This window comes from Chelonia mydas, chromosome 3 (genome assembly GCF_015237465.2).
Source record: "Chelonia mydas isolate rCheMyd1 chromosome 3, rCheMyd1.pri.v2, whole genome shotgun sequence".
In the NCBI taxonomy this organism is placed as follows: domain Eukaryota; kingdom Metazoa; phylum Chordata; order Testudines; family Cheloniidae; genus Chelonia; species Chelonia mydas.
This window is the reverse complement of record NC_057851.1, coordinates 30,030,496-30,318,853: the sequence shown is the minus strand read 5'-3', so window position 1 is coordinate 30,318,853 and position 288,358 is coordinate 30,030,496. Positions and strand designations below refer to the sequence as shown.

The 288,358-nt window shown below is 41.4% G+C and overlaps 3 protein-coding genes and 2 long non-coding RNA genes across 15 annotated transcripts; 3 read left to right on the top strand and 2 right to left on the bottom strand.

Moving 5' to 3' along the window:
• The first annotated feature begins 21,125 nt into the window (after positions 1-21,125).
• LOC122464929 lies at positions 21,126-36,125 on the top strand. 2 transcript variants are annotated; one of them, XR_006289374.1, is made up of 4 exons: positions 21,126-21,358; positions 27,451-27,544; positions 35,170-35,393; positions 35,819-36,125. It is a non-coding gene; the product is annotated as an uncharacterized LOC122464929 (long non-coding RNA). The 2 variants fall into 2 exon arrangements; XR_006289373.1 differs by having other exon boundaries at positions 35,170-36,125.
• Positions 36,126-47,149: 11,024 nt separating this feature from the next.
• On the top strand, positions 47,150-211,882 carry ASAP2 (ArfGAP with SH3 domain, ankyrin repeat and PH domain 2). Of its 5 annotated transcripts, XM_043542275.1 has the most exons (30): positions 47,357-47,489; positions 49,718-49,857; positions 78,060-78,132; positions 88,876-89,021; positions 104,057-104,131; positions 108,343-108,392; positions 123,691-123,820; positions 131,421-131,506; positions 135,134-135,209; positions 135,719-135,805; positions 139,331-139,339; positions 148,248-148,351; positions 148,464-148,533; positions 161,708-161,795; positions 165,441-165,489; positions 165,601-165,767; positions 167,150-167,283; positions 167,960-168,054; positions 171,705-171,894; positions 173,925-174,010; positions 174,213-174,328; positions 177,391-177,458; positions 178,011-178,124; positions 189,476-189,731; positions 193,203-193,364; positions 194,783-194,951; positions 195,700-195,767; positions 197,444-197,550; positions 205,691-205,813; positions 209,246-211,882. In XM_043542275.1, the coding sequence occupies exons 3-30, from the start codon at positions 78,093-78,095 to the stop codon at positions 209,318-209,320; spliced, it is 2,940 nt and encodes a 979-aa protein (XP_043398210.1). In that variant the 5' UTR covers positions 47,357-47,489; positions 49,718-49,857; positions 78,060-78,092; the 3' UTR covers positions 209,321-211,882. The 5 variants fall into 5 exon arrangements, with proteins under 5 accessions (XP_037750023.1, XP_037750022.1, XP_037750024.1 ...); XM_037894094.2 differs by lacking the exon at positions 49,718-49,857 and having other exon boundaries at positions 47,212-47,489; XM_037894095.2 differs by lacking the exons at positions 49,718-49,857; positions 139,331-139,339 and having other exon boundaries at positions 47,150-47,489.
• On the bottom strand, positions 128,724-147,878 carry LOC122464930. The gene is made up of 3 exons (XR_006289375.1): positions 147,868-147,878; positions 145,326-145,327; positions 128,724-130,594 (listed from the first exon to the last, which is right to left on the bottom strand). It is a non-coding gene; the product is annotated as an uncharacterized LOC122464930 (long non-coding RNA).
• A 258-nt stretch (positions 211,883-212,140) lies between the features above and the next one.
• ITGB1BP1 (integrin subunit beta 1 binding protein 1) lies at positions 212,141-232,189 on the bottom strand. Of its 6 annotated transcripts, none has more exons than XM_037894101.2 (8): positions 232,027-232,189; positions 231,612-231,711; positions 226,588-226,689; positions 224,152-224,230; positions 218,260-218,396; positions 217,123-217,215; positions 214,082-214,231; positions 212,141-212,627 (listed from the first exon to the last, which is right to left on the bottom strand). In XM_037894101.2, exons 3-8 carry the CDS (start codon positions 226,657-226,659, stop codon positions 212,556-212,558), a joined length of 603 nt encoding a protein of 200 aa, XP_037750029.1. In that variant the 5' UTR covers positions 226,660-226,689; positions 231,612-231,711; positions 232,027-232,189; the 3' UTR covers positions 212,141-212,555. The 6 variants fall into 6 exon arrangements, with proteins under 6 accessions (XP_037750029.1, XP_037750028.1, XP_037750031.1 ...); XM_037894100.2 differs by having other exon boundaries at positions 231,621-231,711; XM_037894103.2 differs by having other exon boundaries at positions 232,001-232,154.
• Positions 232,190-232,224: 35 nt separating this feature from the next.
• On the top strand, positions 232,225-286,367 carry CPSF3 (cleavage and polyadenylation specific factor 3). Its single transcript, XM_037894098.2, has 18 exons — positions 232,225-232,383; positions 240,358-240,421; positions 241,122-241,219; positions 244,282-244,410; positions 251,082-251,259; positions 253,435-253,524; positions 255,283-255,433; positions 263,052-263,227; positions 266,432-266,590; positions 267,396-267,542; positions 268,640-268,792; positions 270,893-271,001; positions 272,783-272,881; positions 275,327-275,421; positions 276,430-276,517; positions 281,752-281,821; positions 283,392-283,488; positions 285,755-286,367. Exons 1-18 carry the CDS (start codon positions 232,313-232,315, stop codon positions 285,854-285,856), a joined length of 2,076 nt encoding a protein of 691 aa, XP_037750026.1. The 5' UTR covers positions 232,225-232,312; the 3' UTR covers positions 285,857-286,367.
• The last annotated feature ends 1,991 nt before the right edge of the window (positions 286,368-288,358 follow it).

Genomic DNA, 288,358 nt, shown 5'->3' with positions numbered 1-288,358 from the left:
GACCTGGATGGTGCCAACCCTATATAGCCATGGGAGGGAATACGAGGTCCAGAGGGCAGAAGTACCACCCCAAAAGGTACTGCTAAGCAGAGTTCTCCGACTTTGGTGCACTGGACACGTGCCCATCTGAGTGGAATGTACGTCTGCACCCACATCTCGAAGAATAACAGTACGATACGATTCAATATGATACCGTCTTTTTCTTTTGGCCCCTCAGGCCCAAACCCTTCCCCCTAGCTAAGGGATTCCACAACCTTTCTTTCTGGGGCTGTGCAGTCGTTCATAACAGCCCTGCTTCATAGAGCCTTGTCTGTCCTTCAAAGTCAGCTAACAGCTGGGTTTTTAGACTTTTCTCTGATGAGCACCTGATCTTCAGTCATCGGTATGTCAGCTGCTCCCTTAACATGTCTTCCTTAAATTGGCCATGTCCTTGGGAAAGGGTTGGCTGGCCCTGAGCGTCCTTATTCTTTAAAGGCCAAGGCCATCCCATTATGATATGCAAGATGATTAACAGTAAATTCTAGTAATTGAGTTTGTTTTGATTAATACACTTGTAGTACATATGAAAGTAGAGCATGGAGTTACACACCAATGATCCCATCACACCCCAGCGTCTGATCAGATTCTTCAATGCAATTGTCCTGATTGTACTAAGGGTTAGCTGAGTAATGGTAGAACTTGGCCATATTTTTTAAAAGTTCTTAACTCCAGATCCTCTTAACTCCTATATTTCTAAAAAGTTCTAGAAAGGGAGCCAATTTGGTCAGAAAAGTGTTCAGATGCTGTTTAAAAAGAAATAAATATAGGTATCACAAAGTTTTGGTTATTACTATTCTGTATCTGACAACCCCATCAAATACTAGATTGTATTCAAGGTTTTGCTCTCATTGGGCAGGGTCTAGACAATCTCAGTTACCAAGGTAAAATTTGTAGGCGCAGGGGACAGATCTCTCTTGGTGGCTGGGCCACTGTTATGGAACTTGTTTTCATAACAGATTAGAACAACTGTAAATCTCATTATCTTCAGACAAAAATGTAGGACCCATCTTTTCACCATAGCTTTACCATAATAACTACTTCCCAGAAAGAGTAATTAAGTGAGCAGAAGATGTGTGAGAGAATAGAGGGAGAGAGCCCCAGCCATCAAAAGTGGTTAGCCTACCTGACCTTATGTAATTGTTTTTAAGTTCATAGATACCATGGTGCTGAATGCAGGATAGATTGGTTAGGTCAGTGGTTTCCAATCTGACATCGATGGAGCATTTGTTGCTGGTCTACAGAAAGCTGCTGGACACAGTGCTTTCCTCCTTGTTTCCAGCAACAAATTGCATTGAAAGAAGAAAATGAAAATACATAATGGGTTCCTAATATTACTTTTTCATGTAAGCAATCACTCTAGTTGTCTCAGGGATGTGTTTTATCATCGATGGAGCTGGTCTGTGTGATCATGGATTTTACAGTGTGGACATCTCCTTTCCATTCCTCTTCAGGGGAGATTTATGGGAGCTTGTTCATGCTATGTAAAATCCCACTTAACAGGGGAGTAATGGGGCAGCCATGATGGGAGGAGATCTTAGATGCACCAGTTCTACAGAGACTGACAGGAACCTATAGAGACAGTTGGCAGAACAGACACAAGAGGCATTAATGTCTTTTACCTCCTGTGGATCTCCCAAGATCCAGACTCATGTTGGGGAGGGGGAATCCAGAAACTAAGAGGGACAAACCCTCAGCAAGCTACTTCCCCTGAAGAATTCAGGGTAAACTTTATGGGTTTAAACTTGGAGCTAAGCAAGGAATTGTAGAACTCTAGTGATCCATCCTATGTACACATATGAAACTCTCTGGATTACATGAAGTTGGATTAAAGTTTGGGAGTTTGTTACAATCACTCCCCATGCATTTTTCCTATTCAAAATCCAAATTAACCCTTTTAAAAAGGACATTGTGAAGGTAATTCTTTATTTCTAACATATTTGTAAACTGTAAGCAAGCAAAGGTGGGTGAGATTTGTCTGTGCAACAGCTCCTGTAGTTACAGCTCTTCTTAGCCAGCTGCCTAAGGCAGTAAGAAACCTTTCAAATGTAAAATAACAAAGGAGGAGGCAATGGTCACACCCACTTCAGTGTTTACCATTTCCACCTACTCTCTAGATTATTTAACAGTTAAATTAGTGGGGAGGCTACTGCTACTTCTGTGATCAATGTCACTGGAACTATAAAGCAAAACACCTCCTATAGAACAGCATAACGTCTGTGTGTATTGTGAATCAAAGAAAACCAGTGTTACTAATGAGTGCCCTAAGGGGCCCAATTTCCATTCATCCTGCAGCAAACAAAGTTATAAACACATTGTAAAGATATCGTACCAACCTCCCATCACCACCACCACCTCTGCGCTGGACACAGGGGCTGGTAGATGTCTTAAGGTAGTGAGCCTACAGCTATTTTTCTTCAGATCTGGCATAGACCCCCTTTGCTTACATGGATCCAGAAGCCCCTCATGCAAAGACCCACACAGAGGAGTTCTGAGACCATTTATGTAAAAGAACTGTAGGCAAGGGAATGGTACCAACCAACAGGCTGAAAGGGGATGAGGTCTTAAGGGAACTCAAGAACAATGAAACAATAGCACATTCCCTTCCCCCACCTCCGGAGGTGGCCCAAACCCTTCTCACTGCCGGAAGCCTCTAATCCCACCAGTGTTGCAAAGAGAATGGGGATGCCCTAGCCTGATGTGGTAGCTGCTCAGTATAGACTTCTACCCTAGTGGGGTACATTGCTTCTCAGCCTTCACCTTCCCTTGGGACACACATGAGTCTGAAACCAAAGTGTTCACCATCAGCCCCATTCTAGCAGTGTCCATCAGAGTCCTGTTCCCCAGGCTCAGGTAGCCCCACATCCAGAGCAACATAGTCCTTCTTCCTTGTACTGAGGACCCCCTCCCCCCGCCCCCACACACACTCCTGCCAATGTGGCACTCACGCCTTCCCTGGCTCCTCCCAACTGTCCTGAAATCCTCTGGCTTCTTGCCTTTTTTGGCCGTTGATCCTCCAGGACTTGGCTGCTCACACTTAGGTGCCATCTGATGGCTTATTACAATATTCATAAAGTTTAAGACCAGAAAGGACCATTCATCCAGTCTATATATCACAGACCGTAGAATTTCACTCAGTTGTCCCTGTATTGAGCCCAATAATCTGTGTTTCACTAAAACATAAATTCCAGTGCTGATTTTTAAAAACCAGAATGTTGTGTGATACTAAGTCAAATGACTAGCAAAAGTCTATTACATTTACCTTTCTCAACCAAACTTGTAGTCTCAAAGAATGAAATAAGATTTGTTTGACAAGACCTATTTTCCATAAAGTCTTGTTGACAGGCATTAATTATATTCCAGTCCTTTAATTCTTTATCAGTTGAATCCTGTATCAGCTTTTCCATTATTTTGCCTCAGATTGATGTCAGTAACCTATAGTTACTGAGGTCATCCCACTTGCATTTTTTGAAGATCATCACAGTCTTCTGGAATTTCTTTAATATTCCAAGATTTATTGTAAATTAACACCAGTGGGCCACATATCTCCTCAGCCGTTCTTTTAGGACTCTTGGGTGCAAGTTATACTGGCCTGCTGATTTAAAAAACGTGTCTCTTTAGTAGACATTGTTTAACATCCTCTTTAGTTATTAACGGACTGGAAAGTGCTTCATAAGCCTCATGTGATGCAAGCACATCAACCTCCTTCTTTCCAAATACAGAAATATTTATTGAACATGTCTGCCTTTTCTGCATCATTAACAGTTTTACCATCTTCATCTAATGAGCCCATACAATTATCAAGATTTCTTTTTTCGTAATATAGTGTAAAAGCTCCTAGATATTGTCCTTAGTCCTACCAGCCATGGATCATGCCTGATGTCTTTAGCTTCCCTTAAAAATTTTCTACACTTCATAATTTCTAATTTATTTTGATTGCTATTTATTTCCACTTTTCCATTTGTTACATGTTGCTTTTTTATTTCTAATTGCTGCTTTCATGTTGCCACTGAAACAGGATGTTTTCTTTCTTGATTGTAGAATAGTGTCTTTTTGGCTACCTAATAAACTCTTCTTAAAGAACTTTCCATTTACATTCATATTTTTCCATCTAAATTTTCCCTGCCAAATGAATTTCATTTAAATTTAAATTTCATTTAACATTAAATTTGCTCATCTTTGGGAAATTAGCCCATCTGAAGAACCAACAAAAATATATATAGTAATTGAGCATTATGGTGCCTGGCTGTGCCCATCTGATTGTCTCTTCCAACCTCTTTGAAGGTTGTGTCTTCACAGTAGTTTCTCCTCCAGCTGAATTCTGTGGAAGGCATCTGGTGCTGGGATGTCAGTTAAACTGAGACTATAAATAATCCAAGGGGAAAAAAGGGTCCCCCAGAAGGGCTTTGAATATCTTTACACACATCTTTTTCCAGGTCCTCTTACTGTACCAGCAGTTCACAAGAGGTTAGGAGAAGGAAGTGCCTGGATCTCCTGGCTACCCTCTTCAACTACTCTCCAGATTTATCTAGCAGATAACTAACATGTGCTGGGCAAGAAAGACTTCCTGATCTGGGACAAATGGTTTCTTTTCCATGAACAGCTGTCAAATGAGGTTAAGATCATCATGACCAAAGGTCAGCAAGGCACAAGACATGAACTCTGCATACTTGTGATGCAGCAGCAGGATTTAAAGTAAGAAAGGAATGAATGAAGTGCAAATTCTTCCTTCAATATCTATCTGCTGTTAGTGCTTCAGCCTCTGCTGTGTGAGGTACAGAACTTTGAGAACCCTGAACTAAACATATATATGGACATTTTCTCTTCCTCCAGCTTCTTGTCAGTTAGTCTGAGGGTTTACATCACTTTATAAGTTTTATCTGATTTATCATGGCAGTAGAAGCTCTCCTTATCCATATAAAAATCTAATCCTTTTTTGAATCCTATTAGGATCTGGCCCCAACGATAACCTGTGGAACTCACTGCCATAAGTTAATTATGTATTGTGTACAAAATATGTCCTTTTATCAGTTTAATAATAATGATGCAATAGTAACTGTATCTATGTAGGGAATGACTTATGTTCAAGGGGCTACTTCCAGGGCAGTTTGGAAAAGGAGAGAATCAAAGTGACAGTTTGGTGAAAAGTTATTTGGAGAATAAGTGAAAAGTAATGGCTCAGCCTTCTTAGCCAGAGGATGTTAAAAAGATAGGGCATAAAACAAAACTTAGTTAGGCAAACTGATTAACTGATTACATGTACCACCTTTCTTAGGGTTCTTTGAATTTTGATTGATTAGCTAAAGAAAATAGACTTAAGAATTGAATTTAATTTTATAGTTTTATTAACTATCCTTTACAGCAACTAATAGCATAGGATACAAGAAAGAAAAAATAGTATTAACTATGAATTTGCTAACAAACCAAAAATGATTTGATAACCAACCAGGTTTTCAGAATCAAAAAACACAGCCATAATAGAAAACTACATTTCTATTCAATCACTATTCTTGGAAGGTAATTTTGTTTAGATTTTTGACTGGATCTCTCAGAATAGGACCTCATTTATGCCAAATGGTTATCAACTCCAGGGTTGCTAACACAGAGGAAAAACAATCCAAAGCTAACGCATAAGTAAAACCATGTTTTTTGCAAATACAAAATAACATGAAAAACAATGTATAAAATGAACAAAAATGAAAAAGTCACTCTGCAGCAGCAGCTCCTATCCTGTGGGACTGAGCCTGGCTCTCTGATGGGGTTGCAGCCCCACTCAGTTTTGGTCCAGCCACCCCTCCAACATCATGATTGGGGTGGTGGGAAGGGTAGCTGGGTCTAATTGGAGTGAATGGTATTGCAACCTGGCACTCAGGGTCACAGCGCTGCTCACTCAGTTGTGGCCTGGCTACCCCTCAGTCATCATGACTGGAGGGTGGCTGGGCCAAACCTAAGTGATGCTGTGACCCTGTGTGCCAGGTCACAATGCCCAGAGTGGGGAGCCAGGCACAGACTCATAGGAAAGGAGCCGCCATTGCTGGCTGAGTGCAGAGTAGACTTGCTCTGCAACATCTGCATTCCCCGTCCCGTCCCTCCCCCACCCCCCACAGAAGACAGAACATTAGCATATGGGGCAAAATGAATACGACAAAATAATACACACAAAATCCTGAAAAAATTGAAATATTGTAAAAAATAAAAGAATTTCACAAGGTTCTAAGCATACACACCAATTTGCCAGGGACTCCTTCCCAGTGGATCTATAGTAGTCAACCCTCGTAACCTGCTTCCCAACAAAATTATATTAGCCTGAGGATCTGATTAACACTCCGATCTATCTAACATAAACTCCTACATTTATGACAAATTGTATAACCTGAGTGCTGTTTAAGAGGCTTGCACACTTGGTCTTGTTTTATGTCTGTACAGTATATACCTAGAAATTGAAAGGCAGTATGAAACCACTAGCTATGATAGACACATGAACAGTGTTCAGCAATCTTAGTTAACAGCGGTAACTTATTCAGCTTCAAAGCTACTTTACAACAATCTTGATTGGAACCTGTTACAAAGCAGGGACTCACAATAACTCTGTGACAATCTTTAAAACACATACACAAGCATGAATACTTCCTTAGTACTCAGGCACCAGTTTCAGGTAGTCAGTTGTCTTATTTGGGTCATCACCCATGTCAAGGTTCCTCCTGCACTCTGAACTCTAGGGTACAGATGTGGGGACCTGCATGAAAACCTCCTAAGCTTACTTTTACCAGCTTAGGTTAAAACTTCCCCAAGGTACAAATTAATTTTATCCTTTGTCCTTGGAATAACCACTGCCACCACCAAACTCTAACTGGGTTTACTGGGAAACGTAGTTTGGACACGTCTTTCCCCCCAAAATCCTCCCAACCCTTGCACCCCACTTCCTGGGAAAGGTTTGGTAAAAATCCTCACCAATTTGCATAGGTGACCACAGACCCAAACCCTTGGATCTGAGAACAATGAAAAAGCATTCAGTTTTCTTACCAGAAGACTTTTAATAGAAATAGAAGTAAATAGGAGTAAAGAAATCACCTCTGTAAAATCAGGATGGTAGATACCTTACAGGGTAATTAGATTCAAAACATAGAGAATCCCTCTAGGCAAAATCTTAAGTTACAAAAAAGACACACAGACAGAAATAGTCATTCTATTCAGCACAATTCTTTTCTCAGCCATTTAAAGAAATCATAATCTAACGCATACCTAGCTAGATTACTTACGAAAAGTTCTAAGACTCCATTCCTGTTCTGTCCCCGACAAAAGCAGCATATAGACAGACACAGACCCTTTGTTTCTCTCCCTCCTCCCAGCTTTTGAAAGTATCTTGTCTCCTCATTGGTCATTTTGGTCAGATGCCAGCGAGGTTACCTTTAGCTTCTTAACCCTTTACAGATGAGAGGATTTTTCCTCTGGCCAGGAGGGATTTTAAAGGGGTTTACCCTTCCCTTTATATTTATGACAACCCAAGAGGAAGTTGGTGTGTTACTTATCACCAGATCTTTGCTCGGCCATCAGCTTTCAATTCAATTATCATTCTGAGCAGGAGTTGACACTGCAAACACAGGTGGAGCAAAGGATGGACACAACTATAGACTTTTCCTTTTGCGCTAGTGGGCAACCCAAATTGCTGGAAAATAGAAAAAGACATTTAGAGGTGTCTATCCAAGATAGGTGCTTGATGTCACCAGGAGGACTCCCAGATGGCCAGCCCAGGACCTCAGTCTTCTCCCTTCCAGGTGTCTTCAACTTTTGGGAAGCAATGTGCTGAAGGAAACAAGTTGTTTCTACCGGTTGGTCCAACTTAGTTCCTCTTCTTGGAGTTAATGGCATGGACCAGTCAGATGGCAACCCATACTTCTGCTAAAGATTTGTAATGTCCAACCAAAATGAGAGTCATCCGCTCTCACTATTCACTAAGGAACAAGGCATCCCCTTTGAGTTCTTGCAACTAGAGCTGGAATTTTCCAGTCTCTGTACAAAATATATTGTCATACCAGCTTATGTAAGACAATTTAGGCCTATCTGTTGGTACAGCCATCTTGGGATATACATTGAACTCTGGCTGGTTTTCTCCAGTCAGTAACTTACCTCCTCTAATGGTTTCCATGGGCCCCAGTGTGGTGGATCCCTTGGCCAACTTTGCATGCTATGCTTGCTCAAGTTGTAGTTTCTCCATCAGCACACTAGTAGTTGCTGAAATGTCCCGTTTAAAGTTCATACAGTTTATACAAAGTCCCTCTGTGTTCTTTGATGCTCTTTAAACTCGTTATAACAGTCCATTATACAATGCAAAGTCACTTCAAAAACTGTTGTTCTCCAGCAGGTTGGAATAGCAGTATAAATCTTCCATTACTGCCTCCTTGTTTCAGCAACAGTGGTGGGGCTTTTGTATGTATGGCTGAGCTGAGTCTGCGCCTTCTTGATCAAACAGTTGCATTTCTGATTATTGTACTCTGGGATCTAGTGTCCTTATAACATATTATTTGCTTTCAATCCCTTTTATTTATTGCCTCTTTCAGCACAGATGTATTTCACTAAGTTGATAACATAAGCAAGCTAGATTGCAAACATTAGCCTCATTTCTTCACTTTATCAGTAAAGTAAAATAAATCAATATGAATGCGACCCCTTTCTTTCCCTAAGGATTGCCCATTAGGTCAAATCTGTCATTAAGGTTTACAATATTTTGCCCAATGCTGTATAACTTATAATTGACTTTCCTTTTATACATATAACTTTATTTAATCACAGTGGTTGATACAATGTGGTTCCCTGTTTTTCCCACTACTGTATCTGGCAATATAATATGGTATCTTAATATTTGAAACCTCCATTTCAATTCATTCATTCACATGCAGCTGCACTCTTGTGAAAGGCTTCAGAAACTATGAGTTTCCCTCAGACTATTTGGAAAGTCTGACGAAAGGTTGTTGCTAGATTTTGAGTTTTTTATTCTCTCTGCTCCCTGTCCCATATCTGTTCTAGAAAGCCTTGATGCCGGGACAATTCTTAAAAAGTAACAATTCATAATTTTGGGGCCTTAGTCATTACAAGGATAATTAGAATTGCCAGTTATTTTTCCGTGCAATTTCTATGTAGGAATCTCACCAAAAATAGTTATTTGTTTCCTGGGGCACTTTAGCTTTTGTTTTATTTCAGGAACTCTTAATGAAAGAAAATGAATAAAATCTCCAGATTTTCTTTGAAATGTGTTTTCTCTACATTTGTATACGTATTTTCCACCACAGAAAATTATGTTAACAAAGGGGCACCAAATTTAATGCTTTCAAGATTTCTGTTTTAAAGAAGTTCAGATAAACCTGCTGTCCCATACAGGAGTTGAATCCTTGATAAGGGAAAAGCCTGCCAGTGCATCACTATCACTGCCAGCTTAAGAATGTTTATGCATTCATCAATATAAAGAGTTCGGTAAAAAGGGTTTCCAATGATAATTAATTGATGACTTGAAGATTGTATTTGTGCAACCACTCTGCTTTCCCATGAGCTTTGGCTTTAAGTGCATCCCAGCAGTAACATTAACCATGTCCATCTTTTGGTTTATTGTCCAAGTTCAGTCACTCTTTCCATTTCTGTAGCTATCATGGAATTCAGAATTAAACAGTTCTATTTAAAGAAACAATAAAGACAGCTTTTTGCATTAGTTAACGGAACTACTTGTGCTGCACACATTAAAATAAATCCATCAATAGCCGGCAATATTTCAAATGATTACACATATTTTAGTCCTAAATGATGAAAACATCCCTTTAAATTCCAAGTGCTGCAAGCAAGCAGCTACATAATAAGTGATCTAAAGGAATGGTAAAAAGGAGAAAACAAGGAACTTATCTGCTCCGAAGCCAATTTGAATACAGAATGTAGTGAGGAAAATGATATTTCAGCCAGTATTTAATGCAGCACTGAGACAGTAACAGTGTGTGAACCATGGTTAGGCAAGGCAAAACTCTTCTCAGATGTAACTCGTCTGAAATCAATAGGGTTACTCTGTGGATGATGAAAAGGAGTACTTGTGGCACCTTACAGACTAACAAATTTATTTGAGCATAAGCTTTCGTGAACTACAGCTCACTTCATCGGATGCATTCAGTGGAAAATACAGTGGGGAGATTTATATACATAGAGAACATGAAACAATGGATGTTACCATACACACTGTAACGAGAGTGATCACCTAAGGTGAGCTATTACCAGCAGGAGAGCGGGGGGGGGGGAGGGGGGAACCTTTTGTAGTGATAATCAAGGTGGGCCATTTCCAGCAGTTGACAAGAAAGTCTGAGGAACAGTGGGGAGTGCAGGGGTGGAATAAACATGGGGAAATAGTTTTACTTTGTGTAATGACCCATCCACTCCCAGTCTCTATTCAAGCCTAAGTTAATTGTATCCAGTTTGCAAATTAATTCCAATTCAGCAGTCTCTCGTTGGAGTCTGTTTTTGAAGTTTTTTTGTTGAAGAATTGCAACTTTTAGGTCTGTAATCGAGTGACCATAGAGACTGAAGTGTTCTCCGACTGGTTTTTGAATGTTATAATTCTTGACGTCTGATTTGTATCCATTTATTCTTTTATGTAGAGACTGTCCAGTTTGACCAATGTACATGGCAGAGGGGCATTGCTGGCACATGATGGCATATATCACATTGGTAGATGTGCAGGTGAACGAGCCTCTGATAGTGTGGCTGATGTGATTAGGCCCTATGATGGTGTCCCCTGAATAGATATGTGGACACAGTTGGCAACGGGCTTTGTTGCAAGGATAGGTTCCTGGGTTAGTGGTTCTGTTGTGTGGTGTATTGTGGTTGCTAGTGAGTATTTGCTTCAGGTTGGGGGGCTGTCTGTAAGCAAGGACTGGCCTGTTTCCCAAGATGTGTGAGAATGATGGGTCGTCCTTCAGGATAGGTTGTAGATCCTTGATGAAGCGTTGGAGAGGTTTTAGTTGGGGGCTGAAGGTGATGGCTAGTGGCGTTCTGTTATTTTCTTTGTTGGGCCAGTCCTGTAGTAGGTGACTTCTGGGTACTCTTCTGGCTCTGTCAATCTGTTTCTTCACTTCAGCAGGTGGGTATTGTAGTTGTAAGAATGCTTGATAGAGATCTTGTAGGTGTTTGTCTCTGTCTGAGGGGTTGGAGCAAATGAATAAATGGACACAAATCAGACATCAAGAATTATAACATTCAAAAACCAGTTGGAGAACACTTCAATCTCTTTGGTCACTCGATTACAGACCTAAAAGTTGCAATTCTTCAACAAAAAAACTTCAAAAACAGACTCCAACGAGAGACTGCTGAATTGGAATTAATTTGCAAACTGGATACAATTAACTTAGACTTGAATAGAGACTAGGAGTGGATGGGTCATTACACAAAGTAAAACTATTTCCCCTTGTTTATTCCCCCCACCCACGCCCCACTGTTCCTCAGATGTTCTTGTCAACTGCTGGAAATGGCCCACCTTGATTATCACTACAAAAGGTTCCCCCCTCCAGTCTCCTGCTGGTAATATCTCACCTTAAGGGATCACTCTCGTTACAGTTTTCAGAGTAGCAGCCGTGTTAGTCTGTATTCGCAAAAAGAAAAGGAGTACTTGTGGCACCTTAGAGTCTAACAAATTTATTTGAGCATAAGCTTTCGTGAGCTACAGCTCACTTCATCGGATGCATTCAGTGGAAAATACAGTGGGGAGATTTATATAAATAGAGAACATGAAACAATGGGTGTTACCATACACACTGTAAGGAGAGTGATCACTTAAGATGAGCTATTACCAGCAGGAGAGCGGGGGCCGGGGGGGGAGAACCTTTTGTAGTGATAATCAAGGTGGGCCATTTCCAGCAGTTGACAAGAACGTCTGAGGAACAGTGTATGTGTGTGGGGGGGGAATAAACACAGGGAAATAGTTTTACTTTGTGTAATGACTCATCCACTCCCAGTCTCTATTCAAGCCTAAGTTAATTGTATCCAGTTTGCAAATTAATTCCAATTCAGCAGTCTCTCGTTGGAGTCTGTTTTTGAAGTTTTTTTTGTTGAAGAATTGCCACTTTTAGGTCTGTAATCGAGTGACCAGAGAGATTGAAGTGTTCTCCGACTGGTTACAGTGTGTATGGTAACACCCATTGTTTCATGTTCTCTATGTATATAAATCTCCCTACTGTATTTTCCACTGAATGCATCCAATGAAGTGAGCTGCAGCTCACGAAAGCTTATGCTCAAATAAATTTGTTAGTCTCTAAGGTGCCACAAGTACTCCTTTTCTTTTTTGCGAATACAGACTAACACGGCTGATACTCTGAAATCTGTGGATGATGTTTTTTATAATACTTATGGACCTTAAAGTTTACTATCTGATAGAAAATCAATATCCTCTTATTTATTTGGAGCAATATTGGTCCTGCTGCCATAGGCCTTGCAGGTTCTGTACTCTCAATAAAAGCCAATGTGAAGAGATATGTCCCCTAAACTCTCCACCCCTACCCCTAGCCCTCCCCTGGCTTATGATGAGGGCTCTTAACTGCCACTGAGGTCAATAGGAATTGAAAGTGCTTAGCGCTTCAGAACTGGATCCCTGCTGAGGGACTTCTTCTCAAAAGAGCATTTTAACAGAGCTGAATGTCAACCTGAGTAAACCAGTGATGTGAAGGAACCTCGCCACCCTGAAGTGCCTGTTATGCCCTCCTTCTCCACTTAAATCCAGAGGTCATGAAACTACCGAAAAGTATGTGTCTGATCCTATAGTCCTAATCACATAACTAACCTCTTAACAGGATAAAACCTTTAATTTAAAACAATAGTGATTAAGGGCTGCAGGATTGTGCACCCACATGTGTAGAATTTTTAAAGATATATTTAAGTCCATTGCATCTCTGCAATAAAATGATGAATTGTGGCATACGTCCCACAACACTGCATCCAATTTTACTATTCCACTGAGAAAACTATGATAAATTTAAAAAGCTATTTAAGAGTCAGCAAGAGCTTAATGCCCAGCAGCTGGTAGTGGCACTTCTGGCAATCCAATTCCATCTCAAAGCAATGTCCTGTCCAGAATCCCCCATTGTACAGAATCCTGCAGAGAATCACAATCAGAAATTGAAAATGCCCCTGATATTCATCTGCAGATTAAACCCTGAACAGGAAATGGAATTGTAATAAAATCCACAAAAAAACCCAAACAAACCCAAAACAAAAAACCAACCCCCCTCTCCCTCCCAACATTCACTGTATGGTATTTATTGAAATTGACGAATATGTCTAAGACTATTTGGTGACTTTGCACTCAAAGGATGATTTGGGGCACAATTAAAATAATTCAATGAAAAAACTTGGTTGAGAATCAGCAAGGCCTGCTTTAGCAGTTCTCAATTTTTTCATTTTTATCCTACTACAGAAATGGTATTGTAGATAATTCCCCTTCCATTTACAATTGCACTATCTCCCTTCCCAGTACCAAGTGCATAACATCAGTGTGGCAATTATAGAAATAGTTTTAAATGGAAAAAGTAATATTAAGAAAATGCTTGATGTATTCTAGCTGTTTTTAACATGATTTAGCAATAAGAAACAAGTAGGGTAGCCAGCACCAGGGCAGCAGCCCCCTCTTCCACAGACTCACAATGGTCCATGGATCAGAGTTAGAGATCTACTGGTCTAGTCAACTGGGAGCTGAGCTGGGAGCTGACTTTTCTTTATGCCACTTTCTTGTTTGGCCTTGAGCAAATCACTTATCCTCTCTGCTTGGGATAACAACTTGTACAGGATGTTGTGAGGATTAAGGGTCTAATCCTTTATTCCTGGCTCATCCAGAACTCCTATTTAACTTCAGCAGGAGCTTTAGGTTTTTGGGGAATGCAGGACAAACAAGCAATATTACCAACCCTGAGCATTCAAAAATCATGAATCAGGCCCCCAAAATCGTGAGGGCTTTCCCTTCACCCTCTCCCCTGGTTCTTGTCACGCAAACAGCAAGCAGCAAAAGACCAGAAGTCCGAAGTGCAAACAATGCGATGTTTATTGGGGTTCGTTTTTAACCAAGCATATTTTGAAGCCCTTTACACCAGTGAAGCTTATGTCTATACGCCAATAGAGTCTGTTCCCCAGTGTTCCGTTCCCAGCTCTGGCACGGCAGAGCATTTACCCCGTGTCTCCCTTCCCAGCTCTGACACCACAGACGGTTTACTCCGTGTCCCCCTTCCCAGCTCTGATGTCGCAGAGCATTTACCCCGTGTCCCCCTTCCCAGCTCTGATGTCGCAGAGCATTTACCCTGTGTCCCCCTTCCCAGCTCTGATGCTGCAGAGTGTTTACCCCGTGTCCCCCTCCCCAGCTTTGACAAGGCAGAGTGTTTACCCCGTGTCCCACTTCCCAGCTCTGATTCTGCAGAGTGTTTACCCCATGTCCCCCTTCCCAGCTCTGACGCTGCAGAGCATTTACCCCGTGTCCCCCTTCCCAGCTCTCATGCCGCAGAACCTTGCCTGTGTCCCTGTTCCCCTTTTCCTATTCCCGTTCCCCCCCCTTAGCAAGCATGATTCTAATTTCCATTCCACTTCCTGTTTGACCTCAGTTTATATAGTAATATTCTTAGGTATACCTTAACCAATTATTTTACAGAAATTTAGCTAACCAATCCTAGCGTATTGTAACATAATTCTCCAACCAATTATATCCCACTACCCTAATTAACTTACACCTAGCAAAATTAATTATACAGCAGACCGAAACAATTAGAGAACCAGACAGATTAACAGTAGAAAAGTGGGGACCATAAAGATAAAACAATACAAAAATGAGGGTTTTACAACCACTACCATGATAAGTGATTTCTTGCCAGACAGGATGCTATCAAACTAAGTTTTCTTTAATCATCTTAAGATCTGTTTCTTTAGCTGGTGGTGATGGGGGTTACTTTAATTTGCCTTCTGGATTTTGAAACTTTGGGTACACTCTGGTCATGTTTTCAAGATTTTTTCATAAGCAGAAAGGCTATTAGCTTTTTTTTAAATCTCAGCCATCTTTTTTTTTCTTACATAATCACTTACCTCCAGTCAAGAAGAACACCTGTCATGAGTCTCAAGATAAAAATCTCAAGAGTTGGCATCAGTGCAACATATTATTAATAGTACTTTATTGACCTTGGATGTGGACAGTTAGAATCATAGAATATCAGGGTTGGAAGGGACCTTAGGAGGTCATCTAGTCCACCCCCTGCTCAAAGCAGGACCAATCCCCAGTTTTTGCCCCAGATCCCTAAATGGCCCCCTCAAGGATGAAACTCACAACCCTAGGTTTAGCAGGCTAATGCTCAAACCACTGAGCTATCCCTCCCTCTCTTTAAGCCATCATTCAACATGACTCCACTACAAAATCTGGCAATCTAATCAGTTCAAATTTAAACAAATTTTGGCAACAGGCAGCTTTATGTGTCCATAGTGATTCATCCCCAGAGCACATCATGTCTGCTTCTCCCTGCAGTTGATAAAATAAAAGCAACCTTATTAACCTAATCGTTTTTTGGAAAGGATGATGTGGTTTTCTTCTACGCTTCTTGAAAAAGTGATAAAGGCTTCTTAACATCCACCTGGACAGCCAAATAGCACCAGAAGTGACCTCACTCTCTAAATCTGGGGCACCAAAACAAGCTAAAATAAAGATCATAGAACAAATTCACCTTGTTGACCTGATTAAAGTCTCAAGACTAGGAAACGGGGACATATACTTGTTTTGAAATTTTGAAAATGTGTGTCTGGGAGAAAGTTGAGGTGACTGGTGGAAATAGAGAATGAGGTAGTTTTACACTTAATCTTGTGATTATAGCATAATTTAAAGGTGGTGTTGCCAGGTTAATTAAAACTCACTGAGGTGAAGGTATGCCTACACTAGGGGAACTATGTCTGTCTAGCTGCATTGCTTAGTGTAGATGCAGCCTACAATGTTGTTGTGAGGTGGTGCGGGTTCCCGCCATCCCAGAGAGAGACGAGCCCCTCCGGACACCAGAGTGGGTGGAGCCAGGAAGCCCTGAGCCCAGGGGTGTCAGGCGTGGCACAGGAACTATAAAGGCCCACCAGAGCTCACTGGGAGGGCAGCAGTCGGGGAGGCCAGACACCTCCGGCCTACCTCCCAGTTGGGAAACCTCAGCGACCTGCGGTGGACCCAAGGGCTGGCCGGGCCTGCCCCAGGCCTGCTACCCGGAGGAATTGCCAGGCCTGTCCCAGGCCAGCTACCCGGAGGAGTTGCCGAGCTTGCCCTGCGCCAGCTATCCCAAGGAACCCATGGTGTTGGACCCCCCTGAGTACACCACCCTGACCCAGGTACCTCAAGAGGAGGAGTCCGGAAGTAGCCCGGGGGCAGCCGACCCAAGTCTGGCTGCGCCGCTGCCAGAATCCATGTCAGTGTGTTGCGGCCAGGATTCTCTCTGACGCAGCAGCGGGTCCTCTGCTGCTGCTAGGGCCCCGGGCTGGGACGCAGTGGAGTGGGAGGGCCTGCGTCCCCCGTGCCACACAACTCGCGGGTGGCAGTCTCCCCCTCTCCCAGGCCTTCGGGCCTAGGCTCACTGTTTCTATACTGTTATTGCTCAGCCCCTGCCCGACTCACCATTGCCCCGCCCTGACCTAGGGCCTGGGCTTATGACTGTGTTTATTTCTGCCCTCCCAAAGGCCGCGGAGGAAGACTTCTGTGGCTGGACTAATTCCCTGCTAGGCCTCCTCCCAAACTTAGTGAGGCGGTGGGGGTCCCTACATGTGGTGGAGAATGTGGGCACGACCCCTCGACCACTCTGAAAAGGGGTCGGGGGGGACCATACCCCAGAAAGAGCCATGGATGTGGACAAACTTATCAAGCTCCTGACCAAGAACCAGGAGCAGCAGCAGGCCGCCCAGCTCCAGCAGCAGCTCATCCAGCAGCTAGGAGCACTGCAGTAGCAGCTGGTTCAGGACCTGGGGGTTCAGAACCAGGAACATCAGAGGCAATGCTTGCAGCAGCTGGTGACAATACTGCCTCGTCCTGCTGAGTCTCAGCCAGGGGACGTGGCCAGGTCATCCCGCACAACGGCGCTGGTGCAGCTGTCAAAGATGGGACCCAACGATGACCCCAAAGCTTTTTTGGTAACATTTGAAAGGGTGGCGCTGTTTGCAGGATGGGCCCCTGACCAATGGGCCACCCTCTTGGCCTTGTGCTTGACCAGGACAGACCAAATGGCATACAGAGGGCTGTCGACGGAGGATGCAAAGGACTATAGACAGGTGAAGGCAGCGATCCTGGATGCCTTGGACATCAGCTCGGAAACCTTTCAGCAGCGGTTCCGGAGCCAGACCTACGCCACAGGTGTCAGACACCGGTTGGTGGCCCAAGAGCTGAGGGAAGAGTGCAAATGGGTGGCTAGAGCTGGAGGGGCGGACTGCAGATGAGGTCACTGAGCAAATTATTTTAGAACAGTTCATCCACATCCTCCCATCGAGGGGAAGGGCCTGGGTGCTTCGCCATCTGTCAGTGATGCTAGCTGCTGCTGTCACACTGATGGAAGAGTTCCTCACGGCTGAAGTGCCAGTGGGACCAGCTACCCGAGCCCACCCCCCCAGAGCTAGAGCGCCCTAACCCCGAAAGAAAATGGGGTGCCCAGACCAAAGTGTGGAGCCTCCCACGTGGGCAAGAGGCTCGCTCAGGGTTCTGGGACAGACACCCCAAACTCCCACATCGACAAGGATCTGCACCCCCCCGTGCAGTGTCCCAAGGAGCAATCAGAGTCTCCCCAGTGGCCCAACGGAAGCCCCAACCCAGGGTGGTCACCCAGAACTTGGGCCCTGTTTTTCATGCGGGAAATACGGACACTTGCGGTGTGATTGCATGGAGGTGGACTGCAGCTTTTGCCATGTCTGTGGGGAAGAGACCCGGCCCCGGCTGCCACAGGTCCCTAAGATCACAGTTCCTGTAGTTGTTGGGGACCACACAACCCTGGCCCTGATTGATTTGGGCTATGGACAGACACTAGTCCATCAGACCCTGGGGCCCCGGGCCGACATCCACCTGGCTGACAATCGGCTGCAATGCATACCTGGTGATGTGTGGCCATACCCCAGTACCCGGGTCCCGCTCACCATGGCCGGAGAAACGCATTGGATTATCGTCGGCCTGGTTCCTTGACTAGCATACCCAGTGATTCTGTGGCGTGACTGACCAGCGTTTGAGGAGGTCCTCTGCTCAACTCCTGCGCTGGAAAGGGGATTTCCCCGAGGCCCAGCTGGAGGAGGAGGAGGCTCCGGACCCCGAGCAAGGGACCGAGGAACCTGAGGACCCCCCGCCTGGATGGGCTGTCGAACCCCTAATTAACACTGACTTTTGCCGCAATCAAAAAGCAGACCCCACCCTTAGTCGGGCCTCCGGGCAACTAGCCGCCCTTGATGGGGCCAAGATCGACCCACGTCGCACAAATCATTGGCCACATTTTGAGCTACACCATGACTGTCTTTACAGGGTGGAACAGGATCGGTAGACAAAGGAACCATGGACCCAGCTGCTGGTGCCCCGGTGCCACCGACGAGCAGGGTTGAAGCTCGCACATGACATCCCTGCCACAGGGCACTTGGGCCATGAAAAGACCCTCGTCCGGATTTTGACACAGTTCTTCTGACCCGGTGATCACCAGAAGGTGAGGAACTATTGTAACTGCCCAGAGTACAAATTAGCGGTTCCCCCCACAGGTACCCAAGGCCACTTTGGTTCCCATGCCCATAGTAGAGATGCCATTGGAGTGGGTGGCCATGGACCTGGTGGGCCCGCTCCCGAGAAGTGCTGCGGGATTCCAGTACTTGTTCGTCATCGTTGATTATGCCACCTGTTTTCCCAAGGCCGTGCCATTGCGGAGCACCACCACCCAAACCATTTTGGGTGAACTAGTGAAGGTTTTCGTTCAAGTGGGGCTGCCCCGGGAGATCCTAACAAACCAGGTCACCAATTTTACCTCTCGGCTGTTGCAACAGGTATGCGAGCTTCTGGGAGCTAAACAGTTATGCACCTCCGTCTAACACCTACAGACTGACGAGTTGGTGGAACAATTCAATCGGACCCTGAAGGAGATGCTGTGCAAGTTCTCCCCAGAGGAGCTATGCCAGTGGGACCAGCTACTCCTGCCTTTATTGCTGGCCATCTGTGAGGTACCCCAGTCATCAACAAAATTTTCCCCGTTTGAGCTAATATATGGCCGCCGCCCATGGGGCCTATTAGACTTAATGCGAGAGACATGGAAGCAGTCTCTGTCTCTGACCCAGGGCCTCCTGAAGTACGTTCTCCAGCTCCAGGAGCACCTCGCTCAGGCCAGAGCCCTAGTGCAAAAAAATTTAAAAGCTGCGCAGGAAGCCTAGGTGCGAACCTATACGCAGGAAGTGCAGGTCCATGTCTTTGAGCCAGGTGATTGGGTCCTGCTCCTCCTGTTGTCAAGCAAATCGAAGCTGCTAGCACGGTGGCAGGGACCCTATGAGGTGGCCCGGAAGGTCGGGCCAGTCACCTATGAGGTCCACCAGCCCAACCGGCATAAGAAGACCCAGCAATATCACGTGAATCTCTTGAAACCACAGCAGGAGCGGGAGGGCCTGTTAATTAAACCTTACCTGCCAGAACCAGAGTTCGGTCCCTGCATGCCCCTGACAGAGGACCCCACAGGACCCTAGCTCAGGACACGCTCACAGAGGAGCAGCGAAAGCAGGCCCAGTGTCTCCTGCAGGCTTTCAGTGTAACCTTTACAGTCCTGCATGGTTACACAACCCTGGTCCATCATGTCATCTAGACTGAGCCGGGAAAGGTAATCCGGGAGACAACCAGGCCCCTGCCGCACCAAATACGGCAGGAGGTCGAGAAGGAGGTACAGGCCATGCTAGCCCTAGGAGTCATTGAACTGTAGCAGAGTGAGCGGCGCGGTCTGGTGGTATTGGTATCCAAGCCTGACAGAACACAGCACTTCTGTATAGACTTACGATGGGTCAACGTCATCTTGAGGTTTGATGCATATCCTATGCCCCTCGTGGATGAACTCCTCAGCCACCTAGGGGAGGCCCATTTCGTCACAACCCTCGACCTTAGTAAGGGGTACTGGCAGATCCTGCTCAACCCCATCTCTAAGGAGAAGATGGCGTTTGCCACCCCAATGGGACTTTACCAATTTACCCGGATGCCCTTCGGCCTCCATGAGCTCCCGGTGACGTTCCAATGACTGATGGACCACCTCCTATGGCCCCATTGAGACTATGCAGCGGCATACTTATATGACGTCATAGTCTACAGCCGCCAGTGGGAGGACCACCTTGAGCGGGTAGCTGTGGTCTTGAGATCCCTGCAAAAGGTGGGACTAACGGCCAATCCAAAATTTTTTTCATTGAATGGCAAGAGGCAACATACCTTGGATACACCATAGGGGGAGGATGGGTAAAGCCCCTCATTGGGAAGGTTCAAGCACTGGCAGCATGCCCATCACCCACCATGAAACGTCAAGTGCGACAATTCCTGGGGCTCACCAGCTACTATCAACGATTCATTCCCCAGTTCACTTCTGTCAGGGTTCCCTCCCCACTCTGAACTCTGGGGTACAGATGTGGGGACCCACATGAAAGACCCCCTTAGGCTTATATTCCACCATCTTTAGGTTAAAAATTTCCGCAAGGCACAAATTCCTTTCTTTGTCCTTGGACAGTATTGCTGCCACCACCAATTGATTTAAACAAACATTGAGGGAGGGGCCACTTGGAGCCCTATCCCCCCAGCAAATATCCCCCCAAGGCCCTTCACCCCCTTTCCTGGGCAGGCTTGAGAATAATATACCAACCAAATAGGTTAACAAGGTGAGAAGAGACCAGACCCTTGGGTTTTTAGGACACTGAAAACCAATCAGGTTCTTAAAAGAAGAACTTTATTATAAAAAAAAAAAGTAAAAGAAGCACTGCCCCAGAGAGAGACGAGCCCCTCCAGACACCAGAGTGGGCGGAGCCAGGAAGCCCTGAGCCCGCCCCCCAGAGGGTCAGGCATGGCACAGGAAGTATAAAGGCCTGACCCCAGAGCTCACTGGGAGGGCAGCTGCTGGGGAGGCCAGATGCCTCTGGTCTACCTCCCAACTGGGAAACCCCAACGACCTGTGGCAGACCCAAGAGCTGGCCAGGTCTGTCCCAGGCCAGCTACCTGGAGGAGTTGCTGAGCCTGTCCCAGGCCAGCTACCTAGAGGAGTTGCTGAGCTTGCCCTGCACCAGCTATCCTGAGGAACCCATGGTGTTGGACCCCTGTGAGGACACCACCCTTACCCAGGTACCTCAAGAAGGGGAGTCCAGAAGTAGCCTGGGGGCAGCTGACCCTAGTCTGGCTGCGCCATTGCCAGAATCCATGTCAGTGTGTTGCGGCCAGGATTCCCACTGACGCAGCAGCCTGTCCTCTGCCGCTGCTAGGGCCCTGGGCTGGGACGCAGTGGAGTGGGAGGGCCTGCGTCCCCCCTGCCACACAACTTGTGGGTGCAGTCTCCCCCTCTCCCAGGCCTTTGGACCTAGGGCCAGGGCTCACTGTTTCTATACTGTCATTGCTCAGCCCCTGCCTGAGCACCTGACTCGTCATTGCCCCACCCTGACCTAGGGCCTGGGCTTACGACTAACTCTGTTTATTTCTGCCCTCCCAAAGGCTGCGGAGGAAGACTTCTGTTGCTGGACTAATTCCCTGCTAGGCCTCCTCTCAAACTTAGTGAGGCGGTGGGGGTTCCCGCTGCCCCAGAGAGAGATGAGCCCTAGCTAACCTCTCTACAGAAGGGTTTTTTCTATTAGTGTAGAAACAGCACTTCCCTGTATGACAGTAGGTAGGACCATATCTATACTACGGGCACTACAGAGGCATAACTATGGCACCATAGCTATGCCACTGTATCCCCATAGTGTAGATGCAGACTACAGTGGTAGAAGGGTTTTTTCCATCTCTGTAGGAACTCCAGCTCCTCAAGTGACAGTATCTAGGTTGATGGAAGCATTTTTCTGCGAACCTTGCTGCATCTACACTGGGAGTTAGGGGGTTGGCATAGCTATGTTGGTGAGGAGCATGGGTGCTGGAACTAAGGGTACTGGGGGTGTTTATACAGTGTTTAAAGTTGTTCAGTGACTCTCAGCACCCCCACTATAAAAATTGTTCTAGCACTCCTGGTCAAGAGGGTGGATTTTTCATACCTGTGACCAACATAGCTATATTGACTTAAGCTTTAAGTGTAGACCAGGCCTGAACTTTGACTGCACTAGCAGTTTTCTGGGTAGAACAAGTTTTTTCCAGTATTCCTGCGGTAATCTGTGTCCCTCCCTATCCATAATAAAACTACTCTTTTCATGTGTATGGTGTTCAGCAGTACTGTGTATATGAGAGCAGAACTCTCAATAGTCATGGAAATGTATAGATTTACAGAATCAAAAATTCCAAAGCATTGTGAGTAATGTTCCAGAAAGAGCAATGAAATCAAAAAGCCAATAAAGGGTGAAGCGTAAAAAAAAAAAAAGCTTGGTATTGTTAAGAAATCTGTGTTTAATATATTTCAGGCATTTTGGACAATATTACATTTGGAGTCACATGGAACTTATGCTGTGCACCAGAATTTTATTTTAAATGCACCACCAATTGCATTTTTGAGGGCATTAGATTAGATGTGCCAAAGGATTGTGCAAATCCTTTTGTGCTTCACTAAGTATCAGAGTCCTGATCCTGCAAAAGAGGGAAAAGAACAGATATGTCTAACTTCCTGCAGAAGTTATCAACCACTCCCTTCTAACAGTATTGCTGAGTAAGAAAGTATGAGTGTGGGACTGGCATTAGTTGACTTAAAAGCATGAGATGACTAAGCTATTATTCCACAAATCAAGCCTGCTTCTCTGCAACCATACAGGATTCTGGGGAAAAATACAGTTTTGTTCTGGCTCTGGTGTGTGCAATGGAGGACTCTGAGAAGGGGAACATATCTTGAGTGGCGTATTCTTTCTCACATTCACTGTGTAGTATAAACCCAGACTACAGTTAATAGTCTTCGTTACTCTAATTCAGAACAAGGTCTCTGGAATCCCTGTAACCAAATAATATTAGACAACTTCCCATTGTGGGTCAGCCACAAACACCATTTATTGCCCGTGCACCCCCTTATGGCCAGTGTGCCCAGCTAACAATTCCTCCCCTTTTTAGGGTGTTCTCTTTACATTCACACCAAACAGTCTCTCAGGTCCTTCTGACCAGGCTTTTATTCTTTTTTCATTTTCCCAATATAGCAAACCAAATCTGAAAATGACAACTCAGAGATTAACCCTGCTGCTCTTGAGCTCTTGCCTCAGGAGTCTCTCATCCATAGCTTACTGCCAGGCATCCTACCTCTGACAGTCTCAACCACTCTCTTAACCCCCTTCACTGCAGCTTTCTGCATAGATAGTACACTTATAAAGTTTGGGGACGATACCAAGCTGGGATAATAACAGTCCTGGCTCTGTTATAGATCTCCAACACCGAGCCTTCCAAATAGGAGAGATACCCATGGAGCATGGTTTCCGTTGGATTTAATATATGTAGGCTCTGTCTTGGTGGACAAAAAGAGCGTGTTCTTCCGTGATGTTTGCTCAGTGAGTTACTTTAACATAACTGAAAAGTCCCATCAAGATGAAGACTAACACGCCTCATTATACCAGCCAGTGTCAGGCCTGGAGCAGGGTTTAGGGCTGACTGGTGGCAGTACCTAGGCAGGCAGTACCTAGCTGTCTCCCTGCCTGAAGGGACTGAGCCCTGGCCTGCTAGCCAGGGCAGCTATTTACAAGCAAGTGCTGGTTCCTTAGCCAAGAGGAGACTGTGAAAAAACTCCTGGCACCAGAGATGACTGAGTGCTCCCAAGAGACATTGTGGGGCTTGCCCTAACCAGCTTGTGGCTGCCCTGCTTAAAGGAACCTGGGACCCCAGCAAGGTGCTGTCCTGGACACAAGAGGGAACCTTAAAGGAAGCAAGTCACCTGATAGATTGAACTAGAGGGGCCATGCCCCGAGATGAATGGACTGGTAGGAAGTAGCCCAGGGCAATGGATTCTGACTCCCCTTTGGGAGGGACACCAACCCCCCTGCTCAGGGTCCTGGGCTGGGACCTGGTGGAAAGAGAGGGCCTGGTGGAAAGGGAGGTCCCTACCCCTCTTCAGCCTTTAAGGCTGAGGCCACTCAGCCAGCAGGGGGCTGAGAGCCAGGCAGTCTAACCACTAGGCTGTCTGGCCACCCAAGCCCTGTTTCAGAGCGTCTTGGCTAAACACAGTGAGTTCAGATGTGTTAGCCTGCATCTTGACAGGGATTTTCTATCCTGTTAAGCTAATATGATTAAAAAACACAACCTTTTTGCCCATCAAGACAGGACTATATAAAAGTTTGATAGGTTGAGCTATGACCATACAGTATTTGGCTAGAATGTAAATGACCATGTAGCATTGTATATGCTAAATTGTATATGTAAATTCATAGGTTCATGTGATGGGGCATAAGAACAGCATTCCCCCATGCAATCTGCTCATAGATGTCCACATTTCTACAGCTGGTCCATTGCTGTTCTCGCAGTTTCTTCTCTTTGCAGGCCCAGGAGATCCCGTATCTCCTGTCTACTCCAAGCCAGAGCACCATGGCTGGAATGTGTAGCTGGCATAGTCAGCGGGGTAGTTGTGCAGCTCTCCTTGACTTATATGAGAATTACAGGTACTAAGTGGCAGGCCCTAAATTAGGAACTTTTAGAATACAGTAGGATGATAAATGTTATTTCAAAGAAACATTGACATCAGTGTTTGAGCTTAAGTAGCATGTAAATGATTGAATATGATACAAAGACCTATCTGGAACCCTTATTACTTTAACATCATTGAGCTGCATATCAAAAAATTCAGTGTGGCTGTCACTTTAAAAAGCATGTGAAATTAACTATTGTAGGGGACACACAGGAACATTCTCCTTCCTTAGAAGCAAAAGCTCTTATGGTGTTGCTGACAATAGAGGTTGGAAAACATTTATTAATGATGGGGTTTCTAATTTTTACTCTTATATCACTAAATTAGTAGCTTTTCATCTTTATAAAGATGAAAGGAAGGGAGGGGGTTAAACAACCAAGTAGTAAATATTGTAACTGAAAATGTAGTCAGTGTAATATCTTTTTTTTTTTTTTTTTTTTTTAGTTCTGCTATGAAGTGACTATATTAGTTTACTACAATTAGAGTAAGAATCTGATATATGTACAAATAAGTTGTATTCAAAGCAGAGATCACTGAGAGCAGACTTCAGATCTAAACGCTCCTGGACATGTACTACATCTATCACCATGACAGGAGCCCAAGCAACCACAAAGTAATAAGAAGGAATCACCAGCAGGTGGAGAGGACTTAAAGTTAGTTTTAAATTATGTCTGTGTTGAATGCCCCATGCAACCTAGTTTGAAGGGAAGTTAGACCAGAAATCAGGCTCTCTCTCTGTTTATATTACTGCTTTGGCAGTTCACCTTTATGCATGAAATAATGAAAGATCAAGGATTCCAGGATCTCTCTGAATATATATATATATATATATACACACTAGACAGCAGAAATGTTACCAGGTCATAATAAATGCAGAGCCTATTCAGCGCCTTTTCTCTCAGGCAGTTATTTCAGCAGTAGGGTCTGCTTCAAAATGTCTATAAATAACATATATTCCTCATTCATTAGGACAGAGTTTTCTGGGGCCATTATAGAACACTCAGTTTAAAATCCATCCACTGGGGGGGGGGGGGGGGGCGCTTGGGATCTAGAAAACTCTGCTCACTCCAGAGAGTCTCAGGAGAAATACTATCAGGGGTTCCTACTGATGACATCTTAAGGATAAGGGGGAGACTTACGTCCTTCCTATCAGTCTTTAAATTCCCTGTTCCTTTAAGATAACAACAGAAAGGGCCCAGCAGCTACTTTCTAAATAGGTCCTAAATTTAGAGCTCCTTGCAGTACTTGCTTTGACTCTCTTATTTTCTTAGTTTAGTTTCTTAGGCAATAACAATCCGATAAAAGCACCAGCTCCTTGTGCATCAACATCCCTCTCGGCATTCAAATCTCTCCTTTGAAACATACTTGTTATGCCAAGTTTCTCCCCTGCCTTCTGCCCCAAAGATATCTGGACTTTGAGCTGGAGCATGATGTGTATAAACTTCATTGGTTGATTGAGATTGCCAAGGCTTGTTCAGGCAACTCTACCAGAGCTGCAGCTGCAGGAGGCCCTGAGTCAGCCAGGGCTCGCCCCAGAAGGGACAGATTGAAAAATCGAAAGTGTGATGCTTATTGCTTATGCTCCAGTGCCATGTGGTGCAGAGCACAAGCAGCTTCATGCTGAGTCACAGCTCTATGGTGATAAATAAGATGAACCCCTTGAGGGTCTGACATCTTCCCTCTATTGATTCCACTCTCATGCTGTTTTATAGGACACCTCTTCACTACTCCCCTCACAGGCGCTGGCTTCCTCCTTGCCCTGGGGGTCCTCAACCCTTGCTCGGCTCCAGGCCCCACCCCTACTCCACCCCTTCCTCCAAGCCCCCGCCCCCACGCCACTCCAGGCCCTAACCCCACTCCACCATTTCCCCCAAGCTCCTCCCCCGCTCCGTCTCTTCCCATCCAGTTCTGCCCCTCCCCCAAGCATACCCTGACACTGCGCCTCCCTCTCCCCCCAGTGCCTCCTGCACAGTGCGGAACAATTACTTAATAAATAATCATTTCCTGTTCACTGGAATTTTCCTTTGCACAATGTGTTTATTTCAATGCATGTTTACTACTGTTTTCCCTAAAACTCCTATCTCACCATCAGCGTTAAGAAATTCAATGCAAAGAACTACGGTAATGCAAAGTGGTGGTTGAGAATTTAAACTCCTAAATCAGGAAATCAAACCATCTGTAATAATATAGTAGCTCAGCTGTGTTGCACATAGTTGACCAAATCCTGCATAAAGTAGAAGTCAGGGGATTTCCTGTGTTACTTATCTTGCGTTATATATGTTTCATATAAAATCAAAACACATGTTTATAGCATCATTTTTCTGACATTACACTATATTCAGGTGTGACAGATATGGCAATTTCCTGCAATATTTTTGGGTGATTTTATCACATTAAGTGTATATTGTTGTGGCCCAAGGATTGTGTGTAATTCTATGGGGGAGGGTAACGACAGCTGCTCCAAGAATTAAGAACAGTCAGGGTGATTAAGCAAATTCCCTAAGATTGTAACATCTCCAGGTGGCACCACCACCTACTCATATTTACTGGTTCAAACTGGATTTTTCAGCATCTAAGACCAAGAAAAGACTTTTGGATAAATAACCTGAGTTTAAACTGACTTAAAAGGGCTTTCTTTCTGATCCAGAAAGGTTAGGACCTTCCATCCCAGGTAGCCCCCAATCCTCCCTTGGAAGGACTTTGGCCAACTGAAGCCCCACAAAACTGATGGGTGACCTCTGGTAAGTCCTGAGCATGTGTACAGGAACTTTTATTATTATTTTTTTCATATATTTTCTTTGTAATACTTCGATCTGAAGAATAAATGTGTTTGCTTATAAGGGCTGTGTGGTAACCTGTCACTGCTGGCAACTACAGCTGTTCATAACTTTTGAAAGAAAGCAAAGTGCAGACACTGGCCTGTTTATGCCACCTGGCTTTCTGGGGATATTACCGTGGAGGCAGGAACTACGCAGCCTGCAAACCCCCCAGTCAGGAGAGAGAAAGGCAGGTCTCTGCCCAAGAGAGGTGACAGCTGAGGAGCCAGGAGTCTAGAGTGGGTGCCGTTGGCAAATCCCAGAGGGGAAATACAGGGCACTGTGATCTATGACAATGTGAATTGCCATAGTACCAGCAGTGTATAAGCAAGTACTATAGAAGGGAAAACCACAGAGAAGTCTTATCATAGTTTTTTTGGGAAACAAATCGTTAAAAGAGACAGAGAAAAATGAATTATGAACAGCTAAAGAAAGGTCAGCTGCTTGAGCTATGGAGGGAAAAAAAAAAAGGCAGCTCAATACCGGGGAACAGAACAGAGTGCAGCTAGTACAGTGGTTCTCAGTCCGCGGCCCACTTGCGGCCTAATCAGCACACTGCTGCAGCCCATATGACATCCTCAGGGCCACACAGGTAGTATATATAGTGTGGATGTGGCCCACATAACACATAAAGAGCTGCATATGCGGCCCACGATGGTAAATAGGTTGAGAACTACTGGGCTAGTAGATCTGCTGTACAGAAAAGGAATGATGGTCCATGTTCCCAAGAAGCATCCAGCCTACTGGCAGAGGGCCCATCAAGCAGGGGAAATCTTGTAACTGACTCCTTGGAGGGAGCCCTGAGAGAAGCTGATAGAGGCAGCAACCATATTCCATTGGGATCAAAGGCACCTCTGCAACAGGAATTGTGGACAGATTGAAAGTTAGAGCTAGAGAGGCTCTGACTGGAGAGAGACAGAGTGTGAGTAGAAACCCACCTGCTTGCAGACAGGGAGCAACAGAGTGAATCGGGAGAGGCAGCATCAGTACAAGAGAGAAGACAAGTACCAGCTTGAGGAGAAAGGGAGAAGGACAAGGAGCAACATCAACAGCTCCAGATGGAGAAACTGCACCCACAGAACCATGGGTGAAGCAAAAACCCGTCTCGGTGGGTAGCACAGATTCTAAAATGCTTCCTCACTTTAGGGCGGGTGATGACATGGATGTGTTTTTAAATACCTTAGAACAGTAGTTTTCAACCTTTTTTTAATTTGTAGTCCCCTAAAAAAAAAACAACTTTGAATGGACATGCGGCCCCTTTGGAAATCTTGTGCAGAGTCTGCAGACCCCCAGGGGTCCGTGGATCACAGGTTGAAAACCACTGCCTTAGAAACAGGGTGTGAATTGAACAAGCTGATGGACATAGTATGGCATGTGCCTCTACTATTGTGAGGGACAAAGGCTTTGGACATTTCCCCTCTAATGGACAGAGAACTATAAAAATTATGAGTGATTTAAACAAGCTTTGTTGCAAAAGTTTAAGCTGACCTATGAAAGGTTTGAGAGGGTTGGGGGGGGGGGGGGTTCAGAAAAAAGGAGAAATGACCAATGGTGAGGTTTTTTTAATTCAAATTAAGGGTTATGTATGAAAATGAGGAACTGGGGGTGGGGGGGGGGGAAGGAGGGGTTACTACAGTCAATGAGGCCTACAAATTAATGGGTTCTGAACAATTCTATACACTCTGCTACCCCAACCTGAAATCTCTGTTAATAGGTAAAATCCCAGATATGTAACTATAGCTGGGAAGTGGGCTGACCATTTTGTGGAGATTGAGCCTGGGTTTGATAGAAAACCTGACAGGAATGAAATGGGATCAGAGCACAAGGATCAGGCCCAAGCAGAAACCCACATCCAGTGGGGAGGGAAACCACTTCCAAGAAGCCCTGAGATGGGAATAGCAGTGTTCCATATGTGGCCAGCAGGGTCACTTTGCCCATGATTTCCCTCTCTGCCCACTGAGACACAGTGCAGTGCTGGAAGGGGCAGCTATACCCCAACCTCATAGTTAATTGTGTGACTAACTGTCTGGAGACAGGAAGTCACACATCCAGTCTGCCAATTACACATACTGTTCATGCTAAGCCATTCACACCCCAAACCACCACCCACATGTCATGCTGTACCCTGCAGTGGGAGGGAAAGGTGGTAGTCAGTGGGGAGACATTCATTAGATGGAGAGACACTGGGACTGCTAAAATTCAGTTAAGGCCCATGTCATGAAATCCCACCAAATGTCCCTCAGATGTGAAATCTCAGTTAAAGTTCCTCATGGAAAAGCCTTCGCTCTACCTACAGCAAAGATTTCTATGCAGGCCCAGATTGGTCAGGGGTGCTGTAAGCAGAAGGGATAAATCAGACCTCAGTTAGCTTCAGACCTGTGAGAGACTGTTGTAGCCAAAATGCAAATAGTATAGATGACAGGGAGGAGGGGTGTGGATCCCCCCATGTCTGTATACAAGAGGAATCAAGTTACTTTCCCAAAGTATGCAAACAAATACTGGAGGGGGCAAATGCATCTACTTAGGAAGAGCTCTGTGGTAACTCATAACTGCTGGAAATTACAGCTATTCATAGCCTTCAAAGAGAAAGCAAAGCGCAGACGCTGGTCTGTTTAGGCAGTCTGGCTTGCTTGGGATATTAGGGATGTCAGGGATATTAGAAAGGGAACTGTGAAGCCTGGAAAAACCCTGGTCAGGAGGGAGAGAGAGGTCTCCACCCAAGAGAGGTGATGGCTGAGGAGCCAAGAGCCTAAAGTGGGTGCCCTTGAAGGACCACCTGTATATCCCAGTTGCCTTGAACTGTGTTATACAGGTTTGGGGCATGCAAAAGTGACAGTAAGCCACCTTTGCAGACCTCCCTCAAGTTACCCAGTGCTCCAATCAGTTGATTCTAAGGTTCTTTCCCTTGTGTAGTCACTTACATCTATGCAAAATACATGTAAAACTCTGCCATCACTGCATTTGAGTGGAGAATTTTGATTTGTGTAAGGGGACTGTTGCCCCCTTACGAAAACTCAGTGGGGGTGTTTTGGTTGGCTAGCTCCCAGTACCAAAAGGAAGGGGAAGGGTCGATGGGAAATCAGGACACTGAGACTGAAAGTCCCCAGGAACAATGGGGAGAGGCCAATGCTCCAAGTCAGCCTGATTGACAAGGGCAGGCAAGCTAATCAGGGAGTCAGGAGGTCCTGTCCTCCATGTGAGCTGGAATTGCCTGGGTCAAACAGAGTGGGGCTGAGCTAAGGAGAGAGCAGGGCAGACATGTCAAACCTGTGGAAAAAATGCAGAAATTGGGTTTGGTTTTGGCTTAATTGGTTTGTGAGTTGCTTGTTGGCTAGTTTTTGGCTTGATGCTTGTTGTAGCTTGTTGCATTTTTTTATCAGCTCTTGGCAAGGGGGGGCAAGCAGGAGCAAGGGGGGGAGAGTCTGGGGTGCACAGTGGGCCCACCACAGTCCCAGACTGCACACTGGGGGGATCTAGTCACATAGAGTGTTTGGATTCTTAGGGATTGGCTTGTTTTAGCCTTGTTTTGAAATGGGATTAGCTTGATTTCTGGCTTATTGTGAAAGTCAGGGTGCTTATTTACTGCGTGAAAGTTGGCAACTGTGGGCCCAAGCTGTGTTGGGAGCAGAGTCACAGAAGCAGCCTGGAGAGCAGACCTGTCCTGGGAGGAGAGCTGTAGCAACCAGAGCCAGAGAGGCCAGAGAAGCAGCTCAGGGAGCTGGAGGCAGAGCAGCAGCAGCAGCCGTGCTGAGGCAGAGTGGAGCTGGAGCTGGAGCAATCCAGAGCCAAGTGCAGTGAGCGAGGGGAACCCTGGGCAGTAGGCCCAGCGCAGAGAGATGCCCCCAGCCAAGACACCGGGCAGGTCAGACTTCGAGGGGGATTGTAACCTTGACAGGGCAGGGGTGATGCTGGGAAGAAGGGTCCTGCCACCTAAAGTCTGAGGGTATGTGGCTGCCGCCAGAGCAAGTGTCCAACCCACAGCATCCCTGAAGCACAGCCAGGGCCTGAGAAGGAGGTCTGGGATTTGTGAGGAACAGACTGAACTTCCCTTACAATCCAGAGACTGCTGGTTGTGATGTTCTCATGTCACAGACCAGGGTTATGTGTTTTCCTTTAACCTTTCCCATTTTTTCCTTACAATTTATTAAACAGCAATCAATTAAAAAAAATTTGCTTTGAACTGTATGTAATGATCAGTGGGTCAGGGAAGCATCCAGTGCAGAGAGAGCACCCTGGAGTGGGAACACCCTAACCCCTACCCTAAGTGACCATGACAGCTTGTGGGTCGAGTCCCCAAGGAATCCTGGGCCCAGCCTTGTTGGGGTTATGAGGAATCTGCCACATAAGAGTGGAAGGGGAGCCCCTGAGGTCAGGCAGCCTCTGGGTAAAGGAAGTGGGAGTGAGGACTCGGATCCTTTCGCTAGCCCATTTCACCAGGGTAGTGTATAAGCCAGAAAAGTTCCCCACAACAGCGGGACCATTCCCCCACTTCCATTTGGAACTGCTCTATACTTGCTCTAAGAGATAAATATATTAATGAATGAAGTCTCTCAACACCTTTGTGTAGTTGATAATTATTCCCATTGTTCTGCTGGAGAAACTAAAGCACAGAGAGGAGAAATATCTTAAGCAAAGACACTTGGTCTGACAATAGCAGAACTGAGGCTCTAATTCAGGTAGGGGCATTTGAGTACTACTGCAAAGAAATAATAAATTATAGTAACCAGGAACAGAACTCATATATGTGGACTCCCACTGCTGTGCTTTAACCATTAGATCATACTCACTCTCAAAGTTTGCCAGAGTGTGGTTCTTCAGAAGGGATGAATCAACATGCTCCACACATCAGAAGGGGAGACTGGAAGATTATAAGCAAAAATTCAAATAGGCTTTCATTGAAAACTTAAGATGAGGACAGTGGAAGGTTAAGCACCAGTAAGAGGTCATTGTATGTAAATGAAAGTGGAAAGCACTGAGTTAAGTAAGCTGATTATTTATCTCTTATTAAACTTCACTTGACTATCTGTCTGAGGGATACATAAATGCTAATGTGACCCTGTGGAGAAAGTATTCTTGAGAGAATAATAAATTTGAATAGTAGATAGATATCCTAGAAATAAATACTCAGGGCAATGGTAAAATGGCACTTACGACAATACCACTTAGACATTAGAGACATTACAATAATTGGTTTCATGTAAAACAGATAACTAAAGACATTGGATTAGTTCCCAGGAGCATGCTAGAATACATATCAGAGATGAGTTCTTTAATTGAATGCATCTTGGAATAGGTATAACAGCATAAACCATATAAAGTATGTCACAAACCTTAACAATTATGGCTACATTTCATTTTGCACACCATCCTGTCCCCTTTAAGTATCTTAAAGGGACAATAGCTAATCTATTTGTTTAAATTATGCTTTTATACTCTGTAGGCAGGAATCCCACCATCATGAGTTTTCCTGCAAAAAAAAAACCCTAGCACAGTACTGGAGCAATATAAATAATAAATATATTATGCATTTATAAAGAATTTATCAATGTGATGCATATTTAACAAATGTGAACTTTAAAATTCATTTATATTGTGAGGGAATAACATTTTCTCTACTTCCTGTGGAACATTTCACATTTTATTGTCTAGGAATATAAATTGCAACCCTGCTTTCTGCATTCTCAAATTTGTTCCACTGGACTAGGTTACAAGACTAATTTTTAAGGATTTTTTTTTTTCATTTTTCCATTTTAACTGTCCTCTTAGAAGCTGGGAAATAATTTGCACCTACCTTTTTTGTCCTTTTCCTATTTGATTAGTAGTAATCTTACTTTGTGTTTTGAAAAGAGCAGAAATTAAGAGGCCTGATTCTTCACTAACTTCCACTGATTGAAATATAAATCCATAGATATTAAGTCAGAAGGGATCATTATGATCATCTGTTCTAATTCTTGCAACAAGGCCAGTAACAAGGTGCAACATGTCTATCATTGCCCAACAACAATTGCAAATTGTGAAGGGCATTATCATAAAAGGATAGCTTTGAAAATAAAAAGCCAAATGCAGTGCAAATGAAATAAAAATATTACCATGCAAATGTAAGAAAATATTAAGATGTGAATAAAGAAATTTGTGATTTCCTTGGGATAGTATATTAAATCCAGAGATTGACTTGCTGTAACATGATTATTGAGCTAATTCTTGTTGATGGGTTATAAAGATGAAGTCATCCAGTATCTTGAATTTAGTCTACTAGTTTCCTGACACTTAAAAGAATGTTTTCAATGTTTTAGGTGCAAATCAGAGCTACTTTTAAATGTTGTGGATTGAAACATTTTCTAGAGTCAGATTTTTTTAAATAAAAAAATGAATTTCTCCATTACTGCAGGAAAAAAAATAGACAGTAAGACCAACAATTTCATATTAAGATGCCTGAAGCTGGCTCCTAAGTAAGTGGCTAAGGAACTACAACACTCATTTACTACTTTGGGAGCTGTAGGGACTCAGTTCCTTTGAAAATAAGACTACATATTAAGGAGTCTATGTTTAAATTTAGATGCCTAATGTTGTGTGCCTGCGTTTGAAACCATTACCCTAAGTTTTTTATGGATCACAGAAAAATAATGGTCAAATCTTGCTCACCTTATTCACCCATTCATACTCCAATTCAAAAAAGTGGGACTACTTGTGTGACTAAAGCAAGTTAGATTTGGACAAACGTTTTGTGCTGGCTCCTCAGCCGGTGTACACCAGCAGCTTAGTACCAAAAAGGTTAAGGTTTTTATTTTAGGAAAAGTTAACAATGAGTAAATAAACTGGGCTTAGAGTGTCACAATCTCCCTCCTGGTCTCTCTGCTCCTCCAGGGAGAGAGTAAACTGCACAGGTCTATACCCAGCACAAGATTGATTTTTCTGACATGCCAGTAGATTGAGGGCATGGTGGGGACTTAGAGTGAAGTCTCCACCCACTTTCAACCCACTTCCACCCACTTGTGTTGGGGAATGAAGTATAGTGGTTCCAAAGAACCTACTTCCCCTTTTGTACTGCTACTCATCATGCAGTCACCAAAGCAAGGGCGTTTTATGCACCTTACTCGCTTGTGCACTGTGCAAGCCAGGCCACAATTTGGCCCCCAATGGGCATTCAGTAGTTAACAGTTTTTAAAATTTCCAAACATAAAACACATGTTAATATTCAGATCAAATCAACCAAAGGCATAAACTTACTAGCTACCATGCCCTCAAGCAACATGCTGTGCTGTGCTTTGCTTCTCTTCTTTTTTAACAATACAATTATAAGGGAACCTAGAAAAGATGGTATTCTTGTATATTAAGGGATGAAATATTTATTACTGAATGAAAAGGGCATTACATCTTTTTGGATTTAAGTATTGTGGAGAATATTGGAGCCAAGTTTTGAGAGAGCCTCTCTCTTACTGTCATTTTTTCCATTACTAGTATGTCACTTTTTTCCATGACTAATGTGTCACTTGTCCTGGTTATCCAGGCTTTAACATGGGGTTATTCTCTCTTTCTTTTTTTCCCACTAGGAATCTATGGTCTATTATGCAGCCACCCAATCAGTTTACCTCCTTTTGACACGGTTTACCAACTTGACTGGTAATCCCAGAAGACTGTCAGAGCCTATGGGAGAGTTAATACAGCTACTGCTCTGATCCAGAACAGTTGGATTTCATGGCATCCTCATCACAGATGGAAGACTCACCCCATTCACCAATTGATTTTTCCATAAATCTTACAAAGTTTGCAAGAGGTCAGATATCACTGATAGCAAATTAAAGGGGATTCTGGAATGATTCTCTTATTTTATATACATGTTCACGTCATTATGAGCTTTTCCAACATTAATTACCACTGACTGAATGCTGACGGTGTGAATTTGGGATCTGGCTGAAATTTATCAATGGCAGTCCTACTTCTTACTGTTGAATGATGAGATCTCAATTGTTTATCTACATAGAACTTAGTAGGGAAGTGGATCCTGAGTAGATCTGGTGCAACAAATATGTTTTAAAAAAAAAAAAGACCCTTTGGATTTCAGGCCCCTGTTTGTTGTCATTCGTATTATAACTGAGCGTTTACTTTGTGGGCACACAAATCTGATCAACTGGGCTAGGCACATACAAAACTGATTGATGGGGCTGGGTGAATGTAATATCTTCTCCATCTTTCTTTCAGATTTTATCCAACAAAAGAGAAGGGCTTCTGCACAGATGCTGACATTTTAGGATTCATGTGCAGCTTCTGAAAAGTAAAATATTTTCCATCATCAGCTACACTTTTGTCCCCAACTGATCCCCTAATTAAACATTATAAAACACAAACTTTGGTGGCAAGTAATTAGGATTGCTGCACACAAAACATACCTTACAGAAACCCACAAAGGCAAGGAAATGAAAAGTTAAGCCACCTAAGAGTGTATGCACTCTATTCCTCCTCCCACAATCATATGCCTTACTATTATACAACTACCATAGACCATACACTGCAACGTTACTCTACACCCTTAGAGATGTCAGCTTTCTATCAACCTCTTAACTGCCTTGCTGCACACACCCCTTTACCAAACTATCCTCTCCCACCCCAACCATGTAATACACCAATTTTGAGGGAAAACAATCTGGTAAAGGGAAGGGTGGGGGGCTGTGTAGAAAGGCAGCAGACAGACTTAAGTTGCAGTGCTAAAACAGTCAGAGCAGACTGCACCATAGATATCAGCAGTAACAGATAATACTATAGTATATTTAAAATCCACAACCAGTGCTTAATTTGTTCCAGGGCTAAGCCCTAGCATCTCTAGGCTTGGCAGTTCAAAGCCCTGACATCTCTGGGTTCGCTGCATCAGTTATGAATGTAAAAAAACTTCCTTGAGCCCCAGCACATAATTTCTTGAGCCCTGGCACTTCTTTCGTTACAAATTAAGCACTGCAACCAACCAATGCTGACAGCATGTGGGCTCACTGAAACTGAAGCCCCCTAGATTTTTCAAAGCCAGGACCCAGCTATGGCATCAATAGATATACCCAGTGGGAGGCCACACGTTCAGAGAGCTATACATAGGCAGAGACCCGACAGCAGGCTCTGAGGCACAAAGGCCAGAAAAAGAATGCTGAAAGATCAAGCTCTATAAGGCAATACCTCATTTATCTTGGTACTGGAAATAATGATTGCAGGGCTTGGCCAGACTGCATTAACCGTCAAGCATTGGCCAGACAGGGTTCGGGCAAAAGTATGGCCATAGCAGTGCACCAAACATCATGAACGCTACACATGGACCTGTTCTCCTTTACAACTGTTAGAAGCAGAGAAGCCAGACTGCAAAGGAAGCCAATGGGGGCTGCAGGAAGCGGCGCGGGCCAAGAGACGTACTGGCTGCCACTTCCCGCAGCCCCCATTGGCCTGCAGCGGTGAACCGCAGCCAGTGGGAGCCACGATTGGCCAAACCTGCAGATGCAGCAGGTAAACAAACTGGCCCGGCCCGCCAGGGGCTTTCCCTGAACAAGCAGCAGCCCAAGTTTGGGAAACACTGCCAAAGAGCCATGTTCCAGAGTAGGTAGTGAAGCACCAGTTTTATCTTAAAGAATGAATCACCTGTTTCTAGGGAGGTGCCACAGCACCCTAATCATGCTGAGATGTCAGTGCAACAGGGTCCATAGATGTCAGTCATTCCGAAGCCATGCTGCACCAATCCCAGACAGGGTAACTCATTTTTTAAGGTATGTGTGTGCTATAATCATTTTCAAGATACTGCAGCACCAACCAAGGCGAAGTATTGGACCACTCAGTAACCCCAGCCCTAAATAGAAGCATCAGGTTAACTACAATGTGAGTACCCTATGAGATGTGGAGGCCTGTTTCGGAGTTGCCAAAGCTCACTCTAAGACCCTGCCTGAAGAGCCAATGCTTACAGTGTGCTTAGCCCAGGACCGTCCCTAGGAGGGTATGGGGCCCAGGGCGGAAGTGACAGATCCGTCTCTTCAGGGACAGACCGTGCCAGCCAATCGCACTGGCCTGTGGGGTCCCAAAAAGTGCAGGGCCTGGAGCGGTTGCCCTGGTTCGCCCTACCCAAGGGACAGCTCTGGCTTAGCCTCACTTTAATAGTGTGCTTCAAACAATGACTTCAACCAGAGCGAGCTCCTAGACCATCTGTGGCAAACAAATAATTGGTAGTTGATAGTACCACTGGGCTGTACCATTCACATTACAGGGTTGGACTCCCCTCCCCCTGTTGACATGTGAGGGGGAGCTGCCTTAAAAACTCATTGGCTTTACTCCTGAAGGAGGCTTGATTCCTAGATGGTAACCATAACACTTTTCAAATGTAACTCCTCCGACAAAATTAGTAGTCTGACCTGGTCTACTTTTTGACCTTATGTTGGGTTCACCTCCAACAGATATGTATATTTTAAAGAAAGAATACATCTGCTGATCTTGTGAAGCATAGTAGTTTGGCAGTGAATTGCATTTCCCTCTAATCTCCAAGAATCTACTAGTTTTATCAAAGATGCTGTTTAAGTTCTTCAGAAAGGTGTTTACATGGAGCCAAAGTCTGCCTTCAGTTACTGGCATACATATGTAACTTCCACTAATGTCAGTAGTAAATGCATGTGCTTTCACTACTCAGTGCAGACAGTCTCTAGAGTCTAGAGACTGTGTCTGCACTGAGTAGTGAAAGCAATCAGTGCTTTTTCTTTTTTTTTTTTTTTTTTTTTTTTAGAGTCGGGAGACACTGTGTACTGGACTTCTTTTTCATCCCCAGGCAGTTAGCTAGTAAGTCTCTCCTGCTTTTATTTTTACTGCTGCAGCAGTCCTAAAACTACATCTACTGCAGGAGTTGCTCCCATATCTGTTTTTTTTTTTTATACCCTATTGTTAATTTGACATCTTTCTTCGTGCATCTCAGAATCCTGCTAAAATTGACACATTGTCTCAATTTGGATGAATTGCAATAATCTTAAATTCTGTCACAAAAATTAATGTTAATATATTAACACGGAGTGTACAGTAAAATAGGGTGTGGTCCTTCATGTGGAAAACTCCCATTAGACTGGAGGGCTCACAAGATCAAGACCCATCAATTCAGCCTTCCAATAGCATTCTCCCCTGTTGTTTAGAAGAAATGTTTGGATTTTGAGAGATAAACCATGCAAAAAATTCTCCGGCCTAACCCTCCTGCACTTCTTTTTGTGCGTGTGCCTGATTGCTGCCTCTTCAGTTTCAGGTTTGTTGCTACTTTTACAAGTAAACACCCTACTGAAGAGCATGAGAAAAGGCATATATGTGAACTCTTCCCAGAGCTGTGGGTGAGATCAATTCAACTGATCTTTAAAAAAAATTGTAAAAAATTAAACTGATAAAATATTGCCAATGCACAAAATAAGCAAATGGAACAGACTTTTTAGCTAATTTCTTTCATTTACAGGAATCTTAGAAGCAATTACATTTATTTGTATAATCATATTTAAATATAGAATTATTGAAGGTACAGCATTTTACAGGAATGTTATTTTTCAAGCCAACAGAATCCTTGTAACTTCATCCTTAAACAGCATGCCTCCTTGCTATTACAGCACTGCCAACCCCAAGCATTCAGAAACCATCAGTCAGGCCCTCAAAAATCATGAGATAGCCTTAAACATAATAAAATGTGGGTTCCTTTTGGTTTTTGAGTCTTAGGATTCAAGTTTTCAAGCTTTTCTCCCGAACCATGAAGGCTAGAAACTTACTTTTAAAAAATGAAAGCTGAGAGTCTCATATAAATCATTGGATTCTAGGACCTGCGGCTTTAAGCAAAACACTGCATATCACAAGACTTGTGATAAAATTGCAAGAGTTGGCAACACAGTGTAATGAACAGCGTCTTGCCTCTGATATAAACTGTATGTGCTATATAAATCTTTGAGTTTAACATATATTGAACTGTACATTTTTCCACCTAAACATTAGCCGTTGAATGGGCTAGCTTTATTAGCATCCTAGTAAATATTCTCTCTCTCAAAAACAGAAAAAAAAAAAAAACATGCTGAAAGGCAATCAATGAGGCTAATGAGATTTTCTGTGAATCACCTGCTATTTGCATTCTGTTAGATCACGTCTTTGACAGAAATAGGGAAAACATTTTATTAAATGCACATCAGGATTGCTGTAAATACTGCAAAGGAGGTGGTGGGGAGCCCAAGACATAAGCTAAAACAGAATAACAGAATAAATGCCAGTGGGAGCCGCGATCGGCCGAACCTGCAGACGCGGCAGGTAAACAAACCGGCCCGGCCCGCTGGGGCTTTCCCTGAACAAGCGGCGTCCCAAGTTTGGGAAACACTGTTTCAGAAGATCCTCCTCTTACCCTTTCAAATTTTCTGTGGGGGATCTGTCTTTGGTCCCTGTCTCTTCTCCTTCTCCATACCTTCTCTCCAGACCTGTCTCCTATCCAAATGAAAATCTTGGCCTGTCTCTTGGACATTTCCTCGTAGATGTCTAACCATCAGCCAAGCACAATATGGATAAAACAGAGCTCTTAATATTCCCCCAAGCTTTCCCCATTATCTCCTTTCTTGATCACTGTAGCACTACCAACATCTTGCATATTATGCAGGCCTGTTACCTTGATGTCATCTTTGACTCAGATCTGTCTCTAGGTCCTTGCATCTAAGCTATGTCTAAACCTTACAGATTCTTTCTGCCTAAAATTGCTAAGATATGGCCTTTCCTATGCATCCACACAGCTAAAATTTTTGTCCAGGCTTTCTCATCTCATGTCTCAATTACTACAACATCCTTCTCTCTGGCCTTGACAAATACAGTCTTACCCAGCTCATATCCATTCAGAATGCTGCTGCAAAGATCATTTTCCTAGCAGGTTACTTGGACCCTGTCACCCCACTCTTTGCATCCCTCCACTGTCTCCCCTTTTTCTACCACATCAAACATAAGCTACTCAGCTTCACTTTCAAGGCCCTTCACAGCCTAGCCCCACCCTACCTATCGTTTCTCATTCACTACTGAGATGTCAACTCCTGCCTCTGATCAGCCCATGATGCCAGCTTCCACTGCCCCCTTGTTAAATTTTCAAACATGCACCTTCATGCTTTCTCCCATGCTGTCCCTTACTCTGGAGAGGAGCAACCCATAAACAACTGCAAAACTAACTCATTATCCTCCCTCAAAACTCTTCTTTTCCAGGATGCCTATAAAAATCTTGATAATAGTTAGGCTGCTAGTGTGCTAAGACCTATCATGCTGACCAGTCCTGTCTCATTGTTTTCTTGCTCCCCGCTCCCCCATCTATTTGTTTGTATCCATTTTTTGTCACTTGTTTTATACTTAGATTGTAAGTTGGTTCGGGAAGTGGCTGTCTTTTTGTTTTGTGTTTGTACAGTGCCTAGCACAATGGAGCTCTGGTCCTTGACAACGGCTCCTACATGCTACAGTAAAAAAAAAAATCAAATATTTGTCCAAAATATTATTATATTTGCCTCTGACAGGCCTTTACATATTGGCAACATTTGTATAGTGATCATGCTAGTAAAGAACTGAAGTGAGAGAAAAGTGGTTAAAAGTCAACCATGGTTACTCACAGGAAGAAATGTTTGTGTAACCTGGATTTTCCTGATTTTCATAATCTCCTCCTCCCCCAGACTCTGGGTGGTGCCTGTAGGGAATGAGACATAAGGTTTGACTGGGCAAATTGCTCTGCATGGATGGATGCCTGCACCAGTGCTGAGCCACGTCTCCACAAAGGGACAGAACAATTTTCAAGATTAGGCCCTTTAGGGAGATGCTCTTATGTTACCAGGTAGATACGCTGGAGGATAGGGATAGGATACAGAGGGACCTAGACAAATTGGAGGATTGGGCCAAAAGAAATCTAATGAGGTTCAACAAGGACAAGTGCAGAGTCCTGGACTTAGGATGGAAGAATCCAATGCACCGCTACAGACTGGGGACCGAATGGCTCGGCAGCAGTTCTGCAGAAAAGGACCTAGGGGTTACAGTGGACGAGAAGCTGGATATGAGTCAACAGTGTGCCTTTGTTGCCAAGAAGGCCAATGGCATTTTGGGATGTATAAGTAGGGGCATTGCCAGCAGATCGAGGGACGTGATTGTTCCCCTCTATTCGACACAGGTGAGGCCTCATCTGGAGTACTGTGTCCAGTTTTGGGCCCCACACTACAAGAAGGATGTGGAAAAATTGGAAAGAGTCCAGCGGAGGGCAACAAAAATGATTAGGGGACTGGAACACATGACTTATGAGGAGAGGCTGAGGGAACTGGGGATGTTTAGTCTACAGAAGAGAAGAATGAGGGGGGATTTGATAGCTGCTTTAGCTACCTGAAAGGGGGTTCCAAAGAGGATGGCTCTAGACTGTTCTCAATGGTAGAAGATGACAGAACGAGGAGTAATGGTCTCAAGTTGCAGAGTGGGAGGTTTAGGTTGGATATTAGGAAAAACTTTTTCACTAGGAGGGTGGTGAAACACTGGAATGCGTTACCTAGGGAGGTGGTAGAATCTCCTTCCTTAGAAGTTTTTAAGGTCAGGCTTGACAAAGCCCTGGCTGGGATGATTTAATTAGGGATCGGTCCTGCTTTGAGCAGGGGGTTGGACTAGATGACCTCCTGAGGTCCCTTCCAACCCTGATATTCTATGATTCTATGATTGATTCTCTTTTTACTATAGGGTCCGTGGCAGGGAGGGATTGGGTAAAAATAATAAAAAAATAGATCTGATGGCATTCCGGACCTTCATCTTGGAAAGAGAGAACAAGAAGGTGGTTTGGGACTGATAGGCACAGTGACAATGAAAGAGAGACTGTTAAGGGGAACCTGGAGCTAAAAACCATGTTGTGCCAAGCTCAAGAGCCAACAGGCCTTGCTCACTGCTGCTCGATTGCAGATGCCACTGTGCTGCAGCCTTTATTCATAGATTCAGAGAATGGGGACTCTATCCTGGAAAGCAGCGACTCTGAAAAGGATGTAGGGGTTATAGTAGACAAACAAGCGAACATGAGCTCCCAGTGTGACGCTCTAGCAGAAAGGGCTAATGTGATCCTTGAATGTATACAGAGAGGAGTAGTGAGTAGGACTAGGAAAGAGATTTGACCTCTGTATATGAGCCATAAAAATAATTCAAGGGCTGGAAAAAATGCCTTAGAGTGAGAGACTTAAAAGGTTAAATCAAAATGAAGATTGGGAGGTGACTTGATTACAGTATATAAATACCTTATTGAGGAGAAAATACTGAGTTAAAAGGACTCTTTAACTTCCATATGCCCGCAGAATGCACTGTAGACTGGTCCTGTGAATGCTATCAAAAGCCTTCTCAAAGTCTATTAAATGTATGTAGAGTTGCCATGGCCATTCTAAGTACTGTTGTATTACGTTTCATAGAGTGAAAATCTGGTCTGTGCATCCACGCCCTTTCCATCACCAGTACAGATAGAGGATTATGTTCTCACCAGTGTAGAAACATTCACATGCTTGGACAGCACCACCAGCCAGGATGGTGGAACAAGCTTAAATACAGTCTGGAAATCATCAAAATACAACACCAAAATCAAACTCAAGATTTATCAGAGCTGCGTACTTTCAACACTACTTTATAGTGCAGAATGCTGGGGAATGAGAAAGTATGACATGGCCAAACTGTCTTCATTCCATACAACCTGCCTCAGAAAAATCCTCCATATCTTTTGGCTCAGAACAATCTTAAACCAAGATCTATTGACACAGTGCACCCAAGAGGATCTGAGCATCATCACTGCCAGGAGGCGCTGGAGATGGATTGGTCATGTGCTTCAGATGGAAACTGATTCCATCACCAGAGTAGCAATAAGATGGACTCCTGAAGGCAATTGAAAATGAGGCCACCCGAAAACAACATGGTGAAGAGCTGTGGAAGCTGAGATGAGAAACCTGGGGCAGAGCTGGGGAACCATTGAAAGACTTGCCAGAAACAGACAGGAGTGGAGGAGCTTAATAGGCACAATAGGAACATGATGATTATTAACCATTGGAACACAGTACCAAGGGAAATGGTGGATTCTCCATCACTTAATATCTTCAAATCAAGGCCAGATGCCTTTTTGAAATATAAGCTTTAGTCAGACCAGTTATTGGGCTCCATACTGGGGTAACTGGGTGAAACGTGATGGCTTGTGCTGTGCAGGTCAGACCAGATGACCCAGTGGTCCCCCCGGCCTCAAGATCTATTAAAATTAATTAATAGTTTTCAAGGCCAGAAGGGGCAGGGGGTTGGAGTGTGGGAGGGGGCTCATGGCTGGGGTAGGAGGTTGGGACAGGGGAGGGGGGTGTGGGCTCCAGGCAGCACTGAGCTCAGGAGGCTCCTGGGAAGTGGCAACAAGTCACTCTGGTTCCTGTGCAGCAGGGTGACCAGGTGGTTCCATGCGCTGCCCCCGCAGCTCCCATTGGCTACAGTTCCAGGCCAATGGGAGCTGCAGAGCTGGCTCTTGCCCTCCCCTTCACCTAGGAGCCAGACATGCCTCCCGGGAGACATGCGGAACTGGGCAGGGAGACTGCCAGCCCTGCTGCACTGCCAACCGGACTTTTAACGGACCGGTCAGCGGTGCCGACTGGAGCCACCAGGGTCCCTTTTCAACTATCAAAAACCAGACACCTGGTAACCCTAGTGGTCTATGAACTTGGACTACATATGGTGGGAAGGTTATTCTATGATTCTAGGAGGGAAGTTGCAATACGTTAAAAAATTGTTTTGTTAATTACTGTCCACATTCCAAGTTCTTTTTCCTTCTCATATTTTCTCCAATAAATGTGCCACTGTCCCCAGGCCAAGCTTCTCCCCAGCCCCAAAATGTGTTGCCACGCCCAGTCTTTTGCACAAAGGTTCATTTTTTAACAGAAGTTAGTTAGCAAACACACAGAAAACAGTCTTTTAACTTAATCCTTGGCTCCAGGCTTCAGGGCCATCCATCCCAGGTGCCTCTGGCACTCCAGCGCCTGGCAGCTTCCCAGCCTCAGTTAGCTGAGGCTCTCCTCTCTTCTTGGAGCAACAGATCCAGGGCTGCTTCCAACCCTCTTTAATTGGCTGAATTGGGCTCACCTTATCTGGTTCAGGGCAATGGGCTTAGTCGATTCACAGGGACCTGCCATTCTGTGACACCCACCTTGTGGAATATGACATGATAGTTTAAAAATCGCAGTGTGCCTATTGAGTTTTAATAATACTGTGGGTGTAAGGATCACTCCACTAGTATTACTATGAATTGACTTAAAAACAAAGATGTCATATTATCATTATTTTTAGTACTAGTAGCAAACATTTATTATGGTACAGTGCAAAAGACCTCAGGTATGACTGGGTCTCTGTTGTTCTGGGTATTCTATAAATATAGATAAGATCCAATCCATGACCCACAGGATTTACAATCTAATGCCCCAGTCCTGTAAAGATTTACATGCATTCTTAACTTTATACACTGACTTGTCCCAGGACTACCCACAGTAAGTAAAATTAACTATGTGCATAAGTCTTTGCAGGATTGGGGCTTTTGTAAAGGCACAGCTCAGTGCAACAAAATAAGTCTACTCACAGGTTGGGAACTTGCTGTGGTTATTTAACTGCATCACAACAAAAATGGGGGGAAACTCCTACTGACTGAAACAGGAAATAAGGGATGCATGGATCCTGGCTCCATCCTACAATACTCTGGGTACCCTATCATAACCGCTTTGCTGCAAAGACCTATAAGACACAAAACCAGTGAAGATGTTTGGGGTTAGAACTTACGAGCAAATGAATATGGTGAAGAATTGTTTTTTGGTTTTAAATGAGGGGTAAAGGTAGGGCGAAGCATGGCTGGCTTGGGGAAGTTAGTAAGAGTAAAGGAGTTAGTAAGAGTCAGGGAGAAGGGAAAAAGAAAAAGATAGGTAGAGGGATGGTCACAGTCCATCACCTGATTTGCCACCATCAGCCTAGGATATGCTGTTGAAGACTCTTTCTCGTTACGTTAAAGGAAAAATTAGTATAAGTTCTATTGTCTCCTTTGCTAACAAAAGCTGGTATGGGTTCAGAAAGAGGTAATACCCAACTGGCCCCACATTTATTTACTTGGATTTTTTACAAACTACAATAGTGCCCGTCTAATGTTCTGGACACCTGTGATGACGTTTAAAAATACACTAATAAATAATCTGTAATAATGACAAAAATGAATGGAAGAGCGAGAAGATTGTAGGACAAAACACAGACTTCCAGAGACATATCCGAAACCCTGGGCTAATAGGCTGGGAAAAGCCCTTAGAGCCTTTGGACTGAAAGAAATTTAGTTAATTTATGCTGTAGGTATTTCCATACTTTATCACACAAGCTTTATGCCCATCTAACTGCCCTTTTGCAACCGTCTAACTAGTTGAGTGTATTACAGAACTGCTGTTTGTGACTCCATAGTTAAAGGTGAGTTGTTCTGCCCAATTTACAACATGTACCCTTTGAGTGCAGAATTACATTTCTAAGAATTTACAAATAAATGTTTATGAGTTAAAATTATTTTTTTAAATGGGCCCCTCAAGAAATTTAGCATATATTGATTTCTTTGACCCTATTGACACCATGCAATAAACATACAATTATGATTAAGGCATTTTAACCTTCATGATCTTAGTTTAGATTAAACTGATTGTTAAAGATAGAATAGTTTTCGCTTAGCGGTTTCCTCATGGTAACAATACAAGGCCGAGTTAAGGTTCTGTGGGTGTCTTAATTGTATTTCCATACCTTAATGTTTAGCTTTCTTTAACCGGAACTGTGAATTTCTTGGATTTGTAGTGCTTGTTTCTGGGATATTTACAAAATTGTTGTAATGTATTTAACCATTACATTATTGATGTACTGTGTGCATGTACTCTCAGCCTGATTTCATTTTAACATTGATATTTTTATCTGATTTACAGGTATAATTTATTGCATGATCCAGTATATACTGTGGGAGAGATGTATGGCAGCTCCCCATAGCCTATAGTCAGGAAGGCATGGGTGTGTGGTGGCCCCAGTCCTCCCAGTGTGTGATGGGGAAGAGCAGTGTTGCATGGTGGCCTCTGCCAGTGGATGATGCTAGAGGGGAGAGTTGTGTTGTGGCCTCCCACAACAGTGACTAGGGCGGGGTGTTTAGTGGTTTCCACTAGCCTGTGATGAGGGAGGACAGGAGTGTGTAGTGGCCTTTCCTCGTGTGTTATGGGGGGTGGGGGTGGCAATTTCCCCAGTGTGATGTGTGGGGGAGAGGACAGGTGTGTAGTGGCTTCCCCCCACTGTGTGATAGGGAGGGGATGGGTTTGTGGTGTTCTCCCTCAGTGTGTGATTACAAAGGGGTGTGTAGCAGTTCTCCCCCAGCCTGTGCGGTGGCGAGGGAGAGGAGGGGTGTGTGGTGGCCTCCCCCAGCCTGTACGATGGGAGAGAGGTCTGTGTGGTGGCCTCCCCACTGTCTGTGCTGCCGGGGGGAGGGGTGTGTGGTGGCCTCCCCAGTCTGTGTGCTGCCAGGGGGAGGGGCGTGCAGCAGCCCCCCCCCGGGTGACCGAGAGGGAGGGGAGCGGCTGCGGGGAATTTCCTTGTGCGGACGCAGGAGAGAACAACACACGCCAGACGGCGGTGGGGTGTGAGCAGGGCGCTGTCGCCGCCGCCGGTTGCCGAGCGATGTAAGCGGGGTGCCCCCCCCCTTTCCTCCCTCGGAGCCGCCCGCCCCCGTCCCCGCCCCGCCATGCCGGACCAGATCTCCGTGTCGGAATTCGTGTCCGAGACCAATGAGGATTACAAGTCGCCCACCGCCTCCAACTTCACCACGCGGATGGCTCAGTGCAGGAACACGGTGGCGGCCATCGAGGAGGTGAGAGCCGGGGGCAGCTCGGGCGGGGAGGGGCTGCGGAGCCCCCTCCGGCCTGGCGCCGCGCTCTGTCCGCCGCGGCGGGGAACCAGGCGCTCGCCGCCGCCGCCTGCTCCGACTGCCTGGGAAAGCGCCCTTCGGCCGCTCGGAGCGGGGCGCGCCGGGCTGGCCCGGGGCTTAACCGCCTCCCCGGGCCTCCCTCGCCGGCGTGCGGCGCTGTGGCTGCCTCCCCCCAGCTCCCAAGGCTCGATCCCCTGCGCCGGCGCGGGGAGGGGGGGGCTGTGGCCCCCTCTTCCCCGGCCCCCAGAGGCTCAGCCCCCTTCCTTGGCAGGGTGGCTGTGGCTGTCTCCCCCCACGCCCGGGGAGCCGTGCCCCCCTCAGCCTGCCATACAGGGCCTTTTACCTCTCTTCACCCCGCCCCCCGGGCTGTCTCTGGCTGTATCCCCAGCGGTTTGCAACACCCCTGGGGAGGGGATCTGTGTCCGTCTCATGGAGCGAGGTTTTTTGTTAAAGAAATTTGAAATTTCTCTGGCAAAATCCTCCCTCATCTGAGGGAGACCGTAAAAACTGAGGGGGGAGTCTTTTCCCTCCCCATGCAAAGGAGAGTTGGGACAGGTCTGGTATAACCCATCCTGTCTCTTGTCTTGTGTGTAACAAAATAAAGCGTTTCTGCCTATTTTGATTGTAGTAGCAGCCTCTCTGAACTAACTTGTAAACAAAATAATCTTGTTTGCTATGTAGAGTAATTTGTTCCATCAGTTGATGTACTGTGTGTCTGTTTGGTTTTGCTTATTTTGCAGTATGTTTATGTTAAAAAATCAATTAAACTTTTAAACAAAAATCTTGAGAATCGCTAGGTTTGAAGTGTCACTCTCCACAAAAAAATGCCACAAGCTATCAATTATATAAGTATCTTAAATATGTGAACAAAACAGAGCATTTGTTGTTTAAATGCCTTTTTCAAGATTTTCCTGTTTTGCCAGTCCCTAAACCCTTGACTTTGAATTCAAAATAATCTGTATGGAAGGAATTACTGTTTTGCTCCTGAAGTAATTTTTCCCTTCACAGAAACTTATTCTTAAACGCCTGTATTTAATTATACCTTTTAAAGCAGATTTTAAGGTCAGCAATTAAATATCAATGGTAATGTTTTTTAGAGAATATTTATAAATGTGAAGGTCTTTTTTTCTGCCTAAAATTTACTAAACTTAAATGAACAGTTACTGAAATTATTTAGGTCTAAAGCAAATAACTGTAAGTAGTGTTGTCAGATCTCCTGGTTTTATCACAAGTCTCATGATATTTTATTTATATATCTTTAAAAGCCGTTTCTCTTGGAACTATATGATTATGTGAGAATCTCAATTGTAAATTTTTTAAAGAGTGAGTTTCTAGTCTTCCCAGTTGTTGAGAAAAAACCTGAAAATGTGAACCCTTAAAGATAAGAAGGCAAGAAAAAGAATCCAACATATTATTTTTAAAAAGGTCATTATTTTTAAGACAGTCTCAGGTGTTGGGCACCCCAAGTTCATGACATTAGCATGTGTAGTTGGCTGAACTGATGTTCTGATGAACTCTTCAGACCCCCCCAAAAATGAGTACAACGTTCTTGAAAACTTCACTGTTCTTTACAATCAGGAGAATGCTGTACATATAAACTTGAACATGTTTGGTTCCTGTCTTTTTTAGTCTGGCTATCAGCTGTTTGTTTTCAGGTCAGACCAATGTTACATTGCTGGTTGGTTTCAAAGAAACACAATCAGGATGTTATATCTCAATTTGCATCTTTAGAGGTTGCAGGTATGTGACAAATCTTCTTTATTGAAGCCTGGCAAAATGGCCATGAAAACTTACTAGCTCAGGAAAAAATCTGCTCATCTATTCTGTACGATAATGAATACAACCAATATTTTACAGGTCTGTCAAAAATACTTACCCAGGGTGCATAGAATTTTACAAGTCTGCATTAGAGGTTGTATTGGCAGTCACTCTGCTTATTCACTATCATTGATTTCTTTAGCAATTTTGGCAAAACATCAGCAATAGGTTGTTCCTACTGAGATCCTGAAATTATTTAATGAAATGGAGTACTGCTTTTACAAAATTAAATGGAGTACTCCTTTTAAAAAAAGTCTCAAGAACTAAAGGACAATATTCATAGGTTTAAATCTATAAAATCTAGGTTCATATTCAATTTTTTGACATTCATGGTGGTCTGTCTGGTTTTTCAGGTTAAAGATGTTGCTCTGGTAAAAAGCTGTCTATACGTTGCCAAATAGAGGAAAACAACACTTTTTTTCTAGCGATTTGATAGAAGCTAGTATATCAGCTTGATGAAAAACAACACTTAGTGAAGCTTGTGGTTGAAAAGGTAAAGTAAATGTGACAAATGTGTTCTGATTTCACTAACACAGATTTGAAAGCTCTGTGTGTGCTGAGTGTTAGCACACTAACCAAAGTGTGCTAACTAAACTACACATACAGTATGGTACTAAAATCTAGGAAATCTGGTTATGTACCTGTGTAAAGTTTAAGAATGTAGTGTTTGAAACGGGGGATGGTAAAAGGAATACTGTTCAGACGACTGGGTAGTGTTTGGATTTCAGCTAATCAATGGACACGAAAGAACTAGTTTGCTAACTGAACACTTACAAAACTGGTGGATTGTAGAATAGTTGTGGTTCCATCTTACTCTTATCTGCTAATTATCTGATTTTAAACTTCATTAATGACTGAGCCTCCCCTTTAAAAGTTTCTTTTGAAGGTGAGGTGGAAGCAGTTTTCTAGCTTCTGCTAGTGAGTAGATCAGAACAAATGATGGACAGTTTGCAGAAATCATTAAATTGTAACCCTGCTCCCCTTTTTACTTCCCTTCCGGACTATTTGTACTGTGTTATTTGAGTACCAGAATCTGATCAGTGTTTGCTACTGCTAGTAGAAAGAGAGTTAGGAAAGGTCTGTTCTTGGAACAGACAAAAATGTCAGTATTGTTGTACAAGATAAGTGATTCCACCATTCCTGCAATTTTTTCATTCTTAGGATGTTGTCCTGAGAGGTGCTGAGCATCTGCAGCTCCCACTGAAATCAATTTGCAAGTGTGCAGCAGTGCTGAAGATCAGGCACTTTATATCATACTTTCTAATCTTTGCATATGTAGTAATAAGTAAGTTTTAAAAAGTTTTAAATTAGTGTCTGATAGCTCAGATCAGGGTCATATGTTTGGGGGAGGGGATGTTCAAAATCAGTAATCTGGATTAAAAAAAGATTAACATTTGTAAGCTTTCTATTCCTAGTATAGGTTCCAGATGCCCATATCGTAGCAGGGCCTACAAATGTGAAATGACTTTTTAATGCTGTGCACATTCAGTAGCAAAAGCCTGACTTTACCATTGCTATTGCTAAGGTCATTTTTCTCTTTTTTTTACATTGTGACTTTAATAATAATAAAAAAGACCCATCAACTATAGTGAATTCTGTGAGATGCCATTAATCATGGGGTCATGAAAAATTTTAGAAATTGTTATTCCATAAACTCATTTAGTGATGGCTGGAATCCATGTATGTGTTTTGTGAATGGTTTTAAGAAAAAGTTGTATAGCAAAGGCTGGTACTGAAATCTGTAAGAACCAAATACTAATTTTTTATTATTTATTATATTTATTATGTTCGTGCCTAAGGACCAAGTGAGAACAGGGCAGCATTGTGCTAGCTGCTGTACATACAGAACTGTAGATAGTCCCTGCTCCAGAAAGCTTTCAGTCTAAATGCGTGCAGTAAGTGCTCCAAGTGCAAGGCGTACTTCTTCAAACTTGCTTTCTCTAATTTATAAACATGTAGCAACATGCATATCACTAACGAACAAACAAAACCCTACCAAAACAAAATACTCTACTGCACATACAAGTCTCCTCCTAGGGAGAGGATGAGAGAATAGTCCACATGTGGCAGATGTTAATTATGTCATTTAATGCGCAACTGGAAGATGCTCAGACACTGTGTGATGAGCATAGTAAAAAAACATATAGAAACCAAGTAGACAGAACAAACTAAGGGTAGAGAAAAGGAGCATAACACATGAGCAGTGAACAATGTGATGTAGCAAATGTTACGTTAGTTGCATGGATTTTTATTTAAAAAATAAAACTTATAATTGTGTGTACATGGATACACAAATTCCTGGATTGTGGAGTTTAAAATCTGAAAAATTAGGGTGGTAAACACTACATAAAAGGCAGAATTACAAGCCATGATTTATCTACATATGTGTGTCCTATTTCATAAAGTGTAGAATATTTTAATTAATTTTATTTTTGTTTCTTTAAATTTCTTGTTGGATTATTGCTGATGGACTATGTGAATTAAAGAAATGAGTTTTAGGGGAGGCTGGTTGTATCAAGCCCCTACGTCTAGTTTAGCCTCAGAACTAAATTTAAATAGTGGTGTGGGTATTGATTTTTTTTCTCATCTCCACCATTTCCTCTTAAAGTTTGGTTCTAGTCTGAAAATGGCTTTGTGGAGATTCCATGATTATTGTGTCTCGATTCCATAACTGCCAGCCCCGCAACTCACCCTGGGTGCTCTCAGTCACAATATGTTTTTTTCCTCATTATCCCCCATAATAAAGGTTTTGGAGACCAAAATTGAATTTAGTGTCTGAAGTGAATGATCTACAGCAACCCCACTGCCTTCAGTGGGTTTGGAGAGGTGTAACTGATTGATTGAAACTCAGTAAATAACAGTAATGCACAAAAAGGAATAGAATTCAGCTTGCTCTCTCTTAGCTGTTGAAGCTTTGGACGACTAATGAGTAAAAAGCAGTAAAAATTGATGTCAGTAAAGAGACATGGCTCTGAATACACATGCAGTATCTTTATGATGTCTGTTTAAATTTGTAAGCTCTTTGGGCAGGGACCTTCAGAAACCTGTCTTTTTATATCTCTGTGAAGTGCCTAGCACGCTTTTGGGAGCTGTATAAATAATCTGAGTGAGAAGGAGCCATTTCCTACTATTTTCCAGAGTATAAGAATACTTGCATCTCTTGATGCATTCTGGAAAGTTTTAAAACCTTAATTTATATTTAGTTTTTAATAAAAACGTATTTGCGCACACTATGCTATTCCTTTCAAAACATATTTGTGCATTTTCTCCCCTTATTACTGGATATAGCTTCATAAAGTCGTCATATTTTTAAATGCTTCTCTTCTGGAGTTATAAACCTCTGACATTGTCATCTGATGTTGCTGGGGAAAATCATCATGGTACATACAGGAATATGTCTTCAAATAGCAGTGTTTATTTTGGGGGTAGAAGGGGTCATGAAGGAATGAGCTGGAGTAGTGTATGAAGTCTTCTGGCTAAATTATAGGACTTCAGCTGGAGCTGTGTCAGAGGACAGAATTTAGCCCTTAAATATGGACTGAAAACCTTTTGTAGTGTGGAGGATGTTTAGGCAGTTAAACTTAATAAGTCATCTAGGTTCACTATGAAACTGGTTTTAGTGGGACATTGTCCCACCAGTGATACTAAACTCTCCACCATCAACCTTACCCTCTCTGTCTCCCCCACTCCCCCAAAAGTAGGGAGGTGTATAATTTCCAGAGAACCATGCTGCAGCGTGATTCAGCCCTTTCCTATCTCTCTTGCTACTTCTCAATGGCAGAATTAGCTTTTCTAGACTCAGTATATTTTTTTGCTTTCAACTAATATGAGCAGATGTCTAATTCTTCCTCTTCATTTTTCTCTTCTTTCTCTTCCTACCATGTTGTTGTTAGTGGTAGTATTAATGGGAGCCCTAGTCATGGACAAGGACTCCATTGTGCTATGCACTGTATAAACACAGAACAAAAAGTAATTTGTTGCCCCAAAGAGCTTACAGTCTGAGTAAGACAGGAGACAGCAGGTAGATACAAACAAATGGGGGAATCCAAGGAAATAATAAGTCAACAAGAGTTGACATCTCAAAAGAAAGTGAGGGATGATAGGTAGGGTGAGGATGAGAGTTGAAAGTGAAGGCAAATAGCTTCTGTTTGATCTGATAGAGAAGGGAGAGCCAGTCAAGGGATGTGAAGAGAGGGGTGACATGGTCAAAGTGATGGGCTAGAAAAATGATCTTTGTAGCAGCACTCTGAATAGATGTGAGCAGGGCAAGATTGCATTTGTCAAGGCTGGAGAAAAGGATTTTGTAATTGAGAATCAAGATGAGGAGAGCCTGGATGAGAGTTTTAGTTGTTTAGATAGATAGGAAAGGCCACATTTTAGAGATGTTATGCCAAAAAAATCTGCAAGATTTGGCCTGGATGTGAGGACCTAAAAAGAAGTTTGAGTCGAAGATGATGCCCAGGTTACAGTGACAGACAGGCTGATGGTGTTGTCTAGAGTAATTGAGAAAGGCGGTAGTGAGGAGGGATTGGGAAAGCTAAAATACAGTTTTTAATCTAGGTTGCGCTTGTTTAGCCATCAGCTCACTTACAGGGAGATGTCAGAGAGACAAGCTGAGATATTAATTTGTACAGGAGACTAGTCTGGAGTAGTGAGGTAGACCTGTGAGTTTTCAGTACAGAGATGGTAGCTGAATCTGTTTTCACATGAGGTTGTCCACAGATGAGGTTGTCAAGGGAGAAGAGATGGAGATCAAGGACCGAGCCCTTGAGGAACTGCCACAGAAACTTGAATGGGATTAAGAGGATCCTCTGGAGGACATGGCTGAAGAAGCAGTTAGGGAGGTAGGGAGAACTAGGAGAGGACAGAGTCACAGAAGCCAAGTAAGAACAAGAAGAAGATAGTAATTGACTGTTTCAGAGGTGGTTGACAGGTAAAGGAGGTTAAGGATGGAGGACTGGTTCTGACCTTTGGCTAGGAAGAGGCCATTAGAGACCTTGGTGAGAATCGTTTCAGTGGCGTTTAAGGGTCAAAAACTGGATTGGAGAGGGTCTAGGATGGAACTGGGGGAGAGAGACTCCAGACAGCGATTGTAGACAGCATGTTCATTGATCTTAGAGATGGAGCAGTGGTTGAAGAGGCAAGTTGTGGGGGAGTGAGAGGTTTAAAAAAAAGAGTAAAGAAGTGGATGAGAGAGTGTGTGTGAGAGAGAGAGAAATCAGGAGATGGGGTGGGATCACTGGGAAAGTGGTGGTGGGGGGTGAGAGGAGAGAAGAAGAGAGTTGTAGGATGGCAAGGGGAGAAGGAAGGCAAGCTGAGGGGGAAAAGTCATATAATATATCAGTTTTATCTTGGAAGTAATTGGTGAGATCCTTAGCAGAGAGAGAAATGGAAGCAGGAGGTGGGTCGGATTTGAGGAGTGAGTCAAAGGTGGTGGAAAGGGGACTGGGATTTTGAGTGTGGGATTCAGTTAATTTGGAGTTGTAGAGTTGTTTAGCTAGCAAGATGGCAGAACTGGAGGAGGAGAGAATGAATTTGTAGAAGAGGAAGGCAGCCTGGTCACAAGACTTCCGCCAGAGACTCCGTAGCACTAGAGTAGGAGCAGCTGAAGCAGATGTTGGGGATGAGTCAAGGCAGAGTGTTGGTAGGGCAAAACTTGCACTGGAAGAGAGGGGCAAAAGAGACAAAGGTGGAGGAGAGTGAAGCATGGAGAGAATCAACAACCACGTTAAGAGAGGAGTGAGCTGTGAGCATGAGAAGTCATCAACAGTGATGGACTGGAAGTCATGGAAAAGCAGAGTGCCGGTGTATGAGAGTGGGGATGGAGTGGGGAGCTGATAGGTGATGCTGAAAGAGACCAAGTGGTTGTCAGATAAGGGAAACTTGCCATAGAGAGAAAATAGAGAGAGCAATGCTTGGTGGAGACCGAAGTTAAGAGATTTGCCCTTTTAGTGAGTGGGAGAGTTGAACCAAGGGTGCAGGTGAAATGAAGAGATGAGAGTGAGGAAACGTGCAGTTAAGGAGTCCAGTGGGTCACCAGCATGGAAATGGAAGTCTCTGTGGATGAGTGTGGGAGAATGTGAGAAGAGAGGGCCAAGATTGAAATCAAAGAGAGAGGCTGATGGGATGGAGTTGGATGGACAGTGGATGACAGCAACATGGAGGAGGAGAGACAAATTTGAAGCAGTGCTGTTCAGAAGAGGAGGAAGAGGGGGTGTAACATCTCTGCCCTGTCCTCTTCCCTGCAGAAATGGCACAGACTCCACCAAGTGTGCTCTCAGTGAAACTTTATTTCAATTCCCCTTCACCAATATCCCCACATTCCTCCAAGCTCCCATCTATTTACAATATTTACTGAGCTTTAGGCCCTCCTAGCAGAACCTGAGGGGAACAGAGGTCTCCCTACTCTGAGGCCGCTGTATGACTAGACTCAGCTAGCCCTGTTCCTCCCTTTCTCTTCTCCCCCTGCACTTCCTTCTTGTGCCTCTTTTATCAGCCCTGGGCTGATGGGGCCAATTGAGTTCTTATTCCACCCAACCCACCAACCTGATCATATAATTACCCGCAATCAGCTTCTCCTGGGGCACTAAGTGACCCGATTGCATGCTCAATTCCGGTTCCTCCAGAACCTTCTCTTAAGGCTCTGGCTGCACTTTTCCCCACACCTTTTTATCTATGCACACCCCATCCATGACCCCACAAAGTCATGAGACCTCATCAGCCTCCTCTTGGCATTGGCCAAAGTAAGCATCTTTAACACCAGGAGGAGGATGCTGAATGAGGGAATGTTCTGCGACTGTGGGGCCTATTGCTGTTCCTCCCTTGGCTCATGTATCTGGGCAGAGTTCCTCTGGGTGGCTTCCGCTGGCTCCCTAGACACCTTTCAGAAGCAATAGGTGCTGTCTGGGGTTCTTTGTTCTGTGTCCTGCTCTGGATCCCTGATTTTGTACCTATGACCCTCACTCCTGACCGTTAATTCCTCAGTTGTCCCCTGTAATTGTTTGATTCCCGGGTCCAGTAGCTCTTCCCCTTGGGCTGGGGGAGGAGGCTTTCACATGTGGGGAGCCTTGCACCTGCCTGCCTCCTGGCTTTTCAATAAGTACTCATTCCCTGCACTCTGTCACAGGGGAGAGAGGGGTTGGAAGCTTCAGGAACAGCAGAGAAGTTCAATATCCACACCACAGTGTGATCCAGTTTGAGGAAAGTGAGAGGGGGCAGTTATAGGAGCAGTGTCAGATAAAGGGACCTAGATCTCTGTGAAAGCCAAGAGCTGGAGGGAGCAAGGTATGACTCGTGGATGGCTGTGATCTTTTAGAGATGGAGAGGGCATTCCAGAGACAGCAAGAGAAGGGGAGGAGGGAGCAGGGAAGGAGGAAGATGGGCATGAGGTTAGGAATGGTGATATGAGAGGGGTGGAGGTGGTGGCAGTGGCAGGAACAGGTGTGAGAGGTGGAGAGTGGGGACAGAGGGAGGGCCACGAGTGGGCCACATGTCAGCAGAGGTGAGGAGAAGTAGGCAGAGGAGGGTGTGGATGTGGCATCTGGATTTGGGCTAGTGGGAAGACGGGGCAGAAAGAGGAGCAGTTAGAGCTGGTGGGAAATGTGGAGGTTGGTAATAAGGATAGAGAAATGGAGCCAAAGGAGGACAGATGCTAGGATGCAAAAATGGGGTGTGGATGGAGCCATATGTGAGTGGCAGATGGACAGGGTTACAAAAAAGATAAACAGAATATGAAAAGTGCTGTGAAGGTGCACTTACAACAGCTTCCCCTACTATGCAGCTAGATGTTCTTCATTTGCTAGTTTTCCCCATTTCCCTTTTTAGGGATAGATACAAGAGACCAAATTCCGCCTCAGAATTAGTGGGTGCCATTCGTTTGAGGTCATTGATGTTGCACCTTTTTTGATCTTTTCCGAGTGCCAAATGCTAGAAACATTAGCAGCATTAATTATCATGATTAATGTGGGTAATCATGTAGTAAGCTACGCAGGGACAGCACAACATACTATCTGACAGCAGTAGAGAAGTAAAAACCATTCAGTGTAAGGTTTGGAATGGGAGCAATGTAGCACTGTGAAGCAAGGCCCCAAATTAAATGACCATCCAAAAATTACATTAAAAATACACTGTGCTTGACTTTGGAACCAAAAGTTAAAGAAATGCCAGACTTAAAATGGGCAAAACAATGTATTTTCCCCATACCTTTTCTTGGACATAAATTACCCATTTTTGCTGACATTTTCTCAAAAATTGAATCTGAGGCAGACACCAAGCATGGAAAACTTCAGCCCAAATGGCTTAAATTTGGCAAAGTTATAAGTAAGTGAAAACAGGGACTTATAATGGGAAGTATCCTTCAACCTTAAGTACTAGTGTCATTGTGCTGAATGTAATACAATTTTGTGTCCAGACCACTGTAATAGATATCATAATCTGCATCACGATAATTTGTATTGTAATTGTTTTATGTCTAATGTCTGATATCATATGCAAGCTTTGCTTTCATGTTTTATGACTGAACATAAACCAGTTTATGGAACTGTTGTTCTTTTTTTAAATCTGTTTGCTGGGAGCTGACTGTGCTTGGCCTTCCACAAAAATGTGAGGAAATTAGATGGCCCTGCCCTCAGAGTTCACCTTTTATTATATTTGTATATTACAGATTAATTCTGGAGATTTAAAAATTAGTTTTTAGGAGACAGTGGCAAGGGTCCTTAAGATTAATTATTTTTTAATTGTACTTCCTGATCTCAGAAGTAGGAGAATAAGGGGGTCAGGGGAGTATGAGTTGCAGGAGGGATTGAGGGGCATGCAGGGGAATCAGGATTCAGGGAGAGTGCTTAAAGGAGTGAAACTTCAGATGCAGAAGGGAGGCTGAGGGAGTATGGGGTAATAGGTGGCACAGGGAAAATGCAAAGGAAACTGTACTGGAAAGGGAGGGAAAATTTGGGAGTTGTGCAGGGGCCAGGAGACCATGGTGGAACATGGAGGGAAAAAGTGAGTGGGTGAGGAGACTCAGTGTGTGGGAGAGGGAGATAGGGAAGGGAGAGAGAAAGTATAGTGATAGGGGAAGGAGATGAAAAGGGATATAGCAGCTCCTCATCCCCAAGGTATAGGAGAGGGCAGTGAGAACCAGCGAGGAGGCTACATTTCATTTATTCAGAGTGGGAAGTAGAGGAGGGAATTGGCCAGACTTTAACTGGTGTGTATATTTCAAAATTATTTATTTGGGGGGACAGAAGTTAACTTATTGGCAGAGGAGTGGAGATGTGGCAATATAAATTAAATAGGTGTGTGGCCTTGGAGATGTGGCAATATAAATTAAATAGGTGGTGCTGGTCCTCTTCATCCAGACTAGTAGACTTTGGCCTGGTCTACACTATAGAGGTAGGTCGACATAAGGCAGCTTATGTTGACCTAAATATATGTGTCTACAATAGAATGGTGCTCCTGCTGATGTAAGTTGCCAACTACATCGACATAATAACTCCTCCTCTGTGAGAGGCGTAGTACTTAGGTTGATGTATTTAGGGGTGACGCAGTGTCTGTGTGGACACTGCATTACTTACATCACCTGTTGGCTGACAGCCCAGATCACTGCCACCGGGACTGATAGCTCGGATCCCTTCTGCTGCTTCCTGGTGAGGGATTGGGGAGGAAGGAAAGCCCAAGCCTGGCAGTTGTCGGGGCTTGGGCTCTCTTCCCCCGCATCAGGAGATGGCTGGGCTCGGGCTCTCCTTTTCCCTGCCCCAATTCCTCACTGGGAGGCATCAGCAAGGCTCCTGGCTGTCAGCCCTGGCAGTGGAGCTCACAGCAGGAGCTCTCCCCCTGCCCTGGGGCTGACTGCTTGAGCCCTAGAGACTCAGTTTCACAGCAGGGAGCCTACAAGCTGTGAAATTGATTTTTCATAAGAATGGCCATACTGGGTCAGACCAAAGGTCCATCTAGCCCAGTATCCTGTCTTCTGACAGTGGCCCATGCCAGGTGCTTCAGAGGGAATGAACAGCAGATAATCATCAAGTGATCCATCCCCTATCAGTCATTCCCAGTTTCTGGCAAATAGGCTAGGGACACCATCCCTGCCCATCCTGGCTAATAGCCATTGATGGACCTGTCCTCCATGAATTTATCCCATTCTTTTTGGACCCAGTTATAGTTTTGGCCTTCACCACATCCTCTGGCAATGAGTTCCACAGGTTGACTGTGCGTTTTGTGAAGAAATACTTCCTTTTGTTTGTTTTAAACCTGCTGCCTATAATTTCATTTGGTGACTTCTAGTTCTTGTGTTATGAGAAGGAGTAAATAACACTCTTATTTACTTTCTCCACACCAGTCATGATTTTATAGACCTTTATCATATCTCCTCTTAGTTGTCTCTTTTCCAACCTGAAAAGTCCCAGTTTTATTAATCTCTCTTCATACGGAAGCTGTTCCATAGCCGTGATCATTTTAGTTGCCCTTTTCTGAGCCTTTTCTAATTCCAGTATATCTTTTTTGAGATGGGGCGACCACATCTGCATGCAGTGTTCAAGATGTGGATGTACCATGGATTTATATAGCGGCGATATGATATTTTTCTGTCTTCTTATCTATCCTTTTCTTAATGATTCCCGACATTCTATTAGCTTTTTTGGCTGTCACTGCACATTGAGTGGATGTTTTCAGAGAACTATCCACAATGACTCCAAGATCTCTTTATTGAGTGGTAACAGCTAATTTAGACCCCATCATTTTATATGTATAGTGGGGATTATGTTTTCCAGTGTGCATTACTTTGCATTTATCAACATTGACCAACAAAATGGCAGATTAAATTCAGTCACCCAGTTTTGAGAGATCCTTCTGTAGCTCTTCGCAGTCTGCCTTAACTGTCTTGAGTAGTTTTGTATCATCTGCAAATTTTGCCACCTCACTGTTTACCCCTTTTTCCAGATCATTTATGAATATGTTGAATAGGACTGGTCCCAGTACAGACCCCTGGGGGACACCACTATTTACCTCTCTCCTTTCTGAAAACTGACCTTTTATTCCTACCCTTTGTTTCCTATCTTTTAACCAGTTAGTGATCCCGGAGAGGACCTTCCTTCTTATCCCTACCTACTTTGACAGCCTACTTTGCTTGAGAGCCTTTGGTGAGGGACCTTGTCAAAGGCTTTCTGAAAATCTAAGTACATTATACCCACTGGATCCCCCTTGTCCAGTTGCTTGTTGACACCCTCCCCCAAAGAATTCTAGTCGATTGGTGAGCCATGATTTCCTTTAAAAAAAAAAAAAAAAAAAAAGCATGTTGACTCTTCCCCAACAAATCTTGTTCATCTATGTATCTGATAATTCTGTTCTTTACTATAGTTTCAGCCAATTTGTCCGGTATTGAAGTTAGGCTTACCGGCCTGTAATTGCCAGGATCACCTCTGAAGCCTTTTTAAAAAATCGGCGTCACATTAGCTATCCTCCAGTCATCTGGTACAGAAGCTGATTTAAATGGTAGGTTACATACCACAGTTAGTAGTTCTGCAGTTTCACATTTGAATTCCTTCAGAACTACTGGGTGAGTGCCATCTCGTGCTGGTGACTTTTTACTGTTTAGTTTAGGTGACAAACTGACCAAGAATGTCCATTTCACTTCTGGTAGTCTCCCTGCTGTGAAATTGAGCCACTTGCTGGGGTCACAGCTCTGATGTCAGTCCCGGGGCAGGTGGGCTCTGCTATGAGCCCTGCGTGGCTGCCAGTGCCTCACTTTAGTAAGTGAAAGCGCTCCTGGTGAGGATGTGCACCACCGGCTGAAGGAGGTTAGTGTGGAGACCAACAGCCGATTTAATTACTGAGGTGGCTATAGGTCGACCTAATGTGGTAACCTAATTTTGTAGTGTAGAGAGGCCCTCACTCCTCAAGTGAGTAGGTGCTGAGGAAATTTTTCAAATTCTGTGTCTTTGTGCATACCTATTGATTCTTTCAGTTACACAAAAATGTTTACCATGGAATATTTGTGATATGTGGCCAAATCTTACAAATCTACGTCTTAGCTGTTACGGTTTTTCACTTAAACTTTCACAGTTATGTTATCAATTGTAGCATCTACGTTTAAAGCCAGGAGTTAAGAGTGAAGGCTGAAACTCTGTTTTTTAGCCACAATGTTGTCTAGGGGCGGAATTGCAATATTTTATATAAAACCACTTCGTGTTCATAGGCTCTTCTTTTACCCCTGAGTAAAGATCAGATTATCAATATAATTTCAACCTGAAGTCTATAATTCTGTCTAGCATTGTGTTGTGTGTATTTGAATACCTCAAAGCAGGAGACATGATTATAATTGAACTAATCAATTTTATGTTCCTGAAAGCTTTGTTGTACGTTCAGATGGTATAGAGTGAAATAAGGAAGTCCTGAAGCTAAGTGAACTTTCATATGGCTTGTTCTCTGGTGCTATAAATTCGTGTCTGTTTATAGTGAAGACTTTCTGACAAAATACAGTTCTAGTGAAATTTCTAATTATTTTAAGGGAGGCTATTTAGGAAACAAATGCATTTGCTAATCATTTTAAGCAAACAGAATTACCTTTTGAACAAAGGCGTAGGAGTGGAAATTTCCTTAGCACATGCTACATAGAACCTGTTACATTGTCAGCTACAAGGCGTGCAATGTAGAATTTTGCAATGCATGTATGAAATATATATTTTATCAATTCATTTTTCCTTCACAGTACTGTAGGTGTATGTTACAAAAAAATAAAAATTGAAAATGAAGTTTTCCCATGCCTTGAGCTCTGTGTAGACTTGATATTAGCAATGCCAAAGGGACTGGTTTAGAATCAAAGAAGCAATGAAATTGTTAAATATTCTGTGAGCTGCATTTTGTTTTGCTTGGGTCACTGTAACGTTTAACTATTGTTCTTGATTATATCATCATGTGGACAACATGCTTCCCTCATCTATATTCTCAATTGCTTTAATATTAAATGTGTAAGTAGTTCAGTGCCTTCTGTCTATCTTAGATATCTGTTTTAGGTACTTAAGAGTCTGCACTGATGGGCAGCATATGAGCATCACACAATCTATAATGTATTTATCCTCACAGCATTCCTATGAGGTGTGGAAGTAGTTTATTCCCTTTTTATTGGTAGGAAACTGAGGCACAGAGAGGCTAGAAGTGACTTGCCTGAGGTCGCACTGCAGGAAAAACAGATTTGATTTTCTAATAGCAGTCTATATTAATTACCCCTCAAGTGGATGGCAGATGAACAGCCTGGTTTCAGAGTTGCTGTAGAATAAACAAATAATTAGAGGGGTTAAAAAAATCATTTGCCCGTTCTGTAATGGCCTGTGGGAAGCTTTCCAGGGGGAGCATGGTTGCCTTAAACTGTTAATTCCATTGTAGTTAAAGCTGTTCATTCCACAAGAATTTAAGGCCAGCATTTTCAGGGGTTGCCTCTGATTTTGATTGCTTCTGTTTTTGGGTGCCCACCTAGAGAGAATATGCCATAAGGAGTCTCTAGTTTCGCACCCAAAATCAGTGGCCATGTATGAAAAATTTTCTGTATGCTTTCATTTAAAAAACACTCCCCCGTTCCAAATAGCAATTAATGTGGTGTTACTTTCCTGGGTTTGCCCACAGGGAGCTCCAGTGCTTTTTCTACCTGTCATAGCTTGGCCAAGCATCAGCAGAGTGAAATTAACAAGATTCCTCTTCCTGTGTAGTAGCCAAGGGAGGAGGATGATCTTAAAATATATCAAACACTTATTTGCCAGAAGCTGAGCTAATCTTAAATTTATACTGACTACATTGTTTATCTTCCATTAACTATGCTGTAATGTAAGGATTTAATGATTTGATATAAAAGTGTTTGTATTAATATTGAAAGCCCATTTCAGAATTTTTCAGAAGTGGAACACTGTCCTACTAATGATGGCGGGGAAAATAGAATCAAAACTATAGCATACTGTCTGGTAGCTGCCGTATATGATAGAAGTAGGTTGTAAAATTTGACAGCATTGGACCAAAATTGTTTTTAAACATTCATAATTTAGCTAGTAGGAGACCTCGCAAGTGAAACTGACAGATTCATTTTATTTTGTAAGATGAATCAAGTTGAAAAAGTAAACAAACACGTCATTGGGTGGAAAATGAGGTTTTTAGTTTTTTCAGTTGTAAAAATCTAATCTGTTACTGGTAAAATAAGTAGGGACACTGGTTTCTTAACCCACCACCAGCTCCCCATCCCAGCAGTTTAACCTGATGATGATGTACTTTTTAAAAGAAAGGTAAAATCTAAATAATTACTTTACCTCTGCTTATACTAGTTTCTGACAGATGATTCAGCTTTTCTCTAAGTAATACTTGTTAGAAGTGTTCTGTTTGGCAGAATGTCTCCTTTTTTTGTTCTTTTCCTCGCTTCCTGAAATGCCTCCTATTTGCCTGGAGGATAAAAATACCATGGTTAGTGTAAATCCAATGATGGAGGAATTTCTGTTTTTTGTTGTCTTCCTTCAGTGTGGTAGCTTCATATGTGCATGATGAAGATGTCTCTTAGTGCAGATTACTATTACTTACTTCTGTTAAAATAGCTCCCAGAGACCTCAGTCGAGTGCAAGACCCAATTGTGTTGGGGGCTGTAAAAACACATCTCTTGCTATCTGCTTTTAAGCCCAGATGTAAGGTGGATTTAACAAAGAAATGGAGGGAATGGGAAGAAAGTTAGATGGTAACAGCAATAGGAACATGTGGCTGCACAGAATAGCTTGATTTGATTGACTTATATGGTTAGTCATATTGATGTTATGTCCTGCTGATTTGAACCATGAGAAATAAGCTGTAGATATGGTCAAATATCAGGAGCTGATTTATGTAAAATCAGTTTGTAACTGTAGTTCATTTGTTTATACGTCAACTTTTGTCTACAAACAATAGAAGTAACAACCTACACTCTGTGCCCTTTTGAAAAACTGAGTGTATTACAGTAAAAAATGTTCACGGTGTTCATTGAGCTGAATACAGCTAACTCTCTCACAATGCAGACGGTGTTTAACTATTCCACAAGTGACATATGTTTTGTTCTTCCACACTTAATAAGATGAAGGAATTAGCTCCAGTCAGCTTTACTGTCTAAATCCCATACATATCTTCCAAATTACAAAGAAATAAATAAAGTTTGTTACATAGACTGCGATTAGCTTTATCATAAAATCATATTTAAATAGACAACTTATTTTCTCCCAAAAAACTTCAGGCATTCTTTAAAAGATGCGTCCTGGAATGAGTTTCTTCCATGGTAGGGTAAAATCTTCACTGACTTAATTGACTTCAGTGCAGTTACAGCAGTGTTTGACCCAAATGATGTCAAAAGTCCAGTGAAGACAAAGGAAAGACTCCTGTAGACTTCATTGGGCTTTGCATCAGGCTTCAAGAAGCACAACAGATGTAATAAAGAACAATGCAATACAGGATAAACACAAATGTTGTATGGTCTGTCAACACTGTCTCTGGCAGACTCCAAAGCAGATGGCAGCAAGGACATTTTGGTGGCTTGTCTTTTGTAGAGAGTAACTAAAAAGCACCACTGAATTAATTCTTACTCAAAATAAAATGTTTGTTTGAATACAAAGATTAGGTAAAGGAGTATGAGTCCTCTAGTGTATTTCAAGAACTGTGAATGTCTGCAAAGTGACTGACTTCCTGGGTGCTATATAGACAAATAAATATTAACTAATAATTCCCAAAACAAAAGTCAGTGAAATCCTAAACAATAAATGGACCCTATGTTCTTCCATATAGGTTGGTTGGCTTGGGCTAAGATGGGGTGCTAAAGGGACCAAATCCTAAAAGAAAAAAAGAGAGCGCTGAACTGAGAATGCCCTGCTATCAGTCACAGGATTCACGTTTAGGAAGTAAAAGCAAGAGCATGTTAGCCAATCTTAACTTCTCTGCCGAAATATAAGATGAGAGTTGGTGTTTCATAGAACTGGTGCAAGGCTTTAAAAGTGATCCCCAGCAGCCAGAAGTGAACAGAAAGCCAGTGAAGAGGAAAGGCTTCGTATTGATGACTGGAAAGAATCTGAGTGGACAAGATGATGATTTTTACTTGGATATTTTGAGACTGTTCTTTATTGCCTCAGTGACCTAAGTCTCATACAGTCACTATCTTTCTGTGCTTGATAAGGATTTTGTTTTTATGAACATTATTTTCTTCAATAATTAAGTATATCTGTGTATGTGAACATACCTTGATGTTGATATTCTCTGGCATTTGTTAGCACAATTTAGTAACTAATGAAACATAAGGTAACAAATGTATTGTTTTATTTTATTGGCATATAAATGCTTCATGGAAAAATAAACTCTTTTTGAAGACTATACAATGTAAGATGCACCAGAATTATTATGTTGCTGATGACAACCATACTTAAAATCAGCTCATCTCATATCTTGAAATAGGTAGCTGTAATTTTGATGGTGAAGTTATGAAGAAAGGAGAAAAATATGGATTGTATCCTGTCTGTATGACAACTGAGTAATGTATATAAGTTGGCATGTTTGGGGGGAAAATTGCTTTGAAATGAGTTGCCTCAACTTTCTATCTGTCTCTCTTTTAGATATTCAGAAGTTTTAATTGTCAAAAAGGTTTATTATTTTACCTTACATAAATATATCCGTTGCATTTCTCACCTTTTTCTGTAAGGGAGAAAGATGGAAGCTTAACAAGTAATGTTTATGCATTACTTTTCCATTCAGGATACAATAGCATCGTGTAGTGACTTGCATGGAATGACTAAGACTTCGTAACCTTTAAACCGCTGGCTCTTGATTTGCTTTTCTTGATGCAAGTGGTTTTCTAAAGGGTGTATGCTGAGTGATTAATTTGTTAAGAAGAGCCAATAATGTACTTATGCTTGGGTGTGGGTGTGTGCGTGCACACGCACAAGAGAGATGAATGCAACAAACAGCAGTTTCATGTATTCAAACCGATTCTCATCTTTTGCCCTTTATCTTTTTAAAGTAGTTAAATAAATGCAAAGTAAAAGCAATAATAAAATTACAATTTACAGTAATTTAATAAAATGTTTTCTATTAATAATGAGAGAGAAAAGATGGGTGAGGTAATATCTTTTATTGGACCAGCTTCTGTTGGAGGGAAGAGACAAGATTTTGAGCTACGTACAGCTATCTTTCCTTCGAAGACTGGAAAGCTTCTCTCTTTCCCCAGCAGAAGTTGGTACAATAAAATAATAACAAATATCTCACCCACTTTGTGTGTCTCATATCTAGGGTGACCAGATGTCCTGATATTTAACTCTTTGTCCCGCATCCCGACCGATTTCTGATTGGGATGCCATTGGTCCCGATATTGTGTAATTGCCAGGCGATGGTGTCTGGTTGGCACGAGGCTGGCAGGCTCCCTACCCGGCTTCATGCACCTCCTCGGAAGTGGCAACATCTCTCTCTGGGTCCTAGGCACAGGGCTGGCCAGGGGGACTCTGCGTGCTGCCTCCACCGTGAGCCCCTGCTTTGCAGCTCCCATTGGCCAGGAATCGTGGCCAATATGAATTGCGGGGGTGGCGTTTGCAGGCGAGGCAGCGCGCAGAGCCACCTGGCCATGCCTCCGCCTAGGACCCAGAGGGAGATGTCACCACTTCTGAGGAGAAGCCTGAGGTAAGCGCCAGCCCACATCCCCTCCCACACCAAAACTCCCTCCTGGAGTCAGCATCCTAAACCCTCCCCGTGCCCTTGCAGCAGGGCTGGAGCTGGGGCCCTGTGTCTCCCACTGACCCACGGCTTGCAGTGGGGGCTGGAGCTGGGGCAGTGTGCTCCCGACCGGCTTGCGGCGGGGCTGTGACCGGGGCTGCTGTTGGGGCTGTGCGTCCCTGACCTGCAGCTTCCTCGGGCTGTGCGTCCCCCTCCTCCATGACTCCAGTGGAGGCTGTGAGCCTGTGATTTCCTCCCCCCCATGTGTTCCGATATTTTATTCTTGCCATCTGGTCACCCTACTCATATCCTTGGACTAACATAGCAACAACACTTAAGTTAATAATTACACAGGTGTTTTGTTGCTTCATGTGGTCTCACGTGTGTAGAAAATAATCGAAATAGGGATGTGAAACTTTCCAAATATGCAGCTCAGTGGGGTCCTAAACTGTACATGTAGAATCGTTCATCTTTTATATTGCTTCAGTTTAACCCTGTGTATAAGACTTCTGAGGGTTGAAATTGGGATGAAAAACTATGTGGGAGAATGCTTTTTGGGATCCTTGTGATCTCATGACCAGTTATATTTTCTAAGGATTTTTGGGAGAGGGTGGTGGTGCAAGGAGCAGATAGTGGAATACTTAGTAAGCAAATCTGTTCAATTGTTTAGATTCCAGGATAATAGGACCTTTAGTTTAGACCAGGATTTCCCAAACTTGGTTCACGGCTTGTTCAGGGTAAGCCCCTGGTGGGCCGCAAGATGCTTTCTTTACCTGAGCATCCGCAGCTACGGCTGCTTGCAGCTCCCAGTGGGTGCGGTTCGCCATTCCTGGCCAATGGGAGCTGCAGGAAGCAGGGTGGGCCGGGCCACCGCTTCCCGCAGCACCCATTGGCTGGGAACGGTGAACCGCAGCCACTGGGAGCTGCGAGCGGCCATATCTGCGGACGCTCAGGTAAAGAAAGTGTCTCGCGGCCCGCCAGGGACTTGCCCTGAACAAGCTGCGAACAAAGTTTGGGAACCCCTGGTTTAGACCAAAGGGTGCCCCTCCAAAGCTCTGTACATCCTTGACATAACTTCAAAAACGTAAATAACAGGAGTTACAAAACAAATTTTCTAGAGCAACAGCATTACCCCTTCTTACCATGTGTGATATAGTCACTATTAATGTGACCAGTAGAACGTTTAAACCCCCACCACAATTTTTTGCCAGATATACCAGGGCCACAAAAATAGATTGCCTTTGCATTTTGCCCACAAGGTCAACAAACACAGACAATTTTATACCTTGGGGAGAGAACATTTGTGAGGAGAGTGCCCTTGCATAAGAGAGCTCTGTCATCAGCTCCATCCCTTTTTATTATGAGCGGGATGAAGCTTCACGGTCTCTCTCTCTCTATACTGACTGCAACTGAGGCAATAGAGAGAGAGTCTCAAACATGCAGATCTGAGGTTTAAACATTGCTTACACATGGAAATTGACCATCATACCTATTCCAGAATAGCTCCTTGGGTGACATTCTGCTCTGAAATAAAAGTCATTTTTATTTTAGAATAATTTATGCTAATGAAGTACGTATTCTAGAGTAGCTGTTGCAGAATAGCTTATTCCCCAATAGCTATGCCTGTGAATTTCACCATATAAACAAGGCTTTACTTGAATGAGTAAGTAAGGGCTACAGAACATTGTCCTTATTGCTTATCCCTGTTTGTACAAGCAGTTGGTCAGTGGGCAAGTGCTGGGGGAGATTTTGGGAGTAGAAAGGGGAGCCTGTACCTAAGAGGAAGAATAGAACACAGTATAGGGGGAAAACGCAGGAGAGAGAGAAGGGGATACTGGAATCGGACAGGGAGGGTAACTCAGGAAAATATACCCCATGCTCTTTGATGGATAACAGAGTGTAGTAAAACCAGGAAGGGAAAGAAAATATAACAAAAGCAAGAGAAATGTAGTACATAGGACTTTTTGAAAATTGCTAGGTGAATTATTTGATCAATCTGAACATTTGATGACTGACTTGATAAATACATCGTAATAATTGACCAGCCCTGTAGCTTGTCAAATACAAGTCAGCAACTGTTATTAAAAAACAATAAAAATTGTTGAATATATGCTATATTTTTGACTATTCATAACAATCAGTTTAATTTTTAATGAATTTTAATACAGAATTGATTGACAATATATTTCAACTAAATGAAGTCCACATCTGTTTTAAAGGGATGTGACTTTGTGGAGCATGGTCTTGAGGTTTCTGTGGAGATGGGAGAGGCAGGCAATGGAGATAATCATAGATATTTTTTACTTTGGCTTGTAGGCCACCTTGGTGTAGTGGGTGTTGGATATGTTTTGTAAACCCTGATCTATTGTTGATGGGGAACATTCAGTTTTAGGCTTGAAGGTAGGGTTGCCAACTTTCTAATTGCACAAAACTAAACACTCTTGCCCCACCCTTTCCCCGAGTCCCTGCCCCGTCCCTTCTCTGAGGCCCTGTCCCTCACTCCAGCCCCCCTCCCTCAGTTGCTTGCTTTCCCCCTCCTTCCTCACTTTCAGTGGGCTGGGGGTTGGAGTGAGAGAGAGGGTGCAGGCTCTGGGTTGGGGCCAGAAATGAGGGGCTCGGGGTGTGGGCTGGGGCTTTGGGCTGGGGCAGGGGTTGGGGTGTGGGAGGGAGTGAGGGCTCCAGCTGCGGGCTGGGGATGAGGGGTTTGGAGTGCAGGAGGGTGCTCTGGGCTGGGGTAGGGGTTTGGGGTGCAGGGGGGCTTGGGGTGTGGGCTCTGGGAGGGATTCTGGGTGCAGAGGGTGCTCAGGGCTGGGGCAGGGAGTTGGGGTGGGGATGCAGGGTCTGGGAGGGACTTAAGGTGCGGGAGTGGGTTCTGACCTGGGTCAGGGAGTTGGAGTGCAGGCTCCGGCTGGTCGGCGCTTCCCTCAGAAGGAGGCGCAGCCAGGTGGCTCTGTGTGGTGCACGGTGCCTGTGCCCACAGGCACTGCTCCCGCAGCTCCCATTGGCTGTGGTTCACAGCCAATGGGAGCTGCAGAGCCGGCGGCGGGGGCCGCGCACAGCAGAAGTTGGTGACTCCCTCTTTTACCAAATAGATTTCCTATAATCCCGACACTAAAAAGGTACATTCCTCCTTGGACAAATAGTAATTGCCAATCTTTCACTCTGGGGTTTTCTATGTTCCATTATCATGTGTTCTGTGGAAATTAGTTTGCAACATTGCGAAGAATTTGGGTTGTCTGTGTTTTGACTATAGTTGGCAAAATTCCTTTCCCTAACAGCTGCTTCTGCTGCCTGGTTTACTTGTACTCCACCATCTGGCTGTAACCATCTGTTGTCCCTTGTCTTATACTTGGATTTTAAGCCATTAGGGGAAAGGGACATCTCTTTGTTCTGTGTTTGTACAGTGCCTAGCACAATAGGGTCCTGGTTTATGAATAGGGCCCCTACATGCTACGATAATACAGATAATAAATAGTAGAACTGGTAGACAAAAGTGTACAGATTTTCTGTTCAGCAGCGAGTTTACATTATCTCATAGAGGTATTCATCAAAAGGGCAAGAAGATTTTGTTTTCCTGGAAGGAGTATTGAAGAATATTCAATACTTAGTCTCTGTTATTATTTAGTAGTAGTTATTTTCTGAGTGACCTTTTTATAAAGAAGACCAGTCCTAATTATAGAGATTTAATTCTGCTCATTCTTCCCACTAATCACCTATTACCTTGCCAGTGTTCATTTGCCTTCTGGAAGGTTGCCCCTTTCTTGCTCAGCCATATGCAGCAGACAGTGTGTTCTTTACTTACCCAAATATCTTGGAACCTGTCAAATTTGTAAAGGATCTACAGTTATCAAAATGGTCAGATATTTTTCTGGCAATTATTAAAATTCAGAATGAGAGTAGGATTTTTTTTTATGATGTAACTGTTTGGATCTGTGTCTGTATGAGGCCTAGAGTAGATATATATTTTATTTGTGAATATTTTTAAAATACAGTAGGAAGAAGAAAGACCTGATAATATTATTGGTCCATTGTTCGATGGAAATGGTAAAATCATCAATAATGGGGCAGTAGTGTTCAATAAATGTTTCTGTTCTGTATTTGAGGAAAAAATATCATCTCATCATTTGGTGGTGGTAACTCTTTTCATTCCACTAGTCCTTCTGCAGGATGTTAAACAGAAGCTACTGAAGTTAGATCAGAGGGTCTTTAAATCTTTAAATCAGAGGGTCCAGATAACTTGCTTCCAAGAGTTTTAAAAGAGCTGGTTGAGAGGATTGCTTGACTGGTAATGTTGGAACGCTGGGAAGTTCCAGAAGACTGGAAGAAAGCTAATGTTGTGCCAGTTTTAAAAAAAGGGTAAATGGGCTGACTTGGGTAAATATAAGCCTGTCAGCCTCACATTGATCCCAGGCAAGATAATGGAGCGGCTGATATGGGACTTGATTAATGAAGAATTAAAGGAGGATAATGTAATGGAAATCAGCATGGGTTTATGGAAAACAGATCCTGTCAAGCTAATTTGATACTTTTTAATGAGATTACACGTTTGGCTGATAAAATACTTAGTCTTCTGTAAGTCTTCTGACTTGGTACTGCACTATATTTTATTTTAAAAAACTAGAACAATATAAAATTAACATGACACATTAAATGGATTAAAAACTGGCTAATTGATAGGTCTCAAAATGTAATTGTAAATAGGGAATCATCAAACAGATGTGTTTCAAGTGGGGCCCCACGTGGATCAGTTCTTGGCTCTATGCTATTTAACATCTTTATGAATGACCTGGAAGGAAACATGAAATCATCACTGATAAACTTTGTAGATAACAAAAACTGGTGGAGTGGTAAACAATGAAGAAGACAGGTGATTGATTCAGAGTGATTTTGAATGCTTGGTAAGATGGATGCAAGCTAACAATATGTGTTTTTTAATACAGCTAAATGCAAATGTATACATCTAAGAACAAAAAATGTTGGCCACACTTAAGGATAGAGGATGCTGTTCTGGGAAGCTGTGACTTTGAAAATGATTTGGAGGTCATGGTGGATAATCAGCTGAACATGAGCTCCTAGTGTGACGCTATGGCCAAAAGAGCTAATGTGACCTGGGATGTATAAATAGGAGAATCCTTGAGTGGAGCAGAGATGTTATTTTACCTCTATATTTGACACTGGTGCGAGTGCTGCTGCAATATTGTGTCCAATTCTGGTGTCCATAATTCAAGAAGGATGTTGATAAATTGGAGAGGGTTCAGAGAAGAACATGGGAATGATTAAAGGTTTAGAAAGCATGTCTTATAGCAGGGATCGGCAACCTTTGGCACGCGGCCAGTCAGGGAAATACAGTGGCAGGCCAGAATGGTTTGTTTACCCTCAGGTTTGGCCGATGGCAGCTCTGACTGGCCGCAGTTTGCCGTTCCAGGCCAATGAGGGCAGTGGATTTTCCTGATGGGCCGCATGCCAAAGGTTGCCAATCCCTGCCTTATAGCGATTGAGTTCCATGAGTCTATCTAATTAGTTTAACAAAGAGAGGGTTAGGGGATGACTTGATTAGTCTAAAGTATCTACATGGGAAACAAATATTTAGTAATGAGCCCTTCAATCTGGCAGAGAAAGGTGTAACATAACCCAGTGACTGGAAATTGAAGCTAAACAAATATGGACTGGAAATAAGGCATAAATCCCTCACGATAAGCATAATTAACCTAGAGTCATGGTGGATTCTCCATCCATGACATTTATTAAATCAAGATTTGATGCTTTTTAAAAAAAAATATTTTTTAGGAATTATTTTTGGGGCCTGTGTTATTCAGGAGGTCACACTAGATTATCACAATGGTCCCCTGTGGCTTTGGAATCTGTGAATCTGTTAATGTATTTGAAATGGATACTCTTATATACTGCACAATTGGGATCCCAGCTTGGGGATTCCAGTTCAGGTGATTTAGACTTAAATTGCTAAATTGCCACTGCTTCTTTAGGATCGCTAGAACTATAGATTGTTGGTAGTTTCAAGTTTCTTTAGTTGTAAAACATCAATCGATTTGTGGGTGTTGTGTTTCCCAACAGCTTTGACTCCTTCTGCACAATAGGAAATAGACCCATACAGGCTTTTTTATGAGTAAATGCCCTAATAGACCATGATCTATAAAACAGATGTGGAGCAACATTGCAGCCAGCATCAGTAAAACTGGGACTGATTTCTCTATGGGAAGATAGGTTTGACTCTGAACAGTATGGTGCATCTTATTGTTCAGAGTTGGAAAGCATTGCAGTGGTTAACAGTGGAAATTGGCTTATGGAACCAAGTCCATTTAGTTTGCCAATGTGAGGATAAAAGGCCTGACTGCTAGTCAGTGGTCTCTTAGTGACTCCAACTATTTTTACAGGGCTGTATGTTTTGAAATAAGTTAGGTTAACAAAAAGAAACTCGTCTTTTGTTACTTTCTCTGATATACTCATTGGTGAAATTCCTTTTGTTAAATCATATTCAGTAAAGCTGGACTTGTTAAAGCTGGTGACAGTAATCTGAATCGGTTGTTTTATATTCAAAGCACTTAAGCTACATCAATGACATGTTACAGTTTTGAGTTTCTTAAGTTGTCATTTTAAAATTCTCAATTTATTGTTCCCATGGCACCCCTTGCATATATGTAACACCTTATCTTTCTGAATAGCCTGTTACATTTATGTCCTAAAATATATTTGCCATGTGTCTGATCTATGGTTGCTTTTGGAACTATAGCTTTTAGGTGTGGCTAATTAACAATAACCAATTTGAATTCTAGTCAGTTTAAAAAAGAGTAAAAATAGTTTCACATATTAAACCTCCCTCATACCAGTTGTGTGTGGCTTTACAATCATTTTCTTTCTTTAAATGGCCTTTGTCTCCTGTTGCTGTGTGAAGGACCCACACAAACAAAGGGGGAAACTGGCCAATTGAACATGCAGTAATATTAAAGCTTCAGTAGACAGAGAACTGTCAAATGCACAAAGTAAACAAACTGAAAAAAATTTCCAATCTCCTTCAGCTACAGGAATCTTCGATGTTTCTTATACCAATAGTAAATAAAACAATTTTCACATAGAAGTGTAATTTTTTTTTAAAAGTTTGATGTCCCCTTAACTGAAATTAATAAAGCACTTTGATCAGGTAAACTGATGTGTGTGAAGATAATTAATTCCCTGATTTATTTTTTTGTATGTTGTTGCTTCAATATAGCATTTAAGTATGAAAAAGTTGAATTTCAGAAGAACAGAAATAAAACCAGAATGACCACGTGCTGAAATAAACATGCTGATTCTAGACAGCAAGTTTCTCAAAACCGTGATCTCTAGATGTACTAAAGAAGCATCAAATAAGTTCAGAAATAACAATAAATTAGCTTGGCAAGTAGCCTCCCATTATTAGTAGTGGAAACTCCATTCTTCGTCATATAAATCTAGATTGGGCTCAAGACTTTATTTCTTAAGTATACAGAAATCTTCTGCACTGGCAGGAGGATGGGCAAGAAGGTCTCTTTTTAACCTGGAATTTCTGTGATTTGTAGTTGTATTACTGTAGAATTGGCAATATTTGCTGTAAATTAACATGCAGTATATTTACTGATTTTTAGAAAATAGAATTGTGTTTACTGCAGTTATTTCTAGTAAGAGGCAAGTAGAAGTACTCATGTACAGAAGCTGGCTGGGAGCAAGAAAATAAATTATTTGGCCACCCTAGAAAATTTGTGCTAAAATAAATAGATTGTAAAATAAACAACCTTGCAATAGTGAAATTTTAGTACATGATTCAAAACTAGACATCAGTTATGAGGATAAAAGGACCCTGTCATAAAAACTATATAGCTACCTTTCTTCCAGTTCAAAGAATTGATTTAGCATTTTAAATTAGTGAACGTGAATGCCAGAGGATGTAACATCAGAAGCCATTTTAAGTTTCATTGCTTCTGACACAGTGTTTGGAAGAATCCAAAGAGAGAAACTGAATGAAAGGAAAATTGAGAGCATGTTGGTGAGTGTAGATATAGCATGTGCATATTTTTAAAAATAGAAATACAGAATTGAAGTTGAAATGTACAAAAAAGCTGGAGCTTTCTGTTAAAATGATTAGCAGGTGCTGAAAACTGTGCAAATAGGAGGAAGAAGAGAATAGGAAGAACCATACTAAATAAAGAGAGCTAATATTCTTAATACAAGAAAAGAGGAACATAAATACAAGCTCCCATTTAAAATGATAAAGGGTCTGATTCATCAACATGTTGTTCCAGTTTTACATTAGAATAATTCCTCTGAGATCACTGGAGTAAAGTAGTGGTGAATCAGGCCTAGGGGCAGTAGTTAAACAAACAAAAGATCAAAAATAGTAAGGAAAGTATTGTAAAAGTGACTGAATTTCTGTGTTTGATGCACATAGTGGCTTTTTTTTTGTTTTGTTTTTTTTGCAGTCAGTATTAATCAGTCTGTAGGCATACATAACCAGCAGAGTTTCAGCATAATCTAAACATTTTACATATACCTCAAAGAACAAAACACAACATGTATATGTTATCATCATGACATTTTGGCATGCATCTTGTTAAAAACAGTATTTTTATTTCAAGTGTGTAATATAAACACAAACATACAGCACCACCATAAATCCTTTCAATTCCATATTCCAACTACTTATTTTTTGATGGTGAGGAATAAAAATGGGATACTGAATCCAGGCTGCATTCACATTTTTCATTCTGCTGCATAGATTTGGACTCGATTATCCAAGAGAGTGGTAGCAGAGCCACATCAACAAATACAGTGTCTTCTCAGAATGATTTTAACTTGTTTCATTCATTGGAGTTCTCTAGGCACATGGAGATAGGTAGGCTGCAACCTCCCTGTTTGTTTACCACTGTAAGGAGAATGATACAAATACCTACATGTATAGAACCTGCAAAATGGGCATATACTCATTATGACTAGTGAGCGTGCACTAAGCAAGCAGTCTGCTGTTAAGAATTCACTTTGACTAGTCTTTGGTCAAAATCTAAGTTTGTTGACCTTCAAAGCATGCTTCAAAGACTTTTCCCTACTTCATGAGCTGAATGAGACCCACATAAGACTTCCCTTTTGAACATCACTGTTAATTTTATTCCTATACTCAGTATTTTTAAATAATTAGAAATGATCCCGGAGACTGATTGGTATGTTTTGTTTGATTTATAAATTACATAAAAATGATTAACAGTAGGATAACTGTAAACAGTGGGTCAGATTCATTGATGCAGTTTCATTAGTCGATTGACTTAAGCCAGGATGAATTTGGCACAGTATTTTTGTAGAAAATCTCATGGTAGCCTGATCTTGGTTTAAGAGTATTGTGACAAAGTTCCTCCTCTGCCTTGGTGGGTCCTGTGCTTATTGGCAGATTTTTTCGCCTCAGAGGTTCACGGCTGCCCTCAGTTTGGCCACTTTCGTGGCTCAAATCTGCTGTTCATTCAGTTAGCCTCATCACTGGCCAGCATGGGGAAAGTGTCTGCAGATCCACTTAGTGGATTGGTGAACATGCCAGAGACCTTCCACTCTGGTGGAACCCACAGTCCAGTTCAACTCCTCCGGTATCAAGTAGGGAGTTGGGGGAGTGGGGGGAACCCGGGCCTGCCCTCCACTCCGGGTTCCAGCCCAGGGCCCTCTGGATTGCAGCTGTCTACAGTGGCTCCTGCAACAGCTGCTTGACAGCTACAACTCCCTGGGCTACTTCCCCCTGGCCTCCTCCCAACACCTTCTTTATTCTCACCACAGGCCCTTCCTCCTGATGTCTGATAATGCTTGTACTTCTCAGACTTCCAGTAGTACACCTTCTCATTCTCAGTTTCTTGCGCCTCTTGTTCCCAGCTCCTCGCACACACCACAAACTGAAGTGAGCTCCTTTTTAAAACCCAGGTGCCCTGATTAGCCTGCCTTAATTGATTCTAGCAGCTTCTTGATTGGCTGTAGGTGTTCTAATCAGCCTGTCTACCTTAATTGTTTCCAGAAAGTTCCTGATTGTTCTGGAACCTTCCCTGTTACCTTACCCAGGAAAAAGGGACCTACTTAACCTGGGGCTAATATATCTTCCTTCTATCACTCTCCTGTAACCATCTGGCCCGACCCTGTCACAGTATATATAATAAAACCGGTGGTTTGTAATACTGTTCTTCAGTGATATCTGCGGGTTCTTAACCACTTATGAAAACCAGACTCCAAGTCTCTGCACTTTCAATATGTTTTGCTTCGTTTTGATGAGCACAGGTTCTTCTGCATCCCAGAAAAACTGTAGGCTTCACTTTATTTCGCTATATTTCACCTTCAGTTTTGCAGGCAATAGGTTTGCTGTCTTCGTTTCTTCCTTTGAAATACATTTGTTATGGATATTGGAGAATCGTGAATATGATTTTAATGTGAATTTTATGTTGTCATTGTGAAAGCCTTGTATAGTAATAAACAGTGAAAGACCAAGTCATTGTATTGTTGAAATATCTGCTATCTCTTTTGTTCAGCACAGCAGTCAGAAAGTTCCTGTGGTCAGAAGTACAATTAATAAACTAAATTATCTTGGAAAACCAAAATTAGTTGTCATTTTTAATCTTGTTGCTAGAGAAGTGACGTTGTTTTGTTCTTCATCAGCATCAAAGTATAGGGTGTAATGAAAATGTTTCCATCATCTTTAATAATGATTTAACATAGGAAGAATAGCTTTACTGTGTGAACGTTTTCAGTTCTTTTGGAATATTAAACTTATTGTAACACTAGAAGAAAACTGGCTTAACTGTGGTGTTGATCACCAACGGAAGAGGGAAGGAAGGAAAGTTTCTGTGGCAAGAAGCAGCAAAACAGCATGCTGATGGATTTTTAAAAAAATGTTTTTATTTAATCATTACAAAATAGAGTTGGCCAAGATGGTAATGAGTAGGACATTAACATTTTCCCCAATATATAACTCAGCCAAGGGCTGTTTTATAATTTGCATTTAATGTTTATTCATATTTTTTGTTTTAGGCTCTCGATGTTGACCGAACAGTTCTTTATAAAATGAAGAAATCAGTGAAAGCTATAAATGTATCTGGGCTGGGTAAGTACATTATAATTCTGTACGGTCAATTTCTCTGACAACTGCTTTGCATTTGAAGCAAGAAGACTTAAACTTGATCTGTTTGCTGAATTGGGAACTTCTAATACAAGCAGTGTTGAAGTGAGGCTCACTAACAAATATATTCTAGACAGTGATCCTGCCCTGGCAGTGAGAGAACTAGATTATTTAATGTTTGGGATTTTTTTTTCCCTCCTCAACTCTTAATTGCTGTGAACTGCAGAATGAGAACAAAGCCAATGAACTACAGTCTTCTATTGCTGGTGACCTATGAAACAAAAATCTTTTCACCTGTCAAGGAAAATAAAAATACAAAGAAATATTTCTGTGTGCGCATTGTATATACATATTTATAAAAATAATTTTGACATATTAATATATTTATTTTAAAAATGCACACACAGATATTTACTGGTATTTTATCTTCCTTGACAGATGATGAGAATTTTCTGTTTTTTGGTGGGTGGCCAGCCATAAAAAAAAAAAAAAAAAGAGCTTTATAATATAATCATAGAAACATAGGTCTGGAAGGGACCTCAAGTCCAGACCTCGCGCTGAGGCAGTACCAAGTCTATCCATAGACCATCCCTGATAAGTGTTAGTGTAACCTGTTCTTAAAAACCTTCAAAGACAGGGATTCCACAACCTCCCTGGTAATCTATTTTAGTACTTATATCTAATCCTTGTATTAAAAGAATATTTTACCTAATATGTAACCTAAATCTTCCTTGCTCCAGATTCAGGCCATAAGTACTTCTTGTCCTGCCTTTAGAGGACGTGGAAAACAATTATCACCACCCTCTTTATAGCAGCCCTTAACATATTTGAAGTCCCCCTCAGTCTTCATTTCTCATGACTAAACATGCACAGTTTTTCTTAACCTTCCTTATAGGTCAGGTTTTCTAAGTCTTTTATCCTTTTTGTTGCTCTCCTCTGGACTCCCTCAAATTTTTCCACACCTTTCCTAAAATGTGATGCCTAGAACGGGACACGGTACTCCTGCTCAGCCGTGCTGAGTAGGGCAGGACAGTACTTGGTGTGTCTTACTTACAACACTTCTGTTAATACGCTCCAGTATTAGACTTTTTTTGCAAGTGCATCCCACTGTTGGCTCCTATTCAATTTTTGCTCCGCTATAACCCCCAGTTCCTTTTCTGCAGTATTACTGCCTAGCCAGTTAGTCCCCATTTTATTTTTCTTCTTTCTAAATGTAGTAATTTGCACTTACCTTTATTGAATTTTTTAGTCTTGTTGATTTCCAACCAATTCTCCAGTTTGTCAAGGTCCTTTTGAATTCTAGTTCTTCCTCCAAAGTGCTTGTGACCCCTGCCAGCTAAATGTCATCCAATAAGCCTGCTCTCCACTGTGTTATCCAAGTCATTAATGAAAATATTGAATAGTACCAGTCCAGGTCAGACCCCTGTGGGACCCCACTGGATATGCCCTCCCCATTTGATGGCGCTACTCTGAAACCTACTCTTTGAGTGTGGTTTTTTAAAATCAATTTTGTACCCACCTTATAGTAACTTCATCTAGACTATGTTTCCCTAGTTTGCTCATCTAAATGTCATGTGGGACATTTAGCCCTCTGAAAATTAAGATGCATCTGTCATGGATCCACAGCTCTAGTGTTCTGGAACAGTCCCTGGGAGTACCTCTTTAGTGTGCCAGACCCTTAAGGTATCGCTCGTTCACTAGAGTAAGCCACTTGGCTTCACCATCTCCTTGGACCCAGCCTCAGAGCCTTCACAGCCCTGCTTCGCACCATGAGCTCTCTTCAGTGAGTCCACCCAAAAGAGACTTGTACACCCAAAGAAAGTGAGCAATGCACCCCCACTCTCAGCATCTGCAGTGACTCTCAGCCAGCGTTGTAAAAGCAGTAGTGTTTATGACAAGGTGGATTTGATTTAAATCACTAGTCAGGAAGACTCGATTTAATCATGGATTTCTACGTAAAAGTGCATTCTTGTTGGTTGTTATAACCTTAAGACGTATTCTTCACAACTCAGAGATAGATGTAGGTTTCATTTTTAGAAGGTACACACTATACATTTTTAAAGTGATTTATTTTGAAAACTTTTCAGATTAGTTTTACAGCTGTATCAGAAAATGAACGATTGTTTGGTTATTTTCATTACCAAAGGTAATTGAAGCAGATATTTATGAAGTCATTGGGAGGTGAACTATCTCCAGCTCAACAGGTTAATCATTAATATTTGGAGGATTTTCTTGCCATGCTGTATTACTAGGAGAACATCACCAGACAGACATTTACGTTGTTTTATTTAATTAAAACAACAATGTTATGTATTCTGGATTTTTTTCTTCATCAGCAAATATATAATATTTTAACAAAACAAGCATGTTAATTTTTGAATTTAGTTAAACATTCAAGTTTTTTAAAATCAGGTTTGTTTTTATTAAAATAGTTTAACTAAAATAGTTAAATAAATAAATAAATAAATTAACTTAAATCAACTATGTCAGCCAGGTCAACATGAGAAACTTAAACTATTGGCTTCTGCAGCTAACTCTGTTGTTTTCACCTTCATTTTCCTGTTTGTTCATCATCTGGAAAAGAAAAACAAGCTTTCCTGCTTTTTCAGGTCCCAAACAATTTCTCAATTTGGAATGAATTAGTCCAAAGGAAGAAAATATTCTTTTTACACTGACAGAAGAAGCTACTGCTGTTAAAAGTGAGATTATCATTCAACAGTCTCTGAATCCAAGTGCTTACGTGACTTCCACCAGTTCACTGGTGGGACTTTCTTTAAAACATCATCAGCAAACATATATTTTTTGAATGGTTCACCCTTAGCTCTGAAGTTTATTATAGTTGGCATTATGGAGGGATGATTGCCGGATGTCACGTCACAGCCAACTCCTCTTCTTCAGCAGTTAAGGTTTGACCCCGATACTGAGTATTGAGAATATTTGCAAGAAAATGAGCTTGTGCTTGTCCCATTCTTTTTTTAATGCTTATAATTTAACTCTGTCATTGCACATTTCTCTTTTTAAGATCTCACTCAGTTCCTTCTAAATTTCAACAGCGTCAGCAATAAAACAGCTATTTCCCTGCATTTTGTTCAAGGCTACAGAAATAGGCTTCAGGGTACTCAGCATGTGTTCAACGTTTCTCTTAAGCCCAATGTTGAGAACTTTGGCTGTGACAGTGCCATCTATTTTTTCACGATTTTGTTCACAAACTGTCATCCGATTAGGCCAGTTCTTGATACAGTGCTCAAAACAGTCCACTACTGAGTTCCATCGCACGTTTTGTGGGAGAGTTAGCTTGGGTCCTCCCACTTTTTTTCAGAGCAGCTGCTGCAAAGTGGTTGTTACGGAAGTATTTTGCAATTTCAACATTAGCCTTTATTTCTGGAACACTGAAATCTTTGGCTAGGAGATGCATCAAATGAGCACTGCAACTGTATGTTGTTAGCTTGGGACTCTCTTCTAAATAATTTCTTCCATCTTGGATACATTTGCAGCATTGTCTGTGACCAAGCTGCGTACTAGACATTTGAATTTTTTTCCACAGTTTGTTATAGTTTTTACTACTACTTCTTTTAAGTATTCTGCTGTGTTTGCATTTCCTGATGTACCAAATTGTTTCTGTAAGGAAGACATTCCCTTCTTCTGTTGTCATACAGGCTCAAACAACAAGATCATTGTGGTCATTGCTTCACCCATCAAGACTTAAATTAACAATTTTACCCTCTAGACTTTTTGCACGCTGCTCAATTTCTCTTTCATACACTTTATCCAGCAATTTGCCTGCGACATCTGCTCTGTTGAGTGGACTGTATCCTGGTCGTAATGACTGAACCATGATAATGAAGTGTGGGTTCTCAATCATATGGAAAGGAGAGTTTGTTGCATAAACAAACTGGCCAATTTTTTCATCAGTTACCTCTTTTTGTAATCTGCTGGTTCTTATCACAGACTTATGTATGGTTGTTTCTGGATGATGGAGAATTTTTTTTTTCTTTTTGCTACTGTGGCTATGTGACATACGTGATGTGACTGAAACACTATCATGGCAGATAACTCTGAAACTATAGAAAATGATGGTGATTTTGAAGGTGGATAGTCTTCAGAATCCTGTATGTTGAGGATCGATTCTCCTAAACAAAATAAGTCAATGCAGTTATTTAATTATGATTCACGTACTGCTCATTTTGTATTACTCATTACATTCACTGACACTCGGTACTACTTTAAAGGTGAAATTGTAAAAGGAAGATCTGCCTATTTCAGCTGTTTATTTTTTATCACAACTGCATCTAAAATGATAGTACCATAAAGTAACAACTATATTTTTTGCTCAAACATGAGAGTTCAAGAATAGTCCAGAAGGAAGACAGGCAGTTCTTAAGAAAAAGGTATGAAATAAAAAGTTTACTCACTTGAAGATCCTGCATCTTCAGACATGTTCCTTTCATAGAATCGTAGAATATCAGGGTTGGAAGGGACCTCAGGAGGTCATCTAGTCCAAACCATCCCGATGTGTCGAAAGAATAGTAAATATGGCAGGCGACCAGCTTGGCTTAACGGTGAAATCCTAGCGGATCTTAAACATAAAAAAGAAGCTTACAAGAAGTAGAAGATTGGACAAATGACCAGGGAGGGGTATAAAAATATTGCTCACACATGCAGGAGTGAAATCAGGAAGGCCTAATCACACTTGGAGTTGCAGCTAGCAAGAGATGTTAAGAGTAACAAGAAGGGTTCCTTCAGGCATGTTAGCAACAAGGTGGTGGTCAGGGAAAGTGTGGGCCCCTTACTGAATGAGGGAGGCAACCTAGCAACAGAGGATGTGGAAAAAGCTAATGTACTCAATGGTTTTTTTGCCTCTGTCTTCACTAGCAAGGTCAGCTCCCAGACTGCTGCATTGGGCATCACAGCATGGGGAGTAGATGGCCAGCCCTCTGTGGAGAAAGAGGTGGTTAGGGACTATTTAGAAAAGCTGGACGTGCACAAGTCCATGGGGCCGGACGCGTTGCATCCGAGAGTGCTAAAGGAATTGGCGGATGTGATTGCCAAGCCATTGGCCATTATCTTTGAAAACTCGTGGCGAACGGGGGAAGTCCCGGATGACTGGAAAAAGGCTAACGTAGTGCCAATCTTTAAAAAAGGGAAGAAGGAGGATCCTGGGAACTACAGGCCAGTCAGCCTCACCTCAGTCCCCGGAAAAATCATGGAGCAGGTCCTCAAGGAATCCATTCTGAAGCACTTAGAGGAGAGGAAAGTGATCAGGAACTATCAGCATGGATTCACCAAGGGAAGGTCATGCCTGACTAATCTAATCGCCTTCTATGATGAGATTACTGGTACTGTGGATGAAGGGAAAGCAGTGGATGTATTGTTCCTTGACTTTAGCAAAGCTTTTGACACGGTCTCCCACAGTATTCTTGTCAGCAAGTTAAAGAAGTATGGGCTGGATGAATGCACTATAAGGTAGGTAGAAAGTTGGCTAGATTGTCAGGCTCAACGGGTAGTGATCAATGGCTCCATGTCTAGTTGGCAGCTGGTATCAAGTGGAGTGCCCCAGGGGTCGGTCCTGGGGCCGGTTTTGTTCAATATCTTCATAAATGATCTGGAGGATGGTGTGGATTGCACTCTCAGCAAATTTGCAGATGATACCAAACTAGGAGGAGTGGTAGATACGCTGGAGGGCAGGGATAGGATACAGAAGGACCTAGACAAATTGGAGGATTGGGCCAAAAGAAATCTGATGAGGTTCAATAAGGATAAGTGCAGGGTCCTGCACTTAGGACGGAAGAACCCAATGCACCGCTACAGACTAGGGACCGAATGGCTAGGCAGCAGTTCTGCGGAAAAGGACCTAGGGGTGACAGTGGACGAGAAGCTGGATATGAGTCAGCAGTGTGCCCTTGTTGCCAAGAAGGCCAATGGCATTTTGGGATGTATAAGTAGGGGCATAGCGACTAGATGACCTCCTGAGGTCCCTTCCAACCCTGATATTCTATGATTCTGTGAACCCCCTGCTCAAAGCAAGACCAATCCCCAACTAAATCATCCCAGCCAGAGCTTTGTCAAGCCTGACCTTAAAAACTTCTAAGGAAGGAGATTCCACCACCTCCCAAGGTAACTCATTCCAGTTTTTCACCACCCTCCTAGTGAAAAAGTTTTTCCTAATATCCAACCTAAACCTCCCCCACTGCAACTTGAGACCATTCCTCCTCGTTCTGTCATCTGCTACCACTGAGAACAGTCTAGATCCATCCTCTTTGGAACCCCCTTTCAGGTAGTTGAAAGCAGCTGTCAAATCCCCCCTCATTCTTCTCTTCTGCAGACTAAACAATCCCAGTTCCCTCAGCCTCGCCTCGTAAATCTTGTGTTCCAGTCCCCTAATCGTTTTTGTTGCCCTCCATTGGACGCTTTCCAATTTGTCCACATTCTTCTTGTAGTGTGGGGGCCCAAAACTGGACACAGTACTCCAGATGAGGCCTCACCAATGTTGAATAGAGGGGAACGATCACGTCCCTCAATCTGCTGGCAATGCCCCTACTTACACAGCTCAAAATGCCATTGGCCTTCTTGGCAACAAGGGCACGCTGTTGACTCATATCCAGCTTCTCTTCCACTGTAACCCCTAGGTCCTTTTCTACAGAACTGCTGCCTAGCCATTCAGTCCCTAGTCTGTAGCAGTGCATGGGATTCTTCAGTCCTAAGTACAGGACTCTGCACTTGTCCTTGTTGAACCTCATCAGATTTCTTTTGGCCCAATCCTCTAATTTGTCTAGATCCCTCTGTATCCTATCCCTACTGTCCAGCGTATTTATCTCTCCTCCCAGTTTACTATCATCTGCAAACTTGCTGAGGGTGCAATCCATGCCATCCTCCAGATCATTAATGAAGATATTGAACAAAACCAGCCCGAGGACCGACCCTTGGGGCACTCCACTTGATACTGGCTGCCAACTAGACATGGAGCCATTGATCACTACCTGTTGAGCCCGACAATCTAGCCAGCTTTCTATCCACCTTATAGTCCATTCATCCAGCCCATACTTCTTTAACTTGCTGGCAAGAATACTATGGGAGACAGTATCAAAAGCTTTGCTAAAGTCAGGAGATAACACGTCCACTGCTTTCCCCTCATCCGCAGAGCCAGTTATCTCATCATAGAAGGCAATTAGATTAGTCAGGCATGACTTGCCCTTGGTGAATCCATGCTGACTGTTCCTGATCACTTTCCTCTCCTCTAAGTGCTTCAGAATGGATTCCTTGAGGACCTGCTCCATGATTTTTTCAGGGACTGAGGTGAGGCTGACTGGCCTGTAGTTCCCAGGATCCTCCTCCTTCCGTTTTTAAAGATGGGCACTACATTAGCCTTTTTCCAGTCGTCCAGGACCTCCCCCGATCGCCATGAGTTTTCAAAGATAATGGCCAATGGCTCGGCAATCACATCCGCCAATTCCTTTAGCACTCTCGGATGCAACGCGTCCGGCCCCATGGACTTGTGCACGTCCAGATTTTCTAAATAGTCCCTAACTACCTCTTTCTCCACAGAGGGCTGGCCATCTACTCCCCATGCTGTGATGCCCAGTGCAGCAGTCTGGGAGCTGACCTTGCTAGTGAAGACAGAGGCAAAAAAAGCATTGAGTACATTAGCTTTTTCCACATCCTCTGTTGCTAGGTTGCCTCCCTCATTCAGTAAGGGGCCCACACTTTCCCTGACCACCACCTTGTTGCTAACATGCCTGAAGAAACCCTTCTTGTTACTCTTAACATCTCTTGCTAGCTGCAACTCCAAGTGTGATTAGGCCTTCCTGATTTCACTCCTGCATGTGTGAGCAATATTTTTATACCCCTCCCTGGTCATTTGTCCAATCTTCTACTTCTGTAAGAAAGCTTCTTTTTTTGTGTTTAAGATAAGCAAGGATTTCACTGTTAAGCCAAGCTGGTCACCTGCCATATTTACTATTCTTTCTACACATCTGGATGCTTTGTGACTGCAACCTCAATAAGGATTCTTTAAAATACAGCCAGCTCTCCTGTCTTCATGGACTCTCCAATGGTGGGGCAGACCGCAGACAGCCACGCATCAGTCTCACCTGTGTGGTAGCCTGCCGGAGAATAAACAGCCCTTTCCCATCCACTAGGTGACAATGCTGCATATGAGGGAAACTGAGGCACACACAATATTCATACAAAATATTTATAAAAAATTCCCACTCCATCACAGTGTCATGTCTACTGCTTCCTCCCTGTGCACTAGGCCAGTTACCCTGTCAGAAGGAAATTTGTTTGGTTTAGCATGATTTTTTCTTGACAAATCCTTGCTGGCTATTACTTATCACCTTATTTTCTTCTAGGTGCATACAGATTGATTGTTTTAATAATCTATTTGTTCTCATCCTGAAGTTCACAGCAACTTGAGCTGGAAAAACCCTATCTTAATATAAATGCACACTAGATATGGCTGGAAATCTGTGACCTGTACAATGGGTGGTGTGCTGGCTGTAAGAAGTAAAGAATAACTTGAAATTGATAATATGCTTAGTATAACTCATACTCACTCAGGAGGAGACTCCCCCTTGCGTCAACTACCAGAGTTGCTACCTTTGGACCATGAAGGTCCTGATTTGAGACTCGGGGGGTAATGTTATTTAGTACTTAAAATACCATAGGCCCCATCATGATCTGGGCCCTGTTATGCTAGGCAATGTACAGACATCTATAAAGAAACAGCCCTGATGTGAAGACCTCACAGTTCATCAGGAATGATTTATGAATGGTGATGGGAGAGGAATACAGTCCAAGGAAAAAAATATTTATTATAGCCGGGGCCGGTAGCACTTCATGTTGTTAAGGTTGCCCAGCACTTCCCATCATTAGACTCCATTTTCAATTGCTTGTAATGGCCACATTTTAACAGTCTGGGGTGAAATTTTCTATGCTGGGTGTCTGCTTCCAGATAAATGTTTTGGGGGGGAATTTTTAAAAATTGTTTAATACTTTCCATTATGAGATTCTTTTGCATTTTTTGAGAAGTTTTAACACCTCCATTGTTTGCAGTGGGCCTTTGAAATCATTAGGGAGAAAGCCCTCGGCTAGAGATGTCTTTTCTTTGTCCCTGAAATTGGGGTTTGGCTACAAGATAAACTACTCAAATTGCTATTTCCCTAATGTGGCTTGTGTTCCTTAGGGTAATTTTGGGAATGTGCCCAAATAATAATTGATCATGAACCTTCTTTTCTAAGGCCAGGCTCATGCTACTGTTACACTCACCCCCACCACACTCCGTACTCCGAACACCGGGGAGCATCTGTAGCGGGGAGAGAGGAGGGAAGCCTCCCCTCCAAACCACACTGCTCTTTGGACCTGGCATCCCTAATTCTGGGGCGCTCCATGGGGCAGAAGCCCCTCACTTTCCAGGGGAATGGAGAAGGAGAAGAAAGAAAACCAACCGTACATCTGGATCCATCCATCATGCCAGCGCCTCATTCTCCTCCCTCCCTTGGATGGTGACCTTCTCTTGCTGCCAGCTAATGTACTTTGCTTAAGTGTTCGAAGTCTGAATCTTCAGCACTGCAGCACAAGATTCAAACCTTGCTGATGTTGCATGTTGGCGGGATATGTACAGTTACACATCATAGAATTTATTTTTCTCTCTTTTTAAAAAAACAAGGAAATTACATACAAAATAATGTAGTTTTCAAGCACTGGAAAGTTAGGAAATGCCCAAATGAATGTTGTCTGTGCGACCTTAAACCAGCCCTCTTGTATGTATGCATTAGGCTGTACACTTTAATTACATGATTGCATACTATTTTTTCCCAAAGGGCCTGTACCTCATTCAATATACAGGATAGAAGCACAAGTGGGCAAAATTAAGGCTGCAATGGCGACTGTAAATCAGGTGCTTCCTAGTTTTAGAGTGCTTAACTTGGCAAGCTAAATGTTCTTTAACATACTTTATTTTGTATGTATAAAATATAAAGTACAAGCTTCATCATTTTAAAAGGAGGTTACCAGATAGTTCAGCTCAGAATCTTTTCAGTTTTTAAAAGTTGTGCACTTCTGTCCAGTCAGCTTAGCATCAATTAAATATGTTTTTAACACATTCAGGTAGGTTAGGCTCAAACTTTGTAAAAGGCTAAAATACTGAAAAGGCCAGTAAGTGTGTGTTTTGGTGTCTAACGTTAGACACAGATAAGTGGTAGACCTAACCAGTTAGTAGACTGGGTACGAAATTAGTGTGTTCTTGTGTTTCATTTAAAGAATGTCAAGCTTTCTGTTTTTGATAACATGTATGCCTTCAATGTTTGAGGAATGACCATGCTGTTGTGAAGCGAATCACATAATATGTGTTTTGTTCTTCATTTCACTGTCCCTTTGTGAACTTTCTGACTAATTTTATTTACAGAGTTTTTATCTCCCAGGAAACAGAGTGGGATTTCTCGGGTGGGGAAAATCATTGCGCTTTTTACAGATCTACAGTAAGACACTTGCCAGTGTTTTTAATCAAAGATCATAAACTAAATTTACCACTGAAGAATTATTTTGGTGCATAATCTAACAAACTTTATTTTTTTAAGAAGTATTAATTTGAATGTATCAAGTTGACATATAAAGTAAGTTAATAAAGAGATTGTCATCTGAAAGTTCTGGAATTTTGTTTTAGCCAGTTGTAACTTTCAGTAATTTGTTCATGTAGCTATTGGAGTTAATTTTGCATTTGCTCTTTTGAAGCTCATGTGGAAAATGAAGAACAGTACACTCAAGCATTGGAGAAATTTGGAGGCAACTGTGTCTGTAGGGATGATCCAGATTTGGGAACAGCGTTTTTAAAATTTTCTGTGTTTACAAAGGAGTTGACTGCTCTCTTCAAAAATTTGGTAAGAAATGGTCTAGAATAAAACATTATGATTGGAACTGTGTTAGGAAGAATTATACGTATAGAAGATTCAGGTATATTTAGTTCACGAATAAAACCACAACAATTGTTCCTGTTGAAGAAAATTCAGTGTTTTGGAGACCAGTATTTCTGACCTCCCTGAAAATGTCTGTAATCTTTTACTTGAACCAGTATGCCACATCTCCACCTTCGCCTCCTTCAAATCCATAATTGAAACATTCTTCTTTGAAGCCTATGAATCTTAGTGCTTTTCTCATGGAAGTGGACATAATCTCTATTATTAAACAACAGCAGCAAAAAAAAATATTAAAACTGTTAAACTAACAAAATATTACTTATGTTCCACTGCTTGTTCATTCTGTTTTTACCTTCCTTTTATATATTGCCTTTGCATTATGTAATTGGATTGTAAGCTTTTGGAGAACAGATGGTTTTCTTACTTGCATGTAAAAAGCCTACCCATTCTTGGCACTCTGCAGATTATAAATAATAATATATAGGGTTCAATTCTGCAAATGCTGAGCACATCAAGTGTTACTGAAGTCAATAGGAGTTGAGGGCACTCTGTGCCTTACAAGATCAGGGCCATATTGTATGTGTTCTGCATGCACAGAGCGAACATGGGAATATAAAAACTTAAATTGTAAGAGGCAGATTCTTTGCCCACTCTGATGCTTTCTGTTGCTCAAAGGGCACAATCGGGGAATGAAAGCTGGCTGCATTCCCCTAGGATGGGTGAGTCCCAAGCCCTCATAGAGCCAGGTAGAGCTAACTTTGATGCTACCCTCCTCAGGGGCCAGAAAGGAGGAATGGCCAGTGTGTGATGTGCTTCAGCTGTGCTCAGCGGGCAGTGGTCTTCTGGGGACAGTTGCCAGCTGATGTTATTTAGAGGAGCTTCCAGGCCATAACTGGCTCCCTGTGTGTGACCTGATCAGACTATTTTAAGGTCATTATGAGAGTTGGTTGTAGGAGAGTAATTTCATCAACAGATTCATGTTTCTCTAAGCAAAACGAAAAGCAGTGTTTCTAAATCTTGTTGCTCTGTTCTGGCTTCTCGCTGTCAGCAGTCTATTTTTCTTGCTTCAATTTATATAGATCAGAAATGCAGATGTGATGAGTCAGTAGCAAAGTCTTTCATTCTTCTCGTTTTATGGTTCTAATTTTCCCTACTGGCTGAGTGCCACATATTTTTTCATGTACAGAAACTTGGTGGCTCCTTCTCGTCTCATTATAATTATGTTATCTTATGTCAGGGGAGACTCAACGGATTCCAGCAGGTAGGCCCGCTCTCCGCTCTTCCTCTACAGCAGGTTGGTGAGGGATGCGTCCCAATGGACAGCTCCTTTCTTTCTCCTGATGTGCTCCACCCTTCTGAGGTTTGAAGTTGTTTGCTTCCTGTTGATAGCAAAATGAGAACTGAAGAAAGACAGACACCCATTGTTATCTGAGTTTCAGATACCAGCAGGGAAAGTTTAAACTCTCTCCCCAAAAAACTGTTAAATGTCCAAGCAAGAAAAAACACATAAACTCTAAGGTTTTGTGAAAATCACTTATTTATAAACATGAATTTCTTGGACAGTATTTCTTTAATTTTTCCAGCCAGAAATTCATACCACTTGAATAAATTGTTACGCTTCTGGAAGTATCCTACTTTGAAAATCATCTTCAAGAGAGCTTGGATACAAGTCATTTTCTAAGTGGAAATTACAAGGGACTGTCTCTAAGGAGTCCTGTAGTATTCTGAAGAGACTTTGGATTCTTCTTTATTATTTAATTATTGGTATCTGTTTTATTTATACAGTACAACATCGTAGCTCTGCATAATGCAATTTCATGTTTCTTTAGTCTGCTGTAACCTATACACACCTGGAATGTCAGATTGAAGTCCTTTCAGTACCTCCTTCCCCCATCCATGCTGCCTCCCCCCCCTGAAAAATACCCTTTTAGTCTCTCCTCACTCACTGAATTATGTATAGTATGAAGAGATTTTGAAGCATTCTGCATCAAAAACGAATGTATTGACATTAACTTGGCACGCACTGTGTTTCAATTGTAAAGAGTTTTTTATGTTTTATGCCATATAAACTGCTGCTGCAAGCCATCATTTTAATCACTTGTGTTCTTTAGTTCCATAAGGCACTTTTAAAAGATTTCTAAAAAGATGCTAGCAGAATGAGTAGCGATATTCAGGACAGAGAGAGGACGTGCCCAGACTGGAACAGATGACAAAGCTATTTACACTAGTGTAACTTGAGGCCTAGTGTTAAGCTTTACCTTGTCATTTATTTTGAATTTTCTTGATTTTTGATTGGAGAGCTATTGTGTTCTGTCAGCTTAACATCTGGGTTGCATTTTGGGGGTTGCAGATCTAAAATGTTTCAATTAAAAAGGGAGAGATTTCCTTTAAATCGTTCCTTCATCTCGTATGAATCTAGTTTAAAGATGGTCTGCTTTCACAGCTTTTAATTCTTTTTCTCTTCTGATGGAGAAGACCAGTGGCACCTTAAAGACTAACAGATTTATTTGGGCATAAGCTTTTGTGGGTAAAAAACCCACTTCTTCAGATGCATCTGAAGAATTTTTTTTTACCCGCGAAAGCTTATGCCCAAATAAATCTGTTAGTCTTTAAAGTGCCACTGGACTCCTAGTTGTTTTTGTGGATTCAGACTAACACGGCTACCCCTCTGATACTTGTTGGAAAAGGTTTCCCAAAGTACATGCTTTGCCATCATGACTTTAATCTTTTCATGGTCGTATCCAGGCATCTGGATTTTTAAACCTTTTGCTTCCTTACATCAGAAACTCTGTTTCTGGTATCTTGTGACTCAACTATACGGTGGCCAAGTTGAAGTTCAGGCCTTGGTATAGCTTTGATTGGGAGCAAATGAATTATGTGTATATTTGGCTGGATTCCTTTTGTATGTGCATTTTAAAATAGCTACTGAAGCTATAAGATTATATTTTTTGGAGAACTCAATTTTCCAGTGCTTTGATTCTTCATGTTATGAGACTAGCTGTAAAAGCTGTGGTGGCATTTTTAGAGGGGGACTGAATTGCACATTAATATGTATTATTCCCTTAAAATTATCAGTTTTTTACATTCTCTACTACATTGGTTTTTATCAGTTACTTATAGATGTGCACCTTTTTCTCCAGTACAAAATCCAGATAATCCATAGTAGAGCTCTGTCTACTGGCTTCTGTATTGTAACTCCAGTATACTGCTATAAAATTTCCTTGAGCTTTCTCTAGGTCAGAAATGGTCTTTAAGAAGTCCACTTGATGTTTCTTTTGATTCTGATAACCTAGGTGGGTCAGTGTTCCTTTCCAAAAAATATCTTTCTTGGCATACACAATGTTGTTCCTTGGTGGTATTTTTCATTGATGGCTTGTTTGGCATTCATTCAGTTAGAATAGTAGCATCAATGGTGTGGTTTGGTCTCTGTGTGGGATGTTTTAGTGACAGTCACTTGGACTCCCTATGTGATTAAGTGTCGGGTGGTATGGTATGAGTTTGAATATCAGAAATATTAGGGGATAGGAAAAAGGCCAGTCAACACAACATGCCTACTCTTTAAAAGTTTTTCTTTTAATCCTATTCGTTTTACTGTACCATGGGAAAAAAACCTATAATTGCATATCTCCTTTGTCTGTTTCTTCCTGGAAAAAAGATCTGATTTGTGCAGGTCTCAACCTTCTACTTTAGAACAAAAATAGCTGTTTAACAACTCTGCTTTGTTTCTCTCCCCCCTTCCCCCCCTCCCCCCGATTCCTCAATATACTTTCCCTCCTCCTAAGTATCTAGTGGCCTTTTTAGCTTTAGTCTGTTGTTTGTTTATTAATTTCGTGTTTTTTGTAAATTCAGTGCTCATAAAAAGTACTGGATTGTAACCACTAGAATCTGAAATCTTCACTTTACAGAAAGTGCTGAGGACGGGAGGAAAAGCTTCCATATGAGGAGTAAATTAAAAATACTAGTATTATTAATATACAAAGGAGAAAAGTAAGGGTCAATGTTTTTGCTACATATTTTGGCCTACCAGGTGCTCCTATTTACCTTTTCCATAATACAAAAGCAAGAGAGCACTCATTGAACTTAAAAGGTAACATGTTTAAAACTGATCAAAGGAAGTGCAGTTGTACAGTGTATACAATTAACCTGTGACACTTGCTCCCCTGCAAGATATTGAAATAAAGAGCTTTAAGATTTTTTTGTGTTGGTTTTTTTGTTTTGTTTTGTTTTTTTAAAGTTCAGGTCCTGTACTTGCAAATGTGCATAGCTTTACAGGTATGAGTAGTCTGCTTAATATCAGTGGGACTGCTCACATATGTAAAGTTAAGCATATGTGTAAGTCTTTGCAGGATTGGTTCTGATTCTCCACATTGTTAAAAAATCATAATTTCCTTACTTAAATGGAGTTACTCCTGATCTCATTGGTATATGCGGACAGAGAACTTGCTAAAGGATCATATGACACTGCACTGATGGCTGTTTTTAAAATGTGCATCATTATTCTTTATTTGAAAGAGCAGCATGTCATTGTGTCAAGTGAGGTATGTGAATATGATGACTGATCTTGATTTTCAGCATCTCAACAAAATTTAATGAAGTTGCAAACACTAGTGAAAACAGAGAAATGACACAAAAGGTCCTAGAGAAATCAGAAATTAACATGCAATTCAACTTGGAAATTGATGAGTAATGATGAGTGTTCTGGGGGAGGAAGTTTATAATAGAGAGCAAGATAAGACATGGTCTTGCAATGGGATATGATAACAAAAAGGTGAGTGCAGTTGTGGGCTGCCTATGCAGAGAGGTAGTAATCCCTGTTTATATGGCTGCAACTGCATCTGGAATATTATATTAATATCTTTGCCAGGAAGAAATTGACAAACTGGAAGGAGTTCAGAAGAGAATTACAAATCATCAGGCTTTGAATCTGGCGATTTATGAAGAAAGATTAAAAGAGTTAAACATGTATATTTTGTCTAAAACATAACTAAGAGATGTGGAGGAAAAAATACAGTAGTTACCAGATAGTTGAATTATGTTAATGACAAGGAAGGAGAAGAAATTGGGATCCAAGTAGAAGCAAAACTTGCTCATGCTAAAATTTCTTAGGCTAAGCAAAAGAATCCCAAGGAAAGTGGTGGAAGCCCATCATTTAGACATTTAAACTTTGACTGGACAAAAAGTTAGAAAATATACTGTAGGGAACTATTGGCCATTGGCTAGGGTGATGGATTAGATTACTTAAAGGTGCTTTTTCTTCTCTTAACATCTAGAATTGTAATCCTCATATTTTTGAGCACAAATTGATAGCTCTAGTCAGGAAGAAATTTTCCGTCGTAGTATTTCACTTAGGTGCATAGGGGGGGTTTGCATTTTCTAAAATGTACTGTGTGATTTATTTTTTTAAATAAAATACCTTCATCTTGGTTGATTTTCTTCAATGCTTTTTCTTTTACTATATAATTAATTTTTTAAAAATTCCAAGGTCAGGCACACAAATTATATCTTATCTTGACAGTGGTGTAATATTTCATTGTTGTTCATTTCCTGTTGATGTTAATTGGTTTTGTGCTGCTAAAAACCTGCAACACTAGGAAACCTGTTTTAAATTTTTCAAATAAATAGCGCTTATCTTTAGAGAAAGGGAAGTTACTTAAGCAGTGTAATGCATTAAGCTATACTATCAGTTATTAATGAACACCAGTGTGCTTTGGTGTGTGTGAGGCCAATGGCTGAGTGCTATCAACACACCAAGAGTAGAGAAGTGGTTTAATAACCATAAAATGCACACTTAGAGTGCTTGATTCCAATTCACCTGGATCGATTGGTCTTCAGATGTCTTTAAGACTGTGCCGATCACAACACATCTGCCATTCTTTTCGCACTCTTGCCTTTTTTCTCCATGTTCGTCCGAAACGTTTAATAATGTCATCTTCCCATCTTCTTGGAGGCCAGCCAGGTGGTCTTTTCTGTTCTCATGGGTACCACTCAGCTATGATTGCCATCCACCTATTGTCCATAAGCTGTGCTGTGTGGCCTGCCCATCGCATCTTATTATGTCTGCTTTCCTCAACAATATCTTTCACACCCCTGCGTTCTCTGATAATTTCATTTGGGATGCGATCCAGAAGGGAGATTTCCCAACATAGCTCGTTCCATTGCCCTTTCAGCTACCGACAGCCGCTGCTCTTCTCTCTTTGTCAGTGCACACGTTTCACTGCCGTACAAGATGGCTGGCAGCACTGTTGAATTCAAGATATTTGTGTGTGTGGTCTTGTTGATTTTTCCTTTGAGGACGTCCTTGATGGAATCGAACGCACACCATCCTGCCTGAATCCTTCGCGAGAGTTCTCCGTTCAGGTCTTGGCGCATATTGACTTCTTGGTGCAAATATACATACCTTTCCACTTCTTCGATTTCTTCTCCTGCTACCATTATTCTGGCTTTTCGAAAGACGTCTGGTCGCATGTATTTCGTTTTACAGCGGTTCATTTTCAGGCTGACCTGACTGCTTTTCTTGTCTTCATAGCATGCTCAGCAGTTGGTTGATGCTTTCGGCAATTAGCACGATGTCGTCTGCGAATCTGAGATGAGATAATCGTTCTCCGTTTATGTTGACACCACTCCTCCAATTGATCTTCTTCGTAAGCATTTCGAGGCAGGCAGTGAATAGTTTCGATGAAATTGTATCTCCTTGCTTCACGCCTTTCTTGATAGGCATGCGGAGGTGAGTTTCGAGGAGAGTAATATCTGTTGTGCATCCAGTATTTGCTTCCTTCAACAAACTGATGTATTGCGTGTTAATGCCCTGCTCTGTGAATGCCTTTAAAATTGCGTTAAACTGGACGCGATCGAAGGCTTTTTCATAGTTGACGAAAGCAATGCACAGCGGGAGTTTGTATTCCCTCGCTCTTTCTAGGAGCTGACTAAGGGTAAATATATGGTTGATCGTGCTGAAATTTCTTCGGAATCCTGCCTGCTCTCTTGGCTGTTGTTCATCCAGACTCTGCGAAAGTCAGTTCGTTATCACCTTTGTAAAGAGCTTGTAGATGTGAGAGAGCAGGCATATAGGGCGGTAGTTCTTAAGCTTTTCTTGATCCCCCTTCTTGTGCAGCAAGATGATATTCAACTCCTTCCAGCTTGATGGTATTCTTCCTTCTTCAAGATGTCGACTGAATCTTAAAGCGAGGGCCTTCCAAAGTTCTTCGCCTCCTGCAGAAATAATTTCTGACCTTATTCCATCTTTGCCTGAAGCTTTTCCCTCCTTCATCTGGTGTAGTGCGCTTTGGACTTCGCTGACAGTTATTGGGGGGATGCGTTCTTCTCGCTGTTGGAGCACTGGGAGAGGGACATTGGTTCTTGATTTGAACAGTTCTGTATAAAAGTCCCTGCAGACCTCCTCCATCCCTGCTCTGTCGATTACTGTCCCTTGTTCTTTAGTGCTGTTACGCTCAGTCTATACTGCGTCAATTCCCGCTTCCATGTCCTGAGACTCTTGCGTGATTCAGCTGTTTTGAGGAGCTTTTCTTTCTGGAAGTTCTCATAGTCGTCCTTCAGTTTTCGCCGTATAAGCTTGCACAGAATGGAGTACTCGAGGTTGTTATCCGAGCTCCCTTTTCATGTTTCTCCACTTCTCCAGCAAGCTTTTTGTTTCGTTCGAGATTCTTCCCTTTGTCTCCTTCGGCTGATTCCAGTTATAAAACATTTAAAAGCACATTTGGCGTATCCCTATTTGTGTATCCAAATGGTTTTTCAGTGAAAAGTAACAGACATTTTTGATTAGAATGTGTGGTTTTTTTATTAAACAAAAACTATTGAAAGTAGTGCAGGCTTTAAGGTTTTGCAGTCCTGTCTTGAGTAAACCTCTACTTTAACTAAATAGATGGGTTACCCAAGTAAGGACATCAGGATTTGGCCCTATGATTTTAAATTAGTTTAGTCCTTTTTCCCTGTGCAAATGTTAGCTTGGCTATTACATCTAGTATGGCTTCTGGCAGCTAAGTGAAAATAAACATTCTCCTGCCTGCCACCTTTTCTCCCCCCTCCCAGCCTTTTCCAATTTGTGAACGTTAACTTACTACCCTATCTCTGTCATCTTATCTGGTTGGAAGCTGTCACAGGAAAAACTGTGTGGCTGCCAAAGCAGCAGTTTTAGAAGTGGAAACCAGGTCAGTTGTGTGGTGTTTTTTTTTTTTTTAACGTGGAAGTTGCCAGTGTTTCTCGGGCACCAGGGGCAACTGATCTTGCAACATCCCTGAAGCACTCCCAGACCTCAGAGTGTGTCTCCTTTCCCAACAACTTTTAGAAAGTTAGAGATCAAAATGTAGAGGTAACATACTGGCATCTGTTGGGTGATTTATATACTTTTGTGTACATTTTAGGATTATCTAGAATGGGAGAAGCAGCAAAGCAGTGCTTCTTTACTGTGCTAAAACGGGGAGACATTTACATAAAACGGTTTAAAAAAGCTATTATAACAGAAACAGTAAAGAAAATTTAAGATTTTTCTCCTGCATTCCACCTCTTGATTTATGGATATGAACAAACATTATTTATCTGTTTTAGGTCTAAACAATGCATGCATTTAATACTGCACATCTACCAGCCAATATACATTTAAATTTATTTTCCAAAAATAAGTAAAAGAGAAATGTAAGGGATATAACAGGTAGTAAATAATATAAATATAACAAGTTAAAAAACAAAATATTGGAGGAATACAATTAAGTCAAACATTAATACTTTCAAAAAGAAACCCTATTTTATAGTTTTTAATTCATTTGAAAGTCTTGAACTAGAAATACGTGCATATATATTCTCTTCTAAAGTGCCTACATCCATTGTACCTAAGCACTGCTCATGAAAGCAGTCAGAAGTGTCCTGAAGGGCAGTCAGTGTTCTGTTGTGCTCTTTTTTTAAATGTTGGCTTCTGCTACCAGTTTTTTCTGTTCTGATTCACTGAAGAATGCAGTGGTGAGAAGGTGAATCTTGTAGGGGGCTCTGGGCTGAGCCTGGGGCAGGGGGTTGGGGTGCAAGCTCTGGGAGGGAGTTGGGGTGCAGGAGAGGGTAGAGGCTTCTGGCTCTGGGAGAGGGGCTGGGGCAGGGGGTTGGGGTGCAGGAGGGGGTATGGGATGCTGGCTCTGGGATGGGTTCATGGCTGGGGCAGAATGGGAGCTGTGGGGGCAGTGCTTACAGGCAGGAGCTGGGGCAGGCAGGGAGCCTATCTTAGTGGCAGCCCCGCTGCACAGCTGGAGATCGCGATTGACTGGGAGATCCTCCAGGATCGTCCAGTCAATCAGGATCAACCAATTGGTGATCACTGGTTTAGACTACGAAAGCATAGCTTGCTAGGTTGGATGTAGGATGATGATATTTCGTCGGATAAAATCCTAACAAAGATACATAATTTCTCTGGTAGCCTTTCTGTGTCTCTTTTTTCCTTGTGAAGTCTTCAGCTGTATCCAGGGTTCATGTTCATCACATTTCTCCCTTTATCCCTTAAGGGTTTGTCTGGGTTGCAGAATTGTTCAAGTAATGGTCCCTATTGTATTCCCCTGTGAGTTATGCATGCACACTATATGTCTGGAGCTGGAGAATTTGCAAGTATTGTCCATTGGAATGCACGTACACCCTGGTTTACCTCGTGCCTCCGTCTAAGGAGAGAAAGGGAGGAGTGGACCGACGGCTTCTCCGGTGCCTTCTCACTGCCACATGGTCTGGGTCGGAACTTTCAGGGTCCACAGCTTTGGCTTCATTCTACAAAATAAGAATTGTCTAGTCTGTAAATAGTTTTAACAGTTTTAATAGCTTTTAGACTAGTGATTTATATATCTATTACTGTTAGATTAGGCTCCCAAGGCGACTTCTCCCCCCTTCTTCTCCCCTCCCCCATATGCCCCGTATCCCGTTTGGGTACCAAACTATACCCAGGACACTAGGCTTCAAACTCTATGCTTCCTGCCCGCGATCCTTCTCAATCAGTGATGCCCATCTGCTCTGTCTGTACTGCCTTGGGGAAGCCCACATCGCAGTGAGGTGTGGTATCTGTTGATTGTTCCCCAGTGTACCCGATAAGGGCAGGAACTTTGTCTCCACAAATACCTCATGAAGAAAGCCATGAGGCTCCAATTGGACGCAGGCCAGGGACACCCCCGCCTCCCCCATTACATCTGCATGATTCAGCAAGCAGTGCGCCTCCTGCTTATGAAGTCCAACTCTGGTGTGAGAGAATCTACCTTCACAGCCCTCACGGGTAAGACTCAGATCTGCCCCCAGATCCGACAGAGGAGGAACATGATGCTATGGATCTGGCAGTTCCACTGTGGCGAGCAAGACTGTTATCCTCCCCGGACAAAGCAGTGACTCCTACATCTCCTCTCTTCTCCTTCCCTCTCCCCTGCTGATGACTTCAGGCAGTTCCAGGACTTTTTGCACAGAGTTTCTGGGGAGCTTCAGATTCCTCTTGAGGAGATCCAGGACTCCCAACACACACTCTTAGACATCCTCCATTTATCCGGACCCAACAGTATAACTCTTCCCATTAATGAAGCCATACTGGAGCCAGCTAGGACAGTTTGGCCCACCTGCGCTCCTGCCCCCCAAAGACCAGAGAAGTGTTATTACGTGTCAGTCAAAGGAGCAGAATTTTTGTTCTCTCACGCAGCTCCCAACTCACTGGTAGTCCATGCTGCTTCTGAAAGGGCTAGGCATCAACATCCCTGGTCTATTCCTGCTGATAAAAATGGCATACACATGGATCTGCTGGGAAGAATGGTCTTAACATCCAGCCTCCAGTTCATGATAGTCAATAGCCAGATCCTTATGGCATAGTTCAAAAAACCATATTTAGCCAAGTTTGAGGAGTTTACAGCTTTCTGCAACAGAATAAAGCTCATTTTCAAGCTCTGATAGACTAAGACAAACTGATAGCTAGGACCACTCTCCAATCGGTGCCGCTGATACTTTCTCTAAAGCTATGGCTGCTGCCAACATCATGAGCATGGGGTCATGGCTTCATGTGTCAGGGTTCCCTAGGAATATAACACAGAACTTTGTGAATCACACCTCTTCAGCCAGAAGATGGATTCCTCTATACCCTGAAGAGCTCTAGGGCTATCATCTGCTTGCTGGGATATACATGTCTGCCCCAGGAGGAAGTTCCGCCGCTCATTGGTCAGATCTAGACATGTGGTTCAGCAGTTTTTCCATCAGAGGCCCTACGAACCACCACATGAGAGACAAAGTGTTCAGAAGTCCCGCTTCCCTACACCCTCTGCAACAGGCTCTGTGTGTCTTAGTACCTGGCTCATTGTTATTTTTGATGGCAGCTTGCGAGCCGTGAAACACTAAGCCCAGCACCTCTTGACCCTGACATGCCATTTGGGGGGTCATCTAGCACTCTCTTTTTCAGCACCTTGAGTGCAGTAACAATGGACAAGTGGGTGCTGAATGTCATCCAGTGTGGCTATGTGGTAGTTTGCATCCCTGCCTCCTTGAAAACTGCCCCTCTTTCCCCCCCCCTTGGGGACCACTGTCATGAGAGTATACTCAAACAAGAGGTGAACGCCTTACTGCAGCAAGGATCCATAGAACATGTCCCTCCTCAGTACCAAGGGAGACTTATATGATTTACTTCCCCAAAAAGAAAGGCGATTGGAGACCAACCTCAGCCGTTGCCATCTCAGCTGCTTCATTTGCAAACTCAGGTATCACGTGGTCACAACTAAAAACCCATCTTTAGAAGAGGGCATGTGGTTTACGGCTCTTGATATGAAGGACGTTCATCCTGCCCACAGACACTTCCTCAGATTCATAGTGGGCTCCGACCATTTTCAGTACAGAGTACTCCCTTCAGAATAGCAATTGCCCCCAGAATATTTTCAAAGATATTACCAAGGTAGTAGCAGATCATGTCAGACATTGTGGTCTCATTGTCTTCCCCTACCTCAAAAATTGACACCTTGTCTGCAAGTCCCGCCAGGAAGCTTGTGCATCAACTTCCATGATCCTACACCTCCTCTTCTTGCTGGGAGTCATCATAAACATGAAAAAATGTGTTCTCATGCCTCGCACAATCTCTAGCTTCATCTGGGCAAGAGAGTACTTGCCTCAGGACAGGTTCTAGGCCATGAACAATATCCTAGCTCGCATCACAAACAACCCTTGAGTACCAGTCAAGTAATGTCTCTCTCTTAGGTCATATGGCCTCATGCACCTGCGTCACCCAGTTTCCAATACTCCACCTTTGTTGCCTTCAAACGTGGCTGCAGTTGGTTAATGTCATGTCTCCTCTGCTGTGGTGGACAAATCCTCATCAGGTATGCATGGGAATCCCCTTTCACCCTTCCTCTCTGGACAGGACCATTATTAGGACACATACCTATTATACTGAGGAGCTCACATGAACTTACACACTGCATCAGATACCTGGATATCTTGAGAGTTCAGATCCACATCGGTATTCTGGAGTTGCAAGCAGTCTTTTCTTCTACATTAGCAAGTTGGGAGGAGTGAAATCCACTTCCCTGCGTTCAGAAGCAGTCAGCCTCTGGAACAGGTGCATCAGTAGTCGAATCACCCTATCAGCAGCCTACCTTTCGGAGAAGCAAAATCTGCTTGCAGATTTCCTCAGCAGACATTTTGCATTCAACCATGAGTGGGAGCTCGACGACTTGGTACTGTGCAATATTTTCAATCTATGGGGAGCCCCAATCAGGGATCTGTTTGCCTCTCAAGCAAACAGAAAATGCACCACATATTGCTACCATCTATATGCTCGCACCCTCACCCTACTTAGGTACTTTTTGTCAATCACCTGAAGTGGAATACAGTAGGGACCATCTCTCAAAGAAGACTGGGAGGTTACTTACCTGTAACTGGAGGTTCTTCAATATGTGTGATCCCTTTCTGTATTCCAGTTCCTGCTCTCCCTTCCACTCTGCTTTTGATCTTATCTGATTCATGGTGGAGAAGGAACTGGAGAGGCAGTTGGACCAACGGACACAACTTTCAAATTCTCCGGCTCCAGACACATGGTGTGCATGTATAATTCTCAGTGGAACATAAATAAGGACCACACATCTTCAAGAACATCCAGTTTACAGGTAAGTAGCCTCCCCTTTCTTCATGTTTGAACACATTTATGTTGATGTGTAAATGATGGAATGCTAACCATGACTTAGCAGTCAGTGTGGAGCAGACAGATCACTTTCAGTACTGTGTCCCTAATCATGTTAAAACATTAGTGCTACCAATTTTTATTTTTCATGTGAAATTAATTCACATAAAAAGAGAGTTCTTTTGAGCCATTGAGTCAAAATGATCTCTAGCCACAGAAAAGGTGCAATGTGATTAGTCATGTGAAAATGTATGTGCTGCCATCTATGTACCTCATCCCCCCTGTGAAGAACCCATCTTTAGGCTTGAGGGTATAGTCAGATCTCCAGGCCTAATTACTCTTTGGCCTCTCTTCTGAGGCTTATATCAATAAGTGCCAAGTGCATCGATGATGGTGGGTTTTTTTTTTTTTTTTTTTAACATGCATAGTTACCCTCTGAGGACAGTATTGGGACCACTGAGATCATTTCACTTAAGCCATCAAAGAGCCATTAGGTGGTAACTCTTGATATGTTGTGTTATAGGCTGGAAATGAATCCCTTCTCTGCAATTATACTGCTTCAGACTCTCTTGAGAGACTGTTAGCACTGCTTAAATGACGGTAGGATTTGATATTAGGTGATATAAAGTTCTTTGTATACACTGAGTATTTTTGAAAATCCCACCCATTGTACACATTCTGTGCATTGCCTGGTTTCTGTAGGTGGAGGATGGGGTGGGGAAATCTTCCCTTAAAATATTCTTCATATGTTAACATAAATTAATCTTTTTCAGTGATGCAGTTCTGTTACACCATCTATTACTCCCAATGCAACGTGTATATTTGTACTAAGTCAGAATTTAACATAGTGCCCACAGCTTGAACACTGTGCCTGAATCATATGATGAGATAAGATAAAACTCTTTATAGAGGTTTACAGGTATCTGCTATCCATGGTCGTACAGCATTATTTCTTGCTTTAGTTATTTTGTTTAATCAAAATGTTATGTGAATGTGGCTAAAGGTATGGCAATTAAATCCAAAATTGTGCTGTCTTTTCTCCTTTCTTTCTAAATGAAATGATTTTTTCCCCTGTGATATTTTGCTTATTCTTAAGTGTTATGTCATCATAAAATCTTTAGTATCTTTTCCAAAATTAATATTTTTCTATTTAAAAATAAATTGTTCTTGCATACTTCTTTGAAAACCTACCCCTTTAAGAATGCATGTTACGTATATTATATATCCAAACAGCAGTCTTCAAAGGGCTAGATTCTGCCTCCTTTATGTTGAATAGTACCTTACTCCGTTAGTATTCCCAGCAATATAAACAGGACTTACTGCAGAATAAGGCACTAATCAACATGAGTAGTCTCTGAGATTCTCTGATAATCTGTAAGGTCTTGATCCTGCAAAGATTTGATATATATGTTTAATTATATGTGTTAAGTAGTTCCATTGAGTTCAGTGGGACTGCTCATGGACTTAAAGTTAAGCATACACATAAGTATATACTGATGTGGTTTAAGAGACTGGAAAATAAATGATCAGCAATAGTAGGCTGAAATATATTAAATATAGAAAAAACTATATTAATATTATAATTTAAAAAGACAAAAAGCAGATAGTGCAGAAATTAATGGACTCATTTTGCAATCACTACTGGATGTGCTTACTGCCATCCCAGCTACAGACAGTTTGTATGTTTGGTAGTGTTTGCAGACGTGGGTTCAGTCATATTGCCTGTATCTTCGATTACTGGTTGTACTAAAAATACTTACTAAACAGTATTAGGAAGAGAAATTAAAACTTTTCAAGTATTTGAATGAAACCAGAGAATGTAAACTTTTTGTTATAGTCTGTTAAAAAATCTTTAACTAAAGTGTAATTTTAATTTTTATTACAGATTCAGAATATGAACAACATAATCACTTTCCCATTGGACAGTTTACTTAAGGGAGACCTAAAAGGAGTAAAAGGGGTATGGTAATCATTTATTTCTTTTTTTTTTAAAGTTATTTTTGGTACAAATGCATGTGGCTAATGTACCAATTTAATTTTAGTTAAGAAAATACATATGCTAGTATACTACTTCACTACCAAGTAACTAAGGAATGCCCTTGACATCAGCTGTGAACTGAGTTACTTCTTTGCCTTTGTGGCTTAGTTATAGTACAGTGTGTAGTTAACTACAAAACCAAAGGACAAAGTTCCTTCAGAAGGTGTAATAATCTTGAAGCTATGGTAGAAGATTGCAAGAATTGTACAGAGCTCAGATAAAATACGTGGAGAAAGATGCTTAAGAACTTGTGTTTAATTTAAAAGGATTACTCTTAACATTATGTAGCATTGTAAACTTATTTGGAGCTCTACACATGAGTGGGTGAAACTTTTTGTTTAGCATGAATAAATATAGAATTTAAACCAGTAGCTGAAAAATGTTACAGTATCATCTTTTGGATGCGTCCTGCCTGAGGTAATAACTGTGGCCTGAGCTGAATAAACTTAGAACCCTAATGTTGATGTGCTTTTGTAACAAATTTCTAAGTCAATGGCCTGGGAGTCTTTTTAGCTTAGGGTCTGGGTTATTACTGAGCAATGAGGAAGCAACTGGAAGCAATTGTTCTGAAATTTTTAAATTAAAGGGGGGAAAAAAGAACAAAAATCCTACAAAATACAAAATAGGCTGTAAACTGCAGCAAGGTAAAATGCTTCTTCAAAAAAAATAGACAAAAACGTTCAGACCCTTTATCCTCCTTCTAGTTACCTCAACTTTTCCTCCCTCTTTTACCTCTTTCTAACCTGTTCCTGCACTACAAGTCAATAACTGCAGCATATTTTTGTTTTCCTTCTTTCATAACTGAATTGGGAAAGAGATCCAAGGTCCCAATCCTGCAAAGACTTAGCAAGTGTTTTAACCTTACACATTGTATATAGTCCCTCCAACTGACAATGAAACTACTCACAGTACATAAAGTCAGGAATGTGCATGAGTCCACAGAATCAGGGCATTAGCGTGGGGACAAGAGACTTTCTTGCCTGTAGGGGAGGGTAGGAAAGGGATGGGAAGGAGAAGAGGAAAATAAGTCAAAGGGACTCAGGATTTTTTTTTTTTAACTTTTCCTCTTTTTCCTTATGTTAACAAACACTTTTTTTGTTTGCTTTGTGGGATTTTTTTCTTCATGTAAAATTGAGATTTTCTGCTTCTGCTGACGGAGGAGAGAAGCTGAGAAGGTATTTTTATTGCTAGCAGAAAGCTTGCGTATTCAAAGTACAAGAGCCAGTCAGAGTGAGGGAGTTTGAGTAGTCTCAGTGCAATTCTATTAATTATACAAATTGTGATACTAACAAATCAAATAAGGAAACTATAAATGGGGTAAAAAACACCGCAGTTATGTTTTGGTAACAGTAAAGTATCCCTGTATTCTGGATTGCCTGAGACCATTCCATTACAGTGTAATATTTGGGTATGTTTAATAAGATAATTCATTTGATTTTTATTTTCACAACTAACCTGCACAAACAAATGAAACACAGGATTCATATAGCTCAGGGTACTGCGCATGGCAGCACACTGTACAAAGCAACACATTGCTTTTTCAGGTTTCGGATGCCTCACCTTTGATTTGGTGTTTGTTCAAATGCAAAAGCAGTTTATTACAATGCACTGTGCTGTATACGTTGGTTCTGTTAATGTTATAAATGTAAAAAAAGGAGGGAGTAGAAATGCAGCAGAGTAAAAAAGAAAATACTGTCTTTGTTCTATAATGGTTTGAAAGTGCTATGCTGATGATTTCCTAAGCAGTCTTCCAAACATTTATGCAAGGGAGTAGCATTACTCATATGAGTAGTAAAATGAACAAGGAGTACTTGTGGCAGCTTAGAGACTAACACATTTATTTGAGCATAAGCTTTTTGTGGGCTAAAGCCCACTTCATCAGATGCATGCAGTGGAAAATACAGTAGGAAGATGATATATACAGAGAACATGAAGAAAATGGTGTTGCCATACCAACTGTAACGAGACTCATCGATGAAGGTGGGCTATTATCAGCAGGAGAAAAAAAACTTTTGTAGTGATAATCAGGATGGCCCATTTCAAACAGTTGACAAGAAGGTGTGAGTAACAGTAGGGAAAAAATTAGCATGGGGAAATAGTTTTTAGTTTGTATAATGGCAGAGGGGCGTTGCTGGCACAACTGCATTTGCTCTAACCCTTCAGACAGAGACAAACACCTACAAGATCTCTATCAAGCATTCTTACAACTACAATACCCACCTGCTGAAATGAAGAAACAGATTGACAGAGCCAGAAGAGTACCCAGAAGGCACCTACTACAGGACAGGCTCAACAAAGAAAGTAACAGAACGCCACCAACCTTCACCTTCAGCCCCCAACTAAAACCTCCCCAGCGCATCATCAGGGATCTACAACCTATCCTGAAGGACGATCCTCAGTCTCAGAGATCTTGGGAGACAGGCCAGTCCTCGCTTACAGACAGCACCTCAACTTGAAGCAAATACTCACCAGCAACCACACAACAAAAACACTAACACAGGAACCTATCTTTGCAACAAAGCCTGTTGCCAACTCTGTCCACATATCTATTCAAGGGACACCATCATAGGACCTAATCACATCAGCCACGCCATCAGGGGCTCGTTCACCTGCACATCTACCAATGTGATATATACCATCATGTGCCAGCAATGCCCCTCTGCCATGTACATTGGTCAGACTGGACAGTCTCAATGCAAAAGAATAAATGAACACAAATCAGACATCAAGAATTATAACATTCAAAAACCAGTCGGAGAACACTTCAATCTCTTTGGTCACTCGATTACAGACTTAAAAGGGGCAATTTGTCAACAAAAAAAACTTCAAAAACAGACTCCAACAAGAAACTGCAGAACTGGAATTAATTTGCAAACTGGACACAATTAAATTAGGTTTGAATAAAGACTGGGAGTGGATGAGTCATTACACAAACTAAAAACTATTTCCCCATGCTGATTTTCCCCCTACTGTTACTCACACCTTCTTGTCAACTGTTTGAAATGGGCCATCCTGATTATCACTACAAAATTCCACCCTCCCCCCCCCCCCCCCCCGGTGATACTAGCCCACCTTAATCGATGAGTTTCGTTAGAGTTGGTATGGCAACACCCATTTTTTCATGTTCTCTGTGTGTGTGTATGTATATATATATCTTCCTACTGTATTTTCCACTGCATGCATCTGATGAAGTGGGCTTTAGCCCACGAAAGCTTATGCTCAAATAAATGTGTTAGTCTCTAAGGTGCCACAAGTACTCCTCGTTTTTTTGCTGATACACTCTAACATGGCTACCACTCTGAAACGTGTCATGAGTGGTGTCACTGATGCTAAGTATTTGGAAGACTGGGCCCTCAGTCTTTACAATGCTGTTGCCTTGGTCTGTGGTTGATGTGAATAATTATGAATATGGATTCCATAAATAAATTTTTTAAGGAAGTGTGTGGTTCCTGTTATGTATTATCAGTTTGTTTCCTAATTTTGATAGTTAATAATGTTGTTTGATCTATAATGGGCTGATCTCTCTAATCATGTAATAAAACAATTGAATGCCTTGTAAAAATAAGCACTTATCCAAGTTATCTTGTGCTCAGAGCCAAATCCTCTAGTTTGCTTTTTTTGAAGTCCAGGGAAATTCTGCATCTGAGTTGGGATGCAGGATTTCAGCCAGTAGGGCCCGATCCTATTCCCACTGAAGTCAAATGACTAAATCTTTACTAAAGACTTGATTGTACCATTTAGGCAAAGACTTTCAGGTGGTGCAGAGCTGAATTGCCTCAAGGGCTGTTCTAGAGGCCAAATGCCTTTCTGAGCTATGCAGCATATAGGGGGAGCGTGCACACTGCCACATAATTTTTGAAGAATGCACCGTAATCTGTTCCCCATGCACACTTGCATGCAGCTGTGCACTCCTGGAGTAGTAGTTAGGAAACAGTCCTTACACACACCTAAGGTCTTTTTGCCCAGTTCGTATGAGAGCTGCACAAAGTGGAGCAGAGAGAGGAAGGGCTCCTTGTTCCCTGTCAGTCCTATACTGAGCACCCACAATAGTGCCTGGGCCTGGATGATTAGATCTGCTGTGTTTTTGTAGCAAATACTTAGCCATGTTTAATGTGTTTTTCCTATGTTGACAGGATCTGAAAAAGCCTTTTGATAAGGCTTGGAAGGACTACGAAACAAAGGTGTAAGTATTTCCCTTTTAATAAAAGTGTAGAGCATAATTTGAAATGTAGAGGTGGTGGTGGTTTATATTATTGTAACACCTCAAAGCCCCACCTGAGATCCTGAGCATAATTTCTTTCAAGGTATGTGCACAATACTGATCTATGGAAAATTTCTTTTAGAATTCTGTAGTTAATAATATAACTTCTGAATTAAGTTAATTATCATTTATTGTGCTATGTCAGTGATGGTTAAAAATTGCCTTCCATTTTTGGTAAGCTTATGTGCTTAATAGTGTTCCTATTCGAGAGGAGTCATAACCAGTCCACATTTATTACCCCCCCTTCACTGCATAAGGGGAGAGGAACTGTTCTTTGAGTGACTCCTGGTGTTGAGCTGTGGAATTTTCTAGAGAACAATGTCCACTGGGGGTCCACTTGCCCCCTTTCTCTCTCCCCTGGTGGAGGGTTCTGAGGGTATAAAAGAGCAATTGGCGCAACCTCCCTTTAATGCCTTCTTAAACTGCTGAAGGTGCAGTGAACTTGGATTGCAGATAGTGTCCTTAGCGTTTGTCTTTTTTAATTTTCCTGCTTCCTTCTGCCATTTCATGGACCATTTTCAGTTTAGTTAGTTAGATTGTTGGTCATTTCATACAGTTTCTTTATTTAGAGTAACAAAGAAGGTGTGAGTCTGGCATGGCTGAGTCTGAGCAGTCCACGGAAGTGGAAAGGCTGCCTCTTGTGCCCCTATTGATGAATGTGGGGAGGGACAGGACTTCACAGGCCCAGTTAACTATATCTGGAAATATGTAAGTCCAGCATCAACTCTGAACATCTGCTAGCCTAAGTGACTCTGTGCCTGGCGTAAGTATGTCCTTCTCCTTTTCTTACCTGACTGGGCTTGGCACTGAAATTCTGGCAGTTGACTTGGCACCGAGGTTTCTGGACCCCTTTGGGGTGACATCATTTGGTACTGACATCCCATCATTGCTGATATTCCAACACTCTGGGCATCCCCAGATCCATCCAGTGGCTATTATCCAGCACAATGGACCATAGCGATCCACTTGATGAAATGGTCTGATGCATGTTGTACATTAGAGAGACAGGGTGGGTGAGGTAATATCTTTTTTTGGACCAACTTCTGTTGGTGAGAGAGACGCGCTTTCAAGCCACACAGAGCTCTGTCTGGATTGAAAACTTGTCTCTCTCACCAGCAGAAGTTGGTCCAGTAAATGTGTTCCCTCTCCCCCCTAGTCTCTCTAATATTCTGGAACCCATGTACCTACATTTACACTGCATGTTGTCCATGTTAGTATCATTCCCACTATCGTCTATGGTGTTGGAATCTGGTGCCAAGATTTTGATACTGATGGCAGGTATACCATGTGCTTGAAGTGGATCAGTATCAGTATAACTGGAGTTAGGTCCCCAGATCCCATTGGGTCAATGGAGTCAAGTACTGTGGATCTGGCACAGTTTACTCCGGTGAGTCATTTTCTTGATGTGGTGTGGTGCTGAGTATAAGTGGCACTAAAGTTGACCTTAGTTGACGTGTATCCAACTGAAACGGCCATAAGATCCATCTGAGTCAATATAACTCAGTGCCTAGGCTCCAGGTCTGTTATCTTGGGTAAATCATTTGTTAGTGATTTAGTGCCTAGTATCAATGATACCCAGGTTGGTGGATTTGCCCAAGTCATTGGATCCAGTGCCAGCACAACTGACTTCTCTGATGTGCCACTTACTAAAGGGTGTTATACCTTATTTCAGCATCGACAAGGTTGCCTGATTTGTCATGGGTAGCTGAGTTTGAGTCCAAATACACCTCTACCCCGATATAACACGACCTGATATAACACGAATTTGGATATAACGTGGTAAATCAGTGCTCCTGGGGGAGGGGCTGCACGCTCTGGTAGATCAAAGCAAGTTTGATATAATGCGGTTTCACCTGTAACGCGGTAAGATTTTTTGGCTCCGGAGGACAGCGTTATATCGGGGTAGAGGTGTATCCAGCACCCTTGATTTTCTGGCACCATACTTGATTTTCTGGCACTATACTGAGCAGTCCAGTATTGAGTATCCAGCAACACAAGATCAGGAGAATCTGATGCTGTGACACTGTCTTACATCAGTGGTTCACAGATGGACTGAGTCTGGTTCTGAGAACCTGGCACCATTGATTTTGGTTTTTATAGGTGGGATCATAGTCTCCTGATCATTTGGAGTCTGAGTTGGCACCCCTAAATGTTGGCATTGTGCCCCAGAGTTTCTCCAGTGGTCAGATGCTTAGTTACATGTAAACTCTGTTCAGGGATGGTGGTTTACTCCCAGAATCCTCAGTCATAGTTGACTGAGGCTCTAGGCATTCCTTTTGTGGGAGTCCCTCCAGATGAAATCAGTAGAACTGACAAATTTTCAGGCTGACAGTTCTGAGGAGGACCCAGAATGGCCTTAGTAGCTACAGAATTCTTCAACTGGGTCCCCTAAACAAGGTGTTCTTGAGTGCCAAGACATCCTGAGTTCTGAAATCTTGAAAGAACTTTACCCATGCTGATACTGAGGTAGCTCCACTGACTATGATGTCTCCTTCAGTGTCACACCACTTATTGGTTCTGAAGGTGACTAAGACCTCAAAGCTGGTGTTGATGGCCTGACTTTGAAACTGTCCAAGGTTGTTACTGCCTAAAGACATCTAGGTTTCAAATTCTAGTCTCAATGCTTTGTTTTGGAAGACAGGCTATAACGAGCTTCCCTAAAGTCCACTCTAACATTGTGATGGTGGATCACTATCTGAATGCTTGTCCTATTCATATACAATCAATTATATATTGATATCCCCCAAGCTTCAAGGAGCAACAGTTTAAAACAAACAAATACATCAATTATAAAAAAAGAAATTTTGGTAGCCACTGCTGGGACCACACTGCCTTGGTAGCACAGGACTCAATTCAAGTTGAATTGGGCCTTCTGATGCTACATTTCTGATGCTTTATTCCTGGAGCCTATTCTACAGCAGTGCCGGAAAGACTTTGGATTTTCCTCATCAGTTTGAACACTACAGGCTATTTGATTCAGGTGCAGCTCAGAAGTATTTTCATGATGTTTTAAATTTACCTAAGCTTGAATCTGCAGGTAGTGACAATGCCCAGTGCGAAAGCACTTCAACTTGTAAATTCGGGATTCTTAACTGAGATTGAAAACACTGGTTGCTTGGAATTGTTGGTTTGAAGTGCTATTCCTTGGTCACTCAGCACTGAAAATTGTTATCTACATGGTGACATTGGTATCATATTGCCTCTTTCTACAGGACTAATTCCAATCCTGTATTACTAGTCCAACTAATCAGGGGTATCCACAAGATTCTCTCTTATTTAAGCAGCACAGTGTTTTGCTATCCTGACATGATTGTTTCAGACATCAGGGCATTCATGTCTGTATCTAGACTTTGGTTCACAGATCATTCCGTTTACACTGTAACTGTGAGATACCTTTATCCAGGTTACATCTGTGGCCTCCTTAAGACTGATTGCAAAGGAACTATCCCGTCTTCGCACTACTTATACCTGAACCACTTATGTCTCAGGTCATTCAAGAAACAGAAGGTGAAGATAACATGTGCTTGTCAGAGAATTCCTTTCTCTTCTCCCTTTACATCTACAGTAATATTTCCAGGTGGTGGCTTGGGATCTGTACCAAGTTCTCCAGCCATTTCCAGGCTTGTAAATTCTGTAGGATTCTGGAGTTGAAAACTATGTGTTTGGTCTACAAGATTCTCTCCCTTAGACTGATTTGCTGAAGGGGGAAGGGAAATTTATGTACAGGCAAATTCTTTGAACTGTGTTCTTGTACAACTGTGCAAATCTCTTAGCTAGCTCATACACCCTTTTGTCTTTCCAGGTGTTCATTCTTCTGACTATATTGGTAGGTATTCAGCCAATCCAAAGGCAGCAGTTTTCATAGAATTTACAAAGCTGCTACTTGAAGCAAAGATTTGTCCCTCAGTGAGGTCTGATCTGGGAGAGCGCAAAATTGTGGCCTCTTCTAATACTTTCTTGATTTGCCATCCAGAGGTGAGCAATTTTGCAGTTGCTATTTGAGCAGTTTTGCAGTTCTTGTTCGCCTATAAATCCTCAGCCTACCTTCCCAGTGTGCTGTGCTACTCATTAATCTCCCACAAGTGAGAAAACAGAGACATGTAAAAGAAGAAGGAGGTTGTTCAAGTGTGTCACCTCTACATATTCGTCACGTGTCTACACACCTTTTCCCACTTTTTTTTGAAGCCTCAGCTAAAGAATTCCAAAACTGGGGAAGGAACTGAAAGGCAGTTGGAACTCCTCCATTTTATACCCTTGTATTCTTCACAAGGGGAGCGTGAAGGATGGGCAAGTGGCCCCAATAGACGCTGCTTTCTAGAAGATTCTACATCCAGGAGGTGCCATTCCCACCAATTTTAATATGTCTAGATTACACTCTTGAAGACCATAGTTACTGGTAAAAACACCCCTCTATCTTCAGACTGTGTCATTAGGAAACTTCTCATGTAGCCTTAAAAAAAATATTTGCAATTTATAAGTGTAAATTATTTAAAACCAGTTCCTTTTTCTTACCTGCCATGCCCTGCGTTCAGTGTTCTTATGGTCTGATGATACCTCTAATACATGACAGTGGAACTGGTCAAATCATGGCTGTTTGGCTAGACCTGGTTAGTGTGGTGCATAGGCTCTTTTATTTTTTTGTTGTTTTCTCTCCTTGCACTCTCATTACTTCTCCCACTGCTTACACACTAACAGCAGACATGCAGAGGGAGCATATGGAGAAGGAATGCATGTGTCAGAAAACCTGCTCAGACTTCCAGCAGGCAGACCATATTTAACAAAGTGGTGAGCCAGATCTCACCCACACATGTCAGTCTTATCAGCCCTATTGTGGTGTATTAGATGTTTATGATGTGATATCAGCTCTTGCACTGTAGCCTTGCTGTAGTGTGGTGGTATTTACTCATTGATTTGTATTATGGTAGTGCCTCCAATGTCACAGGCACATTCCAGACATCATATAAAACACAGTTCCTGTCCCCCAAAGAGCGCTGTGCCTAAGAAATTGATTTTAAACTATTTTTAGTTTTTAAAAAGCATTTATTTATTACTTTGTAAGGCAGTGAATATGTCTGTCAATTTTGTGCTAGGAGCTCTACTGCTACGAAAGTAAAAACAATGAAAGTAGATGGTCTGTTTTGACTATGGCTAGCTGGTGCCCTTCTTCTCTCATCTGCTATCCCTCCCATTCAATTTTGAAAGCTACAAATGAATTCATTACACTCTTCACTATACGTATTAAATACTCTTGCAAATAAACAGACTGTTATTTGAGTGTGTATATAAATGTTGTGTGTGTGTGTGTGTATGTATGTATATATATATATATATATATATATATAAATAAATGCTCTTTTCACTTGGGTAAATTCACTTAATTATTCCTCTCCCCCCAAAATGGCAAAGCTCAAACTGTTAAGACCATTTGAGTTTTTGGAATGTAAAAGGCCATGTCTATGCTTACTAGGGATCGATGCTGCTGTGATGGATGCAGTGGGGGTCGATTTAGCATGTCTAGTGAAGACCCGCTAAATTGACTGCAGAGTGCTCTCTGGTCGACTCCGGTACTCAACCGGAATGAGAAGATTAAGGTAAGACGACAGGAGGGCTTCTCCTGTTGACACAGTGTAGTGTAGGCACTGCAGTAAGTCGACCTAAGCTATGCTGACTGTTATTTACGTAGCTGGAGTAGCTTAACTTAAGTCGACTTACTGCAGTAGAGTAGGCAAGGCCTCCGTGTCTGAAATTTTCTTGTAAAAGCCCGAGTCCTCATCCATACCCCCTCGCTTGGACTCAGTAGATGGTTAAACTATTTTTTTCCGTATTGCAGTATTGTATTCCTTTTAGCCAAGTATAGCATAGTAAATTTCAGGATATAGTGCTCTCTCGCTCTCCAGTGGAGAGGGAGGCCACTCTGCCTCATTGTCTTGGGGTTTAGTCCTCTGCCTCGGGTCGCACCAGTGGGTCTGAGCCATAAGCAGTCTAGAGCTCTGGGCTCATCTGACAAACACACAGCAACACAATAGGGCTTACAGCAAGTAACAGTCTAGGGCCCTAGCCTTTGGGCTGGGCTGGTAGCAGGCTGTAGTCTAAGCTTCCCGGCACAGGCAGCCAGCACAGGTGATAAGTAACAGTCAGCATGGATTTATCAAGAACAAATTGTGTCAAACTAACCTGATAGCTTTCTTTGACAGAATAACAAGCCTTGTGGATAGGGGTGAAGCGGTAGATGTGGTATATCTTGACTTTAGTAAGGCTTTTGATACTGTCTCACATGACCTTTTCTTAAACAAACTAGGGAAATACAACTTAGATGGAGCTACTATAAGTTAGGTGCATAACTGGTTGGAAAAATCATTCCCAGAGAGTAGTTATCAGTGGTTCACAATCATGCTGGAAGGGCATAGCGAGTGGGGTCCTGCAGAGATCGGTTCTGCTCAATATCATCATCAATGATTTAGATAATGGCATAGAGACTACATATAAAGTTTGCGGGTGATACTAAGCTGGGAGGGGTTGAAAGTGTTTTGGAGGATAGGATTAAAATTCAAAGTGATCTGGACAAACTGGAGAAATGGTCTGAAGTAAATAGGATGAAATTGAATAAGGACAAATGCAAAGTACTCCACTTAGGAAGGAACAATCAGTTGCACACAAATGGGAAATGACTGCCTAGGAAGGAGCACGGTGGAAAAAGATCTGGGGGGGTCATAGTGGACCACAAGCTAAATATGAGTCAATAGTGTAACGCTGTTGCAAAAAAAACTAAACATCATTCTGGGACGTATTAGCAGGAGTATTGTAAGCAAGACACGAGAAGTAGTTCTTTTGCTCTGCTCTGCGCTGATTAGGCCTCAGCTGGAGTATTGTGTCCAATTCTGGGCACCACATTTCAGGAAAGATATGGACAAATTGGAGAAAGTCCAGAGAAGAGCAAAAAAGAAAGGTTAAAGGTCTAGAAAACATGACCTATGAGTGAAGATTGGAAAAAATTGGGTTTGTTTAGTCTAGAAAAGAAGACTGAGAGGGGACATGATAGAACCACCCTGACTGTTAGGAAGATTTTCATAATGTCCAATCTACACCTTCTTCATTTTATGTACTTGATAAGTTTTCAAGTACAAAAAAGGTTGTTAAAAGGAAGAGGGAGAAGAATTGTTTTTGTTAATCACTGAGGATAGGACAAGAAGGAATGGGCTTAAATTGCAGCAAGAGAGGTGTAGATTGGACTTCTTAACTGTTAGGGTGGTTAAGCACAGGAATAAATTGCCTAGGGAGGTTGTGGAATCTCCATCATTAGAGATTTTTAAGAGTAAGTGTAGCGAGGTGGGACTCACCAGTGCGGTGCCGCCTGCTGGTAGTCCTGGGAATTAGCTCTCCAGCCTCCGGAGCGCCCTCTGCAGGCCAGTGTCCCACTTGCCTCAGGCCCCCCGTGTCCCTCCCGGACCCCGGTGCCCCTTTATCTTGGGTGCTTCCCCCTGGCAGTACACCCTCTCTCTGGGTCTCCCCAACCAGGGGAAGCCCCAACCCTCTATCCCCACCTCACTTCAGTCTATGGCTACTGCCAGTCACCATCTAGACCCCGCTCACTGGGGCAGACTGCAGCGTAAAAGCCCTTCATCATTGGCCAAAGGGGGTTTGGACCTGCTGCCTTTGCCTACTCTCTGGCCTGCAGCCTTTGCAACCCCAGTACCTGGTTTGGCCTTGCACAAGGCCTGCAACCTGGGGAGTTGCCAGGCGGGAGCTCCCCAGCTCTTCTCACCTTTCCCCAGCCCTGCTCTGTTGCCTGCACCCTCAGCTCCCAGGCAGCTAGGTCCATCTCCCTCTGAAGCTGGAGGGAGAGTGACTAGCTCCTGGCTCATAGCCCTTTCATCAGGGCCAGCTGTGGCCTCATTGGGGTGTGGCCCAGCTGTGGCTGCTTCCCCAATCAGTCTGGGCTTGCCGCTTAGGAGCGCGGTAACTGCCCTGCTAGAGTAAGTTAGACAAACACCTGTCAGGAGTGGTCTAGATCAGTGCTACTCAAAGTGGTGATCCACGGACTGGTGCCGGTCCGTGAGCCATTGGCTGCCAGTCTGCGCGCACATTGGAAAAAAAAAATTGCCAGTCCCTCACATCAGATAGCTTGAGAAGCACAGATCTAGATCATACTTAGATGACCTCTCTAGGTTCCTTCCAGTCCAGTGATTCTGTGATAATGTTTAGTGCTGCTCTTTGCCTTTTCTGTAGCCCCTCATGTTCACAAAGAGTTTGGTGGTGGTAGCAGTGTTCCTACGGAGGTTAAGAGTTCACATGTTCACTTGCCTAGATGGCTGGCTGGTGAGAAGCTGGTCCTAGTCTCAGGTCTGTCCAGCACAGCCATTATCCAGAGAAGTCAATCCTGTCACCTGTACAGAAATTCCAATTTATTGGAGTAGTCCTGGATTTTAGGAAGGCCAAGGCCTTCCAGCTATGTTTGCAATTTCAAACACTGTGTGCCATTGCTCTAGACTTAAAGGCATATTGTGGCACTATGGAACAGAACTCCCTAAAGCATCTAGGACACAAGACAGCATGTACTTACCTAGTGCAGTATGCCAGACTGCACTTCAGAAAGTTACAAGGTTGGTTAGTATTGGTGTATTCACCAGTGTTTCATCATAGGGACATGGTGGTCCAAGTACCAAATCAGGTCTTGTCCTGTCTGGACTCATGGACACAACCCTCCAGTGTTTGTGTTGGACGTCACTTTGCTGCTCCAAAACAGATGCTCACCTTTGTTACAGATGCACTGGAACTAGATTGGGGGGAAATCACTTGGGTGTCCTGCTGACACAAGCTCTTTGGTCTGCCTAGGATCTAAAGCTACATATAAATGTAAGGAAATTGTGAGCCGTCCATTTGGCTTGTATAGTGTTTCTTCCACACATTGAACAAAAGAATTTGTTGGTGCTAACAGACAATAGAGCAGCCAGGTTTTATGTGAATAAGCAATGAGAAGCCCGATCAATGCAGTTGTGCCAAGAAGCAATTCTCCTTGGTGATTTCCACATCCCCACTTGGATCCACCTTTCAGGGATGCAGAATGTTCTGGCAGGCCACCTAAGCAGGTTTATCATTCATCATAAGTGATCCCTTTGTCCAGATATTTCCAGATAAATTTTCCAGCTCTGGGGAACTCCCACAGAAGCAAGAGGCCAACAGAACATGTCATCAGTTTTGTTCCCAAGCCGTGTTATAGCCTGGGTTCTTTGACAAATGCCTTCCTATTACCATGATCAAATGGCCTGCTGTATGCCTCCCCTCTGTTTCCGCTCCTGCTCAAAATCAAACAAGACCAGGCTCACCTTATACTCATTGCTCCAGCATGGCCCCATCAGTACTGATTTTCAGCTTCAGTAGCCTTATTGATCAGATCTCCACTGTCACTCCTGCTCGAAACAGACATGGTCTCTCAGGACCATGGCCACCTTCTACATCCCACCGTGAAGGCCCTTCACCTGATTATCTGGATGCTTCATGGCTGATGTAGTTGGAAGTGATTTATTTTTAAGGGAGCACAGGAAGTGCTTCTGAATAGTAGAAAGCCTTTGACGAGGGGTATTTACCTGATTAAATGAAAAAGATTCTCCATCTGCTCCTGGCAAAAAGACATTTCCATGGCCCGGACTGTTATCCAGCATATATTGAACAATCTCTTGTTCCTGAAACAACAATGGTTAACTATTAATTCCATCAAAGTACACCTGGTGGCTGTGTTGACTTTCCACCGTTGTGTTGACAACCGCTCACTCTTCTCCCATCCTATGTGTGTCTGATTTTTGAAAGGTCTGGACAGATTATATCCACAGGTACAGGACCCTGTCTCTGTGTGGAACTTGAATCTAGGTTTAGCAAAGCTGATGGGTCCTCCCTTTGAGCCACTGGTGACCGGTTCTCTGCTATGCCTTTCAATGAAAGTGGCTATTCAGTTGCCATTACCTCAGCCAGGAGAGTGGGGAATTGCGAGCTCTAGTATCATAATCTCCCTGTATGGTCTTCTATAGAGAGAAAGTTTTACTTTTGCCCTCACCTGAAGTTTCTTACTGAAGAGGTTTCCAGTTTTCACATTAACCAAGCAATCTGTTTACTGATCTTCTTTCCAAAGCCTCATGCCCATAAAGATGAGGAAAAGCTCTACACTCTAGGTAGTAGAAGAGTTGTGGCTTTTTATCTGAACCAGACTTACCATTAAGGTCTTTGGTGGAACTGTTCATCGCAATTGCAGACAGAATGAAAGGCTGTCCAGCGTCCACCCAAACAGTCTCTTCGTGGATATCCACTTGTTTTTGATTATGCTACCAGCTGACAGATGTGACACCCCGGAGAAGAGTCTTGGCACAGTCAAACAGGTCTCAGGTAGCTTCTGTGGCCTCTCCCATCTTGAACATTTACAAGGTGGCAACCTGGTCATTATGCCATACATTTGCCTCTCATTATGCCATCTCTCAGCAATTCAGAGATGATGCCTGGTTTGGATGAGTAATCCTCTGTTCCCTATTCAAGTAGACTCGAAGCCAACCTCCAGTTTGTACTGCTTGTGAGACCTACAGTGGAATGGACATGTGCTATCACTCAAAGAAAAGGTTACTAATCTTTTTCCATGATTGTTGTTGTTCTAGATGTGTTGCGCATGTTCATTTCATGATCCATCATCCTTCCCCTCTCTATTGGAGTGTATCCAGTAGGAAGGAATTGATGGGTGGCCAGCTCTGCCATTTACACCTGCATGTAGTAGCTTGGGGTAGCAGAGGGCACTTGGGTTGCTCCGTTGGGTACCACTGAGGGAAAAATCTGACAACTGGGCACACGCGCAGCTACAGAGGAACATGTGTAACACATCCTGAAGAACAACAGTTACGGTAAAAGGTTAGTTAAGGATTTCTGTTTCCAAAATTGTACAGTGGTCACACTTAAAACATTTCTTCCATTTTGAGCGAGATTCTCTGTTCTTAAAATGGGAAATACCACTGCATAGATCTTTGAATATTATGGAGGAAGAAGGGGAAAGATTTGGACATGACCACTAATATGTGCAGGACAAGAGAGGGACAGTCTGAAGATGACTTCTAGATTGTGGGTTTAGATAGTGGTGGTGTCAATAGCGATAGAAAATACAAGGAGAGGAAGAAGCGTTTTGAACTTTTAATTAGAGAGCAAGTCATACAAGAGGATAAGTTGGAGAGTCAGACTGAAATGTGAGACTGGATTGATGGGGACCTGTCAGTGATGGAAAGGTATAACATGAGTTTTATAAAAGGAAATAGCCTTTAAATACAAGTGATGGTGTATCTTCAACTCTATTACAAAAATAATCTACCTTTTAAAATGTGGTCTTTAGAGGTTAGAATCGATGTCCATTTTTGTTGCAATAGCTTATCTCCTCTAGTTTTTCATCAATTCATATCCATGTCAGTGTCAGAATGAAAGAACAATTCACTCCTTTGAAATAGTGATTTTTTTTATGTAAAAGCCTTTAAGTAGTGACCTGCTGCTTCTCATATTTGAGTTCTAAAAGGCAAAATAAGCTTTTCAAGAGTATTAGAAGTCCTGGTTATCTAATTATCTAACTTTGAGTCTGAAGCTAGGAAAACAAATGCAAAAATAGTGACATACTGTGAAAACTGGATAAGACATATCTACATAGCTGCTTTTTCATTATAGGCCTTCATCTTGCCCTTTCACACAGAGTGGTTCTTTTCTTGTTTGCTACACAGATCTGCTCTCATTTTAGATTAGTCTTACCCCGCTGCTCCCTGAATGGGTTGCAGTGTGTTGATTTTAAACTAAGTGCAAATGTCTGCATGTGCATGTGCAGAGGATGCAAGCAGTGATGAGCTGCCAAAATCTTAACAATCAGTTCCCTTCTCACCCCACGAGGGGGTCGTGGCCACTCCCCTCCCCTGTCTCCTGACTTCCCACGGATCCGGACAGGAGGGTCTCGTGGGCCACCGTAGTGGGTGCCCACCCTGCCCCGCCCCTAAGAGCCAGAGGGACCTGCTGGGGGGCGAGGGGGGGAGTCCTGGCGGTGCTTACCTGGGGCGGCTCCCAGAAAGTATCCGGTAGGTCCCTCTGGCTCCTGGGGCGGGGTAGCGTAGCTAGGGGGGTAGCAGGGGGAGCGGCTGCTCCCCCCATTGATCACATCAAAAGTGGCGCCTTAGGTGCCGACTCTGTGGGTGCTCTGGGGCTGGAGCACCCACGGGGAAAATTTGGTGGGTGCAGAGCACCCACCGGCAGCTCCCCGCCCTGCCCCCGGCCCCAGCTCCCCTCTGCTTCATCCCCGCCCCTGAAAGCACCACCCTGCTCTGCTTCCCCCCCCAACTTCCCCCTGGCTTCCCGTGAATCAGCTGTTCACGTGGGAAGCCTGGGGGGGCTGAGAAGCAAGCGGCGGCTTTGCGCTCAGGCCCAGGGAGGCGGAGGTGAGCTGGGGCGGGGAGCAGTTCCCCTGTACGCCCGTGCCCCCCCCGGTTACCTGCTGCGGCGCGGGCGGCCCTCCTCGTGCCCCCCCGCCCCAGCTCACCTCCGCTCCGCCTCCTTGGGCCTGAGTGCGAAGCCGCCGCTTGCTTCTCAGCCCTCCCAGGCTTCCCCGCAAACAGCTGATTTGTGGGAAGACGGGCGGGGGCGGAGAAGCAGAGCGGGGCAGAGCGTAACTCAGGGGTGGAGGTGAGCTGGAGCGGGGCAGGGAGCGGCACCCACCAAATTTTCCCCGTGGGTGCTCCAGCCCCAGAGCACCCACGGAGTCGGCGCCTAAGGTGCCACTTTTGGCCGGTTGTTAAATTTAGAAGTCCTTTTAGAACCGGTTGTCCCAGGCTTCTAAATGTAACAACCGGTTCCAGCGAACTGGTTCCAGCTCACCACTGGTGCAAGCATGGTAGCTGTGCAAACACCTGCATCTTTTTATTGTGGTCAGTTGATTGTGACAGTGTGTATAAAGTTTGGGTTTTTTGTTTGTGTAAAGTTTCCCCTCCCTCTATCTGATAAGCTAGAATGAACTACAAAATATTTTGTTATGGCATTAAACAATTTTTCTGTTGTGTTTTGGGGGTTATTACCCTTGTATTTCTTTCTAAAATGTAACTGCTTCATTGACTGGATAGTTTCACACAGTTGATCTTCTTGGAAAGCCTAGGTTCAAGTTTTGTGCTGTGTGAGCAAACCAGATGCCAGTAGTTGTTGATGTAGACCTGATCACATTTCAGTTAATTCAGTTCTCTCATTATTTCCCATGGGCTACTGTTGAAATTGAGAGATTTAAAAACATTTTTTGGATACTTTCTCTCATGTTTGAAGTTTTGAAACCCACCCATCTAGTTTCCCTGGTTGGCAGCAGTTCTCTGCTACTCTGCCTACAGTGCCAAAAAAGAAAGGAGAGCTGATTTCACTATTTTGTATAAATTCTTTGCATCAATCCTTTCCCCTTGTTTTTTATAACTGGTACCTGGTTAATCCTTTGTGCCTGGCATCTGGTTTCTTTGGGTAGATCTATTTGTACCATTGCTGATATTATTCGCTTTTTCTTATTAACATAGGCCATCACCATTTGTGATGCTGATATTTTTAGCACTTAAAATAATGGAGTCTTCATTTCGTTGCAGAGTAGCAGCCATGTTAGTCTGTATCCGCAAAAAGAAAAGGAGGACTTGTGGCACCTTAGAGACTAACAAATTTATTTGAGCACAAGCTCACGTGAGCTGTAGCTCACGAAAGCTTGTGCTCAAATAAATTCGTTAGTCTCTAAGGTGCCACAAGTCCTCCTTTTCTTTTTTCACTTTGTTGGTTTACTTCCACATCATCTGGTCCTGGTGTTTACTCTGAACATATAAAGGATCATCCACAAAAAGCTTAAAAGCACTGGGCCTAGAGATAAGGTCTGTTACTGCTGTGTAGCCATAATGGGACAGGAATGCAGGCTTTTCCTTGGCACCCCTCTGATTTCTTCCCCTGATGCCTGTATGGGATCATTCCTATCCATGATCTTGGCCTGTGTGCTTTTGTCTCCTTGAAGTTTCATGGAGCTTTTCACCTATGCATTTAGCATCAAGGCTCTGTCTGGCTCCAGAAAAGTTCTGGAGTTAGCTTTTGATTCATGTAAATGATTGTGTAGGATGTATAGCCCCTGGAGAGGTTAGATGGCCTGGTGGCTTAGGGGAATGGCTCCCCCTTCTGAAGCTAGAAGTCATGCATTCAAATGTGGTTGCAGTGGGAGGAGTAAAAATTGCTGTGCCTTTATATTTTACAACGATACCTTCTGACCTTGAAATCTATGAATCTCTGTGAAAGAGAGAGGAGTTTTTCTTAGGATATCCCTTCATTCATGGAAAACGTCTTAGGCTGAAAGTCTGCAAATGCTAGCTGGATATGTCCAGGGATACTGAAAAATTGCAAGGAATTTGTTTTATTTGATTTACCAATGAGGGTGTAGTGGGGATTAAATGTTTGTGTTCCAGAACATTTCTCAGTTGCAAGGTTGATGGAAAGATTAATTCTGGTATATCCCCTGGCTGCTTGGGGCTCAGGATGAGACACTTAATCATTCTCTTGAGAGAAGATGCAAGTACAGAGCTTATTGATGACTGGAAATTCTAAACACATGCAAGTCATTTTACACTAAGTTCAGGTTCTCCATTTAGAGTAATCTTAAAACCATGTAATGAGAAAATACTATAATTTTTACTCCAATATAGTAGAACCCATATTACACATAGGTTTCAGAAAACTGGCAGAAACCTTCAGAGGATCAAGGCACCTGGTTTAGCAGACTTTAAAATTTGCAACACAGCCAGCTGGCCGCCGTCCCCAATGCCAGCTGGTTCAGCAGCAGAAGAGATGGCAGCTGTGCTTTGGGCTTCGGGAGCCCTGCACACAGAAAGGAAGCCATGCTGACATGGGAAGCTTTGAAAATCTAGTGACATAATTAAGCTCTGTTAACCAAGATTAGTCAGTTGGGATTAAGCATTAATTTGAATCACAAATGTGTCTTTTCTCTCAATGAGATAACACTGTATCTTCCTACCACTCTTTTTGAGTTCCTGTGTCAGTCACTCATGGTAGTGCGGTTGGATTAGACTTCTATCACAGCAAGTCATTGGCTGTTTCTTGGTCACTATCAAATTTCAAATGAAATAGAAATTGGAAGTAATCTAAAACTTGCAGGACTGCAAGGGTCCATGTAGTGTACTTGATTTAGCTTTTCTTTCCCACATAGTACGAAAATAGAGAAAGAGAAAAAGGAGCATGCTAAGCTACATGGAATGATCCGTACAGAAATAAGTGGAGCTGAAATTGCGGAAGAGATGGAGAAAGAAAGACGATTCTTCCAGCTTCAGATGTGTGAGGTAAGATTTAACATAGAATACAATTGTTCCATTAATATTCTTAAAAAGGTTTCAGAGTAACAGCCGTATTAGTCTGTATTCGCAAAAAGAAAAGGAGTACTTGTGGCACCTTAGAGACTAACCAGTTTATTTGAGCATAAGCTTTTGTGAGCTACAGCTCACTTCATCGGATGCATACTGTGGAAAGTGTAGAAGATCTTTTTATACACACAAAGCATGAAAAAATACCTCCCCCCACCCCACTCTCCTGCTGGTAATAGCTTATGTTAAGTGATCACTCTCCTTACAATGTGTATGATAATCAAGGTGGGCCATTTCCAGCACAAATCCAGGGTTTAACAAGAACGTCTTGGGGGGAAGGGGGGTGTTTAAGGAAAAAACAAGGGGAAATAGGTTACCTTGCATAATGACTTAGCCACTCCTAGTCTCTATTCAAGCCTAAGTTAATTGTATCCAGTTTGCAAATGAATTCCAATTCAGCAGTCTCTCGTTGGAGTCTGTTTTTGAAGTCTTTTTGTTGAAGAATTGCAACTTTTAGGTCTGTAATCGAGTGACCAAAGAGACTGAAGTGTTCTCCGACTGGTTTTTTAATGTTATAATTCTTGACGTCTGATTTGTGTCCATTTATTCTTTTACGTAGAGACTGTCCAGTTTGACCAATGTACATGGCAGAGGGGCATTGCTGGCACATGATGGCATATATCACATTGGTGGATGTGCCGGTGAACGAGCCTCTGACAGTGTGGCTGATGTAATTAGGCCCTATGATGGTGTCCCCTGAATAGATATGTGGACACAGTTGGCAACGGGCTTTGCTGCAAGGATAGGTTCCTGGGTTAGTGGTTCTGTTGTGTAGTATGTGGTTGGTGGTGAGTATTTGCTTCAGGTTGGGGGGCTGTCTGTAGGCAAGGACTGGCCTGTCTCCCAAGATTTGTGAGTGTGTTGGGTCATCCTTCAGGATAGGTTGTAAATCCTTAATAATGCGTTGGAGGGGTTTTAGTTGGGGGCTGAAGGTGACGGCTAGTGGCGTTCTGTTATTTTCTTTGTTAGGCCTGTCCTGTAGTAGGTGACTTCTGGGAACTCTTCTGGCTTTGTCAATCTTTTTCTTCACTTCCGCAGGTGGGTATTGTAGTTGTAAGAATGCTTGATAGAGATCTTGTAGGTGTTTGTCTCTGTCTGAGAGGTTGGAGCAAATGCGGTTGTATCGCAGAGCTTGGCTGTAGACAATGGATCATGTGGTGTGGTCAGGGTGAAAGCTGGAGGCATGTAGGTAGGAATAGCGGTCAGTAGGTTTCCGGTATAGGGTGGTGTTTATATGACCATCGTTTATTAGCACTATAGTGTCCAGGAAGTGGATCTCTTGTGTGGACTGGAGCAGGCTGAGGTTGATGGTGGGATGGAAATTGTTGAAATCATGGTGAAATTCCTCAAGGGCTTCTTTTCCATGGGTCCAGATGATGAAGATGTCATCAATATAGCGCAAGTAGAGTAGGGGCATTAGGGGACGAGAGCTGAGGAAGCGTTGTTCTAAGTCAGCCATAAAAATGTTGGCATACTGTGGGGCCATGCGGGTACCCATAGCAGTGCCGCTGATTTGAAGGTATACAGATTGATAGAGCCAGAAGAGTTCCCAGAAGTCACCTACTACAGGACAGGCCTAACAAAGAAAATAACAGAACGCCACTAGCCGTCACCTTCAGCCCCCAACTAAAACCTCTCCAACGTATTATTAAGGATCTACAAACCTATCCTGAAGGATGACCCAACACTCTCACAAATCTTGGGAGACAGGCCAGTCCTTGCCTACAGACAGCCCCCCAACCTGAAGCAAATACTCACCACCAACCACATACCACACAACAGAACCACTAACCCAGGAACCTATCCTTGCAACAAAGCCCGTTGCCAACTGTGCCCACATATCTATTCAGGGGACACCATCCCCTAACCGCCCCCCCCCCCCACCAATGTTCTTGTTAAACTCTGGATTTGTGCTGGAAATGGCCCACCTTGATTATCATACACACTGTAAGGAGAGTGATCACTTTAGATAAGCTATTACCAGCAGGAGGGTGGGGTGGGGGGAGGTATTTTTTCATGCTTTGTGTGTATAAAAAGATCTTCTACACTTTCCACAGTATGCATCCGATGAAGTGAGCTGTAGCTCACAAAAGCTTATGCTCAAATAAATTGGTTAGTCTCTAAGGTGCCACAAGTACTTCTATTCTTAAAAAGGGAATTTGAGAAAAGATAGTTTCTGTGTTATGACAACTGTTGCATTCAAAGGAAACTTGAAGTTTATTATTGGACTCAGGATATTAAACTTCTTCACCCTGGCACACTAACTTCAACAAGGAATCTACATTCTCTGCTGTTTCATGTACTAATAAATTATAGAACCACCCATGCCTCATTCAATACGTTATTCACAGATTAAATTAAACCGTCTTCACACTACCATGACACCCCAAATTATTTAGGGTTTAGGCAGCGGTGTAATATGAAAATCTCAGTTCCACATCATTGGGCTGGTATTGAAAAACAAACAGCCATTAAACAAAAGCCATTTGCCTTTCAGATTCTTCATGATGATAGTAATAACGTAACAATGATTGTTTGTAATTGTGTAGCATTTGATGTACCCGGCCCACCCTTTTTAGTTTCATGTTACATGGAGCCAGACTTTTAAAGGCCTGCTTGGAAAACTGAGCCTCTTCTATTGAGACACTCTAGATCGGGGTGGCCAAAACCGACCCTCCGAGCTGCATATGACAATCTTCAGAAGTTTGAGAGCCTGGGCGCGCCAGCCATGGCTTGGGGCTTCTGCCCCACGCGAAGCATCTGACGGGGCTTGCCGCTTCAGCCGCGGCTTGGGTCTTCAGCCCCACTCCTGCTGAAGCCATAGGCCCTGGCAGGTGTGCCTCGTGGGTCTGAAGTTCTGAGACTCCCTTCCCCACTAGTCAGAAGCCCCTATCTCACCAACCTGCTGTAAGGCAGAGGTCCTGAGCTCCCCCTCCCCCAGTCTGGTAGGTGGAGAAGGAGGGGACATGGGGGACTCTGCGAGCCGCACTTTAAGTGTAAAAGAACTGCATGCGGCTTGTGAGCCGCAGTTTGGCCACCCATGCTTGAGATTCTAGTGTTGGTTGGAGCTAATTGATTTCACATGCTGGTGTAACTTAGTAGCCACTGCACTGAATTGCTAACGTAAGGTTTTAATACCTGAGCCTGTGGCGATTCGTTAGAAAAGCCCTGTATTCCTACACAAAGTCTAAGGGCTTGTATACACTGGCAAATTTTTGCATAGTAAAGCAGCTTTTTGTGCTCAATCTGCAGACATGTATGCACGGCCAAGCCACTTTGGGCGCAGAAACTCCTCCATTGCCGCGCTGCAAAAAAGCCACCTTGACGTTAGGCTATTTGTGCAGAGGCGCCAGGGCTCTGTTGCCAGTGTAGACACTTGATTGCTTTCTGTGCTGTACTTGGCCTCTGGAGCTGTCCCATAATGCCTCAAGTGATCACTCAGCTCATTGTTTGGAACTCGGCTGCCCTGGAGACGTGTGCACCTCCCCTTTCAAAGCACCGTTTCTGACAGCCATTGCGTGCTGTGCTGATCTGCTCCGGGAAAACAAAGGAAACCATTATTGTGGAATGCTCTTGCCGCTGAACACCGAGGCAGAGGGGTGTGTGTGTGTGTGAGAGAGAGAGAGAGTGAGAGAGAGTGCTGTGCGGAGAGCCCAGGGAGGGAGGTGGGGGCTGATTTCGGGGTTCCCCCTCCCCCTGCCTCAGAACTGGTTGCTTCCTGCTGCTGTCTGAACTTACAAGATGGCATGCTGACATACTCTCTGTCCCCCAAAACACGCATTCTCTCCCCTCCCATACACACACATACATACACACACACCCTGTCTCACACACTCTCCCCTCTACCCACCACTTCAGTTGAAAAGCAGCTGGCAATGTAGTTAGGATGTCCATGGAACAATGGGATTGGGAAACCTGCATCATGTGATGCTGTGCCTGTCCCATGAGGCATTGCAAACCCTTCTCAAAGCAGCCTGCGGCCAGTTTCACAGTGGGATAGCTACCACAATGCACTGCTGTCTTTGCCCTTGCAAGAGGTGCTAATGTGGATGTGATCCAGCGTCACAAGGCTGCTTGTGTTGACATGCAACAGCAGTTTAATTCCAGCATTTTAATAAAAGTGATATAACTTGTGGCTCAGAAACTTTCCAGTGTAGACATATCCTCAGACTGAGTTTTTCATAGCTGGCAAAGGGATTTGGACCTCCATTCATTTAAAAAGGGAAATGGGTGTCCAAATCCTCTGGACAGCTTTGAAAATCCCACTTGAAAAATTTGCTACTTTCCTCAGGCTCTCACCAGTTCTGTGTAGGAGAGACTCAAATACTGTGAAGATGAGCACAGCATAAGAACCTGCTGTATAGGATAATGTTCCTGGTGTTGCTACAACAGTGAAACATTTTAGGAAAAAAGGATAGTGTAGATGAGGTCAAGCTTGGGGCTTTTGAGCTTTGTTGAATCTCTTCACGTCAAAAAAACTGAACATATTTTGTATGAAGCTGGTTGGATGCTTTCATTCGTTCAATGCTTCATTTGAACGAGCACAATAAAATGAACCACTGAAGGCTGTGCTTGAGTATTCAGTTATACAGAAAGGATTAAATATATTCCATAACCATATCCTGTAGACAATAACGTTCCGTGGTTCATGATCTTGAATAGTTAAGGAAGAAGAAATAAATGAACCTATACCACTTTGAAGCTTTCATTTTGCAAGATAAAACATATTCTCCAATTTTGGTATTTCAGTTGAATTTTAGTGATACTTCAAAAATTCCTACAGAATTTCTGCAGCCCTTATTGTAGCTTGTTTTCTTTGCTGTGCAATAAAATCCTTATTTTTTTTCTGAAGTGAAGTACTGCATTTTGTGTGTGTGCATCTCTTGCTTCTCTTGAGTTCCTTTCTTCCCAGTCTGTGGTGTTTTCTTAAAAAAAAAAAAAAAAAAAAAAAGAGAGAGAGAGAGAACAAGCAGCTCAGCTGTTAGAAGAAGTGCTCTTTGTGGTTGTAAAAAGTTCAGCATTGCCAGTTCTCACAAATTTATTATGGGTGACATAATTTGACCCCTACTTTACAGAAGCTCATGATGATTTGAAAAGCTGCAGCCGTCACATGATTTTGGAGAAGCAAAATGAAAGAGATAACCCCTTCCCCTTCCTAAAATGCCTTACGGCTTAGAGGAAGGTGCATTAAATTGCAAGGCCAGAGACCATGAGTTTTTGGTCCTAGCTCGTCCACTGAATGCAGTTGATATTTCTGTGCCCTTCTTAACCCTTATTTTGAGTCAAGGTTTCATAACTTGTGGGAATAACTATCATTTGCCAGTTTCTCAGAGAAGATAACTAAGAGCTTGCAAAAGGTCACTTCAGTCAGAGCTAGGAACAGAACGTAGCATTCTGCTATAATAGAGTTTTGTCATCCCCTCTGCCACACGCTTTCAGAAGGAATATGTCAGTTTAGGTGTTTGTGTTTAACCATGTAGATCTGTGTTATACTGTAGCTGCTAGATTACATGTAAAGATGTATGACTGCTACTGATACGTTTACGAATGGGGTTGCCTGTGGTCGGAGAGGATTGGGTTCAGTGACTCAGGCGGTCCCTACTAGTCCTATGTTCCTACTATTTTCATGTTAAGAGATCTAGGATCTTGACTTCAGTGGGGCCAGGATTTCACCTGTGATTCTTTAGCTCAAGAGGTAGCTCATGTTTTAATATCCAAAGATCCTGTGTTTCACCCCCACAGATGATCCAAACAGGGTTATTTTTATATTTGGCTATGCTGTCTGTAACCACTAGACCACAATCTGCTCCCAGAGCCAGGAATAGAAACCAAGAATTCTGATGGTGACCAGTGTTTTTCTGTTCTCTCTCAAACACTTGTGTACCCACTGACAAAGTATATGTTGTACTTCCCTGGAGGAGTTGATCTATATAAAGGAAAACAGTGTGCTTTCCCCTACTAGTTAATCCTGTAGCTGAGGTGGATTTAAAGGCTATGGGGTCAAACCATGCTGATAACATGGGGGTTGAGGAAAAATACATATATATTAATTTTAACATAAGGATCCTGGAATAATCACTAGAATGATTTTATGTTACAAAACATACTAGCACAACATCTAAATTCACTTTTAAATATTCATTTTACTATTGCATTTTTATTTGTATTTGGTTAATGAGAATTGTCCAGTTAAGAATAGATACTGCAGACTTAGTGTGTTTGAAACTAAGCAAAGTGTGGGAGATTTTGCCTGTGTGTCCAGAGAGTGGAAGACCCTGCCTTCAGAAAGTTAGAATTTGATTAGTTAAATGTATCTTTCCAATAAGCATGCCCTGGGGTATTGTTAATGTGATAGATCCTTTCACCTGTAGGTCACCAGTTTGAATCCCTCCCTACTTAGCAGAGATTAAAAGTTATTTTCATTTAATGGATGTTTGGTGGCCCCTCCATGAGGTGACTTTAGGGCAGTGGTTCTCAAACTTTTGTACTGGTGAGCCCTTTCACATAGCAAGCCTCTGAGTGTGACCCTCCCCCCCCCCAATAAATTTAAAAATATTTTTTTATATATTTAACACCATTATAAATGCTGGTGGCAAAGCGGGGTTTGAGGTGGAGGCTGACAGGTCACGACCTCCCCAGGTAATAACCTTGGGACCCCCTGAGGGGTCCTGAACCCCTGTTTGAGAACCCCTGCTTTAGGGAGTCATAGTTTCAGCTCCCACATTAGACTCACCACCATCCTTTGCACTAAACTGTAAGCTCTTCAGGGCAGGGGACATCTCTTATTATGTGTTTGTATACTGCCCAGCACAATGGGCCCCAATTTTGGTTGAGTCTCTAGTAAGTGCTCCTCCCACAGGCTCCAACATCACCATGCTCACTATAACTTTGTGAGAGTTGGCCATGCTGAAATTGTCACATACACAGACACACACACACACACACACTCTCTCTCTCTCTCTCTCTCTCTGCAGCTGGACAGGGGAATGCAAAAATCAGAAGACGGACCAAAAACCGCGTTCCCCCTTGCCCCCGATTTCATGAGTTATGATGAGTTGTGGGGTTGACAATACTGAAAATCCCTTCTGGCATACGAACATGTTTATTGCCAGATACATCTGTCTTGGGCTTGACTGTGAATGCGAATCTAGAGGCCACTGTTTGGTTACAGGATGATTTCCTGAAGGCACTCTAGGCCTCCCTCATGCTTCTTGTGATCCTCTTTTAGTAGGCCTCAAGAGTTAAAGGGCAAGGATTTGAGTTAACCACAGACATGTATCCTAACTGGATATCAAGACTTGGCATTGATACCAGTTGTTTGAGGTTTGGTTGATGCCCCGAGGTGTCTCTTCCACATGGTCAAAGTTTTTTCAACTTTTCGAAATCTGCTATGGTTGTTAAAGCTTGTTGAAATATAATTGAAAATAATTTTAAAATTACCATTCCTATAAATCACAAAATATGAAAAAGTAATTGATATTTCATTATTTTTTACTTCTGTTAACTACTGTTTTAACAGTACCTTCTGAAAGTCAATGAAATCAAGATTAAAAAAGGAGTTGACTTGCTTCAGAATCTGATCAAGTATTTTCATGCACAGTGCAAGTAAGTTCTATGTTTCTTTGTTTCAAAAGATTCTATAGTTACAATATTTTGCATTTTCATGGAAACTGGTAGCGGCAATAATGTTTCCAAAAATATTTTTCTGTGTCTTTAAAATAGATCTAAGACTCAGCTGAACACATTTCACTGCAGGCTTTTGACGTACTGATTTGCTCTAATGGATCAGTTGCTCGTTTGTTGCTATATTACTTAATATGAAATGAGGTGTTAGATTGAGCTAATACTGTGGCATGTTGTCATCTGCACCACGTAATCACCACACGATCATTTGTCGTGTTTAGTAATCTGTCCATGGAAGGTTTCACAGTAGCAGCCGTGTTAGTCTATATTCGCAAAAAGAAAAGGAGTACTTGTGGCACCTTAGAGACTAACCAATTTATTTGAGCATAAGCTTTTGTGAGCTACAGCTCACTTCATCGGATGCATTCCTTAGCACCATAGTGTCCAGGAAGTGGATCTCTTGTGTGGACTGGTCCAGGCTGAGGTTGATGGTGCGATGGAAATTGTTGAAGTCATGGTGGAATTCCTCAAGGGCTTCTTTTCCATGGATCTAGATGATGAAGATGTCATCAATGTAGCGCAAGCAGAGTAGGGTAATTAGGGGACGAGAGCTGAGGAAGCGTTGTTCTAAGTCAGCCATAAAAATGTTGGCCTACTGTGGGGCCATGCGGGTACCCATAGCGGTGCCGCTGATTTGAAGGTATACATTGTCTCCAAATGTGAAATAGTTATGGGTGAGGACAGAGTCACAAAGTTCAGCCACCAGGTTTGCCGTGATATTATCGGGGATACTGTTCCTGATGGCTTGTAGTCAGTCTTTGTGTGGAATGTTGGTGTAGAGGGCTTCTACATCCACAGTGGCCAGGATGGTGTTTTCAGGAAGATCACCGATGGATTGTAGTTTCCTCAGGAGGTCAGTGGTGTCTCGAAGATAGCTGGGAGTGCTGGTAGCGTAGGGCCTGAGGAGGGAGTCTACATAGCCAGACAATCCTGCTGTCAGGGTGCCAATGCCTGAGATGATGGGGCGTCCAGGATTTCCAGGTTTATAGATCTTGGGTAGCAGATAGAATACCCCAGGTCAGGGTTCCAGGGGTGTGTCTGTGTGGATTTGTTCTTGTGCTTTTTCAGGGAGTTTCTTGAGCAAACGGTGTAGTTTCTTTTGGTAACCCTCAGTGGGATCAGAGGGTAATGGCTTGTAGAAAGTGGTGTTGGAGAGCTGCCTAGCAGCCTCTTGTTCATATTCCGACCTATTCATGATGACGACAGCACCTCCTTTGTCAGCCTTTTTGATTATGATGTCAGAGTTGTTTCTGAGGCTGTGGATGGCATTGTGTTCTGCACGGCTGAGGTTATGGGGCAAGTGATGCTGCTTTTCCACAATTTCAGCCCATGCACGTCGGCGGAAGCACTCTATGTAGAAGTCCAGTCTGTTGTTTCGACCTTCAGGAGGAGTCCACCCAGAATCCTTCTTTTTGTAGTCTTGGTAGGAAGGTCTTTGTGGGTTAGTATGTTGTTCAGAGGTGGGTGTTGGAAATATTCCTTGAGTTGGAGACGTCGAAAATAGGATTCTAGGTCACCACAGAACTGTATCATGTTCGTGGGGGTGGAGGGGCAGAAGGAGAGGCCCCGAGATAGGACAGATTCTTCTGCTGGGCTAAGAGTATAGTTGGATAGATTAACAATATTGCTGGGTGGATTAAGGGAACCGGTGTTGTGGCCCCTTGTGGCATGTAGTAGTTTAGATAGTTTAGTGTCCTTTTGCTTTTGTAGAGAAGCAAAGTGTGTGTTGTAAATGGCTTGTCTAATTTTTGTAAAGTCCAGCCACGAGGAAGTTTTTGTGGAAGGTTGGTTTTTTTATGAGAGTATCCAGTTTTGAGAGCTCATTCTTAATCTTTCCCTGTTTGCTGTAGAGGATGTTGATCAGGTGGTTCCGCAGTTTCTTTGAGAGCTGTGGCACAAGCTGTCAGCATAGTCTGTGTGGTATGTAGATTGTAATGGATTTTTTACCTTCAGTCCTTTCCGTATGATGTCCATCTGTTTGCATTTGGAAAGGAAGAAGATGTCTGTCTATATCTGTACGAGTTTTTTCATGAAGTTGATAGATTTCCACTCCATATGGCTAAATTCAGTGCCTTGCATAATGACAGATTTCAGAGTAGCAGCCATGTTAGTCTGTATTCGCAAAAAGAAAAGGCGTACTTGTGGCACCTTAGAGACTAACAAATTTATTTGAGCATAAGCTCGCATCCGATGAAGTGAGCTGTAGCTCACGAAAGCTTATGCTCAAATAAACTTGTTAGTCTCTAAGGTGCCACAAGTACTCCTTTTCTTTTTGTCCATGGAAGGGAGCGAGACAGATTGGCCTGCTGGCTTTGAAATCTTTCTGAGTGAATTTATCAATGAGCAAAGTCAGTTCTGTTCTCTCTAAAAATACATTGGATAAGCAATAGCATAAAAGTGTGTTGAGAGAATGGCTTTACTTTATTTCTAGCTGAATGGAGAACTTCAATAATGAGAAACGCAGAAGCCCTCATTAGACTGCAGGATACTGGGACTTGTTTTACTCTATTTGTTTTTGACAGATTGATAATATAGCAATAAACTCATTATTCTGAAGTGTGAACGAGATTATCAACCTGTTTAGATCCATAAACATCCATCTTAAAAGAATACCATCAGGTTGTATAAAAGTAAATTTTCTTTGCTGTACTACTAGTAATACTCAAAAAATCACTTTCATTGTTGATAATCTTTATCATTCATCTATTTTACGCATTTCATTGAGCTTGGGCAATGAAAATAATTATTTTCCCATGTGGTTCACAATGCTGCTATATTTGTGTTGCAAACACTGCAGAGTAATATTTAACGTAAACAAACTGTGTGTGTTTGCTGTATTTTTTTAATCATGAAAATGTTGAAAATGTTCAGAATGTTTTTATTTAATTTAAAAAGTACTGGAATAGATAGGATAAGGGAACACGATCATAGTTATTCGAATTATCTGCGCACCTGCATATTCAGGCCAAACATAGTTATCAAATGCTTGGCCATAAGTGATTGCGCGGGTCCCTTTGAGAAGCTGAGGAATCTTCCTTTCTATGGAAAGCTCCCATTAGATCCTGAGACATTGGACTTTAAAAGTCATGATGTTTTTATGTGCAGAAGAACCATCAGTGTTCTAAAACTGGGGTGTGTGGGCGGTGGGGTGCCGGGGAAGAGATTGCATATTTTAAGTGAGAAAAAGGAAAACTTTTTGAGCAGGTTGATTTTAAATTGATGTCAGGTTTTTTTTAAGCTGTTCAGAGAGCTGGAATGTTAGAATGAGTTTGCAAGAAGATGGATTAGTGGGCAGATAGGTGAATTGGTTGAAAGTGCATGAAATTAATGTATCCTGTGGCCTTGCAATTTGTTGCATTTTCATAATTTGTTGCATGGCTATCACCTCCGTGTATATGGAGTCTGTGTGTATATACATTTACCAGCTTCTACTGTGTCTCTTTCTTCAGTAAAGCGTTTTTAACAGAAAAGAACAAAATAGCTTGAGCATTTGAAATTAATTCTAACAATACTATTTCCTTTCTGAAAAAAAAATAATTTTTTTTTAAGTTTCTTCCAAGATGGTCTGAAAGCAGTTGAAAGTCTCAAGCCTTCAATTGAAACACTCTCAACTGATCTTCACACAGTAAGTAGCAGTCTGCCATATTGTGTCTTCCAATTTTGTGTTTATTAAAGAAATCTAATCTTTTTCATTCAGACTTATTGAGTAGAGCTTTGAGTAGATTATAAAACTATTGTTGTTGTAGTGTGTAGAAGTGCTAGTCATGGACCACGACCATATTGTGGTAGGTGCAGTACGAACATAGAACAAAAAGACAGTCTCTGTCACAAAGAACTTACAGTCTAAGTACAAGACAAAAGTAGATGGAGAGAGACACACAGGGGAGTACAAGTAAACAGTGAGACAGTGTGAGACAGCATGGTAGGCAGTGGTTTCAGCACACCAGCAGCCAAATTGTTGTCAAGTTTTTTGTAGGCATATGGGTAAAGGAACTTATCATTTCTCTTTTGTATTTTGTTGATCATTTGTCAGGAAATCTGAACCAGTTAAGTAACAAGCTGTAAAGAACTGTGTTAATATAAATAGTAACACATTAACTTTTAACCTCTGTCGTGTCTGCATCTGTACTCTAGATTAAACAAGCACAGGATGAGGAAAGGAAACAACTAATACAGCTTAGAGATATTTTAAAATCAGCACTCCAGGTTGAGCAGAAAGAGGTGAGCATATAAGGTGATTTAACTTTGAAATACCCATTGTAAATACAATTCTAATTTAATGTTAGTATTTGAAGTACAAACAATTATTTATACCAGCAATATAAATCTATTCTTTGTTTTTGGTTAAGTTATTATCTTTGTCTTGATGCTGACGTTAAGTGCTTCTGACAGCTTTTTTTAAAGGAAGGAATCCTTGCAGACTTTTAGTGAGGGTTTTTGCAAAAGGACTTCCCTTCTTGTCTCTTTCTAGTATTGTAAAATGCTTGAGTAGTTTGGGCAGTGCCGTGAACTGTAGATGGGAACGAACTGGGAACGAAAGCACTTTGATATCAGTAAGACCCAGGCAGTAAAGAGCTTATCTGGTAAATGTAGTCTCAAATACCAGTAAGATTATTTTTAACTAACATAAATCCAACCCCCCAAATGCCTCATCTACAACACTAACAATGGAGCTGGAAGTTCTGCTGCACTACCTCACCTCTCAAAGATGTCAGTATGTTGAGTCACTTAAACTGTTCGATCAATTAAATTATTCATATGATTAGTACAACATCAGTCCTCTGAGTTTCAACCAGGATTTCTCAGTTAGGTTCTAAACATATTGAGGGAGCTTCAGCCTGCAACCTATGGTTTGGACCCATGCCTCTGATTATAATCTAGCCTGGAATATTGGGTTTACCACTAGGATGACCAGATGTCCCGATTTTATAGGGACAGTCCCGATATTTGGGGCTTTTTCTTATATAAGCTCCTATTACCCCCCCACCCTCTGTCCTCATTTTTCACACTTGCTATCTGGTCAGCCTGTTTACCACTGGCTGAGATCATCATTGCTTTCCCTTGTTTAGGCAAAGTGGCCTTTTCTTCTTTCAAGTAGTTGTTGGATCTGTCACAGTTCAGGGCAACTGCACCTGTGTCCCCTCTCCATGGTCCACCAAAGGCACCCACTGTAGGCTCCTGGCTCCTCAGCCATCACCTCTCGTGGGCAGAGACCTGGGTCTCTCTCCCTCCTGACCAGGGTTTTTCCAGGCTGCACACCTCCCTCCCTGCACTGTGATATTCCCTTCAAGCCAGACTGCCTAAGCAGGCCAGTGTCTGTACTTTGGTATGCCAGGCGTAATTGCCCCCAATTATAAGTTACCATGCAGCTCTTTCTAAGCAAGCACGTTCATTCTTTAAGTGAAAACATTACAGAGAAAATTAAAAACAATAAAGGAACCTACACATATGCTAAAAAGCTGAGCAAAGATCACCCCAGTTCCAGACGCTGGAAGGTGTCGTCCTTGAAGAATTGGGGCCCCCTTGGCTGGACAGTCTTGTACATTTGCTGAATCAGAAAGGAGGCCCTAAATCCATTTAAACTCCACCTGTTTATCCCAGAGTTCTTTCTTTTGTCTGTTGGTCTCTGGAGGATTCAGTTTGAACTAGTGTATGCAAGCGCACCCAGGAGAGGGCGTACAACCTGGCTGATTTGCCTTAATCAGCACCTACTGTTTTTAGTTCCTGAAGGAGCTGTGGCAGCCCTTCCCCATGGAATACAACACGATCATACATAAACCATTCATTTAAAACAATGGACCCCAAGGATACTTAAACTTAATTCAATAATGTCTCCCAAGGATATGCAGAAAATTACCCTATCTGTCACAGGGTCCCTAAATAAAATGACAAGTATAGCACTTTTGCCTGTCTCAGCTTCTCTTTTGGGGAGAGATTATTGAGGAGGTTGTTGTGTAACTAGTATCTTCCTTGACCTCTTTCAATCTGGCTTTACATTTGGGTTTAGTACAGATGCTGTGCTGCTTCTGGTTCTAGTCATGGCGGAATGACTATTAATTAATCATTGGAACAGTTTGCCAAAGATTGTGGTAGATGTTCCATCACTGGCAATTTTTAAAATCAAGATTGGACATTTTCCGAAAAGATATGCTCTAGTTAAAACAGGAATTCATTTGGGGAAGTTGTATGGCCTGTGTTATGCAGGAAGTCGGACTAGATGATCAAAATGGTCCCTTTTGGCCTTAGAATCTATAAGTCATGCTTATAAACCATTCAGCAGTCTTGGATACTGTTGTCTGTGAGATACTACTGATATGCAAGGGTAGATGGTGTTGTTTGTATTGCTCAGCTCTTTGGAGAGCTCGAAGAAAGAAGTTTTGGGCAGTTTCTCATTTCTCTAGAGGGCTTTCCTATTTGGGGTTCTACAGTTTTATGCAGTCATCTCTCATTTAAAGTATATCTGAGGCTGCCATTGGTGAAAAAGGTAAGACACTTTATGACACTGTAGTGGCTCATAGATGTAAGCTTCTTTTTCATTAGACACAGATGGGCTGGGTAACTCTACTTTCCATCCTTGGCCAAGGTAGAACTCTCTTGGCTAAGAGTTCACTGAAGCTCCGTCCAAACAACAAAGATATTTATTAACTCTTTGAAGGGGCTATGTCTGTCTTTTGTTCTGAGGTCCTTCTGGATCCTTGCACTATGGCCGGGCTCCAACGTGGCTGTAGTAGTTGAATGCTTTTTTTCAACATCTGTCTGAAAGGCCTTCCTCATGAGTCAAGCATAGCCATTTTTACTTCCAAATCCACCACTATGTGTGCTATGCATTGTGCTGTTCTTTAAGACCACTTTGAAAACCTCAGCTAATGCGTAATGTACCTGCTTCCTTTACTATGTGGTGTCTGTTCTACTTGCGTGGTGCCCATTATACCTGTGTTCCATAGACAATACCGGTTTGTTTCCAGGTGCAATTTCAGATGTCGACCTGAATGTATAAAATTCTACATGGTTTGGGTCCCTATACTAGCCTGATATTTGTGACCTACTGGAAGAGTCTTGCTAACAGTCCTCAGATTTAAGTTCTGGGGAGCTGGGGGCAAGTAGTTCGTTAGTGGAGACAGAGTACCTTGGCTCTAGAATTTGCTTCTCCCCTTGATCAGAGACTTTTGCCCTTTACTACGAATTGAAAAGACTTCAGTTTTAACTTAGGCTGTTGCTTGAGGAAGATGGCCTGAGCCAGGTTGAGTTTCAGTGCTATTCGGGAGGTGGTTTCTCTGAGTTTGTGTCTTTTTGTGCTTGTTAGTATTTGGATTAATGTGCGCAGAGCATGTGATGGAGCACATTGTTACAAACTGAAAAAAAGTAATACAAACTTGTATGTGCTTAGTAATAATAAAGCAGTGATACCAATACAGATTTTTTGGGACTATGTTGTTAAGTATTTTGTCAGGTTTAAAAGTACACGTGTAAAAATAGCTTTAAAACAAAATGTTCTGCTAATTTCACAATGCATGATTCTTTTATTTTGCAAATTTGTGTTATGCATAGACATGCCCACTTTCTTGTAGGATATTAAAAGTAATATAATTATTTGAAAAACATTAAGAACTGGAAAACCAGTCCGTTTTGATAATAACTTACTGTACAACAAACTCTTGTTCAGTCTTGTTCATTACAATGTAATTTCTTATCCTGTAACCGATTTTTTTTTCCCTCCTAAAATGCATTTACCTTTTGTGACCGAAGTCTAGGAGAGTAAGTGTTTCAGTTTTTTATAAATAGTACGTTGCATGATTTCCATATGGATTTCAAGAAACTGCATTTTTCCTTGAAAAGTATTTGTTTTGTCTGTATGCAAAAGTTGTTTCCCTTTTCCTTGTGTTCTTTGAATTGCATAAAAAGATATTAGGTTTTTAATGGGGAAAGAAAATGTATTAGTGCAAATCAGATTTTAAAACTGATTATTCTTTCTTTTTGTTGGAAATCAAATCCGGTTGCTTGATTTGGCCTACATAAGAGGGGTAGTGGGGTGTGTGTGTGTGTCTGTGTGTATGTGTTTGTTTGTTTGTTTGTTTGTTTGTTTTTAACCCATTTCATGAATGAACTAATGGAAATGTTGTATATTGTCCCTATTATGTTTTTACGTACATTCACAATGAACATCTGTTGTTGTGACTGAATGCATCATTTCCTTTACATGCAACTTCCCAAAACTTGATCTGCAGCACAACTTCCTTTCAATTAGTCACTGAAAATGAATTCAGCTTGTATGTGTTCACTTTGCTTGGTAGTTTTATTTTTTTTTAAATGTTAAATGTGTTTTCAAATTGTAGAATACATATAAGTTCAGATATTAACCTTGAGGCGCAATGACTTCTTGATTTCTCTTGACCTTGTTGACTCCTCTGCTTCTAAGGGGTTAACAATAAAACTAGCTTGCAACAAGACTACAAAATAACTATAGGATTCTAGTGCATGGAAACCAGTAATTCATTAATTAGACTGATATAAAATTAACATGGCACACATTAAATCAGTTAGGCTAACTGATAAGTCTCAAAATGTAGTTGTACATGGGGAATAATCAAGTGGGTGTGTTTCCAATGAGGTCCCAAAGGTATCAGTACTTGGCCCTCTCTAATTAAGATCTTTATCAGTGACCTGGAAAGAAACATAAAATCATCACTGATAAATTTTGCCCATAACACAAAAAGTGAGGGAACGGTAAATAATGAAGAGGGCAGATCGATGATACAGAGCAATTTGGAGTGTTTGGTGAACTGGGTGCAAGCAAACAATATATAAGAACATACAGTAGAATGTAAGAACAGCCATTCTGGGTCAGACCAAAGGTCCATGTAGCCCAGTATCCTGTCTTCCAACAGTGGCCAGGTGCTGCAGAGGGAATGAACAGAACTGGTAATCATCAAGTGATCCATCCCCTGTTGCCTATTCCTCACTTCTGGCAAACAGAGGGTAGGGTCACCATTCCTGACCATCCTGGCTAATAGCCATTGATGGACCTATCCTCCATGCATTTATCTAGTTTTGGGGTTTTTTTTTGGGTTTTTTTGAGCCTTGTCTTGGCCTTCACAGCATCCTCTGGCAAAGAGTTCCGCATGTTGTCTGTGCATTGTGTGAAGAAGTCCTTCCTTTTGTTTGTTTTAAACTTGCTGCCTATTAATTTCATTTGAGAACTTCTCGTTCTTGTGTTATGTGTTTTAATATGGCTAATTGTATATATCTAGGAACAAAGAATGTAGGCCATACTTACAGGATGGGAGACTCTAACCTGGGAAGCAGTGACTCTGAAAAAAATTTGGGGGTCCTTGTGGTTAATCAGCTGAACATGAGCTCCCAGTGTGATGCTGTGGCCAAAACAATTAATGCAATCCTGGGATGCATAAACAGGAATCTTGAGTTGGAGTAGAGAGGTTACTTTACCTTTACATTTGGCACTGGTGTAACCACTGCTGAAATACTCTGTCCAGTTCTGGTGCACACAATTCAAGAAGGATGTTGATAAATAGGAGAGGGTTCAGAGAAGAGCCATGAGAAAGATTAAAGGATTAGAAAACTTGCCTTATAGACTCAAGGAGCTCAATCTATTTAGCATAACATAGAGAGGGTTAAGGGGGTGAATTGATTAGACCATAAAGTATCTGCAAAGGGAATAAATGTTCAATAATGGGCTCTTCTGTATAGCAGAGAGAGGTTTAGTATGATCCAGTGGCCACAAGAATAGACAAATTCAGATGGGAAATAAAGTGTAAATTCTTAATGGTAAGAGTAACCATTGGAACAATTTACTAAGGGTTGTGGTGGATTCTCCATCACTGACAATTTTAAAATCAAGATTGGGTGTTTTTCTAAAAGTTATGTTCTAGGAATTATTGTGGGGGAAGTTCCCTCTGTGTTATAGAGGAAGTCAGACTAGATGGTCACAATGGTCCCTTCTGGCCTTGGAATCTATGAATTTATTACTATATATTCATTCACTTTTAAAAAGTTTGGTTTGAAGGTAACTGTAATACCGTATTTATTGAGTTCAGTAAGCTAAAGACCCCTCTCTAGTTCTCCTGGAATCTGGCCTATACAGGCCAGTGCTAGGTAGGATAAATTTTTAATCTTCATTGATTATGGTAGCCATGCCATATGAAAATTCAGAGGGGCTGGCTGTAAGAGGTTCCTGCAGGCAGGGAAGCTTGAGGGATTCCTTGGAGAATATAAGGAATTATAGAAAAGAGGGTGTGGACTCTCAAAGGCTCCAGTGGGAGTGATGCTAGGAAACATGGAAAACATAGGGCTTTTGGAAAGCTGTGGGGGAGAGAAGAGCAGACCTTTGTGTTGTAGTCAGAAGTGAATGGAAGAGTCTAAATTGACTGACATATTTGATTCACAGGCAATGTGTATATATTGACAAAACTGGCTGAAACCCCACTGTCAGTCACTGCTGTAGAAGGGTCAGTTTGCTTGAGATAACAATGACCTTTCTTGGGTTTTTTTGGTGCATGGAGATGGATTGATAATATAAATGCAGTTAATCATCTCTTTCATGTTAACACAGCATTGCTTTGTGCTTTTAAAAATAATCCCTTCTCAGGTCTCTTGAAATATAGATATAAGTTAAAAATAAAACTTTGCACTCACGATGCATAGCAGGCTAGTTGTAATTTGTATTCTCCACAGATTATTTTCTGGTGATATTGCATTCAGACAGCAGAGGTGCTAGTTGACTTCTTAAATTGAAGATGGGATTATCCTAGCATGTTTCTCTCGTTGGCACAGAACACTCCTACAGGACAGTGTTTTTACTGTTCCACTTACAAATAAAATGCCTGTCACTTGTTTGCTATGCTGTTCAGCTTGGTTTAGAAGAAAGTCTTTGTAACACTATAAATTACTTCCTGTAAAGTGTGGTTATGGTCAGAGAAGTGATTCACTGTAAATGTGTGGTAATAAAATGACTCACTTATTTCTGCACATATCTGCTCTTCAGAGCTGAAGGGGACAAGGTACAATTTCAGAGTCGTGAATGTTTTAAAAGGTCCTAACCTTTTTTGTGATAAAGGCCATATCTTTAAAAAAGACCATATCCCCTTTTTAGATATGGCTTGTGAACTCCCTGTTCCTCCCAGTGGTGGTCTACATTATGCCCTTCTGATGAGGTCACTGGGTCAGGTCCTGCAGTGCCATCTGTGATCTGTACTCCTATACATCTGAATATGCAAAGCAGAGCTAAAAGAGTAGATCCTGTTGGGGTTCTGCATATGGAGAAAGCATTGTGAAACTGGCCAGAAAGATGCTAATTATATTGGTGATTTTGTCATATGGAATCTAGTCCAGTAGGAACTAGACTGAGACCATGAACTTAGTTTCACAGGCCTCTGAACAACAATCAGATGGTAACAATTTTGGGCACTGTGACTTGGACCACATTTTAACCTATTCTAACAAGCTCTGTGTCCCATCCCCTAGTCTTACTTTCCTAATGTTTTTAAAATAGTCTATTAGTACTAATGCACATGTAGAAATATACATGATCTAAAGTGGCTTCTTCAGCTGAGGAAAGCAGTAAAGTTGTGTCATTGGGTTCCCAATTTGGCAAAACATAAAACTGGGTGTAAACAGATGAAAGGAATAGACAGTACTCCACAAAAAGAAGCAGCAAAATACTAAGTACGTGGAAACCCCAGTTACCTGTTGGTCTTGGAGGTCATCTGAAACCTTTTGATAATCGGGGGAAGGGGAGGTTGGACAACTGGGAGCTTTAGCTTCTGGGAGAGCTAAACCTCTTCAATGATGAAAATAAACTCCTTCAAAAAGAAAAGGAGTACTTGTGACACCTTAGAGACTAACAAATTTATTTGAGCGTAAGCTTTCGTGAGCTACAGCTCACTTCATCAGATGCATTCAGTGGAAAATACAGTGAGGAGATTTATATACACAGAGAGAGAGAGAACATGAAACAATGGGTGTTACCATACACACTGTAACGAGAGTGATCACTTAAGGTGAGCTATTACCAGCAGGAGAGCGGGGGTGGGGAACCTTTTGTAGTGATAATCAAGGTGGGCCATTTCCAGCAGTTGACAAGAACGTCTGAGGAACAGTGGGGGGTGCAATAAACATGGGGAAATAGTTTTATTTTGGGTGATGACCCTCCACCCCCAAGAACATGATACAGTTCTGTGGTGACCTAGAATCCTATTTTCGACGTCTCAGACTCAAGGAATATTTCCAATACACCTCTGAATAACATACTAACCCACAGAGACCTTCCTACCAAGGTCCTACAAAAAGAAGGATTCTGGGTGGACTCCTCCTGAAGGTTGAAACAACAGACTGGACTTCTACATAAAGTGCTTCCGCTGACGTGCATGGGCTGAAATTGTGGAAAAGCAGCATCACTTGCCCCATAACCTCAGCCGTGCAGAACACAATGCCATCCACAGCCTCAGAAACAACTCTGACATCATAATCAAAAAGGCTGACAAAGGAGGTGCTGTCGTCATCATGAAAAGGTCGGAATATGAACAAGAGGCTGCTAGGCACTCAAACACTACTTTCTACAAGCCATTACCGTCTGATCCCACTGAGGGTTACCAAAAGAAACTACACCATTTATTTGCTCAAGAAACTCCCTGAAAAAGCACAAGAACAAATCCGCACAGACACACCCCTGGAACCCCGACCTGGGGTATTCTGTCTGCTACCCAAGATCCATAAACCTGGAAATCCAGGACGCCCCATCATCTCAGGCATTGGCACCCTGACAGCAGGATTATCTGGCTATGTAGACTCCCTCCTCAGGCCCTACGCTACCAGCACTCCCAGCTATCTTCGAGACACCACTGACTTCCTGAGGAAACTACAATCCATCGGTGATCTTCCTGAAAACACCATCCTGGCCACTGTGGATGTAGAAGCCCTCTACACCAACATTCCACACAAAGACGGACTACAAGCCATCAGGAACAGTATCCCCGATAATGTCACGGCAAACCTGGTGGCTGAACTTTGTGACTTTGTCCTAACCCATAACTATTTCACATTTGGAGACAATATATACCTTCAAATCAGCAGCACTGCTATGGGTACCCGCGTGGCCCCACAGTATGCCAACATTTTTATGGCTGACTTAGAACAACGCTTCCTCAGCTCTCGTCCCCTAATACACCTACTCTGCTTGCGCTACATTGATGACGTCTTCATCACCTGGATCCATGGACAAAAAGCCCTTGAGGAATTCCACCATTATTTCAACAGTTTCCATCTCACCATCAACCTCAGCCTGGACCAGTCCACACAAGAGATTCACTTCCTGGACACTACGGTGCTAATAAGCGATGGTCACACAAACACCACCCCATACCGGAAACCTACTGACCACTATTCCTACCTACATGCCTCCAGCTTTCATCCAGACCACACCACACGATCCATTGTCTACAGCCAAGCTCTACGATACAACTGCATTTGCTCCAACCCCTCAGACAGAAACAAACACCTACAAGATTTCTATCAAGCATTCTTACAACTACAATATCCACCTGCTGAAGTGAAGTAACAGATTGACAGAGCCAGAAGAGTACCCAGAAGTCACCTACTACAGGACAGGCCCAACAAAGAAAATAACAGAACGCCGCTAGCCATCACCTTCAGCCCCCAACTAAAACCTCTCCAACGCATCATCAACGATCTACAACCTATCCTGAAGGATGACCCATCACTCTCACACGTCTTGGGAGACAGGCCAGTCCTTGCTTACAGACAGCCCCCCAACCTGAAGCAAATACTCACCAGCAACCACACAACAGAACCACTAACCCAGGAACCTATCCTTGCAACAAAGCCCGTTGCCAACTGTGTCCACATATCTATTCAGGGGACACCATCATAGGGCCTAATTACATCAGCCACACTATCAGAGGCTCGTTCACCTGCACATCTATCAATGTGATATATGCCATCATGTGCCAGCAATGTCCCTCTGCCATGTACATTGGCCAATCCGGACAGGCTCTGAGCAAAAGAATAAATGGACACAAATCAGACGTCGAGAATTATAACATTAAAAAACCAGTCGGAGAACACTTCGGTCTCTATGGTCACTCGATTACAGACCTAAAAGTTGCAATTCTTCAACAAAAAGACTTCAAAAGCAGACTCCAATGAGAGACTGCTGAATTGGAATTAATTTGCAAACTGGATACAATTAACTTAGGCTTGAATAGAGACTGGGAGTGGATGGGTCATTACACAAAGTAAAACTATTTCCCCATGTTTATTCCACCCCCCCACTCCCCACTGTTCCTCAGACGTTCTTGTCAACTGCTGGAAATGGCCCACCTTGATTATCACTACAAAAGGTCCCGCTCTCCTGCTCGTAATATCTTACCTTAAGTGATCACTCTCGTTACAGTGTGTATGGTAACACCCATTGTTTCATGTTCTCTCTATATATAAATCTCCCCACTGTATTTTCCACTGAATGCATCTATCCGATGAAGTGAGCTGTAGCTGACGAAAGCTTATGCTCAAATAAATTTGTTAGTCTCCAAGGTGCCACAAGTATCCTTTTTGCGAATACAGACTAACACGGCTGTTACTCTAAGCTCCTTCAGTGCCTCTAAACTTCTCAGGAGTAGCATTTCCACACTCAGGACGGGGCAGAGCGATGGGAGGGAAGTTGCAAGACAGGTAGGAAGAACAATGAATGAGTCCTGAGCAAGGCAGAGAATGTAGAGCTGCCCACAGAGCTGGTTAAAGTCAGTGCCTTTCTCTTTTTATATACAATAGTTGAATACAAAGATGACACTTAAATAATAGATTCTTAGTTTAAGAGAAATAGCATGGAATATATTAATGCCACCACTCAGAGTGCATTATGGCACATTCAGTGTTAAACATCTAAAGATAAATACCAGTACGTGGATGACTTTGGACTATTATTTTTAAAATACACAAGAGATCCTTTAAAAAAAAAATTGCCGATAAGTCTGACACTTGATGTATTTGTTCCTGGTCAAGTATCAAAAAAGCAGTGCCAGACTGAAGAGCTAATGTCTAAGGTACAGCACAGATAGCTCAGAGACACACATGGACAGACACATGCCTGTCGTCATTTGACAGCTGGGATACCCGAGTAGCTAGATATAGCTAGATATGTATACTAGTCTTTGATCACTGGTGGAAAAAAAATTATGGGTGTGGGAAAAACCCATAACCCTGCTCCACTTTTATGCTTGGCAGTTGGATATGCCAAGACAAATAGTTCCCTGCATAAAATAGTTTGACATAAACCCATCTATACAAAAATAATCCTAATTAAAAAGAATAAAACTGTGATCTCCTCCTAAATTCATAATCTTTGGAGCACTGTATTTAATGTAATACACATTTAATACATTTGAGACATGCTGTGTCACCTCTTTGGCAAATGAGGGGTTTATTAAATTAACAGGCTTATTTCTTAGATGTTCAGTTTATTCTTTTTAACAGGTTTATGCTTAAGTATTCTCAGAGATTGATTTAGGTGAGCTTCACTTCTCTATTTTCCCCCCCATGCTTTAATCCTCTACCATATATAACTGGGTGTGTATTGATTACTGTGTGTATGGTAAAGGAGAGCTTTTTTTAATGGATAGGCAAATCCATGCTGTAGGACTATTGTTGATATGGCATGAGCCAACCTCATTGCCACATATTTTTTCCTAAGGGGATTAAAAAAAAAAAGTATGCTCCTTGCCATTTACAATGCCAGGATTCTACTTCGTTCAGGGCTGAAGGTCCAGAATCAACTAAAAATTCACTGTGGTTTGGTTGAAACAATTATTTTAAGAATGAGTTTTGCATATTTCTACTAATTGGGATACATGCCCTGGTGCTACTGAAATTGAATTGCTACTGAAACTTCTAAAAAGCAGTGCCTCTTTGGAATCATGCAGGTTGTGCTTTTTAAGTCCAGATGTTCCTGATTTGTGAAAGGGCCACACCCCCAGTGGAGTCCCTTCTGAGCTCTAGCAGTAGGTGGGGGGGAAGCCTCTTGAAGCATGTTTCCAGTGGAATGTCAGGGTTCCTGTGGATCTGTGCTGTCTGGGCACCCAAGCTGGGCAATGTGGAACAGACTCCACGGGGGAACCTTTTTTCTCCTATGAGCTTTTCCATGAGAAGGTGCAGTTGGGCCTACAGATAACAGTGTTCTTTGATGGTTTACACACGAGAATTTTTGCATAGGTTGGAAAGCCTGTTGTTTGATTATGATTTAGATTAAAAGGAACCTAAGTGGTGGTGGTGAAGCCAAATAAAAAAATAAGTAAGAAGTCACCTGCAGAGAGCTTTCTAAGGAGTTGGGAATGTGCACATTGACAGCCTGGGGTTGTGCAACACATGCTGTTGCCTTACCAATCTGGTAGGGAATCCACTGAAAAGTTAATGCTGCTGAAGCCTGAGGCTAAGGCTGCATTCTTTTTTCAGTGGAATCCCTTCTGTGCTGTGGCAGATGTGGGTAGTGATACTGACTGCTTTTTAAATTCCCTTTGTTCCATCTGGCAGGAAAAATTAACCCTCTCATGCTGTTCTCTAACTTGGGCAAAAGTATTTACTTCATTTGGACTGTCTTCGATTAGCAAACTTTCATGCTTTTTTTCCTGTCCTTTAGGATTCTCAAATCCGTCAGAGTACAGCTTACAGTTTACATCAGCCTCAGGGAAACAAAGAGCATGGCACTGAAAGAAATGGTAGTCTATATAAGAAAAGTGATGGGTATGTACCATTAGACAATTACTGGAAAAAAACTGCAGTCCTGTGATCCTATGTAATTTTAATACTAATTATACATAAACTTGAGTCACTTTTGTTTTTTTTTTTAAACCAGAATCAGAAAAGTATGGCAGAAAAGGAAATGCTCAGTTAAAAATGGTTTCCTTACAATTTCCCATGGTACAGTAAGTATTTGTTTACAGTATTTTATGCATGTATTTGGTTGCTAATACAAGACAAACTATGTTGTTGTATATTTATAGTTTGGAATTTCTTAGATTCCTCATGCAGCATCTTGAATTAGATGGCCCTATCTTTTTATGGCAGCCTTGCAAAATTGCCATGAGAATTTAAGAACCCAACTACAAACTCTTATCATTTACCCTTTATTATGCTGATTGCTGATAATGAAACTACATGTATTTTACTTTCCTGTTTTTTTTTGTTCTTGGGTAAATGGGCAAGTAGAATTTTGCAAGGCTGCTGTAAATATACAGTGAAAAGGTATATTGAGGGTCACTTTTTAGATTATCCAGTATATCTCTTATAATCAATATTGTTGTTTTGAAAGGATAAATGCTTCTTAGGGTTGATGTATCTTTGTTTCAAATTTGATTATGATCTCAATTTCTAGCTATTCATAAAAATGAACCATCTCCCAGAAAATTTAGCTCTCAGATATGCTTGTCTTTATTAAATATGCAAGTTGTAAGTACTTTTTCTCCTATAATAATATTCAATAATAGCTACAAACTTGTGGATGACAGGAGAGGTCTCGGAAGCCTGGAGAAGGGATAATGTAGTGCCTGTCTTTAAAAAGGTGGGGAAAGGAGGAGCCGGAGAACAATACCAGTCAGCCTGACTTTGATACCTGGAAAACTACTAGAACAATGTATAAAACGTTGAATTTGCGAATACCTGGAGGCTGAAGGGGTAATCACTAGCAGCCAGCATGGATTTACCAAGAACAAATCATGCCAAACCAGCTTGATTTCCTTCTTTGACAGGGTAGCTGATTTGGTGGATGGGGGAATGTGGTGGTGGACATAATATACCTGGACTTCAGCAAGGCTTTTGACACAGTCCAACATGACATTCTGCTAAGTAAGCTGGAGAAGCATGGGCTCCATAGAACAATTGTTAAGTGGATACATAATTGATTGAACAACCATAAACAAAGAGTAACTATAAATGGAATGATGTTGGATTAGAGGGAGGTTTCAAGTGGGGATCCGCTGTTATGACTTGGATGTAGGTACAGAGAGCATACTGATCGAGTTTGCAGAATACGCAAAGCTAGGGGGACTTGCCAATATTTTGGAGGATAGAGCTAAAATTCAGAGGGATTTTGATAAATTGGAGAACCTGGCTATAGACAACAAAATGAAATTCAGCAAAGAAAAATATAAAGTGCTACACTTAGCGAAGAAAAACCAAAACAAATACAGAATGGGGGAAAACTGGCTTGGCAGCAGTACTGCTGAGAAGGATCTGGGAGTTGTGATAGATCACAACCTCAACATGAGCCAGCAATGCAATTCTGTTGTGGCCAAAAAAAAAAAAAAAAAAAAAAAGGAAAAGCAATTTTAGGTTGCATTAATAGAGGCATAGCATGCAAGTCTCGGGAGGTGATAGTACCACTCTACTCGGCGCTGGTTAGGGTTCAGCTGAAGTACTGTGTCCAGTTTTGGTCACCAGTGTATAGAAAGGATGTAGAGAAACTGGAAAGGATCCAGAGGCAAGTGACAGATGATCAATGGGATGGAATGCAAGCCATCTGAGCAAAGGCTGAAGGAACTGGGTATGTTTAGTTTGGAAAAGAGGAGATTGGTAGCAGTCTTCAGATAATGAAAGGTAACCATAAAAAAGATGGAGAAAAGTTGTTCTCTTTTTTGTCACAGAGGGCAGGATAAGAGGCAGTGGGTTCAAACTACAGCATAGCAGATTTAGATTAAATCTCAGGAAAAACTTCTTAACTGTAAGAACAGTAGGACAATGGAACAGACTGCCTCGGGAGGTTGTGAAGCTTCTTCACTGGAGGTTTTCAACAGGAGCCTGTATAGCCTCTGTCTTGAATGGTTTAGACATGGCAAATCCTGCATTTTGGCAAGGGGTTAGACTAGATGACACTTGTGGTCCCTTCTAACCCTATGATTCCATTGTTCAGGGATCTCCATTCCTTTTAGTCATGTGGCCTTGCGTGGATTTAAGTGGGGCGTGCTTTCTAAGCTTTTCTCAGTTTCAGAAGCAACCATCTTGAGGCAGTAGCTGATGCCATGATATGACTCTGTATACTTTATATGTTATTGCTTGTCAGGTGTTCTCTGACAGTGATGGAGGATCTTTCGCTCTATCAATCATTTACCTGTAAGAGTAAATATTTTCTTGTGTGATGGGGTGTGTGTATGCGCACGGATACATATACACAGACTTTCATTGATAATAATCTAGTACATTTAGGACAATCTGAAGTCTCAGGAAATTAGCAGTCATATAGGCAGGTTGCAAGATAGCGATTTACTAATTCAGTGCTGAAGAAGAACAGAGACATCTCTCTTGTATTATATCAGCAACTGGAGATTGTCTGGTGACACCTTCCTGATTGCAATATTTGCCTGATTGCAACATGCAGGGATGAAAAACCCAATGACAGAAACAGATTGAGCCATGTAACTAGCAATTTGTGTGGTTCTTGGATCAAAGAGTTATGAATGAGACCTTTCTGTTTTCAAAAAACCTGAAGCTGATTTGTGTACAAAAAACCTAAGCCGGAATCTGCCAGACTTTTGCAAAAGAAAACAAAGGGAGATGCTTTAGTAATGAATGCTTTCTTCCTTTATTTTTGGAGATTGTTAATGTAACTTTGCCTTCTCTAGCAACACAGTTAATAGTCAAAAGAGATAGTGGGTTCATGTTTCCCATGGCTGACTCAGGATTAACAACTGATTTTGTTTCATTCTGTTTGAGATGGCAATAAGTCATCCCAGCAGACATCCAGATTTGCCCGTTCTACCCTTAGAACCTAGAAATCCCTTCAGTCCCTAACAGCATGCCTCTTAAAGTGGAAGAGAAGATTTAATAGTTTGGATCTCAGGCCCTTCTTATTGCTATAGCAATGTACTAAATGATAAAATCAGCTAATTAATGATAGCTTAGTTAATGGCCTTCTGCTCTTGCCCCATTTAAAAATTATTTACATAGTTTCTACATGAACCAACCTAGAATTCTTCAGTGTTCAGTGTTATGTGAGAGACCTGGATGTTTCATTCCAGAAATCACCCTTTTTGCTGCCTGAGTCTGCCAAGGGTTAAAGTGTCGTGGATACAATTTATTCCTTTAAGGGATAGGGAGAGAAGGCTATAGTTGTCTAAGTGGCAGCATTAATTAATGCTGAAGGAGTGGGAGTTTTCATCTTTCATCTTATTGAATGATGAATTGGATTGGATTAATTAGCTGTCAGGAGGGTACAATAGTAACCTTATGTCATAACCATACAGCTAAGGGTAGCCTAGAATTCCTCCTTACCTGTAAGGGGTTAAGAAGCTCAAATAACCTGGTTGGCACCTGACCAAAAAGACCAATGGGGAAAGAAGATACTTTCAAATCTGGGGGGGGGGGGGGAGGGCTTTGTTTGTGTGTTCTCTGGGGAAAGCAGAGAAGCATCGGGTCAAAAAACTCTTTCTCCTATAAACCATCCTGTACAAGTCTCTGATACTACTAAAAAAGTAAGTAAATAAGGCAAGGCACGTTAGATTACCTATTGTTTTCAACTTGTGAATTTTCCCTTTGCTAGAGGGAGGTTTATCCCAGTTTTCTGTAACTTTAAAGTTTTGCCTACAGGGGAATCCTCTGTGTTTTGAATCTGATTACCCTGTAAAGTATTTACCATCCTGATTTTATAGAGGTGATTCTTTTACCTTTTCTTTAAATAAAATTCTTCTTTTAAGAACCTGATTGATTTTCCATTGTTCTTAAGATCCAGGGGTTTGGGTTCGTGTTCACCTGTATCAATTGGTGAGGATATATTCTCAAGCCTTCCCCAGGAAAGGGGGTGTAGAACTTGGGGGAATATTTTGGGGGAATAGGACTCCGAGTGGTCCTTTCCCTGGTTCTTTGTCTAAATCACTTGGTGGTGGCAGCACACTGTTCAAGGACAAGGCGGAATTTGTGCCTTGGGAAAGTTTTTAACCTAAGCTGGTAAAAATAAGCTTAGGGGGTCTTTCATGCAGGTACCCACATCTGTACCCCAGAATTCAGAGTGGGGAAGGAAACCTGACACCTTAAAATATCTGAGGAGTGAAGCAGATACTATGAAGAGGTTCAGAAATCCCAAACCAGTGCTATAACTGTACAGTTACACATGAAATCCAGGCAGCTACTTGTGTTCTAAGCAGAATGTCATCCAACTCTCCTCAGAGTAGATTTAGATGACATGATTGAAACACCAACAGGTGGTTGAATCTTGTCTAAACCAAAGTTACCATTATTGTTGCAGGGGTGGAGGTGAGCTGGGTGGTAGTAACTGTAAGAAACTTAGACAAACCATTTTGTGGTGTGAGAGCTCCGTGATATGAGGCATCCGATTGGTTAGAAATCACTTTTAGGGTTGAAATGGTGGGTGTGCATTTAAATGATAATATGGTTTTGGTATCAATATTGATGTTGATTTATTCAGTGGAATGGACTAATCTCAATTTAAAGATGCTTTGAGATGTTAGTGTTTCCAAAATTAGGATGCTCGCATCTTGAAGTGTTTGAAAAGTGGTTGCAGCTACTTTTCTAGATACCCAAATGCTGATAGAAAGGATTGGGAGAGGACTCCCAACTGGGTATAAAGACCAGAAGAGGCCAGGCCCAGATATCTTCAAACTAAATTGGAAAATCTGTGCAGAAGACATCTACTACTTCAGGTTTCGCATCCCACCGGAAATTAGATTAATCCTGAATATGCTTTATGCTCTGAGTCCAATACATATCTTGTGATTCCAACACATTTTGGAATATTTTAAAGTACTTTTTAATTTTAAATTGTTGGTAAATATAGCAAGCTATATAACTAGCATGGTATAAAATAGTTCTGGCTGGTGACTTAGACATCAAAACATAAAACATTTAGCAAACTAGTTTCTCTATTTCAAGCTTCCATTCCAGTTAGTCATCTTGTTGGGAGAGAGTTTGTTACATCAAAATGTTTAACAAGCCAAAATCAAGAAATGTTAATGTTATGAACATTATGGAGAGAGTGCCAAGAAAATAGACCCAAATTCATGTTTGCAAGAAGTTATTCTGTTGCTTAATTCTAGCTTGAAAGAATGTTGGTCTCTAGTAATCTAAAATAATGAAAATTGAAATCACTGCATAATATATAAGTTTTCATTGCCTTCCAAACAAAAATCCCTTCAGAAATGAAGGGAATTCAGCCTGCTTATTTGTTTGCATCCAAGACTTCTCTGGGTACAGTTTGCTTTACTTTGTCCTGTAAGCATTCTGTAGCTTCATTGTCCCAAAAGACATACGACTTTCCATTGTGCGAGGCTCTCAGGTTTATTGAATAGAAGAGTGCAGATTCTACCCCTTCTTTTTAATATGTAATACTCTTCATGGATACCAGGCTTATGTAGAGGAACTTAAATCTGGAAAGAAAATAATTCTCTGAAAACTCTTATTTCCCTTGTTCTTGTGCTCCTTTCACTATTTTATTTTTATCCTTCCTCAGCTCCGATGATGTCAATATCACTTTTCTGCCAGCTCCATCATTTTATTTATTTTATTGCAAGAGAATGTATATGCTCTTTCTTTATTGATTTGTTCTTCCTCCTTGTTTAAGTGTATTATTGTCACCAGTCAGTTTTCAAGAAGTCAAGTCAGGTCTACTTTTTTAGGGATTCTCATGTAATCCAGTAACCTAACACTATTTCTCCTTTGCGTGATAGTCCCTGTTGTATTCCACTGGGGGTTATGCATGCGCACCATGCATCTGGAGCCAAAGCATTTGAAAGTAGTGTCCGTTGGTCCACGCATGTGCCCTGGCTCACTTTGTGATTCTGCCCACGGGAATGAAGAGTGGGTGTACTGACCGCCTCTCCAGTTCTTTCTCACTGCCACATGGTCCAGGTTGGAACCGTCAGTGTCCACAACTTCGGCTTCATTCTATAAAATAAGAATGGTATAGTTTGCAAATAATTATAACAGTTTTAATAGTTTTTACAGTTTAGTGTTTTATAGACCTATTTGTGTTAGATTAGACTCCCACAGGGAACCTCCTCCTCCCCCCACTCCCCCCCCATATATATCCTGTTTGGATGCTGGGCTATGCTTAGGACTCTGGGCTTCAAACTCTGGGTTTTCTGTCTGTGATCCTTCTCAGTGAGCGATGACCACCAGCACTGTCTGTACTGCTTTGGGGAAGCCCATATCGTGGCAAGGTGCGGTATCTGCCAGTCATTCCCCAGCCATACCCAAGAAGGGCGTGAACTTCATCTCCACAAATACATCATGGAGAAGGTCATGAGGCCTCAATCGGACACAGCCTGGGGACCACCCTCCCCCAAGGACATCAGCCTGATTCTGCAAGGAATGCGCCTCCTGCTGTGAAGTCCGACTGGTGTGGGAGAATCTACCCCCACAGACCCCACAGTGCGGTCTTTTCAGGAAACTGGGAAGCACTCTCATAAGCATGAGACTAAGTCTTCCTGGAAATCCACTTCAAAGAAGTTGGATTCAGCTGTAAGCAAGCCCATCAGCTTGGCCCATGTGGACTTAGGACTTCCTAAATCCCAGAGGCACGATAAGAAAGCTGCTGGTACCCCATGCTATGAGGGCCCCTCTGACCACTTATTAACCCTCCTAAAGGACATACTGGGGGGCCTTGGGACCAGTACTCCCCTGAAGAGTCAATCTGATCTTCCAGGGAGTCAGATTTGCTCCTAGATCCAACAGAGGAGGAGGAATATTCCGCTCTGGATGAAGCAGTGATTCCTATGTCCCTTCCCCCTTCAGCTCCCCAATGACTTCAGGCAGTTCCATGACTTTCTCCACAGAGTTGCTGAAGAGCTTCAGATTCCTTTTGAGGAGATCCAGGACTCTCAGCACTAACTCTTAGGCATCCTCCACACATATGGATTCAACAGAATAGCTCGCGGATCACTTCAGCAGGTCCTTCTCCACTCACCACGGGTGGTCCCTTATTCTGGACATCGCAAGGGACATCTTCCAGAGGTGGGGGGCTCCCTTTATAGACCCGTTTGCTACCCATGACAACAGGAAATGCCATCAGTTTTGCTCCCTGAGGAGGCACAGCCCCCGGTCTCTTACGGATGCCTTCCTGTTGACATGGACAACTTACATATACCACATCTTTCCCCTCATTCCACTAATTCACAAGGTTCTGTTGAAGATCAAACAGGACCGAGCACGGGTCATCCTTATAACCCCGGCGTGGCCCAGACAGCACTGGTTAACCACTCTCTGAAGCCTTTCGTTGGAGCCCCATATCCGACTCCCACTGCACCTGGCCCTGATCACTTAGGATCATGGTCAGCTGCGGCACCTGAACCTCAGCTCTTTGTCTGACAGCCTAGAACCTTCATGGCTGAATCCTGAAGAGCAAGCTTGTGCAGAGTAGAGCCCTACCAGGCAATAGAAAACTCTCCAGCAGGGCAATTTACCTGGCAAATTGGAAATGATTCTCCATCTGGTCTTCCAAATGTGGGGTTCTGCCTACACAGTCCTTATTGCAGCTTGTTTTGGAGTCCCTTCTACTCTTGAAACAAGGTCTGGCCCATTCTTCAATCAAGATCCGTCTGGTGGCCTGGTCAATTATTTTGCCCAAAGTGGTAATTCGTTTCCTCAAAGGCCTGGAGAGGGAGTTCCCTCAGATAAAGGAACCAATCCCTCCTTGGGACTTAAACCTTGTCCTGTCAAAGTTGATGGGCCTGCTCTTTGAGCTGCTAGTAACATGCTCACTGTTGCACTTCTTCCGAAGGTGGCCCTTTTAGTGGCCATCACTTTGGCTAGAAGAGTTTTGGAGATCCGAGCCCTCACCTTCGAATCCCCACGTACAATCTTCTTCAAGGATAAAGTGCCGTTACGCTCAATTCCAAAGTTCCTCCCATAAGTGGTTTCACAGTTCCACTGCAGCCAATCAATGTTTCTATCAGTATTCTATCGTAAGCCGCATGCAGATAGGGAAAAACAATGTTTGCACAGATGTTAGAAGGGCCCTGAAGGACCAAATCATTTGGCAGATCGACTCAGCTGTTCATAGCCGTAGCTGAGAGAATGAAGGGGCTCCCCATCTCTGCTCAGAGGATTTTGTCTTGGATCACTTTGTGTATCTCGGCATGTTACAACCTTGCAGGGGTCCCTCTTCCACCTAACCTGACTGCTCACTCCACAAGATTGCAGGCCTGTTAGGCCGCTTTCCTTGCTCAAGTTCCTATTTAGGATATCTGCAGGGTAGCAACCTGGTCCTCCGTGCACACATTCTCGGTGCACTATGCCATTACCCAACAAGCCAGAGATGATGATGGTAAGAAGAAACTGAAGGGGTGTTGGCTTGGCAAGGCCCCTTATACCAGCGCTATGAGCAGGCGGCACTCGGGGGTGCTAGAGCCGATTTGATGGATACCACTAAGAGAAAAATGCTGGCAACTGTGCCCGTGGCATGCAAACATCTGCGTTTTTTTTCTCACCCCACTCCCAACTCACTGGTGGTTCTGTTCGCTTCTGTTCGAAAGAGCTAGACAGTAACATCTTTGGTCTACTTCTGCTGATAAAGAGGGCAAACTCCTGGATCTGCTGGAAAGAAAAGTCTTCTTGTCATCCAGTCTCCAGTTCAGGATAGCCAATTACCAGGCGCTAATAGCTAAATACAATTTCCTGAACTATGCCAAGTTTGAGAAGTTTTTTGACAGCCTTCCGCAGCAGGACAGAGCTCGTTTTCTGATAGATGAAGGCAAACTCATAGCCAGCACCACTCCCCAATCTGTAATTGATGCTGCTGATATTTCCTCTAGAGCTGTATCTACTGCCATTATCCACAGGGAATCACGGCTCCATGCATCAGGGTTGCCTAAGGAGGTCCAGAATACCATTGAGGACCTCCCCTTTGATGAATCACACCTCTTCAACGAGAAGACAGATGAGTCCCTCCATACCATGAAGGATTCCAGGGCTACTCTCTACTTGCTTGGTATATACACGCTTGCCCGTAAAAGGAAGTTTCACTGCCCGTCAGTCTAGATCTAGACATATGGCTCAGCAGTTTTTCCATCAGAGACCCTATGGGCTACTACATAAGACACAGAGGGTTCAAAAGTCCTGCTTCCCTATACCCTCTGCAACAGGCTCTGCGTATCATTCTCAGCCTCCAGCTCCACGTTATTTTTGATGGGAACTCAAGAGCCACGAAACACTAAGCCTAATACTTCATGAGCCCCACGCAACATGTGCGGGTTGGCTAGCCCTCTTATTGCACTCCAGGTGTTGAAAAACAATGGACAAATGGGTGCTGAATGTCATTCATTCTGGCTATATGATGGAGTTTGCATCCCTACCTCCTCCAAAAAAAACCCTCTCTGCCCACTTCAGGGACCACTGTCACGAGAGTATTTTCAAACAAGAGGTGAACTCCTTACTGCAGCGAGGAGCAATAGAATACATCCCTCCTCAGTACCAAGGGAGAAGGTTTTACTTGACTTACTTCCTAGTACCCAAAAAGAAGGGCGGTTGGAGACCAATCCTTGACCTCCACCATCTCAACCACTTCATTCACAAACTCAGATTTTGCATGGTCACATTGGCAGCTATAATCCCATCTTTAGGAAAGAGCATGTGATTTACAGCTCTTGATATGAAGGATGCTTACTTTCACATAGACATTCATCCTGTCCACAGACGCTTCCTCAGGTTCATGGTGAGTTCCGACTATTTTCAGTTCAGAGTACTCCTTTTCAGAATAGACTCTCCCCAGAGTCTTTACCAAGATATTCTCGGTAGTAGCAGCCCATGTGAGACATCGTGATCTCATTGTCTTCCCCTGCCTCAGCAATTAGCACCAAGTCCCACCAGGAAGTCTGTGTATCAACTCACTGGGAGTCAGCATAAACACGGAAAAATGTGTCGTCCCCCTCCCTCCCCGCCAAATCTTTGGATTTCATCAGGGAAAACTTTAATTCTGTCACTGCAAGAGAGTACCTGCCCAGGACAGGTTCCAGGCCATGAACAAATCACAAACAACGCTGAAATACAGGTCAAGTCATGTCTGTTTCTCCTAGGTCATATGGCCTCTTGCACCTACGTCACCCCAATTGTCAAGACTCCACCTTTGTTGCCTTCAGACGTGGCTGTAGTCAGAGTCATTTCTCCTTTGCTGTGGTTGACAAATCCGCATCATGTATGCGTGGGCGTCCCCTTTCACCCTTCCTCTCCAGACAGGACCATTATTACAGGTGCATCCCTATGAGATTGGGAAGCCCACATGAACAGCCATACCGCACAAGATACCTGGATGTTTCGAGAGTTCAGGATGCACATCAGTATTCTGGAGTTGTGTGCACTCCAGAAGGCATGTGAGTCCTTTCTTCCATTCATCTACACTCAGCATGTCCTTATAAATGTCAGACAACATAATGGCTGTCTTCTACATCAGCAGGCTGGGTGGAGTGAGATCCACCGCCCTGTGTGCAGAAGCAGTCAGCCTCTGGAATTGGTGCATCAGCAATCAAATTACCCTGTCGGCAGCCTACCTTCCGGGAAAGCAAAATCTGCTTGCAGATTCCCATAGCAGACATTTTACAGTCAACCATGAGTGAAAGGTCCACGTCTTGGTACTGTGCAATATTTTCACTCTATGGGGAACCCCAACCACGGATCTGTTTGCCTCTCAGGAAAACAGAAAATACACCACATATTGCTCCAGAGGAGCCCTTGGTCACCACTCCCAGGGTGATGCTCTGTTTCTTCCTTGGTCAAACCACTTCAATTATGCCTTCGCTCTGCCTACTGCTCCTGCCATGAGTTCTACGCAAAATCTGTCAGGACAGAGAACGGGTCATCCTGATCCTGGGCCCTTCTGGCTCAGACAATTCTGGTTTCCCAACCTCCTAGGCATATCATCTCAACCACCAATCATCCTCCCGACATTTCTCGAGCCTCTGACCCAGTGGAATGGCAAGATGAGGCAACCCGATCCGCGTCCACTCCACCTTGGGTCTTGGCATTTGGATGGGCATCATCCTTAGAACGTTCATGCTCCACAGCCATACGAGACATCCTCTCTAATAGTAAAAAGGACTCTACTAGAAAATGTAACCTAATTAAATGGAAGTACTTTTCTTCTTGGGCCCATCAAAATGGCATTCTCCCAGAAATTGCAGGTATTCCTCTCATCTTATACTATATCCTATCTTTGAGGACATCGGGTTTGTCCATCAGCTCCTTCCGAGGAGCTGCGATCAGTGCATATCATCCATTTTCCTGGGACTACTCGATCTTCGCATATCCACAGACAAATAGATTCTGGAAAGATTAATAAGAACTTTCCCACCTATTCAGAAGCTTACTCCCCAGTGGGAACTAAACACTGTTCTTTCAGTACTCACATGTCCCCACTTTGAACCTTTAGTTTCTTGCTTCATGTGTCTCCTTTTCATGAAGGTTGCTTTTCTTGTAGCCATCATCTCTGCTAGAAGGGTTGGTGAATTTGGAACAATGATGGCAGATCCTCTGTACGCTATATTCCATAAGAATATGGTTTCTTTGCCTCTACCCCCCAAATTCACCTCAGAGTCGTTTTGGAATTTCACCGTAACCAGTCGATTCACTTTTCTGTGTTTTTCCCAAAACTGCATTCTTTTTACCTGCAGAGAAAAAAATCAGTTGGGAAGTCCCTGAGACTATTCATTGTTATAGCAGCGTCAGAGGGCATGTCATCTCCACCCAGAGAATTTCCAAATGGATCTCTGGCTGCATTCTATTCTATCAGCTATCGAACCTCCCTCACCCCCACTACCCCACATGGGGCTCTGTTCACATATTTCTCTGATGCTTTATGCATGCATAACCCACGGTGGAATGCAGATAGGGACCACGCATCTCGAAGAACCTCCAGTTACAAGTAAAAAACGTCCTCATACTAGCTTGGTTTTACAAAAATTTCAGTTAATATATTGTAAAGCCTTAGTTTCTTTTATCAGATTGGTAGGTTAAACTGATGACCATGCTTATTGTTGTGACCTCTTAAGTTCTTTTTGATCTATGTTATGCATTATTCTGTCCTTGCTATTTTATTTACCAGATTATTTAAACAGGTGACTAATTTTTGTCCACAGAAGCAATAACTGCCCTCATTTAATTTGGTTTCTGATTTAATTGCTCTAGGAAAGTGTATAGCTAGCTTTTGTTTGTCGTGATGTATGTGATTCCTGGATTTCAGCCACCAAGATGGTGTCCTCATATACTGGAGGGAGGGGCAGCTATTTTAGGGAGAAAGTTGAGATATTTATTTTTTAACATCTCCATTGCCCTTTAACTTTTTTTTTTTTAGGAAGACCTATTGTTGGATTTTACTTTTAATGAAACATGCCATTTCTATTCAAAGAGAAATTGATGTAGGAAAGAGGATCCCTGTCTGAAAGTGCTGAACCTTGGGAGCACATAGTATGTTGGTTGCCTTGCTTTTAGGATGTCTTTGGTAGCTCATTTTTACCTCTCCCAGCGTCCCCGTTCCCCCAAGTATATGCTTATTTTTAGAGAGTTCTGTAGTGAACTGTTTGTTCTCCAGCAGTGTGGCTCTATAATATATGGGAGAGGAGACAATTACTTGTTTTTCAAAAGGAACTATAGTAATAATAATTGAGCCACACTTTCCCTCCCTCCTGTCCTACTAGAAATAGTAATGGAAATATTACTAGAATGGAAATGATTTCATTTGATTAGAAATATTTGAATGATCAAGGCAGTTATTGCTTTCGTTATATCTGTTTCCTTCAGACAATTATTACGGTAAGTTAACCAAAGAGGTGATTTATAAAATGGTACTAGACCCATCCTTTACAACTAGACTCCCCTCACTTTCACCCTAATTACACCCATTCTGTCAATAGGAAAGGGAGTCTAGGTTACATACTTGGGAACCAGAAAAAGTATAAATTAAAGTATTGCTTGCCCTACTCTTGTCTGATACCCAAAAAATATGGGTGCTAGCCAGTTTTGGAAACTTTGTGGTCATACTCAGATGTTTTGTAATAGAATAGTATGCTTAGCTGCAGGCAGATTCTACCTACAGACAAGCAAATTCTTAATCAGTATGCATCTTACTAAGGGATATTACTTTGTGTGTTTTTTATCTTTAAATAGGCTAACCGACCTCCTGCAAAACTCAATCTGTTAACTTGCCAAGTGAAAACAAACCCAGAGGAGAAAAAATGTTTTGACCTCATATCACGTAGGTTTGTTGTTTAGTTCCTTAGGTCTTTACCTCTAGTAAACGTCCAAGGTTCAAAGATTGTTTCAGAAAATGTATTAATAATCAGATTTAAAATATTAGTTTAATATATGTGCAATATGTTACCATTATGACATTCCCTCTTTAAAACTCTTTGCCTTTCATCTGTTTCTCATAATGTTTCTTACCAAACTTGTTCATTCGCAAAACTATTCATGTTTAAACATGGGCTTGTTCCTTCATTTCATATGATCTTACATCATTCTTCAGTGGGGTCACGGTGCTGAAGCAGTAACAACTACAGTGTTTCCAAGATCAGTTATGATGTCCTAATTGCAGAGTAATTACTTCCATACAGACTCAAACAAAAGATTTAGAGCTGTGACAGAAATTTTTTTTATTAAATTATAAGTGTATTAGTGTCTTTAATAATCACAGAGGAAGCAATGAAAAATACTTTTTCTAAAAATTGATTTGATTTTGATTGATTGATTTTCTGAATTGTGAAATGCCCAAATTAAAGATAAAAAATATGAACGTTAAAGATTTGTGTTATAAAACTTCTATTAGGATGAAATGTAATTGAATAGTGGAATTTTTTCTTTTATTTGAGTATCCTGAACATTTTTATATTGTTTTTATAAAGTTAATAAATGCATGCAGTACATATTACAAGAATGTGTACATGTATACTATAAAATAAACAGGAGACACTTACAATTTTTTCCTTTGTTACCTATCATTAGTGTCGTAAATGTACACAGTGGACCAAATTTTCTGCATGTTTAAGTGGGTGAAATGCTATTGAAGTCAATGTACCTGTATCTGTTTACACCAGCAAAAATATGGCTTTCATATTCAGCTTTATCCCATTGAAATGTTCATTTTCTGTTTTTATATAAATATAACAAAGAACGAACCATAACATAGTAAAACCTTTTTCCAGGACGGGAAGGAGGGGGAACCAAAAACAGATGCACATGTTCCAAATGGAATGGCTGACATAATGGAATGATCCACTGTAGAGTTTCAACTTTTATACCTAGAATGGATGTAACTTTTCAGATATATTAAGACTAAATCTCGTAGGCCAGTATCTCTGTTACCTTCCTCAAAATAAAAATATATTACACTTGAATAATTCAAGGCCAGTGTCTTGTTTTTTTGAATAACTATCCTGTCTACCAGTAACCAAAGCTATTAATATCTCCACAAGTAGGTGCACCTTAATAACTTCTGGTGTTTTTATTTTATTTTTAAACCCAGTTGTTACCTGCTAAAAACCCTAATCGTGCAATTATATTTTTTGCTTTTGGAAACCTGTGGATCATTTTACACCAATGTGTGTCCTCTACTCCTATTTTTAAGATTTTGAATAAAAGAGTCATGTTTAACTACTTTACAAATAATCAGTCTAGACGTAGCTACATACATGGGGTAGGGTCTGATTCTGCAATTTAGTCATGTGAGTACATTCCTGTTTCCCTGCAGAGCTCCATTGATTTCAAGTCAGTGGGGCTTTGCAGGGACTCAGAGTTCTGCTCACACAGAATTAATTGCAAGATAAGGGACTTTGTTTGCTAACATTAAAAATTTTATCAAAAAAGTCACACAACTTTTTTTTTACCTTAATATTTAACTAAATTCTGGCATCAGTGGGTAAAATTTCCAGAAGTGCCTATGTGATTTTGCAGCCTAGTCCCACTTTCAAAAGTGACTTTAGGATTTAGGAGCCTAAGTCCCATTGACTTTCAGTGGGGCTTAATTTCCTGAATCATGCAAGGACTTCAGAAAATTCTACCTGGTACTGTTATTTGTTTTGATGTACAATTTATGAATTATAATGATAATTTGCTTCACTCTTCAATAAACACTGCACCCTTCTACACCTTTGCTCCTATGTCTTTCTCTTTTCTTTCCTTCTACTCTGCCTTTTAGAGTCTCTTTATTTTTCACTCTCTTTCCAAAGCTGTATTTGCTGGTTGGCAGTGGGTTTCAACAGCACTTACTGAACATAGCACTGGCTTGGTTTTTTTTCTTTCAATTTAAAAAAAAAAACACACACACAAAAGATTTGGAATTTTAAATTCAATCTTTCTTATTTTGTCTTTTTAAGTAAAAACCAAATGTGCCAAAGTGCTTATCTTGGGGCAGAGGCATAGCCTCAAACATGATTCCATCTCCTCTTTCCCTCCTTCACTTGGTATCCACTCTCCATAACTTTAGCAACATCCTTCACCCTGAACTTTGTCTCCATATCATTTGCTTGCAAAACTGCCTATCACTACTTCTTCACCACAGCCCAATCATGCCACTGCCTCGACTCAACTATTGATGTCATCATTTATATTTTAATCTCCTCTCACCATATCTGTTGCAACTCCCTTCGCTGGGATTCCCAAGTCCCACTTCATCTGCTCTCAGCATATGCAGACTACTGCTGCGGACCTTCTCACGTGTACAGAGAAGAGTAATCACCTCACAATTTCTTCCAGTCATTCCACTGTTTCTTTTTATATTAGGATCGAGTTACAAAAAATGCCCTCTTTGTTGTTAAAACCCTCTGCAGACTTGCTCCCGCCTACTTTTCAAATCTAGCACCTCTCTTTCTACCCTGTTTCTCACTAGGTACTGGCTTCCTTTCTGTTCCTTCACACAATCTCACCATTCTTGGCATGAGAGCCTTCTCTACAGTTTCTCTCATCTGGAACAGCTTTTTCCTTATCTCTCTGCCTTGATGACTTTGCAGCTCATGTAAATGACAGATGAAACCCTCTTTTTCCTGTTTCTTGCTTTATTTTACATAATTCGTCTTCTCCTTTAGCTGTTTTTTTGTTTGCATTAATTCTATATTCTATATTACTTAACTCTGTAAATTCTATATTACTTGTATTTCTTTTCCAGAGACTTAGTCTATTGTAAATTTGTTATTATAGAATTATGGTAACGATGTTATAGTTATTGAAGCAGAGGGAAGTCCTTCATATCTGATTTTTAAAAATATTTGCCGTTAGGTTGAAATTCCTAATATTTGCTCTTAGAGCAGAGGTAAACTTTTGTGTGTGTGCCTGAAAACTTTAATAAATGTTCATTGGGCCATTTTTGAGTTACCAAGGTAAGAGAATTCACTTATAAAATTTGCAGATCCTTTTTATGTGCTCAGATGACTCAAAAACATAAATTTGTTTTTTTATTTGTTCCCCATGGAAAAATTGATTGGACTTGTCTTCCCTGAGGACATGTACTCTATATATCTTTGAAAAAGTTATTATTTTATCCTGTGGCTTGTATGGTAAAGGCACAACTTCTAAATAATGAAGTCAGCTTCTAAAGGAAGACAGCTACTATTTTTAAAACTGCAATATGAAGGTTTAGTGGGGATGGCTTCTAAACAAAGATGTAAATGTGTAATGTATATAATATGGGTGAAATTCACCCCTATCTAGAAGGTCTGTTGAACCACTTAAGACCTCCACACAGCGGTGAATGTCACCTAAATGTGATTTTTTTCCCCCACCCAATTACTGCCTTTCCAACGGTGAGAAAAGAGAGGTCAATAGTCAATTATAAGCAAATTATACAATTTCTGAGACCATATCTATATATTCAGTATTCAATATTGGGTCAATATATATTGTTATGCAGATGACAGAACCTATCACTTTCAAGCAGAAGATGAACAAGAGTGTCAAATGTGAGTTACTTCACTACTTTTGTTTCTGGTGTTGATATTCTACTGTTACTTTTCGTTAAACTTTAGATGCTTATAAAATTTTAAACAGCAAAATATTGCTATTGTTTTTAGATGGACATCTGTGCTACAGAACAGCAAAGAAGAAGCTTTAAATAATGCATTCAAAGGTGATGATAACACAGGAGAAAATAATATTGTCCAAGAGCTGACAAAAGAAATTATATCGGAGGTTCAGAGGATGACAGGAAATGATGTGTGTTGTGACTGTGGAGCTCAAGGTGACTAAATTAAAGTATTTCTAATTGGTAAAATTATATTTCTATTAAGAGTGTTTAAACTATTGATTTATATTGTTCCTTTTTCTCTTAAATGCAGTTAACCATCTAGCAGAATATGCTAACAGCATGATTGCAGAAGTTCATTAAGATAGATTTGCTATATCCTATTGTCCATTTAAAAAAAAAGTATCAGTAAGCTTTTTGCCTTTCTCCTACAGATTTTGGTAATTAGCCAGGCTTATGTTACTTTTGATGAAGTAATTGCAATATCAGATATTATCATTGAGCCCTCCATTATATAATTTAAATTTTACTGTAAATTCAGTAAAAGTGGAAGTCATACTAGGATATTACAGATGTTCTGTGAATAATTTTTGTTACTATTTATTTTTTAATTGTTTTGCTTGACTTTGAGAACTGGCTGATTCTGATACTATACACTCATTTGAAAACAGTGCAGCTGCTTGACTGTGCTTTGCAGTGTGTAATTTTCACCCTTGGTTCGTATTGTTGATCAGTGAAATTCTGTTCTAATCCTTTTAAAATTAGTTTTTAATTCCTGCTGTTGCCCACTTTCTCCTATATGACAAAATCACTAAAGGAAGTAGTGCTTCTGAGCTATCACTTTAGCTGAAAACACTAGACCTTGTTTTTCTCTTGGTTTCACTGCTCTGAATCAGTAGTAACTCTGTTAAGTAATTCGTTAGTTTGGTGTATAACTGGTATGAGAAGAATCAGTCCTACTGAAAGGAATAGTTCAGTGGAGCTGGGGTCAAACATTGTTTTAAAAAGTTACACAACTGTTTAGATCTTAAAAATGGATGATTTTCATTTGAAGGGTGGGCAATAGAAGAAAGGGAGAATGTTGTGGAGAGATAATGAGTAGTAGGTAGAGAGAGACTCCTTAATATCTCTGAAATGTTTTCTTGAGGATCCTTTGTGTCATGATGGAGTATATACTTTTCATGTTACTGCTGTTGCCCTTAGACTAAAATATGTACTCAGAAAACAAAAATAGGTAACATTATTATTTATATTACAGTCATAACCACAAGCCCTAATCTGGAGTTTTCTCTCATAATATTGGTACTGTACAAATACAGTCCTCAATCCTGCAAAGACTGAGGCACATGAGTAACTGTATACAAAAGAGCCATCCCATTAAGGGGCCACAGAGATAGACACAGTTCCCTTCCTAAGGAATTTAACATCTAAAGCTCACATTTTGACTTCTTTCATCATAAAAGATCTGGTTCAGATTTGCCAGCAGATTAAATTTAAAGGCATAAATATTGAAATCCTTAAATGTACACACAGGAATCTTTACAGGGCAATCATTACCTAACAAAACTTTAGTTCTATGCTTTTTTTCTTTGCTTCAGATCCTACCTGGCTTTCAACAAATCTGGGAATTCTGACTTGTATTGAATGTTCAGGAATCCATAGAGAACTTGGTGTTCACTACTCCAGAATGCAGTCACTCACGTTAGATGTGCTGGGAACATCTGAACTTTTGGTAAATGTTTTTATTAATTTATAAAATCTGAGGAAGATAGTGAGCGAGTTCCACTCCATGCATATTTTCATCATTTGAATTATATTCTTCCAGGCTTTGAAAATACCTCTGGATAAATACAAGCAAGAAATCTTCCTTTCTCAAATTAAAGTTCACTGGAAAACATTGTATTACTGAAGAAACTGTTTGTCTGGTATTAGAATTTGTATTAATAAGAGTGATTATATTTGGTGTTTAAGGGGGCTGTCTTTACAGTAAGTTCCTTTTAAAAAGAATACAACTATATGGCACTTAAATAGTGCCTTTCATGTGAGGAATTCAAGTACTTCTTCACTGGTTACCTCTTACCTTACGTTACATCTTTCAGCAGAGAATTTCAAAGTGTTTTTCAAAGTTCAAGAAAACCCATTGAAGTTAACTTCAGTGGGCATTGGATCAGGAACTTAATTGTGAAGACAGCTCTTGAGGGAAGGAACGGTATTGTCTCAGTTTTAGAGATGGGTAAAATGAGACCCAAAGATGTTGTGTAACTTGTTCAAGGTCACATAGGCAGTCACAGAACTAGGACTAAAACCCCAAAATCCTGATTTCCGTTTATCTTGTTCTCTGACTGCACAGTGCTTATGGCTAGCTACTGAACATATCTGTTTGAAACGTAGGTATTTATTTTTAACAGCTTGCCAAGAATATTGGGAATGCTGGTTTCAATGAAATTATGGAATTTTGTCTGCCAGCCGATGAGACAGTCAAACCTAATCCAAGCAGCGATATGTAAGTATAGATCCATTACTTGCTGAAAACAGGAAGTATTTAAATTGGCATCAGGAATGTCTTTTTTGCTGCTTAATGTGTTTTTCCACTCTATGTTGGGTGACTGTTTGATTTTCATCACAAATGTGGTGAAACCCTTTTTCTGGTGCCTTAATGATAAGTAAAGTATATGTTCACGTAATTTCCCCCTACCTCTGATTCTTCAGTAGGGAAGGTTATGTGTTACTAAGTCCCTCCATTATACCTTACGAGTTATGGGACAAACTCACACTGACTGATGTGGATGTTGAAGTCCCCGGGCACGGCTATAGTAGGAGACCAAGGATTGAAGCCCATGTCCTCTCCTACAGTGTTAAATACAAAAAGAAACTAAAATGAAGAACAGCCTGCTGAGAGTCACTGAGCATCCTCAGTACCCAATGACTTCAACTGAAGGGCTCAGTACCTCACAGAATCAGGCTCCTAAAGTCCCAGCTGCTCCCCCATCCCCTTCCCTACTGCATGAACTCAGAGAGAGAGAAAAATTGTCCCCAGGTGAAGTGAGCTCCCGGAGAGTCAGAAACTGTCCTGGCTCAGCAGTATGATATCTGGGAGCACTACCCACCTGGCTCTTCTCTGTTGCCCACCATTTCTTTAGTTTGGTGCTGTAAGGAAGGTTCAACTTAACAGAAAACAAATCCAAAAACAAAGCTGTTTTTTCATATTAATGACTCATATGTATAAAAATCATTTGCACTGTCATCTGTTTAAAGGATAGGAAATAAATCTGTGTGATACAGCTCATCCGCCCAACTAAATCTCCTGGGATATGTACAAAATAACAGTCTGCAAAAATACCACATAGTCTTTTTAGATGGGTGGCACAAATAAAAAGATGTGTTGAATTAAAAGAAACTTTTAACAAAACACTTCATATGAATCTGACTTTACATGTGAATTCTAATTGAAATTGTTACCCACCAACAGTTAAGAATGTGGATTCAACAGTTGTACTAAAAATAACATTATGAGGAACTTTAAAATGAATCGGAGAGGCTAAGCACTGTGAAAGAAAGGGGAAGGGTTAAACAAAATGAAATTCTGTCTAAGAAGGACAAGAGAAGATTTTGAAGCATACAAGCTTCCTGCTCCTTTGACAGGCTGATAGACAACAAAAAAATTAAAACCAGGAGAACAAGCTTTGGACAAAGCATACTTGCTCTGATTGCCATTGCTCTTTCAGTAATCTGTAACAGAGCATATATTAAATGTTTCATGACAGCAGATTTTAAAAACAATTCAAACTTAATAATGTAAAACAATAGAGTAGAAGCATAGAAGTGCTTACATTTGGTGCAGTTTTCATTTGTATTTGACTAAGTATTTGAATATCACATTCCCTGTTCTTTAGATGTCTTCTCAGGAGCTGGTAATGTTGTAATACTGACCGCTTCATTTAGATTTTAATTTATACAATATATTCATAGACTAACTTAAAGTGGAAGAAAAAGAAAGAGTAGACAGTTTCGAAACATTGAAAGAATAATTACCTTCATTTTCAGTGACGCCATCCTGTGTATCTACTCTGATTTGTCTAATCTATCAATTTTTGATACACCCATTAGTATATTATCTAAGGCTTAAATTTGTGGCTTTGCCACAAGCTCCCTGTGTATAGGGTAGTATATATCTGCACCACCTCAAGACCACAACAGGTAAGGAATTATACCTCCGAGAGATACAGTTCATTCAATGTGCCCAGGGTCCCAGTTGGGCCACGCTGAGATTGCTCAGTTAGGGCAAACTGCAAAGAATGAGACAGACAGTCACCAAAACTGGTGGTTATTTCTAATACTTAGATTCACCAAGCCAGCAACAAAACAGCTTCCACAATACCTTACTGGTTACCCAGAAGCCAAAAACACAGTCCCCTTAAAGCAACCCAGCCTACGGGCTTCCTCCCAGACAGCCAACTCAAATATGATGAAGATTACTGAAATCTGGTTCATTATATAAATAATTTTATCAATCCCAAAGGATCAGACACATTACCCTCCGTATTAATGAATATTTCAGATCTTACCCAATTCTTATCAACTAAACTAAAATTTATTAAAAAATAAAAGAGAGTGAGTATTGGTTAAAAGATCATTTATACATACAGACATATTCTGAGTTTTTAGGTCAGTTTCATAGTAGAGATGGTGAGCTTTAGCATTGCAGAGAGTTCTTTCAGAATCAGTCCATAGGTTCAGTCCAATGTGCAGTATCAAGGTGATCCAGAATGGAGCTGGAGACCTCAGTCTTTCGGCTCAAACTTCCCCTGATAAAGCTTAAGCAGATCTGAGTTGAAAGGATCGGTTCCCAAGAGTTGTTTTTATAGTTTTCTGGCAAGCTATGATAGTCTCTTGACAGCAAGAGTTCCTTGGGTGAAGAATAATGTCTTTGAAGTAGAATTACTTATTTCCTATGTATACACAGGTAACTAGTTTAGTTCATAAGCTCCGTACAAACCTAGAACAAAAAGATGGTCCCTGCTTACAATCTAAGTATAAGACAAGAATGACAGTTAGGGAAGTACAAGTAACCAGTGTGACAATATTGGTCAGCATGCATACCAATAGCTCCAAGGCGCTACCCATTCCCTGCCTATATGTTCTGGATAACGGAAGTAGAGGGCATACAGAACCTGCTTACTGTTATGAATCTGGATCCAAGGTCTGGGTAGTATGTGCAGGGGTGTAAGGAAGGTTTCTTGTACCCCTGCACGAGCAACTAGTATAAACAAGCTAGCTTGGTGCATGTTACATAGTGTTAATGTCAGCAAACCAAAATATGAAGCTTTGAGGTGACTCTCAAGCATAAATCTGGTATAATCATGAGCGCAATTTCACATCAGGGTTTTAGAAGAGACAAAATTGTTGCCAAATGTCAGTGTTTTTCTATATCACTGAGGATATTGGATGTTCAGTTCATCATAACTTTAATACGGTAGAACCTCAGGGTTACGGACTCTTCGGGAATGGAGGTTGTCTGTAACTCTGAAATATTCATAACTCTGAACAAAGCTCAGTTCAGGCTCCAGCAGCTGACACTCCAGGCCAGGCTTCAGCAGCAGCTGAGCGTCCTACTCAGCACTGGCATGAGTTTGCAAACTTGTCCCCTTCCCGGCGGGGGGGGGTGGGTGTGTGTGTGAGAAAATAGTGTGTCCCCCTCCTGGGGGTAAAAACACATCCCCCTCCCGGTCTGCTGCTCTGCACCCCCTAGCTAACGGTAAGGGGCTGCCCTGCTCTTGGGGTGGGGACAGGCAGCCCAGATGTGCCTACCTTTAAGATGCAATACAGGCACAGTATCATATTTGCTTTTTGCAAGGGGTGGGGGTTCTTTGCTGCTACCTGATTGGTTACTTCCGGTTTCACGTGGTGTCCGGTTGACCGGTCAGTCTGGTGGTCGTATCTTTGAGGTTCTACTGTATTTGTATTTTACACTGGACGTGTAAAACAAACTGCATGTCATATATATGTATGTGAGAATAGGGAAGTATCACAATGTATGTGAAACAACCCTTCCCCAGAGTAGAGATTGTGTTTAAAATATTTTTGCCTGTTTATGTATGTGTGTCTGTAGAGATCCTGTTAAAAGTTTTAAAAGTAAATTATATTCAATTTCAGGAATGCAAGAAAAGATTATATTACTGCCAAGTATATTGAGAGAAAATATTCAAGGAAGAAACATGTTGACAATGCAGCTAAACTGCATAGTCTCTGCGAAGCAGTCAAAGCAAGAGACATTTTTGGATTGGTTCAAGTATATGCTGATGGTGTGGATCTGACTGAAAAAATTCCACTTGCCAACGGACATGTAAGAGTGGCAAATTTTCCTATCCAGCATTTTAATAAGAGAGGCAGCATGTTTTTATTAACGAAAGTGACAACAAATAATTTTTGAGTAACTCACATAAGTCCTTGTTGTTGTAAGATGTTTTGTAATAGCAAAAGAAGAGAGGAAATGAATTTAACCAAAATTGAAATCATTCTTAATTCATTTTCATGATTTAAAATGCACTATTTAAAAACAACTCAAGTCTGTTTTCTGTTTTGTTTTAACCAGTTTTATTTGTCTTTTGCGGGGCGGGAGGGGGAGTTTCTACACACGAATATCTTTCAATATAGCATGTGTAAGGATATTGAAAATCTAACATTTGGATTCATCTGACTGACGTGCTAGTAGAGTTTCATTATTAGAATTGAAAATCAGTTTTTCTGGGATTATTTGGTCTTCCACATTTGTTGTTCTTGTAATCTTTTTAGGAAGAGATCTGATCACTGGACTGTTCAGAAAGTAGCCTGTAGTGCTAATGTTGCTAAAAGCAACATTAATTGACTGAAAAGCCACATAGAAGAATTGGAACGTTAAAAAAAAAACAACTCATTTTTTGTGCTTGATAACTTCAAGCTTTTCTCAAAACACATTTGTAATTCTGGTTGCGGGGTGGGGGTTTAAATCAGAGCTTTCCAGTTTGATAACAAGAAAGAGATAACTAGATCTCAGGCTCAAAAATAGATTCCTTTATTGTTACTAGAAAGAATTCTCCAAGTATTTTATACAGCTGTGAGGGACTTTTGTTTGTTTGTGTTCTTAGTTTTGTTTTAGTTAAGTTTTAAATCTGAATAGTCAGTTGGACAGCCTTTCTGGATATTAAACACAGCAAGCATCCCCCTTTGTAAAAGCCCATATCCAGAATTAATTCACCCTGTAGGACTCAATTCAGCAAAGCATTTATGCACATGCTTAAGTCCCAGTAACTTCAATGAGACTTTAAGTGCCTTGCTGAAGAGAGGGTGGATGAACGGGGGCCATAGCTTTTAAAACTACAGCTGGATTTTCCCATGGCAGGTTGGCCCTCCTGTATGTACGTTAACTCTTTTAGGTTTATGGAGTTGGCAGCTTGGTGTAGTGTAACTAAGCCTGGTTATAGAGTTAAAAGAAACACATACACAGTGGTATGAAGGCCAGAAATGGTAAATGCTGCCTTTTGCCATTTTCACTTGATTTTAGATTCTTTTAATAGATTTAATTTGAATGCCAGAATGTACCATTAGATCATCTAGTCTGACCCTCTGTATATCACACAGCATTAAATTTCACTCCGATAACTCTTTTTATTAAGCTTAGTAAGTTTAGTTGGACTAAAGCATTTCAGTCTTCAGGAGACTAAACTGTTATGTGTCATGGCCAGAGAACAGGAGAGACCAAGATGCTACTAATGCCCAAGGTTTCTGCAATGGCAGAGAATTGATTAGATGGGGTATGCCCAGATGATCCTAGCAAGTGACCCAGGCTGCCTAGGAAGGCAAAAAACCTCCCAAGGTCCCTGTCAATGTGACCTTTGGGAAAATTCCTTCCTGGCCCAAAATTTGGCAGTCGATTAACACTGAGCATGTGAGCAAGATGCATCAGCCAGACATGTAAGAAAAAGGATTCTTTGTACTACTTTGGACTGCTTGTAAAGTTTGCTGTAGAAAAAAGCACTCTTAAGCAAGACCAGGAATTAGAGACAATGGTTCAGATTTCCAACTCACTGATCCAGGCATAAACCAAGACTAATTCTGTTGATGCATATGGAGTTACATCAGTGTAAAACTGGTGTGAAAGGAGAATTGAGCCCAATATTTTCTGAGATATTCTAAACTGTAAAGGTCCGGAGAAGAGTATTACGTTCAGACTTGTAGGGAAAATGTGATTTTTTTTTTCTTTATGAGGCAGGCAGAAATCAATATTCAGGAGTTGCACTGTTACTGTGTAAAATTTGTATACGGTAAAATGTGAGACATTTTCCCTAAATATTCTTAGCAGATAGTCAAAAGAAACATTTGTTTTTTTAAATTTAGGAGCAAGACGAAACAGCACTTCACCTTGCAGTTAGATCAGTTGATCGAACTTCCCTTCACATAGTTGACTTTTTAGTGCAGAATAGGTAAGTGTATAATTAATTATTAAAATGCAACTGTTTGAGCTCTATGAAATAGTACTCCACATGGAGTTACAGTGGGGGTGAATTTGATGCAAAAACTTTAATTCTGTCTTTTGAAAATCTAGTTGCCCAAGTGTTTGTGGGAAGAGAACTTTATTAGCATGTGGCTAGGAAATTAATTTGAACCAACTTTTCCCCCCAACAGTGGCAACCTTGACAAGCAAACGTATAAGGGTAGCACAGCTTTGCATTACTGCTGTTGGACTGACAATGTTGAGTGCCTCAAACTGCTGCTGAGAGGGAAAGCTTCTATTGAAATAGGTAAAAGGATAATGTGTACTTCATTTTAATATTTGCTACCGTTGCAAATGGTGGCTGAGAAAAGTGTAGCAATGATAAACAAAGATTAGTAATGTGTGTGCATTTCCCCCTTCCGTTGTGTAACGTGTTCCACTGTATAATATCTCAATTTTTTAAGAAATGTTTAAAATACTGATTTTTTTTTTAAAATTCAAGTTTAAACAAAGCAGGGTGGATTGATTAAAATTAGCAATTTAAATCATCAATTGGAAATACTTGAGGTAGAGCATCGATTTTAATCAATTTTCCCATTTCTATTTCCATTATTATCTAAAGAAAGATGCAATCTCACTGGTTGATATAACCGTTAAAACATGTTGTTTTGCAACAAAATAGAGCCTTTACTCTAATTTTGGTACACCTTTTTGCTACCTAGGATGGTACACTATAACTATATATATTTATTTAAGCAATTGTACAGCTATAACATTTTGAGGTTCAACCAGACCAGTGAGAGGTTGTGTTGTCACCTGCCCTGTAAGCCTGGGTGCCTAAAATGCTCTGCTGCGGCTCACAGCCCAGACACCAGCATCCAGTCGACAAGCATGTAGTTCTCTAAGTGTCTGTGTCCTGAGCAGCCTTGATTCAGTGGTCTAATCCCAGCAGCCTTTCTAAAACACACCAGCTCCACCCTGGTCTCCATCAGCCTTGGTAGTAATACTTCCAGGTTGACCACAACGCACGCCAGTCCCAAATTTCCCCAAAACCATCTGCCATGAAGTATCCAGCCCTCTCCTGGAACACTGAGGGAAGTAATAAGGTTTGTTGCGCCTTTAAAGAGACAAAAGTACAGCGTATTACTTTAACTTCAACAATCCTTTTTATTCAAACACAGCACTGAATTGGATTATAGTAAAAATAAAACAAGAGTATTAATAAAAGGACAATAGGTTAAGAGATACCGAGTAGAAAGGATTGAACAGATTACAAACAAACCAAAATAAAAATACATTTTCTAATGGCTAAAACCTAACTTAACACAATATAGATTTTGCCCAATGTAGTTTTCTCACCATTCTTTGTCTAGCATGGCTGACCAGACCCAGTGGCCAGGACTCAATACAGAGCACAAAATGCTTCGCTCCTTTGTCTTCTTAGGTGTAGGATAAAGATGGAGTCTCTCTCTCTCTCTCTCTCTCTCTCTCCCCCCCCCCCCTTATATTCCCAAAGGAATTTTCTTTGTCTTACAAATCAGGAAGGCCTCCTGGGAATTTAGTCTCCTGTGTCTTTCTGAGGTGCAGGAGCCATGTTAATTCTCTGTCTGTTGAGTTCACTCTCAGGGTAACCTCGCTGGTTTAGCATGATAGTTTTATTTACCTTTTATGTAAATGCACCTTCCTTGTCTCTGCCTGCTGACCAGGCTGGCCAGCCAAACAAATACACATTCCATTGTCTAGGGCAGACTGGGCTTATGCACTGATTGTCAGACACATTATCCATAACTCTTTGAACACACCCCATACATACATCATGCAGGAATATGAATGACGAGTGAATTATTAGTTTTCCGATGATGTCTTACATGCCACCTTTTAGTGTGTGTTAAGTGTAGTGAGTATGTCAGGACTGACAAGAGCTGCTGACAGAGTAGTGAAGCATCACTGGGCCTCTGTGTCATAATAGCTTAATATTTCAGATTCTTATTAAATGTACATTTCTAGTATGTTAGAAAATGGTGAATGAAATATTGCTTATTTACTAGATGATTAACTTTTTGCTCATGATTGTGTCAAGGTGCATTTGGATGGTAACTGGAATTTAATTAAACACACAAAAAAGCATATAAAATATATTTGTATTAAAACAACCTTAAATGTTTTGTATACATAAACTTCTTGTATCAAACCATGTTTCACATTTATAACTAAATTATAATAAATTTAGGCCTTAACACATTTTGTATTAAATGCAGATTTCATTTTAAACAAGTTTACTTTACATTTATTATAATTTAAATACCAGAACTAAAAAATCCAATTTGAATTTAAAAATCCAATTTTTAATTTAAAAAAATTTATCCTCCCTGAAACAAAGGGCATAAACTAGTGTTTTTAAACTATTTTTGAAACCACACTATATAGCTAAAAATCCCTTTGTTTAATTGGCCTGTAAGCAGGCTACATAGTGGGGTTTTCTGGGAGCTGTAATAACTTACTATATGAAGCACAGTAAGTTATCACAATGAGCAGCAGCAAGCTAAATGCTGCGATGGGGAACTTAACATGAGGGAAGAAGATCAGCTTTAGACTAACTTAGTTTGGCTCACTTACTCAACTTAGTTCGGTTCATTTCTTGTGAAAAAATCTAATACTGTTCTGGGATCAATTAACAGGAGCATCATACGTAAGATATAGGAGCTCATTTTCCTACTCTGCTTGGCTCTTTTCCTACTCTGCTTGGCTCTTTTCCTACTCTGCTTTCCTACTCTACTCTGGTGAGGCTGCAGCTGGAGTACTGTGTCCAGTTCTGGGTGCCACACTTTAAGAAAGATGTGGACAAACTGGAGCGAGTTCAGAGGAGAGCAATAAAAGGTTTAGAAAACCTGACCTATGAGGAAAGGTTAAAAACACTGGGAAATGGTTAGCCTTGAGGAAAGAAGACTGAGGGGGAGACCTCATAATACTGTTCAAATATGTTAAGGGCAATTATGGAGAGGACAGAGATCAATTGCTGTCCATTTCATTGAAGGTAGGATAAGCCGTAATGGTCTTAATCTGCATCAAGGAAGATTTAGGTTAGATACTACGAAAATCTTTCTAATGATAAAGATGGTTAAATATATTACTGGAATAGGCTTCTAGGGAGGTTGTGGAGTCCCCATCACTGGAGGTTTTTAAGACTAGGTTAGACAAACATCTGCCAGAGATATTTAGGTATACTTGGTCCTGCCTCGAGGTCTCTTCCAGCCCTACGTTTCTATGATTCTGTGATCACATAACTATAGGTTTACCTCATGTTTAATAATGTGCTCATGTCACCTATTACACATAGCAGTGTGACTTTCTCTTCTCACTGAATTGTAGCCAATGAAGCTGGAGAGACGCCGCTTGATATAGCTAAACGTTTAAAACATACACACTGTGAAGAATTGGTAAGTTTTGCATCTTCCATTATTATTTTGTTTTTATAAATAGAATTATTTCTGAACATTTAGTAGTTCATAGTGGGTACTCAGTTAGTATTTGCAGCACAGAAATACCATCAGCATCTGTTCAGTGTCCTGTAAGAAATGAATTGATGAAATCAATCCAGTATCTCCTTGACTGGTGTCCACCTATCAAAAACTGCCATAATAGTTAACTTCTTTGTTTGGCAGTCTCAACCGAGAAGCCAGTAATTGAAGCAAATAAGGCCTGAGTTACCCTCTTACTCCAACACATGATTAAGGAGCATTGTTGGGTAGTACAAGGCCAAGCTGCATCTGGTTTATTTGCTCTGTGGATAAACAGAAGATTTTAGTCTTCAGACTTGCCTGTCCAATAACTTTCTGAAGCACTAAACTCTCTGTTTTAAAAGACATAATCTTTGCACTTTAAAAGAAAAAAAAACACTGATTTTTACATCTGTTCAAGGAAGTTATATTTTAACTGTTCATAACTACTGCACATGGCACTGTTACTAACAGACTACTGTGTTTCCTTAGCTTACTCAAGCATTATCTGGAAGATTTAATTCTCATGTTCATGTAGAATATGAATGGCGGTTACTCCATGAAGATCTGGATGAAAGTGATGATGATGTGGATGAAAAGCTGCAGGTTTGTGCCTGATACTATACATTTAACTTTACAAACGTATCTTTTAAAAATATTTGTATGCTTTAGATAAAATGTTACAGTGTTTCTATAGGTAAGGGTGCAGAATAATGCAAATGAAATTTCATAATGAAAATCAGTGGTTTTGTTTCTAGATAATTTCCTGAATTATAGTTTGTCTGCCTTTTCCTGTTGGTTTTAATTACAAAACAGTTTAGTCTGTCATGATCAGATGGTGCCTTTGTGATGTAAAGGAGGGAAATTGAGGCATGTGGTGACTCCTCCTCTTCCCAAAGCTGGCATTTTAGTGATAGTCAGCTAGTGCAGAATACAATACAATTTGTTTCAGTAAATTAAGAGTTTTTGTATTTATGGGACGCATAGCAGAAGCCAACACCAAAGATAGGAAAGGTGCTTTCAAAAGATAGTGATTCATTATAGAATCTTCACATATGTGTGAAATGTCTGAGGTCAGTGGCTCTGGTCTTGCAAAGAGTTACGCATGGGCTTCACTTCAGTGTGATTAATCCTGTGCATTAAGTTAAGCATGTCCATTGGTTTTTGCAGGATTGGGGCCTTAGCTCTGAATCCTCTCCATAAAATGCATATTTTCCTTTCCATATTCTGAGCTGGTGTTATTGATGGTTTTAGGGTAAAATTTTCAGAAGTATCTGAGTGACTAAGGGAAGTGACTAAGTCTCATTTCAAAATGGAACTTGGGGCCAAAATGTTAAGGGTATTTAGATGCTAAAAAATGCAGATTGTTGCCTAATGAGATTTTTCAAAAGTCCAAACATACATTGATTTCAGAAGCACCTAGGTGCCTAGCATCCATTGATTTCAATGGGAGTTAAGCACCCATGTGCTTTTGAAAATTCCTCTAAGTTCTGATCTGCAGCTTTAGATGCCTAAATGCCTTTTCAAATCTGACCCTTAGGAGTTATTGGGACTGAAGCTCCTAAAGTATCTGTCACATTAGAAAATGAGATTTAGGCTCTCAAGCCACTTAGAGTAACATTTTCAAAAGTGCCATAGTCACTTATATGGATGGTCCAGATGGCAGCGTGTGAGCTGGATTCAGCCTTGTGGGATTATTCAGTCTAGCCCCAAATGTGTCTGGCAGCCCCCAGCAGCAGCTGCCTAGAATGTGTGACAGATGTAGAGCATTGCAGTGAAATGTTGCATATGCCTGAGACCTGCTCTACAAAATGGTGTCCTCCGTGCGTCACAGCCCATAAGTGTGAGGTCATGCTGCATGGAGGATGCCATTTTGTAGAGTGGGTCTCAGGCATGTGCAAGCATGTCACTGCAAGAGAGGAAATGTAGCAGGCCATTGAAGGTCAGTGCCATCTCTTGCAATCAGTGTGGGGTGGAGTAGTCTTTATTAATCAGAACAACCCTAACCAGCCCTGCACTCTGCTCTTCCTCCAATCCCCACACTTAAAGCCCCGGGTCCTGTGTATCTGACAGCACTCAGTGGTGGACTGCTTGGTTTTTCTCTCTACTGCAGCTGCCATATTCTTGAGTTTCTTCCTTCCCAATGGACACAAATGAAACAGCTGAATGAGCTGCATAACAGACTGATCCTGATGTGCCCTGAGTAATTCCCAGCTCTCTCATTGAGCATAAGTTTGTCCAGCCTGAGAGGTCATGTGCAAGGTGAAATGGGAGAGAGAATAGGAAGGGGAGGGAGGGTGTGTGGGTGTGTGTAACCTTGAAAGGACAGACAGGGCCTTCTCTGCCAAAGGCTGGTGATGCTAGGATGCTCTCACAGGCTACATGGAGTTTTTGCTCCTGCCTGAGCTATGGCTAGATTCAGGTGCCCACAGCCATAGAACACCCCGACACACATCTTGAGTCAGGAGTGGGAGGGGTGTGCGAACCATTTGAAAGAGCTCTGGTGGCACCCTGGCTTGAGGTGATGTTTCTGGGATGTGGCAAAGACAAAGGACCATTTCTCCTTGGTCAACAACCAAAACATATCTGCGTACTGTGTTTGTTGCAGTGTGTGGTCCATGAATTTTAAACACAGCACATTAAAAAGTGGTGCAACAGTAATCCCAGTGCAAAGGAACAAGTAAATGCAATTGCTGCAATTAAGAAAAGAAAAGTTGATGCAGAGAATAAAGCATTTCACACCAAGTGGATGAAACAAAATGATGACTTGTTCGTTGAAAGTAATGGATAACCACAGTGCCTTCTGTACTTGCTAGTGATAGTTGTGTGGAAGGAGTATATCAGCCAACATCACAGCATGCTGCACAAAGCCAAATACGAGAGGTACCCTGAAGAGTCATGTATCACTCCTGTTAAGGCCTTGAGGGGAAAAAAAAAACTTCAAAGCAGAGACACACATTGATGAAATCTTCAACTGCACGACTTGCAAGTCTGACTACATTTTATGAGGTCTGCCTCGAGCTAGTAAGATGTAAAAAGCCTTTTAGGGATGGTGATGTGGTTTAAAAAGGGTGTGCAATCCAAATGGCTCGTGCATTTGAGGATGGAAAAATAGAAAGGATTTTGAGTGTTGTTGTCTCACCAAACTATAGCAAGGAGGATAAGTCACCGGAACGATAATATGTCCTCAAAACTCAAGACAGTTGCTGCAAAATATACGTACTTAGCTCTAGATGAGAGCATTGATGCTAGTGACCTCAGCCCACTATTAATTTTCATCTGAACTATTGATGAGGATTTCTCTGTGCATGAGAAGATACTGGAACTAGTTTGACTCAAGTGTAGTAGAAAGGGGGTGGATATTTACAATGCACTTGCTTCTGCTGTGAGAAAATTGGAAGTTCCCAAGTGTCCTTGTGCATAGTCACAGATGGAGCCAAAGCAGTGACCATCAGTAAAGGTGGATTAATAGGTTTGCTGAGACAAAATGGAGTTGAATGTCTGTCTTACTCTTCACTGCATCATACACCACGAGGCACTTGGTGGGAAATCTGTTAAAATTAGACTTTGTGTTGAAGTTGTGTTCAATGTTTGGAAGCACATACATCTGCAAAAGCGCATTCTCAGTAATGAAATGTCAAATCAAAACTCTGCAACAAGCTGGAGAGCGACTTCCTCTGCTGCTGTCTCTGACTTGCAGCAATGAATATTGATGTTGACGTTGAGACATTAGTGCAAGAAAAACATTTTCCTCAATGTTTTCGCTAAGAGTGAGCTATTCTCTGACATGTATTTAATTTTATTACTACTTAACACCATTAATGTCTTAATGGCTAAATCTGAAACCTAAATAAATGATCTGATTCTAGAAACTGGAATTATATTTCTGTATGTGGCCCATGCAGTTGCCCCAAAATTAGCATCCAGCCCACAACATTGAAAAGAGTGGCCCACCCTCATTTTATTTAAAAAAAAAAAAAAATTAATTAAGAACTATTAAAGGTGATCTGCAAAGGATTTTTTAAAAATGGGTTTATGCCCTCTTTTGCTTCTTTATGATGTATAAAGAAAGCCTGAAAGGCTTTTGGGTTTCAGAGTGGTAGCCGTGTTAGTTTGTATCAGCAAAAACAATGAGGAGTCTTTGTGGCACCTTAGAGACTAACACATTTATTTGGGCATAAGCTTTCGTGGTCTAGAACCCACTTCATCAGATGCATGGAGTGGAAAATACAGTAGCAGGTATATTTATACAAAGTACATGAAAAGATGGGAGTTACCTTACCAGGTGTGGGGTCAGTCTAACAAGACAATTCAATTAACCGTAGAATACCAAGGGAGGAAAAATCACTTTTGTAGTGGTAATGAGTGTGGCCCATTTCAAACAGTTGACAAGAAGTCATTGAGGGTGGCCTGTAGAATGTGGGGTCAGAGAGTTGTCTAGCAGCCTCTCGTTCGTATTCCGACCTATTCATGACAACTACAGCACCTCCTTTGTCATCCTCTATTATGATGTCAGAGTTGTTTCTGAGGCTGTGGATGGCTTTGTGTTCTGCACGGCTGAGGTTATGGGGCCAGTGATGCTGCTTTTCCACAATTTCAGCCTGTGACCACATTCTACAGGCCATTACCCTCTGAGCCCACTGAGGATTACCAAAAGAAACTACACCATCTGCTCAAGAAACTCCCTAAAGATGGACAGGAACAAATCTACACTGAACACCTCTAGAGCCCCATCCAGGATTATTCTATCTGCTACCCAAAATCCATAAACCTGGGAATCCTGGACGCCCCATCATCTCAGGCACTGGCACCCTGACAGCAGGATTGTCTGGCTATGTGGACTCTCTCCTTAGGTCCTATGCTACCAGCACTTCCAGCTATCTTCAAGACGCCACTGATTTCCTGAGGAAACTACAATCTTTTTGATGATCTTTCAGAAAACACCATCCTGGCCACTATGGATGTAGAAGCCCTCTACACCAACATTCCACACAAAGATGGACTACAAGCCGTCAGGAACGGTATCCTCGATAATGTCACAGCAAACCTGGTGGCTGAACTTTGTGACTTTGTCCTCATCCATAACTATTTCACATTTGGGGACAATGTATACCTTCAAATCAGCGGCACTGCTATGAGTGCCTGCATGGCCCCCACAGTATGCCAACATTTTTATGCGTGACTTAGAACAGTGCTTCCTCAGCTCTCATCCCCTAACGCCCTTACTCTGCTTGTGCTACATTGATGACATCTTCATCATCTGGACCCATAGGAAGGAGGCCCTTGAGGAATTCCACCAGGATTTCAACAATTTCCACCCCACCATCAACCTCAGCCTGGACCAGTCCACACAAGAGATCCAGTTCCTAGACACTACAGTGCTTATAAGCGATGGTCACATAAACACCACCCTATACTAGAAACCTACTGACCGCTATACTTACCTACATGCCTCCAGCTTTCATCCAGACCACATCACACGGTCCGTTGTCTACAGCCAAGCTCTAAGATACAACCGCATTTGCTCCAGTCCCTCAGACAGAAACAAATACTTGTAGGATCTCTATTAAGCATTCTTAAAACTACAGTACCCACCTGGTGAAGTGAAGAAACAGATTAACAGAGCCAGAAGAGTACCCAGAAGTCACCTACTACAGGACAGGCTCAACAAAGAAAGTAACAGAACGCCACTAGCCGTCACCTACAGCCCCCAACTAAAACCTCTGCAGTGCATCATCAAGGATCTACAACCTATCCTGAAGGTGAAACCCTTAATCTCACAGATCTTGGGAGACAGGCCAGTCCTCACTTAAAGTCAGTCCCCCAACCTAAAGCAAATACTCATCAGGAACTACACACCACACAACAAAAACACTAACCCAGGAACCAAACCCTGCAACAAACCCTGGTGCCAACTCTGTCCACATATCTATTCAGGGGACACCATCATAGGGCCTAATCACGTCAGCCACACCAGCAGGGGTTCGTTCACCTGCACATCTACCAATGTGATATATGCCATCATGTGCCAGCAGTGCCCATTTGCCATGTGCATTGGCCAAACCGGACAGTTTCTATGCAAAAGAATAAATGGACACAAATCTGATATCAGGATTTACAACATTCAAAAACCAATCGGAGAACACTTCAGCTTCCCTGGTCACTCAATAACAGACTTAAAAGTGGCAGTGCTTCAACAAAAAAACTTCAAAAACAGACTCCAATGTGAAACTGCAGAACTGGAATTAATTTGCAAACTTGACACCATCAAATTAGGCCTGAATAAAGACTGGGAGTGGATGAATCCTTTCAAAACCTAATTTTACCGTACTAGTTTCCCCCTACTGTTACTCACACCTTCTTGTCAACTGTTTGAAATGGGCCACCCTCATTATCATTACAAAAGTGATTTTTCCTCCCTTGGTATTCTACGGTTAATTGAATTGTCTCGTTAGACTGACCTCCCACCTGGTAAGGCAATTCCCATCTTTTCATGTACTATGTACAAATATACCTGCTACTGTATTTTCCACTCCATGCATCTGATGAAGTGGGTTCTAACCCATGAAAGTTTATGCCCAAATAAATGTGTTAGTCTCTAAGGTGCCACAAGGATTCCTCGTTATTTTGTTGAAAAACTTTTGTTAAGTTAGGTAACTTTTTAAATTCTTTTTTCTTTTTTTTTCTTTTTTCTTTCCTTCTCCCTGCTATGTTTTACCTTAGAAGTTTCTGACTAGAAATCCTGTCCCCTCTTGGTAGCTAAACTTTCATTAGTTTAGCTCTTCCAGGATCACCATTTCATTAGTTTTCCAGTCATTGTATAGTCTTCCAGCTTAAATAGGACCTATATTTCCAAAGTTAAAAATAAATTAAAAAACAACCCTAAACCGAAACTTTTCACACCATCTTTATACATCATAAAGAAAGGGAAAAGGGTATAAGTCTATTGTTTTCCTTTGTTGGTCACCTTTAAGGAATGTCTCGGCAATCAGATTGTTGGATTAGCTGAATAGTTCTTGCCCTGTCATTCTGAAACAAATGTCTCCTTCACTGGAATATCACTTCTGTTGGGAATACTGTCTGTGCAGAATTCTTATTCTTGGGTCTTATCTCCTTGGTGCAGGAGAGATGAAACTTCTCTAGTGCTTGTGATTTTTTTGACTTTTGACAGCAACATTAATGTCATAAAGAATGAACCAGGTCCCTTACTGACTGTTGTGTGCCAGCTCCTGCAAAGTATAAATGCTACTTCCTTCCCTTCAGTTTCTCCTTGACGGTCTTCAGTGATGGAGTCCTTTGCAATAGATTGGGGTTCATAGGCCATTTGCTGCAACTCTTCATTGGATACTGATAAGGTTTTGTCCTTATTATGTGGCATTAGGTATAATAGCCATATTGCTGTGTAGAATATCCTTTTCCTGCTATAAACCTTTCTTTCAGCCAGCTCCATTATGGTTGTTAAACACTTTAGATCTTCTTGTCTGTTGTGTCCATCCATTGATTGCTTAATTATTTTGAAGGCTAGAAGTTTGTTATAACAAGTGATTCTAAAGTAACAGAAGGGGAGAGGCTTTCATATTCTAAATGAAGGTGTGAATTAGTACAATTGGCTGTCATTCATGTCATTTTGATAACATTTTTTTTAACCAGTTGGGATGCTGTGCTTTGAATCATGGATATAGGGACAATAGCATATGTGTTCACTAGATTGCGGGTATAAATACCTACTTGGCCTGAATGCAGTTGCTAAATGGCTCATTTTATTTATACCAACAATCTATGCAGCTGTGTGTTTATCTAACCTTATTTTTAAAGGCATATTTATACTCTTGTTGATCTCTGGAATGTTACAACTCAGTCCTGTGCTAAACATATGAACCCATGACTCCATCTATTACAGTTATCATTAGAGAACAGTAATTACCAATTACTGCTGTTACAACAGGAAAAATAAGTCTGAAATACACATAGCAAACAGATGACTTGCGGCAAAACTCAAAGTGAACTAATTATGGCACATATTGATAGTATGCACAGGCTGATCAGCACCCCCTCCCTCCCTCCCTCCTGTCAAACTCACCCATCTCTCTTTAATCCTTCTATGAATTGGACCTGCTTCCTCTTTAGTAAGCTGAAGAGAGCTGGTGAGAGGCTTGGACTCCTGTGCCATTCTTGCTTATGGGTAACATTTTCAAAAGTGTGTTAGTTGCATAAGAGCCTAAGTCACACTGAGTTTCAATGAGACTTTAGGCACTTCTGAAAATGGAACTTGCGTTCTAAGTCATTTAGGCACTTTTGAAAGTGTTATCCTGTATTCTTATGGACCAGAATGCTTTACTGGTCTAAATCGGAGGATTTGTATTATTGAAGGGAGTTACCCTGCTGGGTACATTCATGGACTATTGGGCAAAGTATTATTCTTCCTTTGTGAGAGTTTGGTTATTAATGCTGTAGTGGTTATGCTTGTTCATCTTTAATAACTGTAAGATTAAAAGGTAAAGTAAGGTTTTTACATAGGCCTGAGTGATATTTTGCATAAGAATATGGGGAGTAGTTTTTAAAGAGTATGTGTATTCTAGAAGCATTTTTTAACAAAGCAGTTTCTAACTTTTGAGTTTCACCTTTGTTTGAAGTGGAAGAAACCTTGTGCATGTAAACATAAGTAAGGAACTACCCTGCTCCAGTTTGTAAATCTCTAGTCTTTTGTCCAAACTGCTCACAACAATATCTTATAATTATTAGAATAGTGGTTGTCCCAGAGCAGCATAGACGTCTGAACATTCCATCATGTCTAGTACAACATTTGATCACATAGGTACAAATATCTGCAAATCAAGAATCTTTTGTGGCCTTTAGCAAGTGCATTAGCATGATGATAACCTTTTATTTAAATTTAAGACTTGGTATACACAGCTGTCTTATATTGTGAAAAATAAATTATAGCAGCCTGAAATCAACTTCTGTTTTCAGGCAGAATTCTTATGAATTGAAATGAGGTTTTTTAAATAAAAGTTCTGATAGGCAAGGCTTGAAAGATCCACTCAGAGACAGTACTTAGTTTTCTTGAAGAAGTATCATTAGCTATTATATAAGCTTTCTTTTTAAAAAGGTAATTTTCTGGCTCGTACGATTGGAAAGACAACTTTCCACATGTGGAAAGTCTGTAAACCAGTGCAATACTTTCACTGATTCTGCAGCAGACCAATTAATTGCTTCTACTTAGTCTCCTCATAGCTCTCCCTGAGAGGTAGCAGAATGCAAAGTGTTTACAAACTCTTGTAAATATCACTGTGTCTATGCAGAACCCTGCTCAATTTTACTCTGAAGATGCTGGGTAAAAATGAATAGCAACTGAGGTAAATACTGGACCTGTTTGCTGGGAAGGAGGCCTTGAAAACGAAGGTTAGATGAAGGGTAGTTTCTCCTCTCGCACCCTCACAGCGGGAGACAATATGTCCCTTTGCTTTTTCTGTAGCCATTAGGGGCTGGGGAGCATTAAACTTAAGGGATAATTACTACACGGGCCTGTGGTGATATTTGGGCCTACAAATTTACTCTAATTGTGAGTTCAACTGTGAAAAGCGAGTATAAGTTTATAAAAGATCACAGTAACCTATAACAACATATGTTGATGGGGAAAAGGTACATATGGGAGACCAAGAGACTGAATTAGTCTAAATTAAAAAGCCAAGATCAAGATCAAGTACTGTGTTATGATCATATTTGGTAAACAAGAAAAGAGTGGAATCAGAAATGAAACTGATGTGTCAGGAATGAGGCCTAATTGATGGACAAAATAATTAGGAGGATTGGGCTATTCCACATATAACTCCCTTTTGGGGTCCTTAAGGAAAGATACTTTAGGAAAAAATTGGCTACTGGAGCAAGCTTCACCATCATGGCTGCCTCCCCTACCATCTCCTTGGATCCCAGACCTGCTTCATCTCAATCCTGAAAGCTGTCCTGACCAGAGAGGGAGGCAGATAACATCACTATCTCCACCAGCTCCGTCAGAATCCCAACCACCACCTGGGATGTGAGACTTTGTCTCTTTTATCCACCCAGCCACCCCACCAATGTGTCCTTTTCCTGTCCTACATTATTTCTTCTCTTTCCTATCTCTCTCCATTTTCTTTCTGTCTAATAAGTGTCTGACTTTGCTGGCCAAGACTGAATACTTTGCAACACTGCTGTAAGCCTGTGACTAGAAAGAGGCAACTAAAAGCAATGTCCCAAACAGCCAGAAGTTGGTAGAAGTTTGCCAGGTCTTGGAGTTTCTGATAAAACTGTGGGCTCTGCCTGTATCTTTCTAGTAGTGAGGCTGCAAATGAAAGTCAACCCCAGAGAGACAAGCTGCATTTTCTATCTTTGCTGTTCTTTTCTCTCCCTTCTTGTGGATATTTGTTTTGTTTGGTCTTCTAGGAAACAGGATCAGACTTTAACAACAGTGACAACAGCTCCAGTCCATCTCTACTAACTTCTTCTCTTTTCCCCAAAAGGACAGTTAAGACCATCTTTAATGCTATCCTAATGAGGGTTTTTTTCCTTCTAAATGCTCTTACCAGCTAAAGGGAAAGGGAACAAGGGATTTTGTTAAAATGAAAGCCTTATTTAATACGTTATGTTTCAAAATGTTTTACTGTTTTTTCTTTTCCTTCTGAATCTTTAATAAAAGGTTAAAAGGATTTTAATGGTGTGTTTAACATGGTACTAAGTAGGCTGAGGTTTCTATATACCAAACCGTGGATTGTGTTTAAAACTGTTCAGTGTTGGATAGTAACTGGATTATGGTAACACCGTTAGCCCATATATTCTATCTAAATTAATACAACAGGCCTGATATAAAATATAGGGCAGAGGGAGAGCACACTGGTGGGAATCCCAGCACTCTCCCATATCCCAGCAGCTTATGAAGTTAGGAGATAGCTTTTCATCTAGGTGTTGCCACTGGTCAGTGGGGCCCCTCATCTAACATAACAGTCTCTGGCAAGTAGCTATTAGGTGTTGGGTAAAATTTCTAAACCACATGTGAGAGTTGATGGATCTGGGCAAGAGAGAGATTGATGAAATACGTTAGAAAAGAGAAGAATGGTATTGAGGGAAGGGGGAGAGAGGAAGGGAGAAGGATTTTGGTGGGAGAAGTGGGGAGAAGAAAGGAAAGAGGTTAGAGAGAACAATGTAGGGAAAGAAAGAGAGATGACAAGGGGCTGCAGGGTGAAAGAATGAAAAAAGGGAAAGAAACGTTAGACATGGCATGGTCAGGACATTGGACTGGAACTTAGGAGACCTTTGTTTTTTTACTGGCTCTACAATAACCTGCTGTATGATCTTGGGTAGTCTTTTCTTCCCTCAATGTGTGGGTTTCCCTTCCTATCCTTTCTTTGTCTTGTCTGTTTAGATTGTAAGTGCTTTGGGACAGGAACTGTCTTTTATTATGTATTTGTGCAGTGCTTAGCACAGTGGGGCCCAACTCTCATTTGGGACCTCTCAGTGCTGCAATAATACAACTCATAGGTGGTGGTGGTGATTATGATGATAAGAAATAGACACTAGGGAAAATATAGTGAACGATGCACCACGATCTATTATAGAAATGAGGGGAAAAAGTTATTGAAGCCAAGAAAGGAAAGAAGGCGCAAGAGAAAAGTAGTAAGCTACATCTAAAAATATAATAAAATAGCAAATTGATTGAGACCATTTGTTACAATTAAATACATATCCAATAAATGGTGCACAACCATTTTTTTTTTCTTTTAAAGTATATGAGGGAAATGTGGCTTTAAGAGGAGGTCTGGTCAGGAGTGGTAGTGGCAGCAACATAGGTATGATACATTTGAAGAGTTAGTAGGCATAGTCCTCTGGCTAGCGAGTGTTGTGTATATATTTCAAGCCTTGCTGAATTTCTTAACCTAACTAATGTAATATCCATGTGTATTTTTTTTTTGGTTTGGTTTTAGCAACCCAGTCCGAATCGGAGAGAGGACAGGCCTGTCAGTTTCTATCAGCTGGGATCAAACCAACTTCAGCCTAATGTAGCATCTTTGGCAAGAGATGCAGCAAATATTGCTAAGGATAAACAAAGAAGTTTTATGCCTAGTATATTACAGAATGAAACCTATGGAGCAATACTTAGTGGCAGTCCACCTCCCATTCAACCTGCAGTACCTGTTACTACAAGCGCACCTCCCCTACCTCCAAGGAATATTGGCAAAGGTACTAACGCTGGAAAATATAGTGTTTTAGAAGAAATGGGATCATAACATTATTTTTCTTACATTTTGAAGATTTGTTTTACAGTTACTTTGCACAGGTAGGTATTGGAACTATTTACTGATGTTTTTTTTTTTTAACTTGAAGTGAATCTGCACAGCATATTCTGAATTTGATTTACATTGTATGGGCTAGTGAAGGAAAATATATTCTGAATTCTACTTCAGGTATACAATGTGTGTGAAAATAATAGATGTATAAATAAAATCAGTAAAGCTCAAGCTCGTTATAAGAGATGAGTAGCAGCCCAGATGATCGACTTCATCAACTGCTTCTTGCTAGTGCTCCAACTTTTAAAACTTTTATTTCCTAAAGATATCTCAGTCTGATTTGTACTGAACTTCCATAACCATCTAGCTGTTGTGGAAATGCTTCTCTTTAAAAGGGGCCAAAGAGAGTATGAAGAAAGATAGACAATGATAACATTACAGACACTCTTCTTAAATCTGTGCTAGAAAGTGTGGAAATAAAGAGTGAAATATAAGATACATACACAATTTGGAGAACTAGGAGTTTTATGGGATTGGTAACTGACCAAAACATAATTCCCATTACTCATTATCAGGGATCCTAGAAATCAGTTTGCCATGGGAAAACACAGAATTTTGTTTTTACATTTTGTGAAAAAATAAAAACATATATTAACTATTAACTAAATTTTACTGATAGTACTAGTGTCACTTATTCAGTGTGCACAACCTCCCGTTTTTGTGGTTGATTTTTGAATGTGCTTTAAATTTACATACCTAAACATACTCCAATCAACTGCTTCCGGCGTATAGAGTTTACACAGTAGCATATGGAGAGGTTCATGTTTTAATGCATCCCAAATTTCACTTCAGCCTCCAGATGTGAGTAATTAAAGTTATGAAAAGATGCCGAAAACTTTAAAAATCACCTCTAAAGACTGTGTCACTGAGTTTCGCAAGGACAAATTTCACATTGATGGTAATGTGCTATTCTGTACTGTATGCAGCAAGGCTGTAGATTACATTTGGAGGAAAACAGTTGAAGAACACATGGAAAACACTAAACATAAACTGACTGAAAAGAAACAAAAACATGAGACTGAGACAGCAGGGCCATCAATAACAGTAAAGAAACAATGCAATGTGACTGGATCATTCCAGCGTTCTTGTGCATTAAAAAACACACACAATTTTCTGAAAATCTAGAATATAGACATAGAAGTATTTAGAATATGTAAGCAATACAAATTGCAATTCTGTTTATTTATTTAGTGTAATAATTGATGGCACTGGAGGCTTCGAACTTGCTTAAAAGTTGTAAATATATCAATAAAACATTGTGTTTAATGGATACCTATATATATTGTGGCTAGGGAAATTGAAGTTCAACATTTCATTTTAATTGTGGAAAAAGGTGGATTTTTATGGGTTTTTTTATTGGAGAAATGTTGGGTTTTTTTAAATCACGGAAAACTAGGATCTCTGCTAATTATCCTCTGTTCAAAGGCCTATATGAAATCAGTAGGTCTCACTTCTGTTCATAAGGGCCAAATGCTCACATAACAAAATGCTCACTTCCATTACAATCAAGACTCTTACCTCTAGATATAATCCCTCCAGGCCAAGCAGGTGGAAAAGCATGGAGAAACTTGCACAGCCAGTCCTTATACTGTGGTAGTTTCCTGGATAAGGATTTCAGTCTCTAATGCCTTCAGCAGTCTGGCATCTTTCCTGCATGCCAAAAGTATTTAAAACTATAGTAATGCAAGAAAGTATTATTCATATACATACAGTCTTTTGTACTAAAATATCTTAGACTTTGTGTATGCATGACTTTCTTACCTGCCCTGTAACATAGTCCACGCACCTTATGTAGAGTGAATACTCGTCTTCAGGTATGACTTTTTATTGACTACTGAATGAACAATAAGACAGCATAAAGTACAGCATTGCACAACTGACCAGATATGTGAATGGTTTTTTCATCCTCCTTGGAAACATTACGTCATGGCTGAAGTTAGGATATAGGACTTGATGCACCATTTCTGTTTTCTGGATGGCAAATCACAAGTCTACAATATGATGACCTAACTCAAGTGATATGGGTGCAAGCATAAAAAAGTGCATGAAGTATTATTTTTGGGTGGAAATTAAGTGAGAATACAAAATGGTTAGCGTGATTTCATTTTTTTTTTTTAAAAAGGCTGTGAAGACATTTTGGGAAGGCGGAACCCAGCTGAGGATATTATTCTACTCCTTGACTGAATAACTAAAATGGTTGTTTTGCCCTTTGACTAAATTTTAACCCTGAGCAAATGTACTATTTCACCCATTGCCCTCTCATTAAATGGCAGACTTCCAAAACACTCATTTATCGTTTTTTTCCCACCCGCCCCTTACAACTTGGAACAGTGCAGCTCATGCCAGGAAAATATGCCTCCTGGCTTAAAAAGGTTTATTTGTTGGTATATTTTACTCTAGCAATTTGTTTTATTAGCCTCTTTCATTTTCCCAATTGAACATTATGATGACATCACTGATCTTACTCCTGTTAGCTGCCTTTATTATTATTATCCTCTTAATTTTAGAACGCTCTTTAAATCTTCTGATCCCTTTGTATCTTCTCTCCATGCAAATTAATACTTATTTCTATTTCACAGTAACTGTGTGTTTCATCCGATGAAGTGAGCTGTAGCTCACGAAAGCTTATGCTCTAATAAATTTGTTAGTCTCTAAGGTGCCACAAGTACTCCTTTTCTTTTTGTGTTTTTCATCTTTCCTTAATATGGTGATCATGCTCTCTGCATAGGCATATAATTATATGGTACTAGCAAAATGTTTGCTATAAAGGATTGCTTACAGTGTGCTCTGGTGAAACAGGGAGACCGCATTTTAGCCTTAGAATGGAGTAAATTAGGAACCACTTATAAATACAAAAGCAATGCCATGTAAGTGCTACAGCTGTTGGTCTAAGTTTGGATGAAGCCCTGAAATGCAGTTTAGTGGAAGTTCCAGGTCAGAACTGACATTACCTGTTGAGTCAGCATGTTCACAGACCCTTACATGTTCGTTATGTTCCTTTCTTGTAGTGTCTGGAGGCAGCAGTCAGGGGTTAGTGATTTTTCATAGGACTCACCTTTTGATTTCTTGTTGCGAAGTTTTTGCCTTTGCCAAGGCTTAACCAGCCTCAAATTCATAAGCTGTGAAATGGATTATAAACCTGACGCATTTTGAAATGTTGACCTGAGACAAGCACTTATGGAGCTGATATGTTAAGAATACATGATTTATTCTCTTGTACTCTTACAAGATGATGGTGGTTTCTTTCAACTTATACAGTATACAGGCACACCATTTAAAATATAACTCAGGTGTGACTGTTAGCACTTTTTCCACACATATAGTCAGCAAATAATTTTTATACAGTATTTTCCTGTTTTTTTAGTTCAGCCTTCAGTTCTTGGGAGTGGTGTTCAGACAACTTCTTCATTTAATACAATGTGGAAGACAAATTCATTAGGAGTGGAAAATATAAGCAGACAGAGATCTTCATCAGATCCACCAGCTATTCATCCCCCTGTGCCGCCATTGCGTGTAACATCTACAAGTATGTTTTCACTTTCCCCTGTTTTTCTCTTCTGCTACATCTAATCATGGTTGGTCTTATTTTTCCATTTTCTCAACTCATGCTTCCTCTTTTGGCAACTGTAGTTTTGGCCTGTTGTCCCCCCTCCAGCGATTCGTATGAATAGTCTCCTCCAATGGATCAGTGGGGATTGGTTGCTGTAGTGTGGTTTACCAGGGAATTCCTTCTATTATCGGTGTCTAAGGGATTTCTCAATTTTTTTATGTAGGATTTTAATTTTATTTCTCTTTAATATTAATGAGTTGTATAACAGAAGTGTTACACAAAGGCAGTACCTATAATGTGTTACCTGCATGATGTTCTTAATTTTTGCTAGCTTTAGGAATACAAATGACAACTGGAAAACTTAGGTCTGAGGGTGTAATACTCTGCCATGCTGTGATTGAACTGACCTGAAGAGAAAAATGCAGTGTTGTAGATGTGTCAGCCCCTGTATATTAGAGAGACAGGGTGGGTAAGGCAATATCTTTTATTGGATCAGCTTCTGTTGGTGAGAGAGACCAACTTTCAAGCTCAGCCAGAGCTGAAGAAGAGCTTGTCTCTCTCACCAACAGAAGCTGGTCCAAAGATATTACATCACCCATCTTGTCTCTCTGACGAGGAAGGTTTTTAATTACCTACCTAATTCTAAACATTTCTTCTAAAGTCATGTTATGGTTAATGTCCAGTCAAGGAGAAATTCCTCTTTATAGAACTTCTCACAAAATATTACTCAACAAAATTTCCATAAAACATTAACTCTAAAGCTCTGATTCAGCAAAGCATTTAAGCATATGTTTAAATCCATCACTAGCTAGCAAAGCACATTTAAGACTCAGTGACTTCAGTGAGGCTTAAGCACATCCTTTGCATGTGCTTAATTGGTTAGCTGAATTGGGGCCTAAGTGGGGCTTGACAAAGAAAAATCCAGAACTAAAACATTTATTGGGATCACCAAAGACCAAAAGTTTTGAGAAAAGACTGGGGCACTGACAGTGTTTGCCTTCTGTTCGCTTTAAACGAGCGTTTTTCAAACTTTTTGAAGTTAGGTCCTCCCCACCCCCCTTGAGTTACAATTTTTGGTTCCCCCCCCTCCCCTCCCGTCCCATCCCAGACATAAAAATACATATGCAAGGGTGGATGGCCCACTGAGGTGAGTCGGGGATGGAGATGGTGCTCCCTCCCTCATCATGTGCGCTCCCTCTCCCCCCGATGTTTTCATTTTCATTTTGGTGCAGAGGGAGGATTTTTACCATTAGTAAACTATAATTATAATTAGTAAAGCATTTTTCTTCCCCTTGAAAACAAATCATGTAACATAGAAATTGTGAATGAGATTCTAAGAATAATACATTCAGTAAAAGTTTAATTCCATTGCATTCTCTCTGCCTTTTTTATAGATATCCTCTTTCCAGCACCACCACCTCCAGTTGCAAAGACAGCCAGTATTATAGAAGCTTTAAACCAGCAGTCAAAACAACCACCAGCTGTTCCGCAATCTAAACCTATACCACCTCCTCTGCCTCCACAACCTCCTAGTAGAATCTCTCAAAAGAAGCCTGCTACTGGGTAATAGATGATATTTTTCATATTGAATTCATAAAACACTTCAGCCTATTTAATGATCTTAGATTTTAAAGGAATTGCACTTGTATGTACCATGAAAGCTATAAAACAGGCAGACCCATCTTTTGCCAATGACAGCAGGCACTTAATGCCATTCACTGTCTTATAGGATACATAAAATGAGAAGAAATATTTATGGAACAGATAGCAAGAATGTCAGCATCAAGACTGAAACAGTGTAGGAATTCTAATTACCAAGACTTATTCAACTCATATGACAGACTTGATATTTACATAATGGTTAGTCTTGGTGGCAGTTGGAAGCAACAAGGTTCCAGTTGGTTCTAATTCTGATGCTATAATAATAAAAAAAAGAGATAACATTAGGGGAGCTATTGCAATTTGTTGCCCAAGAACTTTAAAAGTAACATTAGAGGAAACCTCAGAACTTATGAAAGGACAATAACCTCATTTACAAAAATTACAGCAAAATATGTATTGCTCTTTTGCACTATGTTTATTTATCAAATGGGATCGGAATGGGCTAGTTGCTTATTTGCAAATAGGTAGGTAAAGTAGCTTTCACAACAATATACGTAGTTGCATTTCTACCAACACATTAAAGCCCTGGTAAGAGTTATACGTTACCTACCCTTTGAAAATAGTTTAAACGTATTGTATTAGATATCTGCACACTTGAAAGTTCTGGTTTATTTTCTAAATAGATGAATCTTAATATTCTTCTGAACAGGATTGATAAATCTTCTGGTATAACTAACAAAGGGCAGCCTAGAGGACCAGGATCTCTGCAACAGTCTGGTAATTATAATATAAAGAGGCCTCATGATTTAAAAGCTACATTTATTTTTGAATTATTTGTAAACCTACTGTTAAAACTTCTAAGATCACTGTAACTGAAATAGGTTAGAGTTGGGAGAAAGTGTTTTTTTTTAGTTTGGTGCTGCTGTTCGTATTTGACAACACTAGCTGGGGGGACACTCAGGAAAGTAAAATCAGCTGAAGTTATGATGTCAACTTGCATAGGCTAAAGCATGTTAACCCCTGAGTAGATGCTCTCACATAAGAGTAAAGTAGCCTTAGTTTGCAGTAACTTAATCCTCCTCCAAGGAAGAGGATTTTTACTGTTTCCCTTTTAAAGTCATTTAGCCTCTGATACTGGGAGCTGCCGTGCATGAACAGATCTCTGGGTCCTATTGATGTAAGTCAGGCTCTACTGGGGTGGGTCCCTCCACGGTACCTTGCAGAATCAAGGCTTTTGTCAGTTTCCCCGATTGTATGTTAATAATATGCCCCAAAGTTTGCATGATTTTCTCTGTGTGGTAATCATAGAATTTCTCGCTTCTCAATTTCCCTTTCTATCATTTTTATAAATCTATACGTCCGTGCATTGGTTTTCACTATGACTACTCTGTACTTGTCCTAGACCTCTCTGCAGAGCTAAGGAAAGTTCTATGATGGCCTTCTACTCTCTATTCATGTGTCTCACAGAAGGCCATAGGAGTTCTTCTCTTGGCCCTGTGTTGAGGTCTGGAGTCTGGTCCCTGGTCACATAAAGGGATGCAGCATCTGATTAAAGCTTGCAACCAGTGAAGTGAACACTTTTTAGTGTGTTGGCTTTTTTTTCCGGTGTAGAAGAGTTATAACAAGATGACAATCTGAAATGAATGATGTACTTGAAAACTGTTATCTTGTCGTGTCCGTCCCCCCTGTGTGTCACCGCTGCCACCCCACCCACCCATGCACCCTCCCTTATTCTTCTCTTCTCCAGGTTTGTTTAGTCTGGAGAAGAGAAGACTGAAGGGGGGACATGATAACTGTTTTCAAGTACATAAAGGTTGTTACAAGGAGGGTGAAAAATTGTTCTTGTTAACCTCTGAGGATAGGACAAGAAGCAATGGGCTTCAATTGCAGCAAGGGAGGTTTAGGCTGGACATTAGGAAAAATTTCCTAACTTCCAGCGTAGTTAAACACTGGAACAAATTGCCTCAGAAGGCTGTGAAATCTGCGTCATTGGATGTTTTTAAGAACGGGTGAGACAAACACCTGTCAGGAATGGTTTAGTTGTCACGTAGTCCTGTCTTGAGTGCAGGGGACTGAATTAGCTGACCTATTGAGGTCCCTTCAAGTCCTATAACTCAATGTAAGGAAATGGAGAAGCATCTAGCTCAGCCCGATTATCTCTTTCCCCTGTCTTAGGGTTTTCTCTAGTTTCCATCATGGGAGTATTGTAGCTCTTAAACAACTGTCTTCAACACCAGGGAGCTGTTCGTGGTTGGGAAGAGTAGAAAGACAGTCAGTTTAGGAATTTAGGGAGAACCACCAGGAGTAGAAAACCTGAAGGAAAAAGTATAATTTGCATACTGCAGTAACAAGAATGAACTGGTTTTAAGTGTATAGCTATCATCATATATTCATAACGTACTTTTTTAAAACATGTCCCCACTTTAAATTGTTTTACTTACTTTTAACAAAAGGAGAATCCTCCTCTGTATCTGAGGCTTCTGTAACACAAACTGGTCCTACAGCAAGCACATCAGCACAGATCCAACCACCAGCACCAATGCCAAGGAAGTCACAAATGGTAAGTAGGAAAAAGATCTAGGTGAGTCTTTTAAAAAAATAATTTAAAAAATTGCTTTTGACAGTGTGATGATAGTTTGGTGTAACAGTTCTTTCCCGCCCCCTCCCAAGTATTTTGTCAAAAAACAAGGTGTAAAACTGAACCATGAATAAGACTAGGCCATTGTATTTTATTAAGCACTCATACATTTTGTAATAAAGACTTCTAAAATACCCTGCATTTCCTGAAATTGTACAGGAATGAGTGCATAACCACAGACACAGAAGTAGAAATTATTTGCCAGTATCTGACACATGATGCGTGCAAAATCTATAAAGCACAGTGAACTGATAACTTAAACGTTGGTGAGCCTGAGAATTGAACAGCAGTATCACTGTTATCACATACAAGTTCTTAATCCTCAATAAAGTAGATAGTGAAGTAAGCAACATCAAAAAATGGGTGCTGCATTTATTTTTACATTGGCAAGCAGATTAATAACATCTGACATAGGTTGGTCAAATGGTACTATTTTGCAGCCCTGGAACATTTGATTTTAACATATGTATTAGTGTTGATTTATTTTATTCATATATTAGGATGGGTATGAAAAGGGTGGTACTTCCCTCTGCAGATTAGCTGAGCTACTGTCATAACTGTATATCTATTGATCTTTACTTACAAAGTGTTACATCACCTTATTTAACCCACCCAAACTCAGTTACAGTATATCTCTTCAAAGGTAAGTAAATTACTATACAGAAGATCCCCACTCTTGAGTCCTTATTCATGTGTGTGACTGGGTCTGGAATTCTCCATTGTTGAAGTTTTGACCTATTAATCTATTTCATCAGTATGTGCTGTATAATTGTCACCAACAGTTTCCACTGTCGGTATATTCTCTAAATAGACAGACTGCATTGCTAGAGATATTATCATCAGCAAAGGTTTTCTTTCTTCATTCTTTCTGTTTCTCAGGTTTGCCTAATACTAATGCTGTAGTAAGGTGCAGGGTATAAGAATAGAAAAAGTTGAAGGTTTCTTTTTTGCTGAGTAAGAAAACCATGAAGAAGCCATAATGATTTGGTGGTTTTGCTTCATCAGTATCCTCATTTGAATAATTTGGAATCATTTAGTAAAAGATGTCTTGTTATACCTTCCATTATATCCGCAACACCTACTACCCTGACTGTACCTTTCACAAAGCAGTACTTCTAGCTGAGCTAAAAAATATTGGGGCTCCAAGGGGGAAGTAAATGGAAACATTTACATTTAGATCTGTGTCTCATTTAATTCTGTTGAAACTTAGGCCATGTCTACACTAGCACTTATATCGACAAAAGTTGTGTCCCTTGGGGAAAAACACACCTTAACCGACATAAGTTTTGCTGGCATAAGCGCTCATGTGCACAGTGCCGTCAGTGGGAGATGCTTTCCCACTGACATAGTTACCACCACTCATTGAGCTGTTTTTATTATGTCAATAGAGATCTCTCCCATGGCATAATGCGGCTACCCAAGTGCTCTTACAGCGGCACTGTATCTATACAGCTGTGCTGCTGTAAGCTTGTAAGTGTAGACATGGCCTTAGTTGTGGAGACAACGTGGTCCATTGGATAGGACACTGGGCTGGGAGTCAGGAGACCTGGGCTGTTCCTAATTTTGGCTACTGTCCTGCTGTGTGACCTTGGCAAGCTGCATCCTCTCTCTGTGCCTGTCTTTCCCCTGCCACCCTTTGTCAGTCTTGTCTGTTTAGATTGTGAGCTCTCCAGGCAAGGGATGTTTCTCACCCTGTGCATGTGTGTGCACAGCACACCTGACAAAAGGGAACCCTGCTCTCTGGTAGGGCCCCTAGGCCCTCCTGTAATACAAACAACTAACAGCAATAATAAGTTAAAAATATATGTAATTTATTTTAATCAGACTTAGAGAGGAGTTTTAGGGTGGGATCTGTATCTTTCTGTCTCTGGCAAGCATGCAGGCCTGCTGCAATAATAGAGACCTCTGGTATTTTTCACATACCGCAATTTGTAATGTCCCTCTTCTCTTTCCATCCCTTCTGTCTGACAAATTAGCAATACCTAGCTGTGAGATAGTGTTGCCCATCAGAGGGTCTCAAAGCACTTTACAAAGAAGGTCAGTATCATTAGCCCCACTTTGCAGATGGGGAAGCTGAGGTACAGAGAAGTGACTTGCCCAAGGTCACCCAACAGGCCAATAGCAGAGCCAGGAATAGAATGTGTGAGTCTCTGGACACACAGCCTATTGCTCTGTTCACTAGGCCACACTGTCTCTCTGAATATATAATATTGGATATTTTGGACTTTTCTGGGTAATTTGAGATGGAATAACTGTCCTATTGGTTTCATTCTCCTAATCTTTGCTCTGTTGAGCTGCTGGACCATAACAACATGCCTGTGAGGTGTACGTATGGTTCAGGTGTGAAACCACTGGTGCCATTAATTCAACATTCTTTTGTCATGTTCAAACAGCTGATTACCCTGGGCTTTCCATGTAAAATAAGGTTGTTGCAGTCCTCTATCTTGTTCCTTCCTTGTTATGTTATAAAACATAATTACTTTCAATATAAATTAATTTATTTAGCCAAGTAGGTACTAGGGAACAATCTGTTTTGCACCCAGGGTTTCTTTTTAATTGTACATATCTGAATAAAATATCAGAATTTCCAGATAACTTCAGCAAAGTGAAGTTTGCATACCTGGGGAAGCTGGCAGGGTATTTCTCTGATGATCCAGGACAGAGTGGAAAGGGAAAACTGGGCAATAGAAAGGGAGCCCAGAGAAAGGAGTGATTTTGCTAACATGCTTTAAGCTAAGTTGATTGAGCTAAAAGTACCTTAATTGAAGCATTAGCGAGATCAGTTTAGCTAAAGCACTTTTCCTAAATCGCTCCATCCACCTTTGCTCCCAAGCCTTCTCTGCTGTGTGTCCTCCCTGCCAAAAGATCATGGAGACCAGCCAGCAGGTAGGGCACATGCTTGGGGCACCTCTCCTGATTAGATAATCAAGCTTCTAGAGTACACGCAAATAGCCAAAGATTTCTATGTCCTATAACTTTCTGATTTTGGGTAGAAAGCTTTTTTTTTTTTTTTTTTTTTAAACTGTTTTTTCTACATGTGTTTTATACACTTAAAAGTATACTTTAGGTATATGAACTTTTTCCTGAAGTTTCTTAGTTTGCCAGGAATGGGGATCTGTTATATTCTACTTACCTTCTAGAGAAAAGAAAATACCTATAATTGCTGTTCTCTGAAGGTAGTAATTATATTGCTGGTAGTGCATATATGCACCCATTCATCCTCTTTACTGAGATGGAGGATAATTGTATTTATGACTAATTTGGCTGGGAAAGAACAGACAGAGTGATATGGCTAGATTCATTGTAGAAATGCTGCTCATTGAGTGAGGCGTGACCGTGAAATTTTACACCTGACAGAATTCTGCGCCCCTGGGATGCAGAATTCATATGGCCCACATATTTCTGTGCCCCCACACAGAAAAACGCAAAAGAAATCTGCGGGGGGAGACATGTGTCTCTTCCCCGGCAGTCCAGGCAGCATGTCTGTTCCAGTGTGCCTGGAGCAGCCTCAGAGATGCAAATCACTGTGGGTGGGGGAAGGGCGGGGTGGGAGGGGGCTGGCATGTTTGCCTGAGGGGGAGACGTTCATTACCTTCAGGGGGCGGGGCTGGCCAACAAGTGAGAGAGATTCTGTCCCTCTCGCTTGATACTGCGGCTGGAGGAGCCTGGAGGAAGGTAGGTCTTTTTCTTATGCAGGGGGAACGCTCTGTCCCTGAGGGAGAAATGTAGCAGCCTGCCGGCCTGGTAAAATGTCTATAACTACTTGAGAATTGAAAAAACACTTAATTAAATATTAGTATCACATTACTGAAAATTGTTTCTTTTTAAGTTAAAGAAAATAGCTTTTGTAAAGCAAACAAACAAAAAACACCCCATTTTGTTAATGCTGCTGATTGATGGTTAATTGATCTCATTCTCTGAGGCAGAAATGAAGCAGCCTGTCTGCCAAGTAACATTGTTAATGATCCTATTGTTAGTTAACTGTTCCCATTCTCAGTCAATTCCCTGAGGAACATAAAAGCTGTAAAAGTTTTAAGGCCCCTACATTGCCAGAGTGATGTAAAGCCTTATAAATGACAGTAAGGAAATCAGCTATGTGCTTTCTCACTTTTTTTCTATACCAAAGTGGCACAAGGGGGTTAGATTTTTAGTTACCCATTTTAAAAAAAACAAAAACTTTGAGGGCAAATAGAACATTTACCAAGCAGTCAATAAAATGTCAGGACAATCAGAACCAAGCACTTCCCAAAATACCCAGCCAGATCCAGGACAATGATTAGCAAAACTGTATGACTTTCATGTGTGCAATTTAAAATGACATTCTACTAAGGTTGTCGATTAATCGCAGTTAACTAATGCGATTAACTCAAAAAAAATTAATCGTGATTAATCGCTGTTTTAATTGCACTGTTAAACAATAGAATGCCAATTGAAATGTATTAATATTTTTGGATGTTTTTCTACTTTTTCAAATATATTGATTTCAGTTACAACACAGAATATAAAGTGTACACTTCTCACTTTATATTATTATTTTTTTTACAAATATTTCCACTGTAAAAATGATAAACAAAAGAAATTGTATTTTTCAGGTCACCTCATACAAGTACTGTAGTGCAATCTCTTTATCGTGAAAGTGCAACTTTACAAATGTAGATTTTAAAAAAAAATTTTTTTTACATAACTGAACTCAAAAACAAAACGATGCAAAACTTTAGAGCCTGCAAGTCCACTCAGTCCTACTTCTTGTTTGTCGTAGCAATTGGCTGCACAAGTTTGTTTACATTTATGGAAGATAATGCTGCCCACTTTTTATTTACAATGTCACCAGAAAGTGAGAAAACACATTTGCATGGGAGTTCTGTAGCCAGCATTGCAAGGTATTTACGTGTCAGATCTGCTAAACATTCACACTTTTTGAATACCGTTTTTTGTAAATAATTCTACATTGTAAGTTCAACTTTCATGATAAAGAGATTTCACTACAGTACCTGTATTAGGTGAACTGAAAAATACTGTTGTTTTTTTTTACAGTGCAAATATTGGTAATTGAAAACAATATATTTTAAAATGTAAAAAACATCCAAAAATAAATGGTATTCTGTTATTAACAGTGCAATTAATTGCACGATTAATCGTGATTAAATTTTTTAATCGTTTGACAGCCCTACATTCCCCCTCCCCCCTTTTTGTTTTTTGGCTGTTTGGTGTTCTGTAATGTAATCATTTATAACTGGAAATGCTGGGTATTAATTACCAAGTATTTGTAACTTAACATACATGTGTTTAGGAAATGCTGAATAGTTATTGTGACTTTTTTTCTTTATTGTAGTTTAAATAACTTACCAAAACAATTGAAACTGGTGTGTTTTATGGCATTATTTTGACAAATAAAATTTACAGAATTTTGCATAATTTTTAAATTTTTGGTGTAGAATCCCCCCAGGAGTATGAAATGGATCACAGGCGGGTACCCATTGGCTTTCACCCTGTCAGCTGGGAGTGCAGCAAAATACATATGTCTCTGGAATGTAAGGAGAGCTTGGGAGAGGTAGGGGGGACTGCAGCCTGCTCCCTCCCTCCCTCTCCTCCTCATATTACTATCTCCCTGCTTCTTCCCCTCCCATCAAGCACTCAATCCCAGAGCTCTCCATCACCTGCTAGGAGCTCAGTTCCAAGTCAGGAAAGTGGTGCTTTGCCGATGAGGAAAAGCACTTTCCACAGAAAAACTCCACTGCAAAGCAGCACTGGTGCTCCCTTCCCAGCTCCAAAGCCCTGATAAACCATCCCATGAGCCACATCCCACAGTCCTCAGACCATTGTGATTATGGTTGTTTACAGTGTTGTTGTTGACAACTTCATTTTAAGTGACAGGTTTCAGAGTAACAGCCGTGTTAGTCTGTATTCGCAAAAAGAAAAGGAGTACTTGTGGCACCTTAGAGACTAACCAATTTATTTGAGCATAAGCTTTCGTGAGCTACAGCTCCGATGAAGTGAGCTGTAGCTCACGAAAGCTTATGCTCAAATAAATTGGTTAGTCTCTAAGGTGCCACAAGTACTTCTTTTCTTTTTTCATTTTAAGTGGTGTCTTGTGTCAACCCCATATGCTTAACAATCTGTCCCAACTTGTATTTAGCTCAGACACTTTGGTTACCTTCCCCAGACCAGAATAAAAGCTCTGTGCAGATCAAAAGCTTGTTCCTTCCACCAGCAGAAGTCGAACCAGTAAAAGTTACTACCTCACCCACCTTGTCTCCCTCTGTGGTTATGGTGGCATGCAAGGGACTTCTCAGACATTTTGTGGGTCATGATCCAAAAAGAGTGAGACCTGGTCTAGTGGGATGAGCAAGGAAGTGAAGTCAGGCTGTGTCCAGTCTTTTCTTTCTGGCAGTGCCAGAGTCACTGTAAAGGGCGGGACTTTAACGTTGGGTTTGATTGCCCCATGTGACGCATGGCTAGAAAGAGTTAAACATCCTGCAAAATAAATAACCCGCAAAAGACATGTGGGGAGATAATGTTTGTGTTTTTTGTGTATTTACATATGTATGAGTAGGGGAATGTAATCAACAGTCCCTGTCTATGCTGTATTCTGATAATTCGGAGATCAAAAGAACAGCCTAACCTTTAAATGAATTGTAAACACGGGATATCTCGGTATTCATCTCTCTTTGAAATGTACTGTGAATAGTGGAGGAACAAGCAAATGGCCTTATGTTAATTCGTATAGCTAAGTACTGGCGATGGACCTCCTTCAAAGTCATCCTAATTACCTTTTGTTCCACGAGGAAGTCCCGACTTGTCAAAGAGGACATGAAATTGTATAAAAGATCCTTGGGACCTGATTCTGTCATCTCAGATCTGCTTAAGCTTCATCAGGGCTAAGTTTGAGTCACAAGACTGAGGTCCCAGTTATGCTGGTACGCCCTGAATATGAAATTTGGATGTTGGACTATGACCAATGAACTGAATGCTAAAGGAACTCTTTTGCAACTACAAAGCTCACCATCTCTGCTGTGAATCTGAACCTCAGTGGATTGAACTCCTGTCTGTATATATATTGATCTTTTAACCATACTCTCTCTCTTGTTTTTTAATAAATTTTAGTTTAGTTAGTAAGAATTGGCTGTAATGTGTACTTGGGTAAGATGTGAAACATTCATTAACCTGAGAGGTAATGTGTCTGATCCTTTGGGATTGGTAGAACCTTTTCTTTTATATGGTGAAATGAGATTTTCAGAAATCATCATATTTTACGTGGGTACCTGGAAGGAGGCCTGAGGCTGGATCACTTTAGGGGAACTGCGTTGTTTGAACTTCTGAGTAACCAGTAAGCTGTTTTATGCTGGCTTGATAAATCTAAGTATTGGAATATCCACCAGCTTTTAGGGGTTTGGCTGCCCCATTCTTTGCAGTTCACCCTAATTGAGTGACCACAGCTGGCTCCCCACAAGGACCCCGGTCACACCCCAGAATACAAATGTCCTTGCCTCTTGGGAGGTTGGAGAGTTAGTTTTCATGTTTATACAATGCTTTGAATATATAAAGAATTAATTAAGCTCTGCTGCTAAGTATCACTAATGTGTAAGAGTGTGCCACCTGATGGTGAGATTGCATAATGGCTCTGAACTGCATTGTGGAGTATTAACCCAGGCCTAGGAAAGAGTATATGTAATGCAAGGGGTTATCTGAGCTGCTTCTTGCAAAGGGTAACAATTAACGGTAACTTAGTTTTTCTCTCTGAATGAATATAGTTCCCAGTCTGTGTTGCTTATCTTTTAGACAGACAAGATTGGTGAGGTAATATCTTCTATTGAACCAGCTTCTGTTGGTGAGAGAGACAAGCTTTTGAGCCAGACAGAGCTCTTCTTCAGGTCTAAGAGACCTGAAGAAGAACTCTGTGTGGCTCGAAAGCTGCGTATGTCACCAACAGAAGCTGGTGCAATAAAATATACTACCTCACACACTTTGTCTCTCTAATATCCTGGCACCAACATGGCTACAACTGCATTGCTTATCTTTTGCCATGTTTCATTTCTTGTACATATATATTTTTGTATTGCAGTCAAAAACTAAACCCAAGAGAGTAAAAGCCATTTACAACTGTGTAGCAGATAATCCAGATGAACTAACCTTTTCAGAGGGAGATATCATTGTGGTAGATGGGGAGGAAGATCAGGAGTGGTGGGTGAGTATTTTCACTTACGCATCTTGAATTCAAAGTATGCCCACACTTTCAAAGTACATTAGTGACAGAAAATGCAAGTATACCATAGAGCTGGTAGGAATTGAAATACCCGCAGCTCTACCCAGACTGACTGATGGAGTGAAGAATCCCCTAGAGAAGTTGGCATATAGTTTTCCATCTTTTGGCTGGCCAGCTGCTTGTTGCCTATCTTGTGAGATCTAGTTTTACAGACTTCTCGCTTGGATGAATTACACTGCTCCCTCCCCACATGACCCGCACACACACATACACCACTTCTTCTGTCATCCCCTCCCTCTGCCTCCAGATCTACCGATCTGATTGAGAGGAAAAGGTCTAGGGCTAAGACAACAGCTCGTAAAAAGTTCTCTGTATTTTTAAAGAATGGAAGAGGGTGTCTTTTTTCATAGCGATCTGTTTGCATTTTTCGGACATGGATTGCCTATGCTTTAGCCAACATGGTGCATGGCCAATTTGATCCTACAGGGGTTTCTTGATCCTCCCTGTCACTTTGACCTAAGAGGACAGTGTTATGGAGTATTTTATAAGGTGCCATGAAAGGCTGTCTCTGAAAAGTACCATCAGTTGATGTAACATCTTTCATGTGTATAAAATCTGTACTTGATATACATGCATATGAAAGATTATATAACCTACCCACCTGTCCTTTTTAGAATGAATGTAACCTGGAGGACTCCCTCTGTCCTTTACAGGCATTCAAATCTGAGTTTTCTTTACCTGTATTATCTAATGGACTTTTCTGAATATCTCACTATTCTCCACTATCCCCTTTTTATTCTGGGATGCTGTTTCCATACAGTCTTGAACTAATTTTCTTCTCATAAAGAGTCACTATTAGTACACTAATCCTCTGGCTGGGCACATGACCTCTTCACAGGCTACAAGTAGTACGTCAGTGTAAATTATTGAAAGACCTATTTGTTCGTGTATATCTCTCACTAAACACAAGTGCACTACATCACCTACAAGGCTCTGGAGGCTGTTCAAACACATCTCCAGTGTGGCATCATTCTCCCCTATAACCAGGTTTGTAATGCACTATTCTTTGTTAGGTCCTGTTAATCACAAAAGTATGTTTAACAATGATTATGAAAAACAATTCTTCCATTAGTTAGTGAGATGAAAGAACATGTGTAAACAAATGTATATGTACTTCTCATTTCTCCTCATGTCCGGTGGGGAACAACCTCTTTTCTTCTGGTGGCAAGTAAATGCATGCTAGGCCTGACTCTGGAGGATCCTGTATCTTTAAATAAATAAATAAATCTAGGGCAAATTCCACCCCAACTTAGTTTTTAGCCTCCCTCACAGACCAAAAACTCTGGATGACTCTGCTTCAGTTTGAGAATGTGTGATGTGAGGGGGAGGTGCGGTTTAGGATCTGGCTAATCCTAGGGAGTGTTGGAGCTATTTGGAAATCTGCTAATTCATTATTTTCTAAAAGATGTGAAGGAGAGAGCAAGTGGTACTCTGCTACACCTTGTGCTTCGGATCCCAGGGGTATGTCTACACTACAATTAAAGAACCCTGGCTGGCCTTTGTCAGCTGACTTGGGTTTGCAGGACTCAGGTTAAGGGACTGTTTATTTGCAGCGTAGACATTTGGGTTCAGGTTGGAGCCATCTGCTACCCTTTCCTCAAAAGTCTGTACCGAAATTAAACAGCCCCTTAATGCTCTGGGTTGCTTTTATTCCTCTGAGTGACTAACATCAGTAAGGTTAGGAGAACTTGCGCTGTTCACTTCCACCACTGAGAGCTGCAGTTAAAATAACTCCATCCATTTTTGGATTTCCTCTCAAAACTAGTGCTTATATTTCCTATCAGCTAGAAAACTATCTTAGCTATGTATTTTCCAGAATCTGCTGAGCTAAGTCAGTTTTTTTTTTTTAAATAGGACAGTTACCCATGAAAGCATTCACCTTACTTCTGTTTATATTGTTAGATGTCAAAATCTCCATAGCAAAACTGATAGTAATGCTTTGTATGCTCAAAAAGCCTCATGTAAGACCAAAATGCAGTTTTTATGAATGCTCAATCCTTCCTTACACCTTTCTGATTGTCTGAGGAAGAGCTAGTCTACTGAATATATGGAGAGCAGAGGCCTCTCACGTTCCCAAAAACACTCCCTGCAGCATGGGGGCACCACATTCAGTAGAAGGGTGCTAATTTTCAAGAACAGGCTATTTCTTTCTGATTCTTCACCTGTTTGTTTCTCACAAGTTCTCCCAGTGAGGCACTTCAGGTGCATAGGAGAGTGACAATGACTCTCTAGTCTGGTGATTAAGGCACTCACTTAGTTGGTGGGAGACCCTCATTGAAGTCCTTGCTCCAATTACTGTTTATTTATACACAGTGGAACAGTTTAAACAGGACAGACTGAAAAACACTCTCACCAGAATATCCTATAAACTAGCCTTGTGGCTAGGGTCTCCAGCAATTTGGGAGACCCCTGTTCAAATAACTGCCCCACATCATGCAGAGGGGTAATTGAACCTCGGTCTCCCGCATTCTGGGTGGGTGCCCTAACCGCTAGGCTCAGGGTTATAATGGAGAGCAGGGGTCAGCAACCTTTGGCACCTGGCACGTCAGAGTAAAGCCGCTGGCGGGCTGGGCCAGTTTGTTTATCTGGAGCGTCCGCAGGCATGGAGCCCCGCAGCGCCCGCTGGCCACAGTTCTCTGTTCCCGGCCAATGAGAGCTGTGGGGAGCAGTGGCTAGCATGTCCCTCGGCCGAAGGTTGCTGACCCCTGATGGAGAGTGTGTTGCCCCCTCCACTCAGTGTCTTGTGAATCTAGGCCTTTGCTCTTGTAAAAATGCCTGAAATCAAAATGAAATAATTTGAGTCAGGTTCAAACTAAACATTGTGTTTGGACTCAGCTTGAAAGTTTTCTAACTTCTGATTTGCTGAAAAATGTCATTTTCAGTTCAGCCTGAGATTTTTGATTTTTCAGAATTGCCAGCAATCAAAAAACTATCCATTATTCACCCATCTCTAAGTGTATGTTTGTATAGTGTCTAATACAGTGGTGACACCATCCAGATTTGGGAACCTTACACACTTACCTGAAAAACTGTGATTAAAATTTTCCTGTCTCAGGGCAGCAAACCCATTTGTACTATTTCTTTTCTTTCCTTTATTCAAAATAAAATGGAAGGCTCCAGAACTGAGGGATATAGTGGTTTGTCCTGATCTATATATAGGGTCCTCCAGAACACGGCAGTCATCAGCATTCACCTTCCACTAGAAAATAGGTTCTTCCTGCTAGTGTAAGTGCTTAAACTGGGGAAGAGAGGAACATGACTATTCCTAGTGAGTAACTTTGATGTGAATACTATAAAGCCCTTTTGAGACTTGTTTTTATTAACTTGAGAAAACCTATTGCATGTCTTTTCCAGATTGGCCACATTGATGGGGAACCTAATCGTAAAGGAGCTTTCCCAGTATCATTTGTGCACTTTATTGTTGACTAAATTGCTACTGACCAATGGAGAAATTTCTAATTTCCAGCTGTTGTAGAAATCTGTTTTGCTTTGTTCCAGCCAGAACATTTCCTGAGTCCTATGTACTTTAGCTGACCTATCATTTGCCACAGTTCTCACTTTGGAATTTAAACAGATTTTTTTTCTGTGTAACACTTCATCAATAATTAGTTTAAAAATATCATTCCAATTATATTATCTTTTTCAAGGTGAAGTGAAAAGCATTAAAAAATCCAGGAGTCAAACTATGTGAATGTGCCCATTAAAATATTACAAATAACTTACAATAAATGAGTTGAAAATTCAGGTCTCTTCTTTCAACCTGGCATAGTTAAGGATTCTATGTCCCCAGAGTCAAGGAAATCCCGAACATTTAGAAAAAGGCAGCAAATTCTGCTAGCTCCCTCTGTTGTTTTAAGTTTTAGAGCCCAATCCTACAAGCAGAGTACTTCTGAATTGCAAGTATTCAGCACTTTGCAATATCAGGTTCTAACCAAGGACATCAACACTTGCAGCAGAAGAAATCTTGACCTCTGAACTTGGGTGCCTTGACAGGTAAAGCTAAAAAGCTTTTCAGTTCACCACTGAAGGAGACTTCTTTCTTTCAAATTTAACTTAGATATTTGCTTAAAGCTGTCTGAAATTGGTTAGCTAATCTTCTGTGTTTGAGACTTTCTTTTATGCTACATGTATATGTCACTTGTTTTGAAATGTCATTCTGTATGTTACATCCATTTTCAGTCATATTTAATGTGACTACTGCTAGTTAATTAAACCTCCTAGCAATATTACCGAGTTACTAAATTAACTCAAGGATATGAAAACTGCACTTCCTGAAGTTTACTTAAAACTCTGTAAAGATGATGGATTGCAGAGCATTTCTTAAAACTGTTTCCTTATGGTGTTCAGACTTTTTGTATTCTTGAATTTTCTTGATCACAGTGACATGTTCATACACAAAGAATATCTGTAGTGGAACATTTAAATTACTGGATAAGGATAAATATCTGAAAACTCACAAGTATGCATCAGTTATGTCCTATTTCATACAAATTTTTTTAAAAGTGTGCCACTACCTTGCAAATAATTAAATATTAGTTTGCTAACTCACTCTGTATTTATATAATATACCCACACCTATGGTAGCTACACTGTTAAACTTGTTTACTATTTTGTGAACAAAAGACTAGACCATTCATAATTCCCAGTTGATTGATGGAATACTACAAAACATCAATAGAGATATAACGCCATTTTGATGTTTGTATATTGTGATATCGTACTGGTTCTTTTGTTTATGCTACAGAAAAAAACTGATAGCATAGGATTAGAAATCAATGTCTAGGTCACATTGGCTTTGATCACATGTTTTGTGACGATTGTATCTCTAGATTTATCAAGAGAACTTTGAATTTCTCACAAATGGTGTCTGTTGGCCTCAGTGTTGTAACAGGAATGAAAAAGGCCGATGCAATGTTTATATTGAGAAAAATTATGTGGCATTAATTCTGGAACAGTAAAGCTGTTGATCTCACCTTTCTTAGAATGGTACAATTGATAGACAACCTGTCATTTCTTCAAGAAGCTGTTGCTGCATTATAAATGGAACAAACTGGAATGTTTCAGGATACTTTGTTGTAAGTTTTGAAGCTAATTAGTCTGCATTTTCAAAGTTCCCAGTAAAATATATGTGATATTAGTAATAGTTTAGCACTACAGTTTTATTCACTTACTGATCTGTTCAGTTTGTTTTTTGAGACACTATTTTGTATGTTTCTATTCCTGGTAGAGTTTAGACAGTAAATGGGCATATTATTTTGCACAGTTCACTTCTATGTACAGTATTTTTAAACACAGAATCTTGTAGCATCTATAACAGCCTGCAATCAGTCTTGATTATCTGGCATCAATTACATCATATATAAACACTGATGCAAATTTAACTTCAGCTACACTAGAAAGTGTGCAAACTTTCAAAACTTAATCATGTTAATGGGTACATTTGATGGGAAACAAGTAATTTTTCAGAATACAAATTAATGGCACTGTGGTGCTGGTAACTAAGATCTTACTGTCCGATGAAGAAATTTGCCCCAGGTTTTAACAGTATGCTCTCTCAATATTTGCTCCTCTGGGAGAAGAAAATTGCAGAAGAGATTCTGAACAGACTGTAGATATATATTTATAATTAAAAAGTTACTTACTTTTAGCTCCAAGATTTTGGCATGTTTCATGCCATTTTTCATCAAAGCTGACTTCAAGAGATCATGATTCAAAAATCTTACTAGGCAGATTAGTAGGTTGCTGTTAATTGTTTTTAAAAGGAGCAGTTGACATTTAAAATGCAGCTTAGAATGGCATTTGAGATGTATAATATTCAATTCAGTTGTTTGATTTTGTTTGGTTGCAGAGCAACTGTATATATTGTATAACCTAAATCAACTCTTATTTTCGATGTCCTGGATGCAGTGATTTATAATTAGAGCATGATTAATAAATTTACTCTCGTTAACCAGTCAAATGACTGGAAAAATAAAACTACTTTTAAAATCAGCGGACTATTTTCCTTACTTGATTTTGTGCAATTTAAGGAATGTGTGTTTCAAAAATTTAAAAGATTGCAGCTCCAGAATTGTTTGCTCATTTGAGGTTTCTTTGTATAGTAACTCCTCGTTTAACATTGTAGTTATGTTCCTGAAAAATCCGACTTTAAGTGAAATGAATTCCCATTTGACTACTGCTGTTGTGTGTTCTAAACAATGCTATGTAAACAAAGATGCCCTCAATGCTTTGACGGTTTCCTAGACTGTATTTGAGGCAAGTGTCCAACTTTTATTTTGCAGTCCTGCAATATTTACATTCATTTACAAAACACTATTTGGTACAAACTTCATGTGCAGTATAAAATTAACTGTTCATGGTTTTATATTAATTGAAATGTAAGATCAGCGATACCCTGCAATGACTTCTTCAGGTAAATCTTAGTTGGGCTGTGGGTTTCCAATTGTCACTCACCAGGGTACATATCAAAATAACTTCTGTCCTATTTACAAAGTTCTGTTGTTCTCCTTTGCACAGTGTTAATGATCCTTCTTCAGGCAGTTAAAGGCTCACCTCTATTCCACTCTGAAATGCTTGGTCAGTGTTTATAGTCACAAAAGGGAGCAGAACTTCCTCCCAGCATGAAGGCTTCTTGTACTGTACCATGACACACTGCTGCAGAAATTCAAGACTTCTCTGAGGTTAAAACTGAGTCAAAGGCTGTTGATAACACTTTACAAATAGCTTGTGCTTGTTCCTACAGTGTATAATACAATAAAAATCAGTTAACTGTGCTCAAAAGCATAAAGTATTGACAGTTACATTTTCACTAGCATTTACCTAAGTGCTCTGCCTATTACATGATGTAGTACTTCAGCAAAAACTCCCATCTGTTAAATTTCAAGCAGAATATGATCTACAAAAAATTTTCAGTGCTTATACAGAATGAAACAGGAGAGCTGTGTGTGAAATTCTATTGTTTGCAATTATGCCTGCAGACATCTGTTTTAAATTAACTTCGGCGTGAAAAAAGACAATTTTTAGTCTTATATTATCTATGCCCTGGACTACACTGGGTGGGAGGGGAATTGATCGAAGTTAAGCAACTTCAGCTACGTGAATAATGTAGCTGAAGTAGACGTACTTGAACCTACTCACCGCGGTGTCTTCACTACGGTGAGTCGACTGCTGCTGCTCCCCCATCGACTCCACCTGCGCCTCTGGCAGCACTGGCTTACAGGAGTCGACGGGAGAGCGCTCAAGGGTTGATTTATCATGTCTAGACTAGACACGATAAATCGATCGCTGCCCGCCAAGCCGGCGGGTAGTATAGACATACCCTATGTTTATAGGGTGTAACCATCGTCCTAAAGCTACTCCACTTGCTTCCTTATGCCTTTGCCAAACCATCTGAAGAGTTGGTTGCATGGAGACTAGAAAGCATATACTACCATGATACTCTGGCACTATCTCATCTCCTGCTTTCCTTAATATACCAAAGGAGGAGATCGAACTCCTCCTATGGTAATATAATGCCTGACTGTGGACTGAATGCATAGTGCCACTGAAATGGTTGCTGTGTTCCTCCAGCAGAGCTAACATGAAGAGGGAAAGAGGCTGTTGTATTTGAATGTATACAAATTGAAGCGCTCTCTAACCACAGTCTTTATCAGCGGTCAGGCATAGCACACCAGATTGGTGTAATTGCTTCACTGATTTAAATAGGCTTTTGCCTAGAAGTTTCTCATGTTATAGTCAACTGAACACAACTCCCTTTGTTGCCAATACATCCTTTTTTACTGATTTTTAGGGAGTACAACTATTAGCCATACGGATGGGAGAATAGCATACTCCGAGGGATACTACCTAAAGAACTAAGGAAAAGGCTGATCATATGATTCCTTTGTAATTTTAGAGCAGTAAAGGTAGTAAGTCTCAAACAAAGTTAATCCAGTGCAGTCTATGATTTTTCTCCTTAAATGTGGAGCCATTTATTCTCTGTAAAACCAGTTAACCCTTCAACTGCCAGAAGGCTGTGATTATGCAAGAGGAGCTACATCTGGGCTGTCCCATACAACAGAGCAGAATGTTACCATTGGGTTTCTGTGCTGTTAGAACATGGTATTTTTAAGTATGAAGCTTGGAGGTAATGAAGTTAGACCTCAAAATGTATTGGTACCTAAATTAAGAACCATAAACATGAATTCTTACCAAACTATTACACTGATACACCCAGAGACTGTATTCTTCATAACTTGCATCTGTCGTCTTCAAAGCCAATAAACTCTTTCCTGCTCCCAGACCATCATCGTAGCAGACCATCCGCACAATTAAATACAGAGCATGTCTATGTAAAACATCCTACAACAATATGGCAAATTAGTTATTCTAAAACAGTGCACAGACACTGAAATTTTCTGCATGCTTTCACTACTGCATAAGCTGCTTTTTACCAAATCCTTTGAACATTTCTTTCTAAAGAATACTCTCTCACTCTGTGCACTTGTTTACAGAAGACAAACACTCCCACTGTCCCTGGTAACATTTCCTTAGATTACCCCCGTAACATTTTGAATCTTCAAATGAGGGCAATAGGTAAAGATTTAAAAACAACAAATAACCAAACTAGTAGCAGTTTAGCTTACGACCAAGATACAACACACAAATTTGGCGGGGCCAAATACATTGGGGGGAGGGGGAAAATATCTTGTTATCCCGCTGCTGTTTGTCAGTATTTTTAATTAGATTTGAAGCTGTTCAGGATAGGGAACATCTCCCTATCTATCCCATTCTTACATATCTAAGAACATTTTTGGTTGCTATAAATGGTGATGAAGCTTTAGACTCAGACTATTAAAATAAAATAGAGTCTTAATTTATTCTACAAACTATATCTGCATTAATACAGTCTACATTGTAGCTGGATCTTTATGAAGGAGTGATAGCTGCTAAGTGGTCTAAATAAAATACAAATTGATGTCAATGGGTGACATTCAGGGGCCAGAATTTGTCTAAAGAGTATGTAATGCAATATCACAGAAAGGAGCCAGCGCAAGCTGGCTTAATCATGGATGTCTGTCATCTTGTCTCATGCTTTCAGGCTGAAGCCAGCAGAGGGATGGATAAAAGGCTTTAAAGTTAGAGATCCTTATCTCTAAGTATTTTCAACAAATGTGACCAAATAAACATACTCCTGCATGTGAAATACCTACTGACTTCAGTGAGAGGTATGAATGTAGAATGACTGCAGTGAGATTAGATGTTTAGGTTACAAATACTGCATTTCCGCCTAGACAACAGAAACAAATGATTCTTTGAAAAGAGTGAAGGAAGCTTTCTGGTTTTCTTTAAAAGTAGCTAACTGTAGCAGTAATACTTATTGTCCTTGTAACAAGGTTGTTACCTGCCAATGTGATTGTTATTAGGGCTTGACCTTCTAAGGCCAGGCATTTAGAATGGCTGTGGTTTCCAGAGGAGCCTAAAGGGAACCATGTGACTCGAATTTAGGACTATGCATGCAGCAAGGTATGCTCAGTTAGGAGACCAGGCTGAGAAAAGACCTGGAGTAGGAACTTTCATGAAGGGATCTGGGGAGATACTGTGGGGAAGCTGGGGAAACCTAAAGGCGGGCAGCAGAAGAACCCTAGAAAAGGGTCTGGGTTTTTTGGCAGAAATGGTGAGTACTAAAGGGTACTCTCTGTAGGGGAACAAGCAAATGCTCAGTGCACTTACAATAACCATCCAGAGAGTGACACCCTAGGGCATGCGTTTTGCAGATGATGTGCTTATGGGGGAGAGCAAGAGGAAGTGGAAGAAGATTTAGAGAGATGGAGATGCGTACTTGAAACAAATGGCATGAAAATCAGCAGAAATAAAACCGCATTTGGTCTGCAGATTTGAAGATACCTCGGAGGAAGACAACAGACTATGTCTGGGGGGCCAGAACTACCAAAGTTATAGAGTACCTAGGTTTGATACTACAGGATATTGATGAACTCAACAATGAACTTATAAACAGAGCAGGAAAGGCATGGACTAAACAGAGAGAAGTGAGCAGAGTGATCTGCAATAGGAGAATGCCTATCAAAATAAAAAGTAAAAGCTACAAGATGGTAATTAGGCCTGTGCTTTTGTATGGCTCTGAATGCTGGGCACTGAGGAAGAAACAGGAGCAGATCTTAAACACAGTGGAAATGTAAATGTGAAGATGGAGACTTGGAGTTGCAAGGGTGGACCATGTTTGGACAGAGCACATTAGGGGAAGTACGAAGTTGGTATCAATGATAGAAAAACTGAAGGAATCCAGGCTTACATGGCTTGGGCATGTGAAAAGAAGATGGGAAGAATATATAGGAAACGGTATTAAACTCAGAAGGGGAGGGTAAGAGAAAGGTTGGAAGACCCAAAACTAGATGGATGGATGTCATACAAAAGGATGGGGTTAGCTGTGGCATTTCTGAGGAACTGCTTCAAGACAGACTAGAATGGAACAGAAGCACTCAAAGAGCTGACTTCATATAGATGGGACTAAGGCTAGAACAAGAAGAGGGGAGACAGCATGCATAAGGAACATCGAGACAATGAAGAGGCAGTGTGAGGCTTCAGGCCTGGAGTGGACATGTGCTCTTGTTTAGGGGCTGAAAGATGGGATTTATGAGGGTGGAAGACCACCCCCTTCCATAATCACCTCATCCAGCAAAGACCAAGACAGACCCTAGTGTGTGTGTGTGGGGGCGGAGGGAGAAGGAATTGAACTTATAACCCAGAAAATATTGAATCTGCTGGATCAGCCTTGGTCATCATGGTTAGAGACTTTTACCAGAGGAGGGCAAGAGAACCACCAGCAGGATAAAAATTACTAAAAACAGGGAGGGTGAAAGACTGTTTTGTTTTTCGTTTGGAATTCTCACTTGCCCCTGAAGGAGAAGACTCTCTTGCTTTGGCTGGAGGGCCAAGAACCCCAAGTCACTCATGCACGAGAAGGAGAGTACAGACTATGTTCTGAAGAGAAGATCTGAGGCAGTTTTGCTAGAAAGGCAAGAATCTCCTGTCCCTCTGTTTTAGCTTCAAAACAAAAATTGGAGTCTTACTCTGAGATCAGAAAATCGGAAGTTTTGAAATGGAAAAGAATTACTGGGTCATTCAGTGTCCTTTAACTGCAAACTCATCAGGGCACTGATAAATGCCTTTCCCAGAGTTGCCCACCATTCATCTTCCACCAAATAAAGCCCTTTATGAAGAGACATACTTACATACTGATCAGATGTTGAGACTTTAATACCGTACTTGGAAACTCCCATAATGAACTCTTCTTCAACTGGAACAAAAGGTAACTTTCCATCTTGCTTTGGAGAGAAACAAAAAAAGTGTTAAGTGTATAGGGAAGGGCATAAATAATGAAGATATTCATTACAAAACCTGCATTTTCTCTGTTTTAATTATATTTCAGACTACTGGAATATTACCATTAATGGGGCTGTTCACCACAAAGGGTTTTCCTCTTTAAACACTCCTTGATATGATGGGGAACACTGCGTTTCTTTTAGTTATTCAGGATTGGGAAGGGAACTTTTTATGGAGAATGAGGTTTTCTACAGTCCCTTCCTTTGTGTTTGTTCTATGGCCCAGCTACACTAGCAGCGTACTGTTTCAGGGACAAACAGTGCAGGCAGAGGAATGTTGATAGTTGCTCCATCCTAGTGCACTGATGCTGATATTGGCAAAGCTTGTGCAACATTAGGAACACTTTTGTACACGGCTGAGTGCTACCAGCACATATGCTATACTTGCAATATCTGATTTCTATAATATAACCTGGCATTTAGGAATTCAAGTATTGAGCTTGTAAAGGAACCCTGACCATTTTTTTTTTTTTTAAATAAAAGCTTGTTTTTATTCCTTTTGACACTACAAAGATCATCACAACTCTCTTAACACAATGGAATTATAAATGGCCATGAGTGGTCAGACTCTCGCTTTTATTCCTCAACTGAAAATTTCCTCTCTGTTGAGAAAGGTTGGCATAAGTAGTCTTCTTTCATGGATACTGCCACAAGGGCTGGAGACTGACTCTCTGGAACTGTAGCTTTCTGCCACCAGCAAACCCCTGATGATATTTGTTCAGTGATGCCTCAGGCTTTTGTGTCAACAACACTGCTTCCTGCAGTAGCCAATTGTTTTTCTGAGGTATACCCTTCAACTACTAACCAGGAGGTAGCTTGGCAGTTGTTGAACTCTGAGCATGCAGGGTGAACGCTTTAATACAGTAAATTATTTGTACAGTTTAAGGCACTTCAGAAGTAAGACATTTGATCATATGATAAATACACAGTAGGAAGAAACATACTGGTTTAAAATGTTTTGACTTATTTGTATGTTTTTTCTCTTACCTGTGCCACATCTATGTAATTTATCAAGTCCAATGGCCCCTCCAGACTCTTGCTCTCATCAAGTTTCAGTTTTTCAATGGCACCAACATATTTAACTCTAAATTCTGCACAGGTATCTGAATTACTGTTGCTTTGTCCTATAAGAAAAGAATTGTAAATTCAAAGAATTGTTCTACTTAAGCAATAACGTCTGTTGTTCTTTTGATAATGGAAAGTCTCTTTGGTCTTTTTTAATCTATTAATTTTGAATAATCTTTTGCTCCCTTGGCTCAAACACTGGATCTCCCCACTGAAACAATTTATGAAACAAGAAGGGTAGCAAAGACACCAACACTTTTGTGTTATTTGGTTCATAGTATAGTAACCGCATCTTTCGTTAACTTCTGATGGGCTGATTCTTTAGTGTGCTATCACAGAATGATCTACAGAGCAAAATGTGATGACGTGAGAGTCTACCATAAAGTATGGTCTACTTGAACAAAAAAGTTGGGCAACTTAAACCCAAGATTTATTTATTTTTTTAATGTACAAGAGCTAACCATAGCTTACAAAACAAGAATTTTCATTTGGATTTATACATCTTTATTTATACATTTATACATACATACATAACACAGCCATGTTGAGACCCAAGAGTAGAGCATTTAGCTGGTACATAAGAACTGAAAAGTGAAACCAATTGCAGTGAAAGTCTCTGGTAGCAGGAAGCTGCAGAAGCCTTTCCCTGCTGCCTCCTCTCTGCCAGAGCCTCTGACAGATGGAGCTACACACTGCAGTGTGGACACAGTCCGCTTTTTACTGCGGCATATAGAGACACAGACTCTGGGGAACACATTTGACACTGAACTACTGTTTTGCCTTCAGAGAAGTGAATGTTCTTTTTGGTATTGTAGTATCCTGTTAAACATTTTGTGAATACGAGCATTAAGTATTTCCTCTTTCAGTGATTAGGTATCTAATGAAGCACACTGAGAAGCCAGTTCCCTGGGCTGAGGGCTTTATCCAAAGCCCAGTAAGGCCATGTCTACACTCTGATTTTATAGAAGTCGATTTTTGGGCACAGATTGTATAAAGTCGAGTGCATGCGTCCACACTAAGCACATTAATTGGGCGGTGTGCGTCCACAGTACCGTGGCAAGCGTCGACATTCTGAGCGGTGCACTGTGGGTAGCTATTCCACAGTTCCCACAGTCCCCGCTGCCCATTGGAATTCTGGGCTGAGCTCCCAATGCCTGATGGGGCCAAAAATTTGTCACGGGTGGTTATGGGTAAATGTAGTCAGTCAACCCTCCCTCCCTCCGTGAAAGCAACAGCAGACAATCATTTTGCACCCTTTTCCCTAGACTGCCTGAGCAGACGCTATAGCACGGCAACCAAGGATCCCGTTCAGCTCACCGCAGCAGTTATGACGATTGTAAACACCTCCTGCATTATCGTGCAGTTTATGCAGCACCACCACCTGAAAAAGCAGGCGAGAAGGCGACGGCAGCGCGGTGATGAGGACAGGAACACAGATTTCTCTAAAACCACGGTCCCCGGTAATTTGGAGATCATGGTGTTACTGTGGCAGGCTCATGCTGTGGAACGCAATTCTGGGCACAGGAAACAAGCACAGAGTGGTGGGACGGCATAGTGTTGCAGGTTTGGGATGATTCCCAGCGGCTCCGAAACTTTTGCATGCCTAAGAGCACTTTCATGGAACTCTGTGACTTGCTTTCCCCTGCCCTGAAGCGCAAGAATATCAGATGAGCAGCCCTCACAGTTCACAAGCATGTGGCAATAGCCCTGTGGAAGCTTGCAATACCAGACAGCTACTGGTCAGTCGGGAATCAATTTGGACTGGGCAAATCTACTGCGGGGGTTGCTGTGATGCAAGGAGCCAACGCAATCATTGAGCTGCTGCTATCAAAGGTAGTGGGAAATGTGCAGGTCATACTTTGCTGCAATGGCATTCCCTAACTGTGGTGGGGCTATAGACGGAACGCATATCCCTATCTTGGCACCAGAGCACCACGGCATCCAGTACATAAACCACAAGGGGTACTTTTCAAGGTGCTGCAGGCACTGGTGTATCACAAGGGACGTTTCACCAACGTCAACGTGGGATGGCCGGGAAAGGTTCATGACGCTCGTGTCTTCAGGAACTCTGGTCTGTTTAAACAGCTGCAGGAAGGGATTTACTTCCCAGACCAGAAAATAACTATTGGGGATCTTGAAATGCCTATAGTTATCCTTGGGGACCCAGCCTACACCTTAATGCCCTGGCTCATAAAGCCGTACACAGGCACCTTGGACAGTAGTAAGGAACTGTTCAACTATAGGCTGAGCAAGTGCAGAATGGTGGTAGTGTGTGCATTTGGATGTTTAAAGGATTGTTGGCACAGTTTACTGACTCACTTAGACCTCAGCGAAACCAATATTCCCATTGTTATTGCTGCTTGTTGTGTGCTCCACAATCTCTGTGAGAGTAAGGGGGAGACGTTTATGGCGGGGTGGGAGGTTGAGGTAAATTGCCTGGCTGCTGAATATGCGCAGCCAGACACCAGGGCAGTTAGAAGAGCACAGCAGGAAGTGTGGCGCATCAGAGAAGCTTTGAAAACCAGTTTCATGACTGGCCAGGGTGTTTGTTTCTCCTTGATGAAAACCCACCCCGTTGGTTGCCTCTAAATTCTCTGTAAGCCACCCATCCTCCCCCCTTCGATCACAGCTTGCTTGCAAAGGAAATAAAGTCACTATCGTTTAAAAAACATGTGTTTATTAAATTGATTATAAAAATAGGGAGATAACTCACAAGGTAGCCTGGGTGGGGTGTGGGAGGAGGGAAGGAAAAGACCACTTTAAAACTTGTTGAATGACAGCCTTCTGTTGCTTGGGCTGTCCACTGGGGTGGGTTGGGTGCCTGGAGCCTCCCCCGCCCACGTTCTTGAGCATCTGGGTGAGGAGACGATAGAACTTGGGGAGGAGGGTGGGCGGTTAAACAGGGGCTGCAGCGGCAGTCTTTGATCCTGCTGCCATTCATGAACCTCCACCGACGCCAGAGCATATCCATTTGATCCTGCAGTAGCCCCAGCGTTGCCTCATGCCTCCTCTGATATTCCTGCCACCACCTCTCCTCACATTCATTGGCCACTTTCCTGTACTCTGCAATTGTGTCCCTCCATGCAGTCTGCTGAGCTCTGTCAGTGCTGGACAACTACATGAGGTCAGAGAACATTTCATCACGCGTGCGTTTTTTTTCGCTGCCTTATCTGAGATAGCCTCTGGGACGGAGGAGGGAGGCTTGAAACATTTGCAGCTGCAGGAGCAAAAAAAGGGAGTGAAGTATTTAAAAAGATAAATTTTACAGAACAATAGCTATACTCTTTCACGGTGAACAACACTATTCACATTACATAGCACGTGATTTTGGTACAAGGTCGCATTTTGCATCGTATATTGAGTGCCTGCGGCTTTGGTAAGCCATAGTCTTTCGGCTTCTCCAACCTTCATAACAGCAGCGCCCTCCTCTCCCATACCAACCAAAGCATGTTGAGTTGGCCATTTAGTGCTGCAGTGTTCCTGTTTAACGTGCAGCATCAGAAACCAAACTAACCCCCCCTCTATCCAATTCTCCGGGATGATCGCTTTACCCGTCCCCCTACTGCGTGGCTGGTATCAGGGAAGATCCCTGCTAGCCAAACGTGAACAGCTCAGCGCCAATGCCCCCCCGCCCGGCTAACTGCGGGGAGGATTTCTTTTCAGCCACAGACAAACAGCCCAGTAGGAACGGCCACCTCTAAATGTCCCCTTAATTAAATTCCCCTATTTCAACCAGGTTACCATGAACGATATCACGCTCCTGAGGATAACACAGAGAGATAAAGAATGGATGTTGCTGGAATGCCAGCAAACACCGGGACCATATGCTGCCAGGCTTTGTCATGCAATGATACCACGTTACTTGCTACTAGCATGGCGTGGAAAAGTGTCCTACCATGGAGGACGGAATAAGGCTGCTCTCCCCAGAAACCTTCTGCAAAGGCTTTTAGAGTACCTCCAGGAGAGCTTCATGGAGATGTCCCTGGAGGATTTCTGCTCCATCCCCAGACATGTTAACAGACTTTTCCAGTAGCTGTACCGGCCACGAATGCATCCTAAGTCCTCAGGGCTACTTAATCATATAAAAGCAAGTGTTTTTTAAACATGTATTATATTTAAAAATGTACACTCACCAGAGGTCCCTTCTCCGGCTTGGTTGGGTTGGGAGGATATTTCAGTCAGGGTGATAAAAAGATCCTGGCTGTTGGGGAGAATGGTGTGCTGTGTGCTCTCCTTAAGCTCGTCGTCATCATCCTCCTCATCTTCCCTGTCCGCAAAATCCTCAGGCATGGTGGAGAGTACCCCATCATCAGAGTCCACGGACAGGGGTGGGGTAGTGGTGGCAGCCCCCCCTAGAATTGCATGCAGCTCAGTGTAGAAGCAGCATGTCTGGGGCTCTGTCCCGGAGCGTCCGTTTGATTCTTTGGTTTTCTGGTACGCTTGTCTGAGCTCCTTAAGTTTCACGCGGCACTGTGTTGCGTCCCTGTCGTAGCCTCTGTCCCTCATGGCCTCTGAGATTTTTTTGAAATGTTTTGGCATTTCGTCTTTTGGAACATAGTTCTGATAGCACAGATTCCTCTCCCCATACAGCAATCAGATCCAGTACCTCCCATTTGGTCCATGCTGGAGCTCTTATTCAATTCAGGGACTGCATGGTCACCTGTGCTGATGAGCTCGCCTGACCAAACAGGAAATGAGATTCAAAAGTTCCCAGGGCTTTTCCTGTACACTTGGCCAGTGCATCCGAGTTCAAAGTGCTGTCCAGAGCGGTCACAATGGTGCACTGTGGGATAGCTCCCGGAGGCCAATACCTTTGAATTGTGTCCACACTAACCCCAAATTCAAAACGGTGATGATAATTTCAGCACTAATTCCCTCGTTGGGGAGGAGTACAGAAATCGGTTTTAAGAGCCCTTTATGTCGGAAAAAAATGGCTTCGTTGTGTGGAAGGGTGCAGGGTTAATTCGATTTAACACTGCTAAATCCGACATAAATTCGTAGTGTAGACCAGGCTTAAGTCTATAGAAATACTCTTAGACCTCATAGGGCTTTGGAGCTAAGCCTGAAACTTCTTTCCTCTCAGCAACACATCCCTGTAGCATACATACCTGTGACCAAGTGCTAGGCCAGAAAGGCTGAGTCAGCACTTTGTTCACAGCAGCTCCAATCAAGCAAGGCAGAATGGAGCTGACTAAACAGAGCTGTCTCTATTTGTGGGTGGGGCAGGGCAGAAAGGCTAATTAAGCCATTAGCCAGAGCCCACAAATAGGTACAGGATGGAAGGGGGGGGAAACAGGCGGTAAGGGGAGAGAGAGATTGCTCTCCTCTGCTTGTTATAGGAACTGTATATGTTATGAAGATGGTGGGACTCCATTTATAAATAAACTGCACAAGGTGTTGGACCAGCATAAGGGTCTCTGAGTAGTTTTGCAGACCAGAACAGAGGCAGGAACCACGAGGCTCTGCTACAGTACCCCGTTGTTTCAAACCAATCCCTACTGTTGCACCTATTTTCTTCCCCTCCTTTGCCTTCCACAGTCCTGCTCCACCTCCCTCTGAACTTCTGTATACCTTCTTAGCATTTCTAGTCCCAAAGATCACTTTCTATTTTAGACTGCAGCCGCTCACGTGCTACTAAGTGGGCCATCCAATAGGTTTGCCCTCAGCTGACTACATGTAAATGTGTAAAGCATCATTCACACAATGTGAATTTACATTTTCTCACCTCTTCCCTTCTCCCAACTCTTACACAATCACACATTTTATAAAATTAATCCATCTTCAAGCAAGTCTGTCTCAGCACTGGTTACATACCTGAACTTTTAGTGGAGTCTGTATCTAGACTAGCCACAGTACTAGATCTGGAAAGTCCACCAAGACTGGAGTCAACAGACTTGTTAAAGGGAAAAAATATAAAAATGCCAATTAATTACTGAAAATGTTAATTTATCTTCAGATTTTCTGCCCCTACATTCTTCATTATAATCTTCTAACTTTTATGGTCTTGAGCTATTTAAAAGAAATGAAATCAACACAGTGAAACATGACCAAAAAAGTCCTACTTCTCCAAAGGATTAATGTAATAAAACTTGAAAGACTATCAGTCTGACTTATTTACACCAATGTAAACTGTACAAGGGTCTCTCAAAAGCTTTCAAATGTTTTTGAAACAGGGAAAGGAGAGATGGAAGAAAGAGCAGAGAAAATGAACTTTTTAAAGTTCATGTCCATGGTCTTTCTTTTCATGCATCCGATGAAGTGAGCTGTAGATACCAAAGCTTATACTCAAATAAATGTGTTAGTCTCTAAGGTGCCACAAGTACTCCTTTTCTTTTTGCGGATACAGACTAACACGGCTGCTACTCTGAAACCTTTCCTTACACTGAATATCTTAACCTTTAAGAAACTGACAAGTGCATGTTTGTCACTAATATTTGATATAACTTGACCTTTAGCAATGAGATTTATATTAAAAAATGCCAACCATGTCAGAAACCCAACAAGATTTACGTCATCATTCACTGGCTATCAGACAGAATGTACTTAGCTGTCAGAGGACTTACGCTTTAAGATAGGAAAGAAATATTTTAGAAATATTGTTGTATAAAATAAAAAGAAGGTTTTTGATTTGGCTAGCTTGTTCTGAAGAATCAAGCTCATTCTCACTTTTAACGGCTATTTTAGAGGTTCTTGAAAGATTCATAGATTATAAGGCCAGAAGGAACCACTGTGATCATCTAAAATGACCACCTGTGTAACACAGGCTATGGAAATTCTCCCAAATAATTCCTGTTTGAACTAAAGTGTTTCTTTTACAAAAATATCCAATCTTGATTTAAAAACTGCCAGTGCCTGAAAATCTACAACAACCCTGGTAAATTGTTCCAATAGCTAATTATCCTCACTATTAAGAATTTGCACATTTTTCCCAGTCTGACTTTATCTAGTTTCAACTTCAAGCCACTGTATCTTGTTATATATGATATACTAGATTGAAGAGCCCATTATCAAATTTTTGTTCACAAAAACAAAAGATACAAACAGTGATCAGATCAACCCTTAATTTTCTCTCTTTGTTAAGCTAACTGGACTGAGCTCCTTGAGTCTTTCACTATGACATATTTTCCAATCCTTAGTTACTCTCATGGCTCTCCTCTGAACCTAAGTAACTAATACTTCAACATTACAAAAAGCAGTAAGTTATATTTTTTTTGTACAAATCCTCTCTCATGTTCTGTTGGTGTTGAAGTAGTTTCCAAGTAGACTCCTAACAACATCAATGGGATTTATGCTTGTATGTTGGAAGGACAGCATGCTACTTACAACCAAAAACTAATTCTGATATTGTTTGATTTCACAGACCAAAAAAAAAAAGCAAACAAGATGTTTATTTCAGCAAACATCATCATCATCATATTAAAGACTCCAATAGCAAGGCAGTTAACTATCAACATTTACTATTTATTAAGCATCAGTGTGCTTGATGCTACATGACAAATAAAGATGCAGTCCAAACTCTGAGGGACTTGCAACCTAAAACCCCTTAATTAGTCATTTGACTTGAAATGTTACTTTATTGGTCAAAAAAGGTTAAATATTTCATAAAAGAAATTCAGATTAACTCTGACAAGCAACGTGGCTTTTCTTCTTTAGAATGCAAATCTCCCTAAGACTCTGATAATTTAATCTATCGCCCAAATTTACAACTATTATTAAAAGGGCAAAATAAATTCAACATGTATAAATATTGTATCAGTCAGCTGACTGACCTGTCATCACTAATTAAAACAATGATTTGTCTTTGTGCAGATCCATTCTAATTCTGAAACAGTAATATTTCTACATTGGCATCTCTTCTTTTAAAGAATAGTAGGATTTAGTTTCTGTTAAGGAGTATAAACGTCCCTCTTGAAAGCCAGAAGAAAAAAAAGGGGGGGGGGGATTGAGTTCTTAAGGAATAACGTACCGTAACCTGTACCTGATAACACTTTAGTTCCAGTAAGGGTTTCTGATTAGAGCTGGTCAGAAAAATGTAAATTTTTGTCAATTTGTCAATTTATTGAAATTAAAACATTTCACGGAGATGGTCTGATTTTGATAACATTCCACCAGAAACAATCCTGTACACCTGGTTAGCTGCCAAGGAGACTAGAAGCGCTAGGAGTCCCAGTTCCCAAGCTCTCTGCAAACTATTCGTTCACAGCAAATGAAACTGTCCCAAAAACTTACTATACCCCCAATTCAGCTTACCTTGCTTTTAGTACTGATTTCACTGCTTTGGGAGCTGCTGCTGCTGTGTCGTTTTTTCCCTTTTCTGAACATTTTTTCACCATAATTGGATCAAAGAAAATGCTAAAGGAAGGAGAATTAAAAATAAAATCTGTGTCATATTACATCGTTAAGAGGAGGAATCCCTGCAAAAAACCATGGTGGGTTTTGTGTCCAAAGTGGAAAATGGTTGGGGGACCACTAGACTAATGATTCTGAGCATGGGATTGGGAGTATGAATCTATTTCTTATGACTGTGCCACTTGTGTATGGCTTCAGGCAAATCACTTAACCTCTCTTCCTGAATTTCCCTGTCTGTAAGAATAGGAAGGATTTTAACTTGGCTACTTTACCCACATTAGAAATTGATTCTTACAATATCCTTGTGAGGTAACTAATTAACAGAACATGTAAAGTAGCCAAGTTAAAATCCTTACGGAAATTCATGAAGAGAGGTTAAGTGATTTGCCTGAAGCCATAGAGCAGCATAAAATCAGAGGCAGTCTTCACTATTATATTTTCATATTCAACCACTTAAGCTTCTCCTGAGGCTTGAGAACCAAAGGAATTACTTTATAAAGAGACATGAGGCTGACTAAGAACTTATGAAGCAGAACTGTTGTCTATCACTGACCTAACACCAACTATATCTCATTCTGGGCGGCAGGAGAAGTTAATCTGTACTGTACAGGGTTGTTAAACCTTGTTTCTTTGGACACAATTAGGGAAAAGCACACTCTGAACCGATTATAGGCCCCAAAGAGCATCACGTTACATGAACCAGAAAAACGGCCTACTTCCCATGCTATATAATTAGGCTTTATTGTGGTAAATTAAAGGACCTTGCAAGCAGTAACAGGCAGATGAGGAGGACTAGACCTCTCCAAAGTCATCAAGAGTAGGAAAGAGATCAAAATCAATTTGCCAATAAAATCACCATCAGGGAAGATAAATTTTAGGTTTCATTAAGTAAGCTTAGGCAACCCCATTTGATTTCCCAGTGGGCCTCTAAACAAACAGCCCAGTATATTTGATATTGAGCCTGTACTGCACTTTGTTTGTGAGCAACAAAATTTAAAAAGGTGAAAACTTGGATGCAGTCCTACTAATATAAGCACACGAGTGTCATCATTTATATAGCACGAGAAGGACACAGAGCACTCTACCACAACTAAAAATGACAGGTCCATGCCCTTTAGTGATTGTAACTAACTGAATCACTAGGCTAAAATTGTAAGTTTAGAATGACTGTCTGTGACCTGGGAACCTCTTAGTGCCAACTGGCAAAGGACAAACAAGGGGTGCAGAGGGGTTACAGGGATCTCCTGGGTCTGGCTTACACATGCTAGTTCACCAAGGAGCATCACGTGAGGTCTCAAATACAAGGTGGTGTCACAACAGTCATCTATATTGCAAAAGTCATGTGTGGATGTTACATAAGGAATTTTGTATATACACTGAAAATTACAAGATGGCTAGGGACTGACCACCAACAAAGCTGAAAAACAGGTTTTCTGTCAGGCTATGTGTACCCTCAAACCGTATAGTGCAGGGATGGACAAACTGTGGCTTGCGAGCCACATGCAGCTCTTTTACAGTTAAAGCGTGGCTCGTGGAGACCCCCACTCCCCATTCTCCACCTACCAGATGGGGGGTGGGGGCAGAGTTTGGGACCTCTGCCTTGCAGAGAGGTGGTGCAGTAGGGGCTTCTGCCCAGCAGGGAGGGGGGTCTTGGGGCTTCAGCAGGAGTGGAGCTGAAGCCCTCAGCCCCAGCAGATGCCTCGCACAGGGCTAAAGCCCCAAATCTCGAACTTCTGAAGATTGTCATATGCGGCTTGGAGGGTCAGTAAGTTTGGCCACCCCTGCTACAGTTGCACAGCTGTAGCATTTCATGGCCTGTCTACAGTTGAAAGGCTACATCTATGCTTCTTAGCGCTTTACTGTAAACACTGCCGATGCTGATTACGGGGATTCTCCCATGGGTGTAGGTGGTCCCCCTCCCCAAGAGGCAGTAGGTAGATTGATGGATGAACTCTTCCATCGACCTAGTGCTCTCTATATGGGGATTTAATGACAGCTTAACTATGCCACTCAGGGGTGTGGAATTTTCATACTTCTGAGAGCCATAGTTATGCCAATGTAATTTTCCAGTGTAGACCAGGCCTCAGTGTAGCCACTCGCTACAGACCACAGGCAGTAGCTAAATCAACAGATCAATTTTTCCATAAATCTAGTGCTGTCTACACCAGATGTTAGGATGGCTTAACTACATCGTTAAAGGATATGCATTTTTCACACCCCTGAGCAAGGTAAGTGGGTCTACTTAACTTTTTAGTGTAAACCTGGCCTTAGACAAAAAATGTTTATCTAGCTGGCTGCTTATATATAAATTTACTTTTGTATAACTGACAATAGATCTCTTCTCACCAGTTTGAACGGAATGCTAATGAGGACTGTAAAAACTTCAGAGACAGAAAAGTAACAGGTAGAAGCAAAGAGGAGGTAAGAACCCTATCTTGAGGTGCGTATTAAAGGTTTGCTCTAATATATTTGGGGGACAAAGAAGACACCCTGTCATCCTTCACCTAGGAAGTAAATGGACAGTGAATTTTACTTCATGAAAGAGGGGTCTCAATGAGGCTTGACTGAAAACAATGGAAAGAACTTTGTATGAGAAATTTCTTTAGACAGGAGGTTAACTTGTTAGGTTTTCTGGAGACTAAACTTAACTATGATTTTCTTTTACATGTAACGATTTGTTTCCAATATTCTTATTCACTGTCATTGAATCTCTGATCTTTGATAATAAACTTATTCTTGTTTTCACTATAAATGCATCTAAGTGGCTTACTTAGTGAACAACCATAGTGTTCAGGAAAGAGAAAGCTCTGCATCTCATGCACCATTTTTGTTCTTGGCACATCCAACCCAATTTGATGATCATAGAACATCAGGGTTAGAAGAGACCTCAGGAGGTCATCTAGTCCAACCCCCTGCTCAAAGCAGGACCAATCCCAAATTTTTGCCCCAGATCCCTAAATGGCCCCCTCAAGGATTGAACTCACAACCCTGGGTTTAGCAGGCCAATGCTCAAACCACTGAGCTATCCCTCCCTCCTGCCCATCTAAAAGTTTACAGTGCAAGAAAAGTTCACCAGCAGGAACAAACATTCCTGTACTAAAATTCTAAACAACTGGCCTTAGCCTTATGCTGGAGGAGGCAACTTAATTAGAAAGTAGTGTCATTTGTGGCAGTATCTGTGCAAGGTCCCTCCAGAATACCATAACCCAGCTTCCACCCTCTAATACACTGTTTCTCAGGAAAGTCAAATTCAGCACACACAGAGTGTCTTATGCTTTAGGATTCAGTGAACTCTGGTGCTATGCTCTTGAAAGCATGTGCAATTTGCAATGAACACACAATCACGGTCCAAAATGTTAAAGAGGGGCATAGAGTTTTAGAAGGATTTAGACTGATCGGGACTAAACTATCTTTAGGCTATGTCTACACTACGCAGCTTTTAGCGACACACGGCTGTGCCCCTACAGCCGTGCTGCTAAAAGGCGTGCAGTGTACCTACTGTTTGTCAGCAGAAGACAGCTCTCCCGCGGACAAAAAACTTCCACCCACAATGAGTGGTGGTAGCGTTGTTGGCAGGAGAGCAGTCCTGTCAACAAATCACTGTCCACACCAGTGCTTTTCCTTGACAAAACTTATCTTAGGGGGGTTAACACCTCTAAACGACAAAAGTTTTGTCATTCACTTGCCATTGTAGACAAAGCCTTAGTCTATTAACATTGTACACCAGTGTTCAGAGCATCGTCTTTTGCCATATTGTTAAAATTTCAGTGAAAAACTCATTTGTTATATGCAGTTCTCTAACGTCTTTTGTTCTTGTAAACTGATTGATGACCTGTCAAAGGCACATTTTTCTCTATGAGGACAAAGTCTATGACAATTCCAAAGTTTTAAGAAGCAGCCATTTGGGTAAGAGTGCAAAGCTTCATCTAAAAATAGGTTTTAAGCAGTAATCCAGTTCCTCGCACTGATCTAAAAATGAATAAAATTTTATCAAGCCCCACTCCTTCTGCCTCCACAGACACAGATACACTTTTAGCATAGAAGCAGGAGATATTTCAACCAAAGAGTTTTTCTCAAAATTTTAGGCGCCTGAAAACAGAATTCGAGTTTGAGTGCTTCTCAACACTATAGATATTAGCTGAGTGATAGAAGAAAAATTATTCATATACATATTTTCTACCACAGGTTTAATAAGGTCAATTGAAGGGGAAAAAACAAACTATGCCAATTTCTTCTACAGTAGATACATTATGATAGAGTATCCTTTTCAGTGAGAAATATAATTTAAAGGAGAACCTCTTAAAACGAACTGAAATAAATAACTTCATGCAGCAGTTCTTGGAATGACAAAAACACTGCTTACATGATATTTTATTAGCCACAGTGAAGGATATGAGTAGGCATGGAAAGATTAGATTTTTACTGGTAAATGTTGATAAATGTCAATTTCACCATGCACACACAGAAATGGACAAAAATATTTCCATCAATAATTGAAATTTACAAAGTAAGACAAATGCTACTTGAATTTATTAGAGTTTGATTTAAGGATATTTACTTTGTATATTTTGACATGTGATGCCAACAATTTGTATTAATAGTTGTAAAGCTTTAACTTTCTAAATCTCAATGTCTACTATCATTAATTACTGACTGACACCTCTATTATCTGACTCCCGCCCCTGGTTTCCCCCCAAATGTGAACATTTAAATAAAAATAGGGGGGGAAGCATAAAATACAATTTTGTGAAAAATTTTAATTGACAAAAATCTTTAAAATGCTCACAATAAATATCAACACTACCCCTCTAAATTATAAACAAACAAAAATCTAATTTTGCCAAGCCTAGATACGAGTGGCTGGAATTTGGCACAAAGAGACCAAACCTCAGGCCCTGCTCATGAATAGCACAAAAAGCGGTTACCAGCTGCACCTGAGAGCCTATCCGGGGCTTCAGTCACTTCTGTCTGTCTAGGTATTTTTCAGGGTGCGCACCGCCAAGGTATCTGACTCCAGACTGGCTCCTTAAGACACAAGAAAGATGGGGAACTCACACCCCCTCCTGCCACGGAGCCCTCCACCCCAGGCACGTCCCAGCTCTGGGCTTCTCTCCCCCCTCCCAGCCCCACACCCCGCTCCCATCTCTACCCCTCCTCCCAGTGCTGGGATCCTCCCTCCCCTGAACCCCAGATACGTCCTACCCCCGGCCTGCCACGGCCCCCTCCACCCCAGACGCCTCCCAGCGCTGAAGTCCCCTCATCCCCAGCCCGGCTCGGGACCCCGGCCCCACCCGGAACGAGGATGGGGCCGCACCGGAAGGCAGGGCTCGCGCGCCTCACCGCAGCGGCCGCGCTCGGTACCTGCCGGGGACTCGCCTTCCGCCCCGCACCCGGCTCGCCTCCCCAACGCTCGCTGCCCCGGGAACGCGCGTCCGCCGGCCCCGGCCCCGGCCCCGGCCCGCGCGCAGGCGCCGTGACAGGGAGCGTGCGCGGCCCGGCTCCCCGGAAGCGGAGGGAGGAAGGTGTTTGCGGGAGGACCGGAAGTCGAGGCCGGGGCGGGGGCGGCGAGGGAGCCCCCGAGTCGCCAGTTGTTCGGCATCGCTGCGCTCGCTCCTCCCTTTCCGGGATGTCGGCGAAGAGAAAAGCCGAGGCCATGATCCCGGCCGAGGAGAGCGACCAGCTGCTCATCCGGCCCCTGTGAGTGACGGCGGGCGGCGGAGCAGCAGGGGGCTGGGGGGCCGGCAGGGGAGGGGCAGCGGTAGGAGGGAGCTGGGGTGCTTGGGGGCCAGTGGGAAGCTGGGGCACTGAAGTCCTTTCACACATAACCTGCACCAACATGGTGTCGCAGGCCTTAAGTTTGTGGCACCGCATTAGTGTCACGTTAATGTGTCTGTCACTCTGTGTAGAGTGACTGTCAGAAAAGGGGGCAAACCCCTTCCTCTCCCCCCCCCCCCGCCCCCATTGGTGGTGTGTTCTCCAATTAGTTTTCTCCAAGCCAGTGCAAATGTGAACTCCTGGATCACTCTACCAGTCTTACCGTAGTAGCATCACAGACATTCCCCTTAAACTCTCCAGTCTATCTTGCCACCCAGACAAACTGGACTTAGTGAGAAAATGGTTACTTACGCCAAACATCACATCACATTTCGGTTGCTTCCAGTCCCAAGAGACCAGTCACTTCCTCCAGATCACTTAGTATCCTAGACCTTACACAAAGGACTAGGTTGGTAGCCCATTCTATAGTGAACTAACTAAAGCTTTATTAGTTAAGAAAAGGAAATGAGAGTTATTAAGAGGTTAAAATAGGTAAAATATATTAACAGATGAGTCACAGTTTGTAATTCCAAATGGTGGCAGTGATGTAATAAACTGCCAGTTTACCAAAAGTCTTTTTCAGTGTTCCCATATTGTCTCTGGGGATCTCTGGTTTGCGTCTGGTATACTTCCCTGGAAGAGTCCAAACAGTCCAGAGATATAGGTTCTTTCCTTGAATACATACTTAAAGCTTCTTCTCACAGAAAATAAGCTGACAAGGTCACTACCCCTATGGGCTTTTCCTTTGATCACAGAGAGTAAGGAATGCGTTTTGAGTCTTTAAGCTCCAGTCATCACACACAATGACCACTTGCTTTGAAATTAACACTTTTCTGATAAAATTCTTCATTTGTGTTCCACAAGGCTTCTTTCTCGTTTGATGGGTTATTTAGTTACAGGGGTATACACACTGTAAATGATTGCTACTACATTATAGCATGATACAGCTAAGTGAAAACAACGCACATAACATTCCATTAGTTTTTATGAAGTTTAAACACCAAGTACATTCTTTAACAAAATCACTCTGAGCTATATTAATACACAAATGAATTGGCTTGGGTCTCTGGCATGAGCTGGCACCTGGTTTGTCAGTGTCACAGTGTCTCCTTCGTAATCTAGACTCCCAGGTGTTTCACTCCACAGATCCACTGAAATGTAACCATCGCTAAGGCTCCGTGTTTGTCACGGAAGTCACAGATTCTATGACCTCTGTGACTTCTGCAGCAGCCTGGTGCGGCTGGCCCAGGAGCTGCCTGAGCAGCTCAGGCAGCCCCTGGGCTTGTCACACTAGCTGCTGCTGGGGCAGTCTTGGGTCACCCCGCGCCCCAGCAGCAGGAGTTTGGGTGTGTGTGTGGGGGGGTCTCAGGGCTGGGGATTGGGGTGTGGGGTGGTGCTTATCTGGGGGGAGCTCCCTGGAAGGGGGATAGGAACCCCTTCCTAGCTCTGCGTGCCACTTCTGCCTGAAGGCACCACCCCCACAGCACCCATTGGCTGCAGTTCCCAGCCAATGGGAGCTGCAGAACTGGGGCTTGGGGTGGAGCAGAGGCAGCACGTGGAGCTAAGAGCTGGGTAGAGAGCTGTCTATGACTTTGACTAAAAATACTCATGACTAAAACATAGCCTTAACCATCACTGGTGTGTGAGCGCTGCAGCTACGCAAATAGCATGCTGTCCAGCGGTTGGGGGCTGGGGAAAAGAGAGATTGAGGTAAGACTGTTGTATCAGACACAAGTTTAAAGAATCCATGACTCTTTTTAAAGTCCATGTAGAGGAGACAGCACCACTGTTTTTAAGGTCTCCTGTAAAAAGCCCACACACTAACTTCTGATCATGATGGTCCCTTCTGGCCTTATGGTCTGAGTCTGTGAACTTGTATGGGATTCACTTTTGGGGCTGATCCTGAGTGCTTCCTTGGAGACTCTTGCACCTTCAGGTGCCATTGTCTTCCTCACATTGGATCCTTTCTGTTTCAGATAAAAGACTTGTGTGCATAGTGTCAGGATTTTAAACTGGTGGCAAGGAGTCCTAAGTATTTTGCACTGGTTGCTTAGACTTAGAAGACATCCCCTGCATATAATTTAGTCAGTATAATATTTTTTATTATGCTGATAAAATGTTTTCAATATGTTATAAAATTAAATATGAGAATAAAAATAGAAATGATATAACTAAAGGAAAAGGCTGCAATATCAGCTTGGTGAGATTCTTGTCCACTTAAGTTTAATAGGTCTGTGCGATGGATTTGTAATAAGATTCAAATATGGATTAGATTTGATATAGCCCTTTGTGAGGTATTTTTTTAAACTTTTATAAAACAAAGCTTTCTTTCTTTATGCTTTATACATTTTGCTTTGAGCAATGCAGTTGAACACCAACTGTGTATACTCTAAGGCCTTTTTTACACTACAAAGTTTTGTTGACAAAAGGCAGTTTTTGTTGACAAAACCGTGGAGGTGTATACACTATAATGCTTCTCCTGCTGACAAAACTCTCCTGCTTTGTCAACAAAATAAAACCACCTCGATGAAAGGTGTAGTGCTTTTTGCTGCAAAGTTAGAGCAACAGAGCATTAGTGTAGACACTGCATTTGTTATGTCGCCCTAAGTGGCCTCCAGGAGATATCCCACAATGCTCACCGTGACCGCTCTGCTCACTGTTTTGAACTTCGCTGCCCTGCATCCAGCTGCACATGCATGTGCCCCATCCCTTTCAAAGCCCTAGGAAGTTTTGAAATTCCTCAGCATGGAGAGCTCACATAGCTACTGCCCAGCTGAGCATGCTGGCTTCCCACAGCAAACACATTCCTGCTTGGACTATAGGGGTGGGAGTAGATCTCCTTCCTCTGTGGGGAGAGAGGGCTGTGGGAGAACTCTGAGGGAGTCACAGAATCAAAACATTAATGCAGAATCCTGCTCTCCCCAGGACTAGAACCAGAGCAGCAGGCAGGGGGCAACGGGGGAAAGACTGCTGTGCTGTTCAGAGTCAGGGAGGGAGAAGCAGGCTGATGTTGGGGTGTCCCTCTCCCCCCACCAGTGTACTGTTCTCCTCCGGGGTGGGGTGACGGGGATGCCAGCTGTCTGTGCACCAGCTTCTGCCTCAGGACTGGTTGCTTCTGGCTGCTGTCTGAACTTGGGCTTTGTCTACACTGGAACTTGAATGACAAAACTTTTGTCATTCAGAGGTGTAAAAAAACCACACCCCCGAACGACAAAAGTTTTGCCAGCGAAAAGCGCTGATGTGAACAGTGTTTTGTCGCAGGAGAGCTCTACTGCCGACAAAGCTACCGCCGCTCGTTGGGGGTGGAAGTTTTTTGTCGGTGGGAGAGCTCTCTCCTGCCAACAAACAGCGGCTACACTGCATGCCTTTTAGCGGCACAGCTGTAGCAGCACGGCTGTGTCACTAAAAGGTGCGTAGTGTTGACATAGCCTTAGAGTCAGCGTGCAGACACTCACTCTCCCCAACACAGTCTGTCTCTCTCACATATACACACTCCTCCCCACGCACTCTCTGACACACTCCCCTAACACACAGTCTGTCTGACTGTCTGTTGCTCTCTCACGCTCTTCCCCCCCTCCCCCCCCCGACCTTCTGTGGGCTTGTGTTAGTCTTCAGCAATGTCATTTTGGTCATATTACCAAGTGCCACTTTAATAAGTGATTTAAAATGTGTTACTTTTCAGGCACACACAGCAGTCATTACAAGGTTCATAGCATGGTGCAAACAAACAATACTCTACAGCAACACACATTACTGTAGCTCAGTGTTAATATGCTCCTTCAAAGCATCCCTCAGCCAAATAGCACCCCCATTGGGCTCCTCTTATAGCCTTGTGTTCATAATGAAGGATCCGTACTTTCTGACAGAGATGGCTGGGTTGCAGGTTACCAGAGCAGTTGAAAAGCAGCTAGCAATCTAGTAGGATACCCATGGAACGATTGGATTGCGAAACCCCTTATCATGTGATGCTGTACCTGCCTCCATGAGGCACTGCAAACCCTTCCCAGTTGCACAGTGCACTGTGGAATAGCTACCCACAGTGCTCTGTTTTCTGTCGATGCAAGAGCTGCTACTGTGGATGCACTCCACCAACACAATGAGCATAGTGTGGACATGCAACAGTGTTTAATTACAGCGGTGGCTGTATGTCAGCGGAACTTGCGTTGACAAAACTCTGCAGTGTAGATCAGGGGTTCTCAACCCGGGGTCAGAGGTCTTTTAATTGGTACATCAACTCATCTAGATATTTGCCTAGTTTTACAACAAGCTACATAAAAAACAGTAGCAAAGTCAGTATAAACTAAAATTTCATACAAACAGACAATGACTTGTTTATACTGCTCTATATACTATACACTGAAATATAAGTACAATATTTATATTCCAATTGATTTATTTTATAATTATATGGAAAAAGTGGGAACGTAAACAATTTTTCAATAATAGTGTGCGGTGACACTTTTGTATTTTTATGTCTGATTTTGTAAGCAGGTAGTTTTTAAGTGAGGTGAAACATGGGGGTATGTAGGACAAATCAGACTCCTGAATGGGGTACTGTAGTCTGGAAAGGTTGAGAGCCACTGGTGTAGACAAAACCTAAATGGAAGTGAACGGGTTGAAAGGACTGTAAATGTGTTCTGTTTACATTTGTTTGCAAACTTTTTAACTTTAACAAAAGCTGCTACCAACTGATGGCTGTTTCTTGGCCTGTGTGAAATAGGTTTGGTGATTTCAGTCCAGTTGCCAGTGAATAGGTATCCACATCACACAAAACACAATCACAGTTGGCACCCTTGGAGTTTCAACAAAGAGCCAAGGATTCACACTGAGCTCCCATTACAACCCTCGGGTGCTAAGAGACATTACATGACTTCACTTTCCCTCTCCCTTTTGTTCTGTCACACTCATTAAAAGGCACTTTGTTTATTTCAGAGGACAGAAGATACAGGTAGCTGCTAATTATTGGTAAAAGAAAGAAGTAAAACTCAGACTTTCAGCAAACATTATGCTAGGGCATATGAGAAAAAGAAAAGGTAGTTTTTTAGAAGAATCCCAAACCAGTCATGTGGGAATAGAGTTCTAGGGGTAATGAGTTTATTTAACAAAAAAAATTATTTTGACTGGTAATTTCTGAAACTACCAAAGGATTTGAAGCAGCTGGTGAGGCTACTGAGCAGTTAAAAGCAAATCTCCCTCAATCATGCAAGAAATATTCTGTGCAAAATGCATTGTACACATACATTAACCTACCCTAAGCTGAAAAAAAGAAAAGCAGTGACACCGCTCTCCTAGAATCATAAGATTTACTGTACTGGAACAGACCCAAGGTTCATAGAGTCCAGTGTCCTGTCTCTGACAGTGGCCAGTACCAGGCCAATCAGAGGAAGACATAAGAACTGTACAGCAGATAGAGCTGGGATAATCTGCTCCCCACTTTAGGTCTCTCCCTGATCACTTCGAAAGAGGTGAAATCCTGAAGTCTGAAGTTTGATCTCCCTTCCAAAATTGGGTATTCCTGTTATCCATATAAACGTCTGATCCCTTTAATCTTGCCTTTGGATAAGTGATTTCTACAGTGGTGTAACTGGATGACTTTAGATACATCAGGAAACCAGTGTATACTTTGTTTAGGCTCCCCCTTTGTAATGACTACATTAATATTGACACTTTAGTTTCTTTAGTAATAAATGAAGAAACAGAAAAAATGTTAGATAAATAATTCAAAACTTTTATTCTGTCTCCTAGCATTGCGTGCTGAAAGCTTCAAAATACCATAACTTAAATGGCCTTTCGTAGCAAGAGAGTTGGGGCTGAGGTAACAGTAGAGAAGGAGCAGAGGGATAGGTCCCCCACCCCTACATGGTACTGTCGTCACCTGATTGTACTAAATTTAGTGGAGCATAAAGAGCTGTGCTCTCTGTTGCATCACCCTCTGAGAAGCTTGATGCTAACATCTTTCTTTATCAGTTTCTTTCTTCTTACTTGGCATCTATCAATTTTTATGCTCTGGAGGCTTGACCTATGCCACCAAATTGCAAAGATGAACTTGAGAGTAGATAAGTTAGGTCACTGCTAAATGACCCAAACTATATTTACTCATTTATCAGAACAAAGCATATGAATTATTAAAGCATGTATGTTTACCAGTGTGGTGACCAAAATATTTTGGAAATGAGTTAGCTTTCAAAACAGATGTTCTCAGCCCAGTCCTTTTTTGTCACAGATGAAAGCATTGCACATCGTTAGTGAAGTAAAATCGTAGCTGTGCAGGAAAAGGGGAAGTATTACTAACACACAGAGCCCTTTATCTTGGAATTTTCAAAGGCACCTCTCGCCACAATATCAAGCGTTTCAAAATTTTAAATTGCTTTTTACTAGAGTAAGCCTGTGTCAAGGGCTGATATATTAGTACAAATTATACTGAAATAGAAATGTCTCAGCCCATCAGAATGCAGGGAGGCTGTATAGCTGTGGATACTTAGTGTTTAATTCCCCCACATTATGCAGTTCACTGCACTATGTTGTTTCATAGAGTTTAAGGCCAGAGGAGATCATCTAGTATGGCCTGGATATCACAGATCACTAATTTTTAGCCAGATACCTCTATATTAAGGCCAAGATTTTGTTTTGGGTGTGAGATTTGTAGAATGACTGAATGGTTATTTCTTCCCCATACAGTATGAAAATCTTTGACTGATCACCATTAGCCAATCAAAGTACTGGTATTTGCATAATTGCACAAGTTCTTTGTTATTTTCCTTGCTGTGAATATGCAAAACATGAATCTGCTTGGCCTGTTGTAATTCCTGTCTTTGGGTTGGCTTCCTATTCAGAATTTTCAAGTTGCTTGTCATCAACAAATATACGACCTCTGTTCTTCACTTTTCTGACAGAAACAGAAAATCTCCCTGTACATGTGAATCTGAAGGGGGAGTGTGGGGAAGAACAGCACACCAAAAGCAAGGAGATGAGGGCTGATACTCCATTGAAAGGGAGAGTGGCTTTAAAACATGGTTTAAATCCCTGGATTCATTTTCCTCCTTCCTCTGATTTTTACCCCCTTTCTTTTGTACAGATCACTGAGACTCGTGTTTCTGTAATAATGGCCATGCATATGAGTGTTCATTGGCTTTTTTATGTTAGGGGAATCCTGTCTTTCCTTCCCTAACATAAAAACCTATTGCAGTTACTGAGGACAAGCACCTTACTTATCTGTAGGGAAGAAACTGAATGGCAGTGAGGAAAAGAGATGGTAAAAGGAAAAGCAATAAGAGCTTAATTATTTGAAAACAATGTACCTTAGGGTGGTTTGACGATTGGTTTTGCTTTTTGTGTTTTTTCTCCTTTCACTGAAAATTTTGTGTCTAATAAAAAAAATCAGTATAATAACTTGCGGGCATTTCCTGTTAACTCTGAAATAATTCTGTGCTGGGCTAATAGTATCTGATACCTTAAGTTCATTCAGCCTAGGAAACCGTTGTTATATTGTAAATAGAAAGCACCCTCAAGTTATCAAAATATTTCAGGGGTCAGTTTGCTTTAAGCATTTAGATTGCTTTAGCCCATGTCTGCAACAAGCATTCACTTGCCATCCTAGAGAAAAGATACTAGTCCTTTCCCAAATTTATGTCTTCTGTGCTTTAGTCATGGACAGGATCTCAGTTTCATTGAAATGTCACTGTTCAGTTTAAATAGTGATTGGCCTATCATTCTACAGTTGGATTGTTGAACAGTAGAATGGTGACTTCTGCAAATAGGCATCTAAATGCACTTAAAACAGGGTTGTAGTTAACTGTATTTAGATAGGGTGGGTGGTTTTTTGGTTTTGCTAACTTTATCATGGATTTCCTTTCACAGAGGTGCTGGGCAAGAAGTAGGAAGATCATGCATTATTCTGGAGTTTAAAGGAAGAAAAATAATGGTAATTATTTGTATACACCTGAATTACCAGGATCTGTTGTAAAAAGCTATTGTGTGTTAAATCCAAGTTCCTCACAAAAGTCTGGTATCAATGACTGTCTTTCCCTAAACAGGCAAAGTCTCTGGTTCCCAAGAGCAACGTTACCTAGAGGATGTGATATTATATGAGACTTTAATTTAGTAACAAAAGATGTGTATAAATCCTGAGAGAAAATTCAGGTATCTATTTATGTGTAAGTGTAGGTGATATGCTCACAATCTACTTTTCAGTGGTGTCCGAGCCTAACCTTTACTTTGTTCACACAGTTGTGTGTGTATGCACAGATGCTCTGTTTGCTTTTCCAGCATTAATGCCTGTGTGCTCAGGTGATAGAATCCACACGTGAAAGGCTGTTTACCCATGCTCTCAACTGTTACTATTGGAAAAGTGTGGCTGGAGGCTCGTGTAGGTACAAAATTGCACATGCAAAGGCTCATGTCTGAAAAATATGCTTTCAAAAGGCATTCAGTTTTCCACTGAAGATAAGTCACCTACACAGATGCCGTAGAGGCTAGCTTGGAGTCTAATATATCACAATGTGTCAAAAACTGTGAATAAGCAAAATGAATTTTTCCCACTGACTTGTAACTGTGCCATAAATTTGTGTGTGGTTTTTTTAGGTTTTCAGTAGGAGTTTTAATTGTTTTTCATCACTTTTCAGCTTGATTGTGGAATTCACCCTGGCCTAGAAGGAATGGATGCCCTTCCTTACATTGACTTGATAGATCCTGCTGAGATTGATCTCCTCTTAATCAGTCAGTAAGTTGCATTTAGAACAAGAATTAATGCTTGCTTTGAGTTCTTGCTCTAAGCAGTGTTGACTTCCAACTTTTAAGAAAGGGTGGGGGCAGATGTCATCCAGATACTATTGGTGTGATGAAAGGACAGTAGTTCCCAATATTTTTGTGGTGTGAACTGTTGCATAATCTGTTGATTGCATATTGATTATATTACTGATTTAGTTTCCCCAATTAGCAGTCTGAAATTTGGCTGGTTCTTGTCCCAAAATCAGGCTCAGTGTTATCAGAATTAGTGTTCAGTTGGGAGCCTTGACATGCACAGTTGCAATACTCTCACTTAGGAAATCACACTATATTTATAATAGTTTTATTAATACAGTTAGCAACTTCACAAACTCTCCAACCCAGCAAAGCAGTTAGAGATAATACAGAATGAGCTGAGCATCCATAGGCTTACACCATCTCTTGCAAACAACCTGAAGTGTTAGTTATCTTTCTCATCTTTCCCCTCACCATCGTCAGTGGTTGTCATCCTGACATCTCCCCAGGTACAGAGGCCAGGATACAGCTTTTATAATATGTTCTCTTGAGACCCCTATGCTTAATGCGTGTTCAATAGGGGTTTCAGTCCCTTTTCCTTATTTGTAGTTCCTCTCCCTACTGATATTGGGGTGCCCTTCTCTCATAGGTTATTAATCTTTTTACATCAAGCTTGTTAGCATATGTCAATTAGTTAGCATGGCATTCTTGTGATCAGACATCTGCTGATGTCCCCAACTAAAAATATTCCAAGCTGGTATAAACTAGCATCTTGTGATTACCTGTCAGCAGTTTAGTCATTACAGCATTCCATCTTATGATGTTTATGATCTAGGGTTACTCTTGGTTAGCTACTTATGCTAAGGCCTTTTGGGCCTTATGCCTTAATTGGTTTAGCTAAATTATTGTCTTACAGGCCTTGAGGCTTGCAGGCTTATTGGTTTATTGCCTTAATTTATACCTGTGGCTAACCTAGCAAATACCTATAGGCTACAAAACTATTTCTTAATGTCATAGCCTTCCTCCATGCCCATTGTGACCTCGTGGCCACACCCCCCTCCCTTTTGTGATCTCATAAATCACTGTAAAAAGAAGAGGAGTACTTGTGGCACCTTAGAGACTAACAAATTTATTAGAGCATAAGCTTTCGTGGGCTACAGCCCACTTCATCAGATGCATAATGTCAACTTCAGCAATTGTTTATGAGGAAAAGAAATATTAGGAAAGTATTTATTGTATTTGTAGCTGTCTTTAATGGGCGTTGGATCAGGAGTTGAGAAGGCACGTGTTGACTTAAATGGGTCTTGGATTGGGCTGATAATATGACTTAGCAGCTGGAAACAAGGAGAGCCAGCCCTGTGTGACCAGTTAGTTCTCCATGGACCACCAGTGCCCCACAGACCAGAGTCTGAGAAATGCTGATACAGGGGTTACAGAGGCATTCACTCAGATACTTTATGTAATTAAGATGCACTTGTTGCATCTTTATCTCAAAACCACTGTTTTAAAATTAGCATCATTAGTAGGAGTGACCAATTTGTTATCTAGTATGCTACTAAAAACATATTTTAGTGGTTCACGTCTAATCTGTGGTGGCCCATGTGCCAACTTTGGGGCTACTGCTATTAGCTTTATTCTGTCATCCGTTGTGTGTGTGTGTGTGTGAGTGAGTGAGAGAGAGATTCATTCTCTTACCTGCCATTATCAGTCCTTTTTCTTTAGATGCAAAAAACCCGTAATTGTAAGGTTCTATAGTAAAATTTCATCAAGAAATGCAGACGTTAAAATGCAAAAGTTAACTTTTCTCTATTCCATTTTAATATATCAATCTTAATATCTTGTAATATACAGAATGCATAATTCAGCCCAGTTAACATTGATGATTAAAACCTAATTTCCTGATTTTTTGTAACATAGCATTAATGTGGTAAATTAGTGAATGGTTTGGCATTTAAAAAAGATGATTGAAATCCTACTCAGAGTAGGTATCAATGGTTCACTGTCAAACTGAGATGTTGCATCTAATGGGGTCCTGCAGGGGTCAGTCCTGGGTCCAGTACTAGTCAATATCTCATGACTTGGATAATGAATTGGAGAGTATGCTTATAAAATTTGCAGATGACACCAAGCTGGGAGGGGTCACAAGCACTCTGGAGGGCAGGATTAGAATTGAAAACGACCTTGACAAAATGGAGGATTGGTCTGAAAGCAACAAGATGGAAATTCAATAAAGACAACTGCAAAGTACTACACTTAGAAAGAAAAATCAAATGCAAAATCCCAAATTAGGAATAACTGGCTAGGCAGTAGTACTGCTGAAAAGGGTCTTGGGGATTACAGGGGATCAGAAATTTAACAGGAGTGATTCAAGTGTGAAAAAGACGAATATTATTCATGGGGTATATTTAATAGGAGTGTTGCATGTTAGAGATGGAAGGTAATTGTCCTGCTGTACTAGGCACTGGTGAGGCCTCAGCTGGAGCACTGTGTCCAATTCATGACATCATACTTTAGGAAAGATGTAGACAAACTGGAAAGAGTCCAGAGGAGAGCAACAAAAATGATAAAAAATTTAGCAAACCTGAGATATGAGGAAAAAACAGACATCTGTAGTCTTGAGAAAAGAAGACTGCGGGAGGGGGGAATCTGATAATAGTCTTCGAATATATTAAGTGCTGTTATAGAAAGAAATGTGATCAATTGCTCTCCATGCCTATGAAGGTAGGACAAAAAGTAACCGGTTTAATCTGCATCAAGGGAGAGTTAGGTTAGATAGTAGGGAAAAAATTCTAACTGTATGGGTAGTTAAATTCTGGAATAGGCTTCCAAGGAAGGTTGTGGAATCCCCATTATTGGAGGCTTTTTAGAACAGGTTAGACAAACGACTCTCCGGGATGATCTAGCTTTACTTGGTCCTGCCTCAGTGTAGGGGGCTGGACTTGATGACCTCCCAAGGTCTCTCCCAAACCTACATTTCTATGGTTCTGTGATTTGTATTATGTGATATTAATGTATTAACTGTATTCATTTGTCTATTTTAAGTTTCCATTTGGATCATTGTGGGGCTTTACCATGGTTTCTGCAGAAGACCAGTTTTAAAGGAAGAACATTTATGACTCATGCTACAAAAGCTATTTACAGGTGGCTTCTTTCAGATTACGTCAAGGTTAGGTAAGTTGACACACTGGTTGTTTTTATAACTCCCTCCTGAATTATTGCTCCTGTCTGTCCAGTGGGGGAAGAGTGTGGGAAATGATGCAATGACTTGGGGGGCTTTGAATGCACTTTGTTATATCTTATATTTTTAAAAGACCACTGTCAGTTTAACAATCATATGTAAATTTCTTTAAAAGTTCACTTACTTAGGTTACTAATAACATTTAATTTAGAGCATTAAAAATGAAGAAAAATACATCTAATTTACTTTCATTTGTCATGTTTACTTTTTGCATTTCCTGAAGCTCTGATAATGGAAGTAGACAAGTCAATTTCACTTTTAGGTGCTAATGTTGGGCTGCAAACATGAAAAGGGAATTTTGTTTGTTTGTTTTGTTTTAAAAACCCACAAAGATCAAATTGTGTAAAATTCCGTGGAAATACAAGTTTTTGGAAACATTTCCTTTGGTCTTATAAGATGGTTTGTATCGAACCTCGACTTTTTTTGGTCCAAATTTGAACCTTTAGGCTGCTTTCATAGTTTGAGATTAACAGTGAGCATGGCATTATATTTATTATATTAAATTATACTTTTCAAATGTTAACTATATTGGTATTGTGTTCAAGTATATAGGATAGTTCCTTTTGGTCTAACTCCCATTCCCTAAACATATATTGCCTGAACTGTGTGTTGGGTGAGTTTATTAGTAGGTAAGTCTGTAGTTTATTTTTGCTCTCTTCCAGAGGCATCCATTCCCTGAAAGGTCAAACAGTAATTGTCCCTTTGCATTATTGTAATAGTTATTATATAATGTCAAACATAAACATTAATAGAGATGAGGTTGTGTCCCCGACCACTATGCAAAATTTTAGGGTGCTTTGCATGCATAAGCATGTTAAGTGGATGTAGTAGGGGAGTTTGTGGAAGTAAAGTATTTGTTTGCAGAAAGCCTTAAGCACCTTCTTGCCTGAAGGAGGTAATATAGCAGTTTTAAAAAATTTGGATTTATCTCTTGGTGGCAAGAAAAGATGTGAAAGAGTTACAAACTTTGGGAAAGTGGTCCTGCAATCCTTGTCTAATACACTCTGAGCCCCACCTCCTGTAGGTGCAGCTTGTGAGTCACCTAAGTGGAATACATGTCTGCATCGACTCGAAGAAGAAACTCTTATTTATTGTAACTGTAGTTCTTTGAGAGGTGATGCTGACATGTATTCCACAAAACCACCCTCTGTCCCTTCTGCACTGGAGTTTAGTCTCTGGATATTCAGTACAAAGGAACTCAGGGATGGAGGTGGCGTCAGGACAGGCACCGCTTCATGTAGCCAGGGAACGGGCTATGGCCACAAGGCATCAACGCCACCCCTGCAGGTACTGCTAAGTAAAATTCTCTGACTCCAGTACTCTGGGCGCACGCACAGTGAAGTGGAATACACGTCTGCACAACATCTCAAAGAACTACAGTTACTGTAAGTAACAATTTCTTCTGCCTAAGAGGCCACTAAGGGTTTTGTAGCCTGCTCCTTGATCTGTTCCTCTGATGATTTGTAGGCTTCCACAATACAGAGTCTAATCAACCTAATGATGGAGGATTTGGAAGCTCTGAGTCCCTAGCACTTTGAGTGGAAGGACATGAAAAGGGAGCCTGATCTTCTTGTAAAGTCTATATGCTTAAGAGAGATTTTTTTCTATGGTCTTCTAACATATAAGGAGTGCCAGGCCTTTTCAGTTGGCTGTTGTGGTTTTGGACAAAACAAAGGAAGTATGAGCTCTTAAAATGTGGAAGGAGGAATTTACCTTAGAAAGGATTCTGATTCCCCCTTTAGATATGTGTCTGTTGTCATGCTATCTGACTGAACCAGGACCTGGGTCCCCCTTAGGGTGAGCTGGAACCTTCGCAGAGCTAGCTTGACCACTCTCAGTTCGAGGAGGTTTAACCTATGAGCCTTTCCTCCTGGTTTCCAAGGCCCTTGGATGTTGGGTCTCTAGGTGAGCTCCCAAGCCCTCCAGGCTGGCATCTGTTGTGAGGACTGAAGGATCTGGACAGCAGATGGACATATCGTTTTGGACTCACCACCAGTGTAAGGCATTGTACACCTGTGTCGGTACCTGTACTTGATCTTTCATTTGTTCCAGACCCTTAGTATAAAGGCTTGAAAAGATGTCTGAACTGTGACTGTGCCCAGGAAGTGATCCCTATGCACGAGACCTAGAGTCCTAGCAGTTGGCAATATAATTCTATGGTGGGTCTCCTGTGACTCTGGAGGAAGATGATAATTCCTGGATTTCCTGAAACCTTTCTAATGATGGGTAGATTCTTGCTATCGAGGTAGCTATTTCTGCCTCTAGGTCGTTTATTCTGGTGGACGGAACCAGGGAACTTTTCTTGGCCTTGATGAGTAAGCCATACACCTGGAGGAGACCTGATTAGCTGAATATACAGTCTTTATTCACAGACAGGGAGATCCCTTGGCTGTTTATAATGTTCCTTTTTACTTCCAAGTGGTTTTGATTGTTTGAAGTTGTCTTTGATAGTTTTCCATTGAGTATTCTGAGATGCAGTAAGGGTAGACAATTAAACCTTGTAGTTCATCACTGGCTGATCAGGGAGAGGTGAAAACTCCCTCAAACTTGAATGGGCCAGCACTGGGATATATGATTCCTGGTGACTAACTTTTATTCCAAGACGATAAGGTATAATTTTCAATATAGTTACATTATTCCTTAAATATTACACTTGCACAAATTTTGCAGTGATTATGAGAATTGATAAGTTACAAGCTTTTAGGAGAGATCTGACATGCTACTTTTCATAGATAAATACCATGGAAATGATATATTAGGTGTAGTGAGTTTGTCAGGTCTGAGATGGGAGTTGCTTATAAAGAGCGGTGTATGGTTGGCACCAGTGGGCCTCTATGTCCCAAGTAGAACCAGAAGAACATTTATTTTGGGAAACCCCTTTTAACACAGCTATATCCAGAAGATGAGACATTTCATTCTAGATCAGATTGTGTTTTACTGCATTGTTGGAATTAGGTGATTGGATGAAGAACCATTGGACTGGAGCCCACAGTTTGAGGGAATATCCCTGGCTCACTATCTTCCTCACTCATTTTTCTGTGGTTGATGAGCCATTCCTCTAGGAAATGTGAAATTCTGTCCCCTAGCTTCAGTTCTGGATGGAGGCCTACACAATCTCGGTCATAAAGTAAGTTGGATGGGTGAGGGGCCAAGGTCCCTCTGGGCTTCCCCCTGGATCTCAATTCTCCTTTTTTTCCCTTGGAGAATCTGTTGTCTCCTTGGTGGTACTGGTGTGGTTGTCCCTTCACTGTTACAAAGAGCAAAAGGAGTGCATGTGTCTGAAAGCCAATTAATGTACTCTCTCCTTAGGGCACTTAGTGGGGCAGGGTGAGATTTTGCCACACTGTCAGCCACCACCTTCTCCAGCCTTTCTCCAAAAATGAGGGAGTCTATAAATTGGCCACGCACAGAACCTGCCTAGAGTGAGTGTCCACCTTCCAGGCACAGAGCCCTAGGTGGCATCTAGATACACTGAAAGCCGTGGCTCGGACTGAGATCCTCATTGCATCTATTGAGGCATCAGCTACAAAAGCTGTTGCTAGGGAGACTTTCTTTAAAATTGAACCAAAGTCAGGGTGATCTCTTCCTTTAAGTGTTTTGAGATCTTCCAGCGAGGAAAGAGATGCTCCTGCAAAGCAGAGAACTGCCAGAGACACTCGGACGGTGGTGGAGGAGTCCTCAAGGTTTTGAGAGTAGCCTCCATCTTTCTGTCTGTGGTGTCCTTAGTATAGAACACCCTCTCTAAGGCCTGGGCTACACTGGGGTGAGGGTGGGGTTTTCGAACTAAATACGCAACTTCAGCTATCCTATTTGCATAGCTGAAGTCGAAGTATCTTAGTTCGACTTACCTGGTCGTCCTCACGGCGGTGAATTGACCTCAGTGGCTCCCCCGTCGACTCTGCATACTCCTTCTGCCAAGGTGGAGTACAGGTGTCGATTCAGGGATTGATTTACCGTGTCTAGATGAGACGTGATAAATCGATCCCCGATAGACCGATCACTACGCGCCGATCCGAAGGATAGTGAAGACGTACCGTTAGGGAATAACCATGTCCCTGGTGAGGGACCCTGTGGCGGGTCAGCGTTTGGTATCAGGAATAGATCCCTTTTGGTTCTTGAATGTTATGGAGCCTGAAGTTGTTCTTGTTAATGCACTTGCCCTTATAAGGCTTTTTCCACTCATCCCTAATCACTTTCTTGAAGGAGGAGTGAAGGGGTATCACCACCTCAGGAGTGGAATTTTGAGGGAACCTATTTACTCTGAGGTTTACTCTCAAGAGCCTGCTCAGGTTGGATTTGAATCATGGAAACATCCGATGAAGTGAGCTGTAGCTCACGAAAGCTTATGCTCAAATAAATTGGTTAGTCTCTAAGGTGCCACAAGTACTCCTTTTCTTTTTGGAAACAACCTTGTTGCACATAGCTTGAAATTTCTCAGGGGAGAAAAAACTTGGCTGCATTTTCCACCAATCCTGTTCACATTCAGAGCGAGACAGTTTGGTTCCCTTAGTCAAGTTGTCCCTCATCCGTTTTTGAAGCCTCTCCCTCCTCTGCACGGGGGTTCCTGGTCCATTCTTCCCCCATTGGAGTTGTGACTGCCTAGGTGGGTTGGGGACCCCACCTGCCTGTTTGACTTGCAGCCCCAGGACTGGTTGGCTGTGTGCAAGCTGTGCACAACTCACTATCTGCCAAAACTAGGAGATTCACAAATAGAACACTGCTTGGATCTAATCTGGTGTTTTCTTAGCTGCTCTGCCATGCCTTCAAGGGGCAGAGGAGCTGAGCACGGCAATGCTACAGCAGAGGCTTAGAGAGAATTAAATCCTGAGGGAGGAGGACCAATGTCGGAGAGGGAAAACTTTGCTCCCCTCTGCTCAAAAACTGAGCAGAAACAGCTCAAATTGAAAAAGAGCGGGAGCAATAGCAACCACTACTGTCTGCTGCCATAGAGGCAGAGAAACTGGTGGCAAGTGAGAGCAAAGAGAGTGTGGCCAAAGCGTGGTGCCAAACTGCTGGTCTGCCTCCATGAAGTTGCAGGCAGAGGAGATCAGCCCTGATGTCCAGGATTGTGGGAAAACACCGGGCTGCTTGGTTACATGCCTATATTTGTTCCTCCTTTCTTCATTATTCTTCTGTATTTTGGGAGAGGGGCCATCCTTTTTGTACGACGTTTGAGCCCTGAGCATAATTTGGGAGTTCCACAAATATTAATTGTACATTTTACAATTTCACCAAATAGTTTAATTTTAAAACACAAAAGGTTAGTTAAAAGGAAAAAAGGTTAATGGACCAGTGTATTATTAGAGAGAAGGTGTGTGAGGTAATATCTTTTATCTTCTGTTGGTGAGAGGTCAGATACAGTGTCTCTGTCACTCCTAATCCTCAAAGGAAACCTGCACAACACTTTCGGAAGACTAGGCTGGGAGCTTAAATTCATAACTCTGCTAGACACTAGAAATCATGGCCTGAATAGAGACGCTGGATTTATGGCTTATTGCAACAATCTGTAACCCACTAGACCCTTCCTCTTTATCTTATGACTGCAGGGGTACTAACGAAAATAGCTTTGAGCCACTCTACCTTAGGGCAGGTCTACACTACAGCGGGATCGACACTCTGAGATCGATCCACCGGCAGTCGATTTCGCAGGTCTAGTAAAGACCTCTCCAGTCGACCCCTGTACTCTACCCCAACAAGAAGAGTAAGGTAAGTCGATGGGAGATTTTCTGCCGTCGACTTACCGCGGTAATGTAGACATAGCTCACATTCCAAGGCATCATTCTAAGGCTAACTGTAGTAGGAAGAGAGCCTAAAACACTAACCACTGCACTGATGCTAAACAATCTGTTCCACCTTGCATTTTGCTGTGGAGCTTGGAGAACCTTTTCTAGCCCTGTATGAAGAGCTCTGTGTGGCTCAAAAGCTTGTCTTCCTCGCCAACAGAGGTTGGTCCAATAAAAGATATTTCTTCACCCATGGTTTCTAATATCCTGGGACTGGCACAGCTACAACTATGTTGCATACAGTGTATTATGAATCATAAGAGTAATAGTATACATTTGTTTTTACATGAATGACAGAATCTGAATCTGGGAAATACGTCATAATTAACGTATGCTAACTATCCTCCACATAGATTTAGCTAAGCAGTATGTGGTATCCCTCTCCACACTGGGATCAGATGTATGATAGATATAGCTATCATTAAGTGTAGTTTTTGCTAACAGGCATAGGCAGGCTTTTTTGTGTGAGAACTGTGTTATGATCTGGTTACTAAAGCAGGCTATAAATTATATTTTTATTATTTGTATTAAAGTAGTACCCATTGGGAACCCATTGTGTTGGTAGTACAAGACACTGCCTTGCATGAAAAAGAAAGTCTAAGGTGGCCTTTCTGAAAATATTACCTGTTCATACTGGTTAGGAAAATTGTGTTAGAAACCATGGCTCTAGCTGGTTCAATATTTAATTTGGAAGGAATCTGCAGTTTTGAACGGGGATCTTAAGTGGAGTTACAAAATCTATCAAAGGAGCACATCTGTAATTATTCTGTAACATAAACCAGTGAAACTAGCTGATACTTAGCCATTTCATTTTTATACAGCAATATTTCAGCAGATGACATGCTGTATACGGAGACAGATCTGGAAGAAAGCATGGACAAAATTGAAACCATCAACTTTCATGAAGTAAAAGAGGTGGCAGGAATCAAGTTCTGGTGTTACCATGCGGGCCATGTCCTGGGAGCAGCCATGTTTATGATTGAAATAGCTGGTGTGAAGGTATTTTTTTAGTATAGAGCAGTAACACCTTGTCAAAAAAATTTATTATTAGTTTTTAAGCATTGGCAATGTGTTCAGAGCTCAAAATATGAAAACAGGCAAGGAACCCCAATCCAAACACCCTGGAAGACCCAGTAGGAGGCTTTGTCTTGAAATATTATTTTTAATCAGTTATAGCGGGTGAGTGACAGCAGTTTTATTTAAGTGAGATAGTATACGTGGGCTTTGTGGAAGAGGTGAGTTTTAAGTATATGATCTAAGCTTGGAATTACTTAGCACAGAGATTATCAAACTGTGGTCTGCTGAGAGCTGGCTGGTAACCTGTTGCTAGCTGTCCTTGCATCCAGTAGTTAAATTGCATTAAAAGGCAGCTTAATCCATAAATACTTTACTTTCCTATGTCTGTCTGTCTATCTAGGAACTTAACTAGCCTCCATCATTATAGTGCCTCACATTAATTAATTAATCTTCACAACACCCTTATGAGGTAGGGAAATATTCTTTTTCCCATTTTTATGTACAGGGAGCTGAAGCACCGAAAAATTTAATAATTTGTCAAAGCTTATACAACAAGTCTGTGGAAGAATCAGATGTCAGACACAGATTTGTGAATTCCAGTTCGGTATCTGGACAGGAAAACCAGGTCTTCCTCCCTATAAGCAATTTCTAAAATGTCCACAGGCACACTAAGAGGTGATCACAAATCGGAGACAAAATGTTTTGTGTAGTTGCAAATGGGAAGGTGGTGATCCACAAGATAATTTCTCTATTAAGATATCATTTACATTATGAAAGTTTGAGAACCTCTGGCTTAGCAAGATTCAGAAAGGGTTAAGAACATATATTGAGAAGACTCTAGTTCAGTGGTTCCCAAGCTTGTTCCGCCGCTTGTGCAGGGAAAGCCCCTGGCGGGCAGCGCCTGTTTGTTTACCTGCCGCGTCCGCAGGTTCGGCCGATCGCGGCTCCCAGTGGCCGCCGTTCACTGCTCCAGGCCAATGGGAGCTGCTGGAAGCAGCACGGGCCGAGGGACATACTGGCCGCCGCTTCCAGCAGCTCCCATTGGCCTGGAGCAGCGAACCGCGACCGCTGGGAGCCGCGATTGGCCGAAGCTGCGGACGCAGCTGGTAAACAAACAGGCGCTGCCCGCCAGGGGCTTTCCCTGCACAAGTGGCGGAACAAGTTTGCGAACCACTGCTCTAGTTAAATAGCTAGAATAAAAATTAGAACAGTTATTGGTCTTCTTGCTGATCATCACTTGGTGGTGGGAAGAAACAGCCTTTCTTCTCTGTTGTGTGTATTGCTCAGATTATAATTTTTTTATGTGCATTATGTTCTGTGCTTTCTCTTGAAGCATGTGGTATCGGCTACAGGATAGCAAGCTACACAGACCATTTATCTTTTCCACTGCTGGTCATCTGTGTTCTTATTCAGATTTTGAGCATGATTTGTATTTAAACTCTCTTCAAATGAGTGATTGTAGGATACAGCATGTTGAAAATTTGAAGTGCAAATCCTGTAATTCACTCTGTTTGGGGCTCAATTTGCCCTTCACTATGCACTTAAGAATTGATCTGAGAGTGACTAATATGTTGGAAAGCAGGATAAAGACCTTACAGAAAGCATTTTAAATTATGGGTTTTCCTTTAAAAATAAGTGTGCAGTTTTCTCAGTTTAAAGTAATAATGTGGAAATATCAGAATCTTTAGTACAACATAATCTAATTAAAATAGTTCCGTTTGATGGTTGTTCATTGTGCTGATATTCTCAAATGGAAGCTCTTGAGTTTACTTTCTTGCATCCATCAAATAGTGTATTTTTTTAAACGATCTTAATGGCTTGTGTACTCATGCAAAACTCTAAAAATGTCACTTTTGTAACAGAAAGGAGGAACTACAAAAATATTGATACTTATGTTTATAGCTGCTTATATATACTGCTTGAGATCTTTCAGTCATTGCAGTTAGGATTTGTTTATTGTATTCATAATAAAACCTATAAGCACAATCAAAGCCATCTTCAGTACAGGTACATTTGAACCTTTTATTATAAATCCATGAACATTAGCTTTGCTAAAATATTAAACTTTTCCTCTACAAAACATGTTGTTAATATCTTTTTGCTGACTTAGTCTTCTGTCTAATTACAAGGTCAAATATTTTTCTTTCTCTATCACAGCTTTTATATACAGGTGATTTCTCAAGACAGGAAGACAGACACTTGATGGCAGCTGAGATTCCTAATATTAAACCTGATATTCTTATCATTGTAAGTTTCACACTGATTTTTTTTAAATTAGTAGTTGGGAGTGTCTAGAAGGAATTACTAAGATCTGAAGTGCATGTCAGAATAAAGGTAGAAGCTTGATGGTGACATGTAACTTTAGCAATGTGCATTATGTGTCCCTTACAGCCAGGCTACAGGGGAAATCAATACAGTATTTAGCATATAATAACTTCTGTATAGTGTGTTTCAGGCCAGTCTCGAAACACTGTCCAAAGCTCTATGTCACTTCTCTAACCTGTGTAAGCCCCAATTTTGTCCCAGAGGTGTGTCCAGAAACCTGCTAGAACAGGAGTAGCACAAGAAGGAAGTAATTCCAGCCACAACGGTTGAAGCTACATCAGGGAATATGGGCAGGACACGGGTTAATGCCCCTTTTCTTGCAAGAAGTGTTGAGGGACTTTTAGCAAATACACAGAGTCAAGACCTTGTTTTTACATCTCTGCAAGAGAGCATCTCCAGCATTATAGTGCCTCCTACCAGCATAATGTAGCATTGGTTCAGCATTGACTCAAAGAAAAGAGTGGAACCTGGTACTTTATCTTTGGGATTACTTTTAGATTCTGTGAACAATTTATAGTTAGGGCCCTACCAATTTCACAGCCATGAAAAATGTGTCATGGACTGTGAAATATGCCCTTCCCCATGAAATCTGATCTCCCCCTTGCTGCTGGGAGCGCCCCAGCTAGCGGGCTCCTAGCTGCAAGTCCCAGCTGAGCAGGGGAGGGAGAGGACTTGTGATTGTCCTTCCCCTGCTCTTGGGCAGATCAGACCCATGTCGGAGTGCCTCCCCTTTGTGTAGGAAGCTCTAGCCCTGGAGGTTCCTGCAGCTGGAGGAGGCTTGTCAAGGTGGGTACAATCTCCCCCTGCTCCTGGAAGCGCCCCAACCAGAGGGCTACTAGCTGTGAGTACCTGCTGGGCTGGGGAGGGACAGGACTTGTCCTTCAATTGCATGGCAGCTCAGGGGGGAGAAGAAAGGGAAAGATCAGACCCACTTCCAGGTACCTTTTGGGTTGGGACCCCCACAATTATAACACTGAAATTTCAGATGTAAACAGCTGAAAATGTGAAATTGACCAATTTTAAAACCCTCTGGCTGTGAAATTGATCAAAATGGACCACAAATTTGTTAGGGGCCCTATTTATAGTGTTTTGAGCTGCTTTTCTCCTAAAGAAATTCCTTAAGGCTCCAGACTGAGACCTTTTCTAGACCACGGATTTGCGCTGATTTCAGCCACTGGCATAGCTGCACTCTTACAACCCCTAGTTTGTACTGGTGGAGCTTATCTTAGTTTCGGGCAGGGTAAAGAGCAGCTTTGCCTGTCTACACTAGGGATTTGCACTGGTTAAGCTGCATTGGTGGCTGGCCACCAATGGCGGAAATAAGGACAAATCTCCGATGCAGACAAGGCTTTAAAGAAAGGGAGGGAGGGTGGGACACCTCAGTGCACCAAAGTACAGCTCTGGCTACCAAGTCAGTTTCTTCTGCTGTTGTAGTTTTGACTCACAGGGATATGCTGGCCGCTGCTTCCCACAGCTCCCATTGGCCAGGAACGGCGAACTGCAGCCACTGGGAGGTGCGGGGGCCATGCCTGCAGACGCTCAACATGAGCAAAATGTCTCGCAGCCCACAATCAGATTACCCTGATGGGCCACAGGTTGCCCACCACTGGTATAACAAAATTGGGATGAAGGTCTATACCATTGTTTTAATAATAGCTCTTTATGTACTTTACTACTTAGGAATCCACCTATGGTACCCATATTCATGAAAAAAGGGAAGAGCGAGAAGCAAGATTCTGTAACACTGTTCATGATATTGTAAACAGAGGAGGTAGAGGTCTTATTCCCGTCTTTGCCTTGGGTCGAGCTCAAGAGCTGCTTTTGATCTTAGGTGTGTATCTTCACATCATTTAACAGTGAATGAGCAAAATACAGTGGAAATTTTTTAATGGCTGTCCTTTTATGTACAATAAGTTTTTATTTATTTATTTATGTATTTAAACAAATCTTTCTCCACCTTTGCAGTGAGCTAATGACTTAAAAATTCCAGGGTGACTTGATTTAAATCAAGATGACTTAAATCACCAAGTGGAAAGCCTGGATTTAAATAACTGATTTTAATCAACTTTTCCATTTGTATTTCAGTTAGTGTCTAAAGAAAGGTGCATTCTCATTTGTTGACGTAACCATTAAAGCGGGTTAATTTACAACTAAATAGATCCTTTACACAAGATTTGGGACATCTTTTTCCTACAAAAGACTGTATACTATATCATTACTTAAGCAAATATATAGTTTAATATTTTCCGATTCTTATTAATTGTATATTTTTAGTATGTTAGAAAATTGTGAATGATGTATAGCTTATTTACTAGATAACTAGCCTTTTGGTCATGATTTGTGTCAAACTGCATTAGGATTGTAATTAGAATTTAATTAAACACACAAAACAGCATATACAATGTATTTGTATTAAACAAAACAACCTTTAATATTTTGGATACATAAACTTCTCTTATCAAAATACGTTGCACATTTACAACTAATGATTTATTAAAGAAACAGAGGGATTCTGTAACCAATGAACTAAACTGACTATTTCAGAACAGCCTGGGAAATTTTTCAAATATGCCTAAATGCAAGTGGCTGGAGCTTAACTTCCTACTCATCTAAGTCCCTTAAAAATGAAACAAGTCTCCCAAGTTACTTAGACTTTCCTTCAGACTTTTAAAATTGGTAGATCTCATCCCATCCCATCCCTTGTTTTTATTCATAGACTAGAAGAGAGAGACAACTTTTCCTGCTTTTTTTAACTCCCAATCAATTTCTCAACTTTGAATGAATTAATTCAAATTAAGAAAATATTATTTTTGTGCCTGCAGAAGCGACTACTGCTGTCAAAAACTGGTTTAGCACTTCAACAAATTCTGGTTCCAGGAGCTTAGTTAGTGACTTCCACCAATTCAGTGCTGTGACTTTCTTACAAACATCATCAGCAAACATGTTCTGCTTGAATGATTCACCTCCAGTTCTGAAATTTATTATGGGTGGCATGATTGATGGCTGATTATTAGATGCCCATGTCATAGCAGCAACATCTTATACCGTGGTACGCTGGGTTGAGAATATTTGCAAGAAAATGAGGAGTAAATGCTTGATCCATCTGCTTCTTTGCTGCCTGCAATTTAACTTTGTGGTTGGTATTTCTTTCCTTATTGCCTCTTGAAGTTCTTTCCAAATTTCAACAGCGTCGGCAATATTTTAGCAATCGTTCTGCAATTTGTCCAAGGCTATGGAAATAGGTTTACATATATTCAGCATATTTTTCTTTAGTCCAATGGTGACTACTTGGCTGTTCCATCGATTCTGTCACAATATTCTTCACAAATTATCATCAGAGTAGGCCAGTTCATAATAAATAGCTCAGAACAGTCAACCACTGAATTCCATTGTACATCTTGGGGGACAATTAATTTGGCTCCTCCGGTTCTCCTCAGTGAAGCTGAAGCAAAGTGGTTGTTATGGAAGTATTTTCCAATTTCAGTAGCATTCTCCTTTATTCCTGGAGTTGTACTTAAGTCTTTGGCTAAAAGATGAATCAAATGAACACTGCACCATATGTTATAAATTTCATGTTCCCTTCATTATTTTCTAGGTTTCTTCTCATCTTTGCTACATGTGCAGTGATAAAGCTACACATTTATTGACACTTGAATTTTTGTTCAGTTTGTTTTAGCTTTTACTGCTATTTCTTTGCATGTATTCTCCTGTATGGGCATTTCCTTTTGTATCAGTTGTTTCTGTAAGACAGACTTCTTTTATTCCTCTCCACCTTCTGTTGTCCCATAAGCACATACTACTGGATTAGTGTATACATTGCTTCACCCATCAAGACTAAAAACAATGAATTTTTTCCCTAATGTTTTTTGCACGTTGTTCAGTTTCCCTCTCACACACTATATCCAGCAACCTTCCAGTGATGTCTGCTCTGCCATATGAAGTGTAGCCTATCATAATGATTGAACCATGCAACTGAAATATTTGTTCTGAACAAGATGAAAGGTTGAATTTGTTGAGTAAATTAACTGAGCGGTCTTTTCATCAATGGAATCTTGTTGAAATCTGCTGGTCCTGATTACAAACTCATCCATCATTTTACTGGATGATGAGGAAAGTCTTTCTTTTGATACAGGTAATACTGTCTGAAGTATGTTCAGTTGTGGCACTGGTGGTGGTTGCAGCACATGACTCTGAAGTAGTAAACATTGCAGATGATGGATGTTCATAACCCCTTATGTCTAAGCTGCAGCCTGAAACAAAATGGTAAAAAAAAGTCTCTCTCACTGAGCATTACTCAGTGTGTAGTGCTTTAAAGAAAATGAGATTAAGTGAAAGAGTCCTCCTACTGCAGCTGTTTGCACACTATTTAAATGATATGATTTATTCTAAACTCCGTTTTATAGGGAATATAATTAATAAATTATAAGGATTATCTAAATCTGTTTAAACGCTTATATCTAGCAATATACCAAATAAATCGCTTATATCTAGCAGTATACGAAACAGCTTGAAAAAAACTTTTTAAAATATTAACATTCATTAAATGCATAATGAAACTTCACTTTTAATCAGGAAATCGTCACCTAGGATATTTGATGATATTAAGCAATAAAAAATCATTTCAGAAAACTGGCAATAACTGTAAAAATGTAACTGATAAATGCACCCACAACAAAATAACATACCAATTAATATTTTGAACAGAAATATTTTGAAATTTGTCAGTTATTCAACCAAAACACAAATGTATGATCATAATCTGTCATCAGTTGCTAGCATAGTAAGACTTGATATACAATCCATAAGAATAGTGCAAAAATAAGTTTAATAACCAGTTGATCCAAATTGTTCAGACATGTCCATATCATCTTCAAAGTCATGGCCTTCTGAGGAGCATTTTTCATGTTTCATTCTGACAGCCAGGCCTTGTGTCTCCTCGTTGCACTATTTCCATTTGGCACGTGGTCCTTTTTTACCTAGAGGTACAGGAATTTCTTGAAACTATCCCCAAATAGTCTTCTATAACGTGCAACCATGGCAAGTTTTTTTTTTCTCCAGTTCTCAGATGTTGAAACACTAGAGGTTACAGTCTGAAGAATACTATCCCTTCTTCTCAGAGACCTGCTTTGAAACCAGTGTTGCTCCTTTCTGGTTGCACTTTCTGCTCCTTCTCCCTTGTTACATAATTCTCCCACCCATTCCCAGAAAAACAAAAGCGCTAACAACAGTCCAAGACTTCTGGTCAGGTTACCCACATGCCTTTTGCACTGCACTGTTTTAGTTATTCAGAGAGTGAGGGGGTGGCAGTTCAGCCTTAACTAATTTCTGTTTGTATCTCTGTCTGTGTACACATGCAAGGAGACAGCAAGGCCATTTAGTTAAAGTGCCAAGAACCGTCCAGAAGTAAGGGCTGGTAGTTACTAGGCAGATCAGTAATTTTGCATGAGTAGGAGAGTAAGTTTCCATGGAGACTGGAGTCATAAATATTCATAATTTGCAAACTGAGCCAGTCAGAGCTCACGTAGGGAGAAACTATAAAATAGGAGTATGAGCTCACACAGTGGATGATCCGGAGAGGCATGGATCAACGTTCACATCGCATTTCCCGTCAGTACCTGACCCAAGCCAGGGAAGCTAATGACCCAACCACTGGACCAAATTCAGTGATGAATCCTGGTCATGTGCCACCTGAGGCACATTGCGCATACGCTAAGACGAGTGGATAATCCTGCTGATATATGTGATGGTGTCTCTTGGAGTCAGAGGCTGGGTCCCAACACCTGTGATGACTGCAAATTTCTTGCACCCAGTAGCACAGCCCCTGAGTCCCACACAGAATCAAGCCCTTAATATGGTACATCACCTATTGTGCCACTTTTGTAAAGATTGACCTCAGAAGTTAGATTTCCCCCCCGATTCTTTCTTTACATAGATAAACAGCTTTTAACTCAAAAGATTTTGATAGAGCCTCATGGATTAAGCATGTTTATTTTTTTATTTAAATGTTTTAAGAGATTAGGCCTTAATATATTTTGTATTAAGTCAGATTTAATTTTAAACAGGTTTATTTTTTAAAAGAAAAATATTATTTTAATAACAAAATGAAAAATCCGATTTAAATTAAAAACACCTGTTTTTTAATTTTTTAAAAAAATGATTTTTATCCAAGTTCACATAAAATGAGTTTGTTTAACCCAACATTCCTTTACCTTCAGAAAAAAAGAAAAAAAATTGAGCTTATGCCCTTTTTTTGCTGCTTTGTGATGTAAAAAGAATACCTGGAAGATTTTTGTCCCCCTCTGTAAAAACAAAACAACCTCCCTCCCGCCCCCCAAAAAAGTGTTTTTGGGAGGGGGTGGGATTTTGGAGAGCAGATGGTTTAAATTTGATATTGGGGTCTTCTCTACTTGAGAAGACGGGCATTAAGAGAACAGTAAAATTATGAAATTACAAGTGACTTAAAACTAAGCAACTAAAAGGAAGTTTTTCATGTTGAAAAGATTCAGTGCCTCTTCCCTTCAGTTAAGGCTCAGTAATTCAGAAATACATCTGAGAAAACTGGAAAGACCAGACTGGACGTCTGATATCACTAAGATTTTTTTCTGCCTTTTTTAAACCTGTCAGGCCTGTTTTACATATCATAAAGAAGCTTAAATAATTGTCAAAAACACGATTGTTATAAATCCTTTACAGTTCACCTTTAAAATGAAAATTAAAAGCAGTGGTAAACATAAACACTTATTTAATCAAACTGTAATCATTAATTTAAGTATAAAGGAAAATACTGCAGGGCTCTTTCCTTTCCTTTTGTGCCCTTACTTGCATTATGTGAATGATTTTTGACAACTTTTTTTTTCACCTCTCATACAAACTTTTCTGAGGGTCCCCTCACAAAACCCTTCAAAGGCAAATACTTGTATTTAGGCATGCTGATTCCAAAACAAGAATGATCTTGAAATACTAACTGTTCTCTCCAGTTTCCATTTTAACTCAGCTCAGCATTTAAATCTGGTGCTTATTCTCAGAATAAGTTACTGATCTGCGTAAGTGCAGACTGGAAGTTCAGGCCTATGGGTGTACATTAGGTATGAGTTATATTTTTCTATATTCTACAATTCCATTATTTAAATATTTTGTTACAGTTGGTCACGGGGGGAGTTGTAACAAAGGATATTTAAAATATAAATTTTAAAAATCTAATACTGTAACCATTAATTTGTAGTTCTTTGTTCTCTATTTCCTATACATGACATTAGTATGCCTCTTAAAAAAGAGAGAAAGAAAATACATCAACTAAAACTAGACACACAAGGGGATGCCTAATTATGCAGAAAATGTTCTGTACTACAATCAATGCTTTTCTTGGAATCCTAACATTTAAAGTAGGGTTCCACTCTTAAAAGTGATTAAGTGACACCTGTTACTCAACAGACCAGCTTCTTGTACGTCTTTGCGGGGGTCGTGGCTGCTGCTATCAAGTAACCAAATGAGTGGGCGTTTGTCTTTTTGTTTTTTCGTAGGTTGGGTTTTTACTACTTCTGTTAGTCTTCCAGAAGAAACAGCTAAGAGATAGTGAGCTGAAATCTATTGTACATCTTGAATAGAACTGTTCAATAAGTTCCAATATTTATGCCTGTTCAAACCTATTGAAGGCAATAGTTATGTAACCTTTGTGTGAGCTAGAGCTCACTTCATTGCCCTTCTTCAGTGCCTAAAAACACTCAACTCCAATAGAAAAGCAGCTGGAGACCCAGAATTCAGTCTCTAAGGAGCTTCAGCAAGGATTGCCCAGGATCAACCTCCCAACATTCAAGACCCCAAAAGAACAAAAGGGATTAACATAATTAAGTACCAACTTTATAAATCTTAATGTAAAGAAACATAATTAATAATAATAAATAACTTAATGTTTACTACGTAGCATTGCTATTATAGAATTCACATACATTATCTTCACACTTATACATAAACATAAAGAAAACAAATTAAATCTAAACAGGTCAGTCCCCACAGAAACACAGTGAGAAGGAACTCAGAGTTCCCCAAAGCTTAGGTTGAGTTCACGTGAGTCTCAGAGGCTTTGATCACCAAATCTATAGTCTGCTGAGTCCAAAGCAACATCTTCCCTCCACTTGCTTGTAGGAATTTCACTTGGAATCCAGGCAGACTCGTCCTCTTCTGAAATCACTTTTAGCCAGTCAGCTAACTCATTAACCAGTCACGCCGTTAAGTGTATAGATTTAAAAAAAAAAAAAATACTGTTACAGAAAATGTAAAACTAAGAATAGCAAAGTATAAATTACTCTTTCCCCACATTTAAAGAAAATTTGGTGACTCACACTAGTTGAGACAATTTAACTAAAACAGTTTGGTTAAAATCAAACAACATTCAAAGTATACAATTAAAATAAATTAATTTTTCCTCCCAATTTTCCCTTTCTATAATTAACTCTGCCCATGGTTCCCTGTTGGAGGGTTAACAATATCACTCACTAACCTGCTGCAAAATGCTTCAGAGTTAGGGAAAACAGGCTGTTTTCTGCTCCTGGGCTCAGCTTCTCCCAACCCACACAGTTCACATGGCCTTTTGCAAAGCAGCAGCCCTGATGGCTTGCCCTCATCAAGTCTAACCCCAGGGAACATATTGGAGCATACCCAGAAACTACCACACCCAATTTCAGAAACTTCTGGATGTGGAGTGCAACTCTGCCTAGCAATAGTGACCCACACACAACTCACTCCTATCCACTCTTCCCCCTCCCCTACCCCCCCCTGTATCTCTTAAAGAGAGATCTCCCTCTTAGGCTCTTGGATTAGAGTTGCACAGGTGAAACTGAGGGCAGAATTGTGGCTCAGGGAAAGTGGGTGACATTTTAATGGCCTGTGGCATACAGGAGGTCAGGCTAGATGATCTAATGTCCCTTCTGGCCTTAAACTCTATGCATCTGTGAATTTGGCTTGCAGAACTTTCAATGTCTCACTAACAAGACTCTACAGATTTTGTTGCTAGCTGTAAGTTTTTTATAATTAACATTTAACATAGATACGTCAGCCTGTTGATTAGCAGTAATGCACTAAAACTCATTTCTCTTTAAACAGAGTTGTTATAAAAGTGAATTGAATGCTCTGTGATTCTGCATGCATATTTACAGGTTGAAAATTGGTGGTTATATGGAGTCTGACTGGTCTTCTACTGAGAAAAACTGAGATTTGACTTTTTTGTCTAGTGATTTGTTTGATCTTTACTCTTTTTCAGGTTCCCCCCTCCCCCTCCTCCCCCATATCCAAGGTCAAAAGAGGCATGTCGACATTTTTTATTACTTTGATTTCCTGTCTCTAATGGCAGTGAAAATGGTTTTTAAACCTGGCTTTATAAAACAATGTTGATTCTGAAAAATGCATGTTTGGAAGCTGCTAATATATTTATGCCTTGTAAAATGTTCCTCTAGATGAATACTGGCAGAATCACCCTGAACTCCATGACATCCCAATATACTATGCTTCCTCTTTGGCAAAGAAATGCATGGCCGTGTATCAGACATATGTTAATGCTATGAATGACAAAATCCGCAAGCAAATCAACATCAACAATCCATTTGTTTTCAAACACATTAGTAATCTGAAGGTGAGTGTAAATAAAGGGTGTTTCATGACAGAAGTAATATGTATCAAATACTTTGCATTTACATGAGGTTTAACTAGTGTGTAAGGGTACTATCCTAGAAATTTAAGCCATTGATTGATTTAGAGGTTTATAACTGAATCTTTCAGTATAAATCTGCTCTCCTAGTAATGATATCTTTTTTATTTTAAACTCCATTCTATAATGCTGAATGGGTTATGCACATCCAATCTATGCTGCTTAATTTCCACAGAAATCCCAAGTATGGCTTCCCTATAGGGTTTTCAGGCTAACCGCTTGAGTGCATACCCACTGCCTAACATTACATTTCACCATGATCTCTTTCATTTTATAGTTTGGACAAAAGGATATTTGTGTGTGTCTGCCTCCTATTTTACTCCTGAGGACATTCTGCGCCAAAAAAATAAAAATTCTGCTCATAATATTTTAAAATTTTGCAAAATTTTGCAAATTTTATTTGTCAAATAAATGTGGAGGCTTCAGCATGGCATTGGAGCACAGAGCTGCACAGAGGTGGTAGATCACTGTGCAGCTTCCCCCCAGGACACAGACTCAGTGGTGAGGCTGCACCCAACCCTTACACAGTGCAAGGACCGGGCCTGCCCCAGAAACACCCCAGGGCCCTGCCCCTCCATGCCAGGTGCGCCTGGTGTGGGCAGGCAGGCTCAGCAAGGCAGGATCCAAGTGTGGAGGGGGTTAGTGTGGGGGGATCCAGGTGTAGGTTGAGAGGGTTCTGGGTGGGGCAATCTGGGTGCAGGCAGCTCAGTGGGAGATCCAGGTGTGCGGGGGGAATCTGGATGCCCAGGGACTTGTTCTGGGGTTTTGGGTGCAACGGTAATGGGACTCTGCAGGGGGGTCCAAGTGAAGGTAGTTGGGGCTCAGCAGGAGGGGTGTCTGGGTGTAGGGAAGGGATAGAGCTCACTAGAGGGGTCTGTCTGTGCGGGGCTCAGTGGTGGGGTCCAGATGCTGGGGGAGTGGGGCTCAGTGGGGTGGGGATCCAGGTGCAGCTGGTTGGGGCTCAGTATGGTGGGGATCCAGGTGTGTGTGGCTAGTCGGGGTGGTCCAGGTGAAGGTGGAGTGTGGCTTGTCAGGAGGATCTGGGTATGAAGGGGTGTGACTGGGGTCCCAGTGGGAGCCAGCTGAGGTCACTCAATTAGGGTGAACTGCAAAGAATGGGGCAGACAATCCCCCAAAAGCTGGTGGATATTCCAAGACTTAGATTTACCAAGCCAGCATAAAACAGCTTCTTTATTACCTTATTGGTAGCCCAGAAGCCAACAACACAGTTCCCTGGAAGTAACCCAGCCTCAGGCCTCCATCCAGGTACCCAAGTCAAATATGATGAAGATTTCTAAAGTCGTATTTCATCATATAAAATAAAAGGTTCTACCAATCCCAAAGGATCAGATACATTACCTTCCAGGTTAATGAATATTTCAGGTTTTACCCAAATACACACTACAGCCATTTTTTATTAACTAAATTAAAATTTATTAAAAAACAAGAGAGAGAGAGAGAATGGTTAAAAGATCAATATACATACAGACACGAGTTCAATTCTTGAGGTTCAGATTCATAGCAGAGATTGTGAGCTTTGTATTTGCAAAGAGTTCTTTTAGAATTTGGTTCATAGGTTATAGTCCAATGTTCAATATCATATCCAGGGTGTACCAGCTTAACTGGGATCTCATCCTGCGGCTCAAACTTCCCCTGATGAAGCTTAAGCAGATCTGAGATAAAAAGGATCAGGACCCAAGGATCTTTTATACAATTTCAGGTCGTCTTTGACATGTTGGAGTCCCTCGGGGAACAATAGGCCCTTATTTCCTAAGCATCCTTGTTAATTATTCACACAGATTAACATAAGTCAATTTATCAATTAGGCAGTCTATCACCTGTATTTAGCTATACAAATTAATATAAGACAATTGCCTGTCTTAAGACAAATGCCTCCACTATTCACCAATGATTTGCTATACATTTAAAAGAGAGATGAATACAGAGATATCCCATGTTTACAATTAATTTAAATGCTAGGATATTCTTCTGAGCTCTGAATTATCAGAATACAGCAAAAACAGGGACTGTTGATTACATTGTTGACCATTACCCATATATATGTAAATACACAAAAACACAAACATTATTTCCCCACGTCTTTAAGCATTGAATTTGAGTCATTTATTTTGCATGATGTTTAACCCTTTCTGGCCATGCGTCACAGTGGGTCTGGATGCACGGGGGTTGAGTGGATGGGGGAGCAGCTCCCTGTACAGTGATCCCTCCCCTGGCAGCTGAGGAGCAATGGGTTCAGGAAGCACAGGGTGGGGGAGGGGGCTGAGTTTGCAGAGCTTCCTACAGCCAGGGGAGAAATGTGGGGGTGGGTCTGATACAGCCCCAGATGCTGTACAGAGGAGGAAGTCCCGCCCTCCCGAGCCCAGCCAGGACTAGAGCTGAGCGTGGTGCAGGGTAGGAGCCACCAGCCGGGTCTTCCCTAGTCCTGTCCTTTGCCCCACAGTAGTTTACCTCTCTGACAGCTGCCCTGGGCACCTGAAACATATTGCTGGGGAGGGTTGCATGAGTGCTCTTGTGGCTTCCTTTTCCTTCCCCATCAGAAAGTCATTTTTCTGCGGGGAAGCAAAGAAATCTGCGGGGGACATGAATTCCCCCAGGACTACTATTTGGCTGCTGGGGCCACTGCTATACATGTCTGACCTTAGAACAGGTACTTTAACTGAAAGTTTATGGAGGATTTAAGTTTAGTTTCTGGAACAAACACAAAATCATACTCTTGTCTAATATAAGGCTTTCTTTGGAGCGTATCATAAATAAATAAATAAATAAGGCAGTGCTGACCATACTTCTGTAATTTAAAGTAGTCAAATATTTAAATTAGTTATTTCATACAGTTATAGCAGTAGTTACACTGAGACTATCTCACCTATCCACCTGATATGCTTAGGTTTGGTGGGGTGGGGAGCGTTCCCTAATTCTTTCTTCTTCCAGAGATCCACAAAATGTCCTTCATGGGCAAAGGTGGGAGAAACGCTGCCAAAGAGTTTACTTCCATGAGGATGAAGTGTGATCTTCCTGCATAGGTCCACTTTTGCGGACCAGGGGATGCAGTCAGGCTCTACTTATTTTAACCAACTGTACGAACTGATGTTCTTGCTTTTTGTTTTGTAGAGTATGGATCACTTTGATGACATTGGCCCCAGTGTTGTTATGGCTTCCCCAGGTATGATGCAGAGTGGCTTATCCAGAGAATTGTTTGAGAGCTGGTGTACTGATAAGAGAAATGGAGTAATAATAGCAGGGTACTGTGTTGAAGGAACACTTGCCAAGGTGAGTTATTACCATTTGACTGCCATATTTAGTTTACATGTTACGTTAAAAGGAGCAATCTCTGGTTGGATTATTTATTTGAAGTTGTTAAACAATAAGGTTGTTGTCATGTATGGATGACTGAATACAACCAAAGCCAATTGTACCGTGCAAAAACAAATGAAATGTCCAGTAAAATTGCAGATGACAATTTCCAGTAACAGTCTATTCTTAAATGAAAAAATCTTTCTATATACTATTAAAAAATTAGCAGGTAGCTTGTCCCAAGAAAGTGTGATTAACATACTTCTCTTCTCCCCCTTCACTCCTCCCACGTGGTCTTTCAATTTTTTTGCCCTTATCCTGATCTCACTGGAATCAATGACTGAACTCCCACTTACATCAGAGATCAGACTGAGATATGTAGCACTTTCACTTGCTTTGAAGTTGGGAAGTTGCAGAGAGTAGAACACTATCTAAATTTCTGCAATCAAGAAAGGACCGCAGAATCCAATTCTGCAATCAGAGATAGATACACACACCTTATATTGATTTCAGTGAGAGTTATGGTCATATGTATTAGGGCCGAGTTAAGTCCTAAGTGTTCGGTGCAAGGGACAGGATGCAAGTATGTGTTTAATTTTTTTATGACTGATCCCAGGTGTTTGTAATTTTTATAATGTATATTTGTTCAAATATTTATCACTTAAACCAACTGCAGATAGTTAGTTATTTTTCTGGTTCTGAAAAGTGAAAAACTGGATATATTGCAGAAGATTTTTCAAATACCTTGTTTATTGAAAGACGTACTTTTCTTCTGTGACAGCACATAATGTCTGAACCTGAAGAGATCACAACAATGTCAGGGCAGAAGCTCCCACTGAAGATGTCTGTAGACTACATTTCTTTCTCTGCTCACACGGATTACCAACAAACCAGCGAGTTTATCAGGGCACTGAAACCTCCACATGTGGTTAGTATGCATGTTAATTATTTCTTAGGAATATAGGTTGTGTCGTTGGTTTATCCAATCCAGTGTAGTGCCACTGGCAGTGCCCAGTCCTTGCTGCTTCAAAGGTAGGCAGAATAATCCTCACCATGCTACACCAGCAAAATTTAAATACCTGGTTGATTTGCAGCACTGCTGTGTTGTGGTGACTTCCCTATGATGAGATTACTCTGTACCCTGTTGCGGCAGTAAAGTTCTATGTATGTGGGTACTTATAAGATACACTACAGAACAAATACAATGTGGCATATGGTTACTGTTTCCAAGTGAATCATGGGATAGGTGGGTTTCCAGGTATTTTGGAAGAATAAGGAGGAGATTATTTAGTAAAAATTATTTGCAGTGGAGTTTGTTCCAAGTGACCAGGGCAATGCGAAAGGAGGTGTAGAGATGCCAATGAAGGATGGGAAGCAGTCGGGGAAAAGCTTGAGCAGGAGGAGATGAGAGCAGGGACGAAGTTATAGGGTGCTTTGAAAGTGAGAAGTAGAATGTGGAACCTAAAATAGGAAGAAAAGGAATATCTGTGCCAGCAGCTCCTTTCGAGAAAGGGAGAAGCAGAGGAAAAGGAAGCTGAACTTGGCAAAGATATTTATAAACTTATTAATGTTCATGAAGTTTTAAGTTTAAATACATGAGCAGTTCACAAATATATGTGCATACATGTCCATTGCACGCAAATGTATAAAAACATATGCTAACTGTGACTTTTCTAGTTAAACTTAAGAACTTTATAAATTCCTTTTTCATAACAAAATACTAGCAGTTAGTCCATGTGTTGAAATAAGTGAAAATCTATGTAGATTTTTGTACCTACACTCATCATGGTATCTGAGCACTTTTATAATGCAGACTATAATGGATAGATTACACAGGCAAATGTGGAACTGACCACAGTGTAGTACAGTTGACGTTACCTATATTGGTGGCCCAAGACAATTATATCTATTTTAAACATGATGCACAGGAAAGCAGCAACTTTCTTGGATGATTTATTTAATAAAGTGCACCTCCGTTTTGAGAACATACCCTGTGTTAAGTGTGAAACTGTCTCTTTCTTGTAGATTTTAGTGCATGGTGAGCAGAATGAAATGGCCAGATTGAAAGCAGCATTAATACGAGAATATGAGGATAACGATGAAGTTCACATCGAAGTGCACAATCCTAGGAATACTGAGGCTGTGACATTAAACTTCAGAGGAGAAAAACTTGCCAAGGTGTATCATTCATGTTTTCTTAACCATAGCACAGCATTTTCCTCTTTGATGAGGGTTATGTTTTTCCTTCAAGAATATGCCTGCTTTTAATCAATTTCAGATTGTGCTTCTGGACAACTTCAGTATACTATGAGAGGGACATAGTGTAAACACTATTTTTTTTCAGTCTGCCAAGGTCTGTGCTGATACAGACAAGTCTGCCAATGCTTTCAGTCTCTTGATTTCGTTCTATATGGAACTTGTTCCAGGACAGCAGCCCTAGATAATTTCTTAACAAAGAAATCGTACACTAATCTCTGTAGTGTCAGGTCACTGACGTTTATGGAATGATGTAACAGATCTCATTTGCAATTTAGGAAACCATTAGTAAGTCCCACACACCTCAAAAAGACTGTGTGTGTGTAATATAAAAATGGGATTATCCAGCAGATACTTTTTCTGCTTTTTGGAACATGATAGTGAAACTACAAAGGGAATCCAAAGATAATATATTTTACCTGAAGATCTTTCTTGAAAAACAAAGATTTAAATCTGGATATAGTAGGTATTCTTGACAGTTAATGAATCTCCAGTGTTCTAGACTCTCTCTTGCAGAATGAAGGGAGTTATGACAAATGACAACTTGATCTGATGCAATGTTAAATCTTGCAATAAAAGCTGTGAATGTTGGACTAGCTGAGAGCAACTGTGCAGAAGTGACCTTACAGTGGTACATATAGAAAAATGTATTCATCAATCAGCATTTTTCATTTATTCCCCCCCAGAAATCTGTTCTAGACACTGTTTTGATAGTTTGTCCGAAATTGTCATATAATCAACTTTTCTCTGCTGAATATAGCCTTTAATTTTTTTTAAATGTTACATCAAGATTTAAAGAAGGAGTTTTTGAAAAATGAGTAAATGGTATTCATTAAGCATCTGATACTACTCCCAACAAAATCAATGACAAAAATCACATAGACTTCCATGGGGCAGGATCAAGCCCTAATTGACCTCTTCCAGCCTGGTTGACCAAATATTTGTAGACTAAGAGGTGGGTGGAGTATATAGCGTATACTCAATATGTATACTTACATTCTTTGTATGCATGCTCGTCTGGAAATAATCCCCATAGCGATGTCTACTTAAAGATTATCTGTATCATTCTAGGTATATTATTATTTTTGATAGTAGGTATTTATACAGAACCTCTGCACTCACACAGGACTTTAGAGATGTTTTTTTTTGAAAGGCGAGATCCTTTTCTTTGAAGAGCTTGCAATCTAAATTAGGAAAATATAGAAAGAAAATGAAGGTAATGACATATAATGTACCTTAGTTTGTACAGAGAATCTATAATAGTGAAGATAATCTCTGGACTTCTGTATCTATGAATTCCCAGCATCCCTTTCTAGCAGGTGCAGTCCTAAAACTTGCATCATAATATACATTGTGCAGTTCTTGAAGGACATAATAGTTACCTGCAAGGGTTATGCTAAAAGTAAGAAGCTTGTTTTGTAAGAATTCAGAAGTGGAAAAGCATATATGGCTGCTGTTTAAGATGTAATTGGTGTTGAATTGTAATAAAAATACCATAGTCAGATCCTGAGAAATCTGATCCACAGGCTTCCTTGTTGTTCTGCCAGTTAGTGACACCAAACACCATAAACGGAGGAGATGAAAAATGTGTTGATAGTACTTATGATGTCACTTGATTTGGCTGAGAAACTAGAAAGTCTGCAGCTCTGATTCTGTATGGGATCAGTTGACCATATATATACTTCTCATCACTTTTGTGTTAAGTAGACCATGCATGTATGTTCTATATGACAGCTGTTGCAAATGAAGGGAGACAAGATTTGAATATCATTGAGTATCTGTGTCACAAGATTTGAATATCATTCTGTTATCATCCAGATCTCTCTGTTGTGTTGTGCCTTTGAAATGTGCTTGCTATCAAAGATTACTCTATATGTATCCTTTGGCCATGTTGTGAGCTTCCAGTGGTGACATCTTCAGTTGTTTAAAAAAGAGCCTCCATTTCAAATCTGCAGAGTTAACCTCCATCCTCCACAGCTTCAGCTTTCCCTGTAACAATTTTGATTTTTCTCTTTTCAACAGGTGATGGGGTTTTTAGCAGATAAGAAGCCAGAGCAAGGTCAGCGCGTTTCAGGGATCCTGGTTAAAAGAAACTTTAACTATCACATCCTTTCTCCATGTGACCTGTCAAGTAAGTCAAGATGACATACTGTCATGTGCTCAGTAACTATTCTGAGTTTCCTGGTTTAAAGGCAAAAGATATAGAGGACCTTATATTTGATGCATTATGTTTCTACAATTTCTGTGTGATCAGTACTTGGCTGACATAGATTTTTAAACTTTTATTTAGGCTTAATGTGGGGAAAAGTTGCTTGATATGGGTTAATTACAGCAGTACAGGAATGTTTGTAATATGAAATACCTGTCGGAGACAATTCAAACTGATAGAGAAGGCTTATGCGTAAAGAACACACATTTGCAAGCTTTCTGCCACCATTTCCTTTCCCTCCTGCAATGGCAGATGGTAACCTTAAGCCAGGGGTGGCCAACCTGAGCCTGAGAAGGAGCCAGAATTTATATACATTGCCAAGGAGCCACAGTAATACGTCAGCAGCCCCTCATCAGCTCGCCCCCACCCCGCTCCGAGCGCCTCCGACCCACTGGCAGACCTGCCAATCAGGCCTCTCCCTCCCTCCCCACACCTCGCGATCAGCTGTTTCATGGTGTGCAGGAGGCTGAGGGGGGAGGGAGAGGAGCAAGGGCATGTCAGGCTCAAGGAAGGGGGCAGGAAAGGGTGGAGTAGGGGCAGGGCCTGTGGCAGAGCCAGGGGTTGAGCAGTGAGCACCCCCAGCACATTGGAAAGTTGGCGCCTGTAACTCCAGCCCCGGAGTCGGTGCCTATACAAGGAGCTGCATATTAACTTCTGAAGAGTCGCATGTGGCTCCGGAGCCACAGGCTGGCCACCTCTGCCTTAACTCTTGGACTGAATCTATGTATTGAAGACAAGCATTTATTTATTTTTTGTAAGGCCTTAACCTATGCATCACTTGCTAAGCCACACATCTGTGTTTTCATTGTGTATAACTAGACAATGTTGTGAAGTTTGGGTTTGGTACGATGCAAGGAATGGTGCATAAATAGCTTTCAGAACAACTTCTCAAACCTGAATTTGCAGAAAGTCTGAAACAAGGTTGAGACCTAAGAAGCTAACTGCTCTGTTCAGTGGGTGAAGTCTGTCACCTTCAACAATTTCACAGCTGATCGCGTTATCAGAAACATCCAAGTAATATGCTTACTTGTCATTGTTGGATTTGGAGGCAGATATTAAGGCGGGGCAGTAGGGCAACTAATTCCTAACGTTGGTTGCTGGAGTAAGAAACAAGGAATTGAAACCCTTCCTCTGTCCCGGCCCAAAAAGGGGGAGAGAAAAAAATGCATTCCCTCCCTGGTATCAAAAACCAAAACCTCCTCCCATTCTTGTATGGGTGCCAAAAATACCATAGATGGTGGAGGTGGGCCCTGGCCAGTTGTCGAAGCAAGCTTTCACATGACAGCTTCTAAAATGCATTTATTAGTTTTCAGTACAAAAATCTGCAGCAAATTGAAAACTTAAAATGTGCAGGGAGCATGATTTGAATTACATTTATTCTCAAAATAAATAATACAAGGAACAATATGTTTCTTGAATGGGACAGTGAGACAAGGGGACTTGTGGGAGACAGTGGGTCCCTGCTGAATAATTTACATCTAATGTGCCACATAAAATACAGGGCCTTGCCCATGCCTTAATCACAGATCCAATCTTCTTGTAAGCTGCAACTGGGTTTTTTGTTTTGTTTTTCTGTTTTCTGCCAACTGTATGAAAACTTTTGGACTCAACAATAGCCACCATTCCTCAGCCCTGAAAAATCTATATTTTTAGAAAGTAACTTTAAAAGAACTAACTTCCTTTTCTTTTTTTAATTCCTTCAGATTACACTGATTTGGCTATGAGCACTGTAACACAGACACAAGCCATTCCGTATTCTGGCCCTTTCAATCTGCTTTATTACCAGCTACAGAAACTGACAGGTGTGTGTATTTGAAAAGAGATGTTCAAGATCTGTTGTCATTTCTTTAAAGGTTTTTGTTTTGTTTTAATGATATTTCTTGGGGAAATCTGAGTGGTAAATTCTGCTGCCCTTTTACTAAATAAGCTATTAATAATTTGTTGCAAATTTTCACAAGTTTCATTAGATTCTCACTGGCCTTGCCAGAGCTACCATAGGAGCACAAGTGGGGGATCTTTGTGGGATTCTCCTGTGTATATATAGTGTAAAACAATGAGCATCAGAAAATATGGGATTCCCAAAATCCCATATTTCAGTAACTGAAAAATATCCAACTGCTATTCAATTACCTGTGTTAAAATTATTCTGGTCTTCAGTTGTTTTCTAGTAGTTAAATGTCTTTATCACAAAAAGTGCCACCACAATTATCATCCCGTTAGTAGTTTTAGCAGAGGCTTAGACATGCTGACTGAAGTATCCTCCTCTCGCTGCTAGAAGTTGTCTCCGAGGCTGTCTCTACACTGCAACCCAGTAGTGTGATATCCCCTACTAGTGTGCAGTGAGTATAAATAGTAATGTAACCACAGTGGCACAGGTAACGGCAGCAGAGCCACAACTGAGCCATGTCGAGTACAAACCTGCCTGAAACTGGTGGCAAGCTTGCCCTGCCTCCCAGTTTACACAACTCTCCCTCTCCCGGCTTCAGACAAGCACTGACCCACCATCCTACTGTATGGAGCCTCCTTCTGATGTGTGTGTCTGTATTTCTAGTGCTTTTTTTCTTTAACTTTGTAGGCAACATATATATAAAAGCTTAAGGAATTTGATCTGGGGGTTCATAAGTATTTGGGAAAGAAGTAATTAGAAGCACACCTTCCCAAATTGTCAGTGAAATAGTGAGCGAATTTGAAGTCCTGCTTTTGGACACTGTTTGCTGAGACACTTACTCCAGAATAAGAAATGGGTATAAAACAAGGGCAAAGAAAATCAAATTATTTTCTTCCTTGGTATCTTAGTAAGTGTATTGTTCATCCACTGGGATAGGGTAAAAATGATAGTCGTATACCTCACCATTTACTTAGTTTCCTCTTGAAAAAGAATCAGTCAACCTTCAAGTCTAATTTTTTTTATAGAAGACAAAGATAGAAGCAGGTTGTTCATTTAATTGTAAATATTTGGGTTAAAATCATGGAAGGTGTGTCTAAATCTCCTAGACTTCTTTGACAATCTCAACCTTTGTTTGTTGTATCTCACTGCATGATTTACATTCATTGAATTCTGAGGCTCTCCAGGCCACTTTACTATTTGCTTGGCTACTTTACAATTCCATACATTACTTTTTACACAAGAAAATATTCATACGTGTTGTTTTCTACACAGGTTATAAAACTTGGTATTTGTGAAATCTAGCATCTTTCTAGCGGTCTTCACTAACAAGGTTAATTGTGACCAGATACTTAACACAATTAATATTAATAACAAGGGAGAAGTGCCTCGGGCCAGAATAGGAAAAGAACAGGTTACAGAATACTCAGACAAGTTCGATGTATTCAGGTTGGCAAGGCTTGATGAAATTCATCCAATAGTGAAGAACTAGCCAACCCAATCTCTGAACCATTAGTGATTTTCTTTGAGAACTCATGGAGGATGGGTGAAGTCTCAGAGGACTGGAGAAAACAGTAGCTATATTGAAAAAGGAAGACCCAGAGAATCACAGACCAGTCAGCCTAGCTTTGATATGTGGAAAAATACTGGAAAAAATTATTAAACAATCAGCTAGTTCAGACCTAGAGGATAAGACAAGTAAGTAATAGTGCTCCCTCCCTAGTGCTCCCTCCCTAGTAATAGCTACACCCCTCGTGGAGATGGGGTTTTTTTTGAGTGCTGGGAGAGCTCTCTCCCAGCACTCTGCCACAACCACACAAGCCATGTTAAAGTGCTGCCAGTGTAGACTAGCCCTCAGGTAGCTCCACATCAGAATATCCTATAACCCAGTGGATAGGGCACACACCTGAGAGGTGGGAGATCAGAGTTCAAATCTCTTCTCCTCTTCAGGTGAAGGAGGGACTTTGAACCAGTTATGAGGGAGGTGGCATCACCACACCTACTTTCTTTGTGAATTTAGCCCTAAGCTGCTTTTTTCGACTGGTGTGCTTTAGTTAATGCACTGCACTATTAAAACATATCAACTAGAACAGCTAATATGGCCAGTGTTACACACTAAAAAGCCAAAAAAGTGTCACTGAGTGTGTGGAGGAGTATATGTTTGAGGGGAAAGAAATGGATTGCAGATATATGGCCCACACACTCTAAAACAGAGAACCCCACTGAAATAGAAGGGTTTTCAATCCTTCAGCGTTTGTTTAAACCAGATATATTTTCCTGTGCAAATATAGATATTCTGTTTTATAATAATTTTTTTTGCTATGTAATTTGCTCTCATTAACCAATTTTTGCTGCATTGTAGGTGATGTAGAGGAAATTGAAATCCAGCAAAAGCCAGCCTTGAAGGTTTTCAAAAATATTACTGTGATCCAGGAACCTGGCATGGTGGTACTTGAGGTAAGTGTGAAAATGGGGAGAGAGAAATATTCCATTCCTTGTTTTGTAGAAACCAATGTAATGGACAGTGGCTTTTGTGCTGAGTTAAATGAGAGATCATTAAGTTATTTATGCTGAGTATCGAGTTAAAGGTGTAAGGTCACTGGTAAAGTTTCCTTGAGTGGTCATCTTACTCTGATATGTGTCATTTTATTTAACCTTTTAAAATATTTATTTTACTTCTTCACTGCAGTTAGATAGCCCAGGAGGTTTGATGTGTAAGCATCACTGTTCATGCCATTAGTATTAGAGATGTTTCAGAGTAGCAGCCGTGTTAGTCTGTATTCGCAAAAAGAAAAGGAGTACTTGTGGCACCTTAGAGACTAACCAATTTATTTGAGCATAAGCTTTTGTAAGCTACAGCTCACTTCATCGGATGCATTCAGTGGACTGTATTTTCCACTGAATGCATCCGATGAAGTGAGCTGTAGCTGTAGCTCACGAAAGCTTATGCTCAAATAAATTGGTTAGCCTCTAAGGTGCCACTAGTACTCCTTTTCTTTTTTAGTATTAGAGAGAAACTTTACTAACACCTTTCTGATGCAATTCTGTAGTGGTCCAAATTTCAGACCCTGTGCCATTTTCTCCCTGGCAAATAGTAGTTGAAAATAATGCCAAGACTATGTTCATTTGCTAAAGAAGCGTCTCAGATTGTTTGATAGTAATCCCTCTAGTGTGTCCAAAGAGAGTGAAAAACAAAGGAGAAGGAGCCTCTGGAATCTGAGAATGTGTCATGGTGGGGAATGGAGAACTTCTAGGTGACTCCATTTTCAATTCACAAAGTCATATTTGTTTTAAAATTAATATAGTGCAAAATGTATCCAAAGCTATTGAAGTTAGTCTCTTCAGCGCAAATCAGAGTATAGAGTCAAGAGAATTTCATGGCTGTTATGACATTTTTATGTTGTATTATTCATTCGGTCCAGATTATGCTGTTGCCAGAGTATTATTATTAATTTTTTTTTTCAGTGGGTGGCAAATCCTGCTAATGATATGTATGCAGACACTGTAACAACAGTGATCCTGGAAGTTCAGTCAAATCCTAAAATACAGAAAGGTATTAAATTTAATTTGTGTATATTTAATTGTAGCATACTCCTTAGCATCTCTGCTGTTGAGAATCTTAGCAGACTTTTTACATTATGATAAATTTATTTTCATTATGAAGCAAAATGCTTATTAATGGGCAAACAGACTTGCTGTTTAAAAACAAAACTGATTTGATTTGTATTGTTGGTTAATTGGATTCTTTTATATGTAAATGGCAACTTGTGCATTAATGTATGGAAAAATTACAGCCATATTATTACAGAAGAGATGAAGTCGTTTACACGTACAAAGCTAAAAGAAAGTAAAATTTTACATTGTAAGTGATTCACGATACCACATCTAAATATTTATTTTAGCCTCTCATTTGAAAGTCCTGTTTAGAAGTGGACCGTATCACGAGTAGCATTTTTCTGTCAATATGAAGAAATCTACGTATGTTAATAATGCATTATTTGTATTTTGCCTAGTTTTAGATATATACCCATTGACATCAGTAATCAAATAGCATTACTAGGTCATAACAAAATTATTTATCAGATGCTGGATGTGAAGTTGCTGACTAGTTCAAGTAACAAAGTAACTTTGCTGGGACTAATGGTGGTGGTGTCTTATGACTAATTCATGTATTTTACTGTATTAATGAACTGGAACAGGGGCTGCATGATGGATTGAAATGTACTGGTGAAGTTGTTTTCAGTTAGTAGAAAGTATGAAGAATGGTGTGACACTCCAAGAGGATGAACATTTAGGGAGACTGTGCAGCATGATGGCAGTAGAAATTAAAAGGTGGATAAATAACAATAATGCACATTGGCAAAAATAGTCTAAAAGTTCTCATATCCTCTGTGGTCTGTACCGTATACTCTTTGCCAATACATACCTTTATGCTTGGAACGCATACAGTCTTCTTCACGTTAAGGGCCAAATCAAATTCTGCCTTCATATGCTCTTGCTCATCTATGAAAATTGATGAGAGCTGTGTGTGTATCTGAGAGCAGGATCTGGTCCCCAATTTTGGACATGGTCACGTAATTCGGACCAAAATTTTGGTCCTTGGGGATGGAGGAAATTTACAAAATGTAATATTTACAACATTCCTATGTGTAGGTTTTTGTTTTGTTTTTTAAATTAATAGATGCTATTCTGTTTTACCTTAAGCATTTCCTGCTGTACTTGCAGCCTATTATAGTGAAGTGCCAGCACTGCTATAGTTAAGGTTAAAACGAGCTTCCTTTTTTCTTATCAGTGTTTTTTTTCGCACAGGTAGGGTTGCAATCATCACACTGGGATCTCAGACATTTAAGAGTTACCCCAACAGAGGGCATGCCACCTACTAGCCCCTTAGAGGAATTCAAATTACAACCTCATTAGTCAAAGAGTTTGGTTCTCCAGTTAGGTATTCACAAGCACTTGTAAGCCATATCTACACTACACACTTTGGTCGACACAAGTTATGTCTGCAGAAAGCTGCCGTGGTTAGTATATTGCTTGTGCATGTGCATACTTAGCTCCTTGTGTTGATGCTGTGTGTACTCACCAGGAGTGCTTGTGCCAGTGAGTAGGTATCCCACTGTGCAACCCACCACCATCCAGTGCACTGTCTTTTGGGAAGTTTTGGCAATGCATGGTGGGGCAGAAACAAATCACACAGAGGTGACTGAGAGCAAGGGGGAAACTTCCCAGAGTTCAAGTGTCTCCATCCCATAATTTCATCTATATATCCCATAATTTTCATGCCTTGTTTAAAAATCCCACAAACCCGTGCAGTCTTTGCTGTCTGCCTACTCTAGCAGAAGCATGGAACCTGCACAGCTCTGCACTATTGTCCTGAACATTGCAAGCACAGGATGCATGATTGCAGAGCCATAAGAACTGTATCACCCGGGAATATGATGATTTTCTGGAAGATGATGATTGCTGTAGGACATAGCAAGAACCAATTCCAGGTTGTTGATGGCATTTGTAAAGCAGCTGCAGATGGTGAAGCGCCACTTCTGGGCCCAAGAAACAAGCACTGACTGGTGGGATTGCCTCCTAATGCAGGCTTGGGATGATGAGCAGTGACTGCAGAACTTTCGGATGTGCAAGGCCAGGTTTTTTTTCGAGTGCTTGTTCATGTCGATTCCATTCTAGGTGTGCGCACACCCACGGGCGTGGCCGTCGGAGATTTTTGTCTTAGCGGTACCCGTAGGGCTGGCTGTGGCGTCCTCTAGCGTGCCGCACTCATGCCACGGTATAACAGGCGCTGCTGGCCCATGTCCTCTCAGTTCCTTCTGACCCCCCGGGGTGGTCAGTCGGAGCGTCTCTCTTGCTTGAAAAGAGCTAGCAGTTTTCTTCCCTTGGACTTTGTGCCTTTCAGCCTCTTGTACATGATTGATAGTGTTAAGAAGTTGTTAAGTAGTTCTTAAATGTTAGTTAGTTAGTTAATAGTTAGGGTCCCAGTGGGGACTTTGCCCCAGAGCAGAGCATGCCCCAGGCTCCCAGGTTTAAGCCCTACTCGGACTGCAGCTGGCCTATGCCTGTGAATGACTGCCATAACAGTTGCCTTAAGTGCTTGGAGGAGTCACACATTAAGGAGCGTTGCCAGATCTGCAGGAACTTTTGGCCCTGTACCCAAAAGGAGAGGGATATTCACCTCAGGGCTCTCCTGATGGAGTCCGCCCTCCACCTGGCTTCCGAGCCTTCTACGCAGGCTGCACCGAGCACCTCTGCCTCCGTGCGCAGTGCGTCGCCGGCACTGGCCTCTTCCCGACACAGTTCACCATCGCCGGTACCGAAAATGAGGGCTAAGAAGCACTCTCTGGCACCAAGCAAGAAGGCCCAGGGTCATCCAGCAAAGGACCCGGGCCTGCCTGCCAGCCTTCGCCAGAGCTATACAAGCATGCCTCCATGGCTGGGGCTCTTAGCCCCTTTAAAGGTCTGCCACTGACTCCAGGGAGCAGTTTGGGGCCCGCAACTCTGCCTGCACCGTTGTCATCCCAAGCCCAGGCGCAGAGAGAGCACGTCTCCACCTGCCCCTATGATGTCTTCGGTGCCGCAGGAACAAGCTAAGGCTCCCCAAGAGGGCAAGCGCGCCGTTAAGGCCCCTGAGGAGGCGGGGAAGCACCGCCAGTTACCAGACAAGAAACAGTGATCCCGAGGCAGGTCCCAGTCTCGTCCCTTGGTGTCCCAATCTCATTGTCGATCACCCAGACCCTCCTCACAGTCTCCTCAGCGCTACTCTCCGGCATGGGGACGACGCTCCCCACACTATGACTGGCATTGCTCACCTTCTTGCTGATCTACCTCTAGACGTTAGTCTAGAGACAGGAAGGGGAGGGTGAGCTGGAAATGGTGGAGGTGGGGAACTTGCTATATATTGCGGGGGATTATGCGTGAGAGGAGACACACACACATGGTGGAGGTGGGGAACTTGCTATATATTGTGGGGGATTATGGGTGAGAGGAGACACACACACACACACACCAGTCTTCCCTCACATGGCTAAAGTTCCTATAATCACCGTGTAATAAAACTGCCAAGTACTTGGGATATAGACCATGTCTGAGATTTCTCTCACCAGCCGTGCTAGCAACTACGCACTCCCAACATTTCAACAACCATTATCCCCATTCCACTACAACAAAGCGGGGAGGGGGAGGGACATGTAGGAATCACAAAGCAACCATGCACCCTGGTGGAAACAACAGTGGACTGGGATTCAAAAAACCTAGACTCTGTTTTTGGCTCTGCCATTGGCCTGTGGGATTACGTTGGCCAAGTCACTTTGCCTCACTTTCCCTATCCGTACAATGCAGATAATAATATTTCCCTTCTGAAAATCTACCAAGGAAAAGTGCTGTATAAAGTTAGGTGGTGGTATTATTTCCTGGCCCCAGTAGCCTCTGAACTGCAAATCTCCATGATAATTACAACTGCCTAAATCACCATTAAGTCCTACCAACAACATTTCTCTTTCTGTTTTTTTTTAAAAAGGGAAATTACTGGCAAAATTAATAAATGGCAAAAACTTCATCAGCACACAGTAAAGGTTGCCCCATGGTAGCTCAGGGTCTTCCAGAACGTCAAGTTCAGCAAAACCCAAACTTGTGAAAACCAGGAAATACAGACAAACTAAAAGCCCACTCTCTTAACACTGCCCTCTTTGAGCAATGCCCCAGTACAACCTTAAAACATACTTGCACTCTGCATTTGCACCGTACTGAACAGGAGCTTCCTACACCCACTGCAGCCTACGCCCCAGAAAGGAAACCCCATCTGCTAACTTTTACAAACCCTACAGCTCCTTTTACAAACCTATCACCTTATGCACCAATGTCATCTAACATTACACTTTCACTTACTCTTCATTAAACTCACAGACAGCACTCATCTCCCACTTAACTGTTGACAATCCCCATGGCAAGAAGACTCCTGTGCCTTGCTAGTGACAGCCTACACAACACTGCTGAAATATACATACTGGATCTGTCCAGGGATACATTCACTTCTTTCCTTTAATCACACACACACAAGGGTCAAGGAGAGAAAGGAGCTCATATACACTCGCAGCAGGGCACAGTCCCACAGATTGCTTCAGACCACAATCACAACTCTTTTCAAGTTGTTCCAACTAATTCCTCTCTCATTCAATGTAACTACACCTAACAAAGTGAATGCAGCTAGATTACATGCAGATAATTCCTAGTGGTTAACTCTGTATTTCCTGGTTTTCACAGGAAAAAAAAAAGTTTCAGTTTTGTTGCGCTTAATAAGATACTGGAAGGGCAATCTAAACTGCGCTAAAGAAGTTTTTGCCATTTAAGAGAGTGAAGTATTGTCCGAATTTATGAAACCACAAAGCAAAGCAGATTATAAACAGAAGTGAAACTGTTGTCATTACCCAACTGAATAAAATGTAAAAATTCAACAAACACCATAAATTGTGAAAAATAAATAGAAATAAGTAAAAATTAGACTTGTAAAACTCTTCCTGTTTGAATAGCCTGGTGAATTTAGTAACAAAAGTGAAGGAACTTGTTTCAAATATGGTCTGTAAGCTCTTCCTTTAAAATGAACTTTTTTCTTAGTATTTCATGAAACATTTTTGTTTTCAATTATAAATTTCCATAAAGAAAACTATGCAGACTTTTAGCAACTATGACTTGTAAATTAACTATATTGTAATCATTTGCAAGAGGAAAATACAACACAGGCAAATGTCAATGAAAACCTAATGCTGACTTCTTAATTTTTTTCAGCTGCAGTGCATAAGATTTCAAAAAAAGTAGATATGGATGTATTTAGCAAAAGGATGGAGATCATGCTTCAGTAAGTTGGCTTGTCATATTATTCATAACCAAAACCGGTCAGTTAGAAACATTATTTGTTTGTCATGCAAATATGGTGATTTTAGCATAATTTATATGGCCACTAAATATATGGCCTATAAAGAAACACAGTTCTCACCTACATTTTGCCCATTTCGTTGTTTGCATGTATAGTAATTCAGAAAAGGCTGCAGAGATTTATATCAGTTTCATTTCTGTGAAGCTCAGTAATTAAGTAAACCAAAGGATAAAAGGTAATAAATCCTGCAATATCTTGACAGACTGTTTCAGAATATTTTTTTCTGATCATTTAAATTTTTTGAACCAAGAGCGTGATTTTTTTTGTTCTAGAGATGCTGAGAATCTGTACTTCCCATTGACTTCAATGAGAGCTGTAGGTACTCAGCACCCCTGAAAATCAAGCCATCACTGTCACAGTTTTAGGGTAACTGCATTCCCCCTGTATTCCACATCGGTGGTCCATTTCAGAACTGCCCAGGCAGGTCTCCCGCTGTTGCCTGTGTCTGGGCAGGGGGACACTTGTCCTACTCCCTTCTGCCTGGGGTTTAAGGCTGCACAGTGCTCTGCTTGACACTGATATCCCCAGCAAGCCAGTATGCCTAAAGGCTAGCTCCTGGGCTCCCTCTCTGAGGACTATGAACAGTGTATTGCCAGCATTTACAAAGTAATACACAGTTCTTTCTGAGTTAGCATGTTTATTCTTAAGCTAAAAACATTACAGAGAAAATATATAAAAACAATAAAAGTTCCTATACACAGGCTAAAATCTTACCAGAAGTCACCCATCAGTCTTTCCAACCCTTTTGCAAGGGTTGGGACCCCTTTGGACAGAAGGTCCTGTCTGTTTGCTGGATCAGAAAGAACGCCTTGGTCAGTTTAAATGCAGCCTTTTTCTGTGAAAAGCTCTTTCTTTGCCTGTTGGTCTCTGGGAAACCCATTGTGAACCAGTATATGCAAGACTCCCCAGGGGGTGGGTCGATTTGGGGGGTATTTACAACCTGAGTAATTCACCTTAACCCCACCCCCCACTGGTTTTGGTTCCTGAAGGAGCTGTGATAACCCTCCCACTGGAGCTGCATACAATACTTGGCCCACAGTGATACATCAACTTAATGCAATATGGTCCCAAAGATATTGCATGGAATTGCAATATCCATCACAATCACTTCTTACTAACGTACTGTATTTTGAAATCCTGTAATATCTATATTTTTCGTGGACTTGCCTTGACATTTGTTCTCTCTGTTCCATAGAAGCTTGGGGCAGGGGGAAGGAAGCTGCACTTGCTGAAGTCAGTGTGACTTTTGGCCCTGACTTACTAACAGATTTTTTTCAGTAAAATCCTTAAAGTTGTTTAAAAATCCACTTTAATAATAACTGAGGTCAGTATTTGTCATCTATAATTTTAAAGTTAAATTAACCCAGTTAGTGACTGAAACCAGATACTGTGCTAACAGAATCTGTCTGGAATCCAAAGATAATTTAAAAAAAGAGAGAAAAACTAGTTTGCCATTTGGCTATGTTTTTACAATTATAGGCCTTTGTTTTAGGGACATGTTTGGAGAGGACTGTGTTAGTGCAAAAGATGGCTTTGTTCTAAGTGTCACAGTGGATGGAAAGACTGCAAATATTTCATTGGACACACGGGTATGTATAGTTAAATTCATTGATATTATTTGAATTGTGCTCTAGGAGCAAATAGGCAAAATAAGACAAAATATCTGTCTCATGGGCTCTAAAGTCTGATATATAATGGTGATGATCCCTGGAATATTGTGCATCACTTGCTAGGGGACATATTTTGGTACACAGCATCACAACAGATTAATCCCATTCAGAAATCTTTCAGAGAAAAAACTAACATCTGATTCTTCTGCTTTTGAAAGAGAAACTTTCAATATTTTCCTTTGTAGCAACTGTACTTTCTATAAGTAAAATTGCAATTAAATAAAAATTTATAAAAACAGAGTAGGGATGGTAGAGATAGAATAACTGATATAACCTACTGATTTAGAAATTTTAGACTCTTAAAATTTAGACAGGTCTGAATAAAGGCAAACAATCATCTAGTAGGCAAATGTGCCAAGCAAATCAGATTTGCCTATCTTGATCCTGAGTAACTAAATCCAAAATCTGCAATGCCCACAGAGAGCGTGAAGTATCTTGTCTATTTATCAGTTAGATTAAGGAGTAAAGCTAAAATGTATTGAAACTTCTTTTTAGGAAGATGATGTACGTCTGATGATTAGAACAATGCGGTGATGAAATAAATGGTTAATATCCTCCAGTGTTCTAATCTAGTGGTCCCCCGACATGGATTAGGACCCCATTGTACTAGGTGCTGTACAAACACAGAACAAAAAGATGGTCCCTGCCCCAGATTGTTTAGACCATGTAGAAGAGAGAAAAGTACCAGAAGCCTAAAGAGAAACTTGTACTGCTTAATCAAAATATATTTTAGTATTATATTTTATATCATTTATACTGGTGTACACACTACTGACTTCAGCGGCATGTTATCAGGCCAGGTGTACTCTGGAAACTTGTGCCGGTATAGTAATGTTGGTGAGAGGTGTGATTTCCCTCCCTCCCTCCCCGTTTCTATACTGTCAAAAGCCCTAGTGTTGACACAGTTATGTTGGCAAAAAAGTGCTTTTGACAGTATATCTTATTTCACGCACTGAACCAGTATAAACTATGCCAGCCAAAGCACTCTTTTGCCAGTATAAGTTACGTCTACACTAGAAGGATTTGCCAGTATAGTTATATACTCTCCATAGTCTCTCCTTTGTGCCTGAACGATTCACCTTAATCAACACTAAGACACTAAGAAACCATAAAGAAATGGATAATTGCCAAAAGCTTCTATTTTAAAAAGCAGGGATTTTTTTAAAAAAACACACTAAATGTTAAGTAGGGTTGGGTTCAGATTTGTGCACAATGAATCATAGCATTTGGTTTTTGCATCTTGGCTTAGTGGAGCACAGGGATGTTGCTCGGCTGATGGGTTTTGGCTCAAGGTTACACTTTGTTGTAGAAGGGGGATCATCCAAGCCTCATTTTCATCTGCTTTTAAGGTGGAGCCTTTGTTTGCCCTCGTGGCTGGGGTGCCTGTCCAGAAAGGAGACAAGAGTGGAAGGGAGTAAATAGTGTCTTCCAGACTAAAAGAGCCACAAGACGCACCAAAAATATAAATCCTTGTTTGCTGCCATTTGTTTGTTAGTTACACGAGTCAAAGAGCTACTACTGTCAATGGGCTTCTCTATGTGGGTGAATTGGCAAGTTTCAAGTACACATAGATGTTTTGCCTCTCAATAAAAAAATGAATTGCTTTAATGAGTAAACAGGGCGCTGGATTTTATTTTGAAATAAACTTTATTTTCTGAGTGTCCAGGTGACCATGAGTGGGTTAAAATTGAATTATTTACAGCAGAGGTGTTGATTGGCACTCTATATTTATTCCAAGCTTCTACCTAAAATAATTTAGTAAAGTGCAGATGAGGTCACAGATTAAGTTAAAAACATTGGGGTGCCACTTGATGGACTAGGACTTGATTTTGAACCAAATCTAGTTTACAAAACTAGACTTACTATTCAATAATTCCAAAATTAATGACTAATCAAGCACAAACTTGTATCTAGTTTTGTTGTTTCTCAGCAAGACTGATGTAAATCTTTTGCTGAACTATCTTATGTGTAGGCAAACTGCTTAAAAGACTGCAATGCAGCTGAAATCTCTTGATAATTTTCCTTACAATTTGCTTCCCCACTGTGGGAAATGTTTTATTGCTGCTTAGACTGTTATCTACTATTCCTTCTCCTAATTGGCTTTACTTACAATTTTTTTTAAAAAAGGTAAATTTACAGGGCTTTTTTATTCTGACTCCTTGATTATACACATCTCTCCTTCCAGACTGCTGAATGTGAGCCAGGAAATGAAGATGATGAATCCCTTCGGGAAATGGTGGAGTTGGCTGCCCAGAGACTCTATGATGCCCTCAGCCCAGTACATTGACCTGACTGACCAGTATATATCTAGGAAACACAAGAACAGTCTTTTTAATACTTGATTCAATTTCTCAATTTTCATTAAAAAACAAAACAAAACTTGCCTTTAGTAAGCCATATGTACTTATTCCCTGACCACAAAACTGCTTAGTTCTCATTACAAATAACAGATAGACAATCTGTTATAGCAACTCAATTTATGTGTAATGTACATAATGAGTGAATATATGTACAAAAGAACCCATTAATAGGACTTATGCACATAAGAGGAGAAATTTCTTACCCTGATATACTGTAGTAGACAACCTAAAATGATGATAAAAAATGGGAGGAATCTTATATTTTCAAGGTGTGCTGACCTGTTGGAGGAGGAGTTGGGTTTTCTACTCCCCTATATATATATAATATAGGGTTTTCTGCTCCCCTATATATTTTATACAGAGAGTTGTCTTTTTATTTTTTCTTGCTGTTTTTTATGGTAATAGTATAGTGACTAATAAACACACCTCTTGCAGTCATCTGTACTAAATTATCATTTACCCTTAAAATGAGAAAGTAAGGTGAAGATCTGAATAGTAAAGGCTTTTTCAACTAAAATGAGAAATCACAATAGATTCCACACAAACCAAGGATAACTAAGTGTTGAGCATCCACAGCCCCTGTTGATTTCAGCTGGAGTTGTGTGGTTACCTGGAACTTCTACAAGTCAGGCCTTTAGGCCCCAATTCAGTAAAGCACTTGAGTCTGGGGGAAGATAAGTGGGTTAAGTCCATGCTTAAGTTCTTAGCAGAATTAGAGCCTAGAAGACTACATGGTGGAAGCAATGAAACTGACCATAAGGAAGAGGCTGTCAAATACACAAAATAAACTATGAGAGAGATCATTTTAGCCTATCACTATCCATTACAATAGTCTCAGGTGTTAATATTGGCCCAGTTCTGCAGTTCACTGCATGTGGGCACACCAGTGTGCCGGCACAAAGCCCCATTCAAGTCAATATAACTGTAATTGCACAGTGGCAGCTACACATAGTGAGTTGTAGGACTGGAGGCCTAAAGTGGGGGAACAAAATTTCTATAGAAATGTGATTTTTAAGTCTGCATTTTTAAATAACACTGAAAAATGTTCAGGGAAAGTGTGGGGTTCCTAACAGAAGAATATAAAGGTATCTTTGCATCATTCACAAGAAATGTGCTTTTTTTTTTTTTTTCCAGAGTTGGTTAAAGTGGCATCAGATAATGCTCAGTAGTAATATCAATGAAGAACATTTATGTGTTAGTGTCTCTCTCTCAAAATAATTGGTTGTCCCCAACCAATTGTATAAGGATAAAAAACTATTCATAAAGAAATACTGATAAATGCAGTTAGCATTTTTTTCAAAAAAGAAAACCTCTCTGTGAAATGTTCTTGTTTTTAAAATGATACTGTCAAGGATTTCAGATGCAACATCTGTTTTGCATTAAATGTTTATAATCTGGTGGGAAATATCCTCTAATCTATTTTTACACTCTCTTTTACTATCTATAATTTTTCTATGGTGCCCATCACTGTAGTATTAAAGTCATACAGAATTTTTTTAATATAGCCTCTGTGACAGTGTTAATATTGTTTGGCTACTGCAAAGTGAGCAAAAAGTTAATTATTCCCAAGAGCTGTGTTGACTGCATGAATAACACTTCTATCTTAAGCAGCAAATACAAGAGTTTGTCATGCTGGTTTGTTTCATAAAAACTTCAAGAGGAAATCACAGTTTATTCAGTTGAAAAGAGGAGAATCATCTCTGAGTAGAATGCTGTTTTCATGAACAAAAGAAATTAAAAATGGTCTAAAGTATCTGAAATTGTCCTTTTGTATTTAATCATTTAAGTATTTCAGTATATTGGTTTTCAAACTGGTTCATGGAATGCTTCCTGGTGCTTAGCACAGCTGCTTCTGCCGCATTGGAAAAACATTTCTCAATCTTCAAGCAGTAACATTTCCTGCAAATTGTGGTCATGTCTAAGACTCCCTTAGGATTTCCCGAGAAGAGATGCTGTATTTCCTCTCCCATAGCAAAGGACTTTAAATAAAAATAAACAGCTGAGATCCAAAATGGTCTGGGGATGTAACTAAGCAACTTCCTACCAACTCATTGCATTAAATAGGTTATTTTTAGTGGTAGGCACGGAAAGATTAAGTGATACTTTGCCTGAGTTTGAGTCACTGTTCGAATCTGGCAAATTCTGAGGTCATTCTGTAACCTGTATAATACAGGACATCAAAGAAGATGATCACAATAGTCCTTTCAGGCCTTGGAATCTGAATATGAAGAACCTCTTCTGTATAGGTGAGTACATGTTGTTTCAGCTGTGCATCCCTAAATTTGTGAGCCCTCAACAAGAAGGATTTGCACAAGCACTCATCAGGGATGTGGCTCTCCCCCAGCAGGAAAAGGTATCTGTGATGGCTATCAGCTGGAGGATGAGTCCATCACAGCTTGCGCGGGGCTTAAACCTTTAAGATTTAGAGT

Coding starts and splice junctions, on each gene's coding strand:
- CPSF3 (XM_037894098.2), top strand. CDS start 232,313: ATGTCGGCGAAGAGAAAAGCCGAGGCCATGATCCCGGCCGAGGAGAGC. Junction 244,411..251,081: donor TCAGATTACGTCAAGGTTAG/GTAAGTTGACAC, acceptor ATTTTTATACAG/CAATATTTCAGCAGATGACA. Junction 272,882..275,326: donor CCAGCTACAGAAACTGACAG/GTGTGTGTATTT, acceptor GCTGCATTGTAG/GTGATGTAGAGGAAATTGAA.
- ASAP2 (XM_037894094.2), top strand. CDS start 47,364: ATGCCGGACCAGATCTCCGTGTCGGAATTCGTGTCCGAGACCAATGAG. Junction 174,011..174,212: donor GACTTTTTAGTGCAGAATAG/GTAAGTGTATAA, acceptor TCCCCCCAACAG/TGGCAACCTTGACAAGCAAA. Junction 178,125..189,475: donor ATGTGGATGAAAAGCTGCAG/GTTTGTGCCTGA, acceptor GTTTGGTTTTAG/CAACCCAGTCCGAATCGGAG.
- ITGB1BP1 (XM_037894101.2), bottom strand. CDS start 226,659: ATGTTCAGAAAAGGGAAAAAACGACACAGCAGCAGCAGCTCCCAAAGC. Junction 217,216..218,259: donor ATTACATAGATGTGGCACAG/GTAAGAGAAAAA, acceptor TTCTCTCCAAAG/CAAGATGGAAAGTTACCTTT. Junction 214,232..217,122: donor TCTCAACATCTGATCAGTAT/GTAAGTATGTCT, acceptor ATATTGTTGTAG/GATGTTTTACATAGACATGC.